We start from the raw sequence: 288,358 nt of genomic DNA, 5'->3' as shown, positions 1-288,358 counted from the left end.
TGGCTCTAGCCAATTCTCTTTCTAGTGACTTGCCATTATTTGCTGCTTGGGAACTCTTTAAACAAGAGGTTCGTGCAGTGGCTATAGAAATTGGATCGGTGAAATCATTCTATAGAAAGAATGAAGAAAAAACGCTTCTTAAGCGCCTATGTAGCCTTTATGAGATTGAATGCGAAATGCCAGGCACTTACATTGTTGACATAGAAAACATTAAATGTGAGTTACAAAAGTATGACGTGCTACGTTACAGAGGGGCGCGAATTCGATCTCGAAACAGGCGTGCTCTGCAATCTGAGCAACCAACACGTCAAGCTTTACTTGACGAGCGACGTCACGGTATTTCCAAGGTAATTCCGGAAATATACTCCGAAGGTAGTCTTGTAACAAATACTAATGACATAATTTCTCAGTTCGAAACTTTCTACACTATGTTGTTTAGTGCCCCTCCGGACGATCACGATGCAAAAGTTTTAGAGAGTTTTGTATCTCTTGTCAAACCATTACAGGATGATGACTGTGCAGTCATCAGTGGTAGCCTTACGATTCAAGAAATTGAGCTAGCTATTGATCAGCTGCCTTTGTCGAAAACACCCGGCCCCGATGGACTTTCATGTGAATTTTACAAAGCTTTCAAATCAATTATCAGCCCCATATTATTGGATATTTTTATTTCAAGTCTAGAGATTGACGCCCTTCCGCAGTCTTTTTGCAAAACCCACACAGTTTTAATTCCCAAAAGTTCAGATAAAGAGAAACTGCGTTCCGTTGAAGGCTATCGACCAATCACATTGTTAAACGTGGATTACAAAATTTTTGCGAAAGTTCTATCTAATAGATTGCAATTTGCGATGTCAATTAATCTAATTGGTTCCCATCAGACATGTGGAATCAGGGGCCGATCAATTCAAACCAACATACATATCGCCCGTACCCTTCTTCAATACTGTTATGGTTCCACTGAGCAGCTTGCAATGCTCCAGGTAGACCTTGCTAAAGCTTTTGATCGTGTCAGTCACTCCTATTTATTTTCCCTTCTGGAGCATGTCAATGTTGGCTCCATTGTGCTTAAAGGCGTTAGGCTTTGCTACACCTGTTGTACTACTCGTTTAGTTATTAATGGCCAACTCTCCGAACCCATTTCTATTTGCTCATCAGTAAAACAAGGCTGCCCGATGTCCCCACTACTATTCGCCCTTTACCTGGAACCGCTATGCTTAAGCGTAATTCAGTCGAGTAACATCCATGGCTTCAATATACTGGGTAATGAAGTTAAAGTCTTAGCTTATGCAGACGATCTAGCGTTCTTCTGCACGGATAAGTCCAGTGTTGAAAAAGTAGTATCGAAAATAGAAGAATTTGGCAGCGTATCAGGAGCGCGAATGAACTCCTCAAAAAGTTTAGGCTTATGGTTTGGCTCATGGTGCTATACACCAGAACAGTTTGCAGGCGTTAAGTGGACTGATGTCCCGCCAAAGTATCTTGGCGTGCCGCTAGACGCATATAAATTAAGCGCACACTATTGGAAAGAACGGGTTTCGGTACTGCAAAGTTACGCCCAGACATTCGTTCCACAACGACTTTCTATTTTTGGGAAAGCCGAAGCCTGCAATAAGTTCTTGGCAACAAAAATTTTCTATGTATTGCAAGTTATCCATTGTGCTAGGCTATACATCCAACGCTTTCACCGTATCTTTGCAACCTTCGTATGGTCTTCAACTTTTGAGCCCATGAGGCGCGATAATATCTTTAGGCCTGTTAGTGAAGGTGGGCTGGGCTTAGTACATCTTTATGTGCGGCAAATAGTGTCTCGTTTCTTCTATTTTCGCGATACTTCCCATCCTGTAATTCGTTCATACATGCAAGTCACACTTGTTAATGTGTTACCTGATTTAGTTGTTTCTTCAAGTTTTTCTTCGCGCTTATGCTTGTGGGGGTTCATGCAAGAAGTTTACTTGGCGGTTCGTTTCCTGACAGTTCGGTTTTCCACTGAATACTTGTATTCTGTGTCGCGCAAAACGTTGTACAAAGACTTACTATCCATGCTATTTCCGCCTCCACTTTACCGATCAATATACATTAAATTGCCAGGCCACGATGTGCTAAAGCGAGTTCTCAATATGTATTTATCCCCTTGCTGCAAAACATTCTTTTATAAAGTTCATAGTGAAACCATACCGGTTAAAACATGGCTACAAAAAAAAGGGTATCTTTGTCTCTTCTGTTAACTGTCGCCTTTGTGATGTACCAGAGACAATTGAACATTGTTTTATTAGCTGCACCGACGCCATCCTATTTTGGGATGTCCTCCAACGGACTTTAAAGAAAGACTTTGAGATTAACGCTCATACTGTGCGATATCTGCTACCAACCTGTGATAATAGTGCGCCTTTCGATATGTTTTTTGTAATGGGAATGCACAGTTTGTGGAAAACGCGAATGATGGACCGCAACGCCGAAACGGTTGTACCTACAAGGGCAAATTTCATCCAAATGACATTACACCTAAAGCAGGTTTATGATGGACTCGGTGTACAACCGGACTGGTACCCTATTTTGTTGAGGTGCTTATCCTTGCCACCCTTCTAAAGTGACACGAACGTTTCTACTCACAGTATGAACGCTACCTTTTCTGTGTGTGACTTTCATTGTGCCCTCCATTCTCTGACTATGCAGAACTGGTGACCGTCTGGTTGAATGGTTGAATGCAACTATAATGAATACCATGAAAGAAAGAAAAAAAAAACAAAGGGCTGTCAGTGGTGTCGCGAAAGAAACTTTATAAGGACCTGTGTGAGGTCTTTCTTCCGCGGTACCGTTGTACAGGTCGTTGTACTGTGCAGGTCCATGGCAGTCAGTTCTAAAACGTGTGAAAAGAATGACTGTACCGGGCGGAGTTAAAAGTTTCTTCTTTAAGCTCCATACGAACACTCTTGAAGTCAAGACGTATTTGGAAGCGAAGGGTTTCTTTGTGCCTTGGGGAAATCATTGTTTCATATGCCGGAAGCCGGAAACTATCGAACATGTTTTCTTAGATTTTTGGGAAGCCCTTTTCTTTTGGGACATTCTCCAACGCACGATTAAAAAAGACTTACCGGTGGATGCTTTCGGAATTAGATTTCTGCCCGTCGAGAGTGAAGACGGGGTTCCTTTTGACATGATTATGATATTGGGCCTGTACAGTATTTGGCGATCCAGGATGGCGGTCAGCCACGCAGACATTGATGCCAGGCCGATAAGACAGTATTTTTGTGAATCTGTTAGCAGAGCTATTGAAGGATACAAGATACAAGACCCAGTGCCTGAGTGGCTTCCAAGAATGGAAGCTTTGCTACACATGCGTGAATTTTAATCTCATCACGTAACCCCAAGTGAGGGTGACGTATTTTTAGCATACGTGTTGTGTTCTTCGCGCGGACTGATTTTGTAAACTGACGTGTTGAAGTCGGCAATAAAGAAAAAAAAAAAAAAAAAAAAAGAGGCGGTAGCGCAGTGGTTAAGGCGCTACGCTGCTGTGCGTGAGGTCACGGGTTCGATCCCCGCTGCCATACCGATGGGGGCGGAAAGCGAAAGCATTCCACGCACGTCGATTAGTAAAATACTAATCTGGGAAACTCGGCCACAGCGTGCATCATAACCAGATAGCGTTTTGGCGCGTGAAATACGCGAAATTATCTTCTTGTTTTGAGTAATCTTACCGGAAGTAGGGTTTGCTTGACAACATCCGTTCCCTCAGTTTGCAAATGGCGTTCTACAGCGGAGGGCGTTGCTCGGCTGCCTTGCCTTCAGGAATGTAAGAACTTTTTTATTTGTCTGCGTTTTAACGGTGTTTTACGAGAAGACAAACCGGCAGCATCAGCGGAAGAGAAACTAGCATTAGAAAAGCTGCGGATTCTAGCCGGCGTTTGCATAAGGGCCCGAGCACTACCGGCCATGGGCGGGAACCAGAAGTCGACGGCGAGTACCGTTCCTATATTTTTTTTTTACTTCAATTTTCTCGTGTCCCACTTCTTATAATGCAGTTGCTAAGCTTTGCCAGTTGTTATTATACTCGACGCAGGAATATGAGCCCTAAGCATTCGGCACCTTTCAGTTTTGGCGTGTTCTGTGGAGGAAAACACTCGCAAATTCGAGGAATTTACTGCGTACGTCTGCTCAGTTAAAGTTTGAGGACTACTCAAACGAGTGTGGAATGAAATGAATGCGAGAGAGACAGTGCGTTAGTTAAAAAAGTTAACTGCTTATTGTATTTGTCGATAAAAAATTGTTCGTTGCCTTATTTCCGTGTTTTTCGGCGAAGCCTGCCTCAGATTCGTAATAATAATAATGAAAAAAAAAAACGAACAAAAACGGGGTTCCTGAGAAAATAATTATTACTGCCCGTACTTCATAGAAATGGTGGAAATCCTTATTTTCGCAATAACTGTTGATACAATGACTACAGTGCAAAAATAAGCAATACAAGTATATTCCATGTGTAGAATGACTCGTTAATTTCGCTCAGGCAAGAGAACTATAGAAACTGAATTTCGGGTTTTAAGATTTCTTTCATAATGTCTGGTCTAATTGCAGAGTTGATGCCAGCTACGACTGAAAGTTCTATCCTCTGCCTGAAATTCTGTGACTCGTGCCAGCTTCGAGAATCGCAATGTGCTGGGAAGCGGTTTGCTGTTGCAGTGAATGCGTTCCCGCAGCCAACGTAAATGCACACTACGGAAAGGTTGCTGGAGCAGCAGTGCATGTCGTCGCATATTTTAAAAAAGTGCATTTTGCGAAACATTGCAAGACACAATGCTTCTAATAAACTGTTTCACTTAAAGCACTGGCTTACTTTTACTGCTAAATTACAACTTCCCCTTACAGTATATCAAACAGCTATTATATATTGAGTGAACTTGATTTTGCAAATTATTTCTTAGTCAATAAAAACGTATTTAATACAATACTCTCATTTAATACAAGCAATACCTTGACGTTCATGTTTGACAGTTAGGCAGCTGTGTGCAACGACTTCACATCGTTTTATTCACTACGTTCTTTGCGCAGCCTGCTTCAAGTGTGTCCACAACGAAACTGCCCCCGGAATCAAGCGAGGATCTGTCCCATTTATACCGGCGATCACATCAGTCATCATCGGCCTGTGTGAGGCGAGGTCACTGCTACGGCGCGGTGCACAACGGTTCCTCGACCCTGCATATACAAAGGGACCATCCGCTTGTGGGATCTTCAGTGTGGCTGCAGTGCGCAACGACTTCACATCGTTTTGTACGCTACGTTATTTACGCAGGTGAGTTTTGTTTCACTTGCCTTATACGATAAGGGCGCTGTCCCTTGCACTGCTGCCAAACAATAGTGCTTGTGTTTCATGTCATGGCGAAGGATATTAACGAAGTGCTCGTGGAATTTGAGAGAAATTCGTGCTGAACTCCGAGGTTTCGAACAGAGTGTCGATCACTGTAGTGAAACTTGTGACAATGTCAATATGCTCTCGGAAGAAATCAAGGCCTTGCGCGGGAGCTCGCAACGACAAGGAAAACTAGGGAGCAACTCCGAAAGTGCCGAAATAAATTAAATGTCGATTTGAAAATACTGAGACTTGCTATTATCAATGCCTTTTTGCTAGGGTTTTTATTGATCCGAGAAATCTTTGGAACGAGGTTAACAATTTTTCTAACAATTCGAAAGTGAAGCGTCCTATTAACATCGCAGCTTTTGCTCCTGGTAATAGGACTTCATTCAGTGCAGAAACGCGTAAGCTTGATACACTGAATTTCGTTCTTTCCGACAAGTCCACAAGAGGTGGAAAACTTATTGGGTAATATAAAAAACAACGTCTCGGCAGGAATTGATGACCTGTGCGCTGTACCCCTTATATATGTTGCATCTGTTATCTCTACCGCTAACGCATATAATTAATCGAAAGCCGGAAACTAAACTCTTCCCCTCCGATCTTAAGCTTGCCCGCATACACAAGTGTGGGGCCCCTAGTGGCATATGTAATTACAGGCCAATCTCAGTGCTACTCGTGCTATCTAATGTCCTTGAAGATATTATTAACACGCGTCTCGTGAATTTTATAACTGAACACCACGTAATAAATGACGCACCGTACGGCTTTCAGAAAAATGAAACAGCTGAATTAGCGTTATTACGCGTTAAAGATAAAATAATGAATGGCATTGAAAATAAGCTTTACACCGTTGGTCTCTTCATTGATCTTATGAAAGCGTTTGATTGGGCTAACCATGACATTATTTAAACTTCATGATTACGGCATTCGCGGCGTTGCCTTAGATTTAAAAACATATTTCACACAGAAAACAGTGTGTAAAAATTGGTGTTGTTATTTACCCAATTACTACGGTAAAACAAGTAGTGGCTCAGGGGCCGATTCTAGAGCCCTTGTTATTTATACTTTACGTAAACGATATATTTGATATACATAACTCACCAAAGTTAGTAATTTACACGGATGATACCAATATATCGTTTTCTGCGCGTACACTTAATGACCTTCAGAACACGATAAGCGACTACATAATGGAGCTTGATAGTTGGCCTCATGCAAATAAATTAGCGCTGAAACAAAAACAAGTTAACTACGTCTTGTTTAAACCCACTAACAAAGCATGTGACAATTAACTCACGCTGACATTAGGACACTGTCATATAGCGTGCATAAAATGTGAAAGATTTCTAGGTGTGTGGTTTGAAGAAAGTATGTCGTGGACTACACACATAACCAAACTAACCTCAGAACTAAGCAGAACAGCTGGTTTATTATTCTAATTGTCGGATCTAATTCCTCTGCAGTTAAAGAAAGCGATATACTATGCCCACTTCTAATCCCGTTTATCCTATTGCACACTAGCTTGGGGTACTGCAACGACTACGAATTATGACAAACTGGAGGTATTGCAAAAGAAAATAGTGAGGATTTTTGAGAATTATCCTGGTGAACCCAAAGATCTAAGAACTAATCCTTTGTTTATTAAACACAATTTGCTTAAAGCGAGTCAAATATTTGGCCACAAACTCCTGCTGCACATACGCAAACATAACCTGTTACATTCAGCACAGACAACGCCAGCTCGTTATGGAATGCGTAACAAACGGATGACAACACCACGAACACGCACAAATTATGGAAAGGCTGTCGTCGCCTATCAAACACCCGCACTAATAAAGCGTGTGAATTCACAAATACATTTCAACATGCAAACATTGTCCATTCAAATCGCAAATAAGGTTGTTTTGTTGAATAAGTGAAAAAACCCTTTAACAGAAGTGCATATTAATTTTTCGCGATTCTATGTTTTGAATGTACATGAAAAGGTGTTCGTAGTTGCCATAACTGTATTTGTTTTTATCTTGCATTGCATATTATTTTCACTATTTCAAGATACCCAGCGATGTAAAGTCTTTCAAATGTTCGTTTTATGAATGTATCACTTTGCCTGCTGTCTGTATGGTCCACAGGTCCCTTCAAGTTGTCTATGACAACTTTTTTGCCTTGAGGACCCCCACAATTGTGTTGAAAATAAACTGAATTCGTGAAATTATACCTATAATTCTCAAACGCAGTTACATTTTAAGGTAAATAAAAGCTTCGCTTTTTTTTTTTCGGGCAATGCAGAGTGCATTTGCACAAAAAAAATTAGAAAAGGGCGATCAAAATTTTGTTTTAGTATAGTAATGATTTATTTAGTAATTATTGTTTTACACTATCCATGGCTGAAACCTCGCTCCAGCGCATTAAAGACGCTGGTGTAGGATATGAGTTAAGTTCATTTGTTTAAATTTGATTTTGAGCTCTAAAACTCAGCGTCTAATATAAACGATAGGCTGGGCCTTACAGGGCTAAGGCTTACCTTTACAAGATAATAATTGCACAGTCAAGACTCATGAGCTACGACACGCATGAGCGCACAGTTGCTCGGCACATTGGCACGATTGATAGGAAGAGTTAACGGCGTTAAAGACGCGTGCAAAGCTCTCCTAAGAGCCGGTTTCTTGAACCCATTATGCTTCGGGTATATTAAATATGGACCTTGGTATATATTCAACTATATATATACAGTAAGTACGTGCTGAAGCATACAAGTCAGGCCTATGTTTTTAGTTGTGCTAGTAATCACAAATTAACGCGCACGCTAAATAATCACAGGTGGCAAAAGATTGTTTCCCTCTTTACCAATCGCAATTTCTTTCTCAAGACGGCAGGTTGGGAGACTTGGTAGCCTACCATCGTCCAAATCGGCATCTTTTTCTTCATTCCTTTGGCGCTGTTTGATTAAGGCAATTTCTTTGCACTGGGACTTCGCCGCAATAGCAGGCGATGTAGCCTTCACTGATATCGCGGCTAGCTTTGACCTTGGCTGCCATTTTGACCTTTGACGGGTTGTGCTATTGCGTGCGAGAGTGCCGACTTGGTGCGCCTGATGAAGTCGGCGCGGTCTAGGCCAATCCGCGCGCTCCGAACAACCGATCTCCGATCGCGCCCCTGATTTCGTGAAGTATAGCTTCTGCCGCCGAGCCGCAACCCGCGCCGCTCTTTCGAAGGGATCAAGAAGTGACAGAAAGAATGCGTTCTTCACTTCAGTTACATTCCGCTGGCTCGAACAACGCGGGTTCGGACAGCGGGGCCAAGCTGCGTTTCTCAGGAGGCGAGGTGAGACCAATTCTTGCAATGGTTTTGAAAAAAATACGGCAATCAATATTTCGCGTAGCACCTATGCTAACTGCCTTCCACTCCTTTTGCTGCGAAACGCTTTCTTTTTCCTGGTCCCGAAATAGGCTTATCAACCGTTAGACAAAAGCATTACAGTTGCCAGTCCAGTGCAACAGGCCACTGAATTTTATGTCGATGTGTTGAAAAAAAAAATAATTTCGTCCCGACCGCGTTTTCTTAGTTCGGCCAGTTCTTCTTACTTAAACGTCGACTTTGCCACAGCAGCAGGCGGCATAGCCTACTCTAATATCGCGGCTTGATTTCATGTTGGCTGCCATTTCGCCATTCGTGAGTGCATGTGACTGAGCGCAAGAAGGCTTACCTTTTTTCGTGAATAACTTTAGCTTGTGCCGCCAGGCCTGAACATGTTCGAAGGCGCCACAAATCGACTGAAAGAGTGTTGGCTGCTTGTGTGTGTAGGACTACCTCGTGGCTCATGGTTCGAACAACGGGAGGACGGACAGCCGGGCCAATTTCTGTTTCCTAAAAGACAAGGTGAGCGCAATCGTTTCTATTTCTTTAAAGTGAAGTAATTTCGGTTACTGAACTTTTTGTGTTGGAGCTATGCGGTGCGTACCTTTGGTTGATTTTTGCTGTAAAGCGCTTTTTTCCTGCCCTATCAACCATTAGACCAGTGCACTGGAGCTGCCAGTTCAGCGCAGCATCTCGCCGAGTGTGATGTCGGCGCGTTGAAAACAACCTTTTTGCTCCATATTTGGAAACGCAATTCAAAAATTGCTAAAGGCGCATTAAAGCATTATTGCACGTTGGCCGACGTTTTGTGATGTTTTTGCTAGTTTCTGCCGTGGCATCATCGGTGGAAAATATGCCGAATCAGGTGCATGCCAAGAGCAATAAAGTTATGCCGCAAAATATATATATATATATATATCATCATCATCAGCCTAGTTACACCCACTGCAGGGCAAAGGCCTCTCCCATACTTCTCCAACTACCCCGGTCATGTACTAATTGTGGCCGTGTTGTCCCTGCAAACGTCTTATTTTCATCCGCCCACCTAACTATCTGCCGCCCCCTGCTACGCTTCCCTTCCCTTGGAATCCAGTCCGTAACCCTTAGTGACCATCGGTTATCTTCCCTCCTCATTACATGCCCTGCCAATGCCCCCCCCCATTTCTTTTTCTTGATTTCAACTAAGATTCCATCAACTCGCGTTTGTTCCTTTCCCCAATCCGCTGTTTTGTTATGCTTTAACGTTACGCCCATCATTCTTCTTTCCATAGCTCGTTGCGTCGTCCGCAATTTAAGTAGAACCCTTTTCGTAAGCCTCCAGGTTTCTGCCCCGTAGGTGAGTACTGGTAAGACACAGTTGTTATACACTTTTCTTTTGAGGGATAATGGCAACCTGCGGTTCATCATCTGAGAACGCTTGCCAAACGCACCCCAGCCCATTCTTATTCTTCTGGTTATTTCAGTATCATGATCCGGATCCGTGGTCACTACCTGCCCTAAGTAGATGTATTCCCTTACCACTTCCAGTGCTTCGCTACCTATCGTAAACTGCTGTTCTCTTCCGAGACTGTTAAACAATACTTCAGTTTTCTGCAGATCAATTTTCAGACCCACCCTTCTGCTTTGCCTCTCCAGGTCAGTGAGCATGCATTGCAGTTGGTCTCCTGAGTTATTAAGCAAGGCAATATCATCAGCGAATCGCAAGTTGCTAAGGTATTCTCCATCAACTTTTATCCCCAATTCTTCCCACTCCAGGCCTCTGAATACCTCCTGTAAACATGCTGTGAATAGCATTGGAGATATCGGATCTCCCTGTCTGACGCCTTTCTTTATAGGGATTTTGTTGCTTTCTTTGTGGAGGACTACGGTGGCTGTGGAGCCCCTATAGATATCTTCCAGTATTTTTAAATATGGTTCATCTACACCCTGATTCCGTAATGCCTCCATGACTGCTGAGGTTTCGACTGAATCAAACGCTTTCTCGTAATCAATGAAAGCTATATATAAGGGTTGGTTATATTCTGCACATTTCTCTATCACTTGATTGACAGTGTGAATATGGTCTATTGTTGAGTAGCCTTTACGGAATCCTGCCTGGTCCTTTGGTTGACAGAAGTCTAAGGTGTTCCTGATTCTATTTGCGATTACCTTAGTAAATACTTTGTAGGCAACGGACAGTAAGCTGATCGGTTTATAATTTTTCAAGTCTTTGGTGTCCCCTTTCCTATGGATTAGGATTATGTTAGCGTTCTTCCAAGATTCCGGTACGCTCGAGGTTATGAGGCATTGCGTGTACAGGGTGGCCAGTTTCTCTAGAACAATCTGACCACCATCCTTCAACAAATCTGCTGTTACCTGATCCTCCCCAGCTGCCTTCTCCCTTTGCATAGCTCCTAAGGCTTTCTTTACTTCTTCTGACGTTACCTGTGGGATTTCGAATTCCTCTAGGCTATTCTCTCTTCCACTATCGTCGTGGGTGCCACTGGTACTGTATAAATCTCTATAGAACTCCTCAGCCACTTGAACTATCTCATCCATATTAGTAACGATATTGCCGGCTTTGTCTCTTAACGCACACATCTGATTCTTGCCTATTCCTAGTTTCTTCTTCACTGTTTTTAGGCTTCCTTCGTTCCTGAGAGCCTGTTCAATTCTATCCATATTATAGTTTCTGATGTCCGCTGTTTTACGCTTGTTGATTAACTTAGAAAGTTCTGCCAGTTCTATTCTAGCTGTAGCGTTAGAGGCTTTCATACATTGGCGTTTCTTGATCAGATCTTTCGTCTCCTGCGATAGCTTACTGGTTTCCTGTATAACGGCGTTACCACCGACTTCTATTGCGCACTCCTTAATGATGCCCATGAGATTGTCGTTCATTGCTGCAACACTAAGGTCCTCTTCCTGAGTTAAAGCCAAGTACCTGTTCTGTAGCTTGATCCGGAATTCCTCTAGTTTCCCTCTTACCGCTAACTCATTGGTTGGCTTCTTGTGTACCAGTTTCTTCCGTTCCCTCCTCAGGTCTAGGCTAATTCGAGTTCTTACCATCCTATGGTCACTGCAGCGTACCTTGCCGAGCACGTCTACATCTTGTATGATGCCAGGGTTCGCGGAGAGTATGAAGTCGATTTCATTTCTAGTCTCACCATTCGGGCTCCTCCACGTCCACTTTCGACTAACCCGTTTGCGGAAAAAGGTGTATATATATATAAAAAAAAGGTGCATAAAATGTGCATATATATATATATTGCAGGTCCAAGGCACATGCTGCAACCTATTTGAAGCAACACTTCAAATATAGATGCCATACAATTAACGGCGATACGTACAATCGTTTAATTTCATCCTATGCAACAGGTCAATTTATGCAATGTTTATGCAAAAAGTTAACCTCGGACAATTTTTATAAGTGCACTACACCGTTCAGAAACTATTACGAAATGCAAGCAGCCAATCAGGTGGATGCGCCCAGTGTGACACGCCTGCGTAACGATATCACGTGGACGACGTGCGATGCTTGTCGAGGGATAAGAATGCTGCTGACACACAAAGAAGGATTTGCAGTCACGCGTATTCGGGACAGCTGTAACGTTGAAAGAAAGCGTGGTTCGGCAGTTCTGTGTAGGCGGTCACAGATGGCAATCTACTCTCTTCTGTTGCGGCTACGTGCTTATGTCCCTGAGCGTCACTGAAGAGCGATCGTATCTTTATGGGAAAGAATTTCTTCGGTGTTCGAGGACGCACTAGGTTAAAATTAGTAACAGTCGAGTTTACGTTGCCCATGCTGCTTTAAGGGCGAATACAGGGCATTGCATACCATTTTGTTCTTGCCCGTGCTTGTTTTCATTTTGGAAGATCCTTGAAACTTTGCTGCTCAGATTTAGGCGCACGTTAAAGAACCCCAGGTGGTCGAAATTTCCGGAGTCTTCTATTACGGCGTGCCTCATAATCAGAAAGTGGTTTTGGCACGTTAAACCCCATAACTTAATTTAATTTTTTTTGAAACTTTGCTTTGTGTGCACTATGGGCTCTCTGTTAGTAGCTTTCGGCAACTCTGTTTTCACTTGTCACGTCATTGTTTAGGAGTTATGTGTGGGTCCTTGGAATTTGTGATACATTTTAGTATTAAGAAATCATTAATATGTCAGCATGTTATTCATCAATGATGCACGCCAAGGTTACGACGCAACAACGTTAACATGACGACGTGGTGATGACTATGTCGTCGGTGACAAGGCTGCTTAACTGCTGTGGCAGAAAAAAGTTGCAATGTTGGCTGTAGAATGTTTATGGCTGTAAAATTTAAGCGAACAGGTATTTCTTTTGCCTGTTTCACCCGTTCTCGTCACGTCAGCACCAGGCACCACTGTAGGCATTAGGTTAAAATTTTGAACAATCGAGACTGCTTTGCCCCTTCTGCTTAATTAGTGAGGCCATTATATCATATAACATATTGCTTCTGCACGTGCCTGTTTCTTTCGTGGGCGATCCTTGAAACCTTTCTTCGTGTGCGATATGTACCTAGTGTCTTATGGTCACTTCTGTTTGTGGCTTTCGCGAACTCTTGTCTCGTCAGGCCATTTTTTAAAATTCTGGCCCGTAGTTCTATGTGTTACATTCATTTATAAACCTATAATAATAATAATAATAATAATAATATGATAATCAGCGATACCGACATGCTGCGCCCGAGAGCAATATTACTGCACAACGACGCTGACAGGACGACGTGACGATGGCTGTCATTGGTGCATGACTACTGAACTGCTGTGGCAGGAAAAAGTTGCAACCCTGAATTTTGTACAGCGCGTACATAGTCATTGACGATTATAATTAGGCAGCGGCTCAAGAGCGCGCGATGGAATGTTTGTGGTTGCACCTTCTTGTGAATAATTTTTTTTCTTTTGACGCTTTCACCCGTTTTCGTGGATGGTCAGTGGTAGGTGTTCGGACTCTGCAAGGTAAATGCTCATTGGTTCTTTCGCCACTTTTGTCATTCAGTGGTTCGTTCGTTCGTTCAGTAGTTCATTAGTTCATTTCCTAGTTCCCTCTTTCAGTGGTTCATTAGTTGACCCATTGCTTCGTTTGCTCATTCGGGCTTTTCGCTTACATTGGATATATTATGCGGTGATTTCTGCACAGCACTGTAGTCATGCCCTGACGTCATAGTCACGATTACATATTCGTCACATCGCCGTCGTTTTGTAATATTGTGGTTGTGCTCAGCGCATCAACGTCTTCGTCATATTGTTAATGTTGCCATGTCGTCGTCGTCATTCCTGTATTTTTGTCGCTGTAATCGTGCTGCCTTCGTCAGACCACTTTAGTGGTCGTGTCATCTACGTCATGCTGCCGTTACATTAAAGCTTTGTCACCCTCGCCATCACCATGGCGGTGTTGTTGTCGTCTTGCCGAGGTCGTCTTTGCGACATCATAACAGTGTTCTTGCTACTGTCGTCAGCACGACGTCCTCGCCGTTTCTGCCGTACTTCAGCTCCGTTTTCGTCCTTCACAATGTGCGGTCGTCGTTAGACCTTCGTCTCCTCAATCTGTTTTTTTCTATTCTTCTCACAGGCGCGCACAAAGATACACAAGTTATTCACTTTACACTAAGAGGTTGAATCATCTGGTAACATGCGGCGCGGAGGCTCGCCTTAATGTGCGAGATAGGTTGGCATGCAGACGGCTAACCGCACAGTGGAGAATAGCGTAATGATTACGCAAACAACCTCAGCAGTGTGGTAGGGCCAACCTTTATATGAGCAATCCATAGGTTGCGCAAATATTTAGATAAGTGTGTATTTTAAAGCAAAGGTTTCTTTGCCTACCCTCCCGGGTTTGGCGTGGCAGCGGTTGCTGCTTCTTTGTCGGTCGGCATCTCGGCAGATGTGTATCTCCGAAGCACAGACGGTCCTAACGAATTAGCACATTATAATAAGCTGATGCTTTGGTGCACTTCATTTTATTTGAATTATCCATTCGGTATGTTCCAGTGGGTATGTCGCTGTGATACAAGAGGTACATAATCCTAAACGTATCTAGACATGCGCCATAATTTTCTGTGTATACAGCTGTCGTCGCTATTCTTGCATCGACAAGCATCATAAGTTGCATTTGTCCACGTGACATCTCAGCGTAAATTTCTAATGCTCCGTAGCCGCCTGACTCTATGCTTGAATGTGCTCATAGCTTTTTTTTTTTTTTAACGGTGTAGTCGATAAACATGAAATATTGCACGAGATTGAAATTGTGACCCTTGTGTTTGAGAAACATACATTTTAATGGGATTAAATGCGGCACAGGATGAAAGTGAGTACAGTTTTATGCATCGCCCTTTCGTCTATAGCACATATTTACACGCTTCACTTCAGCTTCGCTTGACAGAGATTACGAAAAGTGCATCGGATGTGCATATTTTATTCATCTGTCATGCATCAGACATATCGGGGCGTGAATTTGGGCCGACTGGTTTATTGCATGTTTTACAACAGCGTGTTCATTCAGGAAACAAAATTTGACTCCAAGATATTGACTTTTTTGTACTTTCGTACTTTTCGTCTGCCGTATTTTTTATATTTATAAGGCAATGATATTATTCTACACCGTTCTGAGCAAAACCATCAATTCCTAGTCAAAACACGTGTTCGGTTCCTGCTGTTCATCTTACTACTCGAGAAAGCACGTTGTCCTACTTAACTCATGAGTGATTATTCCTACGATGAGCGTAGCCAAGTGATCGTAGTTGCGAAATTGGGACAGTCGAACGCCTAGAAATGCCTCAGAGAAATGAAACAGGTCTAGTTCTGCTTTTTACCTCTTGCGATGTTGTAAAGCAGAAATTTTCTTGTATACATTCGAGTGGTTTATACGATGCATTACAGTTTTCCTGACAGTCATGTCACACTGGTTTCTCTATTAGTCGAAATGGCATGACTGCCTCACCATTTTAAGTTTGTCGAATAAAAAAGTTACGACATTCCTAGTTGGCTATGTAATACAAATATTAAGAAAGTGAAAAAACGGGCAGATACAAGTGATGCGGGCGAACACAGCGCAATGTTAAGGACAAATAATTGAAAATGTACAAGTAAGCCTATGTTATCATTCTGGGTTATCATAACTAGTTATGCAACAGAGCCACGTCTTTCACGCTCACGCACGACATCTCCTTTCTTTATGAGCAATTGTCACTTTTCTCAGTTCTTTCTTAAACGGACGCCGTCGGTTCGTCTCGTTACCCATTACACCTCTTAGCATCAGTCGTCGGTGACCTTAAAAAATGGAAGCAATATAGGAAGCCAGCCTCCAGGAAAATAATTATAGCTGTCATCACCATCACTATCAGCGTGTTTATGCTCTACCAGTGATTTCCCATAACCCTTGTCTTGTGCCGTTTGATCCCGTCTTATGCTTGCAAACTTCCTTACACTACTAATTCGCAGCCGTAAAAGATGTATGGTGGGTAGGTTTGCCCTGCATTAGTATTGCATGGTTTCGATTACGCTGTCACGTCAGGAATTGTAGTATCATGGAATGAATGGCCTAAGCTTTTCTATAGACTGTTTTATCGGCGAGGAGGAACGTAGCCTTGAACCAGCGCGCCGCGCCGCTCTCCTCCTCGCACTGGTTCGTGCGGATTCCGTTTTTTAGCTCCCAGTGGCAGCTTGCAAAGGTATCGGTTTAATTACGAGTTAATACGATTCTAACGTGTTCCGTCTGGGATTTCTGCGATATCAGACGATTCAAGGTCGACGGGCTACCACGCTGCTGTATTCAGCCGCAAAAATAACTTTGGGAAGCAAGGGTTAAGTGCGTCTTCAGCCGCGGCGACTTCGTGAACACCACCGCGGCGATACCGGAGAAGCGTCCGGTTTGTATTGCCAGCGTAAACAGAAAGGACTTGATGCTATCGCGTGTATGTTCGGAAGGTGTTGTTCTCAGTGAGCGCTCGGCAACGAACTCTAAATTCGCACCCATGATGAAACTGGGATATGAAAGAAAGTGCGTATTCGAGTCGGTCAACTATTGCGAATAGACGAAGTTAACTATTTCTTTGCGCACGGACATAACATTATTCTGTTCAAACGTGTTCTAAGATTATCATGCTTGGCAACCAACTTTCTCGTGGAAGTTGACCGAGGACGTGTTATGAAAACAGTACGTGCCAACTAAGAAATGAAGGTGTGTTCTTTTCCGTTCTGTTACCAAAGCCATCTCTACCGCGTTCCGGCCAGCGCTAGTTCACACGGGCTCTCCCATGCTTCCGAATCTCGCCGGCAACCTGTTGACGCCGCTGATCGCGCGCTGTATTGCTGCAGAAAATAAAGTTGCTGTTGCAAAGAGTAGTTCTTCGTTTTTCAGCTCCCTCGAGGAGGCAGTTACCGCGATTGGGATGTACGCTGGTGCGGCTCACCGCACCAGCGTGATAATCTTCGCCTGAGTGATAATAGAGCTTAATAGAGATCAAGGCTAGACATACAATAATAACAGGTTAAATATATACGTTACGTATCGACAATGTTCAGAGTTGACTCGCCTCCTACTTCGATCGTGGGCAGAGCTGCGGGAGCGCCTCTAGGCCCGTCGCCGTTTGATATTGCGGCTATATCGAAGCTTTTTTTGATGACCACGCTTTGAAGTTTTGCATTCAAATCAACTTGCTGACACCCCTAGAAAACTGCGAAAACTTGCTTCTCGCCGTCGACAGCACGTTTGTCGTGCACTCTGCATCGCGATCTCACATACCAGCATGGCGCTGGACAGTAGACAGCGCTGTGATCGCAAAATGGCGATCAAAAAAGAGCATGAAAGAGAACCGGATGGAAAAGGAGCTGGTTCTGACAAATTTCAACTGGAAGAAAGCCTAAGAAAATTCCTAAGCACACAAGAACGGGGCTAGACGAGGTTTCCGTTAGGCTGATTAATGAACTAGGACCAAAAAGTAAGGAACCTCTGGTGAAAACAGTGGAAAAAACTTTAAAAGATAGACGAATACCAGGAAGTTAGCAACAAAGTAGAATGAATTTAATTTGTAAAGGTAAAGGGTAGAAAGATAGAATTCACCCGTATATACCGTTGACCATTACATCGATAATATTGCCGATGTAATGATACTGGTAATGATAAACATTACCGGCAATGATTGCCTGCATCAGCTAGCAATGCAGGCAATCAAATTAAAGCTGGAAGCATCGGCAGAGAATAATGGAACTTAGGGGGAGCTTAAGAATGGCTTCATAATAGGTAGGCATTTGGATGATAACTTGTTTGTTCTTACTCAGTGTATTGAAATATCAAGAGTAGAAAGCAGACCGTTATATGTGGCCTTTTTAGACATGACAGGGGCGTATAACAACGTAGACCGCAACATTTTGTGGGATATTCTGGAAGAGGAAGGCTTCGGTGACAACTGTCTACAGCTTTTGAGAAAGGTTTACCTAGAAAATGCCGTTTGCGTTGAATGGGAAGGGATGAGGAGCGAGGAGAAAGTCGATATTGACACGTGTACTTATCTTTATCGGGCAACCACGTTTCGCCGCCTAACAAATGTAATCGCGCAGCATGGGACGCGCCTGCATGTATCCGAAGGTTCTGGAAAGTTATCGATGCTTCTATCCGCTGTCTGTTGTCGCCGAGACTTATGTTATCTGATTTCATCACCTGACGCGAATGGTGTAGAACTTTGTGGAAGGCACGCGGGTCCGAACGATTAGTCTGGAACATTCGACGACTGCTCTATAAAAGCCGGCGCGCTTGACCCACAGATCAGATTTTCGACGATCGCCGACTGTGTTCGTCGCTTTCGTTGTGCTATAAGTGTAGCTTGTTTTGTGGGCATAGGTTCGCCCAATAAAAATCTAGTTTTGCCTTTCACAGTATTGTTACTGTGTTCTTAACGTCACCACCACGTGACATCTGGTGGAGGTGCTTTACGTCCATGTACCGGACGCCCCCGACAAGCCGTAATCCAAGCCCGGACCGCAAAGACAACACCAGCGCCGTCCTGGAACATCGAGCAAGCCGCCGTCTTCAACAGCTGCCCCCGGAGCACGGACTCCTACCTGAGAAGACCAAGCAGATTGTGGCCAAGGAAACTCCAATGGCAGCCCCAGCATCCCCCATTGTGCTGCAGCCGCCCAGGGAGCCTCCAACGTTCCGCGGTTCAACATTCGAGGACCCGGAAACCTGGCTCGAGACGTATGAGAGGGTCGCCGCATTTAACAGCTGGAACAGCGACGACAAACTGCGTCATGTCTATTTCGCCTTGGAGGACGCCGCCAGGACGTGGTTCGAGAATCGAGAAGCCACCTTGACGACGTGGGACCTTTTCCGAAGCGGCTTCCTGCAGACCTTCACAAGCGTCGTACGCCGAGAACGAGCACAAGCACTACTAGAAACCCAAGTGCAGCTGCCTAAAGAGACGACCGCAATCTTAACAGAAGAAATGAGCCGCCTATTCCCCCACGCCGACCCGGAAATGTCAGAGGAAAAGAAAGTCCGGCTACTGATGCGTGGTGTATAGGAGGAACTTTTCGCCGGTATGGTACGAAGCCCGCCGAAGACTGTCGACGAGTTTCTTCGCGAAGCCACCAGCATCGAGAAGACACTGGAAATGCGGAACCGGCAATTCAACCGCCGCACGAATTCAACAAGCTATGCCGGAGTTCAGTCACTGGCCACCGACGACCTGCTCGAGACTATCCGAGCGGTCGTGCGGGAGGAGCTACAGAAGCTGTTCCCGTCATCACAGCCTCAAGTGGCTTCGATTGCCGACGTCGTACGTGAAGAGCTCCAACAACAACTCGGAGTAGCCCCTGAATCGCCTCAGCCGCAAGCGATGACATACGCCGCCGTCGCCCGCCGCCAAAGTCCCCCTCCGTGACAACGCCAGGGCCCTGTAACGCCGCAACGCCGTCGTCCACCGCCTCCGCCGCCAGCACGCCCACCCGTCGCCCAGCGCACCTACGCGAGGAAGACTGACGTTTGGCGCACCCCCGACCACCGCCCGCTTTGCTATCACTGCGGAGAAGCCGGGCACATCTACCGCCGATGCCCATACCGGGAGATGGGACTCTGAGGGTTCGCCGTTAACGCGCCGCGACCACAGATTGGTGAACGACCTCGCGATATCGCCGACTACCTTGCCGCCACACACTGGAACCCTCGACGACCATCCCGTTCGCCGTCACCAGGCCGCTACCTGTCGCCGCAGCGCCGACCATACACCGGCCCAGCCCGGGGCCGCTCTGTGAGCCCATATCCGGAAAACTAAAAGCAGCACGATCACGACGCAGCCGTGATCCAACGCCAAGACCTAACTGCAATGCCAGAAAAAGAACAACCGACCTCGACATGCTTCTCGACGGCCACGCAGTCACTGCCTTAGTCGACACAGGGGCCGATTACTCCGTAATGAGTGGACACATCGCAGCCCAGTTGAAGAAAGTTAAGACCGCATGGGAAGGCCCTCAGATTCGCACCGCTGGAGGACACCTCATCACGCCGACTGGGATCTGCACGGCAAGAATAACCATTCATGACCGGACTTACCCTGCCACCTTCGTTACCCTCCAGCAGTGTTCACGAGACGTCATTCTCGGTATGGACTTCCTGGACCAACACGGCGCAATCATCAACCTGAAGTCGAAGTCAATAACGCTGTCGGAAGATAAATCAATGCCGCCGGAGAGCTCTCGTAGTCACCACGCCTTGAGTGTGCTCGAAGATCAAGTGAGCATCCCGCCTCGCTGCAGCATTGTTATTTCGGTCAGCACCGAAACACCCGCTGATGTAGAAGGCGTCATCGAAGGCGACCAACGTCTACTGCTAGACCGTGAAATTTGCGTCGCAAGAGGGATCGCTCGACTGCATGGAGGGAAAACTGAAGTGTTGCTGACAAACTTCAGCCAGGAGTTCAAGCACATCAACAAGGGCACGACGATCGCGTACATCGAGGAAATTCTGGAAACAAGTAATGCGTTTGTCCTCTCGGATTCCGCCGCATCTACCCCGACGACCATGGTTCCCGAACCAGACTACGACATTAATCCAAATCTCCCTATGATTAAGTAACAGCAGCTCAGAAGTCTGCTCCAACGATACAAAGGCTGCTTTTCGACGTCATCGAGGATTCGACAAACACCAGTCGCCAAGCATCGCATAATCACCGAGGAATGCTCTCGACCACTCCGTCAGAGCCCTTACCGAGTTTCGGCACGAGAACGTGAAGCTATAAGAGAACAAGTCGACGAAATGCTGCGCGACGACATCATCCAGCCGTCGAAAAGCCCGTAGGCATCCCCTGTTGTCTTGGTGAAGAAAAAGGACGGAACCCTACGTTTCTGCGTCGATTATCGTCGTCTGAACAAGATCACGAAGAAGGAAGTATACCCCCTCCCACGGATAGACGACGCATTGGATCGGCTCTGCAACGCTAAATACTTCTCGTCCATGGACCTCAAGTCTGGCTATTGGCAAATAGAAGTCGACGAAAGAGATTGCGAAAAGACCGCCTTCATCACCCCAGATGGCCTCTATGAGTTCAAGGTTATGCCATTCGGACTGTGCTCGGCGCCTGCAACGTTCCAGCGCGTGATGGACACGGTTTTAGCAGGATTGAAGTGGCAGACCTGTCTCGTATACTTGGATGACGTCGTCGTCTTCGCCGGAAATTTCGACGTTCACCTTAGGCGGCTTGCAACAGTACTAGAGGCCATCAGGTCATCAGGACTTACTCTTAAGCCGGAAAAGTGCCGCTTCGCTTACGAGGAGCTTCTATTTTTAGGCCACGTCGTCAGCAAATCTGGAGTCTGCCCCGACCCGCAGAAGACAGCTGCCATAGCAAAGTTCCCACAGCCCATCGACAAGAAGGCAGTGCGTAGATTTCTTGGCATGTGGGCCTACTACAGGCGATTTGTCAAGAACTTTTCACGCATCGCTGAGCCGCTGACGCAGCTAACTAAATGTGACGTCGAGTTCAAGTGGGAAACGCCGCAGGCCGACGCATTTCAAGAACTCAAACGACGCATGCAGTCGCCGCCCGTACTTGCGCACTTCGACGAGCACGCCGATACCGAAATCCACACTGACGCCAGTAGCCTAGGCCTCGGTGCCGTCCTAGTCCAGAGAAAAGATGGACCTGAACACGTGATAGCTTACGCTAGCCAGTCGTTGTCAAAAGCGGAAGGCAACTATTCTACAACCGAAAAGGAATGCCTCGCCATCGTTTGGGCTACAGCGAAATTTCGCCCTTACCTATATGGCAGGCCATTCAAAGTCGTCAGCGACCATCACGCCTTGTGTTGGCTAGCGAATTTAAAGGATCCCTCAGGACGGCTGGCACGGTGGAGCCTCAGACTACAAGAATACGACATCACTGTAACATACAAGTCCGGACGAAAACACTCAGACGCCGATTGCCTATCACGCGCCCCCATTGACCCGCCGCCGCAAGATGACGAGGATGACGACGCCTTCCTTGGAATAATAAGCGCCGAAGACTTCGCCGAACAACAACGAGCGGACCCGGAGCTTAAAGGCCTCGTCGATTATTTGGAAGGGCACACCGACGTTGTCCCCAGGGCATTTAAGCGTGGATTATCTTCCTTCACGCTTCAAGACAGTCTACTCGTGAAGAAGAACTTCTCACCAGTCCGCGCCAATTACCTTCTTGTTGTCCCGTCAGGACTTCGTCCAGAAGTATTGCACGCCCTACATGACGATCCGACCGCGGGACACCTCGCATTTTCCCGGACACTATCGAGGATACAAGAAAAGTATTATTGGCCGCGCCTGACCGCCGACGTCGCCCGTTATGTCAGAACATGCCGAGACTGTCAGCGACGCAAGACACCGCCGACAAGGCCGGCCGGATTACTACAGACAATCGAGCCTCCTTGCCGACCATTCCAGCAGATCGGGATGGACTTGCTGGGACCATTTCCGACGTCAATAACCGGAAATAAGTGGATCGTCGTGGCGACGGACTACCTCACCCGCTTCGCTGAAACAAAAGCACTGCCGAAAGGTAGCGCAGCTGAAATGGCGCAATTCTTTGTCGAAAACATCCTGCTGCGACATGGCGCCCCAGAAGTCCTCATCACCGACCGAGGAACGGCCTTTACAGCGGAGCTCGCCCAAGCCATTCTGAAATACAGTCAGACAAGGCACAGGAGGACAACGGCCTACCACCCGCAGACGAATGGTCTTACGGAGCGGCTGAATAAGACCCTCGCCGACATGCTAGCGATGTACGTCGACGTCGAACACAAGACCTGGGATGCCGTCCTGCCGTACGTAACATTCGCTTATAACACGGCGGTACAAGAAACAACACAGATCACGCCGTTTAAGCTGGTCTACGGCAGCAACCCGACGACGACGCTCGACGCCATGCTGCCGCACGTCACTGACGAGGAGAACCTTGACCTCCGTACCTACCTCCAGCGCGCTGAAGAAGCCCGACAGCTCGCCCGCCTGCGGATCAAGAACCAGCAGAGGACCGACAGCCGACACTACAACCTCCGACGACGCTTCGTGGAGTACCAGCCTGGTGATCGTGTTTGGGTTTGGACCCCTATACGCCGACGAGGACTGAGCGAGAAGCTTTTGCGTCGCTATTTCGGACCATACAAGATCATCCGACGTATTGGCGCACTGGACTATGAGGTCGTGCCAGACGGTATTTCGCTATCACAGCGGCGCCGCTCACGACCTGAAATAGTCCACGTTGTGCGACTAAAGCCCTACTACCAGCGTTAATGAACTTTCGGGCTTCGCGTAACTGACCTTTGGACTTTGTTTCTTTTTGTTGTTACTTATGTTTAATAAGTGTCTTTTTGTGTTTCGCTCTCTTATATTTGTAGCATCGGGACGATGCTTTTTAAGAGGGGGGTATTGACACGTGTACTTACCTTTATACTTGGTTCCTTTACTTATCTTTACTTGGTTCCTTGCCAAGAAGTTGGATTTATGGTGATGTGGAACCAACCATATGGTAGGCAAGATATTTCTTTCATGCATATTCGTTTCATTTTATTGAACTTATAGAATAAACAGTTCAATGTACAGGGAGATGTTTCTTGGTTAAACACTTGAATAGTGGCCTGTGGTTGTAAGATGCTTAGATAATAATAATAATAATAATAATAATAATAATAATAATAATGGGTCAGGTTTTGGTTTTCTGTGTGAAAATTAAAGAATTCAATAAATAAGATAAACACAGAAGGTAGGGTGAAAGGTTGACAAAGTACTTTTAGGGTAACTTTTTTATAACATTCAATAACTAGAACAGTTTGTTGATCTCACATATCGACATGAACTGACTCATGATGCATTATGTATGTATATGTATTATGTATTAATCATATATAAGAAGCCAACAAACAAAGACACCAAGAACAACATAGGGGAAATTAGTTGTACTTAATAAGTGAATCAACGAGGGTCTTAAACCCGGCAACATTGATGCCTCCAAGTAGCATGTGTGGGTTAATTGACCAGTTGCCTTCACCCAAAAAGGTAACATACTTGTGATGCCTGGGGCAGAAAGGATGTTCCACATTTGCTGCCAAGGCTTGTGAATGGTGTTGCTGGCTAACACACCCAATGTTAGTTCTAGTAGTAAAACATGAATACCCAAGAAAGTGGACGGGAAAATGGTGCCACAGTAGCTAAATTCGTTAGAGCATCACACGCATAATGCGAAGAAGTGGGATCATTCCTCACCTGTGGCAAATTGTTTTTTCATCCACTTTCATTGCCATTAATTTATTATTTCTTTAATTCAAGTACAACTAATTAGTCTGAATGCCTTACATAGGGTAGTGATAGAAAGTGCCTTCTGAACTTATATTACAGTCTTGTCCACTCCTGCCTTGATTATGGAGCAATAATTTATAATTCTGCAACACCAAGTGCATTAAAAACCCTAGACCACCCCGTCCACCTTCTGGGTATCCGTCTCGCGACTGTTGCTTTCGGGACAAGTTCAATCCAGAGCCTCTACGTAGAGTCAAATCAGTGGTCACTTCATCTGCAGCGGTCATATAGCAGTTTTACATATTTTCTGAGAGCTCAAGCGAACATTGAACATCCTTGCTATTCAACCATAAACGATATCGCTGCTGCTACGCTCTTCCGTAACTGACCTGCAGTGAAGAAGCCGTTTGCTTTGCGTGTGAAGAACCTCATTGCGGAAATGGGTGTTCCACTTCTTGAACATTGTCCTATGACTCAAGTAAAACTGTTGCCGCCATGGCAGTGGCAGCTCATTGACTGTGATATGTCATTTGTAGATGTCACGAAACTTGCGCCAGAGGCACATATTAAAATGCATTTTTTAGAACTCCAGTATAAGTACTCCTGCACTGAGTTTTACATGGATGCTTCCAAGTCAGATGTAGGGGTTTCTTACGCAGCCATCGGCCCATCTTTTTCAGAATCCGGCGCATTGCACACGGAAACTAGTATATTTATGGCAGAAGCCCATGCACTATTGTTGACAAAGAAGCATATAATGAAATCAAAACTTCGAAAAACAGTCGTATTTACAGACTTCATAAGTGTTGTAAAAGCCCTGAATTAACTCTGTAAACACACAAACCCTGTACTTATTGAGCTCTACTCCATTCTGTGTAGAGCATACACATCTAACCAGCATATCATTATATGCTAGGTACCTGGCCATAGATCAATTACATTGTAAACTACTCTTACCGCTGCGGTCCCTGCTATAGATCTGAAGCCTCTCTTACGAAGGAAACTGCAGAACCACTGGCAACACTTGTGGGATGCGGAAACAAATAATAAGCTGCACGTGATAAAGCCACAGTTAGGTTTTTGGTTTTCCGTAACAAAATCACGGCAAACAGATTTACTATTCTGTCGACTCAGAATAGGGCACACATTTGGGACCCATAATTTTCTACTTTCTTGAAATGAACCTCCAACCTGTGGTAGATGTGGGGAGAGGCTGACCGTGCTCCACGTCCTGCTGGAATGTCGGGAAGCCGAAGTTGAGAGAAAGAAACATTTTCTTCTGGCATACTGCTATTGCACCCCACCTTACCCGGCTATGTATCTTGGCATAGAACCGCTTTTTAATGCCAAAGCAGTCCTCGGTTTCTTCAGTGATGTTTTCCTAGATGTTATTAGTCCCATACATTCGTAGCGCTTCCTCCCTTCAGAGGATGCGGCTGTGATAGCAGTATTGTATAGCACGTGCCTCCAGGCGCTTGTGTCTCAAGGGCTCTGGTGAGGCCATAGGGCTGTGGCCAGTCTTTGCATATGACATGTTTTGTATATCATATCATTTTTCACAGTGTATTTTAACGCTCATAGTACACGTCAATAGTCATCACCATAATCTTATTACATGTAAATTTTACGCACTTTACAGCGACTATTATTTAGGCCCCTTTACAGCTACGTCACTTCAACTGGCATGGCGTTCTTTAGCCATACCTGGCCCTTGCACCAATAAAAACCACACATTAATTAATTAATTAATTAATTAGCCTTATGTTGTCCTTGGTGTCTTTGTTTGTTGGCTTCTTATAATATATATATATATATATATATATATATATATATAAGTTAGGAGCAATTTCAATTAGCAACAGAGTTTCTGTACTGGTCGCAAGCACACAAAAAAAAAAGTTTTCGTACCTCATTTTCAAAATAAAAATAACACTAAAATGCTGGGAAATGTATATGCTGTGATGGCATTAGCAAGTTGGGCATAAAAGGGCAGCTTTGGCAACTTCCTTGACTTTTGAAATTGTGACAGCTTCAAATGTGTTCCTTTTGATGCAGTGCATTCATAGGAAGATGTACAGTCGAACCTCACAATAACAAAACCGGTAGAGAATGTGAATAAATTCGCTTTTGCAAAAATTTCGTTGTTGCGGAATGAGACAGCACAGATATGCAATGCGTCGCAGAACGAAACTTTACTGTCAAAATTCTGTTAGCCTACATTGGCAAGCCTTGATCGAGGACAGAGAACTGCATTGCAGACAGTACAAAGTGTGCCGCATGCCTTGATCAGCAGTTGGCAGCACTGCCGTGGAGCAGTGTTCTCGGTCACTTGCTTGCAGAGATACGATCACTTATGCAAGATTTTGTGTAATTTGGCACTGAACACAGAGCGGCAGCGCTACGTGCATGCAGCAGCATTTCTCCAGCGTATGCTGTTGCCCGGAGACACAGACGTGTCCAGTGGCGAGCGTGAAAGTGATTGTATCTTATATACCCGAAGGCAATCAATCGAGATGAACTGTATTTGCATAAAATGTTAAAATTCTTTCAGTGGCCATGTTACAGTTGAACCTCAATATAACGATCATGGATGTAGTTAGACCTCGACATTACCAAGTCGGTGCAATTGGCAATTAGCTTCGTTATATTGAAATTTGACCACTTAGACAAATAAGTACAGTTGCCGATGGATATAATTTTGCACAGATGGGCCCGCAAGATTTTCTGAATTATGGGGCAATTGGAAAAAGCAAATTTGAATTAGAAAAAAATTCATTTTGGTGAAATAGAGAGTCTGCAATGAATGTTTCATGAATTGCAGACTCATGCCGAATTTCATGCCGTGTTGAATTTCATGCCGTGTTGATAATATGTTCACATCGAAGGTATGCTTTCATATCCACTCCTCCCCTGCATCCGACAGTGTAATCTGCAGTGGGATGATGCTATCATGAAAAGCGTCTGCAGTGGAGAACAAATGCTTAAAGGCCAACTGCAACAAAATTTTCGACAAAGTGGATGTGGCCCAAAACACTCGCAAGAATACAAAACGGACAAAAAAATGCCTTTATTACCACTCGCCGGAAGTGACATACAACTTCGACCGTGGAAAACCAGCGCCTGTGTCTTCCTTGCACCATTTTCGTGTATCAGCTAACAGGTCCCACACATTTGATAATCGTAGAGTTAGTAGACACTGTTAGCAGCTTCATATGCTGTGCCCACGCTATTGCACGCCCGTGGTGTTCTTTCATTTCCTTTTAAGTCGATGAGTTCCATCTCTGCTGTGAGACGAGGAGTACATTGAGGTGAGCAAGCCCAAGCTAGAGGACCTTAGCTACCTTAGACCGAGCAGGCAACTAGCATCTGTAGTAAAGGATAGGAAGTAGTGGACACTCTGGTGCCAAGTGCACGTAAAGTTTCACCCATTTATCTCCTGCATTGCAGGATCGTCTGCCGCTGCAACTACAAACTGTGCTCGCAAAATGTAGCCTGTGCAGCTTTGTCAAGTGTAGCTTACAATTTTACATGCTTTGTGCGTGTTGGCTGGTCTGCATCGCACTTACTGGCTGTGGTGTGGTGCATGTTTGCATCGAGAATGCTGGGAAAAATGTGTTCTGCCCTTTTCAGCACAGCATTGTGCATTGCACAGTGATCACTTGTGTTTGAGTATGCAAGACATTGGCATTCTTTCAACAACTCAAGTCAGGCCAGTGTGCAATGAGAAAGCATGCCAACCGAGGCACCCATCAGTAAAAAAAATTTTGAGAGAGTGATGCTCCTGGGCGACTAGGTGCAACTTGGAGATGAGCAGTCGTGTACTGTCCTGGGATTATCATCATATCTGCATCACTAGCGCTCACCGCCAGTTACTTGGGTCGTTTGCTTAGGAGCTACTTGAATGCTGCTGATGAGATTAGACAATTACCAGCCCTGCGACTTTGCCAAGATTATGAAAGGAAAAATTGGCATCCACCCGTATGTAGCATGAAGCTACAAAGGAAACCCACAAGGGTTTCTCAGAAACAAAGCTTCATAGTTGAAGAAAAATTCGCTCTGGTCAGGAATTCGAACCCGGGACCAACGCCTTTCCGGGGCAGTCGCTCTACCATCTAAAGTAACCAGGAGGCTAGCTGATCGCAGCGCGAGGGCGATTTAATCTCCAACTCAAAGCTCAAGGAGAATGAATATGGCAAATCAGTTCTGCAGAATTCCAAAAGGTGGAGGAAAGGTTCATGCAAGAAAAAGTTGGCAGGCTACTGCAAATCTTTTGTGTGGATACATCATTCTTTTTATCTCATGTTAATGTTTTCAAAACTACATGGCTGTTGCTGCCTAGGATTGGCGACCTGCAGACAATATGTGGTCTGGTGGACTTGCGGCTTTTCTGGGCACTGGTAGTCACTGGCACTGCTCTCAGAACTCTGGACCAGCTGGCTGTACAGATGCGAGACTGCTTTCTCACCAAGGTGTGGACTGTCTCACATTTTTCTCTGCTTTGTTTCATTTAAAAGTTCTAGCCTGTCGGTGTATTTTCATTTATGTCATTATGGAATACTATGGAGACACAAGCATGTATGATGATCATGATTTATTGACATCCTCTTTGAAATGGGGCAGTGACAAATAATCACCTACCCTGCTCTAGTTACTCAGGTACGCTATGCATGCTTTTGTTGTTGCATTTTTGTATACATCTTGTTAATCTTTTCTTCCTCAAAACTTTCTCTTTCTGCAGTGTACCGCTACCTATGTCTGTAATGAATCCTGTCATATCAATCTCTGCCCTGCTTCTTTCTCCACCAATACTTCTAAACGTCTCTTGCTTAACTTGACTGCTAACCGAATGATACTTCTGTCCACTTAACTCCAAGAGCTTTTGGAAAGTGCATGTTACCAATGGGTCTCACTGTGTGGATCCCTTTGCATTCCATTAGCATGTGCTTAGTGGTCTCTGGAATTTCGCTGAAGCATACAAATGCCTCATCTAGTTGTGAATATTTGCTCTGGTATGTTCTTGTCCTTAGGGAACCAGCTTGAGCCTCAAATAGCAAAGTACTTCCTTTTGTTTTATCGTACACATTTTCCCTTGTAATTTCTTTCTTCCCAATCCTGTATATTGACACGTGTACTTGTATATCTCTATTGGGCAACCACGTTTCACCGCCTAACAAATGTTATCGCACAGTGCAGGACGTGCCTGCATGTATCGGAAGTTTCTAAAAAGTTATCGATGGTTCTGTCCGCTGTCTGTTTTTACCGAACCTTGTGTTATCTGATTTCATCGCGTGACGCGAATGGTGTAGAACTTCGTGGTAGACACGGGGGTCCCAGCGATTAGTCTGGAACATTCGACGACTGATGTATAAAAGCTGATGCGCTTGACCCGCTGATCAGATTTTGACGATCGCCGACTGTGTTTGCTGTTGTCGCCGTTCTTTAAATGTAGCCTGTTTTTGCGGGCACAGGTTCGCCCAATAAAAGTTAGTTTCGTCTTTCACGGTATTGCTACTGTGTTCTTTATACATCACTACCACGTGACATCTGGTAGAGGTACCGACGCGGCCTGTCGATAAGTTCATGAGAAAGCCTTCCGGGAGCTAGCAGAGCGCTGTCTAGAAAGCAAACTAAACAAACAAGCTCAGAATGGCGGTACGCTGTCTGAAAGGCAAACTTGATAAACAGAATGGCGAGAGCAGCCAATCCACGGGTTTGCCGCAATAGCCAGAATAGGATGTAATCATCGCGATGTTGATGCGACCTATAATTCAGGCAAAGCCTCCAATGGCCGCATTTGCAGTTAAATCTAAGATGCAGTGCTCTGACTAAGGCAAGGCCTCAGGGATTACAATCTACCATGTAATCTCTGAAGCCATACTGGATGTCTCACATCTCTGAGGCTATACTTGTCATCTTGTCGAGGTTTCCAGAGGAGATAATGGCCGCAGAGTCGGCGCATGTTACAGCCATTGACGGAGTTTTGATAATCGAATGTAGCGCTGGCAGCTGTCCGGTATATCAGTCATCTTTACACATTGTCTATGGGGCTATTGGTGGTGCTGCGAAGCTGTATGAATTACCAAGCATGTCTGGATTAACGGTGTCCGATTTATCGGTTGGCGGCAGTAGTCAGCGATGCTTTCAGGCCAATAAGAAGTTTATCGAATATTAGATGCCATTGGAATGACTAATTGGGAGAAGCATTTGGTTAGAAGATTTTGTCATGGTTGGCAAGGAGGCAGAACCCTGTTTCAACAGATTTTTACATTGTCTGTACATTGTCTGTATACATATTGCTTTTTATCGAGTACTGGATTGCCGGAAACCCGGATAGCATTAGCAATGCTGGCAGCATACTGCTAGCAACCTCTTTTATTTATTTATTTATTATTTGCAAGTACTTTACAGGCCTTCGAGAAGGCATTGTGTAAAGCGGGAAATACAGTAACATATTCTTGTGTTGCTTTGTATTGTACGGTATTGACCAACCACATGTTTGAAATGTCTTTGTGTTGCATAGGAAAATCAAAATGGACTGCATGTTAATGGTTATGTCGTTCCTGATGTGTTTCACCAGCAGCTAAATGGAATGTGGTTGGTCAGTTCTATTATAGCTGGTCAATGCTAGGCATGACCATCGGAAAATAAAAGGCACAAGACTGGAAGTTTGTGTGGACAAGAGGTGGCAAACTATTCCCAAGGAAAGACAAACAGTCCAATGTGGTCAATGCGTAAAAAAAAACACGATGAATTCCCATACCAAATTTCCTGAACTCCTATTTTGAACTTTGTTTTTGTATACCTCCGTTTGTCGTTTCCCTGCTTTTCTTCCCCCAATCTTCCAATCGCCTCTTACCAATCTCTATTGCGGACATGCTTACTTGCCCCCTGCTCTCGCTGTACCCAAGGGCTTCAAGAAGGCCAGTGATTTCTAAATCGACTGTTGAGCAGATATTTTCACATTCTAATAGAACATGCTCTATCATTTCCCAAGCTTTACCTCAGCAAGCACATGCTTCTTCTTCCTTCTTATATCTCACTTTATAAGTGCATGTTCTAAGGCATTCTTATCTTGCTTCGAAAAGTAATGAGCTTCCTTTTGAGTTATCATAAATTGTTTCTTTCCTGATTTTGTTTTTTCCTCTTAGGTAGTTACTCGTGGCAGGTTTCTTTTCCATTGCCGCCACTCATGCGATTATCTCAGCCTCTCTGACTTTCTACTTAACGTTCTTTGTTGCTATATTGCTCACCATACAGGCCGCATACTTGCTGGTAAACTTCCTAGTTCTTTTCCTCCACTGTGAATCAATGTTATTCCTGTACAAATACCTTAATGCTCTCTCAGCCCATTTACTTTCTTTCTTTCTTTCTTTCTTTCTTTCTTTCTTTCTTTCTTTCTTTCTTTCTTTCACTCATTCTTGATAATTAATTTTACTGTGAGCTTCCCTCTAGCAGCCGTTGGCCCTCTAGCAGTGGCCCCTTATGGTAGAGTGGTGTACCACTTCCTTGTCAATGCACGGCAGCATATCCTTGGAAGTATTTGTGTTGCCACTCATTGATTTTATAAATGTATGATTTCATCGGAAGGACAAAGTCTAAAATGCTTGACTTAGTTTTTAATTCTATATTCTTTACTTTTAAAGAAAGGCATTGCAAATCATTTATGGGATAATAATTGTCTTGTTTTTAAGCTTGCAGTTGTGCTAAGACGGCTTTTTCTCTTGGTAGGGCCATGTTTTTCCTGTCATGGTCCAATGTGATGCAGACAAGCCCATGCAGCTGTCAACGGCCATGGCATCACGTGGCTGTGCTTTTGTGCAGGTTTGTGACACCAACATGAAGAATGTTCACCTTTGGGCCAACTCAGATTTCGCTCTTCAAATGCCTATGAAATGTAGCAGTATTCTTGTTAGATGACTACTGAACTGATTTGAATGAAATTTGTGTCATTTAAGAGAGAAAGCTAAATTCTCTTGACTGTAGAATGCAGAATCTTGATTTAGGGCCTCAAATTATTGACAGAACCTGCCGGAAATTGCCAAGATTAAGGAAGGCAAGACTGAAGCACATAGTTTACAGAACTGTAACTCTGCACCCAATGCAAATATCACAGTTCTGTAAAGTGCATCTCTTAGAGCACCTCAAGTGGACAAATTTGATATATGTGTTTATAGTTAACGGTAAACTGTTAACAATGTTTCTAAGGGTTTTCAAAAGTCCTACTTGCAGGTTAGTGGTGTACAGTGGTGTACATTTTCCATCGGACCGCATGAAGAAAAAATAATTGCCAGGGATGTATTATGAAAACATGTTGTTAAACTTATGAGAACTATCTGTTATATATTAAAACACTCTTTAAAAGATTTACAGTCTCCACCGTCTAATTTGCACTTTTCAGGGACTGCCTAAATGTCTGAATAATTGGGAGTCCAAAGTATTGGATTCGGCAAGAAAGGGGAGTCACATTCTAAGATGATCACTACTGGGGATATTTTCAGTTTCGAAAGAGTTTGAGTGACAAGTGCCTGGGGCACATTGGCATCTACGTATGACAGCATTCTTGGCACAGTGCCAAGCATGCTGTGTTATCACAATGCCAGGATCATCAAAGCATTTGGTGCTATGAAAGTGATAGCAGTATCCTTGAAAGTCATCATTTGAGGTTATGGCCCAAGTTTGTCAAAATGTTGCTGCGCGTACTTGCGCTTGCTTGTGCCATGGTGAGTTCGGACTTCGACCATTGTCATGCTGTTACCACAGATAGACGGAAGTACAGTCAATGCATGCACTGAATCCTTCTCCCATATCAATATAACCAAAGTCGACCAAGCTGTGATTGCCCAATCATTGCAGATTTCTTCACAACAGCCATTGTCCAGCTTTTTCCTCGCTTAATCGCTGCCTTCTACGGTGCAGGTGTTGAGAGTGGGCTTGGCACCACTTGAAACTGCTTGTATAAGTCACTCGGGATTGTATCACTAATTAACACAAAAGTAAACAATGCTGGACATCCAGAACTGCCACGCCAAACGGCAAATGCAGTCGAAGTAGCCTACAGCCTTTCAATACTTAGTGGCTTTACTTGACTTGTTCTGCGGTTTGGGTAGTTTGGATGCCGTCTGTGATGCTGGATCAACTATGCTTCGCTAGTTTCAGTTTCAAGGAGGAACCTGTGACATGGCCGACAATTATGCCGGCCGCATATTAAAGCCAAAATATTGCTATTTTTGCTCGTTTCTATGGCCAAATGGGCACGCTCTTATGTAGGCGAAATCTGAATGTTTAATGGCATGTCGTAATGTATCCGAAATTTTGCAAACTGGGGCGTCAAAAGTGCACGTTGGTGGTGGTCAGAAGTGCACAGCAGGGAGCCTTGTGCGGTTGACGTTTTTCTTTTATTTTTTGTATGTTATAGATGGTGCTTGCTTTTGATAGTGTAGATTCGAGACTCACATGTTTGCTACTTCTGTGATACAGTACCTGAGCTTCCAGGACTTCCGGCACCTGGCTGAGCATTCTCGAGCACGCCGAGCACAGGTGTTTGCCGTCAGCACACCAGGTATGCTGGCACATTCACTCATGAATCCTGCGCACTTCTGGTATAGCCCTAATTGCTTTGCTATGTATCTCCTAATAATTATGCCTGTCTGCTTTAGGAAGGTACTAGTACATTCTCTGCTAGTGTGAAAGGGAACTCGTGGTTGCTTGGGCTCATTGTGCCCCATTCTTTTTGAATTTTTGTTGTGTGTGTTTGCATTTCTAAACAACTATGAATCTATGCCAACTGGCCCAGTTATCCACTCTCCTGCATGAAAGGGAACACTTCATCTGTATTCAAACATGAGATTCTTGCCAGTGTGTGAGTCAGAACCTCAATCACTGCTACTTGTTATGCTGTTCTCGTGTTGAAGCATCCCGTTCATGGAACTTTTGCTTATTACAAGCACACACAAAAGGAATTATCGACAGTGAACGCAAATCTGGTGTTATTGGAGGAAAGCACGTACCGAAAGAATAAGAAGTAAAGAATAGAGAAAAAAAACATATGAAGGGGGAGGAGGCATAATAAATGAAGGGATGAGAAAATAAAAGTAGAAGGGTGTGTGTGTGTGTGTGTGTGTATATATATATATATATATATATATATATATATATATATATATATATATATATATATATATATATATATATCAAGGGACACACTTCAGAACAACAGAAGAACGAGAACGTTCCACCACGCCAATCAGTGAGGCACTCAATGTCTGGCATGTGGTCCACAAATTGGCACAAATTTAGACCATGTTAGTGATAAGTATGTTTAGTTTACAATAGGAGGTCTGAATTTTGACATTGTCACTATGTGAGGCTGTGTAGAAGCAGATTCACCCTGGTCAACGTTTTCTACAGGCTTCCACCCATTGCACTGGGGTGCACTTTGTGAAGCGTGCTTGGTTCCTGTGCGCCAATTCAGCCAAGCACTGGGGAAAGTGGATGTCCCACCGCCGACACGAACAAGTCAGCCCCACCTACAACTTCTCAGAGTGAGTATACTACTACAGTAGAACCTCGTTGATACGTTCCCGTTACGTATGCTTTCCCGGTGCCAGCGTTTGCATTCTAGAACATGAAAAATTACCCAGTAGAGTTACGCTCATTTTTGACAGGTTCATACGTTCCCGGAGAACACGATTTTTTGCACCAACGTTCAGCATGTTGCCAAACTGCGATCGTATGATACGTTTTCCGGCCGCTAGATTCCATGTAAATAAGAAAATGCGCGAGGCGTGTGCAATTGAGAGCAGTATGTAGCTGCCTGGCATAGCAGCTTCACCGCAATATTTGCCCGCCCTCTCACGTGAAAATGCCGCCAAGCACTCAGTTTCTCACTTTGGTACCAGGAAATCTTCTCTGGGCTTGTCGCACGTAGCATTCACAGCTATCATCGCTAATTCTATTGCTGTAAGCATCTTCGCCTATCTGTTTCACAGCACGTGGTGCCGTCGGAAGAGTAGCGCACACCTTTAATAGGTGGTAAGCAAAATGCACTGCTGTTCCCTGCTGCAGACTGCGATCGTATATGCTTTCCGGCTGCTAGATCTCATGTGAACAAGAAAAAGTGTGAGGTGCGCGATTGAGAACAGTATGTAGCTGCCTGGCGTGGCAGCCTCACCGCAGTACTCGCCCTCCCTCACAAGTGAAAACAACGGCACAGTTTCTTATTCCGGTACCAGCAAATCTCCGCCCCTGTCATTGCAAGTCGCATATACAGCTATCGCCACCAAAGCTATTGCGATAAGCATGTTCACCTATCTGTATTACAGTGCTTGGTGCATAGTGCCATTGTTGCCATACAGCTACCAATGGCACTAGCACACTGCTACCATGCAATAGGAAAACAACAAGCCGCCTCTCGGGTTGCTAGCGCACTCCCAGCTCGACGTGCGTCGGCGTCTCATGCTGCAACGACCTGCGCGGCGCTTCTCATTATGTAAATGTAAACGAAAGTTGTCTGTCAAAATTTTTTATTTATTTCGAATTGCACATTTTCCCGGTTAGTACGTTTATTCTTGCAGCCTTTTCCAAAGCGTATGAACAAGGTTCTACTGTATATCATGTGCTATGTCTTGGCTGTGCGAGACTTGCATTCACCTTCCTGAAGGGGACCTTAAAGAGCAACGTGAAGTCAGTTTACACTGATGAGGTATTCATTCGAAACTGTATTTTCGTTAATTATGCTGTGAGATGCTGATTTCTAGAAAAGAAAACGGAAGTCAAATTTATCTTCCTTAAATTTTTGTGCCTGAACACCAGTTTGTGCACATCAGTGTGCCTTCATAGACTTCCAAGTAGTATCTCCTTTAGTATTTGGATTGTTCTTGAGTAAACTGTCTGGAAACTTGCTAAATTCAGTCGTTCACTTTTTGAGAGCACTATAGTCCATTTTAGTAATGAAAAGTGGGCTAAGCCTGAGCAGACACCATCAAAATCCATGGTGTCATGGCGAGCTGTTGTGAAAACTTCAAGGTGGCATCACTATCTGTCTCGTTATTGCATCTTTTCTGGGGGTGGCGGCGGTGGCATTTTTATTGATTGCGTTGTTGTGGTTCTAAATGTGCTCTATACACTAAGCAATCACTGTCTTGATTAATCAGAGCAGTGTAAAATTTTCGGCACGTTAAATGCTGCACTAGGGATCTTTTGTTAATATTTCGTGATTTTTGGCTGACTGTGCTGTTGCAGCTTCCAAAACACCTGAGAATCTTTCCTTTGTACGAATGCGGCCATTGATGGCAACAACATCACCACGTGAGTCAATCTCTTCACCTACTTCTACTGTTTGTCTTTAGTTGTTGTTCGAAAAACATTGATTAGATTGTTTGTACTGTACACTGCATGTTTCTTTCGTTTAATGTAAAGAAATGGAAAGGTAGGCCTCTTTAGGGCCAGCTGTGCTGAAACATGACCCATTTTATCTTTTGTTGAACATAATATACAATCGTATTTGCTTGATTTTTGAACCACTAAAAGGAATGTGACGAATATGCATATGTTGAATTATCAAATGGGCAAGGTGATTGAAACAGGAGGTGTTGAAAATGACCATTAGTGGAAAAATTCAGGGAATAGTTTAACAGCACAAGCAAAAGAGTAAGACAAAGGAAATAAACGAAATTACAGGACAAGTGCTTACTTCCAACTACTACTACAGCATACATAGCTACAAAAAAAGGCATGAAAAACGAGATACAATAATCTTGTGTACTAATTGTACAAGCAGAACCAGCAAGCGAGCAAGCAAGCAAGCAAACAAACAAACAAACCAACCAACAAACAAACAAACAAACAAACAAACAAGATGACTACATGTGACATTAAAAAATTGTAGATCTTTTGTTGATAAATTAAAGATATACTGACGAATAATTTGTCGTAGTGCTCCATTTTAGCACGTTCTGATTGTTTCTTGTGAGCAACACACAAGCCTGGGTTCACAGCCATGCTCCTTGCAATGTACAGCCAAATGACCCTTTCATTGAACAAATCATTGATGCAACAACTGCTTTGGCCAACGTAATACAGTTGAACCCACTTCTAACTATATCGGTTTTAACAATATGTACAGTAGAACCTCATTGATATAATCCCATTATGCATGATTTCCCGGCGCCAACATTCCCGATCAAGAACGCAAAAATTACCCAATACAGTTACATTTATTTTTTAGCGGCTCATACATTCCTGGAATTCACAATCTTTTGGCACCAATGTTCAGTAGATCGCCAAGCTGCTAGATCCCATGTAAACAAGTAAAGGGGCAAGGCATGCGTGATTGAGAACAGTAGCCACCTGCTACAGCAGCTTTCCTCCAATGCTTGCCCACTAGTCTCACATGAAAACACTAGTGTGCACAAAATTTTTTATTCCGGAACTAGCAAATCTCCTCCCAAGTCGTCGCACACCGCATTTACAGCTATCGCTGGTAATCCTATTGCAATAGGTGTACAGCACTCTTTCAATAGGTGATAACCCAAAGGTAGTGGCTAAGTGACGGGGCCTGGTACTTTTAACATCAGCACTACAGTGACGGGTCCCTTCACTTTAACAACAACACTGTAGCGACAGGGCCGCCACTATAAGGACGTCGTTGGGGACGAGCCTTAGTTTCGTACAACTATGGGGGAGAGGACTTATGGAGTCGCCATCTGTTGGAAGCACCTTACTTGCGTTTTCTGAAGGATAACGCAACGCGCTCGGCATAGGTTTGGCTATCAGCGCTAAATAAAGATACTATACGGGAGCCCTCCTGGACATTTTTGCAAGTACTCTTTAAATGACGCAAGTATTTTACCTTAAAAATAATCATCTTGGACAAACAGAAAGCACAGAATAGTTTGCAGATGCTATCTCTTTACCTACTATGTGCAGTAAGCTGAGACACTGCATGCGGTCGCCGCAGTCAATTCCCCCGAACCGGTTTCTTGTGTGAAAGGTAGGCAATCGCTGAGAGAAAACTATGTGAAATATGTTCTTATAGCAAGCTGCCTGTGTAACCAAATGGAGCAAAGCAGAATGAAGCTTCAATGCAGCGATCACACGGGTTTGCAGTGACCGACTGTGTGTCTGCATGCATGTGTGCGCGCAATGTTTCGCTTTCGCTGCGAACGCGTTTTTGCACCGTACCGTGAGCTTTATGCCACAGTATATGAGCATTTGACAGTACGCAAGCAACCATTGTTACATGGACACTATCAGAGCTGTTAAAAAATAATTTCGTTATAGCTAGGCTTCGACGCCTACAGCGACTTGTGGTGTGCCGTCACAAGTGTTTTCTTTTTCTTTTCTTCTAAAGTCTTGGAAGCTTCAATGTAATTATTTCTCAAGTTGCATCACACTGTATGTTTATCGGTCTTCTAAGCGAGCAATTACCGGCTGCTGCTTTTCTTAATCCAGCTGAATGTTGCTTGTCAGCTGCTACACAAGTGTGAACATATGCCATGCCTTTTTTTAATGTTCTTTTTACCGTTTTCTTTCCATTCTAGTGAACTTTCTTTCTCTCTTTCTTTATTATTATTATCATAGGTGTTACAGTGCATACACAAAAGACTGTTGGACCCAATAGCCGCAGGCTAGAGGATGGGCCCGGATATGCGAAATATAATAGACATTCAGTACAAGCATAGGGGGATCAATACAGAGGATGAATGCAACACATGAGCACGTTAAAAACAGAAAAAAAATATTTTTATGGCATGCATAGAAGTTATCACCAGTTACATAAATTGTCAAACTGCAAACAGAACGCCAAGCAAGAATACAGGCTCAAAATCAGTGGTTTATAGCTAATAAACAGTGCTTTGCTGAAATTTTGTGTTTCTTATTTTGGAGGGTATGTTGTTCCATGTCTTAACTCCAACACATTCAAGTAGTTTTTTGCCATATACATTATGGTTGGTTATGGAGGCAGGTTGAAATTTCCAGCCGCAGTACTTCTGGTATGATGATGAAAAAAATGTGGATGCTGGGAAAGGATGATTACGTTTCACAACACTGTTTACGTAGCTAGCTGTTTTATGCTCACTCATAAGATCGAATGGCAATATGTTTAGTTCATTGAACACTGGCCTGCTGGGTGTATCGGTTCTCAAGTGCGTCATGATTCTTAACCCTTTCGCTGCCGGACCTTTCTAGCCTTGACGCACCCCCAGTGTCGGCTTGGTTTCAGGGAACGAGCATGACAAGGAATGAACATAGCAATTTATTTTTGATTATGATTGGTATACAAATAACATAGTCAATGCAATATGCACATTTCAGTGTTCTGCAGCTATTGTTAGTAAACATCATCATCATCATCATCAGCCTGACTATAGCATCTGTTCAACATCCTAATCTGACGATGCGGAACTCATCTCTTCCTCGCATGAGACGCTGTCCGAGTCCAAATCCGAGCTCGGCTCGTATTGTGAATCGGAAGAGCCACCGCTACAATGAGCAGACGAAAAGTCCCGCGCGCCTCAGCTATCCGAAAGTAACTGCGTGCAGGAAGGATGCGCTTTCAGTCGCCAGCACAACGGAGAGAAATGGGACGTTGTGTGATCAAGAATACAAAGGGAGATGGGAAAATGCTAAAACAAAGTTCGAAGAGCTTTACGTTTACTGCTGCAAGTCGGAAGCGAGGGTGCGGCGAGAGAGCGAAAGCAGCAATCGAGTCACTCTTTTCGGAGAGGCAACGGCGCGTGCACCTGAACTTGACGCGCCGTAGGAGACACACCAACAGAAGAAAAATAAAAACCTTCAAACCAGCGGAGATGGCAGAACAATCCTTGAACCCATAACCACATGCGCGCGACGCATGATCCAGCGAACGCGGAGCCACCGCGCTACTAAGCAAAGAGAAAGGGGGGAGTGGCAGTTGCACCGTACTCTTCAATACATGTACGAACACAGGTCGGGGCGAAAATACGAACTTGTAGAAAGAGTCAACAGATGGCGTGGCTAGTCCAGGAGCGCCTGCTTTGCGTGCAGGCGTGAAATTTTGAACGCACGATAGAGAATGTACCGGTACGTCAGTGACATTGTGGGGGGAAAGCGCGATGACATACCGGTACGTCCGTGACAGCGAAAGGGTTAATGTCTGCTTTTGTGTAACCAAATGGAGCGTAACAGAGTGAAGCTTTAATGCAGCCGGGCCCCGTCACTGTAGTCACTACCTAATCCAAAAGTGCTGCCGTTCTCTGCTGCAGAAGGTGCAAAGGGAACGTCATGTGTCTATTCGGTGGCATTAGAGGCATTTTATTCCATTGTTGCCCATCAGCTTGATTTCTTTTATATTTCCCGTCGCAGCCTTCAAACATTACAATAGGAAAACAACAACAGATGTCGCGGGTTGCTCGGACCTTACCGGCTCAATGCGCGTCCATGTCTCGTGCTGCAACAATTCACGCTGAGTGGGCATGTCGAAAATTCCTGCCGAAATTCTCCGCTTGACGAAGCTGCTGACCCAGGCTAAATTTGGAGATTGCAAACGTAAGTTTGCCGAAGCCGTAAAAACGCCAATGTGTGTGTTGGGCTTGATTTGCATGGGCGTCTCGTGCTGCAGTGATTCGTGAAACACTTCATATTACGTAGTCAACTACACTTGAATCAGTCAATTTTTTAGGGAATTCCGATTGTACGTCATCTCAGTATCTTTTTTTCTGATGTTTTTTTTTCTTTCATATTTTTGAAAATGTGTGAATGTGGTTCTGCTGTATATAAGATATAACAACAAACAGCCAATGCGTCGTCATCTTTTGTATGTGTTCTATGGTGAAGTAAACAGCTTACCTCAGTGCTCCCGCTCCGCATTATCGGTTGTAAAAATTAGGTCTGGCTACTCGGTGCCTGCGCCAAAAGAAACAAAGATGCAAAATCCTTTAAAAGAACAACGAAGAAAGAGCCGCAGCAAAGCCATTCACTGAGTGCATGCTACCTGGATACATTTATTGCTGTCTTCACCTTCACTTCACCACTGGCATTCTTCAACTTACTGCTACCAATATCTGCAGCGATGTGGCATCCCCCGTCTTCTTTGTTCTACCTGGGATGAAGGTGCTCGCAATGAATCTATAGCACGAGCAAGTGATTAATTTAGTTGAGATGGTTGGTATAGAGATATATCTCATCAAATTTCTCAGAACCCGGACGCCTAGCGCAGCTTGGTGTCTGCTAGTCAGAGGGCATCATTTCTTGATCCCAGGTACCAAGGCCTCCAAAATGAGTAGCCAGATGCCAGGGCGCAATCCATACCAATATTAGAGAGAGAGAAAGCAAGAAGAGGAAAGGCGGGGAGGTCAATGAAACGCATGTCCGGTTTGCTACCCTACACTGTGGGTAAGGGGAAGCAGAATAAAAAGACGAGAGTGAGCACTGGGTGCTCAAGGGAGGATGTACAGGAGCACTATAAGTGATGTCTTAAACCAATGTACTTAAGGAATTGTACTAGTGCACAAATTGCCGATATTAGAGACATGCTGGATGACCTAGTGCCTCTATTTGATGAAAGCTGGAGGGCCACTAGCCAGTTTGAACCAGTGGCACTTCGTATACTGTTCCACGGCCGCTGGATAAAAAAAAGGGGGCGGCGGGGTGCGTCCTGCTGCAATGGGAGCGAATGTGACAGCCACAGTTGCTTAGCTAGGCCGAACGGCACTAGCTGCGGGGAACAAGATACGTCAGGTGAGGGCGTTACAAGCGTGTTCCTGACACATTTTCTAGGCCAATCCCAGACAAAGAATCTCAGCCGGTGGTGCCGCGGCGGAAGATAGCGTTTTTGATGCACGTGACAGGCCGCACCTTCTTTTTTTTTTATCCTACAGCCGTGACTATTCATTGCCCAGCTCCGTGTCAGTCAGCTGATAGATGATCTATTCTAGCCCCTGCTTGGACTAAACTTGAACTCGCTGAAGTTGTAGAAGGCCCACGAGTAATAGTACGCTCCTAGCACAATTGGCAAAAAATAACAACAGTGCTACGGGGTTTATTGACAGTTAGTGCGAAGCTCAGTGACGTTGGGTCCAACACAGAGAGCAGCTGAGCAGTCCCATCCCAGCGCCAGTGTGAGGAAGGCAGCGACACTGATCAGTTGGTCTTTGTCTTCACTTCAGAAGCCACACGGCCGCAGCAGTACTGGGCAGTATCGAAGATATTTGTATCATGATACATCTGGCAAGACATGTATCAATATCTGCATTTCCGATACATGAAAGAACATAATTGTGTATCCTAAGATACAAGATACTACTATCAGAACACCACAAGTGAAACAATAAAGATTGGCTGGACTCCGCTTCTCAAGCTGAAACTACTGCCACTAAGCCAGCTGAACAAAACTAAAGGGTCTGCACATTCCTGTTGGTGGAACAAAATCACGTGGTGGCGCTTGCACAGTCTTGGCAAGAACAAGCGTGCGAACGTCTGCACGCACCCAGCCTTTTGTTTTCTTTGTTTTGTTTTCAGTCCCGTCAGTGCCATGGCATGTGTACACACTGGCATGTGTATGCCAGTGTGTGCGGCGCAACGTCTCTTGCGCACATTTTGATGCTGTTATAGTCTCGTTATCAAAGTTCCTCTTGCAAGGCGCTTTGTTACAAAGTCTGAAGAATGCAAGAATGGGTTTGGGTTGCCTTGCATCTAGTGGCTTTCACACATTGTTTTGGAATGACAATATTGTACTTTGAGCAAGAAAGAAAAATTTTGAGATACTAACATACATTTCACTCAAATGAAACAAGGTTGGTTGGAGTAAGAAATTTCCAAGTGATCATTTTTGTGCATACGCATTTGGTGCTACATTATATTGTTACTATATATATATATATATATAATATGGACATGGAATAGTGTTTTGGTCACAGGCACCACAAATTAAGTGAGCTTGGGAGCAGGCAACTAGCCAATAAAACCTTGTATACTACCTTATGGCATTCTCTGAAAAGTGCATTCCAAGATATTTGTAAACCTGTGTGAGTGGTATGCCATGTGAACAACAGCTTGGCTTATAGGTGAATGAAATATACTGGCGCTTGGCAATGTTTTGGTACATGTTCTATTTCTCACACCGTTCCATATTTCATTTGAAAGTAAATTATGGAACAATGTTTCACCTACTGCTGGTCACCTCACCTGTATACTGAGGCTGTGAGTCTTTCTTTTTTCTAGCAAACCCATGGCAGATGATGAGTCCTGCTCAGCCGCCACCACCCCCTGCTCCTCCAAAATTGTCGCTGGCTAATCGGGTAAGTCATACCAACCAGATAAACCAGGTCAGTTATTGTAGAAAGTTGCATATAATACAAGAGTTTTCCAGAATTGGTCATGCATAATCTGCATCTCGTATTCTGTTTAGGTAACAGACCTCTCCACATTATTTTGTGCACTTAGTCATGGTTTCAGCTTTGAAATATGCAATGCAACAGACACCTATCATCATCATTGTCGTCGTCATCATCATAATCATCATCATCATCATTATCAGGCTCTGCAATGGAACCGAACACCGAAACCACAAACGCTCATGGCTGCTGTGCTGAAGCATTTGCTGAGGCCTACATACTACATACCATGCTCACCAGTGTCCTCTTTCTTCATTGCCAAGCTGCAAGGTGGCAGCTTTGGGGAGCCAGAAAGTAGAGAGCTGTTAAGTCTACCAAAACTGCCACAATGCTGCGGCATGACAGTGTGAAGTCACTGAAAGGATCATCCCAAGCTAGTGGGAAGAGACAGAAGTTTTCTAGGTCAGCCGCCTACACCTATGTAAAGTGACCATGCTCTTTGCATTTTGCAGTGGACTTTGAGATACTTCAGCAAAATGTTCCAGAAACTGTACAGAAATAGTAATAATGATTGCAGTGATATATGAACAACATCATGCATGTGTACACTGGCTGCGCATTGTACTGTCATGCACATTGCACATGTCACGTATGTACCGTATTTATTCGCGTATAACCCGCACCAAAATGTGAAAAAACGCGTTTAAAAAGTGGGGGTGCGGGTTATCTGCGAATTTTTTCCTTGGGAGGGGGGGGGTCGGCTTCACCGCAATGTGCGGCGGCCTCCCCGTGTAGTCCGCCATCCCCATCGTCATCGACGCTTGTCAAGCCGATGAAGGGCCAACGAAAGGCCAGCATTGTTGAGCCTCGCGTTAGGCGCTGTTTAGTGTACTTACCCCAGTTTGCACTGTTTGCCTGCTTTGTTTTGGCATCATGAGTGCGACTCGACGGCAGTGTTTCACAGCGAAAGAGAAGCTAAAGATTATAGCCGCTGCCGAAGAAATCGGCAACAGAGCTGCTGCAAGACAGCATGACGTCGACGAGTCGTGCATTCGCGACTGGAGGAAGAAAAAAAGAGAGTCTCGAAGCAACGAACCGGAACAGGCGAGCGTTTCGGGGTCCGAAGACTGGCGCGTACCCCCACCTCGAGACGCAGCTTGCGAAGTTCATTGAGGAGCAGAGAAGTCGTGGCCACGCTGTTTCGACTGAGATGGCGCAAATGGAAGCCCTGAAGTTGGCCCGGGAATTGAACATTCCACGTGAGTTTCGTGCAAGCCGTGGATGGCTTCAGCGCTTCATGCGAAGACATGGATTTTCTATGCGGCGGCGAACAACCATGTGCCAGCGGCTTCCTGAAGCCTACGAGGAAAAGTTGTTGAACTTTCAACGATATGTGATCGCACTTCGGAAGGAGCACAGCTATTTGCTGTCTCAGGTGGGAAATGCTGATCAAACACCTGTGTACTTTGAGATGCCGATGGACACGACCATGGAAAAAAAGGGCTCCAAATCAGTCGGCGTGCTGACCGGCGGAAATGCCAAGCTGCGCTGCACAGTCATGCTATGCGCTTTGGCTGACGGCACGAAACTGCGCCCGTATGTGATTTTCAAACGCAAGACGCTACCTAGCATTCCACTGCCCCCAGGAATCGTTGTGCGTGCGGAAGAAAATTCGTGGATGAACAGTGGCCTAGTCGGTGACTGGCTTCGAGTAATCTGGGAGCGAAGACCAGGTGCCTTGCTGGCACGCCGGTCGATGCTCGTACTAGATTCCTTCAGAGGCCACTGCACTGATGCGGTGAAGGCTCGCCTTGCCGAGACCAGCACCGACCTCGTCATAATACCTGGCGGCATGACGTCCATGCTACAGCCACTCGACGTGTGCCTGAACAAGCCGTTCAAGACACACGTGAAGCGGCTGTATGCCCAGTGGATGGCCGACGGCATGTACGCCCTCACACCGACGGGACGCGTGCGAAGGCCTGATATTCCATTGCTGTGCCAGTGGATCGTGGATGCGTGGAAAGCGATACCGGCCGATTTGGTGCGCAAAAGCTTTAAAAAATGTGCGATCAGTAATAGTCTGGATGGTTCCGAGGACGACTACGTCTTTGAGAGTGGCGATGAAGCCTCGGATGGCAGTAGTGAGAGCGGCGACGATTAAGAATCGGATAAGCAGTGACGTGGTGGCGGTCGTTTGAATAAATGTTCTGAAAACGAAATGATCACTGAGTGTGAGTTGCATCTTTCTAGCGCTCATTTTTTTTTTTTCAGGTAAACGTGCGGGTTATACGCGAGTTCTTTTTTTTTTTTTCCGCCGAGTTCAAAGTTAGGGGTGCGGGTTATACGCAGGGGCGGGTTATACGCGGGTAAATACGGTATATAAGGTGTTTTTTTTTTCTAGCTGCACCAAACTGTTTAAAGATTTTAAAAGCACTTCTTGTTGGGCTAGTTGGTAGCTGTTCATTATAAAATATAAAGACTCCAAATAAACGGACACACACAAGAGAAGAGAACGAAGAGAAAAGGCGCCCTGTCCCGTTCTGTTCTCTTGTGTGTGTCCGTTTATTTGGCGTCTTTATATTTTTTAAAGTTTGTCTATGGCAGATAGCGCAAACCCTTGATCTGAATTTTACTTCTAAGAGAAATCAAAACGTTCAATTGAATAATTAACATAATTATGCTGATTAACTGTTTAATTATTTACTTTACGTCACATATTTCAATCTACAAATTATAGCCGCTGAGTTCACACGGCATATCCACTTGGAACGAATTCTCGGGACAGCAGCAAAACTGCCACAATGCTGCGGCATGACAGTGTGAAGTCACTGAAAGGATCATCCGAAGCTAGTGGGAAGAGACAGAAGTTTTCTAGGTCAGCCGCCTACACCTATATAAAGTGACCATGCTCTTTGCATTTTGCAGTGGTAGTTATGAGATATTAATTTTCAAAATGTCTGTTGAAATGCATTGGAAATACAAATGAATTCAACCCCAACTCCCACTCCCACTTGATAGGTTTTATTACATTAGTTTAGATTGAACAAAACCACCGCATACCGCACATGCATTTCTTGGAAAGGCCATCGTGGCAGTAGCGTGCCGGACTCATCACTTTGCGATTTGCGGGCCCTCAGTTTGCACTGATCACATTTCATTCGTGCTCATGGGGTTACACGAGAGTGGGAATCAACTCAGATGTTCTGTAAGCTGCAAGCCACTTTCGAATATCACAGCATCTGCTTGGTTAACTCATTGCCGACGCACGGCGGTCGATAGTTTGCATAGCATATTGTGATGGACGCGTAGCTGGGCACGTTCACATGCGATTCGCAGTACAAGTGTGCTCATGATGTCGCAGCGCATGTTCATACAGGCTCATTTGCATTCGTGCTGAGTCCACTTCTACTTTATCCTGAATAAAACATGCAATACATGAATACATGCAAGGTGCACTGCGGTCCTGTGGCCAGGCAATTTGAGCTTTTAAGTGTTACTGTTGCGAGCAGTATGTATCAAAGACCATTCTGCAGGACAAGTGATCTATGACGATTGTGTGCAAAAAATGAGTTAACTTAAGTGCGTTTGACAAAACCTTGAAGAAATAAATAGATGAATTCCTCCTTTTCACAATCTCGGGAAACTATACGAGACATATGGAGTTTTAAGATTAGCTACAGATAGGCATAGTTTACATTTCTAATTATTTATTTGTGGAACTATATCACAGTTCCCTTCAAGTACGATATATCTCAGGTTAGACCGTAAATGAGCAGTTCACATACTGAGAGGTTTTTGGAGCATATTTGGTCATGCATTATCAGAATAAAGTTTCAAAAGGCACTCTTGTAGGCAGTTTAGCACCTGGGTAAATGTTCGAGAATAAATTGCTATTGGGTAGTAATGGCAAGGTGAAAAAAAAAGCAGATCTCTAGTTAGAATGGTTGTGGCTTGGGCGAACTGCAGCTGGCAAGCCATAGTAATAATTCTGTATGATCCCACAGATCACACAGTTGTGTATTAGTGATGGTGTAAAGCATGTGTATGGAATTGTTGTTCCCGTGCCACGTGTTGGTACAGCAGGTTACCGGCGAGCCATCAAAATTTGCAGGAGACCCATTGCTGGCCTGTCAGAGACTTCATGCTTGTTTCATTTGTGTATGTCTGGTACCAATACATCAGGGTAAACGCTTTATGTCTGGTACCAATACATCAGGGTAAACGCTTATAAGGAATATTGGATATAGTGAAGCTATTTTCGTGTCAAATGTGACTTCGTTAAAACAAGATTCGACTGTATTAAACTTTGTAATGACACATATAAAGTGCACAAAATTGATGCATTATATGGCGCTCCAAAATATACCACTAATTTGTGAATAGGACTTTTGCAGAAACCTTGTAAACGTTGTAACAATTTTCTAAGCTGGAAACTTATATATTAAATTTGTCCAGTTTAGATTCTCTTAACAGATTCTGTTTACAAACTGCTATATTTGTTTCTGGCACAGAGTTATGTATTTACAAATCCAAAACAGCCTCGACCATCTGTCTGTGGGCCCTATACTGCATGTGCAGTATTTTTTTGATTGCTCGCTGAATGGGCGCAGATGCTGGCTGCAGTGAAGAGCAAGCCTCTGGTGACCTACTTCATCTCGGAGCTGTCCGATGTCAAGAGCAGGCAGCTGTTTGCTGATTGCCAACCTCTCATCTGGGCCATAGAAGGTTTGTGCTCTCATCCTTGCATTCTGTGTATTCTACAGCAACAGAACCAGCACTGTCCAGTCAAATTTTGACTGCTATTATACTGCTTGCATCCGCCTGGCTACACTGTTGGGGTGCGATCGGGGATAGTTTTGAAAGTGCACGTTCGATCGTGCCGTGTGCGATTGGCCTAGGCTGTGCCGGCTTTGCGTGGCTCATGAAGCCGGCATGGCCTAGGCTAATCGCGCACGGTGCAACCAAATGCATGCTCTGGACGACGATCCCCGATCGCTCCCCTGCTTTATTTAGTGTCTCTCTGTGCTCACACGAGGATGTTTAAGTGATGGCTGTCTCCAATAGATAAAGATATGAGGTTCAAACGAAAGTAATTTTTACTGATATTACTAATATTACTAATATTACTAATTTACTAATTATTTACTAATTTACTAATATTATTTTTACTAAGGGTAAACATTAAAATCAGGGGGATGAGCCTGAAAAAGATTATCAATAACTCATTTTACTGAATAAATAACATTGAGGGCACGATGGCACCCTTATTTAGGCAATGCAAAGTCAAAGCATACCAGTCTGCAGTTTGACCACCTTGTAGCATTAGACATGATCATGGTGTATGACCTGTGCAGGTCTTTGCTTGCTGGCATGTGCTTCCAAGACTGAAGACCAATATGGTGTGGTGCAGTTCAGCCTACCCAGCATCTTCACTGCCCTGCTGGAGCTAGATCAGGCAAGCTGCTTTTTGTGTTCTGGAAGAGACTCTTTCAGAACTGGGCCAGGCACTTAAGAGTGCTGCCTTGAATGCAGTTAGTACTATCTCATAATTAAAAGGGTCCTGCAAAACACTTTGAAAATGGTAAGAAAGAAATCCGAAGACACCTAAGCACATCTTATGAGTTGTGAGTGCGAAAGGATTAATGTCTAATTGAGTGCTGCTGAGTGGTCTTTCGAGTTTTGAACTCCTCTGGAGCAAGTGATCGCATGAAGATGCTTGGCCAATGCCTTCTAGATAGCGTAAGGCCAGTGCACTTCAATCTGTGATGTCACACTACCTTTCCAGACTGCCATAGAATCTAGTGCGGGCTCTCCTGAGTAAGCTGTGATGATTTTGATGTAACTGCTTTTGCCATGCCGGGCTTGGCAATGGAAATTTTGGCCCAAGTACCCTGACGTCATAAAGCAGAGTGCACAGGCCTGCCATCTAGGAGGCGTTAGTTTAGCCCAGTGGGTAAGACACTTTACTTTTGAGCATGGGTTCATAGGCTCGAAACCCACTACTGCCAGTGCTTTTCCTTTTGAATTCATTCTGTTTCTTTATACATTAATTTCTTTATAGTGATTACCGAAGCACAGTTAGAATGCAGGTGAGAGCTTGCTCGGACAAGGAACGAGCAAATAAAACAGGCTTCCGAAAGTGAGGGTGACGTGGTGTCACGGCAGTGACCTGTCCCCTCATGCAATGCTTGAAGCACTGCCTGCTCTGCTATGTTGAGGCGCAGCTCGTGACATGGCATTGCAGCCAAGGGAACTCTATCAAGGTGCGCTTGTGGCATGGCGTTGCAGCCAGTGGGGATTTAAGTGCTGTTTCGCTGCACCAGAAACAGACGCTGGCTTTTTCGCTCAGTTGACCATTTGACGCTTTCACATCAAAACTGGCTTATAGTATTACATTTCATACATAGCAGACAATGCTGCAGGAGCTACACGTCTGTTTATGAAAGTCTCATTTCCCAGTGTAGTTGCTTTAGGCTTGCGACACATTCTATTGAATAAATATTTCATATATTACAACTGTAACTCATAGTTGTAAGGCTACGCGAGATTACATATTATTTGTGCATCTTTGTGTTTCTAGCATGTGAAGTACCATGTCTTGGTTGTGAGTGTAAATGGTGTACTGTGGCTGCTGATCGCAGAAATGTGCCACTCCCCTCATTTGGTGGTAACTAGGTTCAGATCTGCGAGAGCTTCCAATTAATAAATATGCCATATTTTGAGACATAAAAGTAGCGACAATGTTACATTGGCTTATTTCTTTGTTATATGATGCACTATTGTTTGGTCGTGAGTGTGAACGTTGAAAAAAGTCTCCTGCCTATGCAGCATTGCCTGATATCGAGGTTGATATACAGTTAAACCTCGACCCCTTGCACCAATAAACTACTACAGTTAAACCTCGATATACAAACTTCAATATAACGAAATTTTCGATATAACAAAGTATTTAACTTTTCATAACCTCTTGTCCCTAGAACACCAGGTGTTTAGGACCTCAGTGTAACGAAGTGGGCTTATATGCGATTTCAATATAACGAAATTTCACTGCCATCGCAAAGGAATGCCGAGACAATAAATGGAAACTTCTGCTGACGTACATGGTCAAATGATTGAATTATAAGCAGCTGCTTGCAAACTCGCCTCTCAAATCGCGTGCCGCGCGACAAGAGCGTCCACCGAAGTGGAGCCGCATCATGTTCCTTATAAAATCCAAGTGCGATAAGGGCCTGTCGCGCCCTGTGCGGCGTGTGCTTTAGGTGTGAGTGAGAGTGTGCGAGGGTGAGACACGAAAGATAATGGCTTCACGAATTCTGCCTTCCTGCGCGAGCAAAGGGGAAAAGGGGGAGGGGAGCGAGCTCGCCGTAATGCGATGAAGTGAGCTCGCCGTAATGCGATGAAGCGGGTGCGAGGGGGTGGTGGTGAGGGGGATACGATCGTACGTGTCTTGGCCGTGGCTGCACATGATTGTAAGCACGGCTGAGCACATACGCAGCTGCGCACCCTGCTTTAGAAGTAATTTTCTATGTGCGCAAAGAGTGGGCGTGCCAAGACGGTGCAGCACTATGTAAGCTGTCTTGATTCCGGGAAGTTACCACAAGGAACACACGAGACCTGGAGAAAGGGACAACATGAAGCGGTACTGACAACTGCGTAAGGTTGCATAATCTCAAGTTTCGGTGACCCGTTGGAGCGAGGGGAAGACGAAGCAATCGCTCCCTGCTGCCGGCGCTTTTCCTGATACCATTGTCCCAGTTGGGGCGACGCTATCAGCCACGGAGGTGGAGTGCACGCGAAAGCATGGCAGGCTTCACTTAATTCGTACCGCCGAGAAGATATCGTTGACATACGTGGCATGAAACCGTACTGTTCGTCGCTGACTCTCAAAGTTATCTAAGATAAATTGTTTTTACATTCAAATTTGCTTTCTTTGATTGCCCACTTATTCGGAAAATTCTGAGGCCCATTTCCGTGTAAGAAAAATTGATTGGCTACTGTACTTATTTGCTTAAAAGGTTGAATTTCAATACAACGAAATTTCGATTTAATGAAGCAAATTGCCGATTTTACCGACTTCGTTATATCAAGGTTTAACTGTATACGTAACGGAGTACAAGTCTCTCGTGAATCAACAATTTGGCAGTTTGGGAGAGCTTATATTGCGTATTGACATTATACCAGCGCCATTACAGAGAGTGACAAAAACGTGCTGAATCGGGCAAATTTAGTGTAGTGACCAGGAAAATGCATGAACCATAGGGTTTGTGGTTAGCTGCATGTATGGCTAATAAATCCTGAAGTGCACACAAAATCCAAACCATGTACTGTTTAGTGACTTGATAGCACAATTATTTCCTGGTTACATTAGTAGGCCATCATGGCCATGCACTATGTAGTCTGCACTAGGCACAACAAGTGCAGTGCATTTCAGTCTGCTTTTACTGCTCCGAGTTCAATTACAGAGCAACAATATTAGCCTCATAACATGTAGACATTTACTACTTTTGTACTATGGGTTAACTAGGAGTTCACGTACTCGTGAACTGTAGTAGTTCCTAGCCCTTGCACAGAGTGGAATGAAGAAGCAAATAACTATGTCAATATATATGTAGCATGCAAATAGATGCATTCCTGCTCAACTGCAGGAATAACAAAAATAATGATGACTTTTTTTCCAAAATTGGCCAGACAACAATTGAAATTATGCCGACACTGCTAAAGACAACGGGGTACTCTCTCACTAAACTTTTTTTTAAGATCTCCACGTGTATTTCTTTTAGCAGCAAAATTTCGTTTGAAAGGTCCGCCTAATTTGTGTATTACATTAATCTAAAGAACGAAATTCGGCGTCATAGTTGTTTTAAAACATTGCCAGAGTCAGATCACCTGTCATTTAAAAGCGTAAGCACAGCCACTATTTTTCTTCGAGAGCTTGTGATTAGATTACAGTCAGCGAGAATTCAGTGGATTCTGGTCCACCATTTCTGACTACAAGAACAAAGTGCTCTAGCTGACTGAATGCGCAAACTTCTGTGGCATACATGCTGCCTTTATGAAAAGGTTTCGCTGTTATGGCCCTATGGTTGTGCATCAGCCACGTGAGGCCAAGTGCGCCAATAGCGTCAGGTTGTGTGTTGCTTCAGCAGAAAAAATATGAAGTTCAAAAGGTCCACCCTCATTGCAGTTGGTTATCAACAAAGGCGTAAGGAAGTGCCGACAAATTGTGATCTTCAGATAACATCGTAGTAAACGTTGACCCTTTGCATCTTTGCGGCATGGTGCTCAGGGCCACTTTTACGGCAACTTAAGCTGTGGGAAGATTGACAGTGATGATGGAAATCTCATGACTTCCGAAATCCATGCGTGGTGCTGCGGTTAGACTAGAGTGGTACTCTTAGTTTCAGAAAGCCTGTCTATACTTGTTTTTTTTTTTTTTACTTTGCGTACATTGCGTAGCGATGTGCATGCAGCTTCTGGAACGCCATGGCAAGCGTTTCTCCATCCTGCGCCGTCCCAACAGCAGCTCAGGCCATGAGCTGCGTTTGGGGAGGGCCTTGGCAGCTGCAGTCTCAACAGGTCTCTACCAGCTGACAACCACTTTTCGACAGCACCTCGGGTAAGTACATAAGGATGTAAGGATAGCAGTGAATTCAAATACTGACTGAAACATCTTGCTTGTACCATCTCTGTCCGTAAAGTTCTCTGACTTGAGTTCACTGAAAAAAGAACATGCAGATTCACTGCACATGCTGGAAATTATGTTAAGCAATATAGCAACGTAACTGCTTTACAAGTAAAGACAGTGCATAGAATTTTGTTTACTTTCATCCTATACAACATGTAATTTCATGCAATGTTTATGTTTATCAACCACAAAGGCCACAACTTTATTCTCATGCAATTTTTTGTGCACGCACCGCACTCTTCACATGCTATGCCAAGATGCAAACTCCAGGCCCGGCAGATGCACAGCGCGAAATGTCCATGCAGTAATTACACAAGGACGAAAGCAATCTATGATGTTTCTCGAGGTAAAAATGGCGATGACAGGTGTTTGTACAGAAAAGCATGACATGTATCGGGCAGTATTGCACGATTCTGTAGCTCTTTTGTCATTGTGGCACATAGTAATTCTGGAGTATTCAATTGACCAAGAACGGGCACACACCTAGTGGCATGTACCGAGTAGCTAAATAAAAAAAAATTAGTTAAATGCAGTGTACTGCACTTGAACCTCGTTATAGATTGACAAGTCGTAACGAAATAGGGGATATAACAAAGTAAATGTAATTCCCCATGAAATCTTCATAGAGATTCATGTTTTTAAAACCTTGTTTTAATGAAGTAAAATTGTTCTGCTAATGGATATAACGGACTAGATTACTGTCCGAAACCAAAGGTACCGTCCGTGGTGCACCGAGCATGTATATCGATTTCTGTTGGGTTCTGCACTCGTTTGGTGTGGCAGTTCGAAATTCCCACGTCGAATACGCTTTCCAGCACCACTTGTCTTTATTTCACACTGCACTTGTGCGCGCGGTGGCTATGCACAAGCAGCACTTCTTTCTTGTCTTATCGTACCTTTCTTGCTGCGGCACATAGCTGCCGAAGCTAGGCTGCTCGGCGCACCCTTCGATATCGCAATCTTGGAGGCTGCGACGCACCACATGTCCATGATGATCTTGTGTGTGGCATGCCAATAAACCAGTGCCTCTACTGCTCTTTCTCTCAGTGCGGCGAGCTGTACTGGCTGATGCAGCTGGGCGTGACCTCTGAGATTGCTTGAAAACAGCATGAGATAGTTTCGCTTTCACAGGCCGAATGCGACCGCGTATATGGCTGACAGTGTTTCTGGCACTGTGCCAAGCTCTGTCGGCCATACATCTTGACAGGTTCGCGACATCACCTGAGAGACTATCTCCAAGAGTCATGGAGCTTGCCTGAGAATAACTACCCGGCTGTGTAGTCGGTGCCCCGTGATGTGTGCCACGTGCTGCTTGAACACAGCAGACTTGGTTTGCATCACAGCCTGCTAGCTGTTCTTGTCGACCTTGTCACTGTTTCACCAGTTTCACGACAGTGTGAATGAACCAAGTGGAAAGTGTAAGTGAAAGGCCAAACCAGTGGGACATAAGGACGGTATTGCGTGTTGTCGTGATAGTGACAGCATGTGTGTTGCACACTCTGTCGCGTGTTTCACTTCACTTTATTACCTTAAAGACCCCGGTTAGGGGGTATTACATAATGGGTGGGCTTACAAATAAAGGTTACAGAGAGTGATCTTCATTACAAATAAATGCAGTGAAGTTGTCCGCAAAAGTTGATGAACATGTGATGGCTGCAATGTCACAGGGAAGGCCATTCCAGTCCACTGCTGTGCGAAGAAAAAATGAGGTTGCAAAAGTAGTGGTGCGAGCACATGCGCGTGTGATTGAGTAAGGATGGGACGTACGGGGAGGTATGCGCGCTGGTGGGATAATATACGGTGCTTGATTGAGGGAACTGTGAAACAATTTGTGAAACAAACAAAGACTGGCGATGCGGCGACGCACAGAAAGATTGGCAAGATCAGTTTTACGTTTTAGGGATGATATGCTTATGTCATATGAATATGAAGGATGGATGAACCTAGTGGCACGATTTTGTACAGATTCTAGTTTGTTTCTTAAGTATGCCTGGTGCGGGCTCCAGATGGGTGCTGCATATTCTAGTTTCGATCTGATGAGTGATTTGTATGCGAGAAGTTTTATGCCTGATGGTGCGTGACGTAAATGACGCTTTAAAAAACCGAGGGATCTGTTCGCGGATGATATGATATTGCTGATGTGTGCATTCCATGAAAGGTCAGAGGATAAGGTTACGGCTAGGTGTTTGTATGATTGAACTTGTTCGACAGTGAAGTGAGAGATTAGGTATGAGAATGATAAGGGATTAAGCTTGTTTTGAAAGGAAACGAGCTTGCATTTAGTGGGATTAAGCTTCATTAACCAATGATCACACCACTGTTGTACAAGGTTAAGGTCATGTTGGAGTGCAGTTTGATCAGAAATCTTTGTAATTGTGTGATAGATGACACAGTCGTCGGCAAATAAATGGATATGGGAAGATACATGTACGGGCAGGTCGTTAATATATATGAGGAATAAGAGGGGTGTGAACAGATCCTTGGGGGACGCTGGATGTTACTGGGAGAGAGCTGGAACGGCTATTTTTAATTGAAACTAACTGGGAGTGTTTGTTGAGAAATGCTGTGATCCATGCAAGAAGGTTAGGGTGGAAATTCAGCTGGGACAGTTTTAGTATAAGGCATATAGGTATAGGTATATATTCCGAAGAGTCTTTGCTGTTTTATTAAAATTTCATTGCATGCATGGCCACATACTGTTTCAGCATTCTGTGTCTTGTTTGCATGTTTTAAGTTGTGCAATCCACTGGGAATATGCTGCAGTAAAGGACAATAGTCGATATGACAAAGTAATTTCAGCTTCCCTTTCAGCTTTGTTATAACGAGGTTCTAGTGTATTCCAATAATAGGTTGGTGTGTTTGAGAGATATCTATGAGCCAGCAATATACGTTCTGGTTTTAATAGGAATTAATTTTTTTGTTGCACAGAACAGGGAGATGTGCTTACTTGCACTACTTTGTTGGTCACTGTACAAGGTGCATACGGTCAACTTCCATTTTTCGACCTTGGCAAGACAGTGAAAATTGATCAAATTGTCTGGCAGGTCAAATTAAACAAGGTGCACAGAATACGCTGAAGCACACCTCTTGTTCATTTTGCAGCATTTTCCCGATACTAACAAGCCCCCGAGTTGAACATGTGCCAACTTTGAGTTTGAAGTTTGAGTTTACCTTTGCAGAATTCAGGTTTATTTGCGCCTAATTTCTACCATCATCAGTCCCAGAAAGCACTTTATTGCTGCCTATGAATCACATGTCCTTCGTATGGCCCATTGTGCATTTGATATTCTGGATTTATCAAACGACTCCGCAATACTCGCAAACGGGATCATGTCCCCTGCCTAGACTAACCACTTGGAAGTTTTTGGCCGTTGTGAAAAAAAAAAAAAACAAATATTGCTTGGACATATTGCTGGCCAGAAGTATGCCAATTGCTGGGGTACCTCAGTACCACACCAGTGGTGCTATTCACGTACAACCCGCCTCGTCAGGCAGGTTGTGCGTGTGGACGAGTGCTTGTCCCCTGCGTTAGAAGTGCTTTCTGGTGTTCCCCAGGGGTCCGTTTTGGCCCCGTTGCTGTTCTTGGTTTACATTAACGGCATTACAGAGATTGTCGAGTTCCCTGTGAAATTGAAGCTTTTTGCTGACGATTGTTTAATTTATTCTACGGTAACACACATTGACGACCAAATCAGAATTAACCGGGTTCTTCATTCCCTTCACCTTTGGTGTGAAAAATGGGACATGGAAATCAATTACAACAAATTGACTTTTACACATGTTACTAACAAAAAAAGTGCGGCACCATTCTTTTATAATATTGCAAGCAACAAACTAAGAAATGTAGATACATTCAAGTATTTAGGGGTCACAATTTCACATAACTTAGACTGGCGCAAACATATCAATAACCTGTGCTCGACGGCTTCACAAAAACGGTATTCACTGAAGAAAAAGCTGGAACATGCAACGAAGGATGCCAAATTAAATGCTTATAAAACTCTCATACGTCCATCTTTAGAATACGTTTGCGTTGTCTGGAGCCCCCACCAAAAAGTTTTAATAGACAAACTAGAAAGAATTCAGAGAATGGCTGCTCGTTTTATTGCTTCAAGGTACCGAAGGACTGATTTGGTAACAACAATTCTGCGTTCGTGTGGGCTTGAGTTGCTGGAAACCCGAAGGAGGAAAGCCAGACTTAAGATTTTTTTTTCAGATACTTCAAAGGGTTTTGAAGATAAAAAAGGAAATATATGTCCAGTTCCCTGCAAATCGTAGCGAGAGAATAAACCACAGCAGAGCCGTCAAGCCTTATAACACACGTGTTGATGTTTTTCGCGCTTCTTTTTTCCCGGATGTAATTGAAATGTGGAATGCCTTACCTGATGTTGTTGTCGATCAGACGGATGTGCACAAATTTGAATGCTTGATTGATATTTTGTATCGTGAGCACCCAACCTGATGCTATGAAATATCAAATTTGCTTGTGTTGTACTATTTTCCCTCCCTGTAACAACCTTCAAGCGAGGGTTAACAGTATTAATAAAGAAGAAGAAGCTGAAAGCATCCCAAAATATCTCATGGACGTGATATTTTTTGCCTGCTTGCAGGAATTTCGCTTATCACTGTGTAGTGTAATCGGCATGATTGCATGACAGCAACCAGTGTGCCTGCTTCGATCTGAATTCATTATTGCTGTTTGCTCTCCTCCGTGACAGCAAGAAATAAGTGGTAAAATAAGCCATCACTTCGTCTCATCTCCCACTGAGTACAAGATATCCAAGATTGAGTGTGTGCGCAATCTTGGCCATGGATTCATGAAAGTTTTCTCATTTCAAGTTATCAGGTGGCGCCACAGCATTTACCATTGTCGGCATGGAGTGCATCTTGACTGGCGACGGCAGCATATTGAAACTAGATCTAGTACCCTCTGGTTAAAATGCTGGCCTCACGGCACGTTTGAGATTCCTGTACGGGCATACAATAATATTTATTCGGACAGCAATGAAAATTTGTCATTACTTCTTTTTGGGATGTCACGCCCATGTCTCCTGCAGCAAGACACGACAGTGCTACAGGGTCCATCTGTCACACTACCATTACTTGAATATTGTGTGAATATGGTTGACTCATTAGTGTGAGCTTTCCAAGACAGCGAAGCAAGCACAGTACCATATGATACAGAAACTACCAAGCATGAGAGCACGGGTGGCATGGGGTTGAGCGAAAACTGAACATTTTGACCATCCGCTGCATCATTGTCAACGGTAACATCAATGAGTTCTTTTTTCCAGACTTGTACACATCGCTGAAAAAAAGTAACTGATTACAAGTACAGTTACTTCTTTCAAAAGTCTAAAATCAAAAAAGGGGCTGACAGATGGAATAGCACACTGTGGTATAAAGTTTGTAGACTGGGATAAGGTGCCTCAGAAAGGCTAGTCAACGTTTCGATAGGAGGAACTATCTTGGTCAAAGGCGGCCTCGTCATCCTCGGCATGTTAGCTTTGAAGGGTTAGAGCAGCGACGTCACATGCGGTTGTTGTCGGTGGTGGCTGGTTATAAAGGGAGAGACTTCAGAGATAGTGAGCGCATGGTCTTTCAAGGGACGTTAGCCCCAGTAGCTCAACGGGCAGCTGCCTTCCAGTTACCCCATACATTGCGCCCCAGACTCCTTGTCGCCATCTTAACTATTTCAAAATTACTCGACGCATTGCTGCTATGCTACTAAAGTCACTCTTTCAACTCATGTTTATATTTTTTTCGGGGGGGGGGGGGGGGGGTCTTTTGTGTTACTCACGCACTGACTGCCTGACTGGCTCTTCTAAAGCCTCAAAAACATGCCGCCAACGACACCCCTGAATGCTCCCTAACCTCTCGCTTCCCCAACACCCTCCCATGCCCCCTTCTTTTTTTTTTCTCTTGTTCTTTCTTCATCTTTTCTTTTTCCTGGTGTCCCCCCTACCCCCGTTTTTTTTCTCCCTTTCTTTCTTTTCTTTTCTCCCCGCCTTCCCACTCCCACTCTTGTCCCCTCATCTTGGGAACCACGCTCACAGACGTCGGGTGAAAGCGCTCATTATGCCTGAAGTCTCTCCCTTAATAACCAGCCACCGCCGACAACAACCGCACATGATGTCACTACACTAACCCTTTAAAACTAACATGCCGAGGATGACGAGGCCACCTTTGACCAAGATAGCCTTTCTGAGGCACCTTATCCCTGTTTACAAACTTTATACCACAGTGTACTTTCAAAAGTGTAATTGAATACGACTACTAGTTACTGCTCTACAAAAGAAATTAAGCAATTAATAAAAAGTAATAGATTATTAAGCACTACTTTCCTCCAGACTTTTATTAACATTGCACAAATACAATAAGTATAATGAGCTGGTCTGGCTCTTTCAATGCGTCCTCTGCAGCTCTTCACACATTGTTTATCTTCACTAAGTATTCCTTTTCCAAATTTTATTTGGTAATCTTCCCTTGTTTTTTCGTGAGCTCATCTAGCAGCAATACTGAAAACTCGCTCAATGTGTGTCCTGGAGAGAAGGGCTCTGTAGTAACGTATGAACACCTTTCTCAAACGATTGTCGTTATTCAAGGCCGTGATGCTTGGGTCTGGGTTCTCTATGAAGTGAAGTGCTTCATTGTTGCTGGGGCTAGGCGAAGTCGTTCGCGATTGGGCAGCAATAAACTGAAAAAAATCATATTAGGTGATTCCCTGGCATCTATGTTTGAAGTGGCCATTGCTCTCAAGCCATTTCAACTTGTCGGCCAACTCTTGGTGGACCTCCTCTTGGCACCCTTCAGTCGTTAACCATTTAAACTTAGACTAATTGTAATGGATGCCATTAAACGTTCAAGTTCCTTGAGAAGGTGTCAAAATATGTAATGTAATTCAATGTAATACTGGATAGTATTCAGCCCTATATATACTGTTGTATTACAAACGCAAAAATAAGTATTTATGAGTCACATAATATCAAACAAATAGAAACATGAATTTACCTGCCAAAAACTCGTCTCTATCCGAGAAGTCATAGACTGCACTAAGTGAGGAAGAATTCAGCAGCAGCTCTTATCATATATGAAAGCCCGCCTATAAGCGCTTCCAGAAGAGAGGCAGAGAAATTGATTACATGGGTTAAGCTGAGAGGTTGGACCTCCTAGAGAGGTGTTCAAATCTGCAAGCCTGCCATGTTCACATGATCCAGGCGTAGCTGCAGGACGCTGATTGTGGGAAGAAGGTAACCTATATACATGTTTTCATTCCTTTGGGCTCTGTAGTTCCCTCCAAATTTAAGTTCTCAGAGCTGCCTCACCCGTTAGAACTTGTTTTGCCAATAATGTAACTGGTTATATGTAATTGGTTACTGAAAAAAAGCAATTAAATTACATATAATTTCACCGAGTAACCAAAGTGATTGTTAAATTACCAAAAAATGTAATTGATTACAAATAATTGATTACATGTAAATAATTCGTTATGTACAAATTTGCTTTTCTCTAAGAATTGAATAGAATTGAAAAAGTAGCATTTTCTTCCATCTTATAATGTGACGCAATGATCTTCTTATAATCATTGCCTTAGTACTAGTGACAGAATTATAGAGTAGTTGCTAAATCATCAGGCTAGTACTAGAATGTCTGTGTTAAATCATGCCCCACATTTACCTCGATTTCTCGCTTGCTAAAGCTCTGTGCTCGATAGTATTGATGCTTTAGGCATCTTTTAGTATTTATTTATTTAGTTATTTAGTTATTTATTTAGTATTAATATTTAGTATGTTAGTGCACGTTAAAGAACCTCAGGTGGTCCAAATTTCTGGAGTTTCTCGCAATGGTGTGCCTCAAAGTGACATCGGGGTCCCCTAATTTAATTTTTTTTTAGTCTTCTTTCCAAGACTTCAAAAGACAGAGGGATGTCTGAAAATGGCCTAATACACTTTCACTTGCTTCTGTACGGTAGTATTAACAGTTTCTAAAGATATCATTGATGTGTTTTACGTAAGGTGCTTATCTGCAAATGTTAATTGTAGCTGGTCCATTTTGTCAACTCTAGCCACTGAATTGTGCTTGCATGTGTGTTTTCTTTCATTTCAGTGCAATGGATCTCACAGCAGAAAGTAGGCGACGCCTGAAGCAGTTCACAGAATTCAACAGATGACTTTGTTCATTTCAAAAGGAGCCTTTGTTCCACAATAATTGCCAACACTCACTCTTACGGGCAGATTTTTCTACGATTTGTACATATAAATTTCTCCTAATGTTTCTTTCCTACATTTCTGTCAGCAAATAAATCCTTTCATTATACATAACAAGACGCTGCCTACTGTAATGCGCCAGGCATTGAAACTGTGTTACTTATTGGGAGACGAGTAGCACTGGTAGGAAGCAGATGGTCTAATACATACAGACAACAACGCAGCATTCGAAAATTCTACTAGCCCAACAGCCCATATTTCTGGAGACAATAATCCACATTGAAAAGGCACTCGTTTGACCACATGCATTGCCCTGCATTGGCAGGCATGCAGCTCACACATGGAGCTGTGTGCATAAACAATCAATACACTTTGGAAAGAAAGCCATTGTGGCTCATTAACAGACTTATTAGATGGGCTAGTTGGTTGCTGGCTTGATGGAATATGGTTATAACGGCACGTTTTGAGGACAAGACACAGAAAGAATATACATGGCGTCTGTCCTCTATGCATTCTTTCTGTGCCTTGTCCTCAAAACGTGCTGTTATAACCATGTTTGATCAAGTCATTGTGGCTTGTCCACTGCACGAGAGGAAAGGGGGTTAACCAAGGGGCTTTTGTTGGCTTCTCATGATGTCATCCACTGCATGCAAGTTCATTGCAGGGTATGCTTTGCTCATGGTGGGCCACCTGTCTGGCAGACGCTTTCTTGCCCGACCTTCTACGCATATTGCCATATCATATTGAAGAAAAGAGACACTCCACATGAATACGTTATACAAGATTTCCGCCATCTTCAGGGCAGATATAAAGATTACGTAGAATTTTACATGGATGGTTCTAAAACACGAAGATGTCCGTGTGAGGGCCGTAATGAAAAATTTGAAAATAACTATTCAAATACCATAGTATGCCTCTGTTTTCACTGCTGAAGTTTATGCTGTATGGACAGTAGTTACAAACTATCACTGACAAGCAAGAAAATACAATCATATACACTGATTTGTTAAGTACCCTGAAGGCTCTAAATCTGAAATTCGAGTGTGAACCCCTGGCAGGGGACATTTTAAACGTAGTGACTTTCAACAAGTGCGGCAGATCAATTTCTGCTGGGTCTCAAGCCATGTTGAGATACCAGGTAATGGAGCAGCAGATAGATGCGCATCCATGGCAGCATACAGAGACATAATGACCGCAACATTTCCTTACAGAGGTAGCAGCCAAGCGATTTGGAAGGCCTTGGCATTAAAATGGCAACACGAATGGGACTCTTGGACAAACAACAAGCTACATCTTGCGAAAACCGTGCTTGGCGAGTGGAAATCTTGTAATCAACAGGAATGTTTTATTGCATTAATTTTATGCTGCCTGCAGATTGGGTGCACACACCTTACACAAATTTTTTTACTGACATAAGAAGACCCACCAACGTATGAGAAGTGCCAAGATCTGCAGCTTTGCAGATCAGCTTTGCCTTAGTTTTAGGAGATGATACACTAATACCACTACCTGACCTGCTTAAATTTCTATACAGCACCGGCTATTTACACAAGCTATAGAACAACACAGCTTTCGCTGTTTTTCAATTTTATTTTATAACACCTTGTGTTTAGTGCAGCATAGCCTTGGTTGCTTTTATGCCACTAAACCCCATTTACTTACTTACTGTTGAAGTTGGGAGACTATTTTCATAAGCTTAGTTGGTGCAAGGGAAGGAAAGATGTAAGGATGGTGAAACCAGTCCCAAGGTCTACCATCTTGGTAAAATCACTTGAGATGTGTGGCATTTGTCAGTTATGTGTGCTTTGTTCCCCTCTCCTTTTAGTTGTTTGTAAAGCATTAATCAAAATTTACCGCTTTATTTAACTTGTAAACAGCGGGAACAGTTTTTGCCAAGAGAGAGGTTGATTTAAGGTGAAGTAGGAAGCAACTTCTCAGCACGGCTGTTTGTTCTGCTTTCAGATTCGGTGCACTTCTTATTTTGTTGTAGCGCAAGCTGAACAAGGACAACAGAAAGGCACATCTGACACACATTAGCGCTGTGTGTGTCAGGTGAGCATTTCTGTTGTCCTTGTTCAGCTTGTGCTACCACAAAATAAGATATGCCGTACCAACAAGCCCCTATATCTATCCTCATCGGTGCACTTAGTGCTTTATGGGAAGTTTTTGCAAGCAGAACTACCGGTTTCACTAATTTTCGCAGCATGCACATCAAACATGATGTCTGTTCATTTGAAACTGTTAGAAACACACAAGAATTGATGGGATCCACTTCAAGTATGCTACTGAAAAAACGGCACTTGCTAAGGACCACAGAAATATGGAATTAAATGCAAGCAACCATATTGTCCGTCTTGCTGTGGCAATGAAGGAAAAGCTACAGGGGCAAAGCTTCTGCACATTTGTTACTGAGCCAAATATTCTAATAAGGAGAGTGAACTGAGCAAGTTGGTATTGATCCATGTTGAAAATTTAGTGCTAGTAAAGATGAAGACAAAGGAAGCACACATCAGGAGTGCTTACTGACAGCTGAAGGTTTATTTCAGAAAAAACAAATATATAGTAAGACTTGCGCATGTGTGTGGAGAAAAAAAAAACTATTGCAGCAATAACACAACCAGAAGAAGCATAAATGTCAGAACAGGGCTCCGTCACACGCTTGACACGTGGACCAGATGGCGAGGGAAATCAGCGAGGCTTACAAGATAAATAAAAATTGGAATTTATGTGTCGCCCAACTCTCTATAGCGCTACATGAGAAAGAGTGTCTACATGAGAAAAGTCTTCCTTAGATTTTGGAGTGGTATGACCACCACATTTTCGTGTCTTGGTTCAGCGTGTGATAGAGCCCTGTTTTGGGAGGCTCATGCTTCTTTCTTCTGGCTGTGTTATTGCTGTAGTAAGTTTTTTCTCCACACGCACGCACAAGTCTCACTATATATATATTTTCTGAAATAAACCTTCAGTCGTCTGTAAGTGCTCATTGTGTGTTCTTCCTTTGTCTTTGTCTTTTCTAGTGTTAAATTTTCAACACAAATATTCCAGCAGTGTTTGACAACGTTCGTAATTTCTTGGAGCACATAATTTAATCGGCGTTGTTGCCACGTGAGTAGGTTTTGCATTTCTCCAAATGCAGAAAAGAAAAGCAGAAAAATAAGATGCTGAAGTCTTTTTTTCCCCAACCTAAACTATCGTGGATTAGAATGTGAGACTTCTTTCAGGACAGTTCATTTGTGCACTCTGCCTCCATAGCTTTAATTTCATTGCCACATGAAGTTATCCACAAGTATTGTGCTGTATGTTTATTTAAAGGTCGGTGCTCATCTACCTAGCCCAACTTCGCGCTCTTGCACAATGTACACGTCCATTGGTTCTGAGGATACTCCCTGTTCTGTATAAGAGCCAGTCTGCCTTAAAGAGAAAAAGAGAACCCACACATGGTAAAGGGGCAGATGGGGGCAGCAGATCTTTTGATGGCAAGTCGGAGAAGAAGAGTCTACACCACAAAAAGTTGTTCAGAAATTCCATTTTTCTTGCTTGTGCTTCCCCTAACTTATCTTCACTAGACTGAAGCCACATGGACGTTTGTCTTGCAACTGATAACTTTACACATAATGACAACCATACTTAAATTTCAGGAAGTGTCCTTCACATCATTAGCTTATTAATTTTTTCTCTAAAAGTCTATAGTTATCTTACAATACTTCTAATGTCTGCAATTTATTTATGTCGCACGAGCAACTATGCCCACTTACATTATTCACTAAATGCATATGAACTTTAAGACCGCCTGCTTCTGGGCCAATACCCTGTAGTGGGTAAGTGCCATTGCTTAGGGACAAAAACTGCAGCATTCCGTGAATTGTCTAAACAGAGTAAATGAGCTTCTCATGCAGACCGAGACACACTGGAGCATACAGGGACAAAAGGTGAGGACAAGTTGCACCACATGGTTTACTGAGTCCTAAGCAGACTTTCCTAAGTCCTAAGCTGGTATACTTAGGTAAAGAGAGCCCGGCCCTGACTGAGCTGCGTAAAGTATGTGGAAATGTGTTGTGGCAACGGGACTTTTGTTGGAACGAGAGGCGCTACGTCTCTGCTTAGGCCTCCCAAAATTCGTTTCGAATGCCGTACTATACCTGGAGGCAAGAATCCCACCCATAATATGCCGATTTCGCCTTCTGACAGTTCAGACTTTCCTAAGGCTATATGAATCCCCATTAAACCGCCTTCAAATTATTTTCCTCTCTAATCCAGAATTATTTTTTCCTATTCATTGGCCCAGGTTTCATAGACCACAGATTATATTTGTGCAAACATTACTTGAACCACTAAATGTGCACATTCGCGAGGTGCTTCATGATAATACGCATTCAAATTACCCAGAGCTCAGGTTTGATGACATTTTCCCAAACCACGCGAAACTCCTCCCTTACGGCATTTTAAACGCCATGTTGCAAGACCACCTGAGCAGCCTAGAAACAAACGTTATCATTGCAACAGATGCCTCACAGTGCGAGGAAAAAGCTGGCATTGGTATATTTTGTCCTGCGCTCGACTGGTCTTTTTCTTTAAGGTTGCCTGATTTTGTGCCTATTTTTCTGGCCGAGTTGTTAGCAGTAATCCTAGCTTTACGTAAATTAGACCCAATTATTACAACGGCTGCCATTCTGACTGACTCCCTTTCGGTATGCTCTTGCCTTACCGCTACTAATGAGTCACCCATGCTAAAACTATTCTGCTTACTAGTTCCTGCCCATGTGCGATGTGTTCATTTGATTTGGGTGCCAGGGCATAAAGGTTTGTTTTTTAATGAAACTGCTGATTCACTGGCAAATGCATCACTATCCGGCCCTGTTCTTCCTATTCTACCAGTGACAGCACAGATCACGGCGACAAGATTTCGGATGCGATCAATAAGATTAGCCTTATCAAACCCACATTTGACTGCTTCTCCAGAGTATAAGCACCTGGCATTTCCCTGGCATAGCGAATCCTGTGGCACAAAGATGCTGGAGGTCTGCCTCACCAAATTACGCTGCCGCATACCTTCGCTGAATTTCTACTTACACAGGTCGGGTTTGGTTCCCTCCCCCCTCTGTTCTTTTTGTAATGAGGAAGAGACGATACACCACTTTCTTCTATCTTGTCCCCGCTTTACTGCGCTTAGAAAAAGATGGTTGGAAATACCTTTTCGAAGAATTGGCCTGGACTTGACAGAACCTGCAATTCTTTCGTTCGGAGCGTCCACTTTGGGATTCAGCCACACGGATGCATGCTTCGCTGTCCGAACATTCCTTATGGAATCTAAACGAATGCCCTGCTAAATTCCTTTATTTTTGTTTTTACTTTTAAGTTAATTATTACCAATTCAATATTACCTTCCTGATGTTATTTAACAGGCAATTCTGCGCTATTCAATGCTATTTCAATAACTATTAGGAAATTTATGCTCCATAATAATTTCGAATAATCCACCCATCTCTTGGCCAATCCCCCATCGTGGGTAGGAGCCACACGCATCACAGGCCACAACAACAACAACAACGACTTGGACTCTGGCTGAGTGGTATCCTCCTGTGATTGAGCTTGGAGGCAATGCCCATTCGTTAGAGGTTGATGTGACACCTGATGGAAACTAGTACAGCTGCAGAGGTGGCCTGTAAGGTTTTTGGCTAAGGTTTACTTATACCAGCCAGCCATGGCGTGGTAGTACCCGGAGAGTCAAGTTGGTGTGGTCATTTAGGCTGGATTATTCACATTCTAGGCAAGCTGTTTATGTTTACTCCTTTCATGGTGTCACATACCCACGAGGTGGACTGGGCACACAATAAAGGAAATGTGACCAGCATGTTGCACATCTTTCTCAGTGGCACCACAGTCAATGTTTGCGTCAAAGCTAACAAACGTTGCCTATGATATCTTGTAGTTTCCATACTAATATGCGAGAGTCCCACCACATCGCTTAGCCTGGAATATAAAGCACAGAAAAAAAAAAAAGCGACAGGCATACAGAACAGCTATGCTTTGGTTTGCCAAAGATTGTTGCCAACAATTTACTATGTTTAAAAACAAGATTACCCTTAATTTTGTGTAAATTTTGCTTATTAACTGTCCAAACATTCTCAAAGATGTATGAATCTCCTATAAAATTGCAAATAATTTTTATTTCTCAGCCTGTGGTATTTTTTCAATCTTTCTGGCTTCGGTTCTACGTTCCTCAGGTGGTCTTTGTAAAGACAGTTGTGTTCACCTCGAGATTTTTTTTTATCTCCTCTTCTGCTTTTGTCTGGCCATTCTTGCTAGGACTTCCAAACTTCGTACCTGTATTTTCAGCTGATTTACTGTCGGTTATATCGGCCCTGCGAAAAGTGAATTCATCAATCTCTGACGGTTGTTGTAGTAACGGATTCTTTATTTTTATGTTCAGCTCTCGCTGCAAACAGTGGTTCACATCTTTCATGTACATTTCCTTCTCTGGTACCTTCTCACTTATTCCTAATTAGATTGGCATGGGTACCTCGCCACAAAGGCTCAGTTATGAATGAGGTAGCAGATAGCTTGGCTATCACTAACGGCCCTTAGTGGTCCTGTTCTCGCAATACTTTCGTTGTCAGCTTTCATAACTGCTGCTATAGGTTTAGGAGGCGTCCAGTAATGCAAGACTCTTTGAACCCATCATTAACACATTTAACTGATTATGAACCCCACCTATCGGAGTATAAATTTCTGTCGTACTTGAAAAATTGAGGCCCTGTTTGAATTACACTTTTCTTTCTAAATTCTTAAATCTTCATCTTGCGTTACTTTTGATTTATTTAAATTTCTTATTTGTGTATATCTTATTTTAGATTTGACAAATTATGTGCGATTCTTAGCCAGTTCCCCATAATGGGTATGATCCACTGATAAATGCAAACCAATCAACCAAGAATGCACAGGAGTGTTCTCTTTAATTTTACCTAATTCTTCCCTTCTCCTTATCCATTTTCCCAAACAGGCCTCCGGGCATCACTTCAATATGTTATTCATTCTTTTCCATTCTGTTTCTTCTACCGCTGGATTCATAGTGGGTTGTGCCATTTCATGCGAACCAGACAAATAGGGCTCGTGTCTACTCACTCTGTCAGTCCGCATATTTTTCTTTTTTTTTGCTCCGCAACGCTTAAGCTTGACGCAGGGAGCTGTGCTGCTGGCAGTGCTCATCATGTGTGCACTGCAACCTGCACTGTCTTACTCATAAGGGGCGCCCCTGAGCTCCTGCAAGGAGATGGTGCCCAGGCACAATAAAGGACCCACCTTCACGCACCACAACTTTCAGGTACGAGTACTTTACAACCAGCTTCTCCTTGCACTGCCATACGAACATCCTCATTAAGGCAACAGCTACAGTGTAATATGACGGAAATCTGCAGTTTTAATGTGATGCTTTCTTTGTTAATCCCTCCTAGGTTTGGTGTGGCTGCTTCTGCTGGGTTGGCCACACTATCCTACATATTTTCCAAGGAACTCAATGTACTTGTGACATATGTCCTGCAGTTTCTTAAGTATCTGCAAATAAAATTATTCTGTTTGCTTGTGTAACCACTCATTTGCAGCATTAGTAGCCTCTAGAACACTACCAATCATTGTCCTTCAAGTGTTTTTTAAGATTAAGGAACAAATTATAATCGAGAGTCAGGTGAGGCGAATAGGGTGGATAGGGCATCGCCCGAATGCCCAAGGAAGTCAGTTTTACCATTGTTTAACCTGCTGTGTGTGACAAGGCATTCTCACGCAACCGTGTGACAGCTTTGGGAGTTTTCCTCGACGTTCTTTGATGGTTTGCCTAACTTCATCAATAAAGCACAGTAATCTGCTTTAATGGTTCAACTCCATTGAAGGTAGTTCACCAGTAGAAATTCCTTGTTGCAAAAAACTGCTGCCATTTGTTTCTGTACTGACATTTGCACACTGAACTTCTTTGGCCAGGGAAACTGCTGCGCCTCCATTCTTCAAACAGTTCCTCTGCCTCGGGATCATAACAGTAGATGCATGTATCATCACCTGTAACTAGTTTGTGCAGTTTGACTCATGTTTTGAAAAATGTTCCAAAACAGTCACTGACATTTATGCACGTTTCCTCTTTTATTCAGTTGTCAGAAGTTTTGGGATTCACTTTGTTGCAAGCTTTCTCATTTCCAAGTCATCGTGGATAATGGCACCAACTCTTCCACATGATATTTACAGACATGTAGCAATATTTTTGGCTGATGTTCAGCAGTCATCCATTATCATGTCATGGATAGCTTTCACATTTGCAAGCGCAGCGACAGAAACAGGCCTCCCACTGGGTTTCTCACTTTTAATACTGAAGTGGCCATTTTTAAAAATGACAACGCAATGTTTATGGTGGCATATGAATGCCTACTGTCATGCAAAGTTTTTGACATCTTATCATGGGCCTGTTTTGTATGTTTCCCTTGTGAAAACAAGGACTTGATTATGGTTGTATGCTCTTCCAGACTGAACTTTTTTGGAGGTGCTGCTGTTTTTGCTTTGGTCTTTAAGTAGAATGATAAGCTGAGAACATTGATAACTAATTTTTGCACCACTGAATATAGACAAATTAGCCAATACTCCCTGAAATTTACAGATACCTTGCTTACTTTTCTTTCTGGGTAAGACTCAATATTTATCAACACCTCTTCGTATGTGAATGTATCAACACATAGGCTATCAAGTAATACAACCCGTCCCACTCCCGTGAAGAAGTGCTGGCATCTTGTTTTCGACATTTTATTCTTTTATTGCAATAGCAATTACATGGACACCTCAGGTGTATTTTTACTGTCGGTGTCGCCGTCGTGATGAGGTTTCATATAAAGCCTAAGGGCGATAAAATCATTGCCGCATGCCACATTCTGTATGTGCGAGTGAAAGTGTATGAGGGTGAGCGAGTGATTGTGGCTCAATCCCATGCACGCAACAGAGGAAAGCGGGAAGGAAGCGTGCCGTCTTCCGTCGGGCACAAGACGCTGGGGGGAGGGTAGGGAGAGCGAGTGTGTTCTACTCAGGGCGATGCAGGCGCCCACCCGCGCCACTGTATCTTGAAACCCATTTGCGATGTAGGCATATCTACCGTGGGGGGGGGGGGGGGGCAAAGTGGTCATTTGTCCCCTGCCCACCCCACTTTTGAAATCCGGAAACACGGTGCCTGGAGTCTCGACCAAGATCACTCAAGTCTACATAAAGCCACTTGAAATCCTCATAAAGGGGATCTGGCCTCTCCACCAGCTGCATGCGGAGTCTCAGCCACATTGATTCTTCAGCACACTCTTCACCGTTATTTATATAGCACACAAGGTGTACTTAGTTTTAGCTGGTAAATTTCACCACCTCTGCAACTCTTTCAACTGTTGATCTAGACATTGATCCAGGCTGTGGTCTGTCAATAGTGCAGTTGAACCTCAATAGTGCAATTGAGGTTCCCAGTACTTTCAAGACTGCTTTTGTTTATTTGGCCGTGAATGCTGTTCTCGCAGTGAAACTGGGGCAGCACGAAGCGTTTGCTTCTCGCTGCCAGCGCTCTTCATCATGCCAGCTTTGTGACAGCAAGCGCTCATGGTTATTGAGTGAGGTGTGTTTATATTTACCTGTGTGTGCATGACACCATGCTTGTCATAGGTGTATCTACTATTTCGGGGGGAAGCATGCCCTTCTCCCCCACAGTCATAAGGGAAAGGGAAAAGTAGGCAATTTGCCCCTCTCCCCCCATGCACACATACACTCCTGAAAGTGGGCACTGTCGGCTACACACTGACAAGTACAACAAAACTGAAGAAAATGAGTTACAGATCTGAACAACGAGACGTGACTGAGACAGACAAAGCGCTATGTCACGTCACGTCACGTTGTTCAGCGCTGTTACTCATTTTCTTCAGACATGTACCAATCAGCCCAAGTTAACACGTTATTTAAATACAACAAACAACTGATGCCAAATTTTCTCTCAGAATTGCACCCGCATAGGTACAATATCTTTATTACGTATCCTTGCTTGGGCAGCTAGGATTGTTTTTGGGGCATTGCCACCACTTGCGGTAGTAGATGACGCTTGGCTGGCCACACTAAGCAGTTAGGGTTACCGTACTTAGTGGTGTGAGACGCCTGCAGGACATGCCTTGCAAGCCTGAATTCCTGTGAAAGCTGTTGTTCAGTATCCAAAACAAGTTCATTCCATTGTCCCCTCCATCAACCTGTGTTTGTTGGGGCCATCTGACCTAACCATCTTTGAAAACACAATCAAATTTGATTTTTATAATTTACTGGTATTTAATTAGTGTTGCTATATTAATGATATTATTGCTAGACTTAGTGATTTCTTTGTCTGTTTACAGCAAAGTTTTTTATTTAGCAATCAGCTACTTATTTTAGTGCCTTAAATGAACAATTGGCAATATTTTAATGACCTATAATTTAGGAAGGTTGCTTGAAAAAGGGCTTTCTAGAATGCAGTTTAATGTTCAAAAGGTACATGTAAGTGGCTGAAACTTGCTGCACGATGCATAGGCTTGGTCGCCATGATGAACCAACGGTTGCCTTCACATTGGTAGCCTTCACATCAATATGATTGTGCTTCAGAGCACAGTGGTCGTCATAGCCATCATAGTGCTCATAAAATTGACGTTTCTCTACTATTTACAAAACCTATTTGAATGTGTTTAAACACTGCGGGTCCAGTGGTATCACCAAATCCTTTTGATTGGTAAACGTGCGCAAGCACGTCAGAGAGCCAATTTACCAAAACCAAATGGAGCAAATTTTGTGTTCAGATTTAGAACACAGCAGGTGGATAAGACTTATCGATTGCATGAAAAAGGCATAGATATCTGAACGGCTGAGCTCGTTCATGCGCGGCTGAACAAATAGCTTCTGTAATCTCACAGCTTTCAGACCAATCAGTACTTAATGGCGGCTTTCAGGTAGATCAAGGGTTAAAATGTGGTATTTAACCTGTACAAAGCCCGAGTAATTGTCATTGCAGTGTTAACAACACTCGGTTAAGCACGTTTAGCAACCACGAATGTAGAGAAGCACAAAAATTTAGGGGTAATATGCAGATAAGTGCATTTTCATGCTAGGAAAATTACATTGCTTGTGTTCTTTTGAATCGTGCTGTATTTGTAACCTTCCAATTTGAAGAATGAAAAATTTAAGTTGTCATAATCCACTGTGTAAATATTAGAGGTAGGCAATTGAATATCGACTTTTTCAAATATGAATCGACTATGAGTATGGTAAGTATCGAATGTAGAATAGAATGTCAAATAGACAAAAGCAGATGCATATATTTACAACAGGAATATTTATTTTGGTATATTTAGGAACATGCTTATACTGAATAGACAGTGGATAATTGGATCATTTTGAACACTAAATCACTATAACTGTCATGAAAAGAACTGCACGAATAGCCGCTTGACACCTTTAGAGCCTGGTGGGAAACAAGCTTTCCAAGAATAACAGGCTGCCGTATGACCAACTTTCCAAAAACACAAAATAAATAGTTCTTGAAGAAATATCAAAAGTACTGGAAAATAAGAAAGCAAACGAAGTAATTGTGTGCCCTAGACAAAATAAAATGCCTGTTACAAAGAAAACATTACTGGTTGTAACACATAAGATAGAAATGCTGCATAACTAGACTGCAAGAAAGACTAATGTGCAGGCCAGAAGAAAAAAATAGGCGGTTGTCATGTATTGAATGCAAGAAGGGAAACCAAGGGGCCCGATTTCGTAAGAACGCTTGTACATATTTGTTAGCCAGAACCATATGAAACCAACAGGTAATGAAGAAAAGGAAAGCGTAGGGGAAATTATTTGTAGTTTTTAATTGAAGTGTAAAAATGAGAAACTAAAGGGGAATAGAGGAAAAAACAACTTGCTGATGGTGAAAGCCAAAGCCACAACCTTCACATTACGCACGCGTGGCATTACCAGTTGGGCTACGGCGACAACGTCCACACATTCTTGTGTATTTATGTATGTGCACAAAATCTAACTTAAGGAGTGTTAACCAGCGCTGCACTTCTACTGCAAAACTGAAAACAAAGCTTCCATTAGCAATCTTGTTTCTGCATTGCATCGAAAACTTTATCACTGTTTTACTTCTGATAATTATAATTTGCGACGCTTTGTTCAGCGGGTGGAGAAGAATAACCCAACTTTAACAGTCAATTATTGCAAAATATTTGATCAGTTTTGATATTCGAAAATACCGAACAGTTCATTTTCGGGTACAAATAAGATATTACACACAGATTATCTGCATTCGAAACGTCGAATATTCTCCCACCCTACATTAGTAAAGCCCTCTATACCCTGCTAGTAAATTCACTGTTTTACTTCAGCTCCACGAATATTAGACCAACATGATACATCTAGGTAATAAGTTACTTCATGTTAACTTACATCAGGGTGTTTTGGAATACCTATGTTCTTAAATTCCACTTCACAGTTATAGCTACAATTTTAGTGACTTTTTTGTCTTACTCAATTGACACGCTTCAGAAAATATTGGCAATAGTACACCATAATAGTTCATAATGTGCAATTGAAAACCAGATCTGTAGATGACAAATGTAACTTTCACTGGCACATTTTTCAGCCTTTTTTAGCGCAATAGAAATCGCGTAATCTGCAAGGGAGGCGACCTTTACAGCTCGTGCCATCTGGGCCTGCCCTCAGTATGCTTCACCCAGTCATGAGCATGGACTTCTTATAACCTCCAGTGAATACTTTACAATAAACCAACACAAAAGTAACACATTAAATAAAAGAATGTGTCATTCTTTATTGGTCTGCAGCCGTTAAAGCAGCGTCTACCTAACTCCCCTGCCACCAGCGCTGCGCGCCGGCTCGCCCCATGCCCCTTGGCAGGAGCCCTCCTTGTTAGTCAGGATTTGTAGTAAAACATTTGAAAAACGAACATGTACTGCAGAATTCAGAGGGGAAGCTATGTACAGGTTTACATTAGCGCAGCTTCCGTTGGCGTGTCGTCCATGCCGACAGGAATCCGGCAGAGCAATCCCAGGTGGTACTTACTGCAAAGATCACTTTCCAATCTGCAAGCTCCTCTCTCTCTCTTATACACACACACACACACACACACACACACACACACACACACACACACACACACACACACACACACACACACACACACACACACACACACACACACACACACACACACACACACACACACACGCACGCACGCACACATTCATGCACATGCACGCACATGGACACACACACACCAGATGACTGTTTCTCTGGATGATATATATATATATATATATATATATATATATATATATATATATAAAGAGATATGGCTTGCCCCCACTCAAAAAAAAAAGGTAGGCCACTGACCTGCAATGGGTACATAGCCTGCCTTGCGCTGTGTTTTCACAGTTTAGTTCGTGTTGATGTGAGAGGCAGCACGAAGGTCACTTGCTGCTGCTGTCGCACTTCCTCACTCCAATGTTTCAACAGCGAGTTTCCACAGTCATTGAGTGAGATGTGTTTATGCTTGTTTGTGTGCGTGACATGCACCATGATCGTTTATTTATTTAGTATGCCTATGTTTACAAGCTTATATGGCCGATAAAACTACCATCCTTACTTCATGTAGCTGTACACTAATTTGCCATCGCAATTGATGCTTCGCCTTTTGAGCGAAACTGCTACTTTTTTCCTTTTTTGTTATTTGCTTCGGCTCACCGGGTTGTCTGTTATGCTGCTAATCATTGCGTGGTCAGATGTAGCAGGATAACAGACGACCAAGTGAGCCAGCACGAGTACCAAAACGTTGTGATGTCCTCCTCCCACATCGCCACCTTCTGTGTCATGATGTTACAACACATGTAAATCCTAGTAAATGAAATCAAAACTGGTTCGTAGAAAAGCTATTATTGTAAATTTCATAGAGCACTCTGAGACTTGCTGATCTATTTTCTAAGGTTTCGAGGTTCAGGACATCACTTAAAGCAGAAGTAAAAAAATTTCATGTCTACATTGTGTGTGATAGCGTTAACTGTGCACATGATTGTATATCTCTGGAAGCAATGATTAATTCTTTGCATGGCAGCTGGTGGTGGACACTGGTGTCTTGGAAGGCCGGGTTACAATTAGACTTCTTACGCTCAATCAGAGTGTCAAGTTCCGGGGCTTCTTCATTCGTGCCATGTCGCTCAAGGGCAGCAACTGGGTCTTCTTCCCCGGGATCTTTGAGAAGGATGCGAAGTTCCAGGACTCCTTGTACGTCAACTGCGATGGCCAGGAAAAGGTGCCCTTTTCACGAATATCACCACAACTTTTTGAGCACTTCCATTAGGCATAGGGATGGAGACCATGAGCATGATTTGAAATGTGAACTGACAAAAAGAAAGGGAACGCAATTGCACCTTATTACTAGGAGTGCAATGTGCAATTGATGTACTCCTGGTTCATAAACATGTTGTATTCTCCAAGCTATATGTCACGGAGTCCGAAAAGCGCCAATGTTACAAATGTGCGTGAACCTGAAAACACAAAGACTCATTCGTATGTTCATTACATGTGCAAACATGGTCATATTCCAGTTTGCTGCTGCAGTTTTTGATTTTTGCAAGATCCAGGCCCTAATGCTGCTTACTTTGTAAGCAAAGCTCGAGAGCATAGCCTCTGATAAGCGAAACCTCTGAGACAACTGTTCAGATTTTGAGTAGTTGAATAGTCAAAGTGCTTTGTTGTCCTGTGCTCCCTTTCTTTGTCCGTGTATTCTAGTGCAAAAGTAATTTCGCAATGCATAACCAACTTGCCTAAATTGCCACTTTGCCTCATGGTTTAGCCGTCTTGCTTCTGGCAGGAGGTAACACTTTTCCATTGAAGTGCCATGTGACGATTTTCGTCACTTAATGACTTTTGTAGGTGGAGGCGCGGCGTGTATTCGGCATCACGAATGCTCCTTTATGAATGCACATGGAACTTTGGGCATTGTTCTTTAGCCTCGCTGAGGAACTGCTTAGGCTTCATTCACTTGTCTTACATTCTCTCTTAGAGATTCACAATGGCTGATGTTTGCATCGTTGGAGACTCTTGCCAGTTTCAGTCCTCTGGCCACTCTAGTCAGTCCGTAATTGATTTCCCTTGATCCCTCATAGATGGCAGTTGTGTGTGTGTCTGCCACTCAAGTTTTTGGAAATTAGAGGAAACTAAAATGAATTTCCTTGAGCTCGTTCGACGTTCCTATAATGACAGGAGTTTCCTCTCCTTGTTGCTGTTGGACGGGCTGGACACACCGGGCCAGGAAACTGTTAGAGCGCCCCGGCCAACCAGTCATGCTACGACCTTTCCAAAACATTGACAGTCAAATGACTGGTCTGCCACGTCAGAGATTAAATTATGGGACAGGAAGGATAAATTTGGTGCTTACAGAATTGGTTTCACTTGTAGTGGCGTGCATTTACATTTTCTATTACATGCATTGTCTATAGATTGCTTGCCACAAGTGTTGCATTTGTGAAATGGGCTTTGTGAAATTTGTGAAATTCCCTGTTATGTCATTCGATGAGCAGATTTGCTTTTCATTAGCGAGAGTGGGACAGCCTCAACTGATGCCAAAGAGGAAAACGCCTGCCTCATCTGCCGCCAATGTCTCTCTTTCTCTTTGGTGTAGAGTGCCGTGAGCCATGGAGACAGCAAAGACAAGGTGGAGGTTGTGGTCCACTGGAGACCGGAGCCTAAGCCAAAGGATCTTGTCCAGGCCATTTTTAGGTAAGGCAGTGTGGATACCTTGGAGCGAGGACCCTCAGTCATGAAAACAGAATCAATGTACTGATGTCGCATGCAAGAATTCTATCCTTTCCTGCCAATTTTTGGACAATATTTGAACCAAAAGGGAAAAGAAGGTTCTCACAAAATTGCAGTGAAATATCAGAATTACGGGCTAATGAAGATATTATTTTTAGTTTGGCTCACATAACACTGGATTACTGTGCACCACTGGCTGGGAGCTGGTAGCCCAGGTTATGAGTGCATGGCATTCACCAGGCAGGTAAAGAACTGCACTCTAACCAATATTTGAACTTTTTTGGGCTTATCTTGGCCTCAACAACTATTCATCCTATATTTTGCATGATTTTCATTTCTTTAACGCTGCACTTATGGTGCTACCAGGTAATGAAAAGCGTGCACATGTCAGTGTTATGTAGTGCACCTTACAGGAAAATAGTGAGCACAGAATGTTAAATAAAGGAAGTGCACACAAGATTGATGGCAGTTACCGCTGGGGAAAAGTTAAGCACTGAGGGGTGTAAAATTATGTATAATGTAGTTTTCTCGGTTGTGATACAGTGGCTGAACACGATGCTGGTGGTTAGGCAATAGATAATAGTGCTGGATATCTTAGTTCTTATTTTGTTTTGTTATTGACTTTTCTTGTTCTTGGATGTGTCTGTGCCTTACATACCATATCGCACATGCAAAGTTAAACTTTATTCGTTTTACAGCGTAAGCTGTTATGGGCTCATTCCAATAGCCATTTTGGTTGGTGATGTTGTCTGCCACCGTCGCTGGTATCCATCGGAGCTATCTCCAGGCTCCTAACCACTATGGGGGATTGGCCAAGAAATGTTTGAATTGTCTTGAAAAAAAAAAGAAGATTAAGGAGATGTATAAAAATGCTAGCATGAAAAACCTGTGTGGCATACATGATTACATCAAGCAGGCTAAGTGACTGACTGTTTGTCACCGTCCTGTTTCGAAGGGGATACCAATAAATCATCATCATCAACAGCACCGTATCATGCTATGGTTCAAAAGATGTGACAGGTGCGCCGTGTAGTCATGATACATGTGTTTACTCTTCGGCACACTTTATGGCACCTCCTCGCAAGGTACGAACCACTGCTGCAGAAGTGAATCCTAGAGCGCGCTCGGCTACAACCAGGCAACGTCAGGCTCAGCAGGTCACTGTGCAGAGAGCAGCACAAGCCATAGCTTGCCATGGATGCTGGGAAGATGGTTCAGATAGTTCTCGTGAAAACAACACTGAGAGACTTTGCGTGAAGGCCCTATAGTGAGTGCTGTGGAAAATGGAGCTCCTCTGGAGCTGTTCCTCTACTGTAGGCTCTGACTGCGCTGGCTGTGTTGCGAAGGCATGTGACATTTTTTAAAAATAACAGAGAAATGTGCGAGCTTCAGGAATACTACTTATCTGTTTTATTCCTGGTGAACCTGTGTGCAGGTGGTTGTACTGTTACACATGATTAACGAATTTTCGAATTAACACTTGCACAAAATAATTTTGTGTGCATGCGCATATGTGCCAACTCTCCCGAATTGTCTGGGAGCCTCCCGAATTTCGGTCACGTCTCCTGATTGTATGGACGCCACCTTAAATCTCCCAAAAAGTGGCCACCACTCCACAGAGTGTTTTCTTTAAAATGCCCAATCGCTATAATGCTATTACGCCCTGCAATATAACCATGTGGGGAAGCAGCATGGGAGCAGTATAGTCATCTGCATGCACCTTGAATCGAGGTAACAGCTGCCGGCACCACCATGAACGCAAGCAATGGACGGGCACTGCCATATTGTATTTTCCGAGCAAGCATTTTTAGCAATCCAGTCATTATATGATCGTGGGTGTGCAAGGCTTCACTTGGCTTTGCCAGGTCGTTTGTCAGGTCGCTGTATATGCCCCAAGGGGAGCATATACAGCAACTCTAACATGGTTGAGGTCATGATGAAAGCATGTTGCCAGGACGAAAATTGGCAGGTGACTGTGATGTCTGGAAAGAGCTGATGGAATGTTAGGCCATTTGTTGTTCCTGGTTCGATAGAAAAGCTTTTAAACCACGACCACCTTAAGTAAGGCTCAAGAATAGTTTTTCGTCAGATTATTGGAACAACAGACAAAAAGACAGGTGCTGAAAAAGCCACAGTTTTGTTCGCTTGTTTGGTTTTTGAGCGTTTGCGAAGTTTCGTGATTTGAGTTTATTCCATGGCTTATCTCAGCCGCCTTTATGATCTCTCGTGTCGTCTGATTCCTATGTTTCAGGCGACACGAGCGATCATCGAGGCGCCTGAGAAAGCCGCCGAGAGGTCGATTGTGCCAACATGGCCTCGTTGGGGTTGTCCTAAAAAGAACTTTGTTATCTATGGTGAAGCACTAGATCAGTGGTGGTATGAGGCTGCGTTGTATGTAGCCATGCCTGTCGGAGCCTGCCATGCGGTACAGCATCCTTGATTCTTTTTCACCACATCGGCCAGGTATATAATACATCCTATTTTGCAAATAAAATTCTGTTGAAAGTTTGCACTTGTGTTCGTCAAATCCCTTGTCCTTTGTCTTTCAGTTTGTGCGCAACAACTGTTTATTATGGATTGCTACGAACTCGTCCAAACCCTTTTTATGTAGTCAAAATTATTCCAGAGTACCTCGCTACAGTGTGCCTCATAATCATATCATGACATTGGCACCTAAAACGGCATAATTTATTAAATGTTAATTTAATTAAGCCTTGTATTTTCTGACACTGGCATGCAGGGCAACGGTGGTGCAGACTCACAACATCTACTTCTTGAAGGTGGAAAGCAGAACCCTCCTGTTCGGCGCTGCCGACCCTGCCGTGTTTAGGCAAACGGCGCTTGTGGATCTCCACAGCTACTGTATCACATCTGCAGCTGTTTGGCTTTTCTATGCCTGGGCGGTGTGAAAAGCATCATGGTCTCATGACCAGCTAACAGCCAAAGCACACCATTGATGACAGCCTTGTCGCATGGACTTATAGTTCTGTGCAAATTAGCAACACATATGTGAGCAATAATTAAACTTCTTTTGCATTCGCACACAATGATCATCCTGAGAACGGAGTTTTAGAATAGGCTATAAGCACAGTTTGTGCGCGCCAGAATTTGTGAGATTTAGTATATAGGAATTTGCAGTCATGCTTTGCGTCAGTCCAAATAAATAATTGTATTCACACGTTATGCTTGCACTGCCACTGCGGCTAACAAGCTAACCTAAATGACAAAATCAAAAATGAAAACCAGTAAACTAAAAGCTCTGCTTATAAGCCGTTTGTAGTGTTCGGTGTTGGACGCGCATTCTTCCGCTCAACTAGCAACAGTCAAACATTGTCATCTAAGGCTCTGTGGGAATACATGTTCTGCCCATTATTTCTGCACGTGCCACATGACGGCCAGTCAGTCCATCGTGTCATTCCACTCAACGGATAATTACAGCTGTCAAGAGGGTGTTGTGGCAATGCCCAGCGAGCTCCAGAGGGCATTGTGGTGATGTATGGAGTGACCCAAATGAGTTTCTCATGTTGCCTTTCTGCTGCGCTTCTGCCATTTATACACACGCATTGAACCACTTCCCCCGATGCAATGTGCCACACAGCAGCAGCAGTAGTGTAAAAGTCGAAGGAAGTGGTGAAGAAAGCCTTGCTTTAAAAACAAGGAGCTATACATAGCTTCCATGGATGTCACACTACGTCACCACTGGCACTTCCCGTAAACACAGCTACCATACCTGGGCACCTTCACTTGACTCGGCCACCCTGTGTTGTAGCCGTGCCGTTTTGTGTGATGTTTGGATGTCGAAGCAGAAGCGAGACTTCTGTGAAACTGACCTACAGAGAGCCAGACATCAGCATGTTTAGTTTGCCTAAAATCATATAACATGCCAATGTGAGCGGACGCAGGTACTCTCTCAAAACCACAACCACTGGAGCATTTGTCTGGCTCGCATCAACAGGGAAGGTTTGAAGAAGTTCAACAATGTCCATGTCTGTGGTCAGCACTTTATAATAAGTAAGAGTCTTGAATCACACTACTTAAACTGCCTTCTTGTTCATTTTTCGTGGACGTTGACAATCGGCCATAGTGGTTTGGTGGTCCTAGCAGCACGCGGTGGGTTTGTTCTGAAGTTTGTGAACAGCTTTACTTTTCTTTTTGTTGTTGTCGGCAAAACAGTTTGAGACAAAGGTAGAAATAGATACCGCATAGTGCATGAAGTATTCCCAGAATGCTAATCAAACATGCACACACGCACACGCACACACATTAAGGAGCCCCAGATGGTCACTCAGGTGCGCCTTCATCTTATCATGGTTTTGGCATGTACAATTCCAGATTATTTTTTCCACACATATGTATGTGCGACGTACTTAATTAAGTATGGCATACAATATTGGGCTGCACATATAGCTGCGTCCAATCTTAGGTGCTATATATATATATAGCCTATTTTGTGTCCTCTGCAGGACAAAGGCCTCTCCTTGCAATCTCCAGTTACCAATTCCAACTATTCCAACCGATTCCAACTAGCACCTGCAAAGTTCCTTATTTCATTGCACCACCTAGTCTTCTGCCATCCTCTACTGCACCTCCCTTTTCTTGGTACCCATTCTGTCACCCTAATGGTCCAACGGTTATCTAATCTGTGCATTACATCACCTGCCCAGCACCATTTCTTTCTCTTAATGTCAATTATAATATTGTCTTGCCCGTTTGCTTTCTAATCCAAACCGCTCTCTTTATGTCTCTTTAAGTGATGCCTAGCATTCTTCGTTCCATTGCTCTTTGCGCGGTCCTTAACTTGTTCTCAAGCTTCTTTGTCAGTCTCCAAGTCACTGCCCCATATGTCAGCACCGGTAAAATGCACTGATTGTATGCCTTCCATTTCAATGATAACAGTAAGCTTCCAGTCAGGAGCTGGCAATGTCTGCTGTATGCGATCCAGCCCATTTTTATTCTTCTATGAATTTCCTTCTCATGATCAAGGTTCCCTGTGATTAATTGACGTAGGTAAACATGCTCCTTCACAGACTCTAGAGGCTGACTGGCGATCCTGAACGCTTGTTCCCTTGCCCATTTATTCATCATTATCTTTGTCTTCTGCATATTAATCTTCAACCCCACTCTTACGCTCTCTCTGTTAAGGTCCTCAATTATTTGTTGTAACTCGTCTGCAGTGTTGCTGAATAGAACAATGTCATCGGCAAAGCGAAGGTTGCTGAGGGATTTGCCGTCGATCCTTACTCCTAAGCCTTCCCAGTTTAATAGCTTGAATACTTATTCCAAGCACGCAGTGAATAGCGTTGGAGAGATTGTGTCTCCTTGTCTGACCCCTTTCTTTATAGGTATCTTCCTACTTTTCTTGTGTAGAATTACGGTAGCTGAAGAACCTCTGTAGATATTTTCCAACATATTTACGTAAGCGGTCTGTACTCCTTGATTCTGCAATGCCTCTATGACTGCTGGTATCTCTACTGAATCAAATGCTTTTTCGTAATCTACAAAAACCATATAGAGAGGCTGATTGTACTCTGCGGATTTCTCGATTACCTTATTTATGACATAGATGTGATCCATTGTTGAGTATCCCTTCCTGAAACCTGCCTGTTCCCTTGGTTGACAAAAGTCCAGTGTTGCCGCTATTCTATTGGAGATTATCTTGGTGAATGTTTTATATAATGCTGGGAGTAAGCTAATGGGCCTATAATTTTTCAATTCTTTAACATCTCCCTTTTTGTGGATTAGTATAATGTTTTCATTCTTCCAGTTTTCTGGGACCCTTGCAGTCGATAGACACTTCATATAGAGAGCTGCCAGTTTTCCAAGCATTATGGCTCCTCCGTCTTTGATTAAACTGGCTCTTATTCTATCTTATCCTGCTGCTTATCCCCGTTTCATATCTTGCAAGACCCTTCTGATCTCATTGCTAGTTATAGGAGGAGTGTCTGTATCCTGTTCATTACTGTTTCAAATGGAGTTCTCCTGAGTCCTCTGGGTACTGTACAGGTCAGTACAGAATTCTTCCGCTGCTTTTACTATACCTTCGAGATTGCTGATGATATTACCCTGCTTATCTTTCAGTGCATACATCATGGTTTGTCCTATGCCAAGTTTCCTTCTCGCTAATTTCAGTCTGCATCAATTTTTTTACGGCTTCTTCAATCTTTCTCACGTTATAATTTCTAATATCACTTATTTTCGCATTGTTGATCAGTTTTAACAGTTGCACGAATTCTATCTTATCTCTTGAGTTGGACACATTCATTCTTTGTCGTTTCTTTATTAGGTCCTTGCCTACTGGTTGCCTTGGTGCCTTGCCTCCCACTGCAATTGCTGCCGCTGAAGGCAGCCTCGTTACGATTTCATTCATTACCTCTATGTCATCATTATCTCTGTTCTAAGGCTGCATATTTGTATGCAAGTACCAGCCTAAATTTCCTTGCTTTTACCCTTACTGCCTCTAAGTTGACCTGTTTCTTCTTGACCAATTTGACTCTTTCTCTGTTCAAATTGAGGTGAATCCTAGCCCTCACTAACCTATGATCACTGCACTTTACCCTACCTATCGCTTCTACATCCTGCACTATGCTGGTATTGGCAGAAAGTAAAAAATCAATTTAATTTCTTGTTTCACCATAGGGGCTTTTCCAGGTCCACTTTCTGTTGCTACGCTTCCTGAAAAAGGTGTTGATTATTCTCAGCTTATTCCTTTCTGCGAATTCTACCAGCATCTCTTCTCTAGCGCTTCTAGAATCAACGCCATGGTTGCCAATTGCTTGTTCACCCACCTGCTTTTTCCCCACTTTTGCATTGAAGTCGCCAATTACTACAGTATACTGACTTTTCACTTCTCATCGCTAATTCAACATTTTCATAAAACTGATCTACTTCCTCATCGTCGTGACTGGATGTTCGGCGATTCGAACTTCCGACTATCGCAACCGAGCATTCGACAGAGCTCAATCAGATAATCCCGCAGGTGGCGAGGCTACCTTATCGCTGAAAAGTACAGCCCAGAGGGCCCTACATGCCTAAGAGATCCGCTGATTTGTATACCCTCTGCAGGATTTGCTGATCGTCATAGATTGCACAATATAGTGTTAATTCTCAGTGGTCCTAACATCTTGTTTCGCGAACGATCTTAGCCTATCGGCTAAGATCCTTGCCTTTCGTATTTTTCATGAACTTGGGATTAAAAATCTGTTCTTATCAGCTTAATATCTGGTACGGCCCTGTTGTGTATATATATATATATATATATATATATATATATATATATATCTCCGACTTCTATTTCAATGAAATTGAACCAAACTAGGCTATACCGAATGCCACTGAAAGTTCTCAGACCTGCTCGGTTTGCCAAGATGGATTGGATGCAGGGCATGAAAGATCAGATATTGGCCAAGGTATATGCAAGTATGTTGTGTGTGCTTCACTGTGTAGTCGAACCCTATATAAAAAACCCTGAATAAGCAATTTATCCTATACCAGGTATTTACAAATGTTTTTTTGAGGTGCACCAACTTGTAAAAAAAATTGCTGTGGGCAGACAGCACAGTTCGAACTCTTGAACTAAATTACTCAATGAGATGGGCATTACATCTGAAAAACAAAAATGCTCAACTAAATAATTACCATAATTACACTAAATCATTTTAATTCATTAATTTATGTCACACATTTTTATCATTGGTGTACGTGTGGTGCTTGATTGGCATAAGGAGCCTCACTGGGCTTGCCACATTCCAGGTACTGTACATCTTTCAGTCCTCCCCGTCTGACTCTTGCTCGGCATTCTGGAGCCACTCTGCGAAGGACATGCCGTTGCCCTTAGGCGAGTGGGCGCTCTTGTACCACTTGCACATTGCTGTCTAATATGTGTGGTCCTGCTTTTAATGAATGTATTTCTCTTTGCTTTCTTCCTCTACTAGCGATAAAGAGCTTACGCATATGCAGACCTCCAATGATTCTGAGCAAAAAAAAATTCAGGGAAGTCATGACCTCGCATCACTGCAGGTGACTTTGACCCTGGGACAAGATCGCATATGCATTTGCTTTCCGAACGTTCGCTTGCGCTCTCGCGATTTGCTGGTGCCATGAGGCGGGAGTGCAAATGGAACACCGCCTACTCAGTGATGTAGGAGGCAAGACGAACGTTCGGAAAGTGTGACACTTGCACAATCTCGCCGCTGTTCATTGCAGTGCAAAGACTGCAAAGACCAGGGTAAGTGCTCTCCTTACCTTTACACACGTATATTTGTTTAAAAAAAAAAAAAAAGAGAAGGCCTTTTTTGCTTGCATGTATAAAAGCATTTTTAGTAATCAGAATTAAACTGTTAGCAAGTTACAAAGCGTTACAAACAAAGCCTTACAAAGCAGGCCCAGTTTTTCTTTCTCCTTTTGTACAGTGCCTCAAGGTTACAGACGGGATGCTATTAACAAGCTGCACTATGAAAGTCCATAAATGTTTCACAAAAACTACCGAAGCAAAACTTAGGCACTGCGATCGTTTAGGTACTATAGAATCGACTGATGAGCAGCATATTGAATTGCCCAATTTTCATGCTCATGGCTTCAGGCGTTCTTGTGACCTTATTTATCACACTTTGTTTCGAAAATTCCAGATTTTTTAACACAAATGCAGTAAATCTCTATGCAAATGCCTAATTATTGTGAATTATTGCTTTGATTAGGCAGCTTATTGTTTAAAATTACGAATTTGGCATAATTTGAAGCCAGAAGTTTAGGCAAAACCATGTACTTGTAAACCGGTCTTGTAGCTCCCACATTTCTATAGGGGCGAAATGCGAAAACGCCTGTGTACTTAGATTTAGGCGCACATTAATAGACTCCAGGTGGTCAAAATTTCTGGAGTGGTCCACTACGGCGTGCCTCATTAACAGATCGTGACTTTGGCACGTAAACCCCATTTTTTTTTTTTAGCACTAAGGTTCCTGAAGAAAGCAAGTTTATGAGGTACCAACACTCGTTCTTTGCGCGTCCTCCACTCTCGCACTTGCACTCTCTTTTCTACTTGGAGCATAGAGAAGGGATCCTTTCTCTATGCTTAGACGGGTGCGTTGCTTGCACGCGGTTTGCTAAATGGCTAGAGGCGATATTTAATATATCGCAGAAGGTTCAAAACTAGTGCGCATGTGCCAATGATGGGTCAGATTTTCGCTGGAAGAAAAGACGTAGCTAAAACGAACACGACCGCTGTCATAAAAACGCACACGCCGTGGCGTAATCTCCATGCACTCTAAAAACAGTTGCACCCTCAGCATGAGGTGAGACTGAGCGATGACTGATTTAATCTTTTATATTATTTAAATTATGGGGTTTTGTGTGCCAAAACCACTTTCTGATTTTAAGGCACGCCGTAGTGGAGGACTCCGGAAATTTCGGCCACGTGGGGTTCTTGCACCCAAAATCTAAGTACACGGGTGTTTTCGCATTTCGCCTCCATCGAAATGCGGCCACCGTGGCCGGAATTCGATACCGCGACGTCGTGCTCAGCAGCCCAACACCATAGAGCGACCACGGCGGGTTTTTAATCTTTTATTTCTTGCCGTCGGAGTGGAGAGCAAGTAGCTAGCGTGAATTTGGATAGGCGCTGGCATATGCGAGGAAGCATGCGAGACGCCATGTCTAGTGGTATAAAAAACCAGCACAATGTTAACAGTGGGACTGCACAGACAACGTTGGCACAGATTATGCTTCCTTATATAAACAAAAGATTACTCTGGATGTTAAATAATGTTTTTATGAAAGAAGTACCTGCAGTTGATGCGAAAGTAAATAAGTATTCCTATTTTTCTGTATGGCTTGATTATATTTGAACTTTCTTAGGGGCGCTTCCATACAACGATGAAGAGGAGGTTGGAACAGAAAGTAGGACGCGTTACCTAACTTTTGCCTAGGGACCTTAATTCGGGGGGTGGCTCATACACGTAGTTGGAAAAATTTGATCAAATGGCCCTGTCCCACGTAAGGCTCGTCAAAATCTATACGAATCTATAGGTTAGTTATATCCGCTATAGAAATTGTAGTAAACATTCACTTACGAATTAAAATAACAAGCATAGTGTAATGTACGGATCATGTGAATGACCACGAGCACTAGCTGTCGCAACGCTGGAATTACGAAGAACGCCGGCAGCGGGGGTGAAGGGTGCGTACGGCCGCGCGATTCACCGCCACTTCGAAAATTAGATTCAGCATCATCATCGGCCAGGTTTTATGTCCACTAGAGGCCAGCCTCTGTCAGCGATCTCCAATTACCCCCGCCTCTTTTTAGACTACGCGATCTGCAATACTAGGGGCGCGGTTATACAGCCTGGAAACGAACGCAAACGCATGAAGTTAGCAGTCATCATTGTCATCATTGTCAGTCATCATTGCACCCGCCAATGGTTACCAACGATTAGATACCGCACGCGGGCCGCGTAAGCGACAACCGCACACAGTCATTCGCAGCTACGACAGGGCTAGAGAAGAAGAGGCATCTACTTCCCAACCGCGCATTTGATCACGAGACGTCAATGGCGGCTTGCATGCCCATCAAGCCGCCATCCTTTTCGGCTCACTCTTACGTGCTTTTTGTCGCACCCACGTTGCATGGGTCGCGCATTCATACGGCCTTTGGGCTTCATATGGACCATCGCGGTGACGACGACAGAGAAAATTTGCATGTAGTGTCGATATAATTGCTGTCGCAATAAAACGAGCAATCGGGAACATGCGTCGAGGTCGCTTCTACCGCGGCTGCGGACGTCGCAATGTGCACCAGCTACAAGCACAGCATGGGCACCAACGACAAAGCCAACAGCTATTTTCCACCGCATAAGCACCAGCGGAAACATAACGCTAGGCGCGCGGGGAGAGAGCGCACGCGAAGGGACCAGCTATCTCGGATTGGCCAAGCTTGAATCCGGAAGATTAACTCCGAAATAAAGCGCGCGACCCGCGTATGCAGTACTCCTCAGGCGCACGGACAGCCAAGCGTAGTCGGTACAAACTAGGTGAAAACGGGCGCTTATTCCACCCCCTCTCTCAAAGCCGGCGCATCAATTTACAGCACGTTCAAGTCTCGCGCTTTGCGCATGCGCCACTGCCTATACTGGCCTTACAAGAACCCTGAGCTTAGCGCTGCCACTGCACTGCCTCAGTAATCCGTGCAGGGAATTTTCCCTCTTACGGGCACTTTTCAGCCATAATGGTGGACCAAGGAGAAAAAAATCTTTCCGGTATAACTAAAAATGTAAGATTCATGGAGCGATTATTAAAGTTAGACTAGTCTACAAAAGATCATATCGTCGATCCACAGCATGTCATTGTCAGTCAGTCACTTTCTCGTCGTTACTATAGTCTGCATTGTTAAACTGCCCATATGCTGTTGCGTGCAAATAAAGATGGAATTCAAACTGTTGCGTCAATATTTGCTCAGTTAAACTACTACTAATCGAAAAGCTTCAGGGTGTCGGTCTAGTCGATTAGGTCCGAATACGCGGAAGAGGTGACCGGAACCGAACAAGACGCAACATTAGAAATATATTTCACATTATACTGTCCAACCAAACTGTAGAATAAATCATGTAATGATTTTGAACGTGAGTTTCTGCATTTCATACCCGTGGTTGGCAATTAAGATACTTTTTCGAAGCTTATATCTGCGTTTTTATGTGTGGGCAGGGAAATTTGCGGGGATTTTTTTAGAGTCATGCGGGAAAAAGTGCTGAAAATGGGGAATTTTCATGCCTAGGAATGGAAATTCTTCTGAGAAGTACGGAACATCACCGCGCTGTCTGGTGGTGCCTTGCGAACATTATCAGAAGGCGTCTTCGCGTTTGAGCAGGGGGAGAATCCGAGTTATGAGAACGAAGCGAAGCGACATTGTGTCCATTGTGTATTTCATGCACACAACTTCGGAGGTGTAGAGAACTTCCTCGCTGCTTTCCACGAGGTAGTACCATCGTGTGCAGGCCCTTTGGATGCTAACTCGTCTCACCTGTGAACTTAAGCGATTGCCTGCTCGTGCTGACAACTGACGTCCGGGACCTGATCGTTCACAACTGGTGAGTGAAGTCTTCCGTTATTAATGCAGGTCTCTTCGAATCTTTGGAAAAGTCTGTAGCAGAGGTTCACTGTCGCAGTAAACGTCGTGAGCAAGAACGCAATGCCAAGTGCATCGTCATCATACTTTGACTTGCGTTGAAACTAATATTATACACGCGCGATCGTACATAGTTCAGCCTTGCACACCTGACTGATTTAGAAAATTCTTCGCTCTCGTTCTAAGGGAGGGGTGCACCTTCGTGAACGTTGCGTGCCATAAGTGTCTTGATAGAAGAAAAAAAAAAAAAAATGAGGAGCTGTCGCATAGCTCTGACCCGTTTTCTACCAGGGCGCCAGTTTTAAAGATAGAGTGCTCCTTCTACAATAAAGCATACATGAGGTATTCAGCACGGAAAAGTTATCAGGCGCTATAGTTAATACGAGGCAAGGCTACCCCCTTGGTGGGGCGAGGGGACTCGGGATGCTGTGAAATTGAACTGCCTTCGACTATGAGGTACTATGAATACTCATATAAGGCCCTCACTTCAGTGAACTATTCTTCGAGGTCACACGAAGTTTCTTGAAGTGCAAGTATTACTAAAAGTATTAATAAATTTAGTAGTAATAAAAGTTAGCTTGTCATCCTTCTTCACAGTGTGGAAGGACACTGTTTTTTTTTTTTTTGCTTCTGATATTTGTTAGGGCGGGAGCTGCCCAACGCCAGGCACCCTCCGCAACGCGAGCGTGTATGGCGAATACCGCGTGTCCTCCGCTATATAGGGCGTCCCGAGAAGGCACAAAAGACGATCCTCGCTATCAAAGCAGGGGATGTGTAGTAGAGAAAAACATTTACTTATGTGGTCACTCTATCATAAAAGAAAATTTTGCTTCAGCTGTAGTTTTGTTGGTCTTTCCAGCGTGCAGCCGAAAGTGCCCGCGTTCAGAAGTGTGTATTGGCGGGGGGGGGGGGGGGAGTCAAATGATATACCTTGTGTCTCTCCACTTCTGACAGTTGGGAGTGGGGGGGGGGGGCAAGTGGCCCCCCTCCCGGTAGATACGCATATGACATTAGCGAGAGACACTATGTACTATCACTATGTCCTTTCTATCCGGCACTTAACCGGTCATTGGCCAAGCAACTCGACAAGCACCGTCCAGTCCCTTGCTTGCAAAAGGACAGATATAAATACGAAAGGCGTCAAGATATGAGAACGTTCCTGTGCGCCCCCTGCTCTTAAGGCGTCAGGTTCAAATGCGTGACGCTTGAGCATAAAAGGATGTTCCACGTCCGCCGCCTTGTCCCTTAGAGGCACGTGCCTGCAGCAGCCAAAGTCCGGAGACCACTCGGCTCTTCGCAATAGAATGCCAAGCAAGAACCGCAGTGGGCGTCCACCTCTCAGAAGCGCTGGGATTCAAAGTGTGTGAAGACATTAGCTGGCTAGCCAGGCGGTCGAGATAAGGGGGAGTCGTTTAGAGCATTAGTAAAAAAAGAGAGAAAAAAAAAGACTGCAAGACGATTCAACCTTTATTTGAAGTTGATCGAATATATAATGTCTCTAATGTACAATGTATATAATGTATAATGTATCTAATATACTGCGCACGGTACTTTAGCTCCTCAGCCCTCGCGTGAGTTGAGGAGGAAGGGGGGGGGGGGCTGCTTAAATGTTGTTTGCTGCACTGTCTTCGGGATCGGCCCACTAAAGAGGCTAGAAATACCCGATACAGCAAAGTGTGTGTGTTGGGGAGGAGGAGGAGGGGGCAACCCGCTAAGAAACACACTGTCTTTAAAAGAAGAGAAGCTATATTGTATGAAGCAGGGTTTGGGTACGGGCTAGTTGGTATTCCATTGTTTCATGTTTCGTTCTCGTATGTGCCGGTTTGTGTGGACGGTGTAGCCTACGCTGACCTAAGGGACCTGTATCCTGGACCTGCAGTTTCGGACTACAAAATAGCCGACGCTGAGCATGCTGTCACCTAAGCTCAAAACCCTCTGAGCTGCGGGTAAGGAGTGAATTTATCCATTCTAAGCAGCGTATACTCACGGACAAGGACAACTTAGGCCTTCTATTCCGTTCACGCGTTGAATTGAAATTGAAATTGATTTATTCAGTATAGATTACAGGTTGTAAAAAAGGATAATATACAGAAGGAGGTCCCATAGTCAAAGACTGTACCGGGACCTCCTGTTATTTATAAATATGCGTTTTCTAAAGCAACGAGGAGAACTACATTAAAATCATATATAAGGAAACATGGAAGAAAATAAATACTGGAGAATGCAAAACAAGATTAGGAGTTACAATAAATCTAACGAAGAAAATTATGCAATTGCAAGAGCAAATGCAGCAAAACTAAAGGAGCTAAACAAAACTGACAGTAAGGGACAAAAAATTTTACCCAAACATGCAATACAAACAACAACAAAAAATAATTTTAAAATATACATGACCATAAATGCAACAAAGAAACAACAAAAAGCTTCGAAATATACATGACCATTAATAAAGAATGCGTTGCTTATAGAATAATGTGTTGCTTTCAATGGTGATTATTATATGTCAGCATCTGTTATTATTAATTTGCTTGTAAGCGGTGGATTTTTCCGTGAGAAAAACGAAGGTCGACTTCGCCGTTTTTTTCACTTTCGCGCCGGAAACCTCGGCACCTGTAACGTTATTGTGACGTCACGTATTTCAATGATTATGCTTGTATCTGGGCCGTTGTCGGCGCAGGAAAGGCTTTCAAAACTTGCGCTGGGTTGGATTGTCTGCTTCATTTAGAACGCAGTCAGGTAATCAACCCACTAGGCAGGAGAAAACGCTGCCGAAAAAGATGATGTCGCGGCGAGCTCACACGGGAATTTCAAAGCCGCGTCATCGGAATGTCTTTCGTCTTACTTTTTGTTTGGCTTACTGTGCCTCCTGCGGGAGTGAAAATTGACGTTTTGCTGTTACAGGAACATAACGCAGTTCCACAACATAGCTTAATGCTTCTCCTTGCTGCCCCATTAGGTGCAGCCAGAAATCGGTGGGAGCCGACCTGACGACAACGACATGTCAGCCCATCCATCACAGAAACGAGACGGAACCTTGAGCGGAAACATACTTGCTGTTTTTTTTTTGTTCTGTTCTGCTTATTTATTCTGGCAAAAAATGATGGCACCTGCGACAGATGCCACTATTCAGGACGTCACACCCGTTAACAGCCATCATTACAGGAAATAAAAAGAATACTATAGAAACAGGGGAGGGGAAGGGGACTGATAGACTTATTTATTTAGAGTGTTTTTTTTTTGAAAGCGTTCTAGGTTGATTTCCTTATGTTTGTATCTTTCTTCCACTGGATTTTATTATCTGTAAGCGATAAATTTCGACTCGCTAATTCACCGTCTTTTTCCGTTCATCTCAACCATTATATCTAAGGCTATCTCCCCATTGTGGGTATGCACCAAAGACATGGCTAAGCATGTCTCCGGGAACGGTAAAGAGGGAACTTCCCGGTGTCTCTGAAGTCTGAGTTATCAGGGAAGCTAAAATTATCTTTTCGCCATCTATGTAGTAAGGAAAATTTAGTTACTTTTTTTTTTCACGCTACGGGTGGCAAGCCAAAGGACGTCCAACAAGGCCACTTATCAAATGACTCTGGCGAGGCCCATGCCTAGCTTTAGTAGGTGGAACAAGAATGCTAAGTTAAACGAGCTGGCTAACAGCGACTGGCCGCGTGAAATAAACGGGAGAAAGATTCAGTGCCCTTCCACTCTGTGACCAAAGATGACCAGCGAAGCTATGTATGTAACCCCTTAATGGCGAACTGCACCTCCGTCGCGGGTCGGCCCGGCATTGCACTATCTTCGGGATTATTTTTCTACACGCAGACACGATAGTGGGGAAAGCAGGCATTAATAGCTTCGCTGTAAAAATATGCCAGGAGAAATTCACAATGACTATTTCACACAGGTGGCGCTCTGTCGACGAGAGAAGCTGGCGTTTGCTTCACGAACGCGACCTTTTCTACGATGTTGACACGTGGTGACCTTTACTGCAGCACAGAATTTCCTGTTTAAATTTTAGTTCCTGACGCGGACCGGATTTCAGCTGGCACAGTGCTTTCTTTTTCTTTAACGGGCAGCATCTTCATTGGGTTTTTAGCCTGGTTCTCACACTCGCCCTCGATATAGAGCCTCGGTGCCAGACAAATATCTTTAGATAACAGCACTGCTCACAGCTGTGACGTCATGAAAGAAGGACGGTAGATCCATACATTCCACTAAGAGTTGAGGGAGGCGTCTAGGGTTGCCATTTTTCTCAAAAAGCACGGTATATTGTTGATGTACTGTCGATGACTCTGAAAATGATCACGACAGTTAGTGAATGCACTAGCGGAAGTGCACCTTCTATAGACTAGCCCCTTTTCTCCTTTCCCCATTGCAAGGTGACCAACCGAGCTCAGCCTGGTCAATTTTCTTGCATTTCCCTTACCATTTCTCTTGTCTCCATTTGCAACAGGCGAAGCCACGATGCCTCTTTTTTGTCCGTGTTATACTCGTGCGTCATTGGTCTCGTGTATGTCACCGGCGATGCGTCCGACCAGCTTCCACGTGACTTACTTGACGTCAGGGCGCCCAAGCTGTGCACGGCGGACGTCGTGGACGTGCTCGCGAGCTTCACAACGCCGGCATCTGTCGACGTTGCGACGCGAAGACGGCGTCCCTTGACGACATCCGCCGAACGTTTGCGAGCCGAAGCTTCCACAAGGTAAGCGATATATCATTGGGAATTTGCAAGCTCGGCAATATCGAAGAAATTTTCCTACTTCGAAGTGGCTTATACGTATGAACTAGAAGAGTAGGCACTTTTTCTTTTTTTAATTCAGCTGCTCTTACCTCATGTTTACCGCCAGCAGTGATTCTCGGACTTATCTCTATAGGAACCACGAACGAGCGGATAGCGAACTCCTGAAACTGATTTAGAATGTTTATCGATGGTTTATTCAGCCTGTTAAACAAGCAGCCGCCAAGCACAGTTAGGGATGTATGACCATGTTTGCCGAGTTGCATCCTGAGGCGTTTCTTCGTCTCAGTCAGAAAAACTTATTGTTCAAAGTGCCTGTTTTTGAGCGCGTAGAGTTATAAAAGTTACAATGAATCCTTGGTTCATACATCTAATCCAACCCAGTTCACTTCGCAAAACGTGAACTTGCTTTCTTTATGAAAGCGTTTAATAACCACTTTGTGGAAGGTGTGAATCCCACACCATCAAAATTCGGAAATATTGGAGGGGTCTTTCTAGGATCCGTAGTTCGGTCGCACTGCAATTGGTATAACATACATATAGCTACTTTAAAAAAATGTGTTCACTATGTTCTATCCCATTTCGCGTTCATATTTCTCTGAAAGGATGTTTAGCGAATTCTCACATACATTTAGCGGATTCCAGCGAATATTTAGCATTGGTAAATGAAATGTTTGCAAGAAAAATTGACAACGCTTGGTTGAATCATCTCTTAACAAAACCTTAACTACCCGCTGCGGTAGCTTAGTTGCTATGGCTTTGCTGTTCAGAGCTAGCGGGTTGGATCTCGGAAGTGTCTGTCGCACTTCAATGGGGGCGAAATGCAAGAATACTCGTGTACTTACATTTCGGTTCTCGTTAAATAATCCCAGATGGCCCAAATTATTCCAGAATCCCCAACTACGGCGAGCCTAATAATCAGATCGTGGTTTTGGCACATGCATTTCAAAAATTTCAAGATGTTTTTTGTTGCAAACCTGAGCTATAGTGAAGGCGTACGCAAAGTGTAAAGGAGCCACCTGTTTTCAGGAGGTATCCTTGCAACGCGCGCTGATGGAACCCATTTTGAAGACAATTCTAGCGCAGGTACACCGCAAAAGAATAACCAACACGAGACAGAGCATTAATGTCCGCTAGAGCGAGAATGATTAGAGGATCTGAGTGACTCGGTGTTTTGGTAGTCACAACCGTACGATCTAACAGATAAAGCCATATAAAGCGCAGGGGAAGGTAATTGTTTCGTCTAATTGAAATGTAGAAGTAATAAGATAAGAGGAAGTGAAAGCAGACGAAAAGGTAACTCGCCGCAGGTAGGAGTCGATCCCGTGTCTTTCGCATTACGCATGCAGTACTTTATAGATTGGGACATCGCGGGGCCTCTCCTCTCGTCCACTTTCTTGGGTCCAAGGTTGGGCGCCGGGAGTGTTAGCCAGCGCCTCTCACGGCCGAGGAGGCACTACCGTGGACACATTTACTCCGAGGGCACAGTTATTTACACACTTCCGCAATAGCCTTTGACGTGCATGCTTTTGTCACTTTCATAAACCTGATATTCTTGCTCACACAGCCCAGAAATGTGTGCAGCGTTTACAATTTAACGCGGCAGCATATGCTGCTTACTCAAGACAGCGTCACAATATTTGTCCAAGTGCTCACTAATGTGCATCGAGCCCAATGCTGCTTAATGCCGGCGTTGTGTGTGTGTGTGCGTGTTTACGGTTTCGTTTGACGCTGTCTCGCTCCCAGAATACAGGTCCAAGGAGACCCAGACTTTCCACCAGTCGAGCTCAATCACGCCTCCTTCAAGCAACACAACAAGGGGTGATGTCAACACGTTCGTGGCTTCAGTGTTCCACCAGTCACGTAAGTAAGACCGTATGCCTCGTACATTTTTACTAAATTGTCGCGTACACAGCAAGAAAAATTACCTGTTGCGGAATCCGCTTCTTCCTGGCTCGAAATGCCGCTGAAGACATCATTGGTGTCTGCTTCCAGCAGCACATAGTGGCCCCTGTACTCAATAGGCTGTTCCGAGATCCTTCGTGGGAAAACAGTTGACTGCAGGTCTCTTTAATTAAGCCATTTTCGCCCTCAGATTCATCGCTTCAGTACCGCGCCTGGGTATAATAAATACTATATGCAGTAAGTTCTCGTTAAAACCAACTCGAAGGAATCGTGAATATCTGCTCGCAGCATGAAAAGTTCGCTTTAACAGAAAGGATCTAAATAACAGAACTCATTATTCCTGGCAAACCACGCAAACCAAAAAAAATGAAACTGCACCAAAACCAAAAGGCAGGTGAAAAAAAAATTAAGTAGTTAGATTTTCGTGACGCAAGACGTCGCTTTAAGAACACTTAAACTCGCAAGTAAATGTTGCTTGCCGGCATTTCGCAAACCTGTGCACTGTCACGAAAGCTGGAGTTTCACTTACTTTGCAAAAAATGTCTTTGTTCCCCTCATGTTGCTGAAAAAATACGCCAAAGGATCCAGGCCATTATCAGCTAGATAATGTGTGAGCACCGCTGAACGATGTCCTCACCATAACTTTATAGACTGCAGGGGCACATCGAGGACTTCCTTAATCACCCTTTTCGGCATCAGCCTTGCGGGTTTCCATATCCTCGTCGACATGTGCGTAGCTGTCTGTGTCTACAGAATCACCATTAGCTTCTTAGGTAGCTGGCATCACTTCCTCAAATTTTGCCGATCAGGACATCTCGCTAGACTGAGTAGCAGGTTTCAGGAACGACTGCGGAAATTCGATTTAACCAAATTAGCGTTTCGTTTTAAGCGGATTGCTTTTGCGTTGGACCTGTCTGAAACCAACCAAATGTACAGTGTTCCGCGTACCCCCAAATTCGCCTTAACCTGGATTGTCTTTACCGCAGCTTACTGTAAGAGAAAATGGTAAGGGTTGGCATGTGGGTAGAAGCAGAAAACGCCGAGTATGTCTAAAAAATAACCACGTTGCCACATGGCGCGGGCGCACTCGAGGTCTTCGTGGCGTCGGGCCAAATCTCAGTGCCATTTCTGCATGCACGCCTGTACTACATCTATCGCTACTCCTTTTAGAGCGCAGCTCTTTGGCGTCCGTTCCTGGGTTTCGCGTCGTCGTCGTCGTCGGCGTCGTCGTCGGCCTCGTAACCAGCTCCGCCCCCCTTTCATCCCCCCAGCGCTAGCAGCGACCGACTGATACCGCTGGATGCCGCTGACGCCGCTAGAGAGTCAAGATAACGTGACTGCATAGAACACCGTCGCCGCCATGCAGAAAGAGGAGGAAAGGGTCCCCCCCCCCCCCCCTGTTCTTGTGTGGCGGATAGCTGGGGTTGACTCACTATCGCCGTCAGTGGCATCAGTCAGTCGCTGCTATCTCTTCCCTCCTCCCTTTATCGTGTTGTCCGCTTGCTGCGCGCGCTTCTGCCCCCATCGTTTGCCGCTGGGTGTACACGCCGCCCCCCTCCGCTTCCGCTTACTGCTGGTTGCTCTCGACGGCGGCGATGAGCCTCCGCTTCGGCGGCGCGAACTGCAGGGTCTTCTCGGCGGCGGCGATGAGCTTCTGCTTCAGCCTCGCTTACTGCTGGTTGCTCTCGACGGCGGCGATGAGCCTCCGCTTCGGCGGCGCGAACGGCAGGGTCTTCTCGGCGGCGGCGCTTAGCCTCTGCTTCCCCCACGGCTGTGACAACCTTGCGAGGCACTTGTATAGATCTCGTCTTTGAGAATCAAGCATTGGTGTACCAAGTCGAACATATATCAGTCTATTTCTCCGACCACAAAGCTTCCTTCATGACTGTCAAGAACTGTTAGTGGAGTCTTTGTTAAAGGAATACGTGTGAAAAATAAAATAAAAATTATGTGATAGCGCATACATGTGTTGCTCGATTTCTTTGCCTCAATCTATCCAAAAGGTGAAACAGCTTATTTGCTGCGCTCAAATTTCGCATTAGGAAGTAACGTAATCGTCGGTAATTTTTTAATATCATAGTTCATTGTCGTAATAAGCCGTAACGCCTGCCCACCGGAATGCGTGATAGTTTTTTTTTTATTGCGCGAGTAAATGCCTCCGGGCATACGGGGGTATGGGATGGGGGTGAATAAGGATGATTAAATGAATGAAAAAAGATTTGCTGATCTAATGAAGTCCAAGAGGGATCGATAATGTGGTCCCTGCGTGCAAGCAGTGTAATCACTCGAATTGTGCGGCGAAAGTCCCGCTGCTGCGAGGTGCCGGAGCCTCGCCGGTTTCAGTGCAGGGCATACCCACAGGTGGATGTCGGCTTCACGGCTTGCAGAGTGGACACTCAGGGCGAGGATATAACGGGCGAAAGTGCGGCCACTTCCGAGTCACGGCAGGAGTGAGGGCAACCCCGATCCGGATCCTCCGAAGCGCAACCTCCTCTGCACGGTTAAGACCGCGGGGAAGGTTTACCGCACACGGAGGTATGAGAACACGCGTGCGGCGCCGGAGGTGTTCCTTTCGTGTTAAAAGGAGGGTGGCATCATCTAGGTGAAAGAGCTGAGGCAGTGACGATTGAGAGATTGCTAGACGGGTCGCAGAATCCGCACGGCTTTGGAAGCTCAGAAGGTCGCGTGGGATCCACTCTATAGATATTGACTGCGGGATACGTGCCGCCAGAAGGTGGATCTGTTGACATATTTCAGGGCTGCGACTGACGCGTCGCAGAAGCCACGTCGCCTGGAGGGCATCAGTGCGGATGACGGTGCGGGCCGTGGGGACCATGGGAAAGGCGGCTACAGAGCATAACGCTTTTCGGATAGGAAGGAGCTCGGCACAAAAGGAGGAAGGAGGCGCTTGGATTTGAAACCGGGTCGTCTTATTAAGGGCAGCTGCTCAAGGGCAATTGCAGTTGTTGTTTCACAGTCCTGAATGCTTGCATCAACGTAAAGCACGATGGAGCCAAGCGGCAGGTGGGCATCTTGAGCTATACTTGATCGTGACTCCACTCCCCCCCTCTCCTTCCCCCGTGTATTGTGCAAATGGGAGAACGGCCTTTGTTAGTACGCCGAACGAACGAACGAACGAACGAACGAACGAACGAACGAACGAACGAACGAACGAACGAACGAACGAACGAACGAACGAACGAACGAACGAACGAACGAACGAACGAACGAACGAACGAACAAACGAACGAACGAATGGAATGAATGAATGAATAATATGAATGAATGAATGAATGAATGAATGAATGAATGAATGAATGAATAATATGAATGAATGCAACAAAATACCTCAGTTTATTAGTGAGACACTCTAGAGAAGCACCAACTTAAGTTGATTTCGTTAGTTTGCATCCGTATGCTTGCAGCTGATCTAGGCGCTGGCCGGGGACCACTTCCCGAGCACCACGAAGCAGCAGTGCCCACCGAGGCCCAGACCCGCCCCGAAAGCTACAGCCGAGGTCCCATACCAATTCACCACGGCCGAGGAACGTCGGGAAATCTTCGGACAGCGCTCAGGCAGGAGACAAAAGGCAGATGGCATACAAGGCGCCAGTCGCCCCACTCACACGTAGTGACACAATCTTGATTTTAAAGAAACAAATAAAAAGAAAACACCGACACAAATTGTACTCGTGTAGTGGGTCCTTCGATCACTGTGATTTCATTTAAAAATACAAATAAAGAGAGACACAGAGTGAAATTGTACCGGTAAAGTGTTCTTCCTGCTGATTTTATTTATTTAGGGGATGAAGGATGAATGTTAGAGCGGGAGAGCTGAAGGCCCAGCTTCCTTTTATTTTTAAACAGCCTTGCAAACTTCATAAATTTCACTCTTTTCCCGTCTTTGGCTCCTTTATTTTCTTGTCCAGACATTTACGAAAATTGTCAGCACAAGCCTCTGGCTGCGTTTGGAGGAAATGTAACGTAATTGTTTATCAATAAACAAATATCCCCAAGCAGGCACTCTCAAACCCATGGAGCAACCTTGAACTACTACAGTATCTCCAAGGAAGCATTTCCACCAGTATTTAGTGTTGCATCTTTCCTTGCACACTTTAGACTGATGCTTAAGGAATTCCATAACATAGGAATAGAGAGAAATAGTTCACTTTGCCACTCTCCAGCGCTCGCACGTAATTGCAAGGGATAAGGGGAAGTCACTATAGGGAGTCATTATAGCACTGAATCGCACTTGTACAGAGTGGTCGAGCGGCCGCCAGCGTCCGCAGTTACTACCATGAGGTAGCTGCAAGGTTTCACTTATGTGGGTCCTATAGCGCATGGACCTAGCATGCGAATTGACCGTGCGTGGCCTCGTTGCGGCGTTGGCCTATGCTTATTCTTTTTTTTTTGTAAACGACAGTCAAGAAGACCGATTGACCACTCTAGACAAGTGTCGCTCAGACTGTACATCAAAATCGTACCTGAGACTTACGAAGGCACGTCCTTACCAACAAAGAAACAGCACGCAAACGAAAGCGGTTATTTCAAGGCAAGACAAGAAACAAGGTAAGTACAAGATCATCCAAAAACAGCGATGGACACCCGAGCAAGTGCAGCGCAGACTGCAACCTCTGTGCAATGGTAAGGCAAATTAGACTAGGCTCCAAGATCTTTCAAAAGAGGCGAACCGTCAAGAAAGGTAAAAAAAAGAAAGAAACCTGCGGCGTCCCTATGCTGCAAACATTCATTATATTTTATGGCTGGGCCTTGATAATCGGGATGTCATGTATAAGATACTCAAGGAGGTCAGCTCGTATGTTCCAGATGATTTTAACTGTTGGATAACGAACAGAGAAATGGCACCTCCGCCATGACGTCACTTAAATGAGCGAACATAATTGGTCGGCACATATATGCATAAATATAAGTCGGGCAGTAGTGTCCTTACCAGAACAGTCTTAGTATGTCACTTTGTGGGAGAGTGTTACCAAACAATTTGGAAGGCCGGTCGTGAAAAATGTAAAGGAATCGATTTGGAAAAACAAGAAGGTGCCACAAGATAGGCAGGCATTCCAGAGAGTGCGGACAGCGTGACACAGGCGTCGCTATAGGAGTTACCACGAACCATGAAGAGAGCAACAAAACTCGCTATAGAGAAATCTAGAGCTGATGTCGCTGGTGTATCGAAGGGGGAGTTGCGGAAATTAGCTGCCTGACGTCATACTCCCACTCTTCCCTTTTTCCTCTCCTTTTTTATTTTAATAAAGGCTAACTGATACTCCATTGTTTATCCCTGCATCCCTAATGAGCTGCACTGTTCCTTACTATTAAAAAATGTCCCAAATAGGCTTGAGAAGTTTAAAGTAACGAGGGTTTAGGAAAACGGGCGTGGGGATATTTAGAAGCATTCTGAGCAAAGAAAAAAATCGACTTTCGAGCGAGCTACTGCGCCGATTGTAATGTTGCAAGGTCTTCACGCACTTCGAATGGGTCCGCTTTCCGTTCGCTGCAACAGCTACTAGCAAAATGATAGAAAACGTGCTCAAGAATTGCTGTCTTCGTAACGTGCTCAATAAATCAAACGCAAGGTTATCCATCTGAGCCTATTGCTGAGCCCAAGCATCCAGTCAGGTCGTGGACGAGTGGTTTCGACGAACGTTGATCATACTCTCAGATGAGATGAAGGCGAGGTCACGGGTTCGATTCCGGGGCTTTTGCATTTTCATTGCTGCATTTTTTAAATGTAGTTCCGCTCATATTTAATTAATGGCTACACAGGGCAATATATGCGCCATCAGTTCCGGGTGAATGATTGCGTAAAGAAGCTCCAAGGCCATGCAGCGCTTCGCTATTTCATACGACGGCTCGAATGTTAACGAAAGTAAAGCTCACGATTGTCCTCCCCTTGAACGCACTGTAGCAATATTGAATAACTGTTTTCGTCATTGTGTCTGCAAACGGACAAATACATACGCCAAGGGGTGATTGGGGTTATCGCTTAAAATATCAAGGCCCCAGGTTTAAAAACATCTATTAACATCACAGTCGATGTAGATCAGAGTATCCCGATTGACGTCACAAAGATGCTAACGCCATGTGAGAGCATACATCGGCCTCACCGCAATATACATTATAAAGGCTGCGGAAAAATGTTCATGTCATTTCAGCTAAAAGTACGCTTCGGTGCGTCGGCTCCACCGCAATACAAAGCGCTACCAGAAGTGGGCTTCACCACATTACAGACCGTGGGAAAAATTTTATATGTCGTTTCGGGGGCCCATTTGAAGCCCCGCAGTACATACGCAGTTCCATCCTTTTAAACTTGGCGCTAAAGTACCTTTCTTTCTCATGCACCCTCCACACGTGCTCATACTTCGCTTATTCCTATTGGACTGCAACCATCACGTGATGTAGCACACCTTTACGAATGCTTTTACGACCATGTGACCGTCAAAGCCCGTTGCACGGCAATATGATGAATCATGTCCACGCTTTAGTAAAGTTAAGCAGCGCCCCCTACCGGAGAGGCGATAAATAAGAAAGAAAGGAGGGGCGTCACGTGACGTTTGGTCGAATACGAAGAAGGCGAACGGGAGGGTTAGAGTTACTGTATATGCTACCACAGGTAGCAGAGTTGCGCGTAGGTCCGCCATCTTGCCTGGCAAGCAACCAAATCTATGCGGCGAAGCCGCACTCTGTTTTTGCAGGCAACTTGCCTACCGTATTGTCGATCGACCGTGGGCGCTTTTGCATCGCTTGTGGACTGCTTTTCCGCCTAATCGCAAACAAAGTGCATCGAAACAGCTGACTGAATAAGATCGTCAAGAAAAGGCGCCGAGATCGGTCCCCACCGAAGCTTATGCCAAGCGTATCCGCCGAATCCATCTGCACGCTCTCGGCGCGTCTAGGCTCAGGAATCAAGAAGTCTAACAAGGATAAATCACCATATTTCAGCTTTCGCATCAGTGTCCTTAAATAAACACAAGTAGCATGAGCGCACAAACAGCACAAGTAGCGATGAGCGCCGATTTGACGCGTCATGAACACAGGTATATATGTGCTGTCGCCGAAGGATCACAGTCCTAGCCTGCGCTTCTCTGACGAAGATATATGAATAGACAGACGTGTCGACTGAAAGGCATCACTGAACTAAGAAAACGTTGCATATCCTTCGCGTGAAGAACAACAAACGGCTATCCAAATCGGTAGTAACAGCCCATACAGCGTCCCGGGTCAGTGGTTCATTTAGGTCTTTTTTCGAAGTTAAAATGCCAATCGCAAGTGAAAATCGGTGTTGTGGCACTTCCGAGCAAGCTACTGAATATGGACAGCTAAATTTTCTTTGTGGTACAGGCGTGAGCTTTAGTTGCTGGGCGATAACGCATCTACCATGACTGAGCGAGACTTCTCTCTGTAAAACTAAAACTGCTTCTTGGTCCTTTACGTAGAAAATCATGCGCCGATGCACGGCTTCTGGCGTGGCGTAGTGGTAAAGTACCGGGCTTGGGATTTGCAGGTCCGACATTCGAATCCTGGTGGGAGCTTTTTGGTTTTTTTTATTGCGCCAAAATGCTCTCTCTTTCTGTTCTCAAAAAAATATATATACGGTGTCCAGGCACCGCGTATTTCACGCGCTAGAGCAGTTTTTCGCACCAGTACCCAGTGCCTCCCAGTACGCCGCGCCTGCCCAGCACCCCAGCATCCAGCGCGCGGCACTGGGTCCATAATCCGGCGCTGCAGTGTGGACACTGGATACTGGGTTTTGCAATAGGCATACCTGCTTATGTGCCAAAGCTCTCAACGTGTAGGCAGTCTTAAATATTACTGGTGAATAAATGACCAACCATTAGTATTTCGACTCTGGTACCCCATTAAATTTGCTGTAGAAACGTACCCACCTACTAGCAGGCACTGGATATCAGCCACACCTTCAAGTGCCACTTCATTATGTGCCTTTTCACTGCAGGGATTCGAAAAGTAACCTTCTGTGGGAGTGTAGTGAAAGTTTTTCTCTCACAGGATTGACATAGCTACAATATGGGTAATAATGCAAAACACAGTAAAGGCCCTTACCGTATGGTAAATACCGACATTAATTCCTCTTGCATCCTGCTTCACATAAGCAGTAGTAGATGAAATATCTTTACTTAGTTGTGTAACCTTTTTATGTTCAGAAACAGCAACCAAAGCAGTACATTATCCTGAAAATGTGAGCTGGATTTTTTATGACAGTTCTGTGAAAGCAGTGTGGTGCATGGGTTTGAATGGGATCGAATAAAAAGCTTTTTCGCTTTCAGAGCGATTCGTGCAGACGGGAGCAGAGCACCCGGTCATTATATCATTCCGATGGGACTGCGCGGACACTGCGATGAACCAACTGTGAGATGCGCAGCGCACGTTGTGTTGTTTCTCCGCAGCTTGTGCGCACGCGAACAGCGAACGCCAAGATCGGCCGGATTCGCTTTGAATTTGACTGGCGATAACTTGTGTCAATCCAGTTCGCTGCAGCGGCGGCGTCGGGAAATACAAAAATTGGCCCGGGCATCTGCTTCTCCGCAATGCACGGTTGCTTGACTACCACGTGATGACGCTCTGCCAATAGGGGCGCTAGCGGCGTGATAAATCAGACGCGCAACTCTGCTACCTGCGGTAGCATATACAGTAACTCTAGGGAGGGTGATACCCGATGAAAGGAGAACGACGGGGAAAAAGTTTAGTGGCGCGAAACTTTAAACGTTGGCGTTACTTACGCAGTGCGAAGCTTATCTTTCGCAAAATCAAGCCAAAATTTTTTTCCTACGGTCTGTATTGTAGTGAAGCCGACTACTTGCAGCGTCTTGTCTTGCAGTGAAGCCAATGCTTAGTAAAGTTAAGCAGTGACCTCTACCGGATTGCCAATTAAAAAAAGAAACAGAGGAGTGGCGTCACGTGACGTATCGTCGAGTAGGAAGACTGTGAGCGGGAGGGTGAGGCCCGAGGAAAGGAGAAAGACGGGGAAACTGTTTAGTGGCGCGAAACTTTAAACGGTGGCCTTACTTACGCATTGCGAAGCTTATCTTTCGCAAAATCAAGCCAAAATTTTTTTCCCACGGTCTGTGTTGTAGTGAAGCCGACTACTTGCAGCGTCTTGTCTTGCAGTGAAGCCAATGCTTAGTAAAGTTAAGCAGTGACCTCTACCGGATTGCCAATTAAAAAAAGAAACAGAGGAGTGGCGTCACGTGACGTATCGTCGAGTAGGAAGACTGTGAGCGGGAGGGCGAGGCTCGAGGAAAGGAGAAAGACGGGGAAACTGTTTAGTGGCGCGAAACTTTAAACGGTGGCCTTACTTACGCATTGCGAAGCTTATCTTTCGCAAAATCAAGCCAAAATTTTTTTCCCACGGTCTGTGTTGTAGTGAAGCCGACTACTTGCAGCGTCTTGTCTTGCAGTGAAGCCAATGCTTAGTAAAGTTAAGCAGTGACCTCTACCGGATTGCCAATTAAAAAAAGAAACAGAGGAGTGGCGTCACGTGACGTATCGTCGAGTAGGAAGACTGTGAGCGGGAGGGTGAGGCCCGAGGAAAGGAGAAAGACGGGGAAACTGTTTAGTGGCGCGAAACTTTAAACGGTGGCCTTACTTACGCATTGCGAAGCTTATCTTTCGCAAAATCAAGCCAAAATTTTTTTCCCACGGTCTGTGTTGTAGTGAAGCCGACTACTTGCAGCGTCTTGTCTTGCAGTGAAGCCAATGCTTAGTAAAGTTAAGCAGTGACCTCTACCGGATTGCCAATTAAAAAAAGAAACAGAGGAGTGGCGTCACGTGACGTATCGTCGAGTAGGAAGACTGTGAGCGGGAGGGTGAGGCCCGAGGAAAGGAGAAAGACGGGGAAACTGTTTAGTGGCGCGAAACTTTAAACGGTGGCCTTACTTACGCATTGCGAAGCTTATCTTTCGCAAAATCAAGCCAAAATTTTTTTCCCACGGTCTGTGTTGTAGTGAAGCCGACTACTTGCAGCGTCTTGTCTTGCAGTGAAGCCAATGCTTAGTAAAGTTAAGCAGTGACCTCTACCGGATTGCCAATTAAAAAAAGAAACAGAGGAGTGGCGTCACGTGACGTATCGTCGAGTAGGAAGACTGTGAGCGGGAGGGTGAGGCCCGAGGAAAGGAGAAAGACGGGGAAACTGTTTAGTGGCGCGAAACTTTAAATGGTGGCATTACTTACTCAGTGCGAAGCTTATCTTTCACAAAATCAAACCAAAAATTTTTTCCCACGGTCTGTGTTGTAGTGAAGCCGACTACTTGCAGTGTCTTGACTTGCAGTGAAGCCAATGTGTAGTATAAAATGTACGTAGTAGTATAGAGTATTAAAATAAAAAAAATAAACTAAAAGGGAGGGAGAGATGGAAATTACTGTAGGCCCACGCTGTAATCATATACCATAGTGCTGCTTACACATGAACGACTGTCACCAGAGAGGGAGGTAGATGAGTGAGATTACTGGGATATATGTAATAGCAGAGAGGATATACTCATTCACTGCGAGGCTTAACTTTTAACCAAACTGGCCAAACTGTTTTTCCCATCGTGTGAGCTGTGGTGAAGCCCACGAGTTGCAGTGTCTTGTTTTGCAGTACAGTGGATGCGCAGTCCCAGTGAGCAGCAATACCCTGCGCATCGCGTTGGCGATTTTCGCGCCTTCGCTTCGATTTAAGCTGCGTTTTCGCTTGCTTTTGCGGCCAGTTCTTGTGCTCACGTCGACATCGGCACCCATGCATGCAATGGAAGTGGCTAATATTCAAAATTTAGCAGAAGTTTGTTTAGCACTGCTTTCCCATTGCTATCCATAACGGAACGAACTTTCTTGACACAGACGCACACACACACACACACACGCACACACACTTTATTCAACGTCCATGACATCTTTGCTCACTTTATCTGTTGAGCCCAAGGCAGCTGCCATGGGGCACAGCACACCGAAGCCAATTCACGTGCGTTCAATTCTGCGGTCCATTTTGTCAAGTGACCACGCGTTTCAACGATACGGAAATATCTCTTGAACGTAGCCATTTTCGTGTGGGCGCGACGCTAACATCCATTAGCTGTCACCTTTGTGATCACTCCGTTTCACGTTTGCGACAAAATACTTCAGCAAAGAGAACGCCGACGAGTACCCACCAGCTGCCTCCCACCGACGTTCTCGCGAACTGCGAAGACATGCTGCTCACCATCCGATGCCAACTCCAACAACAGCACCCAGACCCGCGTGTTGGTCACGTGTTGAGTGAGTGTGGGCTCCAGGTTAATTTCTGTCTTTGGTGCATATGTAGATGTAGTTCGCGCAAAGACGCATGTCTGTATTATTCAGTAAATGAATATAAGGAAGTGGACTTTCGAACAAACTACTCTGCCGATAGGAAGGTTGAAGGGATTTTGCGAATTTCATTGAATTCGCTTCCACCTCGCTGGAGAAGCTAGTCAAGAAACGACGATAAAGTTCTGAGTTGTTTATTGCGATCACTTTATTTGAAAAAGTACACAACGTATTATTATTATTATTATTATTATTAATTAGTGTCTTATGGCGCAAGGAGTACACAACATATCTGCGATCCCATAGCCAATGGCTAGCACGGGTACAAAAATACATTTTAAAAGCTGTCAATACAATAATACAGCGAATACGGAAATTGGAGTTAATTACGAGGAGATACAGAGACATGTCGCACAATAGAGAACAAAAGAAAAAAAGAAGAGAAAATGGATACGTTAGAGAGAGAGATAGAAATGTTTCTTTATGAAGAAGGGAGTGATTGCCACTGCCTTCGGCTGCCCTTGAGGGAGCATGGTTCAGCACAGAGGTCGCGTTGAGGCTCTTCGGCTGATAAATATAATAGAATGGTAGCACAAAACACTTGAAAATAAGCAGAAGACTACAGCGTAAAAAAGAATTACACAGGAACTGACAAAGTGAAAACACAACAACCCATCACATCACGAAGCAGAAAACATTAGCTAAAAATAATAATTTTTCAGTTCTCTTAACGAATTCTGTGAGATCCTCATAATTTTACTTAGTATGCTATTATATAGTTTAATTCTAATAAACACTAGCAGACGTTTTCCATATGTACATTTTACTGGCGGGATATTTACGTTATCAAAAGTCTGTTTCCTAATCAGAGTAATAAATTAAATGACTGGCTATGTGTTATAACGTTATTAACGCGAATGGCTCACCGTAACTCCCGTAAGCAATGGAAAGTTCAAATTTAACTTGGAAAGAAGGGGCTTACTTTGCACATAACAAGGCGAGGAAAGGTTAGTATGCGTATTGCTCGTCCTTACATTCGTCGCACGCTTGTTTCAAAATTGCTGTTTTCGTAACGTGGCCACCTGATCAAACTCATGATGCCTACTCATGGTGCGGAGTAATTGTTTCAGCTGTAGCCGAGTGGTTTCGGCGAACGTTGATCAAGTTACCTGATAAAGTGAAGGCGAGGTTACTGGTTCGATTTCAGCGCGTCGCGAATTTTTCGTAGACGTGGGTATATGTTCGATACTATCATTCTTTTTTTCTTACTTCAGGTAACGGGCGTGCCGAGCTAGGCTCACACCATGGCTATCGGAAACGGGTAAACATGATCTGCCCATTTCGCAGCTCATAACTGTCGTTCGCGGTAAAAGCCCACCAGTGTTCTTGAGAGCAACCGCCTTATTAGCTAATGAATGCGCTTAGTCGTTTCGCCCATTCGAACACATTTTAAACGATATTCATTAAATAATTAAAAAAAAATTGAACGCGCGTTGGCATGACGAACCAAACCAGCGCTAACGTGACTCGAAGCCGTGCATTATAACCACTACTACGCGCATACCTAATCAGCCGTTGCTAGCCGCGAGATAAGCTCAATGTGTCATTCTCGGCTGAGAGGATTTAACGGGATGCGCAGAACGATACGCAGTACGAAAGGACTTCGACGTGGTGACTGCGATGCCAGAGACGAGCATAAAAGAAAGAAAGAACGATTAGAAAGAAAAACGACCGTCGTTCTATCAAGTTAAACCGCATTTCGCGTGAGCGTACTTTCATTTCTTACTATGCACCGATGCAGAACTGACTACGCGCATTTCGATAGCCAACCACTCGCATTTCTGGTTAGTATCCTTGCGTTCTCCCTTTATTTTCTCCTCCGAGCTGTTTTCAATTACTGCTGTGCGCAGTAATTGAGTCTCCCAGCGTGCGTGTGTGTGCGTGCGTGCGTGCGTGCGTGCGTGTGTGTGTGTGTGTGTGTGTGTGTGTGTGTGTGTGTGTGTGTGTGTGTGTGTGTGTGTGTGTGTGTGTGTGTGTGTGTGTGTGTGTGTGTGTGTGTGTGCTTGCGTGCGTGCGTACCACATCGTTCTAAAAAAGGAACAAGAAATGGCCTGCCCACCATTCGTGAGCATATACGTGCTCAACGCAGCAACAGCACAAGATGCCGTATTTCCTTTAACGCTCTATGTTTTTATAGAATTCCTTTCGCCATTATCCTGGAAGTGACTCTAGAAGGTTGGCGGTCAGTGGATAGCAGCAAAGCCGCTCAAGCTACACATGAGAGCAGGGAAAAAAAGTGAGTGCGTATTAAATCGCTCGGCTACGATATTCGGTACAACTCGTTGAACACGGCACTCCGTGAGGTGGCCAGGACCGCAGGCTCTGCGCCGACAAATAATTCCTCCCAGCTCAGGATAGCCTTTTCGAGTAAACATTTACGTTAATCGAGTGGCTGCAGCTAAGCACGAGGTCGCCTGTTCGATTCCCAACTGCGCGGGCCGCATTCCGTTTGGGGGCTTGGCGAGAGAACGCACGTGTCCGCGTTTTGGGTCGACCTCATGAAGGTGGCCTAAATTAACTGGCATCGTTGCTTGAGGTTTCCTTATGTGCTACTGTTGTTGGCATTATTACCCTAAGCATGTCTTTGTAATGTCGTGGTGCTATTTGACTTGTATGTGATAAGGCAACTGCATGTTAATTTTCATGTGTTGTAGGTTGCAAGTGTGTGTTGTATTCAATAGCGAAGAAGTCGCCTGCACCATGCTTGTGCGCCAACGTCTCTTTGTATCGCGTCAATAAAAGGATATAAAAGTCGAGAGCCTCGCTTCGCATTACTCTTTGCGGCGTAGCAGCGCCTAAGCCAACCGTAAACTGTCACCGAATGCCCTAAATGAGTACGGCTTCTTTCATCCGCCTCAGTAGTGTAGCGGCTGCGCTGTTTCCTCCCGGACCACAAGGTCGCGGGCTTGGTTAAGGACCGCATTACACTGGGTCCAGGCCGTAGATCATTGTCCGTAGATCTTGGATCTTCAAATATCGTTTTGCTATTTGTGCCGTTCTGGCTCGTTAAAAGCTGCTAAATCTTGCTGAGTTCACTCTTTGGCTCTTTTGGAATGTGATCTATTCCATAATTAGCGATGAAAAATTAACCAAGCCCGAGCGGAGCCATTACATGGTCATGTCACCTTGCGTGTGCACCACACCCGTCATTTGTCCTCGCGTCTTTTCTGGCTTAGCAGGCTACCTCTACCACAGACACTGTTGCTTTTTTTATTTACTGTAGAAAGGTAATCTATCACAAAGCTCGAATTGCTGGTGCGGGATATGGCGCTGTTAACACTGTATCGGGGCACGTTTCCGAGCGTTTGTGTGCGCTTTGTTTGCTTCTGTGCCATAGTGATAGTCACGAATACGCTTAGTCACCCAACAGAAAGGTCTTCAGAAATGCTATTCCCATCAAACAAAGGGCGAGGCGGTAGCGCAGTGGTTAAGGCGCTACGCTGCTGTGCGTAAGGTCGCGGGTTCGATCCCCGCTGCCATACCGATGAGGGCGCAAAGCGAGAGCATTCCACGCACGTCGATTAGTAAAATACTAATCTGGGAAACTCGGCCACGGCGTGCATCACAACCAGATAGTGTTTTGGCGCGTGAAATACGCGAAATTATTTTCTTATTTTGAGTAATCTTACCGGAAGTAGGATTTGCTTGACAACATCCGTTCCCTCAGTTTGCAAATGGCGTTCTACAGCGGAGGGCGTTGCTCGGCTGCCTTGCCTTCAGGAATGTAAGAACTTTTTTATTTTTCTGCGTTTTAACGGTGTTTTACGAGAAGACAAACCGGCAGCATCAGCGGAAGAGAAACTAGCATTAGAAAAGCTGCGGATTCTAGCCGGCGTTTGCATAAGGGCCCGAGCACTACCGGCCATGGGCGGGAACCAGAAGTCGACGGCGAGTACCGTTCCTATATTTTTTTACTTCAATTTTCTCGTGTCCCACTTCTTATAATGCAGTTGCTAAGCTTTGCCAGTTGTTGTTATACTCGACGCAGGAATATGAGCCCTAAGCATTCGGCACCTTTCAGTTTTGGCGTGTTCTGTGGAGGAAAACACTCGCAAATTCGAGGAATTTACTGCGTACGTCTGCTCAGTTAAAGTTTGAGGACTACTCAAACGAGTGTGGAATGAAATGAATGCGAGAGAGACAGTGCGTTAGTTAAAAAAGTGAATTGCTTATTGTATTTGTCGATAAAAAATTGTTCGTTGCCTTATTTCCGTGTTTTTCGGCGAAGCCTGCCTCAGATTCGTAATAATAATAATGAAAAAAAACGAACAAAAACGGGGTTCCTGAGAAAATAATTATTACTGCCCGTACTTCATAGAAATGGTGGAAATCCTTATTTTCGCAATAACTGTTGATACAATGACTACAGTGCAAAAATAAGCAATACAAGTATATTCCATGTGTAGAATGACTCGTTAATTTCGCTCAGGCAAGAGAACTAGAGAAACTGAATTTCGGGTTTTAAGATTTCTTTCATAATGTCTGGTGTAATTGCAGAGTTGATGCCAGCTACGACTGAAAGTTCTATCCTCTGCTTGAAATTCTGTGACTCGTGCCAGCTTCGAGAATCGCAATGTGCCGGGAAGCGGTTTGCTGTTGCAGTGAATGCGTTCCCGCAGCCAACGTAAATGCACACTACGGAAAGGTTGCTCGAGCAGCAGTGCATGTCGTCGCATATTTTAAAAAAGTGCATTTTGCGAAACATTGCAAGACACAATGCTTCTAATAAACTGTTTCACTTAAAGCACTGGCTTACTTTTACTGCTAAATTACAACTTCCCCTTATATCAAACAGCTATTATATATTGAGGAAACTTGATTTTGCAAATTATTTCTTAGTCAATAAAAACGTATTTAATACAATACTCTCATTTAATACAAGCAATACCTTGACGTTCATGTTTGACAGTTAGGCAGCTGTGCGCAACGACTTCACATCGTTTTATTCACTACGTTCTTTGCGCAGCCTGCTTCAAGCGTGTCCACAACGAAACTGCCCCCGGAATCAAGCGAGGATCTGTCCCATTTATACCGGCGATCACATCAGTCATCATCGGCCTGTGTGAGGCGAGGTCACTGCTACGGCGCGGTGCACAACGGTTCCTCGACCCTGCATATACAAAGGGACCATCCGCTTGTGGGATCTTCAGTGTGGCTGCAGTGCGCAACGACTTCACATCGTTTTGTACGCTACGTTATTTATGCAGGTGAGTTTTGTTTCACTTGCCTTATACGATAAGGGCGCTGTCCCTTGCACTGCTGCCAAACAATAGTGCTTGTGTTTCATGTCATGGCGAAGGATATTAACGAAGCGCTCGTGGAATTTGAGAGAAATTCGTGCTGAACTCCGAGGTTTCGAACAAAGTGTCGATCACTGTAGTGAAACTTGTGACAATGTCAACCTGCTCTCGGAAGAAATCAAGGCCTTGCGCGGGAGCTCGCAACGACGAGGAAAACTAGGGAGCAACTCCAAAAGTGCCGAAATAAATTAAATGCCGATTTGAAAATACTAAGACTTGCTATTATCAATGCCTTTTTGCTAGGGTTTTTATTGATCCGAGAAGGCTTTGGAACTAGGTTAACAATTTTTCTAACAATTCGAAAGTGAAGCGTCCTATTAACATTGCAGCTTTTGCTCATGGTAATAGGACTTCATTCAGTACAGAAACGTGTAAGCTTGATACACTGAATTTCGTTCTTTCCGACAAGTCCACAAGAGGTTGAAAACTTATTGGGTAAAATAAAAAACAACGTCTCGGCAGGAATTGATGACCTGTGCGTTGTACCCCTTAAATATGTTGCATCTGTTATCTCTACCGCTAACGCATATAATTAATCGAAAGCCGGAAACTAAACTCTTCCCCTCCGATCTTAAGCTTGCCCGCATATGCCCAATACACAAGTGTGGGGCCCTTAGTGGCATATGTAATTACAGGCCAACCTCAGTGCTGCCCGTGCGATCTAATGTCCTTGAAAATATTATTAACACGCGTCTCGTGAATTTTATAACTGAACACCACGTAATAGATGACGCACAGTACGGCTTTAAGAAAAATAAAACAACTGAACTAGCGTTATTATGCGTTAAAGATAAAATAATGAATGACATTGAAAATAAGCTTTACACCGTTGGTCTCTTCATTGATCTTATGAAAGCGTTTGATTGGGTTAACCATGATATTTTATTATTTATACTTCATAATTACGGCATTCGCGGCGTTGCCTTAGATTTTAAAATATATTTCACACAGAAAACAGTGCGTAAAAATTGGTAATGTTATTTCCCCAATTACTACGGTAAAATAAGTAGTGCCTCAGGGGCCGATTCTAGGGCCCTTGTTATTTATACTTTACGTAAACGATATATTTGATATACATAACTCACCAAAGTTAGTAATTTACGCGGATGATACCAATATATCGTTTTCTGCGCGTACACTTAATGACCTTCAGAACACGATAAGCAACTACATAATGCAGCTTGATAGTTGGCCTCATGCAAATAAATTAGCGCTGAAAAAAAAATTAACTACGTCGAGTTCAAACCCACTAACAAAGCATGTGACAATTAACTCACGCTGACATTAGGACACCGTCATATAGCGTGCATAAAGTGTAAAACATTTCTAGGTGTGTGTTTTGAAGAAAGTATGTCGTGGACTACACACATAACCAAACTAACCTCAGAACTAAGCAGAACAGCTGGTTTATTCCTCAAATTGTCGGATCTAATTCCTCTGCAGTTAAAGAAAGCGATATACTATGCCCACTTCTAATCCCGTTTATCCTATTGCGCACTTGCTTGGGGTACTACAACGACTACGAATTATGACAAACTGGAGGTATTGCAAAAGAAAATAGTGAGGATTTTTGAGAATTATCCTGGTGAACCCAAAGATCTAAGAACTAATCCTTTGTTTATTAAGCACAATTTGCTTAAAGCGAGTAAAATATTTGGCCACAAACTCCTGCTGTACCTACACAAACATAACCTGTTACATTAAGCACAGACAACGCCAGCTCGTTATGGACTGCGTAACGAACGGATGACAACACCACGAACACGCACAAATTATGGAAAGGCTGTCGTCGCCTATCAAATACACGCATTAATAAAACGTGTGAATTCACAAATACATTTCAACATGCCAACATTATCAATTCAAATCGCAAATAAGGTTGTTTTGTTGAATAAGTGAAAAACCCTTTAACAGAAGTGCATATTAATTTTTCGCGTTTCTATGTTTTGAATGTACATGAAAAGGTGTTCGTAGTTGCCATAACTGTATTTGTTTTTATCTTGCATTGCATATTATTTTCACTATTTCAAGATACCCAGCGATGTAAAGTCTTTCAAATTTTCGTTTTATGAATGTATCACTTTGCCTGCTGTCTGTATGGTCCACAGGTCCCTTCAAGTTGTCTATGACAACTTTTTTGCCTTGAGGACCCCCACAATTGTGTTGAAAATAAACTGAAGTGAAATTAAACCTATAATTCTCAAACGCAGTTACATTTTAAGGTAAATAAAAGCTTCGCCTTTTTTTTTCTGGCAATGGAGAGTGCATTTGCACAAAAAAATTAGAAAAGGGAGATTAAAATTTTGTTTTAGTATAGTAATGATTTATTTAGTAATTATTGTTTTACACTATCCATGGCTGAAACCTCGCTCCAGCGCATTAAAGACGCTGGTGTAGGATATGAGTTAAGTTCATTTGTTTAAACTTGATTTTGAGCTCTAAAACTCAGCGTCTAATATAAACGATAGGCTGGGCCTTACAGGGCTAAGGCTCAGCTTTACAAGATAATAATTGCACAGTCAAGACTCATGAGCTACGACACGCGTGAGCGCACAGTTGCTCGGCACATTGGCACGATTGATAGGAAGAGTTAACGGCGTTAAAGACGCGTGCAAAGCTCTCCTAAGAGCCGGTTTCTTGAACCCATTATGCTTCGGGTATATTAAATATGGACCTTGGTATATATTCAACTATATATATGCAGCAAGTACGTGCTGAAGCATACAAGTCAGGCCTATGTTTTTAGTTGTGCTAGTAATCACAAATTAACGCGCACGCTAAATAATCACAGGTGGCAAAAGATTGTTTCCCTCTCTACCAATCGTAATTTCTTTCTCAAGACGGCAAGTTGGGAGACTTGGTAGCCTACCATCGTCCAAATCGGCAACTTTTTCTTCATTCCTTTGGCGCTGTTTAAGGCAATTTCTTTGCACTGGGACTTCGCCGCAATAGCAGGCGATGTAGCCTTCACTGATATCGCGGCTAGCTTTGACCTTGGCTGCCATTTTGACCTTTGTCGGGTTGTGCGATTGCGTGCGAGAGTGCCGACTTGGCGCGCCTGATGAAGTCGGCGCGGTCTAGGCCAATCCGCGCGCTCCGAACAACCGATCTCCGATCGCGCCCCTGATTTCGTGAAGTATAGCTTCTGCCGCCGAGCCGCAACCCGCGCCGCTCTTTCGAAGGGATCAAGAAGTGACAGAAAGAATGCGTTCTTCACTTCAGTTGCATTCCGCTGGCTCGAACAACGCGGGTTCGGACAGCGGGGCCAAGCTGCGTTTCTCAGGAGGCGAGGTGAGACCAATTCTTGCAACGGTTTTGAAAAAAATACGGCAATCAATATTTCGCGCAGCACCTATGCTAACTGCCTTCTACTCCTCTTGCTGCGAAACGCTTTCTTTTTCCTGGTCCCCAAATATGCTTATCAACCGTTAGACAAACGCATTACAGTTGCCAGTCCAGTGCAACAGGCCACGGAATTTTATGTCGATGTGCTGAAAAAAATAATTTCGTCCCCACCGCGTTTTATTAGTTCGGCCAATTCTTCGTACGTAAACGTTGACTTTGCCACAGCAGCAGGCGACGTAGCCTACTCTAATATCGCGACTTGATTTCGCGTTGGCTGCCATTTCGCCATTCGTGGGTGCATGTGACTGAGCGCAAGAAGGCTTACCTGTTTTCGTGAATAACTTTAGCTTGTGCCGCCAGGCCTGAACATGTTCGAAGGCGCCACAAATTGACTGAAAGAATGTTGGCTGCTTGTGTGTGTAGGACTACCTCGTGGCTCATGGTTCGAACAACGGGAGGACGCACAGCCGGGCCAAGTTCTGTTTCCTAGGAGACAAGGTGAGCGCAATCGTTTCTATTTCTTTAAAGTGAAGTAATTTCGGTTACTGAAATTTTTGTGTAGGAGCTATGCGGTGCTTACCTTTGGTTGATTTTTGCTGTAAAGCGCTTTTTTCCTGCCCTATCAACCATTAGACCAGTGCACTGGAGCTGCCAGTTTAGCGCAGCATCTCGCCGAATGTGATGTCGGCGCGTTGAAAACAACCTTTTCGCTCCATATTTGGAAACGCAATTCAAAAATTGCTAAAGGCGCATTAAAGCATTATTGCACGTTGGCCGACGTTTTGTGATGTTTTTGCTAGTTTCTGCCGTGGCATCATCGGTGGAAAATATGCCGAATCAGGTGCATGCCAAGAGCAATAAAGTTATGCCGCAACAAAAAAGAATATATATATATATATATATATATATATATATATATATATATATATATATATATATATATATATATATATATATATATATATAAATTTTTGCAGGTCCAAGGCGCATGCTGCAATCTATTTGAAGCAACACTTTATATATAGATGCCATACGATTAACGGCGATGCGTACAATCGTTTTATTTCATCCTATGCAACGGGCCAATTTATGCAATGTTTATGCAAAAAGTTCACCTCGGACAATTTTTATAACCGCACTACACCGTCCCGAAGCTATTACGAAATGCAAGCAACCAATCAGGTGGATGCGCCCAGTGTGGCACGCCTGCGTAGCGATGTCACGTGGACGACGTGCGATGCTTGTCGAGGGATAAGAATGCTGCTGACACACAAAGAAGGATTTGCAGTCACGCGTCTTCGGGAGAGCTGTAGCGTTGAAAGAAAGCGTGGTTCGGCAGTTCTGCGTAGGCGGTCACAGACGGCAATCTACGCTCATCTGTTGCGGCTACGTGCTTATGTCCCTGAGCGTCACTGAAGAGCGATCGTATCTTTATGGGAAAGAGTTTCTTCGGTATTCGAGGACGCACCAGGTTAAAATTAGGAACAATCGAGTTTACGTTGTCCATGCTGCTTTAAGGGCGAATACAGGGCATTGCATACCACTTTGTTCTTGCCCGTGCTTGTTTTCATTTTGGAAGATCCTTGAAACTTTGCTGCTCAGATTTAGGCGCACGTTAAAAAACCCCAGGTGGTCGAAATTTCCGGAGTCTTCCATTACGGCGTGCCTCATAATCAGAAAGTGGTTTTGGCACGTTAAACCCCATAACTTAATTTATTTTTTTTAAGCTTTGCTTTGTGTGCACTATGGGCTCTCTGTTAGTAGCTTTCGGCAACTCTGTTTTCACTTGTCACATCATTGTTTAGGAGTTATGTGTGGGTCTTTGGAATTTGTGATACATTTTAGTATTAAGAAATCGTTAATATGTCAGCATGTCATTCATCAGTGATGCGCGCCAAGGTTACGACGCAACGACGTTAACATGACGACGTGGTGATGACTATGTCGTCGGTGACAAGACTGCTTAACTGCTGTGGCAGGAAAAAGTTGCAGTGTTGGCTGTAGAATGTTTATGGCTGCAAAATTTAAGCGAACAGCTGTTTCTTTTGCCTGTTTCACCCGTTCCCGTCACGTCAGCACCAGGCACCACTGTAGGCATTAGGTTAAAATTTTGAACAATCGAGACTGCTTTGCCCCTTCTGCTTAATTAGTGAGGCCATTATATCATATAACATATTGCTTCTGCACGTGCCTGTTTCTTTCGTGGGCGATCCTTGAAACCTTTCTTCGTGTGCGATATGTACCTAGTGTCTTATGGTCACTTCTGTTTGCGGCTTTCGCGAACTCTTGTCTCGTCAGGCCATTTTAAAAAATTCTGGCCCGTAGTTCTTTGTGTTACATTCATTTATAAACCTATAATAATAATAATAATAATAATAATAATAATAATAATAATAATAATAATAATAATAATAATAATAATAATAATAATAATAATAATAATAATATGATAATCAGCGATAGCGACATGCTGCGCCCGAAAGCAATATTACTGCACAACGACGCTGACAGGACGACGTGACGATGGCTGCCATTGGTGCATGACTACTGAACTGCTGTGGCAGGAAAAAGTTGCAACCCTGAATTTTGTACAGCGCGTACATAGTCATTGACGATTATAATTAGGCAGCGGCTCAAGAGCGCGCGATGGAATGTTTGTGGTTGCACCTTCTTGTGAATAATTTTTTTTGTTTTGCCGCTTTCACCCGTTTTCGTGGATGGTCAGTGGTAGGTGTTCGGACTCTGCAAGGTAAACGCTCATTGGACCTTTCGCCACTTTTGTCATTCAGTGGTTCGTTCGTTCTTTCGTTCGTTCAGTAGTTCATTAGTTCATTTCCTAGTTCCCTCTTTCAGTGGTTCATTAGTTGACCCATTGGTTCGTTTGCTCATTCGGGCTTTTCGCTTACATTGGAAATATTCTGCGGTGATTTCTGCACAGCACTGTAGTCATGCCCTGACGTCATAGTGACCATTACATATTCGTCACATCGCCGTCGTTTTGTAATATTGTGGTTGTGCTCAGCGCGTCAACGTCTTCGTCATATTGTTAATGTTGCCATGTCGTCGTCGTCATTCCGGTATTTTTGTCGCTGTTATCGTGCTGTCTTCGCCAGACCACTTTAGTGGTCGTGTCATCTACGTCATGCTGCCGTTACATTAAAGCTTTGTCACCCTCGCCATCACCATGGCGGTGTTGTCGTCGTCTTGCCGAGGTCTTCTTTGGGACATCATAACAGTGTTCTTGCTACTGTCGTCAGCACGACGTCCTCGCCGTTTCTGCCGTACTTCAGCGCCGTTTTCGTCCTTCACAATGTGCGGTCGTCGTTAGACCTTCGTCTTCTCAATCTGTCTTTTTCTATTCTTCTCACGGGCGCGCACAAAGATACACAAGTTATTCACTTTACACTAAGAGGTTGAACCATCTGGTAACATGCGGCGCGGAGGCTCGCCTTAATGTGCGAGATAGGTTGGCATGCAGACGGCTAACCGCAGAGTGGAGAATAGCGTAACGATTACGCAAACAACCTCAAAGGTGTGGTAGGGCCAACCTTTATATGAGCAATCCATAGGTTGCGCAAACATTTAGATGAGTGTGTATTTTAAAGCAAAGGTTTCTTTGCCTACCCTCCCGGGTTTGGCGTGGCAGCGGTTGCTGCTTCCTTGTCGGTCGGCATCTCGGCAGATGTGTATCTCCGAAGCACAGACGGTCCTAACGAATTAGCACATTATAATAAGCTGATGCTTTGGTGCACTTCATTTTATTTGAATTATCCATTCGGTATGTTCCGGTGGGTATGTCGCTGTGACATAAGAGGTACATAATCATAAACGTATCTAGACATGCGCCATAATTTTCTGTGCATACACCTGTCATCGCCATTCTTGCATCGACAAGCATCATAAGTTGCATTTGTCCAAGTGACATCTCAGCGTAAATTTCTAATGCTCCGTAGCCGCCTGACTCTATGCTTGAATGTGCTCATAGCTTTTTTTTTTTTTTGAACGGTGTAGTCGATAAACATGAAATATTGCACGAGATTGAAATTGTGACCCTTGTGTTTGAGAAACATACATTTTAATGGGATTAAATGCGGCACAGGATGAAAGTGAGAACAGTTTTATGCATCGCCCTTTCGTCTATAGCACATATTTACACGCTTCACTTCAGCTTCGCTTGACAGAGATTACGAAAAGTGCATCGGATGTGCATATTTTATTCATCTGTCATGCATCAGACATATCGGGGCGTGAATTTGGGCTGACTGGTTTATTGCATGTTTTACAACAGCGTGTTCATTCAGGAAACAAAATTTGACTCCAAGATATTGACTTTTTTGTACTTTCGTACTTTTCGTCTGCCGTCTTTTTTATATTTATAAGGCAATGACATTATTCTACACCGTTCTGAGCAAAACCATCAATTCCTAGTGAAAACACGTGTTCGGTTCCTGCTGTTCATCTTACTACTCGAGAAACCACGTTGTCCTACTTAACTCATGAGTGATTATTCCTACGATGAGCGTAGCCAAGCGATCGCAGTTGCGACATTGGGACAGTCGAACGCCTAGAAATGCCTCAGAGAAATGAAACAGGTCTTGTTCTGCTTTTTAGCTCTTGCGATGTTGTAAAGCAGAAATTTTCTTGTATACATTCGAGTGGTTTATACGATGCATTACAGTTTTCCTGACAGTCATGTCACACTGGTTTCTCTATTAGTCGAAATGGCACGACTGCCTCACCATTTTAAGTTTGTCGAATAAAAAAGTTACGACATTCCTAGTTGGCTATGTAATACAAATATTAAGAAAGTGCAAAAACGGGCAGATACAAGTGATGCGGGCGAACACAGCGCAATGTTAAGGACAAATAATTGAAAATGTACAAATAAGCCTATGTTATCATTCTGGGTTATCATAACTAGTTATGCAACAGAGCCACGTCTTTCACGCTCACGCACGACATCTCCTTTCTTTATGAGCAATTGTCACTTTTCTCAGTTCTTTCTTAAACGGACGCCGTCGGTTCGTCTCGTTACCCATTACACCTCTTAGCGTCAGTCGTCGGTGACCTTTAAAAATGGAAGCAATATAGGAAGCCAGCCTCCAGGAAAATAATTATAGCTGTCATCACCATCACTATCAGCGTGTTTATGCTCTACCAGTGATTTCCCATAACCCTTGTCTTGCGCCGTTTGATCCCGTCTTATGCTTGCAAACTTCCTTACACTACTAATTCGCAGCCGTAAAAGATGTATGATGGGTAGGTTTGCCCTGCATTAGTATTGCATGGTTTCGATTACGCTGTCACGTCAGGAATTGTAGTATTGTGGAATGAATGGCCTAAGCTTTTCTATAGACTGTTTTATCGGCGAGGAGGAACGTAGCCTCGAACCAGCGCGCCGCGCCGCTCTCCTCCTCGCACTGGTTCGTGCGGATTCCGTTTTCTAGCTCCCAGTGGCAGCTTGCAAAGGTATCGGTTTAATTACGAGTTAATACGATTCTAACGTGTTCTGTCTGGGATTTCTGCGATATCAGACGATTCAAGGTCGACGGGCTACCACGCTGCTGTATTCGGCCGCAAAAATAACTTTGGGAAGCAAGGGTTAAGTGCGCCTTCAGCCGCGGCGACTTCGTGAACACCACCGCGGCGATACCGGAGAAGCGTCCGGTTTGTATTGCCAGCGTAAACAGAAAGGACTTGATCCTATCGCGTGTATGTTCGGAAGGTGTTGTTCTCAGTGAGCGCTCGGCAACGAACTCTAAATTCGCACCCATGATGAAACTGGGATATGAAAGAAAGTGCGTATTCGAGTCGGTCAACTATTGCGAATGGACGAAGTTAACTATTTCTTTGCGCACGGACATAACATTATTCTGTTCAAACGTGTTCTAAGATTATCATGCTTGGCAACCAACTTTCTCGTGGAAGTTGACCGAGGACGTGTTATGAAAACACTACGGGCCAACTAAGAAATGAAGGTGTGTTCTTTTCCGTTCTGTTACCAAAGCCATCCCTACCGCGTTCCGGCCAGCGCTAGTTCACACGGGCTCTCCCGTGCTTCCGAATCTCGCCGGCAAGCTGTTGACGCCGCTGATCACGCGCTGTATTGCTGCAGGAAATAAAGTTGCTGTTGCAAAGAGTAGTTCTTCGTTTTTCAGCTCCCTCGAGGAGGCAGTTACCGCGATTGGGATGTACGCTGGTGCGGCTCACCGCACCAGCGTGATAATCTTCGCCTGAGTGATAATAGAGCTTAATAGAGATCATGGCTAGACATACAATAATAACACGTTAAATATATACGTTACGTATCGACAATGTTCAGAGTTGACTCGCCTCCTACTTCGATCGTGGGCAGAGCTGCGGGAGCGCCTCTAGGCCCGTCGCCGTTTGATATTGCGGCTATATCGAAGCTTTTTTTGATGAACACGCTTTGAAGTTTTGCATTCAAATCAACTTGCTGACACCCCTAGAAAACTGCGAAAACTTGCTTCTCGCCGTCGACAGCACGTTTGTCGTGCACTCTGCATCGCGATCTCCCATACCAGCATGGCGCCGGACAGTAGACGGCGCTGTGATCGCAAAATGGCGATCAAAAAAGAGCATCAATCAATCAATCAATCAATCAAATCTTTATTTCCAACGACAGTTGGGGCTCCCTTAGGCGAAAAGCGGTAGTAGCACCACTTGAACATACCTAAAGGGCCACGTACATGACAGCGGTATTACGATTCATACGTTCAAAAACAAATTTACAATAACCAAGTAAAATATGCAGTTCAAAAAAAAAATTAAGAGGTTGTGCAAATACAACAACGGAACAATAGAACAAATAATGTCAATATATAAGTACACTCCAGAACAGTTGTACATTATAGTTCTAATATTCAATGTTCACGTGAACACACATCATAAAATGACGAAAATAAACGTGTTAGAAGGAATAATGAAACATACTTGATCATGTTCGGGCAGTACAAAACACATTATACAAGAGTTAGAAAAAATTCACGCATTTCTTTTTTTGTAAACGTAGAAAAGTTGGCGTCTTTCTCTTCATATTTATTAAGTAGGGACGGCAGTGTGAATCGAAGAGACTGCAAAAAATAGGCCGTGCGGGAACGAGGAACAAGCCACTTGTCGGTGCTGCGGGTGCGTGAATCAGTGTAATGCATGCTTATATTAGATAAATCTTTAATAAAAACTTTGAATTGCTCGTTTGAAAAGAAATAAGCATACATTAAACGAAAATCGAACATGCGTTTCACACTGAATATTTTATAGCGGGTAAACAATGTAACTGTAGAACTATTGCGCGGGACGTTTGCAATATACCGAAGTGCTCTTTTCTGCAATAGGTGAATTGCATTTATGTTACTAAGGGTTGTGGTGCCCCAGACTAACAGGCAGTAATTTATATGGGAAGAAAACAGAGCATGATAAATCTGAAGTTTAGCATTTTCTGGAAGAAAGTGCCTACATCGTGACAGAACACCAGCAGCACGCGATAACGATTTAGTCGGTGATTCAATATGACACGTCCATGTCATATGAGCAGAAAAAGTCACGCCCAGAAGTTTATGTTTCTCCACTATTTCGACGGGTATTCCCTCAAGCGTTAATGATTGGTTGACGTTGACTTCAGTGCCTCGGGATCTGAAAAAGACAGCTTTTGTTTTTGTCGCATTTGTTCGTAGGCCATTAGCTGTAGACCATTGCAGCACATCTGAAAGTACACTTTGAGTTCTCGCAACAATTTCAGTTGGATCTTGTCCAGAAACAAAAATACTAGTGTCATCCGCGTAGAGCAGGAATGAGGCGTCATTGTTTATCTTAACAATATCATTTATGTAGATATTGAACAGCACTGGTCCTAAAATGCTTCCTTGAGGTACGCCACAAGAAATGGTTTTAGAAGATGAAAAACAGTTAGCAATTGAGACGCATTGTTTTCTTTCAGACAGATACGAACTAAATAGTGAATTAGCTACACCACGTACCCCATAAGCACCTAATTTCCCGAGTAAAATGTTATGGTTTAGGGTATCGAAGGCTTTGCTATAGTCAATGAAAACGCCCAGCGTAAGCTTTCTTTCTTCGATGTTATTAATTATCAGTTCTTTTTGAGCTAACAGTGCAGTCTGTGTAGATTTACCACGTTGAAAACCGTGCTGATACTCCGAAAGTATATTGTGTTTGTTGAAGAAGCTATTTACGCGGCAGAATATTATCTTTTCTAATCCCTTGGAGAATACAGGAATTATAGAAATTGGTCGGTAATTATTAGCATCATTAATATCTCCACCTTTAAATATAACAGAAACTTTTGAGATTTTCATGAGATTTGGGAAACAGCCAGACTGAAAGACTAGATTAAACACGTAGGTTAAACAAGGAGCAAGGAGGTCAACGTAAGCACCAAAGCTAACAGAAAAGGAAGAAAACCTTGGGTAGGGCGCGAGCATATCATTATGATCAAGAGAAAAGGTCGCCTTTTTAAGAAGTTTTTGCGCACACGCGATATTAAGGAATTTGAGGCCTTTAAAACTTACAGAAACAAACTAACTGCCGCGTTGAAAAAGGCAAAGGCCTCCTACTATAACCACATGTTTTCTGACATCTGTCAACGGCGCCCAAACCAAGTTTGGAAAGCCATCAATCAGGCACTGAACCGCAAAGCGGGTCAGAATACATTGACGGAAATAACCATTAACGGGAACAAACTTTCCGGTGTGCATCTAGCCGAGCACTTCAGTGAGCACTTTGCTAATGCGGTGCAACCACTGGGAAGCATTGCTCATACTAACATTAATTACCATAATACTGACACAATTTTTCTCGCACCTACAGATGAAGCAGAAATAGTATGCACATTTCTTTCTCTAAAAAACAGTAAAGCTGTCGATGTCTATGGATTTCAGGTAGAGGCGATTAAGCACGTAATTGACCTCCTTGCTCCTTGTTTAACCTACGTGTTTAATCTAGTCTTTCAGTCTGGCTGTTTCCCAAATCTCATGAAAATCTCAAAAGTTTCTGTTATATTTAAAGGTGGAGATATTAATGATGCTAATAATTACCGACCAATTTCTATAATTCCTGTATTCTCCAAGGGATTAGAAAAGATAATATTCTGCTGCGTAAATAGCTTCTTCAACAAACACAATATACTTTCGGAGTATCAGCACGGTTTTCAACGTGGTAAATCTACACAGACTGCACTGTTAGCTCAAAAAGAACTGATAATTAATAACATCGAAGAAAGAAAGCTTACGCTGGGCGTTTTCATTGACTATAGCAAAGCCTTCGATACCCTAAACCATAACATTTTACTCGGGAAATTAGGTGCTTATGGGGTACGTGGTGTAGCTAATTCACTATTTAGTTCGTATCTGTCTGAAAGAAAACAATGCGTCTCAATTGCTAACTGTTTTTCATCTTCTAAAACCATTTCTTGTGGCGTACCTCAAGGAAGCATTTTAGGACCAATGCTGTTCAATATCTACATAAATGATATTGTTAAGATAAACAATGACGCCTCATTCCTGCTCTACGCGGATGACACTAGTATTTTTGTTTCTGGACAAGATCCAACAGAAATTGTTGCGAGAACTCAAAGTGTACTTTCAGATGTGCTGCAATGGTCTACAGCTAATGGCCTACGAATAAATGCGACAAAAACAAAAGCTGTCTTTTTCAGATCCCGAGGCACTGAAGTCAACGTCAACCAATCATTAACGCTTGAGGGAATACCCGTCGAAATAGTGGAGAAACATAAACTTCTGGGCGTGACTTTTTCTGCTCGTATGACATGGACGTGTCATATTGAATCACCGACTAAATCGTTATCGCGTGCTGCTGGTGTTCTGTCACGATGTAGGCACTTTCTTCCAGAATATGCTAAACTTCAGATTTATCATGCTCTGTTTTCTTCCCATATAAATTACTGCCTGTTAGTCTGGGGCACCACAACCCTTAGTAACATAAATGCAATTCACCTATTGCAGAAAAGAGCACTTCGGTATATTGCAAACGTCCCGCGCAATAGTTCTACAGTTACATTGTTTACCCGCTATAAAATATTCAGTGTGAAACGCATGTTCGATTTTCGTTTAATGTATGCTTATTTCTTTTCAAACGAGCAATTCAAAGTTTTTATTAAAGATTTATCTAATATAAGCATGCATTACACTGATTCACGCACCCGCAGCACCGACAAGTGGCTTGTTCCTCGTTCCCGCACGGCCTATTTTTTGCAGTCTCTTCGATTCACACTGCCGTCCCTACTTAATAAATATGAAGAGAAAGACGCCAACTTTTCTACGTTTACAAAAAAAGAAATGCGTGAATTTTTTCTAACTCTTGTATAATGTGTTTTGTACTGCCCGAACATGATCAAGTATGTTTCATTATTCCTTCTAACACGTTTATTTTCGTCATTTTATGATGTGTGTTCACGTGAACATTGAATATTAGAACTATAATGTACAACTGTTCTGGAGTGTACTTATATATTGACATTATTTGTTCTATTGTTCCGTTGTTGTATTTGCACAACCTCTTATATTTTTTTTTGAACTGCATATTTTACTTGGTTATTGTAAATTTTTTTTTGAACGTATGAATCATAATACCGCTGTCATGTACGTGGCCCTTTAGGTATTTTCAAGTGGTGCTACTACCGCTTTTCGCCTAAGGGAGCCCCAACTGTCGTTGGAAATAAAGATTTGATTGATTGATTGATTGATTGATCTGCGTCTGTGATCCAGTGAGGTGGTCAGCTTTCTTTGCATTTTCGCCAACACAGTTGGCGGCATATTACCACAATCTCCAGAATTTGAGCTTCACAAATGACTGCGCTAACACAATCGAGCTGAGGTTCTAACATAGCTGATGTTTTTTTTTTTCGCTACAAGTTATTTGCGCAAAATCCTTTATGACTCAAGTTAGTGTGTGTAAGCATTTGCAGGGGGAGTGATGGATGGGTCGAACTTGATCTTCACATAGAACTATACTATTGTAGGCTGGCGTTTTTGTCCGCTATAATATATTTGCGCAAGTTCCTTTATCAATCAAGTAAGTATCTGTGAACATGCTTTGCGGGGGGATTCATGAATGGGGGGAGTTTGTGCTTCACATGGAACTATACTACTATGGGCTGAGGATTTCTTCCATTATAACTTATTTAGTGAAATTCGTTCATTAATTAAGTAAGTTAGTGTCTCTAAGCGGGCATCTGTACGGGGAGCGATGGCTGGGTCTATTTTGGGAAGTGATAAATGGGTGGTACTTGAGCTTCAAATAGAGCTATAATATTATAGGTTGATGTTCTTTCCCCTATAATTTACATGCGCAAACTTGTTTATTAATCAGTTAAGCTAGTATCTGTAAACATGCTTTGCAGGGGCAGTGATGGATGGGTGGAATTTGAGCTTCACATGGAACTATACTATTATAGGCTTATGTTCTTTCCCCAATTATTGTGCAAATCCATTTATTAGTCAGTTAAGCTAATATCTGTAAACGTGCTCTCCAGGGCAAGTGATGTATGGGTGGAATTTGAGCTTCACATGAAACTATACTATTATAGGTTGATGTTCTTTCCCCTATAATTTACTTGCGGAACTTCGTTTATTAATCAGTTAGGCTAGTATATGTAAACGTGCTTTGCAGGGGAAGTGATGTGTGGGTGCTTTTGAACTTCACATAGAACTATACTATTATAGGCTGCTGTACTTTCCCCTATAATTTACTTGCGCAAATTCGTTTATGAATCAGTTAAGCTAGTATCTGTAACCATGCTTTGCAAGGGCAGTGGTGGATGGGTGGAATTTGAGCTTCACATAGAACTATACTATTATAGGCCGATGTTGTTTCCCCTATAATTTACTTGCCTAAATTTGTTTATTAATCAGTTAAGCTAGTATCTGTAAACATGCTTTGCAGGGGCAGTGATGCATGGGTGGATTTTGAGCTTCACAGAGAACTATACTATTTTAAGCTGATGTTCTTACCCCTATAATTTACTTGCGCAAATTCGTTTATTAAGCAGAAAAGCTAGTATCTGTAAACGAGCATTGCATAGGCAGTGATGGATGGGTGGAACTTGAGCTTCACATGGAACTCTACTATTATAGGCCGATGTTGTTTCCCCTATAATTTACTTGCCTAAATTTGTTTATTAATCAGTTAAGCTAGTATCTGTAAACATGTTTGCAGGGGCAGTGATGAATGGGTGGTATTTGAGCTTCACATAGAACTATACTATTATAGGCTGATGTTCTTTCCCCTATAATTTACTTGCCCAAATTTCTTTATTAATCAGTTAAGCTAGTATCTGTAAACGTGCTTTGCAGGGGCAGTGATGGATGGGTGGAATTTGACCTTCACACGGAACCATACTATTAGAGGCTGATGTTCGTTCCCCTATAATTTACTTGCGGAAATTCGTTTATTAATCAGTTTAGCTAGTATCTGTAAACATGCTTTGCAGGGGAAGTGATGAATGAGTGGTATTTGAGCTTAACATTGAACTATACTATTATAGGCTGATGTTCTTTCCCCTATAATTTACTTGCGCAAATTCGTTTATTAATCAGTTAAGCTAGTATCTGTAAACGTGCTTTGCAGGGGCAGTGATGGATGTGTGGAATTTGAGCTTCACATAGAACTATACTATTATAAGCTGATGTTCTTTCCCTCATAATTTACTTGCGCAAATTTGTTTATGAATCATTTAAGCTAGTATCTGTAAGCACGCTTTGCAGGGGCAGTGATGGAGGCGTGGAAATTGAGCTTCACATGGAACTATACTATTATAGGCTGATGTTCTTTCACCTATAATTTACTTGCGAAACTTCGTTTATTAATCAGTTATGCTAGTATATGTGAACGTGCTTTGCAGGGGAAGTGATGAATGGGTGGTATTTGAGCTTCCCATGGAACTATACTATTATAGGCTGATGTTCTTTCCCCTATAATTAACTTGCGCAAATTCGTTTATTAATCAGTTAAGCTAGTATCTGTAAACATGCTCGTGCTTTGCAGAGGCAGTGATGGATGGGTGGAATTTGAGCTTCACATGGAACTATACCATTATAGGCTGATGTTCTTTCCCCTATAATTTACATGCGCAGATTGGTTTATTAATCAGTCAAGCTAGTATCTGTAAACATGCTTGGCAGCGGCAGTGATGGATGGGTGGAATTTGAGCTTGACATGGAACTATACTATTATAGGCTGATGTTGTTTCCCCTATAATTTACTTGCGCAAATTCGTTTATTAATCAGTTAATCTAGTATCTGTAAACATGCTTTGTAGGGGAAGTGATGGATGGGTGGTATTTGAGCTTCACATAGAACTATACTATTATAGGCTGATGTTCTTTCCCCAATTATTGCGCAAATTCGTTTATTATTAAGTTTAGCTAGTATCTGTAAACATGTTTGCAGGGGCAGTGATGAATGGGTGGTATTTGAGCTTCACATAGAACTATACTATTATAGGCTGATGTTTCCCCTATAATTTACGTGTGCAAATTCGTTTATTAATCAGTTAGGCTAGTATCCGTGAACATGCTTTGCAGGGGCAGTGATGGATGGGTGGAACTTGAGCTTCACATGGAACTATACTATTATAGGCTGATGTTCTTTCCCCTATAATTTACTTGCGCAAATTCGTTTATTAATCAGTTAAGCTAGTATCTGTAAACACGCTTTGCAGGGGCAGTGATGGATGGGTGGAACTTGAGCTTCACATGGAACTCTACTATTATAGGCTGATGTTCTTTCCCCTATAATTTACTTGCGCAAATTCGTTTATTAATCAGTTACGCTAGTATCTGTAGACATGCTTTGCAGGGGAAGTGATGAATGGGTGGTATTTGAGCTTCACATGGAACTATACTATTATAGGCTGATGTTCTTTCCCCTATAATTTACTTGCCCAAATTCGTTTATTAATCAGTTAAGCTAGTATCTGTAAACGTGCTTTGCAGGGGCAGTGATGGATGGGTGGAACTTGAGCTTCACATGGAACTATACTATTATAAGCTGATGTTCTTTCCCCTATAATTTACTTGCGCAAATTCGTTTATTAATCAGTTAAGCTAGTATCTGTAAACACGCTTTGCAGGGGCAGTGATGGAGGGGTGGAATTTGAGCTTCACATGGAACTATACTATTATAGGCTCATGTTCTTTCCCCTTTAATTTACTTGCGGAAATTCGTTTATTAATCAGTTAATCTAGTATCTGTAAACATGCTTTGTAGGGGAAGTGATGGATGGGTGGTATTTGAGCTTCACATAGAACTATACTATTATAGGCTGATGTTCTTTCCCCAATTATTGCGCAAATCCGTTTATTAGTCAGTTAAGCTAGTATCTGTAAACATACTTTGCAGGGGAAGTGATGAATGGGTGGTATTTGAGCTTCACATAGAACTCTACTATTATAGGCTGATGTTCTTTCCCCTCTAATTTACTTGCCCAAATTCGTTTATTAATCAGTTAAGCTAGTATCTGTAAACGTGCTTTGCTGGGGCAGTGATGGATGGGTGGAACTTGAGCTTCACATGGAACTATACTATTATAGGCTGATGTTCTTTCCCCAATTATTGCGCAAATCCGTTTATTAGTCAGTTAAGCTAAGATCTGGAAACATGCTTTGCAGGGGCAGTGATGGATGGGTGGAATTTGAGCTTCACATAGAACTATACTATTATAGGCTGATGTTCTTTCTCCTATAATTTACTTGCGCAAATTTGTTTATTAATCAGTTAATCTAGTATCTGTAAACATGCTTTGTAGGGGAAGTGATGGATGGGTGGTATTTGAGCTTCACATGGAACTATACTATTATAGGCTGATGGTCTTTCCCCTCTAATTTACTTGCCCAAATTCGTTTATTAAGCAGAAAAGCTAGTATCTGTAAACGAGCATTGCATAGGCAGTGATGGATGGGTGGAACTTGAGCTTCACATGGAACTCTACTATTATAGGCTGATGTTCTTTCCCTTATAACTTGCGCAAATTTGTTTATTAATCAGTTAAGCTACTATCTGTAACCATGCTTTGCAGGGGTAAGTGATGGATAGGTGGAATTTGAGCTTCACATAGAACTATACTATTATAAGCTGATGTTCTTTCCCCTATAATTTACTTGCGCAAATTAGTTTATTAAGCAGTTAAGCTAGTATCTGTAAACTTGTTTGCAGGGGCAGTGATGAATGGGTGGTATTTGAGCTTCAAATAGAGCTATAATATTATAGGTTGATGTTCTTTCCCCTATAATTTACATGCGCAAACTTGTTTATTAATCAGTTAAGCTAGTATCTGTAAACATCCTTTGCAGGGGCAGTGATGGATGGGTGGAATTTGAGCTTCACATGGAACTATACTATTATAGGCTTATGTTCTTTCCCCAATTATTGTGCAAATCCATTTATTAGTCAGTTAAGCTAATATCTGTAAACGTGCTCTCCAGGGCAAGTGATGTATGGGTGGAATTTGAGCTTCACATGAAACTGTACTATTATAGGTTGATGTTCTTTCCCCTATAATTTACTTGCGGAACTTCGTTTATTAATCAGTTAGGCTAGTATATGTAAACGTGCTTTGCAGGGGAAGTGATGTGTGGGTGCTTTTGAACTTCACATAGAACTATACTATTATAGGCTGCTGTACTTTCCCCTATAATTTACTTGCGCAAATTCGTTTATGAATCAGTTAAGCTAGTATCTGTAACCATGCTTTGCAAGGGCAGTGGTGGATGGGTGGAATTTGAGCTTCACATAGAACTATACTACTTTAAGCTGATGTTCTTACCCCTATAATTTACTTGCGCAAATTCGTTTATTAAGCAGAAAAGCTAGTATCTGTAAACGAGCATTGCATAGGCAGTGATGGATGGGTGGAACTTGAGCTTCATATGGAACTCTACTATTATAGGCTGATGTTCTTTCCCCTATAATTTACTTGCGCAAATTCGTTTATTAATCAGTTACGCTAGTATCTGTTGACATGCTTTGCAGGGGAAGTGATGAATGGGTGGTATTTGAGCTTCACATGGAACTATACTATTATAGGCTGATGTTCTTTCCCCTATAATTTACTTGCGCAAATTCGTTTATTAATCAGTTACGCTTGTATCTGTAGACATGCTTTGCAGGGGAAGTGATGAATGGGTGGTATTTGAGCTTCACATGGAACTATACTATTATAGGCTGATGTTCTTTCCCCTATAATTTACGTGTGCAAATTCGTTTATTAATCAGTTAGGCTAGTATCCGTGAACATGCTTTGCAGGGGCAGTGATGGATGGGTGGAACTTGAGCTTCACATGGAACTATACTATTATAGGCTGATGTTCTTTCCCCTATAATTTACTTGCGCAAATTCGTTTATTAATCAGTTAAGCTAGTATCTGTAAACACGCTTTGCAGGGGCAGTGATGGATGGGTGGAACTTGAGCTTCACATGGAACTCTACTATTATAGGCTGATGTTCTTTCCCCTATAATTTACTTGCGCAAATTCGTTTATTAATCAGTTACGCTAGTATCTGTAGACATGCTTTGCAGGGGAAGTGATGAATGGGTGGTATTTGAGCTTCACATGGAACTATACTATTATAGGCTGATGTTCTTTCCCCTATAATTTACTTGCCCAAATTCGTTTATTAATCAGTTAAGCTAGTATCTGTAAACGTGCTTTGCAGGGGCAGTGATGGATGGGTGGAACTTGAGCTTCACATGGAACTATACTATTATAAGCTGATGTTCTTTCCCCTATAATTTACTTGCGCAAATTCGTTTATTAATCAGTTAAGCTAGTATCTGTAAACACGCTTTGCAGGGGCAGTGATGGAGGGGTGGAATTTGAGCTTCACATGGAACTATACTATTATAGGCTCATGTTCTTTCCCCTTTAATTTACTTGCGGAAATTCGTTTATTAATCAGTTAATCTAGTATCTGTAAACATGCTTTGTAGGGGAAGTGATGGATGGGTGGTATTTGAGCTTCACATAGAACTATACTATTATAGGCTGATGTTCTTTCCCCAATTATTGCGCAAATCCGTTTATTAGTCAGTTAAGCTAGTATCTGTAAACATACTTTGCAGGGGAAGTGATGAATGGGTGGTATTTGAGCTTCACATAGAACTCTACTATTATAGGCTGATGTTCTTTCCCCTCTAATTTACTTGCCCAAATTCGTTTATTAATCAGTTAAGCTAGTATCTGTAAACGTGCTTTGCTGGGGCAGTGATGGATGGGTGGAACTTGAGCTTCACATGGAACTATACTATTATAGGCTGATGTTCTTTCCCTTATAACTTGCGCAAATTTGTTTATTAATCAGTTAAGCTACTATCTGTAACCATGCTTTGCAGGGGTAAGTGATGGATAGGTGGAATTTGAGCTTCACATAGAACTATACTATTATAAGCTGATGTTCTTTCCCCTATAATTTACTTGCGCAAATTAGTTTATTAAGCAGTTAAGCTAGTATCTGTAAACATGCTTTGTAGGGGAAGTGATGGATGGGTGGTATTTGAGCTTCACATGGAACTATACTATTATAGGCTGATGGTCTTTCCCCTCTAATTTACTTGCCCAAATTCGTTTATTAAGCAGAAAAGCTAGTATCTGTAAACGAGCATTGCATAGGCAGTGATGGATGGGTGGAACTTGAGCTTCACATGGAACTCTACTATTATAGGCTGATGTTCTTTCCCTTATAACTTGCGCAAATTTGTTTATTAATCAGTTAAGCTACTATCTGTAACCATGCTTTGCAGGGGTAAGTGATGGATAGGTGGAATTTGAGCTTCACATAGAACTATACTATTATAAGCTGATGTTCTTTCCCCTATAATTTACTTGCGCAAATTAGTTTATTAAGCAGTTAAGCTAGTATCTGTAAACATGTTTGCAGGGGCAGTGATGAATGGGTGGTATTTGAGCTTCACATAGAACTATACAATTATACGCTGATGTTCTTTCCCCTATAATTTACTTGCCCAAATTTGTTTATTACTCAGTTAAGCTAGTATCTGTAAACGTGCTTTGCAGGGGCAGTGATGGATGGGTGGAATTTGACCTTCACACGGAACCATACTATTAGAGGCTGATGTTCGTTCCCCTATAATTTACTTGCGGAAATTCGTTTATTAATCAGTTTAGCTAGTATCTGTAAACATGCTTTGCAGGGGAAGGGATGAATGAGTGGTATTTGAGCTTAACATGGAACTATACTATTATAGGCTGATGTTCTTTCCCCTATAATTTACTTGCGCAAATTCGTTTATTAATCAGTTAAGCTAGTATCTGTAAACGTGCTTTGCAGGGGCAGTGATGGATGTGTGGAATTTGAGCTTCACATAGAACTATACTATTATAAGCTGATGTTCTTTCCCTCATAATTTAATTGCGCAAATTTGTTTATGAATCATTTAAGCTAGTATCTGTAAGCACGCTTTGCAGGGGCAGTGATGGAGGTGTGGAAATTGAGCTTCACATGGAACTATACTATTATAGGCTGATGTTCTTTCCCCTATAATTTACTTGCGGAACTTCGTTTATTAATCAGTTAAGCTAGTATATGTGAACGTGCTTTGCAGGGGAAGTGATGAATGGGTGGTATTTGAGCTTCCCATGGAACTCTACTATTATAGGCTGATGTTCTTTCCCCTATAATTTACTTGCGCAAATTCGTTTATTAATCAGTTAAGCTAGTATCTGTAAACATGCTCGTGCTTTGCAGAGGCAGTGATGGATGGGTGGAATTTGAGCTTCACATGGAACTATACCATTATAGGCTGATGTTCTTTCCCCTATGATTTACATGCGCAGATTGGTTTATTAATCAGTCAAGCTAGTATCTGTAAACCTGCTTGGCAGCGGCAGTGATGGATGGGTGGAATTTGAGCTTGACATGGAACTATACTATTATAGGCTGATGTTGTTTCCCCTATAATTTACTTGCGCAAATTCGTTTATTAATCAGTGAAGCTAGTATCTGTAAACACGCTTTGCAGGGGAAGTGATGAATGGGTGGTATTTGAGCTTCACATAGAACTATACTATTATGGGCTGATGTTTTTTCCCCTATAATTCACTTGTGCAAATTCGTTTATTATTGAGTTTAGCTAGTATCTGTAAACATGTTTGCAGGGGCAGTGATGAATGGGTGGTATTTGAGCTTCACATAGAACTATACTATTATAGGCTGATGTTGTTTCCCCTATAATTTACTTGCGCAAATTCGTTTATTAATCAGTTAAGCTAGTATCTGTAACCATGTTTGCAGGGGCGGTGATGGATGGGTGGAATTTGAGCTTCACATGGAACTATACTATTATAGGCTGATGTTCTTTCCCCTATAATTTACTTGCGCAAATTCGTTTATTAATCAGTTACGCTAGTATCTGTAGACATGCTTTGCAGGGGAAGTGATGAATGGGTGGTATTTGAGCTTCACATGGAACTATACTATTATAGGCTGATGTTCTTTCCCCTGTAATTCACTTGCGCAAATTCGTTTATTAATCAGTTTAGCTAGTATCTGTAAACGTGCTTTGCAGGGGAAGTGATGGGTGGGCGGTATTCGTGCTTCACATAGAACTATACTATTATAGGTTGATGTTCTTCCCCCTATAATTTACTTGCGCAAATTTGTTGAGCTAGTATCTGTAAACATGCTTTGCAGGGGAAGTGATAAATGGGTGGTATTTGAGCTTCAAATAGAACTACACTATTATAGGTTGATGTTCTTTCCCCTATAATTTACTTGCGCAAATTTGTTAAGCTAGTATCTGTAAACATGCTTTGCAGGGGAAGTGATAAATGGGTGGTATTTGAGCTTCAAATAGAGCTATAATATTATAGGTTGATGTTCTTTCCCCTATAATTTACATGCGCAAGCTTGTTTATTAATCAGTTAAGCTAGTATCTGTAAACATGCTTTGCAGGGGCAGTGATGGATGGGTGGAATTTGAGCTTCACATGGAACTATACTATTATAGGCTTATGTTCTTTCCCCAATTATTGTGCAAATCCATTTATTAGTCAGTTAAGCTAATATCTGTAAACGTGCTCTCCAGGGCAAGTGATGTATGGGTGGAATTTGAGCTTCACATGAAACTATACTATTATAGGTTGATGTTCTTTCCCCTATAATTTACTTGCGGAACTTCGTTTATTAATCAGTTAGGCTAGTATATGTAAACGTGCTTTGCAGGGGAAGTGATGTGTGGGTGCTTTTGAACTTCACATAGAAGTATACTATTATAGGCTGCTGTACTTTCCCCTATAACTTACTTGCGCAAATTCGTTTATGAATCAGTTAAGCTAGTATCTGTAACCATGCTTTGCAAGGGCAGTGGTGGATGGGTGGAATTTGAGCTTCACCTAGAACTATACTATTATAGGCCGATGTTGTTTCCCCTATAATTTACTTGCCTAAATTTGTTTATTAATCAGTTAAGCTAGTATCTGTAAACATGCTTTGCAGGGGCAGTGATGCATGGGTGGATTTTGAGCTTCACATAGAACTATACTATTTTAAGCTGATGTTCTTACCCCTATAATTTACTTGCGCAAATTCGTTTATTAAGCAGAAAAGCTAGTATCTGTAAACGAGCATTGCATAGGCAGTGATGGATGGGTGGAATTTGAGCTTCACATGGAACTCTACTATTATAGGTTGATGTTCTTTCCCCTATAATTTACTTGCGCAAATTCGTTTATTAATCAGTTACGCTAGTATCTGTAGACATGCTTTGCAGGGGAAGTGTTGAATGGGTGCTACTTGAGCTTCACATGGAACTCTACTATTATAGGTTGATGTTGTTTGCCCTATAATTTACTTGCGCAAATTCGTTTATTAATCAGTTACGCTAGTATCTGTAGACATGCTTTGCAGGGGAAGTGATGAATGGGTGGTATTTGAGCTTCACATGGAACTATACTATTATAGGCTGATGTTCTTTCCCCTATAATTTACTTGCGCAAATCCGTTTATTAGTCAGTTATGCTAGTGTCTGTAAACATGCTTTGTAGGGGAAGTGATGGATGGGTGGTATTTGAGCTTCACATGGAACTCTACTATTATAGGTTGATGTTCTTTCCTCTATAATTTACTTGCGCAACTTCGTTTATTAATCAGTTAAGCTAGTATCTGTAACCAAGGTTTTCAGGGGAAGTGATGAATGGGTGATATTTGAGCTTCACATGGTACTGTACAATTATAGGCTCATGTTCTTTCCCATATAATTTACTTGCACAAATTTGTTTATGAATCAGTGAAGCTAGTTTCTGTAAACACGCTTTGCAGGGGCAGTGATGGAGGGGTGGAATTTGAGCTTCACATGGAACTATACTATTATAGGCTCATGTTCTTTCCCCTTTAATTTACTTGCACAAATTCGTTAATAAATAGTTAAGCTAGTATCTGTAAACACGCTTTGCAGGGGCAGTGATGGAGGGGTGAAATTTGAGCTTCACATAGAACTATAATATTATAAGCTGATGTACTTTCCCCTATAATTTACTTGCGGAAATTCGTTTATTAATCAGTTAAGCTAGTATCTGTAAACATGCTTTGCAGGGGCAGTGATGGATGCGTGGAATTTGAGCTTCACATGGGACTATGCTATTACAGGCTGATGTTCTTTCCCTTATAACTTGCGCAAATTTGTTTATTAATCTGTTAAGCTAGTATCTGTAAACATGCTTTGCAGGGGCAGTGATGGATGCGTGGAATTTGAGCTTCACATGGGACTATGCTATTACAGGCTGATGTTCTTTCCCCTATAATTTACTTGCCCGAATTCGTTTATTAATCAGTTAAGCTAGTATCTGTAAACTTGCTTTGCAGGGGCAGTGATGGATGGGTGGAATTTGAACGTCACATGGAACTATACTATTATAGGCTGATGTTCTTTCCCCTATAATTTACTTGCGTAAATTCGTTAATTAATCAGTTAAGCTAACATCTGTAAACATGCTTTGCAGGGGAAGTGATGGATGGGTGGTATTTGAGCTTCACATAGAACTATAGTATTATAGGCTCATGTTCTTCCCCCTATAATTTACTTGCGCAAATTCGTTTCTTAATCAGTTAAGCTAGTATCTGTAAACACGCTTATCAGGGGCAGTGATGGAGGGGTGGAATTTGAGCTTCACATGGAACTATACTATTATAGGCTGATGTTTTTGCGCTATAAGTTATTTTCGCAAATTTGTTTATTGATCAAGTAAGGTCGTGCAAGTAAACATGCATTTGCAGGGGGAGGGATGCATGTGTGCAATTTGAGTTTCACAGAACTATACTGTTGTGGGCTGATCTTTACGTCCGCTGTAACTTATTTATGCAAATTCGTTTATTAATCAAGTATGTCACTTTAAACGTGCATTTTTAGGGGAAGTGATGTATGGGCGGTGAGCTTCAGATAGAACTATACTATTATAGGCTGATGTTCTTTCCGCTATAATTTATTTGCGCAAATTAGTTCCTTAATGAAATAACTTAGTGTGTGTAAGCGGGCATTTGCAGGGGGAGTGATAAATGGGCAGAAGTTTAGCTTCACAAGGATTGATACTATTATAGGCTGATGTTTGCTTCTGCTATAAGTTATTTTCAGAAATTCGTTTCAGAAAATCTAGTAAGTTAGAGTGTGTAAGTGGGCATTTGGGGGGGGGGGGGGGGCAAGGAGAGATGTGGATGTGTGGAATTTGAGCTTCACATAGAGCTATACTGTAAGAGGCTGATGTTTTCTACCATTTTAAATTATTTGCGCAGATTCCTTCATTAATCAAGAAAGTGTCTCTTAGCGCGCATTTGCAGGGGCAGTGACTGATAGATCCAATTAGAGCGTGACATGGATCTGAGCTAACACTACTGAGCATAGGTTCTAACATATTAATATAGGCTGCTGTTTCTTCCGCTATAATTTTTTTCGCAACTTCGTTTTTAATCAAGTAATCAAGGAAGTTTGTGTCTGTAAACGGGCATTTGCAGGATCAGTAATGGATAGATCGAATTTGAGCGTGACTTAGATCTCAGCTTACACCAATGTGGGCAGTTTCTAACATACTATTATAGGCTGATGTTTTTTCCACTATAATATATTTGCGGAAATTAATTTATTAATCAAGTGAGTTTGTCTGTAAGCGGGAGATTTGCTGAGGAAGTGTTGGATGCGTCAAATTTGAGCATCACATAAAACTGAGCCAACACGACTTAGCTGAGGTTCTAACATGCTATATGCTCATGCGTTTTCCGCAATATGTAATTTGCGCAAAACCGCTTCATAATCATGTATTTATTGCCTTTGTGCGGGCGTTCAAGCGGTGGGATGGATGCATCAAGTTTCAGCTTCAGAGAAAAATAGGTTAGCACGATTACGCAGAGGTTCTATGGGTTATAAACTGATGTTCTTTCCTCGAACAGAAATTTGTGCATATTCGTTTAATATTAACGGATGTCAGTGTAAGCATACGGGCTTTTGAAGGGGGAGTGATAGATGCGTCGAAGTTGAGGTTTTCAGGGATTTGGGTCAGACAACGTGGCTGACGTTCTGTCGGGCTCTATATTTTTTTTCCGAAATTAGTCATTTTTGCAAATTTATATAATAGTCATGTAATTTAGTAACTGCGTACGTGTGTTTGCGGAAGGAGTGATGGATACGTCGAGATTCAGCTTTTAATGGAGGTGATTTACCACAAATGAGCTGGTTGCAGTTTTCCGCGACAACTATAATTTCTTGAAATTCGCTTAATAATCGTGCAGTTAGCTGTGCAGCGGGAGTGAAATATGTGTGAAATTTGAGCTTTATATATAAGTAATTCCGACAGCGCAGACGTTCTATCGGGCTATAGACATACGTTCTTTCCGCGATGACGTACTGCGCATATTCGTTTAATATTGGTGCAAGTTTGTATACGCGCATTTGCAGGGGTTGTGATGGATGGTTCGAATTTAAGCTTTACGGTGAAGTGAGTTAACACGACGTTGCTGAGGTTCTGACATGCTGTAGGCTGGTGTTTCTTCTGCGAATTGATTTATCTATCATTTACGTGTCTGGACACGTGCATTTGTAGGGGGCGTGATGGATGCGTTGAGCTTGAGCGTTACAGAGAACTGAGTTAGCACGACGTAGCGTAGGTTCTAACGGGCTAAATGCTTGTATTTTGCTCTACAAGTAATTTGCGCAAATGAGTTTAATGACCGTATAAGTTAGTTTCTATATAGGTGCATTTGGTGCCAGCGATATTAATAATGCTCATGTACTGTCTACATAAATGTTACCGCAATTAAAAGAAAGGGGATGGCGGAATCTGAGAACAAGTTCGAGTTTGATGGTGTCTAGGCAAGCAACCCAGTGTCTCGTATCACGAAATATTTTTCCCGTTCCTGTCACATACGCAAACCACGTTTTCTTTTGTTTGCTTTCGTCCATCGCTGCCGAGAACGGCCGGCACGACATGGACCCGGTCGTGTTGTGCAATCATCTGCTGCCCGAGGAAGATGCCGGGTTTTGCGGCTTCGTCACCAGGTGAAGCGTGGGAGGCAGCACCGGGGGCATCTATACGAGTCAGGGCAACAAGGTGAGCTCATCGAGCAGTTTTCTTGCGTCGTAATTTTTCCAATACCTCTCGCTCTGCACGGTGAATTGCCTGTAAAATTATTTCGGTAGCTCTATATTCGAGCAGCGCAGTGTCACAAGGTCGACTGCGGTGTGCAAGGATACTGCAAAGGCCGTTATGCATAATTTTTTTTTAAATTCATCCTTTTTAATGTATTTTGTCGTTGCGTCCCGCTATCACTCGCTTTTCTTTTCTAGCTAGAATGCTATAGTTGGCACTGATCAATCAGTTCTAAACGTGGGAAAAAACTGCTTATCGGCTCCTCTTCCATCATTTGGGCTTTTAATAAGCTTTACTTTGAAACTTGCATTATAATCACAGAAATTTCGGTATTGTTTCGAGTATACTGGGATGTGAAGACCTCTTTATATTCATGGAGAGATCGGTAGTTCCTCGTTCGAGAACTATTCGAAAAGTATTCGATATTCAATTCGTTTCGCTTTTGACACTATTCGATTTGTATTTGATTCAGTTTTGTCAAATTGCACTCACACACCCTCAGCAAAATTCATATACAAGCAAACTAGCTAATGTGAGGAATTGCGGTGGGTGTTATGATGGTCCTCAAAGGATAGGAGGCGCCCAGCGTGCTCGTTCAAAGTTGGTGGAAAAAGTCCTTGTGACTGGTGCGCGATTTGCTTTCAGTGGCGGTGGTTTTTAGAGGCACATAATTTAATAGCGGGAAGCAATGTAGGCGTTCTGTTTAGTCAGAGGGCTTCCTGAAAGTCGGACAAAGTATGCCCCTGTACGAGAAGTACTGAAGCAGGTCCCGTCGCTTGCGGTGGTACAACATGCAGCCAGTCGATGTGATCGCCACTGGAGTAAGGAAGAAGGAAGATAGCTGCTATGAATCCCATTCAGATAGAAAAGTCTGATGACATGGAGGCTTTTTGTAAAGCTGGTGGAACGTGGTTTCGTCGTTTAATCACAGCCGCAGCCTCATCTGCGTCTGTGATCCAGTGAGGTGGTCAGCTTTCTTTGCATATTCGCCAACACGGTTGGCGGCATATTACCACAATTTCCCGAATTCGAGATTCACAAAGGACTGCGATAAAGCAATCGAGCTGAGGCTCTAACATAGCTGATGTTCTTTTTTTCGCTATAAGTTATTTGCGCAAAATCCCTTATGAATAAAGTTAGTGTGTGTAAGCATTTGCAGTGGGAGTGATGGATGGGTCGAACTTGATCTTCACATAGAACTATACTATTGTAGGCTGGCGTTTTTGTCCGCTATAATTTATTTGCGCAAGTTCCTTTATCAATCAAGTAAGCATCTGTGAACATGCTTTGCGGGGGGATTCATGAATGGGGGGAATTTGGGCTTCACATAGAACTATACTATTATAGGCTGAGGATTTCTCCCATTATAACTTATTTACTGAAATTCGTTCATTAATCAAGTAAGTTAGTGTCTCTAAGCGGGTATTTGCACGGGGAGCGATGGCTGGGTCTAATTTGAGCCCCACATAACACTCAGCTAACACGACTGAGCTGAGGTTCTTACATACTCGTAAGCTAATGTATTTTTGTTTCGCTATAAGTTATTTACGCAAACTTGTTTATGAATCAAGTTAGTGTCTCTAACGAGTTGCAGGGGGAGTCATGAATGGATCGAATTTGTGCTTCACATATAACTATACTATTGTGGGCAGGTGTTTTTGTCCGCTATAAGTTATTTGCGCAGATTCGTTTATTATTCAAGTAAGTATCTGTAAACGTGCATTTACAGGGGAAGTGAAGGATGGGTGGTATTTGAGCTTCACATAGAACTATAATATCATAGGCTGATGTTCTTTCCCAATTATTGCGCAAATCCGTTTATTAGTCAGTTAAGCTAACATCCGGAAACATGCTTTGCAGGGGCAGTGATGGATGGGTGGAAATTGAGCTTCACATAGAACTATACTATTATAGGCTGATGTTCTTTCTCCTATAATTTACTTGCGCAAATTTGTTTATGAATCATTTAGGCTAGTGTCTGTAAACACGTTTTGCAGGGGCAGTGATGGAGGGGTGGAAATTGAGCTTCACATGGAACTATACTATTAAAGGCTGATGTTCTTTCCCTTATAACTTGCGCAAATTTGTTTATTAATCAGTTAAGCTAGTATCTGTAAACGTGCTTTGCAGGGGCAGTGATGGATGTGTGGAATTTGAGCTTCACATAGAACTATACTATTATAAGCTGATGTTCTTTCCCTCATAATTTACTTGCGCAAATTTGTTTATGAATCATTTAAGCTAGTATCTGTAAGCACGCTTTGCAGGGGCAGTGATGGAGGTGTGGAAATTGAGCTTCACATGGAACTTTCCTATTATAGGCTGATGTTCTTTCCCCTATAATTTACTTGCGGAACTTCGTTTATTAATCAGTTAAGCTAGTATATGTGAACGTGCTTTGCAGAGGAAGTGATGAATGGGTGGTATTTGAGCTTCCGATGGAACTATACTATTATAGGCTGATGTTCTTTCCCCTATAATTTACTTGCGCAAATTCGTTTATTAATCAGTTAAGCTAGTATCTGTAAACATGCTCGTGCTTTGCAGAGGCAGTGATGGATGGGTGGAATTTGAGCTTCACATGGAACTATACCATTATAGGCTGATGTTCTTTCCCCTATAATTTACATGCGCAGATTGGTTTATTAATCAGTCAAGCTAGTATCTGTAAACATGCTTGGCAGCGGCAGTGATGGATGGGTGGAATTTGAGCTTGACATGGAACTATACTATTATAGGCTGATGTTGTTTCCCCTATAATTTACTTGCGCAAATTCGTTTATTAATCAGTGAAGCTAGTATCTGTAAACACGCTTTGCAGGGGAAGTGATGAATGGGTGGTATTTGAGGTTCACATAGAACTATACTATTATGGGCTGATGTGTTTTCCCCTATAATTCACTTGCGCAAATTCGTTTATTATTGAGTTTAGCTAGTATCTGTAAACATGTTTGCAGGGGCAGTGATGAATGGGTGGTACTTGAGCTTCACATAGAACTATACTATTATAGGCTGATGTTGTTTCCCCTATAATTTACTTGCGCGAATTCGTTTATTAATCAGTTAAGCTAGTATCTGTAACCATGTTTGCAGGGGCGGTGATGGATGGGTGGAATTTGAGCTTCACATGGAACTATACTATTATAGGCTGATGTTCTTTCCCCTATAATTTACTTGCGCAAATTCGTTTATTAATCAGTTACGCTAGTATCTGTAGACATGCTTTGCAGGGGAAGTGATGAATGGGTGGTATTTGAGCTTCACATGGAACTATACTATTATAGGCTGATGTTCTTTCCCCTGTAATTCACTTGCGCAAATTCGTTTATTAATCAGTTTAGCTAGTATCTGTAAACGTGCTTTGCAGGGGAAGTGATGAATGGGTGGTATTTGAGCTTCACATAGAACTATACTATTATGGGCTGATGTTTTTTCCCCTATAATTCACTTGCGCAAATTCGTTTATTATTGAGTTTAGCTAGTATCTGTAAACATGTTTGCAGGGGCAGTGATGAATGGGTGGCATTTGAGCTTCACATAGAACTATACTATTATAGGCTGATGTTGTTTCCCCTATAATTTACTTGCGCAAATTCGTTTATTAATCAGTTAAGCTAGTATCTGTAACCATGTTTGCAGGGGCGGTGATGGATGGGTGGAATTTGAGCTTCACATGGAACTATACTATTATAGGCTGATGTTCTTTCCCCTATAATTTACTTGCGCAAATTCGTTTATTAATCAGTTACGCTAGTATCTGTAGACATGCTTTGCAGGGGAAGTGATGAATGGGTGGTATTTGAGCTTCACATGGAACTATACTATTATAGGCTGATGTTCTTTCCCCTGTAATTCACTTGCGCAAATTCGTTTATTAATCAGTTTAGCTAGTATCTGTAAACGTGCTTTGCAGGGGAATTGATGGGTGGGCAATATTCGTGCTTCACATAGAACTATACTATTATAGGTTGATGTTCTTCCCCCTATAATTTACTTGCGCAAATTTGTTGAGCTAGTATCTGTAACCATGTTTGCAGGGGCGGTGATGGATGGGTGGAATTTGAGCTTCACATGGAACTATACTATTATAGGCTGATGTTCTTTCCCCTATAATTTACATGCGCAAACTTGTTTATTAATCAGTTAAGCTAGTATCTGTAAACATGCTTTACAGGGGCAGTGATGGATGGGTGGAACTTGAGCTTCACATGGAACTATACTATTATAGGCTTATGTTCTTTCCCCAATTATTGTGCAAATCCATTTATTAGTCAGTTAAGCTAATATCTGTAAACGTGCTCTCCAGGGCAAGTGATGTATGGGTGGAATTTGAGCTTCACATGAAACTATACTATTATAGGTTGATGTTCTTTCCCCTATAATTTACTTGCGGAACATCGTTTATTAATCAGTTAGGCTAGTATATGTAAACGTGCTTTGCAGGGGAAGTGATGTGTGGGTGCTTTTGAACTTCACATAGAACTATACTATTATAGGCTGCTGTACTTTCCCCTATAATTTACTTGCGCAAATTCGTTTATGAATCAGTTAAGCTAGTATCTGTAACCATGCTTTGCAAGGGCAGTGGTGGATGGGTGGAATTTGAGCTTCACATAGAACTATACTATTATAGGAAGATGTTGTTTCCCCTATAATATACTTGCCTAAATTTGTATATTAATCAGTTAAGCTAGTATCTGTAAACATGCTTTGCAGGGGCAGTGATGCATGGGTGGATTTTGAGCTTCACATAGAACTATACTATTTTAAGCTGATGTTCTTTCCCCTATAATTTACTTGCGCAGAATGGTTTATTAATTAGTCAAGCTAGTATCTGTAAACGTGCTTGGCAGCGGCAGTGTTGGATGTGTGGACCTTGAGCTTCACGTGGAACTATACTATTAGAGGCTGATGTTCGTTCCCCTATAATTTACTTGGGGAAATTCGTTTATTAATCAGTTGAACTAGTATCTGTAAACATGCTTTGCAGGGGAAGTGATGGATGTGTGGTATTTGAGCTTCACATGGAACTATACTATTATAGGCTGATGTTCTTTCCCCTATAATTTACTTGCGCAAATTTGTTTATTAATCAGTGAAGCTAGTATCTGTAAACACGCTTTGCAGGGGAAGTGATGAATGGGTGGTATTTGAGCTTCACATAGAACTATACTATTATGGGCTGATGTTTTTTCCCCTATAATTCACTTGCGCAAATTCGTTTATTAATCAGTTAAGCTCTTATCTGTAAACGTGCTTTGCAGGGGAAGTGATGGATGGGTGGTATTTGAGCTTCACATAGAACTATACTATTATAGGCTGATGTTCTTTCCCCTATAATTTACTTACCCAAATTCGTTTATTGATCAAGTAAGGTCGTATATGTTAACATGCATTTGCAGGGGGAGGGATGCATGTGTGCAATTTGAGTTTCACAGAACTATACTGTTGTGGGCTGATCTTTACGTCCGCTGTAACTTATTTATGCAGATTCGTTTATTAATCAACTATGCCACTTTAAACGTGCATTTTTAGGGGAAGTGATGTATGGGCGGTGAGCTTCAGATAGAACTATATTATTATAGGCTGATGTTCTTTCCGCTATAAGTTATTTGCGCAAATGAGTTCCTTAGTAAAATAACTTAGTGTATGTAAGCGGACATTTGCAGGGGGAGTGATAAATGGGCAGAATTTTAGCCTCACGAGGAGTGATACTATTATAGGCTGATGTTTTCTTCCGCTATAAGTTATTTTCGGAAATTCGTTTATTCATCAGTTAAGTTGGTATCTTTAAGCATGCCTATGCTGGGGCAGTGATGGATGGGTGGAATTTGAGCTTCACATGGAACTATACTATTATAGGCTGATGTTCTTTCCCCTATAATTTACTTGCGCAAATTTGTTTATTAATCAGTTAAGCTAGTATATGTGAACGTGCTTTGCAGGGGAAGTGATGAATGGGTGGTATTTGAGCTTCCTATGGAACTATACTATTATAGGCTGATGTTCTTTCCCCTATAATTTACTTGCGCAAATTCGTTTATTAATCAGTTAAGCTAGTATCTGTAAACATGCTCGTGCTTTGCAGAGGCAGTGATGGATGGGTGGAATTTGAGCTTCACATGAAACTATACCATTATAGGCTGATGTTCTTTCCCCTATAATTTACATGCGCAGATTGGTTTATTAATCAGTCAAGCTAGTATCTGTAAACATGCTTGGCAGCGGCAGTGATGGATGGGTGGAATTTGAGCTTCGCATGGAACGATACTATTATAAGCTGATGTTTTTTCCCTTATAATTTACTTGCGCAAATTTGTTTATGAATCATTTAAGCTAGTATCTGTAAACACGCTTTGCAGGGGCAGTGATGGATGGGTGGAAATTGAGCTTCACATGGTACTATACTATTATAGGCTGATGTTCTTTCCCCTATAATTTACTTGCGCGAATTTGTTTATTAATCAGTTAAGCTAGTATCTGTAAACATGCTTTTTAGGGGAAGTGATAAGTGGGTGGTATTTGAGCTTCAAATGGAACTATACTATTATAGGTTGATGTTCTTTCCCCTATAATTTACTTGAGCAAATTCGTTTATTAATCAGTTAAGCTAGTATCTGTAACCGTGTTTGCAGGGGCAGTAATGGATGGGTGGAATTTGAGCTTCACATGGAAGTATACTATTATAGGCTGATGTTCTTTCCCCTATAATTTACTTGCGCAAATTCGTTTATTAATCAGTTCAGCTAGTATCTGTAAACATGCTTTGCAGGGGAAGTCATGAATGGGTGGTATTTGAGCTTCACATGGAACTATACTATTATAGGCTGATGTTCTTTCCCCTATAATTTACTTGCGCAAATTCGTTTATTAATCAGTTAAGCTAGTATCTGTAAACATGCTTTGCAGGGGAAGTGATGAATGGGTGGTATTTCAGCTTCACATGGAACTATACTATTACAGGCTGATGTTCTTTCCCCTATAATTTACTTGCGCAAATTCATTTATTAATTAGTTAAGCTAGTATCTGTAAACATGCTCGTGCTTTGCAGAGGCAGTGATGGATGGGTGGAATTTGAGCTTCACATGGAACTATACTGTTATAGGCTGATGTTCTTTCCCCTATAATTTAGTTGCGCAAATTCGTTTATTAATCAGTGAAGCTAGTATTTGTAAACACGCTTTGCAGGGGAAGTGATGAATGGGTGGTATTTGAGCTTCAAAAAGAACTATACTATTATAGGCTGACGTTTTTCCCCCTATAATTCACTTGCGCAAATTCGTTTATTAATCAGTTTAGCTAGTATCTGTAAACGTGCTTTGCAGGGGAAGTGATAGAAGTGTGGAATTTGAGCTTCACATGGAACCATACTATTATAGGCTGATGTTCTTTCCCCTATAATTTACTTGCGCAAATTCGTTTATTAATCAGTTAAGCTAGTATCTGTAAACGTGCTTAGCTGCGGCAGTGATGGATGGGTGGAATTTGAGCTTCACATGGAACCATACTATTATAGGCTGATGTTCTTTCCCCTATAATTTACTTGCGCAAATTTGTTTATTAATCAGTTAAGCTAGTATCTGTAAACATGCTTTGCAGGGGCAGTGATGGATGGGTGGAATTTGAGCTTCACATGGAACTATACTATTATAGGCTGATGTTCTTTCCCCTATAATTTACTTGCGCAAATTCGTTTATTAATCAGTTAAGCTAGTATCTGTAAACATGTTTGCAGGGGCAGTGATGGATGGGTGGAATTTGAGCTTCGCATGGAACGATACTATTATAAGCTGATGTTTTTTCCCTTATAATTTACTTGCGCAAATTTGTTTATGAATCATTTAAGCTAGTATCTGTAAACACGCTTTGCAGGGGCAGTGATGGATGGGTGGAAATTGAGCTTCACATGGTACTATACTATTATAGGCTGATGTTCTTTCCCCTATAATTTACTAGCGCGAATTTGTTTATTAATCAGTTAAGCTAGTATCTGTAAACATGCTTTTTAGGGGAAGTGATAAGTGGGTGGTATTTGAGCTTCAAATGGAACTATACTATTATAGGTTGATATTCTTTCCCCTATAATTTACTTGAGCAAATTCGTTTATTAATCAGTTAAGCTAGTATCTGTAACCGTGTTTGCAGGGGCAGTAATGGATGGGTGGAATTTGAGCTTCACATGGAAGTATACTATTATAGGCTGATGTTCTTTCCCCTATAATTTACTTGCGCAAATTCGTTTATTATTGAGTTTAGCTAGTATCTGTAAACATGTTTGCAGGGGGAGTCATGAATGGATCGAATTTGTGCTTCACATATAACTATACTATTGCGGGCAGGTGTTTTTGTCCGCTATAAGTTATTTGCGCAGATTCGTTTATTATTCAAGTAAGTATCTGTAAACGTGCATTTACAGGGGAAGTGAAGGATGGGTGGTATTTGAGCTTCACATAGAACTATAATATCATAGGCTGATGTTCTTTCCCAATTATTGCGCAAATCCGTTTATTAGTCAGTTAAGCTAACATCCGGAAACATGCTTTGCAGGGGCAGTGATGGATGGGTGGAAATTGAGCTTCACATAGAACTATACTATTATAGGCTGATGTTCTTTCTCCTATAATTTACTTGCGCAAATTTGTTTATTAATCAGTTAAGCTAGTATCTGTAACCATGTTTGCAGGGGCGGTGATGGATGGGTGGAATTTGAGCTTCACATGGAACTATACTATTATAGGCTGATGTTCTTTCCCTTATAACTTGCGCAAATTTGTTTATTAATCAGTTAAGCTTGTATCTGTAAACGTGCTTTGCAGGGGCAGTGATGGATGTGTGGAATTTGAGCTTCACATAGAACTATACTATTATAAGCTGATGTTCTTTCCCTCATAATTTACTTGCGCAAATTTGTTTATGAATCATTTAAGCTAGTATCTGTAAGCCCGCTTTGCAGGGGCAGTGATGGAGGTGTGGAAATTGAGCTTCACATGGAACTTTCCTATTATAGGCTGATGTTCTTTCCCCTATAATTTACTTGCGGAACTTCTTTTATTAATCAGTTAAGCTAGTATATGTGAACGTGCTTTGCAGAGGAAGTGATGAATGGGTGGTATTTGAGCTTCCGATGGAACTATACTATTATAGGCTGATGTTCTTTCCCCTATAATTTACTTGCGCAAATTCGTTTATTAATCAGTTAAGCTAGTATCTGTAAACATGCTCGTGCTTTGCAGAGGCAGTGATGGATGGGTGGAATTTGAGCTTCACATGGAACTATACCATTATAGGCTGATGTTCTTTCCCCTATAATTTACATGCGCAGATTGGTTTATTAATCAGTCAAGCTAGTGTCTGTAAACATGCTTGGCAACGGCAGTGATGGATGGGTGGAATTTGAGCTTGACATGGAACTATACTATTATAGGCTGATGTTGTTTCCCCTATAATATACTTGCGCAAATTCGTTTATTAATCAGTGAAGCTAGTATCTGTAAACACGCTTTGCAGGGGAAGTGATGAATGGGTGGTATTTGAGGTTCACATAGAACTATACTATTATGGGCTGATGTGTTTTCCCCTATAATTCACTTGCGCAAATTCGTTTATTATTGAGTTTAGCTAGTATCTGTAAACGTGTTTGCAGGGGCAGTGATGAATGGGTGGTATTTGAGCTTCACATAGAACTATACTATTATAGGCTGATGTTGTTTCCCCTATAATTTACTTGCGCAAATTCGTTTATTAATCAGTTAAGCTAGTATCTGTAACCATGTTTGCAGGGGCGGTGATGGATGGGTGGAATTTGAGCTTCACATGGAACTATACTATTATAGGCTGATGTTCTTTCCCCTATAATTTACTTGCGCAAATTCGTTTATTAATCAGTTACGCTAGTATCTGTAGACATGCTTTGCAGGGGAAGTGATGAATGGGTGGTATTTGAGCTTCACATGGAACTATACTATTATAGGCTGATGTTCTTTCCCCTGTAATTCACTTGCGCAAATTCGTTTATTAATCAGTTTAGCTAGTATCTGTAAACGTGCTTTGCAGGGGAAGTGATGAATGGGTGGTATTTGAGCTTCACATAGAACTATACTATTATGGGCTGATGTTTTTTCCCCTATAATTCACTTGCGCAAATTCGTTTATTATTGAGTTTAGCTAGTATCTGTAAACATGTTTGCAGGGGCAGTGATGAATGGGTGGCATTTGAGCTTCACATAGAACTATACTATTATAGGCTGATGTTGTTTCCCCTATAATTTACTTGCGCAAATTCGTTTATTAATCAGTTAAGCTAGTATCTGTAACCATGTTTGCAGGGGCGGTGATGGATGGGTGGAATTTGAGCTTCACATGGAACTATACTATTATAGGCTGATGTTCTTTCCCCTATAATTTACTTGCGCAAATTCGTTTATGAATCAGTTACGCTAGTATCTGTAGACATGCTTTGCAGGGGAAGTGATGAATGGGTGGTATTTGAGCTTCACATGGAACTATACTATTATAGGCTGATGTTCTTTCCCCTGTAATTCACTTGCGCAAATTCGTTTATTAATCAGTTTAGCTAGTATCTGTAAACGTGCTTTGCAGGGGAATTGATGGGTGGGCGATATTCGTGCTTCACATAGAACTATACTATTATAGGTTGATGTTCTTCCCCCTATAATTTACTTGCGCAAATTTGTTGAGCTAGTATCTGTAAACATGCTTTGCAGGGGAAGTGATAAATGGGTGGTATTTGAGCTTCAAATAGAACTACACTATTATAGGTTGATGTTCTTTCCCCTATAATTTACTTGCGCAAATTTGTTAAGCTACTATCTGTAAACATGCTTTGCAGGGGAAGTGATAAATGGGTGGTATTTGAGCTTCAAATAGAGCTATAATATTATAGGTTGATGTTCTTTCCCCTATAATTTACATGCGCAAACTTGTTTATTAATCAGTTAAGCTAGTATCTGTAAACATGCTTTACAGGGGCAGTGATGGATGGGTGGAACTTGAGCTTCACATGGAACTATACTATTATAGGCTTATGTTCTTTCCCCAATTATTGTGCAAATCCATTTATTAGTCAGTTAAGCTAATATCTGTAAACGTGCTCTCCAGGGCAAGTGATGTATGGGTGGAATTTGAGCTTCACATGAAACTATACTATTATAGGTTGATGTTCTTTCCCCTATAATTTACTTGCGGAACATCGTTTATTAATCAGTTAGGCTAGTATATGTAAACGTGCTTTGCAGGGGAAGTGATGTGTGGGTGCTTTTGAACTTCACATAGAACTATACTATTATAGGCTGCTGTACTTTCCCCTATAATTTACTTGCGCAAATTCGTTTATGAATCAGTTAAGCTCTTATCTGTAAACGTGCTTTGCAGGGGAAGTGATGGATGGGTGGTATTTGAGCTTCACATAGAACTATACTATTATAGGCTGATGTTCTTTCTTCTATAATTTACTTACCCAAATTCGTTTATTGATCAAGTAAGGTCGTATATGTTAACATGCATTTGCAGTGGGAGGGATGCATGTGTGCAATTTGAGTTTCACAGAACTATACTGTTGTGGGCTGATCTTTACGTCCGCTGTAACTTATTTATGCAAATTCGTTTATTAATCAACTATGCCACTTTAAACGTGCATTTTTAGGGGAAGTGATGTATGGGCGGTGAGCTTCAGATAGAACTATATTATTATAGGCTGATGTTCTTTCCGCTATAAGTTATTTGCGCAAATGAGTTCCTTAGTAAAATAACTTAGTGTATGTAAGCGGACATTTGCAGGGGGAGTGATAAATGGGCAGAATTTTAGCCTCACGAGGAGTGATACTATTATAGGCTGATGTTTTCTTCCGCTATAAGTTATTTTCGGAAATTCGTTTATTCAGCAGTTAAGTTGGTATCTTTAAGCATGCATATGCTGGGGCAGTGATGGATGGGTGGAATTTGAGCTTCACATGGAACTATACTATTATAGGCTGATGTTCTTTCCCCTATAATTTACTTGCGCAAATTTGTTTATTAATCAGTTAAGCTAGTATATGTGAACGTGCTTTGCAGGGGAAGTGATGAATGGGTGGTATTTGAGCTTCCTATGGAACTATACTATTATAGGCTGATGTTCTTTCCCCTATAATTTACTTGCGCAAATTCGTTTATTAATCAGTTAAGCTAGTATCTGTAAACATGCTCGTGCTTTGCAGAGGCAGTGATGGATGGGTGGAATTTGAGCTTCACATGAAACTATACCATTATAGGCTGATGTTCTTTCCCCTATAATTTACATGCGCAGATTGGTTTATTAATCAGTCAAGCTAGTATCTGTAAACATGCCTGGCAGCGGCAGTGATGGATGGGTGGAATTTGAGCTTCGCATGGAACGATACTATTATAAGCTGATGTTTTTCCCCTTATAATTTACTTGCGCAAATTTGTTTATGAATCATTTAAGCTAGTATCTGTAAACACGCTTTGCAGGGGCAGTGATGGATGGGTGGAAATTGAGCTTCACATGGTACTATACTATTATAGGCTGATGTTCTTTCCCCTATAATTTACTTGCGCGAATTTGTTTATTAATCAGTTAAGCTAGTATCTGTAAACATGCTTTTTAGGGGAAGTGATAAGTGGGTGGTATTTGAGCTTCAAATGGAACTATACTATTATAGGTTGATGTTCTTTCCCCTATAATTTACTTGAGCAAATTCGTTTATTAATCAGTTAAGCTAGTATCTGTAACCGTGTTTGCAGGGGCAGTAATGGATGGGTGGAATTTGAGCTTCACATGGAAGTATACTATTATAGGCTGATGTTCTTTCCCCTATAATTTACTTGCGCAAATTCGTTTATTAATCAGTTCAGCTAGTATCTGTAAACATGCTTTGCAGGGGAAGTCATGAATGGGTGGTATTTGAGCTTCACATGGAACTATACTATTATAGGCTGATGTTCTTTCTCCTATAATTTACTTGCGCAAATTTGTTTATTAATCAGTTAAGCTAGTATCTGTAAACATGCTTTGTAGGGGAAGTGATGAATGGGTGGTATTTGAGCTTCACATAGAACTATACTATTATAGGCTGATGTTCTTTCCCCTATAATTTACTTGCCCAAATTCGTTTATTGATCAAGTAAGGTCGTATATGTTAACATGCATTTGCAGGGGGAGGGATGCATGTGTGCAATTTGAGTTTCACAGAACTATACTGTTGTGGGCTGATCTTTACGTCCGCTGTAACTTATTTATGCAAATTCGTTTATTAATCAACTATGCCACTTTAAACGTGCATTTTTAGGGGAAGTGATGTATGGACGGTGAGCTTCAGATAGAACTATATTATTATAGGCTGATGTTCTTTCCGCTATAAGTTATTTGCGCAAATGAGTTCCTTAGTAAAATAACTTACTGTATGTAAGCGGACATTTGCAGGGGGAGTGATAAATGGGCAGAATTTTAGCTTCACGAGGAGTGATACTATTATAGGCTGATGTTTTCTTCCGCTATAAGTTATTTTCGGAAATTCCTTTATTCATCAGTTAAGTTGGTATCTTTAAGCATGCATATGATGGGGCAGTGATGGATGGGTGGAATTTGAGCTTCACATGGAACTATACTATTATAGGCTGATGTTCTTTTCCCTATAATTTACTTGCGGGAATTTGTTTATTGATCAGTTAAGCTAGTATCTGTAAGCATGCTCGTGCTTTGCAGAGGCAGTGATGGATGGGTGGAATTTGAACTTCACATTGAACTATACTATTATAGGTTGATGTTCTTTCCCCTTTAATTTACTTGCGCAAATTTGTTAAGCTAGTATCTGTAAACATGCTTTGCATGGGAAGTGATAAATGGGTGGTATTTGAGCTTCAAATAGAACTATACTATTATAGGCTGATGTTCTTTCCCGAATTATTGCGCAAATCCATTTATTAGTCAGTTAAGCTAGTATCTGTAAACATGCTTTGCAGGGGAAGTGATGTATGGGTGGAATTTGAGCTTCCCATGAAACTATATTATTATAGGCTGATGTTCTTTCCCCTACAATTTACTTGCGGAACTTCGTTTATTAATCAGTTAAGCTAGTATATGTAAACGTGCTTTGCAGGGGAAGTGATTTATGGGTGGTATTTGAAATTCACATAGAACTATACTATTATAGGCTGCTGTTCTTCCCCTATAATTTACTTTCCCAAATTCGTTTATTAATCAGTTAAGCTAGTATCTGTAAACGTGCTTTGCAGGGGCAGTGATGGATGGGTGGAATTTGACCTTCACATGGAACCATACTATTAGAGGCTGATGTTCGTTCCCCTTTAATTTACTTGCGGAAATTCGTTTATTAATCAGTTAAGCTAGTATCTGTAAACGTGCTTTGCAGTGGCAGGGATGGATGGGTGAAATTTGAGCTTCACATGGAACCATACTATTATAGGCTGATGTTCTTTCCCCTATAATTTACTTGCCCAAATCCGTTTATTAATCAATTAAGCTAGTATCTGTAAACACGCTTTGCAGGGGCAGTGATGGAGGGGTGGATTTTGAGCTTCACATGGAACTATACTATTATAGACTGATGTTCTTTCCCCTATAATTTACTTGCGCAAATTCGTTTATTAACCAGTTGAACTAGTATCTGTAAACATGCTTTGCAGGGGCAGTGATGGATGGGTGGAATTTGAACTTCACCTGGAACTATACTATTATAGGCTGATGTTCTTTCCCCTATAATTTACTTGCGCAAATTTGTTTATTAATCAGTTAAGCTAGTATCTGTAAACATGCTTTGCTGGGGCAGTGATGGATGGGTGGAATTTGAGCTTCACATGGAACTATACTATTATAGGCTGATGTTCTTTCCCCTATAATTTACTTGCGCAAATTCGTTTATTAATCAGTTAAGCTAGTATCTGTAAACATGTTTGCAGGGGCAGTGATGGATGGGTGGAATTGGAGCTTCACCTGGAACTATACTATTATAGGCTGATGTGGTTTCCCCTATAATTTACTTGCGCAAATTTGTTTATTAATCAGTTAAGCTAGTATCTGTAAACATGCTTTGTAGGGGAAGTGATGAATGGGTGGTATTTGAGCTTCACATAGAACTATACTATTATAGGCTGATGTTCTTTCCCCTATAATTTACTTGCCCAAATTCGTTTATTGATCAAGTAAGGTCGTATATGTTAACATGCATTTGCAGGGGGAGGGATGCATGTGTGCAATTTGAGTTTCACAGAACTATACTGTTGTGGGCTGATTTTTACGTCCGCTGTAACTTATTTATGCAAATTCGTTTATTAATCAACTATGCCACTTTAAACGTGCATTTTTAGGGGAAGTGATGTATGGACGGTGAGCTTCAGATAGAACTATATTATTATAGGCTGATGTTCTTTCCGCTATAAGTTATTTGCGCAAATGAGTTCCTTAGTAAAATAACTTAGTGTATGTAAGCGGACATTTGCAGGGGGAGTGATAAATGGGCAGAATTTTAGCTTCACGAGGAGTGATAGTATTATAGGCTGATGTTTTCTTCCGCTATAAGTTATTTTCGGAAATTCGTTTATTCATCAGTTAAGTTGGTATCTTTAAGCATGCATATGCTGGGGCAGTGATGGATGGGTGGAATTTGAGCTTCACATGGAACTATACTATTATAGGCTGATGCTCTTTCCCCTATAATTTACTTGCGCAAATTTGTTTATTAATCAGTTAAGCTAGTATCTGTAAACATGTTTTGCAGGGGAAGTGATGAATGGGTGGTATTTGAGCTTCACATAGAACTATACTATTATAGGCTGATGTTCGTTCCCCTATAATTTGCTTGCCCAAATTCGTTTAATAATCAGTTAAGCTAGTATCTGTAAACGTGCTTTGCAGCGGCAGTGATGGATGGGTGGAATTTGAGCTTCACATGGAACTATACTATTATAGGCTGATGTTCTTTCCCCTATAATTTAGTTGCGCAAATTCGTTTAATATTCAGTTACGCTAGTATCTGTAAACATGCTTTGCAGGCGCAGTGATGGATGGGTGGAATTTGAGCTTCACATGGAACTATACTATTATAAGCTGATGTTTTTTCCCTTATAATTTATTTGCGCAAATTTGTTTATGAATCATTTAAGCTAGTATCTGTAAACACGCTTTGCAGGGGCAGTGATGGATGGGTGGAAATTGAGCTTCACATGGTACTATACTATTATAGGCTGATGTTCTTTCGCCTATAATTTACTTGCGCGAATTTGTTTATTAATCAGTTAAGCTAGTATCTGTGAGCATGCTCGTGCTTTGCAGAGGCAGTGATGGATGGGTGGAATTTGAACTTCACGTTGAACTATACTATTATAGGTTGATGTTCTTTCCCCTATAATTTACTTGCGCAAATTTGTTAAGCTAGTATCTGTAAACATGCTTTGCAGGGGAAGTGATAAATGGGTGGTATTTGAGCTTCAAATAGAACTATACTATTATAGGCTGATGTTCTTTCCCCTTTAATTAACTTGCGGAAATTCGTTTATTAATCAGTTAAGCTAGTATATTTAAACGTGCTTGGCAGGGGAAGTTATGTATGGGTGGTATTTGAACATCACATAGAACAATACTATTATAGGCTGCTGTTCTTTCCCCTATAATTTACTTTCCCAAATTCGTTTATTAATCAGTTAAGCTAGTACCTGTAAACGTGCTTTGCAGGGGCAGTGATGGATGGGTGGAATTTGACCTTCACATGGAACCATACTATTAGAGGCTGATGTTGGTTCCCCTATAATTTACTTGCGGAAATTCGTTTATTAATCAGTTAAGCTAGTATCTGTAAACATGCTTTGCAGGGGCAGTGATGCATGGGTGGAATTTGAGCTTCACATGGAACTATACTATTATAGGCTGATGTTCTTTCCCCTATAATTTACTTGCGCCAATTCGTTTATTAATCAGTTATGCTAGTATCTGTAAACGCGCTTTGCAGCGGCAGTGATGGATGGGTGGAATTTGAGCTTCACATGGAACCATACTATTATAGGCTGATGTTCTTTCCCGTATAATTTACTTGCGCAAATTCGTAAATAATCAGTTAAGCTAGTATCTGTAAACGTGCTTTGCAGGGGCAGTGATGGATGTGTGGAATTTGAGCTTCACATGGAACTATACTATTATAGGCTGATGTTCTTTCCCCTATAATTTACTTGCGCAAATTTGTTTATTAATCAGTTAAGCTAGTATCTGTAAACGTGTTTTGTAGGGGAAGTGATGAATGAGTGGTATTTGAGCTTCACATAGAAGTATACTATTATAGGCTGATGTTCTTTCCCCTATAATTTGCTTGCCCAAATTCGTTTATTAATCAGTTAAGCTAGTATCTGTAAACGTGCTTTGCAGTGGCAGGGATGGTAGGGTGAAATTTGAGCTTCACATGGAACCATACTATTATAGGCTGATGTTCTTTCCCCTATAATTTACTTGCCCAAATCCGTTTATTAATCAGTTAAGCTAGTATCTGTAAACACGCTTTGCAGGGGCTGTGATGGAGGGGTGGATTTTGAGCTTCACATGGAACTATACTATTATAGACTGATGTTCTTTCCCCTATAATTTACTTGCGCAAATTCGTTTATTAACCAGTTGAACTAGTATCTGTAAACATGCTTTGCAGGGGCAGTAATGGATGGGTGGAATTTGAACTTCACATGGAACTACACTATTATAGGCTGATGTTCTTTCCCCTATAATTTACTTGCGCAAATTCGTTTATTAATCAGTTAAGCTAGTATCTGTAAACATGTTTGCAGGGGCAGTGATGGATGGGTGGAATTTGAGCTTCACCTGGAACTATACTATTATAGGCTGATGTTCTTTCCCCTATAATTTACTTGCGCAAATTTGTTTATTAATCAGTTAAGCTAGTATCTGTAAACATGTTTGCAGGGGCAGTGATGGAAGGGTGGAATTTGAGCTTCACCTGGAACTATACTATTATAGGCTGATGTTCTTTCCCCTATAATTTACTTGCGCAAATTTGTTTATTAATCAGTTAAGCTAGTATCTGTAAACATGCTTTGCAGGGGCAGTGATGGATGGGTGGAATTTGAGCTTCACATGGAACTATACTATTATAGGCTGATGTTCTTTCCCCTATAATTTACTTGCGCAAATTCGTTTATTAATCAGTTAAGCTAGTATCTGTAAACATGTTTGCAGGGGCAGTGATGGATGGGTGGAATTTGAGCTTCACCTGGAACTATACTATTATAGGCTGATGTGGTTTCCCCTATAATTTACTTGCGCAAATTTGTTTATTAATCAGTTAAGCTAGTATCTGTAAACATGCTTTGTAGGGGAAGTGATGAATGGGTGGTATTTGAGCTTCACATAGAACTATACTATTATAGGCTGATGTTCTTTCCCCTATAATTTACTAGCCCAAATTCGTTTATTGATCAAGTAAGGTCGTATATGTTAACATGCATTTGCAGGGGGAGGGATGCATGTGTGCAATTTGAGTTTCATAGAACTATACTGTTGTGGGCTGATCTTTACGTCCGCTGTAACTTATTTATGCAAATTCGTTTATTAATCAACTATGCCACTTTAAACGTGCATTTTTAGGGGAAGTGATGTATGGACGGTGAGCTTCAGATAGAACGATATTATTATAGGCTGATGTTCTTTCCGCTATAAGTTATTTGCGCAAATGAGTTCCTTAGTAAAATAACTTACTGTATGTAAGCGGACATTTGCAGGGGGAGTGATAAATGGGCAGAATTTTAGCTTCACGAGGAGTGATACTATTATAGGCTGATGTTTTCTTCCGCTATAAGTTATTTTCGGAAATTCCTTTATTCATCAGTTAAGTTGGTATCTTTAAGCATGCATATGATGGGGCAGTGATGGATGGGTGGAATTTGAGCTTCACATGGAACTATACTATTATAGGCTGATGTTCTTTTCCCTATAATTTACTTGCGCGAATTTGTTTATTGATCAGTTAAGCTAGTATCTGTAAGCATGCTCGTGCTTTGCAGAGGCAGTGATGGATGGGTGGAATTTGAACTTCACATTGAACTATACTATTATAGGTTGATGTTCTTTCCCCTATAATTTACTTGCGCAAATTTGTTAAGCTAGTATCTGTAAACATGCTTTGCATGGGAAGTGATAAATGGGTGGTATTTGAGCTTCAAATAGAACTATACTATTATAGGCTGATGTTCTTTCCCGAATTATTGCGCAAATCCATTTATTAGTCAGTTAAGCTAGTATCTGTAAACATGCTTTGCAGGGGAAGTGATGTATGGGTGGAATTTGAGCTTCCCATGAAACTATATTATTATAGGCTGATGTTCTTTCCCCTACAATTTACTTGCGGAACTTCGTTTATTAATCAGTTAAGCTAGTATATGTAAACGTGCTTTGCAGGGGAAGTGATGTATGGGTGGTATTTGAAATTCACATAGAACTATACTATTATAGGCTGCTGTTCTTCCCCTATAATTTACTTTCCCAAATTCGTTTATTAATCAGTTAAGCTAGTATCTGTAAACGTGCTTTGCAGGGGCAGTGATGGATGGGTGGAATTTGACCTTCACATGGAACCATACTATTAGAGGCTGATGTTCGTTCCCCTTTAATTTACTTGCGGAAATTCGTTTATTAATCAGTTAAGCTAGTATCTGTAAACGTGCTTTGCAGTGGCAGGGATGGATGGGTGAAATTTGAGCTTCACATGGAACCATACTATTATAGGCTGATGTTCTTTCCCCTATAATTTACTTGCCCAAATCCGTTTATTAATCAATTAAGCTAGTATCTGTAAACACGCTTTGCAGGGGCAGTGATGGAGGGGTGGATTTTGAGCTTCACATGGAACTATACTATTATAGACTGATGTTCTTTCCCCTATAATTTACTTGCGCAAATTCGTTTATTAACCAGTTGAACTAGTATCTGTAAACATGCTTTGCAGGGGCAGTGATGGATGGGTGGAATTTGAACTTCACCTGGAACTATACTATTATAGGCTGATGTTCTTTCCCCTATAATTTACTTGCGCAAATTTGTTTATTAATCAGTTAAGCTAGTATCTGTAAACATGCTTTGCTGGGGCAGTGATGGATGGGTGGAATTTGAGCTTCACATGGAACTATACTATTATAGGCTGATGTTCTTTCCCCTATAATTTACTTGCGCAAATTCGTTTATTAATCAGTTAAGCTAGTATCTGTAAACATGTTTGCAGGGGCAGTGATGGATGGGTGGAATTGGAGCTTCACCTGGAACTATACTATTATAGGCTGATGTGGTTTCCCCTATAATTTACTTGCGCAAATTTGTTTATTAATCAGTTAAGCTTGTATCTGTAAACATGCTTTGTAGGGGAAGTGATGAATGGGTGGTATTTGAGCTTCACATAGAACTATACTATTATAGGCTGATGTTCTTTCCCCTATAATTTACTTGCCCAAATTCGTTTATTGATCAAGTAAGGTCGTATATGTTAACATGCATTTGCAGGGGGAGGGATGCATGTGTGCAATTTGAGTTTCACAGAACTATACTGTTGTGGGCTGATTTTTACGTCCGCTGTAACTTATTTATGCAAATTCGTTTATTAATCAACTATGCCACTTTAAACGTGCATTTTTAGGGGAAGTGATGTATGGACGGTGAGCTTCAGATAGAACTATATTATTATAGGCTGATGTTCTTTCCGCTATAAGTTATTTGCGCAAATGTGTTCCTTAGTAAAATAACTTAGTGTATGTAAGCGGACATTTGCAGGGGGAGTGATAAATGGGCAGAATTTTAGCTTCACGAGGAGTGATAGTATTATAGGCTGATGTTTTCTTCCGCTATAAGTTATTTTCGGAAATTCGTTTATTCATCAGTTAAGTTGGTATCTTTAAGCATGCATATGCTGGGGCAGTGATGGATGGGTGGAATTTGAGCTTCACATGGAACTATACTATTATAGGCTGATGCTCTTTCCCCTATAATTTACTTGCGCAAATTTGTTTATTAATCAGTTAAGCTAGTATCTGTAAACATGTTTTGCAGGGGAAGTGATGAATGGGTGGTATTTGAGCTTCACATAGAACTATACTATTATAGGCTGATGTTCGTTCCCCTATAATTTGCTTGCCCAAATTCGTTTAATAATCAGTTAAGCTAGTATCTGTAAACGTGCTTTGCAGCGGCAGTGATGGATGGGTGGAATTTGAGCTTCACATGGAACTATACTATTATAGGCTGATGTTCTTTCCCCTATAATTTAGTTGCGCAAATTCGTTTAATATTCAGTTACGCTAGTATCTGTAAACATGCTTTGCAGGCGCAGTGATGGATGGGTGGAATTTGAGCTTCACATGGAAGTATACTATTATAAGCTGATGTTTTTTCCCTTATAATTTATTTGCGCAAATTTGTTTATGAATCATTTAAGCTAGTATCTGTAAACACGCTTTGCAGGGGCAGTGATGGATGGGTGGAAATTGAGCTTCACATGGTACTATACTATTATAGGCTGATGTTCTTTCGCCTATAATTTACTTGCGCGAATTTGTTTATTAATCAGTTAAGCTAGTATCTGTGAGCATGCTCGTGCTTTGCAGAGGCAGTGATGGATGGGTGGAATTTGAACTTCACGTTGAACTATACTATTATAGGTTGATGTTCTTTCCCCTATAATTTACTTGCGCAAATTTGTTAAGCTAGTATCTGTAAACATGCTTTGCAGGGGAAGTGATAAATGGGTGGTATTTGAGCTTCAAATAGAACTATACTATTATAGGCTGATGTTCTTTCCCGAATTATTGCGCAAATCCATTTATTAGTCAGTTAAGCTAGTATCTGCAAACATGCTTTGCAGGGGCAGTGATGGATGGGTGGAATTTGACCTTCACATGGAACCATACTATTAGAGGCTGATGTTCGTTCCCCTTTAATTAACTTGCGGAAATTCGTTTATTAATCAGTTAAGCTAGTATATTTAAACGTGCTTGGCAGGGGAAGTTATGTATGGGTGGTATTTGAACATCACATAGAACAATACTATTATAGGCTGCTGTTCTTTCCCCTATAATTTACTTTCCCAAATTCGTTTATTAATCAGTTAAGCTAGTACCTGTAAACGTGCTTTGCAGGGGCAGTGATGGATGGGTGGAATTTGACCTTCACATGGAACCATACTATTAGAGGCTGATGTTGGTTCCCCTATAATTTACTTGCGGAAATTCGTTTATTAATCAGTTAAGCTAGTATCTGTAAACATGCTTTGCAGGGGCAGTGATGCATGGGTGGAATTTGAGCTTCACATGGAACTATACTATTATAGGCTGATGTTCTTTCCCCTATAATTTACTTGCGCCAATTCGTTTATTAATCAGTTATGCTAGTATCTGTAAACGCGCTTTGCAGCGGCAGTGATGGATGGGTGGAATTTGAGCTTCACATGGAACCATACTATTATAGGCTGATGTTCTTTCCCGTATAATTTACTTGCGCAAATTCGTAAATAATCAGTTAAGCTAGTATCTGTAAACGTGCTTTGCAGGGGCAGTGATGGATGTGTGGAATTTGAGCTTCACATGGAACTATACTATTATAGGCTGATGTTCTTTCCCCTATAATTTACTTGCGCAAATTTGTTTATTAATCAGTTAAGCTAGTATCTGTAAACGTGTTTTGTAGGGGAAGTGATGAATGAGTGGTATTTGAGCTTCACATAGAAGTATACTATTATAGGCTGATGTTCTTTCCCCTATAATTTGCTTGCCCAAATTCGTTTATTAATCAGTTAAGCTAGTATCTGTAAACGTGCTTTGCAGTGGCAGGGATGGTAGGGTGAAATTTGAGCTTCACATGGAACCATACTATTATAGGCTGATGTTCTTTCCCCTATAATTTACTTGCCCAAATCCGTTTATTAATCAGTTAAGCTAGTATCTGTAAACACGCTTTGCAGGGGCTGTGATGGAGGGGTGGATTTTGAGCTTCACATGGAACTATACTATTATAGACTGATGTTCGTTCCCCTATAATTTACTTGCGCAAATTCGTTTATTAACCAGTTGAACTAGTATCTGTAAACATGCTTTGCAGGGGAGTGATGGATGGGTGGAATTTGAGCTTCACATGGAACTATACTATTATAGGCTGATGTTCTTTCCCCTATAATTTACTTGCGCGAATTTGTTTATTAATCAGTTAAGCTAGTATCTGTAAACATGCTTTGCAGGGGAAGTGATAAGTGGGTGGTATTTGAGCTTCAAATAGTACTATACTATTATAGGTTGATGTTCTTTCCCCTATAATTTACTTGGGCAAATTCGTTTAATTATCAGTGAAGCTAGTATCTGTAAACACGCATTGCAGGGGCTGTGGTGGATGGGTGGAATTTTAACTTCACATCGAATTATACTATTATAGGCCGATGTTCTTTCCCCTATAATTTACTTGCGCAAATTTGTTTAATAAACAGTTAAGCTAGTATATGTAAACGTGCTTTGCAGGGGAAGTGATGTAGGGGTGGTAATTAACCTCACATGGAACTATACTATTGTAGGCTGATGTTCTTTCCCCTATAGTTTACTTGCGCAAATTCGTTTATTAATCAGTGAAGCTAGTATCTGTAAACACGCTTTGCAGGGGAAGTGATGAATGGGTGGTATTTGAGCTTCACATAGAAATTTACTATTATAGGCTGATGTTTTTCCCCCTATAATTCACTTGCGCAAATTCGTTTATTAATCAGTTAATCTAGTATCTGTAAACATGCTTTGCAGGGGAAGTGATGTATGGGTGGTATTTGAACTTCACATAGAACTATACTATTATAGGCCGATGTTCTTTCCCCCTATAATTTACTTGCGCAAATTTGTTTATTAATCAGTTAATCTAGTATCTGTAAACATGCTTTGCATGGGAGTGATGGATGGGTGGAACTTGAGCTTCACATAGAACTATACTATTATAAGCTGATGTTCTTTCCCTTTAATTTACTTGCGGAAATTCGTTTATTAAGCAAAAAAAGCTAGTATCTGTAAACGAGCTTTGCATAGGCAGTGGTGGATGGCTGGAACTTGAGCTTCACATGGAACTATACTATTACAGGCTGATGTTCTTTCCCCTATAATTTACTTGCGTAACTTCGTTTATTAATCAGTTAAGCTAGTCTCTGTAACCATGTTTGCAGGGGCAGTGATGGATGGGTGGAATTTGAGCTTCACATGGAACTATACTATTATAGGCTGATGTTCTTTCCTCTATAATTTACTTGCGCAAATTCGTTTAATAATCAGTTAAGCTAGTATCTGTAAACATGCTGTGCAGGGGAGTGATGAATGGGTGGTATTTGAGCTTCACATGGAACTATACTATTATAGGCTGATGTTCTCTCCCCTATAATTTACTTGCCCAAATTCGTTTATTAATCAGTTAAGCTAGTATCTGTAAACATGCTTTGCAGGGGAAGTGATAAGTGGGTGGTATTTGAGCTTCAAATAGAACTATACTATTATAGGTTGATGTTCTTTGCCCTATAATTTACTTGGGCAAATTCGTTTATTAATCAGTGAAGCTAGTATCTGTAAACACGCTTTGCAGGGGCAGTGGTGGATGGGTGGAATTTTAACTTCACATCGAACTATACTATTATAGGCCGATGTTCTTTCCCCTATAATTTACTTGCGCAAATTTGTTTAATAAACAGTTAAGCTAGTATATGTAAACGTGCTTTGCAGGGGAAGTGATGTATGGGTGGTAATTAACCTCACATGGAACTATACTATTATAGGCTGATGTTCTTTCCCCTATAATTTAATTGCGCAAATTCGTTTATGAATAAGTTAAGCTAGTATCTGTAACCATGCTTTGCAGGGGCAGTGGTGGATGGGTGGAATTTGAGCTTCAGATAGAACTATACTATTATAGGCCGATGTTCTTTCCCCTATAATTTACTTGCGCAAATTCGTTTATTAATCAGTTAAGCTAGTATCTGTAAAAACGCTTTGCAGGGGAAGTGATGAATGGGTGGTATTTGAGCTTCACATGAAACTATACTATTTTAGGCTGATGTTCTTTCCCCTATAATTTACTTGCGGAACTTCGTTTATTAATCAGTTAAGCTAGTATATGTAAACGTGCTTTGCAGGGGAAGTGATGTATGGGTGGTATTCGAACTTCACATAGAACTATACTATTATAGGCTGATGTTCTTTCCCCTATAATTTACTTGCGCAAATTTGTTTATTAATCAGTTAATCTAGTATCTGTAAACATGCTTTGCAGGGGCAGTGATGCATGGGTGGAACTTGAGCTTCACATAGAACTATACTATTATAAGCTGATGTTCTTTCCCTTTAATTTACTTGCGGAAATTCGTTTATTAAGCAAAAAAAGCTAGTATCTGTAAACGAGCTTTGCATAGGCAGTGGTGGATGGCTGGAACTTGAGCTTCACATGGCACTATACTATTACAGGCTGATGTTCTTTCCCCTATAATTTACTTGCGTAACTTCGTTTATTAATCAGTTAAGCTAGTCTCTGTAACCATGTTTGCAGGGGCAGTGATGGATGGGTGGAATTTGAGCTTCACATGGAACTATACTATTATAGGCTGATGTTCTTTCCCCTATAATTTACTTGCGCAAATTCGTTTAATAATCAGTTAAGCTAGTATCTGTAAACATGCTGTGCAGGGGAGTGAGGAATGGGTGGTATTTGAGCTTCACATGGAACTATACTGTTATAGGCTGATGTTCTCTCCTTTATAATTTACTTGCCCAAATTCGTTTATTAATCAGTTAAGCTAGTATCTGTAAACGTGCTTTGCAGTGGCAGGGATGGATGGGTGAAATTTGAGCTTCACATGGAACCATACTATTATAGGCTGATGTTCTTTCCCCTATAATTTACTTGCGTAACTTCGTTTATTCATCAGTTAAGCTAGTCTCTGTAACCATGTTTGCAGGGGCAGTGATGGATGGGTGGAATTTAGCTTCACATGGAACTATACTATTATAGGCTGATGTTCTTTCCCCTATAATTTACTTGCGCAAATTCGTTTAATAATCAGTTAAGCTAGTATCTGTAAACATGCTGTGCAGGGGAGTGATGAATGGGTGGTATTTGAGCTTCACATGGAACTATACTATTATAGGCTGATGTTCTGTCCCCTATAATTTACTTGCGCAAATTCGTTTATTAATCAGTTAAGCTAGTTTATGTAAACATGCTCGTGCTTTGCAGAGGCTGTGATGGATGGGTGGAATTTGAGCTTCACATGGAACTATACCATTATAGGCTGATGTTCTTTCCCCTATAAGTTACATGCGCAGATTGGTTTATTAATCAGTTAATCTAGTATCTGTAAACATGCTTTGCAGGGGCAGTGATGCATGGGGGGAACTTGAGCTTCACATAGAACTATACTATTATAAGCTGATGTTCTTTCCCTTTAATTTACTTGCGGAAATTCGTTTATTAAGCAAAAAAAGCTAGTATCTGTAAACGAGCTTTGCATAGGCAGTGATGGATGGGTGGAATTTGGGCTTCACATGGAACTATACTATGATAGGCCGATGTTCTTTCCCCTATAATTTAATTGCGCAAATTCGTTTATGAATAAGTTAAGCTAGTATCTGTAACCATGCTTTGCAGGGGCTGTGATGGATGGGTGGAATTTGAGCTTCAGATAGAACTATACTATTATAGGCCGATGTTCTTTCCCCTATAATTTACTTGCGCAAATTTGTTTAATAAACAGTTAAGCTAGTATATGTAAACGTGCTTTGCAGGGGAAGTGATGTATGGGTGGTAATTAACCTCACATGGAACTATACTATTATAGGCTGATATTCTTTCCCCTATAATTTAATTGCGCAAATTCGTTTATGAATAAGTTAAGCTAGTATCTGTAACCATGCTTTGCAGGGGCAGTGGTGGATGGGTGGAATTTGAGCTTCAGATAGAACTATACTATTATAGGCCGATGTTCCTTCCCCTATAATTTACTTGCGCAAATTCGTTTATTAATCAGTTAAGCTAGTATCTGTAGAAACGCTTTGCAGGGGAAGTGATGAATGGGTGGTATTTGAGCTTCACATGAAACTATACTATTATAGGCTGATGTTCTTTCCCCTATAATTTACTTGCGGAACTTCGTTTATTAATCAGTTAAGCTAGTATATGTAAACGTGCTTTGCAGGGGAAGTGATGTATGGGTGGTATTTGAACTTCACATAGAACTATACTATTATAGGCTGATGTTCTTTCCCCTATAATTTACTTGCGCAAATTTGTTTATTAATCAGTTAATCTAGTATCTGTAAACATGATTTGCAGGGGCAGTGATGCATGGGTGGAACTTGAGCTTCACATAGAACTATACTATTATAAGCTGATGTTCTTTCCCTTTAATTTACTTGCGGAAATTCGTTTATTAAGCAAAAAAAGCTAGTATCTGTAAACGAGCTTTGCATAGGCAGTGGTGGATGGCTGGAACTTGAGCTTCACATGGAACTATACTATTACAGGCTGATGTTCTTTCCCCTATAATTTACTTGCGTAACTTCGTTTATTAATCAGTTAAGCTAGTCTCTGTAACCATGTTTGCAGGGGCAGTGATGGATGGGTGGAATTTGAGCTTCACATGGAACTATACTATTATAGGCTGATGTTCTTTCCCCTATAATTTACTTGCGCAAATTCGTTTAATAATCAGTTAGGCTAGTATCTGTAAACATGCTGTGCAGGGGAGTGATGAATCGGTGGTATTTGAGCTTCACATGGAACTATACTATTATAGGCTGATGTTCTCTCCCCTATAATTTACTTGCCCAAATTCGTTTATTAATCAGTTAAGCTAGTATCTGTAAACGTGCCTTGCAGTGGCAGGGATGGATGGGTGAAATTTGAGCTTCACATGGAACCATACTATTATAGGCTGATGTTCTTTCCCCTATAATTTACTTGCGCAAATTCGTTTAATAATCAGTTAAGCTAGTATCTGTAATCATGCTGTGCAGGGGAGTGATGAATGGGTGGTATTTGAGCTTCACATGGAACTATACTATTATAGGCTGATGTTCTGTCCCCTATAATTTACTTGCGCAAATTCGTTTATTAATCAGTTAAGCTAGTTTATGTAAACATGCTCGTGCTTTGCAGAGGCTGTGATGGATGGGTGGAATTTGAGCTTCACATGGAACTATACCATTATAGGCTGATGTTCTTTCCCCTATAAGTTACATGCGCAGATTGGTTTATTAATCAGTTAATCTAGTATCTGTAAACATGCTTTGCAGGGGCAGTGATGCATGGGGGGAACTTGAGCTTCACATAGAACTATACTATTATAAGCTGATGTTCTTTCCCTTTAATTTACTTGCGGAAATTCGTTTATTAAGCAAAAAAAGCTAGTATCTGTAAACGAGCTTTGCATAGGCAGTGATGGATGGGTGGAATTTGGGCTTCACATGGAACTATACTATGATAGGCCGATGTTCTTTCCCCTATAATTTAATTGCGCAAATTCGTTTATGAATATGTTAAGCTAGTATCTGTAACCATGCTTTGCAGGGGCTGTGATGGATGGGTGGAATTTGAGCTTCAGATAGAACTATACTATTATAGGCCGATGTTCTTTCCCCTATAAGTTACATGCGCAGATTGGTTTATTAATCAGTCAAGCTAGTATCTGTAAACATGCTTGGCAGCGGCAGTGATGGATGGGTGGAATTTGAGCTTCACATAGAACTATACTATTATAAGCTGATGTTCTTTTCCTTATAATTTACTTGCGCTAATTTGTTTATGAATCATTTAATCTAGTATCTGTAAACACGTTTTGCAGGGGCAGTGATGGAGGGGTGGAAATTGAGCTTCACATAGAACTATACTATTATAAGCTGATGTTCTTTCCCCTATAATTTACTTGCGCAAATTCGTTTATTAATCAGTTAAGCTAGTATCTGTAAACATGTTTGCAGGGGTAGTGATGGATGTGTAGAATTTGAGATTGACACAGAAATATACTATTGTAGGCTGATGTTTTTGTCCGTTATAAGTTGTCTGCGTAAATTTGTTTTTTAATCAAGTAAGTTATTGTCCGTAATCGTGCATTTGAGGGTTGTGTGCCGGATGGGTGGAACTTGAGCCTCATATTAAAGTGTACTATTATAAGCTGAGGTTTTTGTACGCTATAATGACGCGAAATATGTTTGCACGTGTTGTCACGGGACCCTTAAGGCGAGAACGACGAAGTTCGTGGTTGCGCGCGGTCTCTCCGAGGACCAGTCATCGCTAAAGGCAGACGTTTCTTCCCAATCTGTCGGTGGTCAACTGTTTTAGTTGCAATAGCTGGGTGACAATATGTTATTTGCAGAAATTCGTTAATAATCAAGTTAGTATCTATAAACGCGCATTTCTAGGGAGAGTGATGGATGGGTTGAATGTGAGCTTCACATAGAATTGAGCTAACACGACTGAGCTGAGGTTCTAACACACTATCATAGGCTGATGTTTTTTCGACGATAAGATATTTGCGCAAATTCGTTTAATAATCAAGTAAGTTAGTGTCTGTAAGCGTGCATTTGCAGGAGCAGTGAGGGGTGGGCGAAATTTGAGCTTCACATACAACTGAGTTAACAGGATTGAGCTGAGATTCTAACATACTATTAGAGGCTGATGTTTTTTCCGCAATATGTAATTTGCGCAAATTCCCTTAGTAATCATGCATTTATTGTCTATGTACGTGCATTGAGGTGAAGTGATGGATGCGTCAAATTTCAGGTTGAGAGAAAAGTGAGTTAGCACGACTGCGCAAGGGTTCTATGGGGCTATAGACTTACGTTCTTTCCGCGAATATAAATTTGTGCATATTCGTTTAATGTTAATGTATATTAGTGTCTGCATACGGCCTTTTGCATGCGGAGTGATGGATGTGTCGAATTTGACCCTTTCAGAGATTTTGTTTCAGACGACATGGCTGAGGTTCTAACTGGCTCTAGTTTACGTTTTTTTCCCAAGAAAAGTAATTTGCGGAAATTTAGCTTATCGGCATGTAATTTAGTAACTGCGTGCGTTTGTTTGGAGGGGGAGTGATGGATAACATGAATGGGCTGAGAATGCCCTTTTCCGCGACTACAAATGTCTTCAAATTCGCCTAATAATCGTGTAGTTAGCGTCTGTGTATGTGCATTTGCAGAGGGAGTGATTGATGTGTGCAATTTCAGCTTTACAGATAAGTTAACACGACAGCGCAGACGTTCTGTCGGGCTGTAGACTGCCGTGGTTTCCGTGATGGCGTACTTGCGCATATTCTTTTGATATTGATGCAAGTTTGTGTACGTGCATGTGCAGGGGTAGTGTTGGATGGATCGAATTTAAGCTTTACAGTGGAGTTAACGCGACGTCGCTGCGGTTTTGGCATGCTACAGGCTGATATTTCTTCTTCGATAAGTAATTTGCGCAAATTGATTTATCATTCATGTGTCTGCACACGTGTAGTTGTAAGGGGCGTGATGGATGCGTTGAGTTTGAGTGTTACGGAGAACTGAGTTAGCACGACGTAGCGTAGGTTTTAACTGGCTGAATGCTTGTTTTTTTTTTTTGCTCTGTAAGTAATTTGCGTAAATGAGTTTAATAACTATGTAAGTTAGTATCTATATACGTGCATTTGTGCCACCGATGGCAATACTTCTGTTGTAGAGTCCATGTAATTGCTGTCGCAATTAAAAGAAAGGAGATGACGGAACCTGAGAACAAGCTTGAGTTTGATGGTGACCAGGCTAGCAACCCAGTGTCTCATATCATGAAACATTTTTCCCCGTTCCTGTCACATACGCAAACCACGTTTTCTTTTGTTTGCTTTCGTTCATCACTGCCGTTATCGGCCGTCACGACATGGACCCGGTCGTGTTGTGCACCTATCTGTCGGGCAAAGGCGACGCCGGGGTTTCGTGCTTCGTCACCAGGTCAAGAGGCACCACTTGGGGCAGCTGTGCGAGTCAGAACAACAAGGTGAGCTCCTCGAACACATTTGTTGCGTCGAAATCTTTCCAATACCTCTCGCTTTGCACGGCAAATTGCCTGTAAAATTAGTTCGGAACCTCTATACTCGAGCAGCCCAGCTTCACAAGGTCGACCGCGTAGGTCGACTGCAAAGTCTGTTACGCATCATTTTTTAACTTTAGCCTCTTTAATGGATCTTGTCGTTTATTCCCTCTTTCACTCGCTTTTTTTTCCTGGCTTGAGTGCTATAGTTCGCACTCATCAACGAATCCTGAGCATGCGAATAAACTGCTTATTTGCTCCGATTCGATCATTTGTGCTTTTAATAAGCTTCACTTCGAAACTTGCATTATAATCACTGAAATTTCAATGTTTCGAGAATTTTGGGATGTGAAGAATGCTTTATATTAATAGAGAGAACGGCAGTTCCTCGTTCGAGAACTACTCGAAAATTATTCCATATTCAATTCGTTTCGCTTTTGACACTTTTCGATTCGTATTTAATACAGTTTTGTAGTATTGCTACTCACACACCGTGAGATTGAAATACAAGCAAAATATTGAATGAGAAGAATTACGGTGGGTGTTATGTTCATCCTCAAAGGATAGGAGGCGCCCAGCGTGCTCGTTCAACGTTCGTGCAAAGACTCCTTGTGACTGGTGCGCCATTTGCTTTTAGTGGCGGTGGTTTTCGGAGGCATATATTTTAATAGCGGGAAGCAACGTAGGCGTACTGTTGTAGTCAGAGGGGTTCTTGAAAGACGGACAAGGTATGTCCCTGTAGGAGAAGTACTGAAGGAGGTCCCGTCACTTGCCCTGGTACACCATGCGACGTGTCGATGTGATCGCCACTGGATTAAGGGAGAAGGAAGATAACTGCTATGAATCCCATTCAGATAGAAAAGTCTGATGACATGGAGGCTTTTTGTAAAGCTGGTGCAACGTGATTTGGCCGTTTAATCACAGCCGCAGCCTCATCTGCGTCTGTGATCCAGTGAGGTGGTCAGCTTTCTTTGCATATTCGCCAACACAGTTGGCGGCATATTACCACAATCTCCCGATATCGCGTGTAGGGGATAGTCCACACGGCTGTATACTGCAAACGACGATCTATCTCGTGTCATAATGAAGATCTCATTGGTGAGTGGATGAGTGGATGGTCATGATGACGATGCTACTCGTGGCGGTCCGCCATCGGATATAGTGGATGAGGAAGAAGCTGAGGAGGATGTACATGCCAGAGACGGGCTTGTCAAGCAATATAATATCTGCATTAAGAAGTAAAAAGTTCCTGCATGAACGTGATAAATATCACTGCAGTTGTTAAATGTGTTGTGAGCAGCGGACATTATCAGTAGGCAGCATTGCTTCCCAGACTGGAAAAGCAAAGCCTAATGTTGTGGCAAGTGCTCTGAGCAGTGGCCACAGCATATACGAGTATATGCTGCATATAAGATTATATGAGAACACACGGTGCCCGTGAATGACAACGAATGTGCAGTAGCGTTGACAGCTTTGCCCAGAGCTCGTGGGATTGTCTTCCATGGAGTTCGCTTGAATAGTGCCCATTGTACAGTGAATAGGTAGGTTGCATATACTGCCCACAGGCGTCGCACCTCTCGTATTGCAGGGGCAAGGGGCCCAGAACCTTCATACTGGTTATTCTATAGAACACTAATGGACGATACGTTTATTTAAACAAACGTGTCGAGGAATGAAGGGCAGGAAATTGCGGCCGACTGCGCTGTAACGTCGGTGCAACTGTTTAGCGCAGCCAATGAATCATGAGCTCAGGAAGACACGAAGGCTGAGATCCCCGCTCTGGCGTCCGTGTCCCTCCCAGGTCCACCTGGCTCCTGGAGCAGCAAGGTGAACAGCATCCGTTGCGGCACGCTCATGTCAGGCCACATGTGCCAGGCGAGCGACCTAGGCGACGCAGTGCTTCAGCTTCGCCGGTGGCATGAACAGCCCGCCGAACATGATGTCTACGCGCAGCGGGCTACTCCACGTTTGACGTCGGTTGGCAGGGATGTTCGACAGGGCGCAACCTTCATGTTCTGCATGTCAAAGTGCAAATACACATAACGAGTCATCAGCTAGAACTTAATATTTGATATAAGGAATCACGAAAAAAGTTGCTCTAAACTTTTTCGAAGCTATGAACGCTTATAGCGATTATCATATGTATAACAATTGTGTTGTAGTGTCAGGTGGTGGTTTGGTAGGACGAGGTTCGACTGTAATTTACGACCACATTATTTGTGGCCGGGATCATACTGTATAACGTTGCTGTATCGATCATACACCGACATTGTTGCCATTGTTCTACTGCACAGAGTCTACTAAAACATTCCAAAACCTGTTAAAACCCATCAATAATTCCTTTGAATATAATAAAAGCTGTTATATTAGCATGTATGCTATAGCATACATGCCAATAGTGCACTTTTAGTGCACATTTGACTTGCTTCATCATATTCAATACAATAAAACCCAGTTATTGCAAAGTTGGAAGGGGAAGAAATTACTTCCTTAAATCCATTACTACGTCATATCGATTGTTACGTGTACTGCACTACGAATCTCCTGGGTATTTGAAGGGGAATTTGACCAACTTTGTTATATCCATCATTTCGTTATGCCCCGTTTCGTCATAACACAGTTTTGCTAATTCCTTATACCTCTGCAGCAGAACCCCCATTCATTGTATTGAGGTTCAAAGGTGTATGCTGAGCTCCTAACTAGCACATTTTCACTTGTTGTGCATGCTACTGCCGTCAAACTGATCGTGTTCATCATCGTATTTTTATGTCCACTGGGCAGGGCGACTGCCTCTTCGGATGATCTCCGATTAGCCCTGTCTTGCGCTAGCTAATTCCAGCATGTGCATGCAAATTTCCTAATGTCATCATTCCACCTAATTTTCTGCCGTCCTCTACTGCGCTTCTCTACCCTGGAACTCATTCTGTAACTCTAATATTCCAGCTGTAATTTTTTTCTCAGATTGCCAACTAGAATGTTGGCTGTCCCTTTTTGCTCTCTGATTCACACCGCTCTCTTGCTGTGCCTTAACGTTGCGCCTAAGATATTCCGTTCCATCGCTTTGCGCGGTCCTTAACTTCTTCTCGAGCTTCCTTGTTAACCTTCAAGTTTCTGCCTCACGTGTTAGCACCCGTACAATTCAGTGATTCTGCATATTTTCTTATATTTAACGACAGTGGTAAGCTCCCAGTAAGTATTTGATAATGCATACCATATACACTACAACCCACTTTTATTTTTGTGTAAGTTTCCTTCCCACGGCAAGGCTCACCTGTCAATAACTGACCTGGATAAACGGAACCCAGTGCAGACTCTAAAAAAATAAATTATGTGGTTTTACGTGCCAAAACCACTTTATGATTATGAGGCACACCGTAGTGCAGGACTCCGGAAATTTTGACCACCTGGGGTTCTTTAACGTGCACCTAAATCTAAGCACACGGGTGTTTTCGCATTTCGCCCCCATCGAAATGCGGCCGCCGTGGCCGGGATTCGATCCCGCGACCTCGTGCTCAGCAGCCCAACCCCATAGCCACTGAGCAACCACGGCGGGTCTAAAACTATCATCCAGGCGTGAAACAGCCAGTGGTTAGAAATCATCGTGAGGGACGATCACACCGGATGTGTACGCGTATATGGCCGAAAGCGTTTCTGCCTTCGTACCAAGCTCAGTATCTGATGATGTACAGAATAGGAGGTCAACGTTTCACGTCTTCATCTATTTCAACGCGCTTCTCACATACACGTGCGATGTCTTTTCTTTTTTCGTTCGTGCCGAGCACGACCAGCACGAGATCGACGTGGTCGTGCCGTGCTTACGTCAGTCGGGCAAAGACGATGCTGGCCTTTGGTGCGTCGTGGGAGGCAGCGCTACGCGGGTGGCCAGACTGTACGAACTGCTCAGAAAGGTGAGCGCATGGAAATATATAAATAATATCTTGCATCGTAATCTTTCCATTGCCTTTCGCAGTGCCAGTTGCCTATAACACAATTTCACGGCTAACTCGAGTACGCCAATGCTTCTGTAATTATGATCAACGATAGCTTTTTTTTTGCAGTTTTGTGGGTGCGGCTTCAATGGCTACATGTGTAATTGCAGAATTCCAGCAGTGAAATGACTTTCGTCTACCTGCTTCGCTTTCCCGCCTTAAAATATCTGGTAAAATTAGCCCCTATCCAGACAATAAGGCGTCGCTCATAATCTCCGAGTTCATTTCGTCTACTAAAGGCATATGTAAAGTACAGCAAAAGTAAACACCTCCGGTTTTCCGGGAACTTACCTGATAAGCGATAACGCAAGCCCATTCCGCGTAAATCTGCCACCCACGCTTGCCATTGGCCAATATATTCAATAAAGCCGCACATTTTCGATCAAGAAAAATAATGAAGATTACATGACTGCAGTAAATTGGGTCCCAGAGTCGTTTTCAGTTAGACTCGGAAGTCGCTTACCCGCCTACTCAATACTGATGGCATTCTAAGAGATAACGACACAAGGCAAAGCATTAACATGACAATATTACAGTTGCACTCTTGCGCGTTACAATTGTACCTTTTAGTTGTTGCGCTTAGTATTCCTTAACTTCACCGTGTTTGTGGTATGTTTATCTGTCTGTTGTTTTTTATCCGTATCTAACCTGTTCCACGCTTACTTGTGTCACGGGGTAGTCCTAGGTCTGATGGGTAGAACATCGGGTAGAGAGCTGCGGTGCCAACTTGGATAACTGGCTATGTGACGGTATGTGACACACCTCAATGAACTTCTTTCGTGCTATTTTGGGTCACTCTGTACATGCCCCTCATCACTAAACCTATTTTACAGCAACTTTGCTCACTGTAAAGGCACTGAAGAGTACGTTTAGATGGGGACGATATGCATTCGCGATAACCGTGCATTGGGTGCACAGTTATTAACCCCAGGTGGTCAAAATTAATCCGAACCCCCCCCCCCCTACGGCGTACCTCACAATCATATGGTTGTTTCCGCACGAAAACGCCGAGGCTTCAATTTGTTTTATGTGCCGCTGCGTGCGTGCTGCCATTCAATCAATATGCTTAAGGCCAAACTTCGGTAACTTGGTATGTACCCCTGTGTAGACGCCGCATTACAATGATTCTCTTTCACACTGTCTTGGGTCATTGGGCTGTTCTATAGCAGCCCGTTGTCATGCTGCCTCCCTGCGGACCTGGTGGCCAGGCCTTCCAGCATGATGGTGTCTGGCAGCCCGCCCTGATGACCTTTTGCAAGCTGTTTGAGCAGCCTGGTGTCTTGATGCCCATCCTGTGGATCTACTGACCTAGCGACATGGTACCTCGGTGTCCGCCTTGCGGACCTGGTTTCCAGCTATTCTAGATGCGTGATGTCCTGCTGTGCACCCTGTAGACCTGGTAGCCAGCTGCTCTTGTCGCCTCCTCAGCTGCTAATCATAAGATCACTGGTGCATGAAGGAATCACTGGTAGCAAATTTTTTCCCCATCACAGTTTGTTTCGTAAACTGGGATACACAGCGCAAAAACCGACACAAGGAGGAAGCAGGAACACGGCACGAGTGCTCGTCCCGTGTTCCTGCTTCGTCCTTGTGTCGGTTTTTGCGCTAGGTATCCCAGTTTACGAGTGAACTACCAACACGCCCAAACTTCTTCCGTGCTACAGTTTATCAAAGAGACAAGATGAGCGACTTGTTTAACGAACGCAAAACGAACGTCTGTGTTAACTTCGTTCTTTTTGCCCTGTCTAATATTTGCGATTACTTTGTCTTTAAATATTGGATTCGCGGCAATAGCGGGTGATTTAGCCGGAAAGATGTCCCTGGTTTACTTCGCGTCGGTTGCCATTATGCCACTGACTGTGCACTTGGTTTCGCGAATAAGTGCTCACATGCTGTCGTGAATAGCTTTAGCCATTAACGCGTTGATGCAACTCACGCCGCGTTTTTGCAGACACCACGAACTGGAAGAAACAATGATCGCTGCTCTTTTATGTAGGAGATCTCCGGGGCTTTTGGTTCGAGCAACGCGGGGACGAAGTGTCGGGCGAAGTTCCTCTTCCTGGAAGACGAGGTAATCCCAATTCTCCCGACTGTTTTGAATTAGTTTCGCTTTATCAATTTTTGGTGTGTCAACCACACTAAGTACCTCCCACTGCTTTTTGTTGTGACCGCTCTCTATTTTGTGCTCGGGAAGTTGGCGTCCATGTGTGGGTTGACAAAAGCCCTACATGTATTGTTCAAGGCAGCACGCCCTTCAATTTGTTGCCGCGCAGTTTAAAGAAATACTCTGTTCGTTCCTTGTCACAAAACAGAATTCAAAACTTGGCGGTACAGTATTCTAGAAATACTGCAGCCAGCTTTACATTTGCTAATGTTTCACTTTGTTTTTGAATGTTTCTCTCGTGGCACCATAAGTGGCGAATAATGTTGACCACATGCAGATCGTATATTCTATTCGAGGCGAAGCTTCCTTTAATAGACGTTACAATGGCGATCCGCACAATTGTTTGATTGGATATGAAGTATGCAATGCTATTGTACAGCCTTTCCTCGATATCTCATGACACGTACACCTTTTCTCGCCAAACTGGAATTAAACAGACATTTGTCTGAGACACTGCAGCTATAGGTGATGGACATGGAAGTCAATTTTCAGAGCTTGTGTCAGAATGGCGGGAAAGTATTGTAAATGTAGTCGTTACAACAAACAATTTGTGTCCTTTTCTTCGTGATGCGCGCTGCACTCTGACTGCCGCATACAGCGCCGTAGTATGCCAGGTTGCCTGTTGTAATGTAAACAAGTTCATTAACGATCCCACCTGGTGGATATTTGACCTGTGTGATATGGGCGATGTTTCTTGAAGAGGTGCATACTACTTCCAAACAAATTTCAAAGTGGTATTAACTGACCAAATTGGATAACTGAAGTTAAATAATTATGTTAGCATATATGTCCTATTTGTGGAATTTAATCAGTGGAAGTAATGAAGTATGAAGTAACTTCAGTTTAGTGTGAACGCGAGTGGTTAGTCCTAGTCTTAAGAAATATCTGTGGTGAAATGCAATGATTGTCTGGTTGAAACTTGTAAACAGTCCGTTTTATGCAGTGTTTACAGTGTCAACTGGAGCACCAGTTCATTTAACAACAGATTGCTAAGCAACGAAGTTTCGCTCAAATATTGCTTATTCCAGTTAAGCTCGAATCTCTCATTTTAAACTGTGTACTAAAGTTCACCAACCTGACTAATGGCAATCCCAACATTATCAACAAAACTTCACAACTTAAAAGTCAGGAAGTGAAGTATTGGTAATGAGTTAACATCCCTTTTAAATTTGTATTGCAAGTATTGTCCACCTATGAAATAATCTAAGCTGATTTGGTAAAATTGAGACCTCAAGGGACCTTTAATTATGCTTCTATTAAAATAGACGATCCTATATATCCAAACAGGTTTCTCAGATACCTTTAATTCTACAGATTTAAGGCCTAAAATATCAGTACGAGTGCTTAACAAAATGAAGTTTTGTTTCCTTGCATATCATTTTCCATATTAAAAGACACAGCAGCGCCTTCACTAAATCTTAAATAAATGACCAGCACGTTAACAAGCCAACTTAGCTTAGATGTGGTGTAAGCGATATGACGCCGGGCAGGTGGTTTCAATGTCAAAGCGGACACGTACTCAGATTTAAAGAACTGGTTGTTGCAGAAGTGTCGAGTTTGAACAGAAGTTTCTGATGACTACTAAGCGATCACCCTTAAGAAGGATGGAGTAGGTGAAACTTGAATAATTTCAATGTGAAAAGTAAATGTCCACAAATTCCATTGCAGAGTACGTATGTTAAAGGCAGATCATGTAAGAGCAAAAAGAGAGCTCTTCAATATATATGGTTGGCTTGGAAATGGTTGTACGTACAAAACTCTAGGAGACCGCAGGCATGGAACATAGTTTTATGGAAGTCGGACTCCGATATTCTAAGTGCACTGTTGCATTAGAACTACAGCAAGCTGATATAGTTGGTAAGGATTCATAAGCAAAAAAGGCGTAAGGCGTGCAGACAAGGCATTCGTGTGCAGATACGGCGTTCATGTTGTCCACTTCTTTGCACTGTTGCATTGGATCCTAACGAAACATTTAAAGAAATTTTCAATACCCAATTCTCGTATTGCTTAATTTGTTTCGGCACAGTATTACATGCAACTTGGATTCAAAATTTGGGCTTCATGCACTTGCACAATATAAACATGTACTTGAAAAACTAGAGGAGTATAGCTGAAATGGTTATTGTCCTTGACTTTAATAGCACTTGTATTTCCAAACTGTGATGAGTCTATGGTAGGTTAAGGTGGTTGCCGGAGTGGTCTGATGGCACAATAATGCACACATTAATAACACACTAATAACACATTATAATAGATGGAATTAATAACTTCATTGCCTCACTTCACCATGTCTTCACTTTTATCTGCATATCGGAGACTTGGCTTTCCGATTCCGACAACAACATGAGCGATTTTCCATCTTATCAACCCGAGTATTGTCATCGTCCAGCTAACAGTCATGTTGGCGCTGCCATTTTTGTTTCACAAGCTGTCACCTACGCTCGCAGATTTGATCTGGCAGTTAACGTGAATTATTGTGAGTCAGTGTGGACAGCAGTCGACCGGTCATTCCTTAATAACAATAGGAACTTGATCCTTGGTTGCATTTATCGCTCACCGTCATCTTCCCTTAACGATTTCTTGCTTTCTCTTGATGCAGTATTGTCCAAGCTAGCTTTTGAAAATAAGAATGTCGTGATTGTAGGTGATATTAATATTAACTTACTTGACACATAAGCTACCTCGTACACAACTTACACAGATTGTTTTGCTGGATTCAGTTTTGAATCACTCATTGACTGCCCAACTAGGGTAGCCTCTCGTGGGAGCAGTACGTTTATTGATCCCGTGTTATCTAACATATCACCATCGCCTTGCTCCCGGGTTATTAACACTGACATAACCGATCATTTTCCTGTTTTTCTTACATTTAGCAATGAAATACAAGAGAACGATAATAGCTACTTTACTTCCGTATTTAGTGCAGATACCTTTATTGAAGCCATCAGTCAAACTGATTGGTCGCCAATTTATTCTATGTCTGATCCCGAAGAAGCACTAAACAAATTCTGCACTTTATTTTTACTGGCCGTTTCGAGTAACACACGCACTGTAAAATGTGGGAAAAAGTATAAATATCCGCGCAACCCATGGATGACGGACGGTCTTCTAGAAAGTTTAAGAAAGAAGGAAAACATGTACAAGAAAACTAAACGTCAGCCCGTTAATACTAGACTAGCTAGGCGCTATAGTAGGTACTGTAAATTACTGAATGTTTTACTTAAACAGGCGAAAAAGAAGTAATACGAAAATAAATTTTATCAGAATAAGGATGACCCCAAAAAGCAATGGCCGTTACTGAACTCTTTTCTTAACAAATGGTCTGTTGATGCCTCTATAACCAAAATAAATTACAATGGTCTCACTCTTTCTGAGCCCAGCGAAATTGCTAATGCTTTTTCGGACTACTTTTCTTCTGTTTACGCTAATAACAACGTACATGCGCAGTTGCATAATGCTTTGAGACGTACGACACAATCATTCTTCTTGTTACCAGCTACACCAAATGAAGTGTGCTCCACGATTGCTAACCTTAAAAATACAGGGCCTGGCTTAGACAATATTTTTGTCAGGCATTTAAAACTGGTTGCGCATTTAGTTTGCGACACGCTCTGTAATATTATCAACCTTATGTTCAAAGAAGGTGCATTCCCTTCATTTAAAAAAAAATTCCAAGATTATTCCCGTTTTTAAAGAAAGGCGACAAACACACAGTTAATAATTACCGACCAATTGCAATTATTTCCTGCCTTAGTAAACTCATTGAGAAATTATTTGTTAAATGTCTTAATAACTACTTAACAAAGTTTAAATTGCTAAAGAACAATCAATTTGGTTTCCGCCCAGGAAGTTCCACCAATCTAGCTGTTCTATCTCTAATTGACTACATAAAAAAATGTATTGATTCGGGAAACTTAGTCGGATCTGTATTTTTAGACTTCAGTAAAGCTTATGACACAGTTACCCACCAAGTCCTGTTTAATAAACTTGATGGTATAACCGGTCCTGTGCTAACATTCTTAAAAATTATTTACTTGACCGGCCATACACAGTACATGCAGCAAATACTTTCTCAGTAACAAAATGTATTAACCAAGGTGTACCACAATGATCAGTTCTGGGCCCTTTGCTTTTCCTTTGATATATTAATGATCTTCCGGATTCTCTTAACTCCACCAACTACGTTCATTGCATTTTATACGCAGATGACACAACCACATCTTCATCTGACAAATATGTTAGTACTCTTACTTCTAAGTTAAATATTGCATCAAGTAAGATTATAAAATGGTGTAGCAACAATTACTTAGTTCTTAATCATTTAAAAACTAAATTTATGTTATTCAAAAGTGCTCAAAGGGCCTTAACTTCTAATCCTGAAGTAAAGCTTGGAATTCATTCAATTCCCGTTAGCACCGATGTCACTTTTCTTGGCATACATCTTGACCCTAACCTTACATTTTGCTCTCACTTCCAACATCTCAAGCACAAGACTGCGTTTGGTATACGTGCATTAATCAAAGCTCGCCTTTTTTTTTCTCGTGAGGCTCTGCTAGCGTTGTATTATGCGTTCATTCATAGTCACATTAATTACGGCATTGTTTCATGGGGCAACACGTATGCTTGTCACTTATCATCAATTCAACATATCCAAAATCAGTCAATACGCATTATCACTTCTAGCTCCATGCAATCCAATGCCTCTTTGTTACTTCGCGCGTATAATATCTTGCCTATTAATAATTTGTTCCAGTTTAACACACTCGTCTTACTCCACAAGTTGCTTCATAATAACCTTACGTTTCCGTTCATTGCAACTGACCTTTTGCAGAATAAAAGTATGACCAGATTTGAGGCTAACAACAATTTCTTGTTACCCATGGTTCATACCAATTACGGCAAAAAAAGAACATCTTCCTTCGCTGCAATTTCTCTTTGGAATTAATTACCATGAACCATAAAATCCTGTACTTCTCTTGCAATTTTTAAACATCCCCTTAAGCACAATTTCCTGCGATAACTTAACTAAGATCTGGCGGTGTACCTTTGACTTTTATCTCGCATGACATTTCTTGTATTTCATCCATGCTTTCTTCCGACTTTCTTTTATAACGTGCTTTTTCGTATTTGATTGTAAATGACATGTATAATGATGTATTTAATCTGTAGATGTTGTTTATAATACGCTAATTTGCTGACTGTCGATATCACCATCAATGTTGTTATTAACCGAGGATCCCACTACAGTTCTTTCACTTTGGGACCCTCGTCTGTATATTTGTCATGTAATTACTTCTTTTTTTTTTTTTGGAACCAATAAATCTGAATCTGAATCTGAAGTGTCCTAGGTGACTAAAAGTATTAACAATCTTTGTCACCCTTGTGCTGACGCACGCCAGCAGCAACCAAACATCTTTCTCACACAAAAAGTTTTCTACAATCCTTTATAGATTTTTTATAGAAGATAATTTAATATGTTCAGGAAGGCAGGCTTTACGGAAAGGTTAACGAGGGTTCTCATAAAGATCAGAGAGCAGAAGATCATAGAAAGATTGTGATTATGAAAGCGTGCACTGATAACCACAGGGCCAGCAGCTGTCCAAAGAACCCCGCCCTGGAGACGTCCATGGGCACATTGCCATGAAGATCCGGGTGGGAAAGCGTCCCTTGCCGGCGCCTCAACACATTTCTCGGCTCGCTGGCTGGACTCGAACACCGCCTCTGGTGGCATGTTGTCCAGCGTCACAAGGTCGACTGCGGTGTGTAAGGTATAGCGTAAAATTCTTTATGCATCATTGTTTTACTTTAGCCTCTTTAATGTGTCTTGTGCTTTCTTTCCGCTTTCCTTCCCTTTTTGTTGTGCTAGACTGCTATCTTCCCCACTTATCTAAGAGTCCTGAGTATGATAATAAACTGCCTATGTGACCTTGTTGCTTTATTTGTGCTTTTAATAAACTGCAATTCGAAACATGCAATCTGTTCACACAAATTTAGTAATGGCGTGAATATATTGCGATGTCAAGACTACTACATAATAATGCTGAAAACGGAAGTTTTCATCGTTAATATAGAACTGTTCATAAAGTTCTCTATTATTAGTTTTATTATTATAATATTAGGTATCTATTAATAATTATTTATTATTCATAGAGAATTATTCGTAATGTATTCTATATTAAATTACTTTCAACTCTGACGCTATTCGATTAGTATTTGATTCGGGTTTGAAAATCATTACTCACACACTCCTATTGAAAGTTAAATACAGGCAAAATAGTGAATGAGAAAGATGAAAGCTGAGGTTATGATTGTCCCCAAAATATAGGAGGCACCTATTGTGCTCTTTAAAATCACGTTCAACGACTGCCTGTGACCTGGTGTGCCATTAGCTTTCAGTGGCACTAGTTTTGATAGGCATATATTTTAATAGCCAGGAAGCAACGTAGGCTCATGTTGTTGTCGGAGGGGTTCTAGAAAGCCGGACAAGGATAGTCAATGTAGTAAAACTACGGCAGTAAACCACGTTGCTTGCCGTGGTACACCATGCGACCCCTCAACATAATGCCTCTGGAGAGAAGAAAGAGAAGGTACTGATGTAGAACTGGACACTTCTTTATTTATACACGCGATTAGATGCAAATTAGGTGAACACTTAGTACCCATCCAAATATTCTTGGCTGCTTGCGTCACGGAACTACAGTTCGCAATTAGTACTGGTTGTAATACTACACGCAATGTAAATATACTGTTTGCCTTGCGTGTGCTGCAAGACAAGCCTAAAATGACGTCTACGAGAAAACTTTGCTGGCAAACATGACATGACAAACAAAAGTAATAGTGACATTGAGCGAAGACTTCGTATTTACACGAGATCTGGCGCATCGAGGTAACAAAAGCAGATCGAGTCACTGACTATCCATACTCGGGTATCCGCTGTTCTGCGAGAGATTAGTTAACAGACAGAGAAGGCTAATGACATGAAGTCTTTCTATAAAAGTCGTCCAACTGCATATAATTGCTTTATTCGTTGCCGCAGCCTGTGATGCACTCAACTTTCTTTGCCCATTCACCAGCACAGTTGGCAGTATATTACCTCACTCTCCCGTTATCGCACACTCCAGACATTCAACACGGCTTACTGCACACGGCGACCTACCTCGTGTCATCATGGTAAAGATATCATAGGTGGGTTGGTGGATGGTCATGATGACGATTCGCGTCCTGGCGGCCTATCGCACATACTTGATGAGCATGAAGCCGCCTAGGATGTTCAAGACAGAAATCGGCTGTTCTAGCAATACCATATCTGCATTAACAAACGAAACGTGGCTGCTTGACCGATATAAACATCACTGAAGTTAAATGTGTTATTAGCAGCAGGCTTCATCAGTAGGTAACATTGCGCCCAGAAATGCAATGCATAAGGCTGTGGAAAGTGCTTTTAGCAGTTAGGAGTAGACGACAACATATGGTGCCATTTAATCTTGGCACGGTGGCACTGGGCACGGTGGCACTGCCAGTATGCGGCACGCTAACCCGTTTGCATTCATTGTACAGCTGTCCTTCGGCCTGCTGCTTCATGCCGGGGATGGAGGCACTGCGCAAGCCGGGGCAACCAGGGCGGCGCAGGAGCTTTACGCTACCCAATGCCACGTGCTGGATCCACCGCCATACTCATCGTGGAAATTGCACCGTCAACACCGGAAGATAGCATGCTCGGAGATCTTGGCCCGTGATCTGCGTTCAGCGCCACTGCTCTCCGCTGCCTTAAATAGCCTGCCTGGGATCGACTCGGCCACTGGGCACGGTGGCACTGCCAGTATGCGGCACGCTAACCCGTTTGCATTCATTGTACAGCTGTCCTTCGGCCTGCTGCTTCATGCCGGGGATGGAGGCACTGCGCAAGCCGGGGCAACCAGGGCGGCGCAGGAGCTTTACGCTACCCAATGCCACGTGCTGGATCCACCGCCATACTCATCGTGGAAATTGCACCGTCAACACCGGAAGATAGCATGCTCGGAGATCTTGGCCCGTGATCTGCGTTCAGCGCCACTGCTCTCCGCTGCCTTAAATAGCCTGCCTGGGATCGACTCGGCCACTGGGCACGGTGGCACTGCCAGTATGCGGCACGCTAACCCGTTTGCATTCATTGTACAGCTGTCCTTCGGCCTGCTGCTTCATGCCGGGGATGGAGGCACTGCGCAAGCCGGGGCAACCAGGGCGGCGCAGGAGCTTTACGCTACCCAATGCCACGTGCTGGATCCACCGCCATACTCATCGTGGAAATTGCACCGTCAACACCGGAAGATAGCATGCTCGGAGATCTTGGCCCGTGATCTGCGTTCAGCGCCACTGCTCTCCGCTGCCTTAAATAGCCTGCCTGGGATCGACTCGGCCACTGGGCACGGTGGCACTGCCAGTATGCGGCACGCTAACCCGTTTGCATTCATTGTACAGCTGTCCTTCGGCCTGCTGCTTCATGCCGGGGATGGAGGCACTGCGCAAGCCGGGGCAACCAGGGCGGCGCAGGAGCTTTACGCTACCCAATGCCACGTGCTGGATCCACCGCCATACTCATCGTGGAAATTGCACCGTCAACACCGGAAGATAGCATGCTCGGAGATCTTGGCCCGTGATCTGCGTTCAGCGCCACTGCTCTCCGCTGCCTTAAATAGCCTGCCTGGGATCGACTCGGCCACTGGGCACGGTGGCACTGCCAGTATGCGGCACGCTAACCCGTTTGCATTCATTGTACAGGTGAGAAAGGATTTTGGATATTGCATCCGCTCAAGCGACCCTTTCTTGCTAGTGCTGCCGTGCCCACCGTTTTGTATCCTGGTTTTTGATGTCGCCTTGGCCTTGACAAAATTGCTGCTATTAGGTGGTGATATTGAAACTAACCCTGGCCCCGATCTAACCCAAATTTCAAAACAGCTGAAGGATATTGCAGCCGACATCAAAGATATTAAAGAAAAACGTTTAGTAGATATAGAAAACAAGCTTGACCTACTTGCAGTCCTTGAAGATAGAGTCGAATCCTGTCAACAACAAATCGCCTGTATGAGCGAAGTAATAGACATTCTTCAACATAAAATTGACGACCTTGAAAACCGCAGTAGGCGATCTAACCTAATTATCTATGGCCTAAAGGAAAAAAACGATGAAACTAGCGAGTCGTTAGAGCAAACTGTGAACAAAGACATTATCGAAGACACCCTGGGACTAGAAAAAGTTTCCATCGAGCGTATACATAGGTTGGGGAAACGCGCCACAGATAAAACTCGACCGGTAATAATGAAGTTACTTGACTACAGACAAAAAGTGGCAATCTTAAACCGAGGTTTCAAACTAAAAACAACTGACTACTCAATTGGTGAAGACTTCTCTAAAAGAATAAGAGACATACGGAAAAAACTTTGGGATAGTGCAAAACCAAACCGTGAAAAAAAAGAAAAAGTATCACTTTCTTTTGACAAACTTTACATTAACAAACGCGCATATATTTGGGACGAAGAGAAGAAGGACAAAGTACCGATGCAAAAAAACGACGCAGAAACAAACCGCCGAATAACCCGCAGAGCCGCACAAGCGGCACAAGCCACACTATCAAAAGATTAACATTGATAAATGTAAACGCCCGCAGTGTCCTAAATAAAACAGAAGCCTTGGAAAGCCTTCTAGTCGATTACGAGCCCGATATTGTGGCCATCACGGAAACATGGCTATCACCCGCTATATTCGACCACGAGATTGCCCCGCCAAACTACACAATCATCCGAAAAGACCGACCTTCACGAGGTGGAGGAGTGGCATTACTGATAAAAAACTGTCTTCGCTTTGTCCTTCTTCCCGAGGTAAACAACGCTGAAGCCGTTTTCTGCAAACTTTTGTGCGACGGGACGTCAATCGTAACCGGTTGCGTTTATCGGAGCCCTTCCTCTGACAGTGCATGCCTTTCAGCAATACAAAAATATATGCAGCATCATGTCCATCAATCCAGGATTATTCTTGCGGGCGACTTTAACCTAGCTGACATAGACTGGTCCACAATGCATCATACGTCAGAAGCCTCCGAAGTGCTAATAGACTTAATGCTAAATTTTAACCTACATCAACTTGTCACTCGTCCTACCCGCGTTCAAGGCTCAACGAAAAATATCCTCGACCTCATATTTCTTAGCAACCATTTTACTACAAGTCAAGCACAAATAGACATTATTGAAGGAATATCTGATCACAGTATACCTATGTGTACATTCCAGCTTGATCATTGTATTACTACCCAGTCTACACTAAAAAGCTTTTTTAACTTTCATAAAGCAGATGACGCCAGCATACTAACTTATCTGTCGCATGAATTCGATTCCTTTTCAGAAAAAGCATCTCGGGAATCTACTGATGTAGATGCATTGTGGCTACATTTTAAGAGCATTGTCCTGCACTGTATAACTAATTATATTCCTATGCAAAAGAAAAAACAGCACCTTAAGAATCCATGGATCACACGCGAAATCATCCATGCTAAACGGCGCACAAATCGGCTTCGTAAGGCAAACAAGAATAACCCAAAACCATCTACAACCTTGAAGTTAAAATCTGCAGTTATGCATCTCAAGCAGAAACTAAAAGATTCGAAACAATATTACTACAGTGTCACTCTTGCTAACTTCCTAAAAGATAACCCACAAAGATTCTGGAAACATCTGCGCAGTACCGAGCAGACAACAACCAAACTAACTGAAGAAGAAAAAAGTGCAACGGCAAACAAATATAACAATTTCTTCAAATCAGTCTTCACGGAAGACAATGGTACACTCCCCCCTCTTCCACCATCCTGTACGTCAGTGCTTGATCGGTTAATAATAACGGACGCCGGAATCCACAATCTTCTCCTCAACATTGACCCTAAGAAATCAATCGGGCCTGACGAAATTCCAAACGAATTCCTAAAAAAATATGCTGAGTGGTGCAGTAGATATCTGGGACACATTTTTCGTAAATCACTAGCATCTTCTAATCTACCACATGACTGGAAAAAGGCTAAAATAATACCGATCCACAAGAAAGGAGACAAAAATAATGTTGCCAATTTCAGACCCATATCTCTCACCAGCACTTCATGCAAAATACTAGAACACATCATTCTAAAACACATGACAGTATTTCTAGAACGTGAAAACATCCTATCGCCTCACCAGCATGGTTTTCGATCTGGCTTATCAACCATCACTCAACTAACAGAGGTAGTTCATGACCTTGCTCTTAGTATTAATAATCGTTCTCAAATTGACATGATTTTACTTGACTTATCTAAAGCTTTTGATTGCGTGAGTCACACTAAGCTAATTGCAAAAGTGGAGCATGCCATCGGGAAAGGAGAGGTTTCTGCTTGGATAGCAGCTTTTCTAACACACCGCTCACAATTTGTTATGTTTGACCACATGCCATCTAATGTCGTTCCTGTCACATCTGGAGTACCACAAGGCTCGGTACTCGGGCCGCTGTTATTTCTAATCTTTATTAACGATATTACCAATAATATAGGATGCAAAATCAAACTCTTCGCGGATGACTGCGTAATATACAAAGAAATTAACAGCTATAACGACCATCTCGATCTTTCTGATTCCCTTAACACGCTAACCGAGTGGTGTTCCCAGTGGCAAATGTCTATTAACGTCAATAAATCAGTGGCAATGACAATAACAAGAAAAAAGCAACCCTCTCATTTCACCTATATCGTTAATGGCACGCCTCTTTCCATGGTTGAGCAACAGAAATATTTAGGGATAACGCTAACATCAAACCTCAATTGGGAAACACACATTACTAATATTACAACTACTGCACTACGAAAGCTATTTTATCTAAAAAGACTCCTAAAGATCGCTCCAACGAACATTAAGCTTCTGGCCTACAAAACATTTGTGAGACCTATTTTAGAATACGCTAACACAATTTGGTTTCCTTACACAGCAACTAACATAGCTAAACTTGAAGCTGTACAAAGAAAAGCCGCAAGGTTCATTCATAGCAAATATCGTTCTACTGACTCACCTTCACGTCTCTTAGCTTCCTCAGGCCTCAACACATTATCCACGAGAGCGAAACAAGGTCGACTAAAATTTCTGTTTCAAATGCTGCACCGTCACTATAAAATTGATATCACCCGGTACATTTCATATTCGCAATCTAGGATAACACGGCATCAACACGAACATACGCTAACCGAGTATTCCTTTTCTAATGACTCATTCAGGTACTCATTCTTTCCTCGAGTAATCAGAGAATGGAATGAACTTAACTCGTCATTAACAGCGACAAATTCTTTATCCCTGTTCGTTTCACAACTGGAGCTTATCACAAGAGATTATTAACGATTTCTCATCTAACAACTCACAGTGCTTAGAAAAAAAAATATGTATACACTTGTTTTTTTCCAAATACTTCACGTTTTTGCTTTGACTATATGCCCCGGTTGTTGTTCATTTTATTCTCCTCTTTTTAGTGTTCTGTTGTATAGCTTATCTACCTTATCCTTTGTATTTTTGTTGAATATTGTTGCTTTTTCATTCTTTGTGTAACTCGCACATGTATTTATGTCGGGAAAAGAAATGTTCATGCCCGTCTGCTAGGCTCTCGGCTGAGAGCGGCAGTATTGTAAAATAAAAATAAATAAATAAATAATCTCATTGAATGCCACATACATTTTCGCCCAAAGGTCGGAGGTTTGCCTCGCATCGAGTCATGTCGTATGGAGTGCAGCGGATAGCTGGTTTGCATAGACTGCCCAAAGGCGTCGCACCTATTGCCTGGTATGGTAGGGGCAAGGTGGTTTCACATGTTTCATGCTGGTTATGCTATAGAACACTAATGACGACTGCAGAAGTTTATGACACTCATGTGAAAGACAAACCTAAGGCGACGCTATTTTGCACTTCCCTTTATGTGGACCCATGCTATAGTATTTGTCAGTTTATAGTAACCCTGTGGTAATCGATTTTTTATTGAAATAAAGGAATGAACGGTACGAAATTACTCCTGATTGCAGTTTAACGTGGCTGTAACTGTTTAACCTGGTCAAATAGTCAATAAACTCAGAAAGACGAGTATATGTCATTCTCACTGTTGCCTCTGCATTATCCCAGGTCGACCTGACTTCCGTAGCAGCGAGGTGAATAACATCCCTTGCAGTACGCTTATGTCGGGCCACATGTGGCATTTGCGAGCAACGTAGGCGACACAGTGCTCCAGCCTTGCCGGTGACATGAACACTCTGTTGTCATCGTGCAGCCGGCTGCTCCACTTTGGATGTTGGTTGGCCAGGATGTCCAGCAGGGTCGAACCTTCTTACCCTGCATCCTGAAGTGCAAAAATATATTGTTTATGTGTCTCGGCCACTCATATTTGCAGATATGTATCTTTTGCTACCTTTTGACAATATTTTATGCCAGCGATGCGCCGTTTCCAGGATATTTGAAGCTAACAATTAACGATCTCTGGATGTAGATGTGGATGCAAACAAATGCACCACTTTGGTTAATCCGACACGCAAGGCTGCGCGCTAAGACTTATTGGAAATGCAAAATGCCTTAAGTATGTACAAAAGTGATACAAAGAGCGAGTTTCAAGTGCGGAAATCAGCGACAACAAACTCCAAGGCAGCCGCGTTCGCGGACTGAGCTCGGTGCGCCTTTAATGGCCGCACTGCTGGCACAACCGAGCGCTCAGGCTTGCTCATCCAGTGGTCGGTGGGTGCAACGCAGCTTCCAGGTACGGCATTGCTAAAACAAAGATGCCAGCCGCGATCGACGAAACGCGTAACCGACGCACATTCAACATGGGTGCAGGTGCACAAATCAACGGGTTTAAGCCCCGGCTCCCTTCCAAAAAGTTTCCAGCGGCATGGAACAGAGTGCAGCCCATAAAACTGAGAAAGGTGGATTAGTAACGAAAGAATGATGTAAACTGCTTTTCTTTCGTAGGCTGGACATTCTCGGTCGAATCATGAGCATGGGAATAATTTGCTAATAGCGAGCTTAATAAAGCACAATTGGGGGCAGCATCAGCGCAAATCCAAACGAGAACAATCCTGAAATTATTCAAACATTGTTCCGTTTCCAAGTTCACCTGCATTTGTAAATGTGTTTTTCATAAGAGTCCGAAACGTACACTAGGTACTACTAATCCATGTTTAAAACTGACTGCGTAGTAATTAGATTCCATAATTACCTTAACAGGCATGGCAATCGGTTATATTGTGTCTCGGTTTCTATTTATGCTGATGGTGCAATGATTCAGATGTGAAGCGTTGCACAGTAGTAAAAATTGGGTCTTCATGCTAATTTTATGGATTTATTGCACTGGCTAGGAAACGTTTCATTGAACTAGCTTGATGTGTGTCTTGTGATTGGAGCAGACAACAAGCACTCGTCTCTGTATCACAATTTACATACTGTGCCGATTCATTACTTGTACTCATGCTTTTGACACACTTCGGCTGCCTTGACAAAGCACAAGTATGCCATTGACAGGGAAATATATGAAATATTTCGAGTTGTCCGTTAATAAGTCGGGCAATAAAATGGCCTGTCTTTCCATGCTAGAATTGTCCGGCGTGGAGCACGTGGGTTGCAGCGTTCGAAGGTTTTTATAATGTCTAGTCTAGTTGATACGCACTGTTCTATTTGCATCCTTGCTTGACGATGAGCATTCTGATTATAATTATCTTTTTTTTCGTAGACAGCCTAGGGGACGTTCTTGCTTATTTTTCGCGTGTTGTGATGCGTTGTGGTTTGAGTATCACTTGGCTTTTTACCGCCCATTGTGTATTATGTTATCTTTTTTCTGTACCTTTCACCATACCTTCTCATTAACAATGTAATGGCCCCTTACACATCACTCCGATGAGGAGCCTGTAAGGTACTGTAAATAAATAAATAAATATAGAAAGAAAGGAAAGACGAGAAATAAATTCGTCAATTATACTGAGGTTAGATGCGACTTTAGCTGCGCTAGGAAGCGGGGTCCGTAAATTTCTTCTCGCTCTCCGCAGCACCGACTGTCAGTCGAGCAGTATGCAAATTGCTGATAATTGAGGAAAACGCGAAGCAAGCATTTATTTCTGCCTGAAGGAGTTTCCAGCCCTCTCCATTTTTCTTTTCTTTTTTGTTACAGTTCCAGAGCAGCGTGGCTCACCGGAAGTGGCGATGATGGCGAACATATCCACACCACGAACTTCGGAGAATCCCTCGATTTGGAGCAACCTGATGCGCGGGCCACCGAACTGTCGCTGAACCAGTCTGGAGAGGTTCAGCTCGAACGCCAGGACTCGAACCTGCGTCACAGCAGCCACATTCACTGTCACGACGACGTGGCCATTCGCACCGTTGCTGAAAATTACGACAAACGCGTGGCTCCGCACACAAAAATAAAGTTTGAAAACACCGCTGTCCAGAAGCCCAGAAGAGGACGACTACGACGATGCCGACGACGTGTAACGCCCATGACGTGCAAGATCGCTCACACTTCACGCACCACGGCTCGAACTAATAAGTGTCTGCGGGGTAGGTCCTGACTAGGCTGAGCAGAGTTTGGGGTGGGTCATCGAAGTAGAGCACCGATAACAGGGCGGCTTACAGAGTTATACAGTGGGTAGAGGGAGAGGAACGACAAGGAGTGGAATGTTGGTGGAATGCATGATAATCTGAACGGAAAACCACGTACGACTGCAAAGCTTGGCGATGTTCACAGCAGCGCATGCTATTCTCCTGCTGTGTTTTTTGCAAACCCACCAAGGTGGTTCAGGACCATTTTAAACCTGTGATACATAACGCACCTTCTGTATACTGCGCCGTTTGCGGCTTCTAAATTCAAATTTGTGCAGGTAAAACGTTATAAGCTATATTCGTGGAAGCCAAGTTTCGGTTTTGAATAGCTCAGGAATGTAATTACCAACTACAGCGCTAATTATCTTTACTCACAAATTCTACTATCTTTAGTACAAGTTTGCACTACATAGCGTGAAACCAAAGTTCGACGAATGTAGAACAGTTTTTGAGAATTGCAGGTTTAAGTACTCCCAAGTACTGTTCGTTTCAGTGGTTGGTGCTTTGAACAGCAAACTCGTCAAAGTAGGTATCTGAAAGCACCAGCCATGGACAACGAAGCCTGGAGTGAGACACGTGACTTCCACTGCAGTATTTACAGTGAGTCTTCACATGGCACAGGATGGGTACGTTAGAGAAAATGAGGGATGCCTTATGAGCGTGCTGCTCCCAACTGGCGTATGTGCAATAGCCGTGTAATAGTCAGTCAGTCAGTCAATCAAACATGCTTGTCTTGCAGGAAGTACACAAAATTTCCCTGCGGGAGGCAGACTAAAGGCGAGAAAGCCTGACGAGGTCTTGGCCCCCTGAAGGTTCAGCCACTCGAATGCACGAATTGCATTGCATGTACTTTCGGGCTGTCTTGTGGTTTTATCGCGTGCTTTTCTTTTGGGTGCTCCACCCTCTTGGTAAGAACAGGTGTGCGTGGTGATTAGCCCAACGCTTTGTTATGCTGTTTGAAGTTTCTGCCTCTAGAATCGCTGCTTCCTTCCCTCGTGCAGCTACCGTCTTTATGCTCTTACGGACGCTCTTCACGATTTACGAGTCACCGCTAAGACGTTCTGAAAGTGTTTAGATTTCCGTGCCATTGTTGATTTCGACGTACGTGACTCAAAATCACATCCATAACGTATTTTCGTACTCACTGCGTCGTGTGCGCATGTGCACTGCATAAACTAAAGGGTGAGAAGATTCGTTTGCTTATAGGCGGCCTCCTCTTCACTTTATGTGTGTGCGTGTGTCCAAACGATATATTTAAGAGCTTGGAAATAAAATTTCGTTGAATGAAGGCCGTGCGTGTCCATTCTCACTTCGTTTTCCTCACGAATAGTATCTCATACGAAGGACCCGTTCACTACCTACAAAATAGCACGTTCATATTTACGTTGCCGTGTGGAGTTTTCTTTAAGCGTGGACAAAATGGCACCAGCCAAGCGGAGAGGGCAAACAAATGAATTGTTCTGTCAAAGGGATACCTGTTCTAACACCTTCTTATCACCGAACATGGCAGCATGTCACAGCACTTCAATGTAGGAACACTTGCACCCTTTGGTGTGTATATTTTGCACACAATAATAATCATCATCGGCCTTGGTTGCGTTTCCTTTTCTTGAAAACGCTGCCCTCGTTACTTTCCAGTCCAGAACGCTCTGGCAGGCTAACAACGCGCATGCAGTTCGTAACTTGCAAGTACTGGGCTCGCAGCGCTAAAGAAAACAAATGCGGGAAATACAAATGATGGTAATTCTTGTGTGGCAAACATACACCGCAATAGGTGCAATTGTTTGTGGAGTGTACCAAACCGGATCACAAATTGCAACATAATTCAAGCGTGTATAATGGTTCGGCTGCATTCCAGGCACGGCGCTGTTAGTCTCAGCCACTGCAATGTGGACGCAGAGTCTAGCATCGCAGCGCAGCCAACGTGACTGACCGCGGCCGGTGCGCATGAGCGGCTGCCAGCACGCGGATAGAGCATGCGTTATCTCGTCGGCAGAACGGACTATGTGAGCGTAGGCCGCGACAGCGGCCCAGCTGGCCAAGCTACTGGTCGACAAATAAACAGGGTTCGATGTGCCGTTCCGGTAGCCGAGCGGCTTGAGTGTTGAACTCGTATCCTTCAGGACGGTGGTTCGACTCCCGGTGCCTGCATCGTTGAAAAAAAAAAAAAGGCAGCGATGCGGACGCCGGGGCTCGAAGTGCCATCCATGAAGGTTCGAGGTGGACCATGAAGGCTGGGTCTCGGACCCCAGAGGACCTCCTGCATCGTAGTACTACCGTACGCATGGCCAGTGCGCGGATTGAAGGCGGTGCGGATGTCGGCACTATGACGCAGGTGACCCCCTGGGAGTCACGGTGCCGTACAACTGGGTGCCGGAACTCCAAGTGCCGGAACTGGGAGTTCCGGCACCCAGCTGTACTCTCGGCCGCCGGAATGTGGCGGATAAGAGGGAGTTTTGTGTCATGGTGCACACTATTTCCTCTCGCTATCCCCCGGGTATCCTAAGAGGGTGGATACCTGTTGCTTTTGTGGGAAGTGCGAAGCGCACCCCACGGAGTACAACAGAAGAATAACACCCCTAGAGGAAACCCACCTGTAAGAGACCCCCCCCTTTAAGAGACCTAACCCCACCCCCTAGAGAAAGCGCCGACCCGGCCCGACCGAACCCCCCCCCCCCCCTAGAGAAAGCCGACCCGGCCCCCACTTCAAAGAGAACCCCTGCTTCGCTCTTTTGCCGCGAGAGGAGCCGACCTTTTTTGCCGCGTGATCTCTATAGAGGTGGGCTCCTCTCGCGGCAAAAGAGCGAAGCAGGGGTTCCCTTAGAAGTGGGGGCCGGGTCGGCTTTCTCTGGGAGGGGGTTCGGTCGGGCCGGGTCGGCGCTTTCTCTAGGGGGTGGGGTTAGGTCTCTTAAAGGTGGGCCGGGTCGGTTTTCTCTATTGGGGGGGGGGGGTCTCTTACAGGTGGGTTTCCTCTACGGGTGTTATTCTTCTGTTGTACTCCGTGGGGTGCGCTTCGCACTTCCCACAAAAGCAACAGGTATCCACCCTCTTAGGATACCCGGGGGATAGCGAGAGGAAATAGTGTGCACCATGACACAAAACTCCCTCTTATCCGCCACATTCCGGCGGCCGAGAGTACAGCTGGGTGCCGGAACTCCCAGTTCCGGCACTTGGAGTTCCGGCACCCAGTTGTACGGCACCGTGACTCCCAGGGGGTCACCTGCGTCATAGTGCCGACATCCGCACCGCCTTCAATCCGCGCACTGGCCATGCGTACGGTGGTACTACGATGCAGGAGGTCCTCTGGGGTCCGAGACCCAGCCTTCATGGTCCACCTCGAACCTTCATGGATGGCACTTCGAGCCCCGGCGTCCGCATCGCTGCCTTTTTTTTTTTTTCAACGATGCAGGCACCGGGAGTCGAACCACCGTCCTGAAGGATACGAGTTCAACACTCAAGCCGCTCGGCTACCGGAACGGCACATCGAACCCTGTTTATTTGTCGGCCAGTTGCTTGGCCAGCTGGGCCGCTATTGCTGTCTAGCTGGCCACACAGTTCGTTCTGCCGACAACATACCACATGCTCTATCCGCGTGCTCATGTGCGCATTACGCTACACTCTGCGTACACTTTGCAGCAGCGTAGCGGAACTGTATTCGGCGTCACTGAACACGCTGTAGTTATTTGAATCCTTGACCCGGTTTAGTAGCACTGCGAGGAGCGGTTATAGCAAGCTGTTCAATTCCTTTTATGAGAAGACCCACGTCCCCCTTTAACAGAATTAGTTGTCGATTGACTGGCGACACTCGGACGCTTGTCCACGCTGAAAGAAAATGCTAGCGAAGAGAGACCAGACACGCACGGGCGTTAATTCCACACACCGTAACTTTATTTCGAAGCTCTTAACCATTCGTACACCAGCAAAAAGCATTCCTCCGGCCCTTTAAAAACAAAATTGAGGCACGATCAAAAACCGAACATTCTCACCTTAATTTACGCCGTATACATGCGCGCACATGACGCCGAAAGTGCAAATTTCTCACAAATATGACATCAAATTCATTACTAGGACGACAGGTGCCGGGAGTAGAAAGTAACGCTGGCAGGGGAAAACAAACACTATCACAAATTCTTAGTGGCAATTCCGAAGTCCTGGAGATCGTAAAACCCAGAAGGCTGTATCTGTGCGAGAAAACGAAACCCATTCTAGAGGTACGTTTGGAACAGCTTAACGGAAGCCTCCGGCCATAGAGTTTCTCACTACATAACCTAGAGGGAAATCTGGCGCTGCTGCGCTGTGGTATGCATGGGAATGCCGGTATATGGTGGATTCAGATTGGCATCGTTCTCGTAGAGGCAGGACACTTTGAAGATGCGCTTGGCAAGTACCGTTCCGTCTGTCACAATGATTCATTTTCTACTAGAACAGCACGTGAAAAGCTGTTTTAGCTTATTACGCGAAAACATGTCTTGTTTAACTATGAGAACTTCTTATTGTGCGTATGACTACATGTTCCGTAAAAAGTATCAGCGGGCCGCTAAAGTTGGAGGACAGACGACAAGGTTCGCGCTCGCTTGGAAACAGTTGGTCGTCTGTTCTTGCTTTTCTTCGCTTGGTCATGCATCGTGGGAGAGTACAGATGTAATATGCGTGAATGGAAACATTTTATGAAGATTTTACTTGGAGAACGCGTTATTTGCGTAGCCATATCCACGTTTTAGACGAAGCCTCTTACAACACCAGCCAACACCAGCCTCGCAGACACATATACCGTCATTCCCATGACGGCACGGTGCCCCTTTAAGAAACTCCCATAGACGGTGGCGCCAGATCACCCTCTAGGTGTTATAGTGAGAAACTCTGCCTCCGGCTAATAAGCACGGCGCACGGCTGTTCGCGAGGATTGTGGAACGCGAGACACAAGTACGCGAAAAACTACAGAACAGCTCGAAAGTACTTCCGATGCTCAACAAGCTTTTTCGTTCTTATACGGCGATTGCTTAACATCCTAATGTCACGCGTAAGTTTGCCTGCTACACAACACAGGCGCCAGTTCCGAGTGATAAATTATCCAGAAGTCTTCTATTCTACTCAACCTGCGGTATGCCTCCCAGACGAACTCCAAATTTTGCAGTAGCGTGGTGTGGTGTCCTTTCAGGCTTCGCTATCCATTGCTGCAGTTTTTCAAGTACTTACTTCGACGAGTTCGCTGTTCAGAGCATCCAACAACACCGACACCAAACGTATTTGGGCGCACTAAACACTGCAATGCCCAAACAGCGCTTTACACGAAATAAGTACAACTTGATTTCTCGCCATGGAGCGCAAAGTTATACTGAAGATAGCTTCAGCAAACATAACGAGCACTGCAGCTAGTAGTTGCTTTCCTAAGCTGTTCACGTGTGAAACTCCGCTGCAATATATGTCGCTACTTCTGTTTCACGTGCAGAAATTTGAAATTCAGTCTCGAACGGCGCAGTAATCATTGCATTGAGTTATGCATTGCAGGGTTAAAAAGGATCCTGAACGAAGCTCTTCGCTTATTGAATAACAGTAGGCGACTAACATACGCCACCGCGAAAGTCTCCGGCAAATTTTGCAGTCGTACGTGGGTTTTTCGTTATTTCAGCTAGTCATGCACTCGACCAACATTCCACTCCTTGTCATCCCCTCCCCCCTTCACCAACTAGATAACTCGGTAAGCCGCCGTGCTATCGGTGCTCTATTTCGAAGACCCGCCCGTAACTCACCTCAAGCTACCCAGGACGTACCCCGGAAACACTTATTAGTTCGAGTCGTGGTACGTGAAGTGTAAGACATCTTGCACGTCATGGGCGTTAAACGTCGCCATCGTCGTCGTCTTCTGGCCTTTTGGCCTGCGGTGTTTTCAGACTTTATTTTTGTGTGTGCGGAACCAAGCGCTTGTCGTACTTTTCAGCAACGGTGCGAATGGCCACGTCATCGTGACAGTGAAACTGGACTCGCTGACGCGAGTTCGAGACCTGGCGTTCGAGCTGAACCTCTCCAGTCTGGGTCAGCGGCTGCTCGGTGGCTCGCGCACCAGGTTGCTTCAGATCGAGGGATTCTCCGAAGTCCGTGGTGGGGAGATCCTCGCCATCATCGCCACTTCCGGTGAGCACGCTGCTCTGGAACTAACAAAAAAAAAGGAAAAGAAAAATTGAGTGGGCTGGCAACTTCTTCAGGCAGAAATCAATGCTTCCCGCGTGTTTTCCTCAGTTGTCAGGAATTCGCATACTGTTCGATGCCAAGTTAGTGCTATGGAAAGTGGAAGGGCGAAATTTACAGACCCTGCTTCCTAGCGCCGCTTACGCAGGATATAGCCCAATTATAGTCCGTTTTATTTATGTATTTAATTTTTTATTTATTTGCAGTATCTAACAGGCTGCTGATCGGATCAATATGTAAGGGGGCTTTACGTGGTTAGTAATATGGTGACGAGTACTGAAAGAAACATACATATATTGGCTATGTACGAAAAATAATACAATCCCAATGCTCTTCATCAAGCGAATACACAACAGAGTTCATATAAGCTAGACGACTGGACATTATCTAAACTTTTGAACGCCACAACGTTCTCGTGCTGTTGCGCATGCATCTAGTCGGCGTTTCGTTTCAAAAGCACAGATCGACCCACGTGCTACATAGGGAACAATTCCAGCCAGAATATATACGCCATTTCATGGCCCGCCTTATTAATTGCAAAGAACTGAATATTTCAAATAGGAACCTGTCAGTGGCACGCTGCTCATTTGTGAAGCGAGCCAGTGTGTGTCAAAAGCACGAGTCCAAGTAATGAATCGGCGGAGTACGAATTCCGATACAGAAACGAGTGCTTCTTATCCGCTCCGATTGCAAGGCTCACATTAAGCTAGCTGAAGATGTTTCATACGCAGACCCGCAATTACGCACTGTTAACTTGAGGGCCTAAGTTTAGCCAATGGGCTTTAACTAGATTTTAATTCGGAACCACTGTACCATCAGCATAAATACAAACCTGATCAGAAAATAACCGAATCGAATTTCTGGTGAGGTAGGTACATGGAATTGCTATGTAGCCTCTGTTTAAGCATGTAGCAGTAGTCTTTAGTGTAGGTTTTGGTGTCTTAATTCAAATCGCATAAACAAATACAGGTGAACTTGGGAACGGGACGATATGCCCGAGTATTTTCAGAATTGTTCACGTTTGAAACTACGCTGATGCTGCCCCCAATTGTGATTTACTTGCTTATTTTTACTTACTTTTTTACTTACTTACTTTTTTTACTTGCTTACTTATTTACTAGCAAATTATTCCGAAGCTCAGGATTAGACCGAAAATGTTCAGCTCACCAAGGAAAAGTAGTTTACAGCATGCGTTCGTTTCTAATCCGACTTTTTCACTTTTCTTTGCTGCGCTCTGTCGCATGCCGCTGGCAACGCTTTGGAAGGGAGCCGGGGCTTTCGCCCTTCGATTTGTGGAGCTGCACGCATGTTGAGTCTGCATTGGTTACGCGTTTCGTCGATCGCGACTGGCTTCTTCATGGAAGCAATGTCGTACCTGGAAGCCACGTCGCAATCATCGACCACCGGATGAGCAAGCCTGAGCGCGCTCTCGTGCCAGCAATGCGGCCGTTAAAGGCGTGCTGAGTTCCGTCTGCGGACGCGGCTGCCTTAGAGTTTGTTGTCGCTGATTTCACCAGTTGGAACTCGCTCTGTATAATTTTTACACATACTTTAGACCTTTCGCATATTGAATAAGTCTTAGCGCGCAGCCTTGCGAGTCAGATTAACCGAAGCGGTGCATTTGTTTACATTGACATCTACATCCACGGGTCGTTGATTGTTAGCGTGAAATGTAGAAACGGTGCATCGCTGACATGAAATGTGAAAACGTAGCAAAACGTACACATCTGCAAATATCAGCGGCCGAGTCAATTAAACAAAATACTTTTGCACTTAAAAACACTGAGCAAGAAGGTTCAACCTTGCTGGACATCATGGCCAACCGACGTCCAAAGTGGAGCATCCGGCTGCGCAAGGACAGCAGAGTGTGCTCCAGCTTTGCCAGTGGCGTGAACACTGTGGCACCTACGTTGCTCGCAACTGCAACATGTGGCTTGAGATGAGCATGCTTCAGGAGATGTTCAACTCACTGCTGCAGAAGTCCGGTCGACCTGGGATGATGCCAAGGCAACAGTGAGAATGACATATACTCGTATTTCTGAGTTTATTGAATAATTGACCAGGCTAAACAGTTACCGCCACATTAGAGAGCAATCAGAAGTAATTTTGCGTCGTTCATTCCTTTATTTCAATAAACAACGGATTACCACAGGGGTACTGTATGGTCTGGCAAACACTACAGTATGTGTCCATATAAAAGCTAGTGCAAAAGAGCGATACCTTTAGGTTTGTCTTTCACATGACTGTCAAAACCTTTTGCAGTCGTTATTAGTGTTATATAGCATAACCAGCATGAAACATTTGAAACAACTTTGGCCCTACAATACACCAGGTAATAGGTGCGACGCCTGTGGGCAGTCTATGCAAACCACCTACCCGCTGTTCTTTATACGACATGACTCGATGCGAGGCAAACCCCCGACCTCTGTGCAGAGCTGTCAGTGGCATTCCATGACAATAAATGGCACCATATGTTCTCGCCTACTCTTAACTGCTAATAGCACTTGCCAATGCCTATTGGATTGCATTTCCGGGCGAAATGTCTACTGATGATGATGCCTGCTGCTGATGACACATTTAACTTCAGTGATGTTTATCTCCTTCATGCAGATGTAGCCTTGCTAAACCAACCCATTTTTGACTGACGTTCTAAACTGATTTTGTCCAACAGGCCACCAGGGCGGGCATCGTCATCATGACGGTCCATCCATCCAACTATGACATCTTCACCATAACGACGCGAGGTAGATCGCCGTCTGCAGTAAACAGCCGTGTCGATAGGCACACTACTTTAATATACTGCCAACTGCGTTGGTGGATAGGCAAAGAAAGTTGACGGCATCACATGCTCCCATAAAGCTAGGGCTAAAATTAAACAATTAAATCTAGCTGGACGATTTTTATCGAAAGAATAATTCACAGACAGAGAAGTCAGATGACATGCAATGTCACTCATTCATTCATGAGTGAATGTCATTCCCCCTTAAGAGAGAGAGAGCAAATGATAAATGAAAGGTAGGGAGGTTAACCAGGACTGAGCCCGGTTGGCTACTCTACACTGGGGAAAGGGAAAAGGGGACGGAAAGTTTAAAAGAAGAGAAAGTCTACTGGGGATATCGTTAGTACACTTTTAGTGACTTTTCATTACGTGATGAATAAACTTGTTTGTGTACATTACATTGCGCTTTAACATCAGAAGCATATAGCCCTTAAAATAATCTCTCCGGTTGCTTTATAAAATCAAACAGCTCAGATTCAACGCATAGATCATTCCTCCTGGAAAAAAATTTTATTGACAATGATTTACGCGATGAATTAACGAATTTGCGTAAGTTACTTTCCGCGTTAAAAGCAAAAGCCTATAAGCATATAAATATTCTCTCCGCCTTACTTTATAATTTCTCACAGCTAAATTCCATACATAAATCATTCCACCAGCAAATGCCTTTTTAATGACAATTATTTACGTGACGAATAAACGCTTCTGCGTAAATTACTTTCCGTTTAGAAGCAGAGGCCTATAACACTTGAGAATATTTTCTTCGCCGTGTTTTATAACTTCTAACAGCTAAGATTCAAAGCATAGATCATTCCACCAGCAAATGCACTTTTATGGACAATTACCTACGCGATAAAAAAAAAACAAATTTCCATAGGTTACCTTCCACGTTAAAGCCAGAAGCCTATAGCCCTTATAGAATAATATTTACGCTTACTTTCAAAGTTCCATCATCTCAGATTCTACGCATAGACCATTCCCCAGGAAATAATCTATTACTGACAATTATTTACTCGATGAATAACCGAATTTCTGTAAATAACTTTCCGCGTTAAAACAAGAAGCTATAGCCCCTTAGAAGCTTTAAAACACGGTGGAGAGATTATTCTAACAGATCAGATTCAACGCATAGATCATTCCTCCAGTAAATGCACTTTCACTGAAAATTACGCGATAAAAAAACGAATTTGCAGAAATTACTTTCCGTGTTAAAAGCAGAATCCTATAGCCCTTTAGGGTAATCTCTCCATTTGCTTTATAACTTCTAACAACTAAGATTGACAGCATAGATCATTCCCCCAGATAATAAACTTTTACTGACAAATATTTAGGCGACAATTAAACGAAATTGCATAAATTGGCTTCCCCTTTAAAAGCATACGCCTATAGCCTTTAGAATAGTCCTTTATCACTTTTCCTAACAACTCAAATTCAACGCATAAAGTATTTCCACCTGAAAGTCACTTTTTCACACAATTATTCACGCGATGAATAAACGAATTTGCGCAAATTAGTTTCCCCGTTAGAAGTAGAACGCGTTAGCCCTTTAGAATATTAGCGCCAATGTGTTCTATCGCTTTTCCTAAGAAGCTAAGATTCAACGCATAGATCAATCCCACCTGAAATTCACTTTCTGAGACGATTATTTACTCGACTAACAAACGAATTTCCACAAAATATTTGCCACGTAAAAAGGAGAAGCCTCTAGCCCTTTAGAAAATTAACGCTACCTCTTTATCACTTTTCCTAACAGCGCCCAATCAACGCATAGATCATTCCCACCCTCAAGTCCCCTTTTCAGACAATTATTTGAACGATGAATAAACGAATTTGCGCAAATTAGTTTCCCCGTTAGAAGAAAAACGCGTTAGCCCTTTCGAATATTAGCGCCACTGTGTTCTATCGCTTTTCCTAACAGCTCAGATTCAACGCATAGATCATTCCCATCTGAAAGTCACTTTCTGAGACAATTATTTACTCAACTAACAAACAAATTTCCACTAATAATTTGCCACGTAAGAAGGAGAAGCCTCTAGCCCTTTAGAAAATTAACGCTAACTCTTTATCACTTTTCCTAACAGCGCCGAATCAACGCATAGATCATTCCCATCCTCAAGTCCCTTTTTCAGACAATTATTTAAGCGATGAAAAAACGAATTTGCGCAAATTACTTTCCCCGTTAGGAGCAGAACGCATTAGCCCTTTAGAATATTAGCGCCAATGTGTTATATCGCTTTTCCTAACAGCTCAGATTCAACTCATAGATCAATCCCACCTGAAAGTCACTTTCTGAGACAACTATTTACTCGACTAACAAAGGAATTTCCAAAAATAGTTTACCACGTAAAAAGGAGAAGCCTCTAGCCCTATAGAATATTAACGCGAACTCTATCACTTTTCCTAACAGCGCCGAATCAACGCATAGATCATTCCTACCCTCAGGTCCTTTTTTCAAACAATTATTTAAGCGATGAAAAAACGAATTTGCGCAAATTAGTTTCCCCGTTAGGAGCAGAACGCATTTGCCCTTTAGAATATTAGCGCCAATGTGTTCTATCGCTTTTCCTAACAGCTCTGATTCAACGCATAGATCAATCCCACCTGAAAGTCACTTTCTGAGACAACTATTTACTCGACTAACAAACGAATTTCGAAAAATAATTTGCCACGTAAAAAGGAGAAGCCTCTAGCCCTATAGAATATTAACGCGACCTCTATCACTTTTCCTAACAGCGCCGAATCAACGCATAGACCATTCCTACCCTAAGGTCCCTTTTTCAAGCAATTATTTAAGCGATGAAAAAACGAATTTGCGCAAATTAGTTTCCCCGTTAGGAGCAGAACGCATTAGCCCTTTAGAATATTAGCGCCAATGTGTTCTATCGCTTTTCCTAACAGCTCTGATTCAACGCATAGATCAATCCCACCTGAAAGTCACTTTCTGAAACAAATATTTACTCGACTAACAAACGAATTTCCAAAAATAAGTTACCACGTAAAAAGGAGAAGCCTCTAGCCCTATAGAATATTAACGCGAACTCTATCACTTTTCCTAACAGCGCCGAATCAACGCATAGATCATTCCTACCCTCAGGTCCTTTTTTCAAACAATTATTTAAGCGATGAAAAAACGAATTTGCGCAAATTAGTTTCCCCGTTAGGAGCAGAACGCATTAGCCCTTTAGAATATTAGCGCCAATGTGTTCTATCGCTTTTCCTAACAGCTCTGATTCAACGCATAGATCAATCCCACCTGAAAGTCACTTTCTGAGACAACTATTTACTCGACTAACAAACGAATTTCGAAAAATAATTTGCCACGTAAAAAGGAGAAGCCTCTAGCCCTATAGAATATTAACGCGACCTCTATCACTTTTCCTAACAGCGCCGAATCAACGCATAGACCATTCCTACCCTAAGGTCCCTTTTTCAAGCAATTATTTAAGCGATGAAAAAACGAATTTGCGCAAATTAGTTTCCCCGTTAGGAGCAGAACGCATTAGCCCTTTAGAATATTAGCGCCAATGTGTTCTATCGCTTTTCCTAACAGCTCTGATTCAACGCATAGATCAATCCCACCTGAAAGTCACTTTCTGAAACAAATATTTACTCGACTAACAAACGAATTTCCAAAAATAAGTTACCACGTAAAAAGGAGAAGCCTCTAGCCCTATAGAATATTAACGCGACCTCTATCACTTTTCCTAACAGCGCCGAATCAACCCATAGATCATTCCTACCCTAAGGTCCCTTTTTCAAGCAATTATTTAAGCGAAGGAAAAACGAATTTGCGCAAAAAAGTTTCCCCGTTAGGAGCAGAACGCATTAGCTCTTTAGAATATTAGCGCTAATGTGTTCTATCGCTTTTCCTAACAGCTCTGATTCAACGCATAGATCAATCCCACCTGAAAGTCACTTTCTGAGACAACTATTTACTCGACTAAAAACGAATTTCCAAAAATAAGTTACCACGTAAAAAGGAGAAGCCTCTAGCCCTATAGAATATTAACTCGACGTCTATCACTTTCCCTAACAGCGCCGAATCAACGCAAAGATCATTCCTACCCTAAGGTCCCTTTTTCAAGCAATTATTTAAGCGATGAAAAAACGAATTTGCGCAAATTAGTTTCCCCGTTAGGAGCAGAACGCATTAGCCCTTTAGAATATTAGCGCCAATGTGTTCTATGGCTTTTCCTAACAGTTCAGTTGGCCTGCAATTAAAGTGTCCTGCCCTTTTTATCAGTTCCTGCTGCTTGTGAATCGGGACAATACAATATCTGCACAGACGTATGCCTGAAGCAAAAAGACATGCTACTGAATTAGCACTTTGTAATAAAATGATTCTTTAATTGACTTAATTTTCTTTGAATTATTATTTCGGCATGTTCCACCCAGGGTATGCCGCTGTTTCACCACAAGTACATAACTCCCAAATGTATATAAGCATGTCACGCTTCTCTATACCTACACGCGTCATCGCCATTCTTGCATCGACAAGCGTAAGTTGCCTTCGTCCTCGTAAAGTCGCTGCGCAGATGTCTGCGACTGTGTGTCCGCCTTATTTAGCGTTTGAATTTCGACATAGGTTGCTGACGGTGTAGTCTACGAATATAGAAAAATATTCCATTATATTAAGGTTTTGACCTTTATAGCGAATAAACATAAACATATTATGGGTTTACACACTCAACAGGATGAAAGTGAACACATTTGAACGCATCTTCGGTAGTTTTACAGCCTTTGATTGCGCTCTTCGCTTAAGCTTCACTTCGCATAAATTGCAACATGCTGATGAAAATATTTACGACTTGAGTTCGTTGGTAATATTACACAAATATATTCATAGTGCTTAATTTGACTAATAGAGGTCAAGCATGCCAAGATAGCGTGACCTTCAAATATATAAAAAATAGGAAAAATGCAGTGCTCGGTCACCCATTCCGGGGTGCTATCACTTCTTGGGATAACGCAACGAATGCCCCGGTCATGTACATCTGCAATGTAATGGGTTCTTGAGGGAAAATAAATGATATCTCCTTTCTCCTCGAGTATTTGTTGCTTAATTTTGTTGGTTATTGCCCAAAACAACCGCGTTGGTTCGTCTGGTTACGGTTTTCACCTCATTTCATCGATCAGAAAAGGCGACCGTAAAAAAGTTAAGCAATGTAAATGAAGCGAACCACAAGGGAAAACATAAAGCAGTCATAATAATCACTATCAGCCTATTTATGTCCTCTCCCAGCAATTTCCAGTAACCACTGCCTTGCGCCCGCTGATTCCATCTTACGCCTGCCAAATTACTAATATTATCACACCACTTAATTTCCTGCCGTCCACTGCACTTCCGTTCCATAGGCACCTCTTGCATAAGTGTAACTCTGTTTAAAGCCTCGGTTGTCGGCCCTACACATTACATGACCCCCCCCCCCTCCCCCAGCTTCATCTTTTCGCCTTACTGTGAACTAAAATATCGGCTACCTCTGAATTTTTTACAATCCCCTTCGCTGTCTTCCTTTCTCAGAACGTTATATCGAACATTTCTCTGCTAAATATTTCTCGATACCCTCGAACTCTCTGGGCCTTATAGCACTACTTCCAGAATTCAGTGATAGCATCCATTTTAAGGATAGCTGTAAGCTCCTGATCATGATTTCAAAATGCGTGCCGTATGCAATCCAACCAATTTTATTTTCCTGTGTTTCCTTCCCTTGATCAGGATCACCTTTGAATAATTTGCCTTGATGTACGTTATTACAGAAGCTCCTTACCAATCGCGAATGCTCTTCCATCGCAAGGCCGGTGAACATCACCTTATATTCTTATGTCTACTAATCTTCCGCTTTATTATTTCATTCCATTGGCTGAGTTATACCTTACTTTTAACACAAACTCTTATAACAGAGAATAAAATATATTTTATACACGCGAGAATGTCGGCACCAGAAAGATGGAAGGTTATAACCAAGGATTCATTCTTGTAGTAAATCTTATCGCATGCAGCGCGGATCTAAGGTGGATAGATGGAAGGTGAGATCTATGTCATTCGACAATCAGTAGGCAGACATTACTTAGGGCAAACTGCACGCTGTGTGAAGCAAATGTGGAATAAGCATAAGCCAAACGTCAGGAGAATGTGCTGGTGGCGTCCAGCTTCCAGGCACACGGCTATCGCCGAAAACTCAAGGAAGCTCAAATCTTGCAGATTCATAAAAGTTAACTATTGCGGGAGAGAGATACTCGAATTAAAAGAACGTATGATGGTTGAGTTGGTCATACATTATTATCGCATAACAATGGTCCTTGTCTCTTGCTAAGAATTGCGGCATCATGGAATGGTAGGCCAAGGCCATTCTGCACAACCTATAATTATGCGCTTCATTGCTCCGTTTTTATTTGTCGCTGTGGTCATTGTATTTATCGTCGTATTTCAAGGAATGATTCATTTGTTAGGAGTTCGCGATACGTTCGTCTGCTTCGTTTGCCTTTGCATGTTGTTCTTTTACGGTCCCTGATTTACGGTCCGTTAGCCTATTAATGTTTTGCCAGAAAACAGAACAGCCCGTGCCTTTGCATTTCAGCTGGCGTTGCTGTATACGCGACTACGTAGGTGAAGAACTGCCGTCGGCGCGCGGATAGGGAGTAGTTTGGGATTAGCATCTGTGGTGAAGAATTCTCGGGCGACGACACCGGATCTGTGCGAGTCTACGGCCGAAAGCGCTGCCGGCTCTGTGCCACGGTCGTTGTCCTATGGTGTGCAACGGTCAGGGCAGTGGGTGGACAGTGGGACTAGTATTGGCGTCGACATGACAGTGATAGCCAAAGGAAAATTCAATAACGTTTGCATATGTGGCTCTATATATTCAACATACTTAAAAATTAAAATTATGAGGTTTTACGTGCTAGAGCAACTTTCTGATTATGAGGCACGCCGTAGTGGAGGACTCCGGAAATCTCGACCACCTTGGGTTCTTTAACGTGCACCTAAATCAAAGCACATGGGTGTTTTCGCATTTCGCCTCCATCGAAATGCGGTCGCCGTGGCCGGGATATTCAACATACGTAGCAGTAAAGTAAAGGAATGCAATTATGTGTAGAATTTAAATGGTGCTTATGACTATTTTCTTTTTTTTCGGCGTCTTATATGTTTATTTAGTCATTTTATTTTTTTCGCCAACGGCTAGCGCTCCCGCTCTTATCCATTCAGCTGCCAGTGTGTTCGTCTGCTGCTGCCGCGCTCTATACACGTGCACGTTCTATTTTTCGCATGCTCTGCAGTTAAAAACTTTCTGTGTCCATGAACGTTCTGGCAATTTCGGAAAAACCGATGAAAGGGCACAAGGCCTGCTGCGCGGCTGTGTGGTGTGGCAACTCGGGGAGGACGAGCGGGGCGAAATTTTTCCGTTCCCTGCGGACGAGAGGTAAGCACAGTTTTTCTGCAGTCGTTATGAAGAAACAAGTGCTATCTTTATCAAAACACTTATAGAACAAAACGAAAGATCTTCCGTGGTTGTTTTCAAGTGAATGATTTTCTTGGTTTGACGCGGCGCATTCTTCTTCGGCGTTGGAAAACTAAAGCTACTTGTTAGCCCTTGCGCAGGGGTCGATTGATGCTCGCTGACGCTCAGGCGGAAATCTCATTTCGGTATATGTTAGTGGTCAACTTGGGTAACTGGGTATGTGTCACTGGGTAGGCGCCGCATTTCAATGAACCTCTTTCACGCAAACCAGGGTCATTGGGCTCTTCTATAGCGTCCCGGTGTCTTGATGCCCGCCCTTTGTATTTCGTGGCCAGCTGATAGAGCGACCTGGTACCTCGATGCCCGGCCGGATAACGTGGTGACCAGAAGTTCAAGCAGCCTGGTGCCGTAATGCTCGCCCTATGGATCTGGAGGGCAGCTGATATGGGGACCTGGTATAACGATGCCCCCCACGCTGATCGGATGTCCTGCTCTTCAAGCTATATACATGATGCCTTGTTGCGCGCATTGTAGAGCTGCCTCGAGGCTGCGGATCAGAAGATCACGCGCACGTAGAACCACAGGTGGCAAAAGTTGTTCCTATCACAATTTCTTTATAAAAAAAAAACAAGCTGGACAAGTTGTTATTTAACATACGAATATTCAGCGTCTGTGTTAACTTCGTTGTTTTCACGCTGTTTGATTTCTTCTGTTACTTTTTATTTAAAGATAGACTTCACTGCAATAACAGACGATGTAGCCTGAATCGCTATCACAAGTTGATTTCGTATTGGCCGCCACTTTGCCATTGACCGTGAGTGTGGTTGCACGAAAGAGTGTTCGCCTACTGTCGTGAATATCTTTAGCCTTCAACGCGTGAACGCAACTTACGTCGCTTTTTTGAAGACATCGCTATTTGTATGGATCAATGCTGGCTGCTCCTTCACGTAGGCCCTCCACGTTGGTTTTAGTTCAGACAGCGAGGGAACGAGCAGCCTGGCCAAGTTCCGCTTACTATAGCAGGCGAGGTGAGCACAATCCTTACGACCGTTTTGAATTAATTACGCTTAATCAACTTATGGTGCGGCAACCACACGAAGTGCCTTCCGCTGGAAACTGCTGTAACTGCTTTCTTTTTAGTGCTCGTGAAGTTGGAGTAACTGTCGCTAGACAAATGCTGTTTGTTCAGGGCAGCACGTCCTCGAATTTGATGTCGCGTAGTTGAAAGAAATAATCTTTTCGTTCCTTATTCCGAAACATTCAAAACTTCCTGATACAGTTTTCTAGGAATAATTCAGGTAGGCTTACATTTGCTAGCGTTTCACGTAGTTCTTACTTTTCTCGTGGCAGCATCAGCGGAGAACAATGCTGACCGAACGCAGATGTTATAATATATTTGAAGCTAATCATTTTAATATACGCTATACAATTAACGGCGTTGCTCACAATTGTTTAATTTCATTCAAAGCAACACGCTAGCTCATGCAATGTTTATGCAGAACATCCATCTCGCACAATTGTTAGATCTGTGCGCTATACCGTTCAGAGGCTATACTGAAATGCAAGCACCACATAAAGTGGAATGCCCAGTGTGAGCCGTCTTCGTAGCGATCTCACGAGGGCGAAAGCGACGTGGCTGCCGGTCAAGGGAAGAACGCCGACGGCAAGTGTGGCCACAGAGAAGTAGGTCACGATTGTAATCACACGTATTCGGGACATATTCAGGGAAATTGTAATTTTCAGAAAGCGCGGTTCTGAAAAAGCATGTAAGGCCACAAGTGGTCACGTACCCCCTGCTATGGCGGTTACGGGCTTATGTCCCCGTGTATCTCAAGAGCGATCGTATCAATACGCGAACTAATTTTCTAGGCGTTTGTGAAGACCACATTAAAACGAGGAACAACCGCGTTTGCCTTGCCTATGCTGCGCAAGAGCAGTGTATATCGTAAAACTCTATAGCGTTCCGTTTCCACCTGTGGCCTCTTTTTGTGGACGATCCTTGAAAGTTTTCTTTGTGTGAAATATGTACTTTGTTTTTAGTTAACTTCTGTTTGTAGCTTTCGGGAACTGCGTTTTTATTCTATTGTGCCGTCCAACCTTAAGACTTCATCCTGTACTCCAGCTATTTTGTTAAATGTTGTTGACAATGTATAATAGTAGTAATAGTAACAATAATATTCAACGGCGGGGAAACTATAAAGAGTACAATATTACGAAACAATGACGTTGACATGATGACGTGATGATGACTGTTATCGGTGACTTGACTGCTGTGGCAGAAAAAGTCCAACTCTCAACATCTACAGCGCGAGCAGCAGCACGTGCTGTGGAATGCTTATGGTTTACAACTGCTCAGCGAGTAGCCGCTTTTTGCCTCTTTCGTCCGTTTTCGTGGTTGGTCGGACTCGGCGGGTAACTCTTCGTTCATCCGTTCTTTCATTCCTTCCCTGGTTAGTTCGTTGGTTGCACAGTGGGTATTTCGTGCTTTCTTTGGTTCGTTCATTCGATCATCGTTCAGTCCTTCATCAGTTGGCTCGTTCTATAATTCGTTTCGTTCGTTCTTTCGCTTGGGCTATCCGCTTACATTGGAAACGATCGTCGATGGGTCTACACAATTTTTTTTTCCTGCGACAGCACCTAAGTAGTCATGCCGCCAAAGTGAGTCACCATGACACAGTCGTCACATCGATGCCGTATTGCAATCTTGTGGTTGTTGGGCTAAGCATGTCGGTGTTGTCATCTACGTGTCAACGTGTCAATGTCGCTGCGTCGTCGTCGTTGTCGTTTCCTTATCCCATTGTCTTTGGTGTTGTGCTGTCTTCGGCAAACCCCTGTACTGGTTATGTCTTCGCCTTCATGTAGGCGGCATAGTCAAGCTTCGTCGCATTCAGCAACACCGTTACCGCCATGTCATTGTTGCGCCGCGGTCATGTTTGTGACATCATCGTGGTGTTCGAGTTATCGCTTGTACCGTGACGTCCGCGTCATTTTTGTCGCTCAACGTTGTCTTGTCGTCTTCGTACCATTGTCTCTTTCGCACGGGTACACAAAATGTATTGCCAATAGGATGAAGCGTCCGGTAACACAGTGCGGGGCGATTAGGGTTCGAGATAGGTAGCCATGCAGGTAGCTAAATACACAGTGAAGGATACTGTGACCCTAACGTAAACCACATTAGCAATATAAAGGAGAAGCTTAGATAAGCGCACACCGCTGTCAAAGATAGGCCTATATAATTTAATGCGAAGCTTTTTTTGCTTGTCCTGCCATGCTTGTCGTGGTCACGTCAGTTGTTCGGCCGGTCAGTATGTCGGTGTTATATGTGCGCCAAATGCAAGTTCCAGTGAGTGGGCTTGTATAACCCTTGTAAGCTCATCGACAAAGTAGTGCCTAAAAGCGCACCTCTGTTATTTGTAATAAAAGAATAATTCCTACATAAAAACTCTTCATATAATATAGGCACACAGTTGCACACATTAAAGCACGTGGACGTCCTCATTCATTACAATCATTCGGTTGTTTGATATATCTGATATTTCATTAAATAACCTATTCGCTATGTGCGTATCGGTATGTGCCGATTCTCGGGCAATCCTCCGAATAACTCTAACTAGCGATGAAGCTACAAGGGCCTTGCAAGGCATGTCCCGGGCAAAAGCTGCAAAAGAAGATGGAATAACAGTCGATTTATTTAAATATTGAGGATATGTTATGCTTGAAAAGCTTGCGGCCCTTCGCGCTCAGTGCGTCATGATTTCAAATGTACCAGAGAGCTGGAAGAATGCTAAATATATACGAATCCATAAGAAGGAAGACGTTAAAGAATGAAAAAAAAAAAGGCCCATCAGCTTGATTTATACGTTGTATGAAATATTCAATAAGATAATTTCCGATAGAATTAGGGCAACACTTGACATCGATCAACCATGAGAACAGGCTAGCTTCTGGAAGAGATATTCTACAATGGATCCCATCCATGTCCTTATCCAGATATTTGAGAAGCCTGCGTAGTACAATCAACCTCTATATATAGCTTTCAACCTCCACCAACCTTCATCAACCTTCATCATCTATATCAACCTCCACCAATATCTTACGGGTTGTTGGGAGATTAGACAGACTGTATTTACAATGTATATACAAGCATAGTGAGTGGGGTTGAGATGGCTGACGAACAACACGCAGCAGCCAGCGTCTCGCGATCTTCTTCTTCCTCTGTCTTCATTTATCCTTCCGTAACAATATTATCAAAAGCCATTTTATTCGGTAGACGTATCAGCAGTCCTGAGGCGTTGCATAATCTAGATTTGCAGGAAGCATACGTGAATATCATGGGAAATATCTACAAATTCCACAACTACCTTGGTTCTCCACAGGACAACTATAAAAGTACCTATCAAGAAAGGAGTCAGACGAAGACGCATAATCTCTCCAATACTGTTCACTGAATACTCAGAAGTATTCAAGCTATTAAACTGGCAAGGCTTAGGAGTGACCGTCAACGGCGAATATCTCAACAACCTTCGTTTGCTGATGACATTGTCCTTTTCAGCAACACTGGGGATGAAATTTCTACAAATGATTGAGGACCTTAACCATGAAAGTGTGAGTAGTGTTGAAGATTAATGTGAAGGATGCAAAGTCAATGTGCAATAATCTGACAAGGAAACAAGAATTCATGACCGCTCTCAGTCTGTAGAGTTTGCGCAGGAGTAAGTTCATCTAGGTCAATTACTCAAGGGACACTGATCATAAAAAGGAAGTTTCCAGAGGAATAAAAATTGTGTGCGATGCATACGTCTGGCATTGACGAATCCTGATTGGCAACGTGCGACTGTCGTTGAAAAAAAAAGTGTACAATCATTGTGTTCTACTGGTGCCAACATATGGGGTAGAAACTTGGCTGTTAACAACGAAGCTCATGAACAAGTTAAGGAGCGCGCAAAGACCGATGAAACGAAAAATGTTAGGCGTAACTCTAAAAGGCAGAAAGAGTGCGGCGTGGATTACAGAGCAAACGGGAATTTGAGATACTATAGTTGACACCAAGAGAAAAAAAATGGTGCTGGGCAGCCCATGTAATGCGCAGGGCACGTAAGCTGTGGGTCATGAGAATCAGCGATTGCGTGCTAAGGGAAGGGAAGCGCAGTCAGAGACGACAGAAAATTAATTGGGGTGATGAAATGGGGAAGTTTGTAAGTGCAAGTTGGCATCAGCTAGGACAAGACAGCGTTCATTGGAGATCGCTGGGAGAGGAGTTCGTCCTGCAGCGTACAAAAAAATAGGCCTCATACATAAAAACAGAGTGCTGCGGCTGCTGTTGTTGATGATGATGATGGTGATGAGCTATTACTTAAAGAATGCAAAAAGTAAAAACGCCCAAATATCCATCAGCTTATTCATTTCCCGCCAGAGAACAGAAAGGCAGGTGACCTTGCATCTCAACTGGCCTAAGTAGGCGCGGAACGATATTTCCAAGATTCCGAAGAAATGCCAGTGGTTGAAAGCGAAAACGCAATAATAAATACAGTTCACCGATGGCGGGCGTAAGCGGGGCTCATCGCACTGTCGTTTCCGCCGCTAGAATAGCTGTTTACGCAGCCAATCACGAGGCAGACGCTAATGAAAGTGGCGATGACTTTCGTGACCGCGTTAGACTTACTGGACGGCATCACGTGTTAGACTTCTTTTCGTGCTCAGGACTGCGCTTTGGACATCGGTTTACACAGTGGTCTAGTCCCGCATGAAGGGAGGCTATGGATGTTGCTCTGGACATTCAGAAGATACGCTATACTGTTCAATTCACCATCGCTCATGGTGTGATTGGCTCAAAGGGCGGCTGCGCCATCTGATTGTCCGGGGAAAAATCACGGCGGAATTAGAGAACATAGTAGAGTTCGATGGTGTCTAGATGAGCAGCCCAAGGCCTCGAATCACCACGTTTCTTTTGCTGTGCTTGTGCCATACGCTTGTTATGCTTTGCTTTTTTTATGTCGATCATCGCTACCGTGAACGGCCGGCATGTGGTGGACCTGGTCGCGTCGTGCACCCACCTGTCGTGCAAGGACGAGGCCGGTGCTTTGTGCACCCTCATCAGGTTCACCGTGGCCTGCTACAGCAGCCAGAGCGGCAAGGTGAGCTCATCGAAGACGGGTCTTCGATGAGCTCACCTTGCCTTGAAAGGATCGTAACTTATAGTGTGGCGTGAGCCACACTATAAGTTACGATCCTTTCCGATAAAATTTCAGATGTCGGATGAGGGAAGACTTCATACTTCATGTGGGCTGCTTCAATGGCTATAGTCACTGCTACAGCATCCCTGCAGTCTGTTTTGCCTATTAACTTCGCATTTCCACTGTGCAGTGTCCAGTAAAAATTAGCCTGAAGCAACATATTACGGCGTCCCGCTTGATGGCTCAGTTGCTTAAAATAAAGCTGCAGCAAAATGAAGGAAAATGTGATCGCCCGAGCTCCTCCCTCATCGATGCGGGTGCAAGCCCCGTCGGACTGAAGCTGCTGCGCGTTCTTTCTAATGCGCGTTCTTGCTTCATAATAATTGAAGCTGCACATTTTATAACAAGGAGACGAGAATGACTAATACATGGCTGCAATTAACGTGGGCCTAGGATTGGCTCAAGTACATGAGCCCACAGACTCAACACTGGCACTAATCTAAACGCTGACGTTGAAACGCAAGGCTTAAACAGGATAAATTTGCAGTTATGTGTCCTTTAGGGCAATGAAATTGACCTTTCATATTTTTGACTCAGTATTCCTAACGTTTTCTTTTACATATTCATTACCGTTCGTTGGTAATGACCCTAGAGTTTCCTAAACATTACTGGAGGTAAATTTGGAGACAAATCAATGTTGTAACCACGAGAACGTTGGTTGCAACATTGATTTGTCTAATCTTCTTGCTTGTTATCGCAACAGTTCTTGTTACACTACTTATTGTGCTTTGAATTTATAAATTCCAAACACCCAGTAGTTTTCTAAACGCCGTAAGGCAATTAGTCTTTCTGCAAATCCGTAAAAACCGCAAATTTTGACATTTTGGATGCGATGCTTTGTTAAAGATGATGTATTTGCAAAGACGTGAACTCGTTTGCAGCGAGAAGGATGAAGTTACGCAAATATATATTTACTAATAATCATTTATATGCTATGGTGCCATGCCTGCCGCACCGCACCACGGGCAGCTGCCGCAGGCATTAACACACAACAGTTCAGTGTGGTAAGTTTTGTAGGAAAGTGTGATAACGATCAGTAGACTTGGCAAAACGAGCATAACTTATTATTGTGGTCGTTTTGACACGTATATACATTAGGTCCTGTATTGTAACCCTGTAGGTTTTACCACCACTCGCCCATTGCTACCATACAAAGTTAACAAAGTAAGCAACATGTTTTTCTGCATTACTTCGACCATCCCTGTCTTCTAGCTCGTGTATTCCCAGAGTATGCTCGACTCGAGAAACAAATCCGCCACTCCAACCAGTTCAGTACAGCGCCGCCATTCGGCCCAAGAAGACGCTACGCTACTCGACAATCGCCGTGAGGCGTTCGTGAAGCGGCATCGATCGCTTCTGTCAATGGATGGCGCAGACATCCATTTTCCCCAGTCGATTTGGAGCTGCGTTCTAGGAAAAGAAGTAGAAGGGGCCCTAATGGAATACATTAAGTCGAGGTAGATTTAAGAAATAGTTTGTCGGTCTCCATTACGTAACTCAGCTGATATTATTTGTTGAATATGAATATTAACCAGGCATTTCGTTTAAAGGTGGTGCAAACTGTACAGTGGTCAATATGAACGAATGAAATGAGATAATGCAAGTGCATAATCATCGGGTCATATTTTTTCTGTTGGAATGCTGGAACTCTTTTTTTTTTTTGTTAAAGGTCTACAGGAGTGAGCGTGAGGGGCTTGTCGCACATTTCCACTATCTCTCGATGTGCGTCAGTTTCAATGCATCGCAGAACACAAAGTTCAGGTGACTGGATGATCAAGTTTTAGCTCTTAGCAGTTGCTTTCTTGTCTTTTCAAGCGCGGCGTACGAGCATGTCCGCTCACCTGGATGCCGTTCCGCCGTAAGATCACCTGACCCCGGCGCAGTCGTACACGAGCTTCGCCCCACCGGCGAACTTGACCATGGCGAGCTGCTCGAGTGTCCCGTGCGGAGGCCACACCCACTGTAGCCACGAGGTGACCGTGGGACCTCGTAGCCGCCGCCCAGGCAGAACACCAGCGCCACCACGCCCAGAAAAGTGGTCGCTTGCTGCCACGTCGGGAAGGTCCATGCCGATGTCTTGGCGACAGTCCGCGTGGTCAGCAGGCCGACCAGCGCGTAGTCCACGTCGGGGCCAACGTTGCGCGTCTCTTAACGCTCAGGCAGACCAGTCATGGAATCGGTGGCAAACATGTGCACTACCGTAAAGGCGGTACGTGAACTGCGAAGTGAATATATTTTCAGAGTTAATTGTGGGCAGGTGAGCTAGAACTAAGGTAATAATCTAGGGAACTATGGCATAATGTTGGTTAAAGTGACAGAGTTTGTGGGGATGTCATAGTTTACGCGGAAAGTTGTGCGCTGTCGTGATCGCAGTGGCCGTCGGTGTATAATAGGATATCTGAGGACTTGCAGTACCACAGTTTGAGAATCAGTGTCAAATGCCATACGCTTCATCTGTAGAGAGACTGTGGAAGTTGCTTGTTAAGTGATAAGGTTAAGAACTAATTACAAAGGAGGCACAAACTACAGTAGATACCCAATAAGATAAACTCAAAAGGAACCTGAGAATCCGTCTATATATTACCAATGTTTGTGTAAACAGAATGAGTGATTCGCAAAACTCGAAATCAATTTCTGGTGCACCTAAATATTCATAGCACAAAATCAATGAAACAACAATAAACACGAAATGCATACGTGAAAGAACACTTTGTAACGTGCAAAATAATGTGCACTGTTACTTGAGCAATTGAATTATTCTTGCTTGCTAGCCCTGCACTACTTTGTGCATTGTCACAAAAGCGATTTCGCCTATCTTGCTCAGAAATTATTCATGCCCTCTTGTTGTTGAAACGAAAACGCGCCCAAGTATTCAGGCCTTTATCAGTTATATTGTGTGTGGAGACCGCTGCTTCTTGCACCTTATGGGCAGTCTCCTCGACATAATTATCGGTCTGCAAATGCACCTTGAGGACCTTCTCCAAGAATATTTCTATGGCACCAGCTATGGTATCAATGCAGCATTATTTATTTTATTTAAAAATACCTTACAGGCCTCAAAGTGAGGCATTGAGTAAGGGGGGCAGTACATAGAAAGTACATAGAATATATACATCTCTACACCACATCAGTTTACAAACTACAACCGCAACTGCAACCGAGATGAAAATGAATTATATTTAGTTCACGATTCACTAGGGAAAAAAAGTAAACATAATAATAAGGAGGAATAAATCACACTGATCGTTATCAGTGAAGTCGTGTAATTAACAAGTCCAGAGTGTTAAACAGTATTAATGATTAAATAAAAGACAGAAAAGTTACTAACGCGATACTCCAATGGAACAGTAAACATAGCGAGATAACGGTAATAATGCGACAATAAGCTGTAAAAGTTAGTGCAAGTACAAGAAAGCATTGTGCGACAAACGTAAAACTTCACATTTCTTTAATCATGTATTCAGTCAAGGCATCACGGAATGAATTGTAGTTGGACCGACATGCAATGCTGTCTGGGAGCGAATTCCATATTCTGATAGCACGAGGAAGCAGAGTAATGGAATGCATTTGTAGAACCGTAAAGGCGGGCATAGCTGAAATGATTATGAAGCCTATGTGACATGGAGTAGGGTCGTTTCAAGCATGCGGGTGCTCGAGTGGGGTGACGGAATTTGTGGAACAGTGATAAAAGGGCAATATCTCGGCGAGTGCTTAAGGATCGTAATGAAAGCTTAACTTTTATTTGTGTTACACTAGAATGGTAGCTGTAATCGTTTATGATGAAGCGGCTTGCTCTGTTCTGGATCCGTTCTAGCGTTTCAATTAGGTATTTCTGGTGAGAGGACCAAATGGGAGATGCATACTCGAGCTTGGGACGAATGAGAGTTAGGTAGGCTAGCTTGTGAACATTTGAAGGATCATTTCTTAAGTTGCCGCGCAAGTACCCCAACGATTGGAAGGCGTTAGCTGAAATGGATGTCCAAGAAAGATTCGATGTGAATAGAAATATACTTACATTGTGTAGCCGTTGTAACAGTGTAATTATTAATATGGTAGGGATACGGTGAGGTTGCCAACTTCCGGGTAAACGACATTAATTAGCATTTTGACGTATTTAAAGTCATTAGCCATTTACTGCACCAGCTATTAATTTGTTGAAGGTCTTGCTAAAGAACGAGATGGTCATCTGAATTTTTAATTGGGCGATAAATTATGCAGTCGTCGGCGAATATTCTTATGGTGGAGGACAAATCTGGCTGTCCACAGAAACGGCATTCATGTAGCAATGACACTTTAACAGCAGGCATCAGTGGTGTCTAAAAAAGGTTAGCTTAAACAAGCTAGACGGTCACGTTAAGTACGCCTTTTTCCCCTAGAGTATGTGTCAAACAATCTAAATGGTGGCTCAATATAACTGAACCGGGTTTGTCTTAAAGGGCTTTTGCTGTAGTACACCAAGAAATGGCCATGGCTTTTGAAAGGATGCGAGCTTAGAGCTTAAAAAATAGTGGCAACAAGGACATATATAATATTATTAACTCAATTTGTATGCATGCACACTTGACTCTTTAATTATTATAGTCGAGGAAACGGCCATAAAATGTCACCGGCTACTGGGAGGCTGCAGTTAGGCTACACATTGAGTCCCAGTGTTGAAGAACAACGAGGCAAATAAAAGGACAAACACGGTGTTGCATAGGGGATTTTAGTGAAGCGTTCATCTAAATGCAGGCAAGAGCAGTCAACATCATTAAGAATTCAGTGAGAAGCACGCACAGCACTGGGACTGCCACAACTGTCAGAATGCAGTATATATGTGGTGTGGATCAGCATTGACGGAGTCTGTGGCCAGAAGACAAAGTGGATTAGTCTATTCTTTTTCCAGGGAGCTTTAATGCAGTGTTGATTAAAATGAACTAGTTTGCAGGCCTTTTGCCGAGAAAGCCAGCAGCACGACTTGTCTGTCTTGCTGAATGAAGCAGTTGACGTGTTTGTTGCAGATTGAGGTCTCCGTGACAGGCACCAAGGTAAGATACGTGCTACATAGCTTCTGGACTTTGACTCAGCAGCCCATTTGGCATCATGGAGTAAATCGCAAGCGCGAGCTACAGGTTATGCCAATATTAGAAAATTTCGAATTGTAGTTTTGAATATTGTCCTATTGATTCAGTCTTCAAATTGAACGAGGGTGGTTGCTTGGGCTAGTTGGTAATTCATGATCAAAAATAACGTACAGCGCAAAGGACCAGGACAGCGATAGACGACATACACAGCGCTGTGTATGTCGTCTATCGCTGTCCTGGTCCTTTGCGCTGTACGTTATATTTTTCTTCAAATTGAATTGTCTTTCATCCTAAGTACGAAAATATTTCGACTATCTTTCTAGTGCTTTAAATCGTCAACTGTGCGATCAAATGTCATATTCGAGGAACAGTACGGCAAAGTTCATCACCGCAGTCAATTAGGCATGCGAGTGAAGTTACTCAATGTAGCAGGCTACATCGCTCGAGGAACCAGATTTTGCCGCTTTTGACAACTGAATAGTGTCGAAGTTGATAAAAAAAACTGATAGCTGAACTTTGATATGATGTATACAATGGTATTGCACAGACTTTATTTGATATTTTGTGACACGGAACACCTCGCCAAACTGATATGACAGTTTGGTATGACAGTTTGGTGTGACAAACTGGTATGATATCTGCGGTCTGAGCCACTGTAGCTGTAGCTGATCGGCACGCGAGTCAATTTTCAGAACTTGTGTCAGATTGGTGGGAAAGCACTGTAAATGCACTTGTTACAATAGAAAATTTGTTTTATTTTCCAGCATGATACCACTCTCTGAGAGCCACATATAGCACTGTAGTATGCCAGCTATCCGTTTTAATGAAAACATGTTTATTAAAGATCTGACCTGGTAGATATTACAATTCTGTCACATTGGCTATTTTACTTAAAGAGCTACACACTACTTGCAGAACAAATTGTAGGGTGGTATTACTTAACGAAATGCCATGACTAAATTATGATAGAGTACATGTTCTACTTGTAGAATGCAGTCAGTGCATGTAATGAAGTAACGTTACTTTCACAATAACCCCTGAGGTTCGCACTAGAATTAAGAAATATCTGCGGTTAAATGCATTGATTATCTTCTTGAAACTTGTATGCACTCCATTTTCTGCATTGTTTACCGTGCGAACTGGAGCGCCAATGCATTTCACCGCAGATTACTAAGAAATAAATATTTGCTCAAATATTGCTTTGTTCCTCTTCAGCTTCGATTTCTCACTTTAATCATGTGCACTAATGTCCACTAACTCACTAAATACAATACTAATATGACCAAGCTAAATTCACTAATTACAAAGTTAACAAGTAGGGGTTTGTTACAGAGTTAATATCACTTTGTAATTTGTATTGCAAGTATTGTCCATCTGTTCAAGTGATCTAGCCGATGGGGTTAGCTTGAGATATGTACCACAGGACACCTTTAGGTCAGCTTATAGAGAAATAGATAATCCTGTGTAACCAAACAGGGTTTTCAGTTACATATAACTCTATACTTTGAAGTCAAAAACATCAGTAATGGTATAAATCTGCTGCGATGTTCAGCATGCTACTGAACATTGTACTAAACGGAGGCTGAGTTATAACCTGAAGTTATAACCCGAAGGAATGTTTCCTGATAATGCCACACATGTGACATAGCATCAGGATAAGTGACACGGATACTGTCTTCTTACCATCTGTGATGACGCCAAGTAGATGTGACCAGAGACAAAGACCGAGGAATGCATAGTGAAAGCCGAGCCAATCCAAGACATGCTCCTGGTCGAGCCCCTCCCTTACATTCCAGAAGATGGCTCGCAGATGCACGGAGGTGTAGGCGCTAAGGAACAGACGACAAAAGAAGGGCGCAACGTTGTATTGGAAAGTAGAGGTCAGTGCCTGTCTGTGCAAAGAGAAAGAAACAAGGGAGGACACCAGAAGCTATATTATGTAATGTTTCTTTTCCTTCGAGTACATATATAATTTTATTTATGATCGGCATCACCCGTTGTAGAAAGTCGCTCAGTTGTACTGCTAGTGGCTACGGCATTGCGTTTTGAGCTCGAGGTTGTGTGTTAGATACACGTGGCAGTGACCATATTTCGACAGAGGTGAAATGAGAAACACGCGTACTTAGGTTTATGTCCACGCTAGAGAAGCACAGGTGGGCAAAATTAACCCAAAGTCTCCCACTACAGTGTGCCTTATAATAAGATAGTGGTCACGAAAAATAAAGCTTCACAATTTAATATTTTACACCGAAGTTGTCTATGGCTAAGATCCTGGGAGTTTTTCGTGGCGTAACGTCGACAGAAAATTATCTATGGCTCATATCCTCAAAGGTAATGACTCATACCGCCGTAAGGCAGAGGCTACGAGCACTCAGCAAGGCGAGGCGAACTGCGCGTACATTCTTTGGAATCAGATACAACACATAGAACAGCATACGCTACCATAAATAACACACTCAAAACAAACACCGGAACCACATAGTTGATAAGGCGCTCCTTTGCCTACATGCAATGCGAAGCACGTAGCGCTTCAATTGTGTTGCCCGGTAATGATTACTGTTGAGAAAGCTGCCGCGGCGACGGTAACTTGACTGTAGCGTACGAAGCAGTGAGTGACGTTACTATACTTTCGTACGTAAAAGAACCCGCCTAGCAACTAATTTGTGTTGTGAAAGTGTTATGGGAAGGCAACGTAAGTGAGGACTACCGGAGAGCAACGTTCATACTAGGCGCGGCGAATTTCTCTTCTTTCTTGTCCACACTTTGTAGGTGCACGAAGTTGCCACGCGAGCCAAGCGGCAGGCCGTCGAAACATCTTAGGCTAATAATTAGGTGATGTCATATCAATGTTGCCAAGTGAACAATTTCAACCTACATCGCGATGGGTACTCGTCATGGTTGTCGTTTAAGCTTCGTTGTCCAACCACCTTCGCAGCTTAGAGGGAAGACCATTTTTTCTTAGCAAGTGGTCAATACTGCTAGTAACAAAGGCTTAATGCCATGCCAGCCAATTATGGACCAAAAGAACAAAAAAAGCACTAGGCTTGTTACTTTATATTACCGCAGGATGCAAATGTCAGTATTGTGTTTGAGAGTTGATATTGGGCCAATCAAAGGCGTCAGAGCAAAGGCTACACCATGCAAATCACTAGGCAAAATAAATGCAAAGAAATTGTTGAACAAAAATGAAGTGTCCTTTCTTTGCATATCCTTGTTTCTCAGTACCAGATATAGCACAAGCTTCACTCAAACATAACCGATGCGTCTACAAGCAATGTTAACTTCAATTTTATGAAGATCTAGAATTAGCGATGAGAAAAGTGCGAACTCAGTATACTGTAGTAATGGGCGACCTCAATGCAAAAATGGGGGAAAAGCAGGCTGGTAACAAGTAATTGGCAACTATGTCATCGATTCTAGGAACGCCAGAGGAAAGATGCTGGTAGAATTCGCAGAAATGATTCAGCTGAGAATAATGAAAACCTTTTTCAAGAGGCATAGCAACAGAAAGTGGACCTGGAAAAGCCGTAATGGTGAAACAAGAAATGAAATTAATTTCATACTTTCTGCCGATCCCAGCATAGTGCAGAATTCAGAAGTGATAGGTAGAGTAAAGTTAAGTGATCATAAGTTAGTGAGGGCTAGGATTCGCCTCAATTTGGAGAGAAAGAGTAAAATTGGTCAAGAAGAAACAGATCAACCTAGAGGCAGTAAGGGTAAAAGCAGACAAAATCAGTCTGGTACTTGCAAACAAATATTCAGCTTTAGAACAGAGAGATGAAGACGACATAGAGATAATGAATGAAACCGTAACTAGGCTGGCTTCAGGGGAAGAAATTGAAGTGCGAGGCAAGGCACAAAGGCAACCACTAGGCAAGCTCTCCCAAGTAACAAAGGACCTAATAAGAAAAGACAAAGAATCCAAGTGTCCAACTCAAGAGAAGTTAGGATTCGCGGAGCTGTCAAAACTGATCAAGAAGGCGAAATTAAGTGATATTCGAAATCATAACGGGAGAAAGACTGAAGAAGCCGTCAGAAATGGACGCTGCCTGAAATCAGTGAGAAGGAAATTTGGCATAGGCCAAACCGAGATCTATGCACTGAAAGATAAGCAGGGTAATATCATCTGCAATCTCGAAAGTATAGTAAAAGCAGCGGAGGACTCAGGAGAACTCCATTCGAAACAGTAATGAACAAGATACAGACACTCCTCCTATAACTAGCGATGAGGCCAGAATGGCCTTCCAAGACATGAAACGGGGAAGAGCGGCAGGAGAAGATGGAATAACAGTCGATTTAATCAAAGCTGGAGGAGACATAATGCTTGCAAAACAGGCGGCTTTCTATACAAAGTGTCTATCGACTGCAAAGGTCCCAGAAAACTGGAAGAATGCAAACATTATACTAATCCACGAAAAGGGATGTGTTAAAGAATTGAAAAATTATAGGCCTATTAAGCTTACTCCCAGTATTATATAATATATTCACTAAGATAATCTCCAATAGAATAAAGGCAACACTGGACTTCAGTCAACCAAGGGAACAGGCAGGTTGCAGGAAGGGATGCTCTACAATGAATGACATCCATGTCATCAATCAGGTAATAGAGAAATCCGCACAGGACAATCAGCCTCCATATATGGCTTTCATATATTACGCAAAGGCATTTGATAGAGTAGAGCTACCAGCAGTCATAGAGGCATTACGCAATCAAAAAGTACAGACCGCTTATCTCTATATTATGGAAATTATCTGCAGAGATTCCCCAGCTAACTTAATTATCCACGAAAAAAGGAGGAAGATACCTATAAAGAAAGTGGTCAGACAAGGAGACAATCTCTTCAATGCTATTCACTGCGTGCTTGGAAGAAATATTCAAGCTTTTAAAATGGGAAGCCTTAGGAGTAAGGCTAATATCTCAGCAACCTTCGGTTTGCTGATGACATTGCTCTGTTCAGCAACACTGCAGACGAGTTACAACAAATTATTGAGGACCTTCACAGAGAGAGTGTAAGAGTGGGGTTGAAGAATAATATGCAGAAGACAAATATAATGATGAATAGCCGGGCCAGGGAACAAGAGTTCAGGATCGCCAGTCAGCCTCTGAAGTCTGTGAAGGAGTACGTTTACCTAGGTCAATCAATCACAGGGAACCCTGATCATGAGAAGGAAGTTCACAGAAGAATAAAAATGGGTTGGATCGCATACGGCATACATTGTCAGCTCCTGACTGGAAGCTTACCATTATCATTGAAAAGGAAGGTGTACAGTCAGTGCATCATACCGGTGCTGACATATGGGACAGAGACTTGGAGTCTGACAAAGAAACTTGAGAAGCTTGCTAGGCATAACCTTGAGACAGAAAGGAAGTGGTTTGGATGCGAGAGCAAACGGGTATAGCCGATATTCTAATTGACAGTAAGTGAAAGAAATGGCGCTGGGCAGGTGATGTAATGCGCAGGTTAGATGACCGCTGGACCATTAGGGTTACAGAAAGGGTACCAAGAGAAGGGAAGCGCAGTAGAAGACGGCAGAAGAATAGGTGGTGCGATGAAATTAGTAAATTCGTAGGGTGTTAGTTAGAATTGTTTGGTGCAGGACAGGGGTAACTGGAGATAGCAGGGAGAGTCCTTCGACCTGCAGCGCTCATAAAGTAGGCTGATGATGAAAATGGTGACGATGTTTTTTCACGAGCACCAGTTTCTGCCGCTCCTCCTACTATCTCTTTCACAGACAGGATAGCTCACGACCACCAGTGAGGCAGTGATAAATGGGTGCTGTGCACGCCGTTGACATGCCGACTGACACGTGGCTGTTGAAATTTGACTGACAGGCGGCCATGTCACCGGCCTTGTGCAGGGCATTCCGTTATTCTCGATTCTACACCCTCGCCGTTAAAACACATTCGTTAAAAAACATCAGTTAAAACACAACGAGCGTTAAAACACGCTCGTTACCGCACCCACCCGCTTTATCCCCTCCCTCCTTTAAGAGAAGCATACCTATTTATGCCATACCACACCGAGGAAAGCATATGTCACCTTGAAAAAGGCAAGTCCACTTGTCGAAACGTTGGCTCTCGCTTTCACCTTGTTCTCTTTTTGCTCAAATGCTCAAGAAGGAAAATATCATCTATTTTCCTTTCAAGACACCGATGGGGTATCGCATTACAAGTGTGCCGGTTGGTTTTTCTCCTGCGTGAGTGTGACATTAGTTGTGCCTGCGCATGAAATGTTATGGTATCTCGGGATGGATAAATATTTAGCCTACGTTTAAATTTATTTGTTAGAATTTCGTGCTATGGTTGCGCGTCTAGGCTCTATCATTCCACTCACGCACTATGAGTATGTCTTTATTATATTATCAAGAAGCCGAAATAGTAATTTTTTATCAGCAGTTTATACTTGCGAGAAGGTAAGTACAAGTAAATTGTAAGTACAAGGAGTCAAAAATTGAGTACGATAACGTGGTTTATAGTGTAGCAAGGTGAAGAGCAAGACTATATGCTTGCGCTGCCTATCAACTGATGATCTTGCTCAAAACGATGCACCATATATATGATTGACTTATAAAGAACGAACAGTATGAAAAGTACATAAAAAATAATGTAGTGCAACATATCAATGGATGGACTGGAGTAGAATTTTTTTTTTCCCATTTTGTCACGCTATTGTACAACCTGCAATGTCTCACTTGCCCCGAATAAGTACTTCGAAATGTCTGATGCATGGCACATGAAAACGAGATCTTGCAAATTCTAAGCATACGTTGGAATTTATGTGCAGTGAACTAAATGTTAGAGCGCAAACACCGATCGACAGCGCAAGACACGATCCACACTGGCGCCAGTGTGTGTTGTGTCTTTCTTTTTGTGGATCGTCTTAGGTGTTTGCGCTCTAACGTTTAGTTCAGAATTATGTACCAACTAGGCTCAAATGAAGTGTTATGTGAAGTGAAGCTTAAGCTAAGCATGCAACCGAACGCTATACAACTTATGGCGCTGCCTAGAATTTTGTTTTCTTTCATCCTGTGGAGCGTTTAGTCCCATGCAATGCATTTTTATCTTCCAAAAAGGTCAACTTTAACCTCGTCAAATTCTTTTTATCTGCGGAATGGACCATTCGTAAGCTATGCAGAAATTCAAACACTAAATCAGGCCTGTGCGCATTGTCAGACATATACGCAGCGATGTCACGAGGACAAAGGCAACTTATGATCCTTGTCGATGCAAGAATGGCGATGACAGGCATGTACAGAGAAGTGTGACACACAAGTATGGCGCCTCATATTTTCATGCGACGCGCATGTAACGTTCACATATACATATATTCACAAAGATCCGCCGAGGTGCCGATCGACCCAGCAGCAGCTACTGCCACGCTGAATCCGGGAGGCAAACAAAGCTTCGCTTAAGATATACACATGTCTAAACAATTGATCAACCTGTGCACTGCGCATATCGAAGCTGATCCTACCGCACTGTTTACGGTGTTTGCGTGGTGAATACTTTATCTTCCATTGTGCGGGCTTTGAATGCCTACCTATCTCGCACCCTAAGCTGAAGCCCAGCGTCGTGTTCCTATAGATGATTTAAACTCTTCGCGTGGGTCGAATAATTAATGTATGATTGCGTGTGCGTGTCTAAGCGTGCGCCTGTGTGAAATCGAGAGAGAGAGAAACGCAGCGTGAGAAGACAAAAACAACGACTACGACACAATGGGAAGGATAAAGAAGGCGCCGAAGAATGACGAGGGCGTCATGATGGCAGTGTTAGCATGAAATTTGCGATGAAGTCATGAACACGACTGTGGCAAAACGACGGCACGGCAGCAACGGACAAGGGCGACGACGCTTGACTGGGACGCAAACGTGACGTTGATTACAAAGCCACCACAGTGGTGTGACGAAGACAACACAATAACGACGACGGCATAGCGACATTGACAAGTAGACGACGACGACATCGACATGCTAGCACCGACAACCACGAGATTTCAAAACGATGGCGATGTGACGGCTATGTGATGGCGACTATGACGTCGGTGGCACACTCCCGTAAGTGCTGTGGCGGGAATAAGTTTTACAGAAATCATCGACAGTGAACGTCAATGTGAACTAATTGCCTGAACGAACCAAACAACTAATGACTGGACGAATGAGCAAGCTAGCGAACGAACGAACGAACGAACGAACGAACGAACGAGCGAACGAGCGAACGAACGAACGAACGAACGAACGAACGAACGAACGAGCGAACGAGCGAACGAGCGAGCGAGCGAACGAGCGAACGAGCGAGCGAGCGAGCGAGCGAACGAACGAACGAACGAACGAAACGAAACGAAACGAAACGAAACGAAACGAAACGAAACGAACGAACGAAGTAACGAACGAACGAACGAACAAATGAAGTAACGAACGAACGAACGAACAAATGAAGTAACGAACGAAGTAACGAACGAAGTAACGAACGAACTACGAACTAGCCTTTTCCTTCCCCAGTCCGACCACAGGCCCTCAACCACCCACGAAAATGGGCGAAAGGCGCAAAAAAAGCTATTCGCTAAAGATTTTCAACCGTAAACAGTCAGCAGTCATGCAACTAAGTAGTCATGCAAGCGACGACATAGTCATCGTGGCGTCGTCATGCCAACGTCATTTTGTCGTAATCGTGGTGTTCTCATCACGTCGATTATTATTATTATTATTATTATTATTATTATTATTATTATTATTATTATTATTATTATTATTATTATTATTATTATTATTATTATTATTATTATTAAATAAAATATATCTAATAATGGAGATATATAAAGATGGAGTTCCCGAAAGCTGCAAACAACTGAAGATGTCCTACTCCAGACGTCCTACTTTTGCCGCAAGAGCGAATTAAATTACGCACGTATTGTTAACGCCTCTTAGGTGGTCATGAATGTTGCTATGCTAAGGAAAGCGGAACACAGCTGCAAGCGAGACATCACGGACAGCGCCGCCTGCCGTCTATGTTCTTCGTGAGATACTGCACTCCGAATATACGGGGATGGCTCACATTTACAATGACTACCTGCCTATCAGGGTGAACGAAGAAGACATGCGCTCTGATATACAAGTAAAATATAACTTTAACAGTCCTGTCCAATGTGTTTTTCGTCTCGCTGGCGTCTTTGTTCAGTTTCGCGCTGAAAGTACACTGCAGACAAACTCGTTGCCGTGCAGAACGCGTGAGCAGGCAGTTCTGATTCCTATTCGTGGGCGACGCTTGGAGGCACTTGCTGGGTTCGATATTGTCAACTAGGTTCAAGCGAGGCCACGCATATGTGTAAGATTGCGCCGTTGCTCTTCCCGAACGGAAATGCTTGATCCGTGTTTGTTTTGCCCTGGCGCGCTGCTCTGGCTATGAATGTATGAGTCGGTATACATGTACCAGACCACCCACTAATTACACCAGCCTTACTAGGCACTAAAATGGTCGGATAACTCTCATGAAGTTCAGCCGCTCTTCGAGTAAATTTCTCGAATCACCATTGTTTTTCCGCGTTTTAAGAGTCACGCTCGAACAATAAAGACGCACCTCCTCCGAGATGTGGCTTTCACAGGCGTTGCAGTGGATGTTATCGCTGGCTCGGTGATATTGAGAAAGGTTGTCTCCTACAACGTTTCTGCAATGCCGCCTTTTATGACCTATAGTTCACCCTGGTACATCAGCTGTGAACAAAGAGCAATGCTTTGTATCCGCCTGACGTGATTCGCGCGGTTATTCCGTCCTGTCAATCGCGTCTGTCGGGCCACACAAGTGTGCGCTCGTACGCGTCGGTGCTAATAAAACTTGCTTATATTTGTCATCCACATAAGATGAGCATTAACGCTGAAATTCCCGACGCATCCTTTTGGATACGCTTATATATAGTTCCAGAGCTCAATAACTTACATTAAGCAAGGGAAATTCAACCTACACTAGCGTTTTTAATATGCTGGAGCAAGTTTTCAGCTCCGGATGGTATAAAAACAAATAATTCTATTCTAATTGAGCTTTTGTCAAAACAACATTTAACTAATTTTTTATTACAAATGTACATGTGCGTACAAAAGTAACTGTAACACGTGGGCTTCGACCGACCGCATTCCAATGCTCTCTCGCAGCTTCAAAGCTGCTAGAGGGCATTTCGATTGGCATACTATGATCGCCGCCCTGCGAGCGAGCGTAATGGAATTTATTGTTTTCCCTTGAGTCTCCTAGACGGCACTGCGATGCAGTTCGACCCCAGGTCCCGTGTTCCAGTTGCTTTTGTTCGCACCTGCCCTCTCCATGGTCAAAATACATGTGAGCAATTTGTTTAATTTTCTTTGATGAGAACATATGTTCGGGCATTCCATGGTTAATTAAATGGCAAGACATTGCTTATATGCAATATGTATTGAGGAAGCAACCCTGGCCAGTTGGAGTCGGGGGAAAATCAAGAGAATAAATACGCACTGCAATGCATTTGAGCGAGAGGCCCACTAATCCTAACAGTTCCTGCGTAAGAGTTGAAATACATATACAACGTGTTTCTACGATGACTCTCAAAGCGAACCTTAACTAACAAATTAACTAGCAAAATTATATGACATTTACGACAGCTTACGAAGTTTTTTACAACAATTATACAACATATTATATGACAGGAAAGCGAAGTGCATAGACAAAATTGATTTAACTGCTGGGATTCAGTCGTGATAAATGTTGCCATTGACGCACGGTGCGGTGCGGTGTGCATGAAACAGGAAGGCGATCGTTTGCTGATAACAGAAAGTTAATTGGACAACAGCGCCACATACTTGATGTGAACGACGCAGATGATTTCACGTTATTTTCCGATACACTAGCACTTCTAGACAGCGCATATCTGCTGTATTCTTCGCACCGTGTTCTTGATGCGCTGCTTCATTGGTCAAGTTTCTTTTCGCCAATTTGCATTTTTCTCTTGTGATATTTGTCAGGTAGACTAATTGTTGCCACTATAGTTATAAATTGTAATTTCATTATGTTTCTATAAAAAAACAATGAAATCAAATTTCATAGCGTCTTGCTCGCACACCATTGCTAAGGATTGCAAGCATTCGCATATACTCGAGTGTGCGCAAAATCGTTTTATAGGCGATTACTTTGCTAGTGCGGGAGGCAACGGAAAGATTACGAGGCAACACGTATTCGAAGCGCTCACCTAGCTCGCTTGACTCGTGCAGTCGGCCCACGTGCTGCCTCACTGGCTTGACCAGGTGATGACGCACGAAAGGCCGGCACCGTCTTGGCCCGACAGATACGTGCACGACACGAACACGTCGATGTCGTGCCGTTGGTTCCCGGTGCCGATGGTAAAAAAAGGCAACGCACACGTATATGAGAAGCGCGGTGAAAGATATGAGGGCACAAAACCTCGACCTGTTCTATACGCAAGCAGATAGTGAGCTTGGCAAAGAGCCAGAAACACTTTCGGCCGTATACTGGCACAGATACGGCGTGATCGCCTCCAAAATTGATCACCCGAAAAGTGATCGCCTCAAATGTTGCTTCCGAACCACTGGCCGTCCGCGCCTCAATGATATAGTTATCTACCTACATAGCGTACCTTTGCATTTCAGCAACGCCAGCTGAAATGCAAAGGTACGGGCCGTGGTGTTTTATGGCAAGACCTTAATAGGCTGATGGGCAGTACATGATGAACTGTAAGAGAAAAGGCAAACGCAAGCGAAGCACACGAACATAGCGCCAACTTCCAACAAATGAATCATTCTGAAAAATGCGAGGATAAATAATGTGTCTCATCAGAGGGGAGAAGCGAAACTAAAGAACCGCAATTGCAGGCCTTGGCCATCCACTCTATAATACCGTAATTCCCCACGTGACATCAGAAGCGATGCCATGCGCTGCTAACGCATGACAAACCCAGCCGTCGTACGTTTTTTTACCTCATCTTTCTCGTCTGAATTTACTCGTATGAATATGCAAGATTTCAGTTTCCTTTATCTTTCGCCGATTGCTGTAAGCCTGAAAATTGGACGCCAATAGTATATTCTAACATTTGGCTCAGGCTCATTGGACCTTTGCTTAACGCGGCGTGCAGTTTTGCCGACGTCATGTCTGATGACGGGTTGCCGAATGCGATAGACTGCATCTATACATATGTACCCCGTAAGGAATGCGGTGCTTGAGACGAGTTTTGCTAGAAGGATCAATTATTCGTCATAGCCCTACCAGAATTTAGGTTCAGATTACCACCTCTATATCACTGGGCTGTATAACTTTTTTTATAAGATTTCGTGTTACTAGCAAAGTATGACCTCTGTGGTAAGACCGAGTCGACAACACGCAAGAGTAAAATTGAATATTCATATGCAAAAGACTAAGTTACTGTTACGTTGCTTAGCAACAGCATATCGATTCGCGATTGGTAGTCAGTCTCAACAATCGGTGAGGAAAAACGCATATAAAAGGCCAGTTCAGTCAAAGGCAGCCGTGACTATGGGAAGACAATTTACAGGAAAATAAGATAGGCTGGAACGCGTAAGGCACGAATTACGAAATCATGACCGGCAGCTTACCGGTACCTTGAAACTGTGTTCATCATTGTTTTCTGCTGATGCTAACATATTGGGATCAAAAAAGAACCTTGAGAAGAAAAATGTTCGACCTCTCGTTCAGTGACAGGAAGACAGCCGAGTGGATTTTTAGGGCTAACCGTTATTCTGGTTGACATTAAGAGGAAAACATACTGCTGGCTGGCCACGTAATAAGTTGTACAGATAACCGGTGGTTAATTCGAGTTACACAATGGATTCCAAGTAAAATGCTATCGAGGACGGTAGGCAATTACGTGAATTGTTAATTATACAAGTTTGGCAGGCATAAGTTAAATCAGTTCCCGAAAGGCAAGGGAACTATAGCAAATTATCGCAAATTGCTGGTAGATGTTCTGGGAAACTGCTGGTGATAATGATGATGAGTTTTTTTTCGTGAGGTTAGCTTTTTTTTTCTTAACTCTTTAGGGTCACATTCACTCATAGACGCAATGAAGTGCAACATGTAAACAAGCGAAAGAAACGCGGTAAGTTGGAGCAATAACCAAAAAAATTAAGCGATACACACTCGAGAAGAAAGGACATATCATTTGCTATAATTAAGTGACCCCGATAGGGCACCACATTACAGATATTTCGGTTGGTTTTTATCGAGCTTGAGCGCTGCATTAGTTGCGCTACAGCGTAAAGAGTTATGATATCTCGGAATGGATGACATATAGCATGGTGTTTGCATATTTTACTTATGTTGATAGAAGATCCAGCTATGCTTGCGTACTTCGCTTCTATTAGTTCATTTATGCACTTTCTTTATATTTACTTACATGTACTTGCATTTATTAGTCGTAAATATCTTTAGCAGCAGTTATATACTTGCAAGAAGGCAAGTACAAGTACATTGTAAATACATGGAGTGAAAAATTTACCAAGTTAACGAGGTATCTGGAATAGCAAGGTGAAGAGAAGATGCTAAATGCCTGCACACCTCATCAGCTGATGCTGTTGTTCAAAACGGTTCAGCATATATATAATTGACTTAGAAAGAACGAACACGGTATATGACAAATAATGAAGCACAATATGTCAATGGATGGACTGGAGAACAGTTTTGCCTCCCATATCGCCACGCTGTTGTACAACCTATAATGTCTCAGTTCGCCCAAATTAGCAATTAGAAAACTGACGTAGGCCACATGAAAACAAATTTATGCAAACCCCACGCATACGTTGGAATTTTCGAACCTTAAATGAAGCGTGCATTCAAGTTCTATACAACTAAGAGCTACAAATGTTTATATTCATGGTGTGGAGCGTCTAAATCCATACGACGTTTATCCACCACAAAGGTCATACATTTTCTGTATTTGCAATTTCTCGTATTTGTAAACTACACAATTCATAAGCGATGTTATGAGGGCAAAGGCAACTTATGTTTAGCGATGCATGAATGGCGATGACAAGTATATGCACAGAGAAGTACGATATGTGTTTAGATAACATTTAGGATTTCGTAACCCTGGTGCTTAACCCTTCTGCAGAATCGGCGAAGAATAGGCGCACACCCAGTGGAACACGCAGGATGGCTATGAACGTTTTAATTCCTAGGACGCCTCTGCGCTTCAGAGGTACTTATTTTCACATATGATACGCATGAATTGTTTTTTTTTATTACGCACAAGACAGGTGCGCCTACTGGCACTACTTCGTCGATCAGTGTACAAGTGTTATAACAAGCGCAGTCACAGGTACTTGCATTCGGAGTGCATATATCCCTCGCATATACATCCACAAATGCATCCACCGAGATAATGGCCGACCCAGAAGCAGTAGTGGTCACGCCAAGCATGGAAAGGCAGGTGAGCAAAGCTTCGAATTAAATCATACAGGTATCTTAAGAATTGAGAAACCAGTGGCGTGTACTCATCAAAGCTGCCCCTGTTATATTGGTTATGTGGCTTACGCTAATGTTACGCTATTCTCCACTCTGCCGGAGGCTACCTATCTGGCTACCCATCTCGCACCCTAATCACTAGCTCCGCACCGTCTTACGACATACTTCATCCTTTTTTGTCAGGTAAATGTGTGTGTGCGCGTGTGCATGCAAAGGAAAGATACAATCACAAGGCAATGGTACCACAACTAGACCACGTTGAATAGCGACAAAAAAGACGAGGACGTAATGCTGCCAGCGACGACACGAACACTACGATGATGTTGCGAAGACGACCGTGGTAAAACGGCGACACGGCCGTGAAGGTGATGACTGCGGTGAAGCTGACTTGGCTGTGACGAAGAAGCCCTACAGGCCTGCGATGAAGACAGGACAATAACTAGGACAGTCAGATACGACAACGATGACGACATGGCAACAGTGGCAGGTGGATAACGACGACACCGACATGCTCAGCCCGACAAGCACAAGACTGAAAACTAAAGCGATACGACGACTGTTTAATGGTGAACTATGACATTGGTGGCATGACTACTTAAGGGCTGTCGCAAAAAAATTGTACGATTCTCAATGTAAGCCAATAGCAAAAACGAACGAACGAATGCCTGAACGAGCGGAAGAACGAAGGAATATACGATTTCACCGAGAATTAACTAACGAATGAGCCAACGAACGACAATTGAACGAAAAAACGAAGAATTCCTTGCCGAGCGGGACCACCGACCAACGACGAAAACAGACGAAAAAACCCAAGAAGCTATTCGCTCAGAAGTTTGCAACCATGAGCATTGCACAGCGCGCTGCTGCATCAACTTCAAAGACGACGCACGCGCCGAACATGTTTAGAGTTCCAGCTCTAACCTCCCAAAGCAGTTAAGTAGTCATGCCAGCATTGACATGGTTATAATCACTTCTTCATGTCAAGGTCTTTGTGTCGTAACCTTGTCCTTCGAATGACACTGTCATTATTATGAAATTCTTAGTCCACATTTAACCTCTAAAGCATGAAGCAAAAGTAGAAGTGAAAACGGAGTTCTACAAAGCCACAAACAGAAGCGGTGAAATTACAGATTGTACATGTCACACACAAAGAAAACTTTTAAGGATCGCCCACAAAGAAAGACAAAAACATACACGGGAAGTAACAATGATAGAAGATACACTGGTCTCACTAATAATGCAGCGTGGGCACGGCAAACGCGATTGTTTCTTAATTTTATTAAGTTCCTTGGCCAACGCCGAGGAAATCCTATGCTCCCGTATTATACCATCGCTCTTCAGATACTCAGGGACATAAGGTTGTAGACGCCACAGCAGAGAGTACATGGCCCTCGGTGACTGTCTTTACAAAGCTCCCTAACTGCGCTTTCTAAAGATTGCAATTTCCACGGATATGTAAAGAATACATATTATCAATTCGTCCTGCTTGCACGTGAACACAACTGTCATCAGAATTTTCCTTAAGTAAACATCACACATCGTCTTCGTACTCGTCACATCGATACACAGGTGTCTCATGCTGCGCATTCGCCTTATTTGCGTTTGCATTCCGGAATGATTTTGAACGGTGTAGCGCAATATTCTAAAAATTTAAGGAGAAGGCTGGGCGTAAATATTGCATCGATATAGCGTTCCATAGGAAGAAATAAAATAATTGTGCAGATCGCCCCTAATTGCATATCGTCATTTAAAAAAAAGCTTCGCTTCAAATCGATTACAACATCTGCGTGCTGTCAGCATTATTCTCCACTGATGCTACCACGAGAGAAACAATCAAAAACAATGTTAAACCCCAGCAAATTTAAACCTGCCTGAAATATTCCTATAATAATGTATCAACAAGTTTTGAACTGTGTTTTCGAACAAGGAACAAACCGATTATTTCTTTAAACAACGAGAGAGAGAGAGAAAACTTTAATGTCCACTGCTGTGGACTGCAAGCTTAGATGCAGGCCACACCATAGGACCAGGCACGGCCCCACTGCGCAACATCTTATTCAAGGACGTGCTGCACTGAGAAAACAGGTGTAGTCCATTTGTCTAATCACAGATACGCCAACTTCACGAGCACAAAAAAGAAAGCAGTTACAGCAACGGAAAGTATTTTGCGCGATTGCCGCAAAACTGACGCATGGATGGTGCTTACGTTGTCTGCTAGGAAGAGGAACTTGGCATGGCTCTACGTCCTCGTGTAGTGTAAACAAAAAGCCACGGATGTGTCCTAGATAACAGATAAATGAGAATCGATGCACCCAGTTCATGGTGTCTTCAAAAACACGGCGTGAGTTACGTCAACGCATTAAAGGCTAAACCTTTTCATGACAAGATGTGAGCACTCATTCGCGCAACCACATGCACGGTCAATGGCAAAATGACAGCCAACGCGAAATCAACGCCCGATATCGATTGCAGCTACATCGCCCGCATTGCAATGAAGACATTCTTTAAATACAAAGTAATGGCAGAAATCAAACAGCGCGTAAAGAATGAAGTGAACACAGATGTTGATTTTTCGTATGTTAAACAACTCGCCCAAATTGTCAAATTGTCTTTTTGACAATGAAATTGTAGTAGAAAAAAACCTTTGCCAACTGTGATTCCTCCACGCACGCGTGATCTTATGATCAGCAGCCTAGCAGGCGAGAAGAACAGCTAACCACCAGGTCTACAGGCTGCGCAGCAAGACATTGCGCAGATAGAATAGCTGGACACCAGTTCAGCAGGTCGGGAAGCGAGGTACCATGTCACTAGATGGTGACAAAAAAAATGTTGGGCGTACCGTCAAGTTGGTCAGTAGGACCACAAGGTGGGCACCAGGACACCAGGCCACCAGGTTGGCAGGGCAGGTCGTCAGACACCATCGTGCTAGATGGCCTGGCCTCCATGTCCGCAGGGGAGTCAGCAAGACAGCGGGCCGCGTTTTCCAAGAATGCCAAGAAACGCCAAGGTACGCGTTTGCCAAGAATTGCGGGCAATGGTCCCAATGGCTACGTCGTCATGATGACAATGTGGCAGCTCTGACGCAGGTTCGAGACCTGAAGTTAGGGCTCAAGCTCTACAGCCTGGGTCAGCGGCTGTGGGGCGGAACGCGCACCAAGTTGCTCCTACTCTAGGGAGTCTCGTCCGAAGTCCGCGATGGGGACATCCTCGCCATCATCGCCACTTTCGGCGAGCAGGTCGCCCTGGAATAGTCGAAAAAGAAAAAAAGCAACAAATATATGAGAGGGCTGGCAACTCCTTCAGGCAGAAATACGTAGTTGTCGCATGTTTGACTCGCTTTTCAGCAACTTGCATGCTGTTCGAAAGACAGTCGCTGCTACAGACAGCGGGAAGACGAAATTTACAGACCTCGGTTTCTAACGCTACTTACGGAACGCCGACAACAGCATCTCAACTATACTACAATTTATTTATTTATTTATTTATTTATTTATTTATTTATTTATTTATTTATTTATTTAAATATTTATTTATTTATTTATTTGCAGATTACATGCTCTTTATCGGAGGGTAGTGTAAGGGAGGCTTTTTGTTGTTAAGGATAACATAGGGTCAAGTGCAGAAGAACACATATATGATACATGTGTGCTGTAAAAAGCAAAGTGACAGTGAAATAATAACGGCTATAACGAAGGAAAATTTGCTTTGAAATTTCTTGTAGATTGATACTCAAGTACATGCTATCATTGATATGACCAAATAGTGGATATGACAAATTAATTCTGCTTTTTCCTCCGCCTTTGCTATTGAAAGGTTTTATTGTATTGAATATGACTAAGAAAGTCTAAAATTTACTTATTTTGCTTATATGAGCGTATATGCTATGGAATACGTACTAATATTTTTGTGAGCCTTGACTTTTATCATATTCAAAGAAATTGATTATAAGTTCTAATGGTTTTGGATTGTTTTAATAGAATCCCCGCAGGAAAACAATGACAATGTGTGTGGCAAAAATTATGATTGACAATGTCGTATTACAGTATTGTGACGACTTCTACAAATAATGTGGTAGTATGATATAGTTGAACCTCGTCATAATGTACCACCCGACATAACACATTTATGTGATATTTGTTATAAGCATACACGTTGATAACGCCGAAAAAATTTGAGAATTTTAATCACTTCGTTATATCCAATTAGTTGTTATATCCGATAGTTCGTTACATATCTTTGCACTTGGACATGCAGAGCAAGAAGTTTCCGCCCGTCTGGACATCTTCGCCAACTGACATCCCAGCTAGTGTGGTCGGCTGCGCGGAGACATCTTCAACGGACTGTTCATGCCACCGGCAAGGCACTGTGTCACCTGCATTGCTCGCAACTGGCACCTGTGGCATGACATGAGCGTGAGGCTGCGGATGCTGTTTACCTCGCTGCTCCAGGAACCAGCTTGACCTGGGAGGGACACCAAAGGCCGAGTGAGAATCGCAGCCTACGTGTCTTAATGTGTTTATTGATTCATTGCTAAACAGTTACAGCCGTTTTACAGCGCAGTCAGCAGTAATTTCGTGCCCTTCATTCCTTTATTCATTTGACCAAACAACAAATTGTCACTGCGCTAATACGTTGACTGGCAAACGGTGCAAGAAGGGCACATATAAAAATTGGTGCAAAAGAGCTTCACCTTTAGTTTTGTCTTTCACATGATTATCCTATGCCATTGGAATCGGCATTAGTGTTCTATAGCATAACCGGTATGAAAAGTGTTAGCCCCTGGTGCCCACCATGATGATGATGACGTTTATTTGGCATCCCCGCTTTAAAACGGGGGGCGGGGGAAGTGAAATGCAATTCTACAAGTAAAGTGGGACACCTGCGGGTAGCCTATGCAACCCACATATCCGCTGTACAATGGGAGCCGTACGACAGGAGTCCATGCTAGACAATCGCACGAGCTATGGGCCAATCACCGCTGTCCTGCGCCAACCCATTCCAACTAGCGCCCGCGAATTTCCAATTTCATCCTTGAGTGCGCTTTCCATCTCTTCGTCTGCACTGTTGCTGAATAGAACCGTGTCATCGGCAAACCGAAGGTTGCTGTGATATTCACCGTCGATCCTTACTCCTACGCCTTTCCAGTTTAATAGCTTGAATACTTCTAAGCACGCAGTGAATAGCATTGGAGAGATTGTGTCTTTTTGCCTGACTCCTTTCTTTATAGGTATCTTCCTACTTTTTTTGTGTAGTATAAGGTAACTATGGAATCTGTGTAGATATTTTCCAAGGTATTTACATATGCGGTCTCTACTCCTCGATTACGTAATGCATGTATGACTGCTGGTATCTCTACTGAATCAAATGCCTTTTCATAATCTCTGAAAGCCATATGGAGAGGCTGATTGTACTCTGCGGATTTCTCGATTACCTGATTAATGACAGGAACGCGACCCATTGTAGAGGATCCCTTCCTGAAGCCAGCCTGTTCCCTTGTTTGGCTAAAGTCCAGTGTTGGCTTTCTTCTATTGGAAATTACCTTGGTGAATATTTTATATTATACTGGGAGTAAGATAATGGGTCTATTATTTTTCCATTATTTAACGCCTCCCTTTTTGGGGATTAGCGTAATGATTGCATTCTTCCAGTTTTCTGGGACCCTTACCGTCGATGGACACTTCGTATGCAGTGCCGCCGGTTTTCAAAGCACTGTCTTCATGTTTGATTAAAGCGACTGTTATTCCATCTTCTCCTACCGCTCTTCCCCGTTTCATGTCTTGCAAGGCCCTTCTGACCTGATCGCTAGTTATAGGAGGAGTCTCTGTATGCTGTTCATTACAGTTTCGAGTGGAGTTATCCTGAGTCCTCTGGGTACTGTACAGGTATATATAGACTTCTTCCGCTGCTTTTACTATACCTTCGAGATTGCTGATGATATTACCCTGCTTATCTTTCAGTGTATACATTTGGTTTGCCCTAGGCCAAGTTTCCTTCTCCCTGATTCCAGGCTGCGTCCATTTTTTACGGCTGCTTCAGTTTTTCTTACGTTATAATTTAGAATATCACTTATTTTCGCCTTGTTGATCAGTTCTGACAGTTCCGCAAATTCTATCTTACCTCTTGAGTTAGACACTTTCATTCTTTCTCGTTTCTTTATTTATTATGTCCTTTGTTCATTGCGAGAGCTTGCCTACTGGTTGTCTTGATGCCTTGCATCCCACTTCTATTACTGCCTCGAAAGCCAGCCTAGTTACGGTTTCATTCATTATCTCGATGTCATCTTAATCTCTCCGTTCTGAGGCAGCATACTTGTTTGCAAGTACCAGCCTGAATTTGTCTGCTTTTACCCTTACTGCCTCTAGGTTGACCTATTTCTTCTTGACCAATTTTACTATTTTTCTCTTGAAATTGAGGTGAATCCTAGCCCTCACTAACCTATTATCACTGCACTTTACCCTCCCTATCTCTTCTACATCCTGCACTATGCTGGGGACGGCAGAAATTATGAAACCAATTTTATTTCTTGCTACACCTTTACGGCTTTTCCAGGTCCACTTTCTGTTGCTATACTTCCTGAATAATGTATTCATTATTCGCAGCTTATTCCTTAATGCGAATTCTACCATAATCTTTCTTCTAGTGTTCCTATAATCGACGCCGTAGTTGCGAATTGCTTGTTCACCAGCCTGCTTTTTCCACACTTATGCATTGAAGTTCCCATTACTACAGTATACTGAGTTTGTACTTTTCTCATTGCTAATTCAAAATCGTCATAAAACTAATCTACTACGTCATCGTGATTGGATGTTGGAGCGTAGGCTTGTACTACCTTTAATCTATACCTCTTATTAAGTTTTATTACGACTACTGCTACAATCATTAATGCTGTAGAATTCGTCAATGCTTCCCGCTATGTCCTTATGGATTAGGAATCCTACCCCGTAATGCTTCTTATCTGGAAGAGCTCTATAGAAGAGGACATGGCCGTTAGTCAGTACTGTATAAACCTCACCAGTTCTAACCTCGCTAAGGCCAATGATATCCCAAATAATGTCTGACAGTTCCCCAAGGAGTCCTGCTAAGCTAGCTTCACTTGACAGAGTTCGGCTGTTAAAGGTTGCCAGGATCAGTTTCCATCGGCGGCCTGACCGTGTTCAGAGATTGTAAGCACCCTCTGCTGCGTTACAGGTCTGACCACCGCCTTGGTCAGGTGCTCCGAAGCTGCTTTGGACTGAGGGCCATGGTTTACTTGTAGGAATCATGAAGGAGGGAGTGGCCGAATACCGCACCAGTGAGGCCAATTCCTGTTCTGGTGAGGGAGTGTCTTGTTGAAGCTTAGTGGGCCTTCCTAATTTGGGTGTACCTGGATTAGTATAGTTCCACTCGCTCTCGGCATCTTTTGCGGGTGTGGGGCGTCGCTCCAACCCTGCAGATGTGTAGTGCACAGGAAGAGGACAAATTCAGGCTCACCATCGACAGATTAAATAAAATGTCATAGATGGCCTCGAGCTTTCGACTACCGCAACCGAGGATTCGACATAGTTCAATCAGATAATCCCGCAGGCGTCGAGGCTACCTTATCGCCGAAACGTACAGCCCAGAGGGGTCTGCATGCCTAAGAGATCCCTTGATTTATCCGCCATCGGCGGATAAATCAACGTTGCACGATATGTTGCACGATATAGTGTCAAATTTAAGTGGTCCTAATACCGTGGGTCCCGAATCTCACGCACGCCAGCGGCCAGTGAAAGCTCTTAGGTGCACGATATATTTTCGCCGGATTTGAACAGCACTTAAAACTTTTGTGAAAAAAAGTAAGAAAAGGGGGAAAGGTTTCAACGCCTACCGAGATACACGATATGCGAACTCGAACAGCACTTAGAACCGCACTCAGGCGTCGCAGAAGTCTTTCCGAACGAAACGGAACTGATACCGAAGCGCCGCCCAAGGCTGAGGCGCCGCATGAGAGTAGGGTGCATTGGCAGCGACTTCGCTCAAAGGGCGAATCCTCAGAGTGACGAGACGGGCCCCCAAACAATATGGTTCGGAGCCACGCGTAATATAGGCGACCTTGGAAGTGGCCTTGCAATATGGTTGGAAAGCGCTTACACGACGCTACAGTGTATGCGTCTGCGCTCAGTTATACATTGTTTGTACACTTCGCGCGGGGAAGCTATCGGCATGTCTCTTGCCACCGCACTTGCAATACTTGCAACTTAGCAGTAATGAATACATGCTGGTGATCTACAGGAGCACAAAGCGAAACCCGCGAAAACATATATAGGTGCAAGAGTAGAAGAAATAAATGGGCACAACCCACGACTTTTTTACTTGATGAAAATCTTTATGTAAACTTTGCAAATGTCGCTACGTTATTTTTTTTCTTATTGTTTCTTATTGTTCCCATCTTGGGGGGGCTTAGGCCCAGCCGACTAAACTGCTGGTTTTCATTAAAGTTCACTCTCTTATTGTTTGCGCGAAACTGAAAACCTTCTCATCACTTTTTTCTCTTTCTTTTGCGCGAGAACTTATCTTTTTTTAGGGGGGGGAGCCTTTGACTGGAAAGTCAGCGCAAGGCATGTCAGTAGAGTCAGTGCAAGTTAATTTCGTCTATCTCAAATTTCTGAAAACATGCTTGAATTACCCGCGGTATACGGGTTTTGCTGATTGCGGCTGGTGGTACGGCATATAATTTCTCAATGGTTCTAACATCGTGATTTCGTAGTCTCCTGTACCCATGCGGTCATGAACGCGGCTAGATACAGGATATATTTCCGGCGAATTAAAACAGCACCTAAAGTAATGTGAAAAAGGAAATGAGAAATAGAAGGGAAAAAAAACTTTCAGTGCTTACCGGAAATTCACTGGTCGTGTTGGATGGAGGTACACCAAGCAGCTCACAGTCTGGGCTGCCTGCCTGGCAATATACGTACTCCAGTCTCAGGAAGAGCAAACACAAACGAAATACGAGAAAGGGATCAAAAGAAGAGATCACGTCCAGTTATCGCTCCTGAGAGTATGATGATTTTTTGCATTTCACCTATGTTGAGTATATAACCTTTTTCTTGGAATGAACCCTTTCAATTGTTAGGCTATAGCGCTTGCCATGTCTTCTTTCTCGTACTTCGTTTGTGTGTGCGATGCCCAAGATTGGACAGGTCCTAACTCGCCCGCTTTTCAATCCGCAATGTTGTCCACTGAAGATGCCTGCGGATAGAGCACACATATCAACTGCAATGTCTATATCGTCCACGCAGCAACATTTCATTTCTTAATGCAGATGTGTTGCTAGACCAGTTCATTTTCGGCATAGACATCCACGACAGCTTCTTCCGCATTGACTGTATGACAGTGGGCCGCCAGAGGTCGCATCGTCATCATGACCATGTCCACCCACCCACCTAAGAGATCTTCATCAAGAACGCACACGGTAGATCGCCGTCTGCAGCATACAGCCGTGTAGATTACCTGCAATATGCGATATCGGGAGAAGGCGGTAATGCTCTGCCAACTGTGTTGCCGATTGGGCAAAGAACCTTGACTGCATCGTATGCAGAGATTAGGCTGCGGCTATGAATAAAGCAATTAAATTCAGTTGGACGAGTTTTATTGAAAGACTGCAAGTCATGAGACGTTGCTGTCTGAAGTACTGTAACTCGTAGCGGCGATTACTCAAGAATGGGTAGTCGTTGAATCAATCTGTTGTTGACGCCAAAAAAAAAAACCAGTACATGTTTCACCCATTGATGTTTAGTTGCAGAAACAAATGGTCTTTTTCTTGAGCGCCAACCAGCTATGCGCAGAAAAAAATTGCTATATAAACTCAGAACAATTGAATGCGAGGATCTCCTGTTTCATTGGTACATACTGCAAAGGATACAAAAAAAAATAAAATAAAGGAAATTTCCTGGTTCTGCCAATGCAAATCGGTTTTTAATTTTAGAAAATAAATAAATCAGAACAAGTAATTTATTCATGGTTCTCGGCTTTCACAGTATTTGCAATTATTATTATTATTTGTTTTGAACACATATACACATATACACAGTTAACAGGAAAGGGAAAGCGAGGAGCAGGCTGGCAACTGCCACCGAAAGGGGCACAACGCCTGCCTGCTCTTCTGAAGGGAGGTGACAGCAACACAGAAATGGAAGACTAGAATGCAATAACACCATAATGACGTAACACACAGTGTGTGAACATTTCATTCAAAGTATAAGGTACTATTCTGACGTTTTACATGTCATAGCCCGTGATCAACTTCATTTGCAAAAGACCTCATTGCACGAAATGTAGGATGTCGCATAAGTAAAGTGCGGCTAATATGATCTTACGACATTACTTTTATTTGACGTGGAAACGAGAAATCGCACAATAAAACAAAAAGAAACACTGTTATGCGCCATTTGCATCAATTCCATTTTTGTTTACATACGTATTGGCTATCTGTAAGTAGCCTTGCGAGTTCAACGATGGGCTGACCAGTCATAGTGAGCGTTCGATTTTACAATGCGCCCGCGTTGGTGTAAACATGATGTATTCCCCAAACGTCATTATAACGTTTGGTTACCATGTCATGTTTGTCTGCCAGCAAAGTTTCTGCATAGTGTAATTGCAGTCTTGTTTTGCAGCACATGCATGGCGAACAGTATATATAGTTGCGCGCAGTATTACAACTAGTACTAATGCCAAATGTAATTCAGTGACGCAAGCAGCCATCAATATTTAGATGGCGACTCAGTGCTCAGTTTGAATCTAGCCATTTCATAAAATAAAAAAGTCAAGTTCTACATCGCTACCGTCTCTGTTTGATATTCCAGTGGCCCCAATATCGACGGGTTGCATGATATACCACGGCCAAGCGACGTTGCCTGCTCCCGTACTTCTCCTACATCGACTATCCTTGCCCGGCTTTCAAGAACCCCTCCGGCTATTACTGTGAGCCTACGTTGCTCCCCGCTACTAAAGTATGTACCTCTGGAAATTAGGGCCACTAAAACCTAAGGGCGCCCCACGTCACAGGCAGTCGTTGCACGAGCTTTGAATGAGCACGATGGGTGCCTCCTATATCTTGGGGACAACCATAACAGCCACCTTCTTTCTCATTCACTATTTTCCTTGTATTCGACTTTCACTGGGGTGTGTGAGCAGTAATTTTCAAAACCGAGTCAAATGCGAATCAGATAGCGTCAGACGCGAAAGGAACTGAATATGGACTAATTTTCGAATAGTTCTCGAATGAGGAACTCCTGTTCTCACCATTATTAGAGAGCGGCCTTCAAATCCAAATACATTCCAAACCGTCCTAAATTTCTGCGATTGCATTGCACGCTTTAGATTTCTGCTTACTAAATGCTGAACTGAAGCAATTTGAGAACATAAGCAGTTTATTCGCCTACTCAGGGCTCACTGATGAGTGCGAATGATCGCAGTAAAGCCAAAAAAGAAAAGGAAGGAAAGAGGGGAGAACTGAGAAGACTTATTAACGAGGCTAAAGTAAAACAGTGATGCACAAAAGATTTTCCAGCATACCTTGCACACCGCAGTCCACCTGGCCACGCTGGACAATATGTCTCCAGATGCGATGCTGGAGTACAGGCAGCGAGTCCAGAACTTGGTCGAGGCGTTCCGGTGCCGACAATGGGGGCTCTCCGACCAGGACCCTCCGACCAACGCGCCCACGGACGTGTACAGGGCGGGATTCTTTGGACAGATGCTGGCGCTGCGGACGTGAGTGAATGCTTTCATAATGAAAATCTTTCTGCGATCTCCGACTCTCAGATCTTTGTGACAATCCTTGTTAACGTTTCCGTAAAACCTACCTTCACGAACACTGTGCATGATCTTGTATAGAGAATCTATGAATTGTCAGGATACGCTTTTTTGCGTGTGCGTGATAAAGATATTTACTTCCCACATACGCGCATCAGTACTGGGTCGACAAAGATCGTAGTTATTTTAGCCGCCAAGAGACTTCTCTGCACTACTGTGCGATTACACAGCTACGGCAACCACCTTCATATAAGATAGAGTCACCTACTTTTGAATTGCAAGTGCTTCCAAAGCAATAGACAATAAACAATTCAACTGTACTCCTTTAGTGTTTCAAGCACTTGTTCATATTGTGCGAGTGCATGAACAATCAAAATTTCGAATCCAAGTTGAATGTAGTAGTGCGTGGAAAGAAAGTATCCGAGAATGATATTCAAATTTCTTTGAATAATTCATTATGATCGGATGCACCAGTCTACACAGAATATCGCAGCCAGGCTTCAATGAGAAATGGCCCATGTCTGCGGTCCACTGGCCACTTGTAAAATGAAAAGTACAAAAAATAAGTACAATAAGTAAAAATAATTACAAGTATAATCTAAGAACAAGCAGCCGAGAATTGAGTATGATAATTTGCCTTCTTGAATAGTAAGGCGAAGAGCAGAGTCTACATGCTTCCGATGCCTGTCAACTGATAATATTGTTCAAAACGGTGCACCGTATACACAGGGTGTTTAAGCGAACACTTTCAAAAATCTTTAAAAGTTGTTTTTGGCAGATATCACAATTCAAGTTCATGAGCAACCACTCAGAAACGAAGGTTGCTTTCAAACCCTGTTCTCTCAGCACCGATTTGTTGTAACTGTTAGACTACGGACGGTCGGGACTGAAGGAAGTGTAAAACAGCTTATATATGGATAAACAAACGAACAGAGAAACAAACATATCCAAAACTGTGGTGAAGTTACCGAGGAATTCTAACTGCAATCATTAGACAGTACAATTGTAGCCAACTAGAGGGCAATAACTGGAATATTCTCGCGGTTGTGCCGTTATCCTTTAGAATACTATCGGTGTTAAGTCGGTGGGCTCAATTACTTGCGAGCCATTAAGTTCAAACTACTCTGGGCCTCAATTCCCCACAGTCATGTACTCTTAATTCTTCTCTCATTTGAATATGTGCAGCTTCGCTCGGTATAAATGCCGATGGCAAGCACGTGCGGCAGATTTACGCCGAATGAGCTTACGTTACCGCCGATCAGACACGAGCCTGGAATATCTTGAGGTGTCACATTTTTGCTGCCGCTTTAAATTAATCTATAATATACAAAAAACTCGGGAATTATTAGGAGTGCCATGTTTGGTAGATATGGACTAATTTTGACCAGAGGTTCTACGACATGAAAGCGGATTGGGTGGGCAATGGAGATTTCACTGCTGGGACTCTCCATGGAGTGATAAATGTAGTCATTGAAGCGGCGCACACGGAACAGTTGATCGTTTGCTGGTAACCGAAAGTTAACCGTACACCAGCACCACATATATGCTGTAAACGACGCGGATGCTTTCACGCTATTTTTCAATTAACGTTCATTTATTAGGCAGCGCACATCTACTTTCTTCATGTCCTGTTCTTGATGCGCTGCTTCACTGGATGAGCTCAAGCTCACCCTGTCTGCAATTTTTGGTATTAATAGCAGTATTCACGTGGATCAATTGTGGCATCGCTAGTTACACATATTTATTTGATCAATGCTTGTACAAAAATTAGGAAATAATTATTTAGAGCGTCTTGTTCACACTTCATTCCTAAGAAATACAAGAAGCATTGGCGTACTCAATTTTAGTGTATGTGAAAGTGTTTTATAGGCAATCAGCAGAGCGAAAGGCAATGGAAAGATTACGATGCAATACGTCACGTCTTGGTAGCGCTCACCTTGGCGAGCCGACTCGAGCAGTAGGTCACCGTGTTGCACTGATGCTTGGCCCGGGGATGACGCATGAAAGGCCAGCACCGTCTTTGCCCGAAAGATGAGTGCACGACACGACCACGTCGATCTCGTGCGGTTCGTTTTCAGCACCGATGACACAAAAAGAAAGACATCGCATGCCTATGTGAGAAGCACGGTGAAAGAGATGAGGACACGAAACTCGACCATCTTAACCAGACGAACCGAGGGAGTCAGTTTGAACAAGATCTAGCAAAAAGCGACCAATGCTCACTAAGAGATGAGATATGCAGGTTGGTTTTGTCGTACGTGAGTGTGGAAGACGTGGCTCTATCGCATAACTAGTTATGGCAACCCAGAATGATGACATGGGCTTATTTGTACATTTTAAATTATTTGTCTTAAAATTGCGCTGTGTTCGCACGCATCGTTTGTATTAGCCCATTTTTTGCCCTGTCAAAATATTTCTATTACATAGCCAACTAGAAATACCGTAACGTTTTTATTCGACCAATTTAGAACGGCGACGCGCTTTACAATGTTGCAAGAGGTGAAAAACACAACTAGTCTTCTGTTTCCTTGTGTCTAGTCTAGCGACCCAGCAGCAGCAGCCGCACCAAACATGGCGTGGAAGGCGAAGAAAGCGCCACTTTAACACACACACTTATGTATGTAGTACACTACTCAAATATGGGAAGACGCGTGTACAGAGTGCGTAAGAACCGGTTTCCTGCATCCATTCTACTTCGATTATCTGAAACAAGCTCGTTGGCTTATATTCAACAAGATGCGGCGACTATGTACTGCAAAATAGAAATAAGACGTGTCTTTTGTTTGCTGGTCATCACAAAGTCACGTACACGCTAAGGAATCGAACGTTACAAAAGATAATTTCATTCTCTTTTTCTATTGCAATTTCTTTCTCAAAACGGCACACCGTGTGCGTTGTTAGACTAAAATCATACACATCAGCGTATTTCCCTTCATCCTTTTCGCGCTGTTTGATTTCGGCAATTTCTTTGTATATTTACAAAATGAAGTGTACACATGTTTTTATTTGCTAGGTATACTTTGTGGCGCAAAATACATTTCTTGAAAAGGGACAGAATAAAGGAAGACAGCGAAGTGTTCTTATATTTGCAAACTGCGCCCATGTTTATGCGTGGCCAGGCAGTTGTGTAAGTTTGTTTGAATGCAAGCTGCTCGCACTTTCTACACTTAGGTGAATGGGTCTGCATACTTATTCAGGACCAGTCACTAACAGAATACACAAACCTTACTAGGCATTCGGTTGGCCATTACGAAGAAAAACAATTTATTTGTTTCTTCAAATTAAGAGCAGCCTGCAATTAATAGCTGTCCCTATACGAGCAAATTTTGCAAATCGCCACCTCTCTTCCACATTTCAAGGCGAAAGCCTTAAGTGCCTCTCTGAAATGGCATATATCCGAAAAAAGCGGCGTGTAGTCCAGCGAGACAAAGGCTACCCAAGCATACAGGTAACTCTATCGAAATGTTTAGCTTCAAGTGAGACAAAGAATATCTTCAGGAATTGCTCATAGCGCCTTAAGCAAGCAAAGATGCAATGACTGAATATGAATGAAGAAACGAAAGAATGAAGGAAAGAAAGAAAGACCTGAAGAAAGAAAGAAGAACAGGCGGAAAGAAAGAGCAATAGAAAGAATGAAAGAACGTTTAGTTATTGCATTAGGTGCTCGCATGTGCCGTTGGGGAGGTCGACCTACAGCGCCGTAAGTTTACTTCACATTGGGGCTCATTGTGTCTGGCAAGAAGTCTCACCCCTTCGATCGCATAACTTAATGCACTACCACGTAAGCAACAGGCTTTCACCCTTACGTGTTACAGAAGTGTAACATACTGCCAAACCTTTTTGAGGCGGGCTCAAACCATAATGATGCACCTCACAGATGCACTTGCCGGCTGGTTGCTCTTGAAAAAAAATCGTTCTCTACAGTGTTTCGGCGGGTGCCGTTTTAAAGCGACAGCGTTGAGGGCCCCCTGTCGCAGAAAATCGGGCGTAGGCGTCGGCGCCGACGTCCGCGGCCAAAAAAGTCATCCCGAACCACGCATATTTTATACGGAACTAAAGTTGTCCATATCTTATCTTACGTTCTTTAAGGCTCATTCATACTAGGCCAACACGACACCGTTTTTGGTCTCCCGACTGTCGGCGACGGCGTCTTTTCCTTCATGTCGGCGCCTCTGTCACACTATACCGACCCCAACAATCTGCGGACAGTCGGCGTCGGCACAATGTGACAAAGACGCCGTCAGGAAGGAAAAACCGCTGTCGCCGACAGTCGGCAGACCGAAATCAGTGTCGTGTTTGCCTAGTGAGAATGAGTGTGAATGAGCCCTTAAAAAGTTATTCCTCGGAATTTTGATAATGGCAGCCTACAAATTCCAAGAAATGAAACACCGACAGCGCATCGCTTTTACGTTAAATCTTCTCAGACGGAAATATCAAAAGTGCGGAACAACAACAGAAGATCGGCCTGTGCAAGAGACCGCGTTTCCACCAGAAAGCTCGCCTTCGTGCATAGATTTCGCCACCAGCGTTTCTCGGTAAACATCACGGTTACGTATAACCTGCACTTACCCGTTAGCGTAAGAAGCAGTCAGGGATCTTTGAAGGCTATCGCGTTCCACTCTCAAAGGCGAAGCTTAAGCGTCCTCCTTTTTTTTTTCTTTCCTACAGTTCACACGGAAACACTAGACGTCCGCAAGAAGCAAATTTTCCTGCCGCCACATTACCGAGTCGCTCACGATTTTCTATGCCCTCCTCGTGCTTAGGGCGTGGTTACTATAAAGGTCTCTAACTTTCTCGAAGACAACGAGATTACGCGACACCTTCCATCAGCGTCATCTGACAAGCGTGCTTGAACCTAGGGCGTTCCCGAGTAGGGGGCCACACATAATTGTATATGCATATAACGAAAAACACCCTCGCGGGTTTCGCTTGCGTGTCAGCCGGCCGCTGTCACAATCGATGCACGGTTCGCGCCGTTCACCCCATCTTATCGATCGCTCAAATGCGAGCGCGTAGGTGCTCGCGAGACTTGCCTATATTATTTATTTATTTATTTATTTATTTATTTATTTATTTATTTGTTTATTTATTTATTTATTTATTTATTTATTTATTTATTTATTTATTTATTTATTTATTTATTTATTTATTTGTTTATTTATTTATTTAAAAATACCTTACAGGCCTCAAAGTGAGGCATTGAGTAAGGGGGGCAGTACATAGAAAATACATAGAATACAAGACATCTATAAACCGTATCTGTTTACAACCTACAACCGCAAGTGCAACCGAGATGAAAAAAGAATGATTTAGTTCACGATTCACTAGGGAAAAGACGAAAACATAATATAGTAACAAGGAATAAATCCCACAGATTGCTTTCAGTTAATTAGTGTAATTAACATGAGAGTGTTAAACAGTAATAATGAAAAGAAATAACAGAAAAGTTACGGACGCGACATTCCAACGGAACGGTAACATAGCGACATAACGGTAATAATGCAACAATAAGCTGTTAAAGATAGTGCAAGTATAGAAAGCATTGTGCGACAAAGTAAAACTTCACATTTCTTTAGTCATGCATTCAGTCAAGGCATCACGGAATGAATCGTAGTTGTACTGGCATGCAATGCTGTCCGGGAGCGAATTCCATATTCTGATAGCACGAGGAAGAGCAAAATAATGGAATGCTTTTGTAGAACCGTAAAGGCGGGCATAGCTGAAATGATTATGGAGCCTATGTGACGTGGAGTAGGGTCATTTCAAGCATGCATTTCAAGCAGTTCGAGTGGAGTGAAGGAATTTGTGGAACAATGATAAAATGGCAATGTCTCGACGAGCGTTCAAGGGTTGTAATGGAAGCTTAAGTTTTATTTGTCTTACACTAGACTGGTAACTGTAATCGTTTATGATGAAGTGGCTTGCTCTGTTCTGGATCCGTTCTAGTGTTTCAATTAGGTATTTCTGGCGAGGGGACCAAATGGGAGATGCATACTCGAGCTTGGGACGAACGAGAGTTAGGTAGGCTAGCTTGCGAACATTTGAAGGAACATTTCTTAAGTTGCGTCGCAAGTACCCCAACAATTGGGAGGCATTAGCTGAAATTAACGTTATATGCTCTGTCCAAGAAAGATTCGATGTGAATAGACCTCCTAGATCCTACACTCCTACAGAAGGTGAGCCTGAACGCTGCAATACCCAATGCATTTTTTATAGTACGTCGAGTTTCGGAGGTCAAATTTTTAATTTAGGCAAGGGAAACTTATCTCATAGTCTATAGTAGCGTATTTAATCATTCCAAAGGTTTTTTAAAAATTCGCTGGAGCAAGGTTGCAGCTGCAGGAAGCGCAAAAGCAAATTACTGACAAATAATTCTATACCAAGTGGGATTTTGCTAGAACAACATTTCATTGTAATCTTTTTGTACAAACGTGCATGTGCGGACAAAACTAATTGAAACACAGGAGCTGCAGCCGACTGCATTGCAATGCCTAACACCTTCCGGCAGCCTCAAAGCTGCTAGAGGGAACTGGGATTGAACTGATCGCCGCGAGCATGCGTGATGCAATTTCTTGCTTTCCCATGAGTCTGCTAGAGAGCATTGAGACGCAGTTCGACCACAGGTCCCGTGTTTCAATTACTTTTGTCCGCACCTGTACTCTCCATGGCCAGAAATAAATGAGAACAAGTTGTTTGATTTTCCTTGATGTGAAACTGCTCGGGAATTATATGTTTCTTTAAAAGGCAAGACATGAAAAGCCAGCATCGTCTTCGCCCGAAAGATGCGTGCAGGACACGACCATGTACATCTCGCTCGGTTCGTTTTCAGCGCCGATGAAAAAAAAAAAAAAGACATCGCATGCATATGTGAGAAGCACGGTGGAAGAGATGAGGACACGACGCGTCTTTTCTGTACACCATCAGATAGAGAACTCGGCACAAATTCAGAAACGCTTTCAACCGTACACTCGCACAGAGTCGGTGTTCCCGCCTCTGAAAGTGATCGCTCGAGTAGTGCTCATCCCAGATGTTGCTCCCGTACCACTGGCTGTCCGCGCCTCGAGGATAGTCATTCACACCTTGTCCCATATACAACCAGGTAACATCTTGAAGGGGCAGCGCAAAAAAACGACGACAGAAGGCAGGAACACACAGGCCTGCTGTCGTCGTTTTTTTGCGCTGCCCCTTCAAGAAGTTCAACCAGTACCAACTCGCCCAAATGTCGATCCTTCTACAATCAGGTAAGCTTAAATGCAAATGTATGGACCGTGGTGTTTTCTGGCAAGACTTTACACATTAATATGCTGCTGGACAGTTAATGAAGAACTGCGAAACAAACACAGGTAAACGCAAGTGAAGCAGAGAAACATAGCGCCAACTCCGACCAAATGAATCACTCAGGAATAGGCCAGGATAAGTACTATGTCACATCAAAGAAAAAATCAAAACGGAGGAATAGAGCGCGAAATGGTTGTATCGAAGGGCCAAGGCCATTCATTCCATGACACCGCAATTCCTGACGTGACAGTATAACCGAACTCATGCGATACTAACCCATGACAAACCCAACCGCGATACGTCTTTTACTGCAGAGAATTAGGGCTGTAAGGAAGTTTGCAAACATAAGACGTAATCAGACGGCGCCAGATAAGGGTTATGGGAAGACGCTGGTAGAACAATGTAAACACGCTCATAGCGATGTTGATGATGACAGCTATAAATATATATCTGGGGACTCGCTTCCTATATTGATTCCATTCTTTAAGGTCACCTTCGGCAACTGACGCTAAGAAGTGTAATGGGTAACCAGACGAACCGACGGAGTCCGTTAAAGAAAAAACTAAGAAAAGCGATAATTGCTCATAAAGAAAGGAGATATGCAGGTTGGTTTTGTCGTGCGTGAGCGTGGAAGATGTGGCTCTATTGCATAACTAGTTATGGTAACCCATAATCATGACGTAGGCTCATTTTACATTTTCTATTATTTGCCTCGAAATTGCGCTGTGTTAATTAGTCCGCATCGCTTGCATTTGTCCATTTTTGCACTGTCAGAATATTTGTATTTCATAGCCAACCTGCAAAGTCGTAACGTTTTTATTCAAGAAAATGGCGACAGCGTCATTCCATTTCGACTAATAGAGACCCCAGTGTTGCATGACTATCAGGAAAACTAATGCATCGTATAAACCGCTCCAAATGTACAGAACAAAATTTCTGCTTTACAATATCGCAAGAGGTGAAAAGCGCAACTAGACTTCTGTTTCATTCCCCTGACAAATTTCTATGCTTTCGACAGTCAATTTCGCAACTGCGATCACTTGGCTAATAATAATAATAATAATTGGGATTTTACGTGCCAAAACCACTTTCTGATTATGAGGCACGCCGTAGTGGAGGACTCCGGAAATTTTGACCACCTGGGGTTCTTTAACGTGCACCTAAATCTAAGCACACGGGTGTTTTCGCATTTCGCCCCCATCGATCACTTGGCTGCGCTGATAGTATGAATAATGAGCCATGAATTAAGTACGATAACGTGGTTTCTCGTGTGGCGAGATGAACAGCAAGAAATGAAAGAATGTTCTGACTAGGCATTGGTGGTTTTGCTCAGAACGGTGCAGAATAAATGTCATTGGGTTATAAATAAACAAAACACGGCAGATGAAAAGTCAGAAAGTACAAAAAAAGGTAAATCAATATTTTGGAGGCGAAATTTGTTTCCTGAATTGTCACGCTGTTGTACAACCTGAGTTGAACCAATCGGCCCAGATTCACGCCCCGAAATGTCTGATGCATGAGAGACGAAAAAAAAAATGCAGATCCGATGTACATCTTGGAATCTATGTCAAGCGAAGCTGAAGTGAAGCATGTAATTAAATGCTATAGATGGAACGGCGATGTATAAAACTTCTTACTTTTATCCTGTGCGGCATTTAATCCCATATACTTTATGTTTATCGACCACAATGGTCACAATTTCAATCTCGTGCAATATTTTATTTTTATAGACAACACCATTCAGAAGCTATGACCAAACTCAAACATCGAATCAGGCTGCTACGGAGTATTAGAAATTTACGCTGAGATGTCACGTGGACAAATGCAACTGATGATGCTTGTCGATGCAAGAATGGCGATGACAGGTGTATGCACAGAAAAGTATGGCGCATGTGTAGATACGTTTAGTATTCTGCACTGCTAGTGTCAGTGACATACGCAGTGGAACATTCTGAACGGCTAATTCAAAGAAAATCAAGTGCAGTAAAGAATCAGTTTATCATTATGGGCTCATTCATTAGGACATCTGTGTTTATATATATATATATATAAACACACACACACACACACCGAGTAGCCGAACGACCCAGCAGCAGCAGCCGCACCAAACACGGCATGGAAGGCGAAGAAAGCTCCACTTTAATTCACACTCCTATCTACACACACTTATCGTGGATTGCGCATGTAAAGGTTGGTCTTACTACACTATTGAGGTTGTTCCCGTGATCGTTACACTAGTCTCCACTGTGCGGATAGCCGCCTGCATGTCTACCTGTCTCGCACCTAGGTAGCTAGACATTCGCCGTGTTACTAGATGATTCAACTTCTTAGAGTAAGGTGAATTTGTGTATGCATGTGCACGTGTGTGCGTGTGAGAGAGAAAGAGATAAGGAAACACAAATTGAGATGACAAAGGTTTAACGAAGACCACACATATTAAACGATGACAACAGCATCGAACTATGGCACAAATGGCGAGGACGTATTGTTGACATTGATAGCCCGAACACTGCGATGATGTCAACAAGACGACCGCGATAAGACGAATTTTAATCTGTACGTCTGTGTCTCTGTTCAATTCCTGTCTTACTCGCGCAGTGTAAAATTTTGCTGAAGCATGTAATAGTTGATGCTATTGCCAGATAAGCTAATTTGCAAAGAGCAGATAACAGAGTTTGTGCATTAGCAAGTACGAGCTTTCTATCTTGTTTTGTTCTACTTCTCGTGGTTCTGACTAAAAAAACAAAACTTCGAACCCAACGTGTTACTGTTTCGTTTGTCATCAAGCGGCTTTAAAAGCAAGTCAGCTTGTATTTCACATTTTAAGATTTCCTCTCGGTACGACAAAAAAACTGTAGACTGCTTCTTTCCTCATCTTGCAAATTTGCAAGGTGGTGGTGCAAACTTGCACTCTTTTAAACTTGCAAACATTTCATGTTGAGGCACAGTTCAAGAGGACCCGTTGTCATTATGGTGACCCTTAAGCTTCTTATGGATTGGCGTGGGCAGCTGGCACACCAATCATCTCTCTTTTGTCAGTCTTCCTGAAAAATAATGAAGCCATGACAAATATGCAAGCAAAAAAATTATGAAACAAATGTGTTTCCAATAAATGAACAAATCACGGTTCTAGGTGAAGTGTGCAGAAACGCACCTTGTCAGGATTTTGGCCCTTGTTAATTCCAGTGGTTACACATTCTCAGTTGTATGTCCGGAGACAATAAAATCCAAAGGGGTGAACAAATATCAGCAGCGACTTGGAGGCTGGTGTTGGAAGGAAAAGCTTCAATTACTATAATGGAAGTGTGGGTGAGTTTGTGATCCATGTATCCCTGAGAGCGATGAAGAAAACGCTCCATGACAGAAAAGCACACGCACACACAACACTGTTTTGCGCGTACATTTATTTTAAAGGTGCACTTGATTCGGCTGCGCTTATTCAAGCCTCTATCAGATTAGAATTGTTTCTGCCAGATACCAGTAATATTTAATTATGTATAAAATGCAATCAATCTAACTCTTCTACCAGAAGTACATTTTCCACTAATGCGCATTGAATTTATCGTTGTGTAACATTTATGAAGAAACATCCTAACTATCTATTATTTACACTGTACTCCATGTTAGAAATTTTAGCAATCTTGCAAAATAACAAAAGCCTCATTTGAATTACTTTTGGAAAGCAATAATTATGTAATTATTATTATCTCGCACTTTTAAGAAATGACTACAGCCATCTGTTTTATCCGTCTCTCCTCTCGCATATCCTCTCGCATACAAAGAAATTCAAGGTTGAAAAAGTGAAGCACTGCTTTTTTACTCACCGATGCACACGGCCAAAGGCTGCAAGGTTAATCCGCTTTCGTCTCCAAGGTAGTCTCCAAGCAAATTCCGTTCGGTTCCAGTGATGAACTTCTGCACTAGCTAGCGTGTTTTTTTCGATCAATATGTCATTATGCCGCCAGACGCGGCAGATGAATAACCATGGAAAACGTGTGGCCGTTATGTCAGTGAAACGCCGCAGCTGATAATATTCACATTCTTTGAAATGGTGGCGGCTATCGCTTGGTGGCGGCTATCGAATGCTAGACGCATTAACTGACTGAGGTATTACTCTCATCTACAGAAAACTTCTTTCAAACGAGCCTGCATTATGCTGCTCAAAGGAAACGAACATCCCGTTCACAAATATTACTGCCGTGCGATTTGAATCCATAAGCGTCCCGGACTGCAATCGATACCAATTGGCTGCTGCTTATCACACGCCAGTGAGGTATCAAAACCTTTATTCAAGTAATAAGCCATAGACTATAATAATAGAACTCTAACAAAATCAGTAGCCTGCTTATTTTGCAAAAAATGGCATGTTAACTATGGTTGTCAGTTTTTGTATGCGCGTTTATAGATCAAATATGGATGGATGGATGGATATTATTAACATCCCCTTTGGAACGGGGCAGTGGGCTGCACTACCAATCTCTTGCTATTATACGGCCTAATGTCCTACCTAAGTTAAAAAAGAAAAAAAAACACTATCAACACCCACAACCACATTTTCTGGCCCCCTATTGAGAACTTCACTTTTGTAAGTCTCCCGTTTTTTTGTCGTTTCCCTACTTATCTTCCGCCCCTCTTCCAAGTGTCTCTTACTAATCTCTATTGCGGATATCTTTACTTTCCCCCTGCTCTCGCTGAACCCAAGGGCTTCAAGGAGGCCAGGGGTGCCTTAATCGACAGCAGGGCAGATATCTTCACAATCTGATAAAAAATGCTCCATCGTTTCCCTAGCTTTACCACCGCCAAGCACATGCTTCTTCGTCCTTCTTATATCTCTTTATAGGTGCGCGTTCTAAGGCATCCTGATCTTGCTTCGAAAAGTATTGAGCGTCCCTTTCAGTTATTATAAACTGTTTCTTTCCTAATTTCATTTTTTTCCTCAAGCAATTACTCATGGCAGGCTTCTTTTCCATTGCCGCCACCCATGACATTATTTCAGCCTCCTTGCCTTTCAGCTTCACGTTCTTTGTTACCATGTTGCTCACCCTACAGGCAGCGTATTTGCTGGTAAGCTTCCTAGATCTTTTTCTACACTATGAATCGACGTTATTCTCTGGAAATATCTGAACACTATCCCAGCCCATTTACTTTCTTCCATATTCCTCAGTCACTCTTCACAATTAATTTTACTGTGAGCTTACCTCACTTCAAAACTTGTCCAGGCCATATCACCCTGTACAGCTTCATTTTTAGTCTTCCCGTGAGCGCCCAATGCGAGGCGTCCCACTGACCTTTGGTTTCCACCGAGTCCTGATTGTCTGATTTCAAGCAAACAACCGCATTTCCAAAGGTTAGTCCTGGAACTATTACACCTTTCCACATACCCCTGAGCACCTCGTACCTATTGTATCCCTATAGCGATCTATGCTTCATTAGGGCTGCGTTTCTCTTCCTCTTTGCTGTTATTGTTTTTTCCTGTGTTTTTATACATCTATTGTCTTCGTTTATTCACATACCGAGGTATTTATATTCTTTTACCCAAGGTATTTCCTGGCCCTGTATCGCCACTGTCTGTTCACTGTTTTGATTGAATACCATAACACCTGATTTTCTAACACTAATTTTCAAACCTAAATTGTTGCCTACCTGCCCACAGATATTAGCCAGACGTTTCAAATCACTTTGCTTGATAGGTAGCAACACAATATCGTACGCATAAAATAAACTTGGAAGCTGCTGCTCTACTACTGTACCCGCCTGTTTGTATGAGAGATTAAACCCGATATTACTTCCTTCTAGCGCACTCTCCATCCTCACCATGTACATCATAAACAGCAGCGACGATAAAGGGCACCCCTGCCTCAGTCCCTTGTTGATATGAAGTTTCTCCTCGCGCCTCATCCTTTCCCATTCAACGCAAACGGTATGTTCTAGGTAAATCTCTCTCAAACGCTGTAGACAATCGTTACCTAAGCCTTTCCCTTCCAGAATATCCCACAACATGTTGCGGTCTACGTTGTCATACGCTCCTGCAATGTCTAAAAAGGCCACATGTAACGGTCTGCTTTCTACTCCTGATATTTCAATACACTGAGTAGTCCCTGAAAAGTTCCAAGGCCCTGAAAAGCTTTTCGCTAGAAGGCGCAACCACCGACACATCACGGTGCGCGCTGCTGCGCCGATGCTTCAATGACGACGCACGCTCTGTACAAATTTAAAGTTGCAACGTTTCCCTGCATCAGCAGTTAAGTGGTCATGCCACCTTGTCACGTCGTTATGTCAACGTCGTTGCGTTGTAATCTTGTCGTTGCCGGGCACCGCATGTCGCATTATTATTATTATTATTATTATTATTATTATTATTATTATTATTATTATTATTATTATTATTATTATTATTATTATTATTATTATTATTATTATTATTATTACTATTACTATTATTATTACTATTATTATTATTATTATTATTATTATTATTATTATTATTATTATTATTATTATTATTATTATTATTATTATTATTACATGTTTATAATTAAATGTAACAAAAATACCTGCAGTCCACAATTAACTTACAAAAATTACGTGATGAGAGAAGTGTAAACCGAGTTCCCCAAAGCCACAAACAGAAGTGAACGTAAGACAGAAGTTACATATCGCACAAGGAAGAAATGTTTCAAGGATCGCCCACGAGGGAAACAGACACAGGTGGAAACAGTATGTTTACGATACACTGGTCTCACTAATAATGCAGCATGGGGAACGTAATCTCCACTTTTCATAACTTTGCTTCTTTCCCATAATACATACCTTTGGTTCTTTCCATTAATACATAACTTTGGTTCTTTCCCATACTGCATGCAGAATTATCCTGGCAGCTACCTCAGTGCAAAAAATCAAAAAAGAAAATAACACTCTACGATAAAGGTGATTACATCAGCATCAACAATGCACTAACCGAGTTTTACAACTGGTACATTATAGATTTCACGAAGCGCACAGTAGACGCCAACTGGACGCTTTTTAAAAATAAAATGATCGAACTCACTACGACTTACATACCAACTATCATTTTAACAGAGCGACCTTCGTTTCCATGTTTCAACAACACATTAAAACGACTAAACAATAAAAAGAAAAGATTGTTTCGTAAAGCAAAGCGTTCCAATACCGCTCCGGCCTGGGCAAAATATTACGTCACTAAAAAGGAGTTTGATTCCTTGGCCGCCACAGCTAAACGAACCTTCTAATCAACTACACTCCCTAACATGCTCCAAAACAATCCCAAACAATTCTGGAAATACATTACCCCAAATAACCGTAAACCATTATTATATGATAACGATAATAACCGTGTTCCAGACCATAAAGTATCTGAAGTACTAAACTCTGTCATTTCTTCCGCGTTCACTTCTGAACTTAACGCTGACCTCCCAGACTGTCCTTACCTCAACAACCCAACGACGCCAGACATAACAATCGAATCACATGGTATCACCAAGCTAATTGAATCCCTCAAATTAACATCCTCAGCCGGCACCGATGGAATCAATTCCAAAATGCTTAAGAACACTGCGGACATCTCTAGTGTATTTTTATGCCACATCTTTCAGCAATCATTACCATCTGGAGTGGTGCCGCAAGACTGGAAAATAGGTAAGATAATTCCAGTACCAAAAGAAGGATCATCGTCATCATGCCACAGTTACCGTCCAATTTCCCTCATCAGTGTTTGTTCTAAACTAATGGAGCATATAATTTATTCTCATATTGAAAACTTCCTAACATCCTCTAATTTCTTTAATCCTAATCAACACGGTTTTAAGAAATGCTTGTCCTGCGAGACTCAACTAGCTCTATTCGTTAATGACATCAGCTCGCATCTTGATCAAAACATACCCATAGACGCCCTCTTTCTAGATTTCCAAAAGGCTTTCGACAAGGTTCCTCATGAACGGCTCTTTCTAAAACTATCATATCTTAATCTTAACCCTTGTGTTCTCCAGTGGATACGCAACTTTCTCACTAACCGTCAGCAGTTCGTTTACGCTAACCAATGCTCGTCTACCTTAACACCCGTCATCTCCGGCGTGCCACGAGGCACAGTCCTGGGGCCACTACACTTCTTAATAAGCATTAACGACTTACCGATAGGTTGTTCTTCCAAAATTCGTTTATTTGCTGATGATTGTGTAATCTATCGTCCTATTACTGACGACGCTGATTCTCGCGCTCTCCAGTCCGACCTTAACGTCATTGAAACTTGGTGTAATAATTGGCTAATGTCCCTCAACGTCAAAAAAACGTCACTACTTACTTTCCATCGTCGCCACTCATTTATTTCAGCTAATTACATTATAGCCGGTTCGGAAATATGTGCTGTGACTTCATATAAGTACCTAGGAGTTAACTTGTCCAATAACCTCAGTTGGTCCTCACACATTTGCAACATTAGCAATGATGCCAATCGTGTACTATGCTACCTGCGCCGTAATCTACGTCTTGTTCCGCACTCAGTAAAACTACTCGCATACTTAACAATCGTTCGACCCAAACTGGAATACGCATGCTCAGTGTGGGACCCACACCAATATAACCTGGCAACAGCACTAGAATCCATACAGAATCGTGCAGCAAGGTTCATTCATTCTGACTACTCTTACCACACTAGCATTACTAAACTTAAATCATCTCTGAACCTTCGAACCCTCGAGCAGCGCCGCAAAACAGCAAGACTGTCCCTCTTTTACAAATTTTATCACTCACTACTTCATCAGACCGACATCACGCCTACGCATCGCACTTCATCCCGTCATAGCCATTCAAAGGCTGTTTATCCCCCTCCAGCTCGCACCTCCGCTCATCTTAACTCTTTGTTCGTTCAAACAGCTAAAGACTGGAATCATCTACCTGCTGAAGCGGTGCACCACTCCAGTCATTCATCGTTCAAGGCATTCATTGAATATATTATCTAAATATGCCCACCCCTCATGTAAAACCCCAAATGGGGTATTTGAGGTACCAATAAATAAATAAATAAATAAATAAATAAATAAATAAATAAATAAATAAGATCGCTCTTTGGATACTGTGGGGCGAGCATCAAGGCACGTAGCCCCAACAACCGAGGGCACGTGGCCCTCTGCAACTATCCACGCAAAGCTACCGAACTGCACCTTCTGCAGATAACAGGTGTCTCACTGCGACCACATTTCACGTCACTACAAATGTGTCCTAGCTCTCTGTGCGCACACCTGTCATCATTCTTCCGTCGACAAGCACCACACGTCGCCTTCATCTTCGTGACGTCACTACGAAGACTTATTTCACTGGGCATCCGCCTGATCTGGTTTTTGCATTTCGGTGTAGCTTCTAAACGATGTGGGGAACAGATGCACAAAAAATGTATGAGGTGAAAGTTGTGACTTTCGATTTGCATAAACATTCATGAAATTACCCGTTGCATGATCCAACTCGTGTCATAGTCCAAGCTTTATATTTATATGTAATACAACTAACGGCCTACGCGTACATTTGCCAAGTTTCACTTCAAAGAAGTTTGGACATGTGCACTGGACTTACTTATAATATATTCTTCTGGGTATTTTATTGTTGTTCTTTGCATATCCTGATTCGTAATTTCTTTTTTGACACCGATGGTGCCGCAACAGAAACGAACAAATATAGGGTGAAGCTTTGGCAAAACTAAAGCTGCCTGAAACAATCCTTTAGTGCACTGTCAAGTTTTAAATTGCGTTTCGGAATAAAGAACGAACAAGTTATATTTTTACCGCACTGACATCAATATTATTGGCGTGCTGCATTGAAGTTGCAGTTTAGTGCATTTGTCTAACAATTCGACTTCGCGAGCAGGAAAAAGAAAGTGATTTACAGAAAAATTTGCCGATCGCACATATCGCATGGATGCTACACGAAGAGTTCGTTGATCTTAACTAGTTATATTGAGCGTAACTAGTTGGGCGTACCTAGTTAATTGTTGTCATCGTGTTTCCTGGGAAGTGGCAAATTGTCCCGGCTGTCAATCATCCCTTGTTTGCATCATGAGCCGTGCGAAAGTTTTACATGCACGAGCAACCAACAGTCTTTCAGTCACGGTATGGTATCTTCCAAAAAGTTGTGGCCTGACGGCAGAAGCTACAGGCATTCACGCAAATAGGTGGCCCCTCTTGCACGCGACCACATGCATCGAGATAAGGCAAAATGGCAGCGAAGGCGAAAGCAAGCCACGACATCAATGCCGGCTACATCCCCGTTCAAGAACAAAGAACTTGCCGAAATCAAACAGTGCGAAAAGAATGAAGAGAAATACGCTGATGTGTATGATTTTCGCCTACCAACCCGCTCAGTGTTCCGTTTTGATAAAGAAATTGCGATAGAAAAAAAGAAAGAAACAATCTTTTGCAACCTGTGATTCTTAAGCGTGTTCGTGACCTTGTGATCACCAACAGAACAAAAGACAGGTCTTATTTCTAGTTTGCAGTAAATAGTCGCCGCATCCTGCTGAATGTAGGCCAACAAGCTTGTTCCAGATAATCGAAGTAGAATGGACGCAAGAAACCGGTCCTTACGCAAAATTTGCACGTGTCTTGCCATTTTTATTTGAGCAGTGCACTACAAGCCGGGAATCGACGATTACGCTCGAATCGGAAGACAACGACTGAAGGTCTTGCGTAGGCGCTTTTAATGTCCCACTACTTTGCGGCAAGAGCGAATTAAGTTACATGCTATTTTTAACACCTTATATGGTTCTGCACGTTGCTGTGCAGCAGAAAGTGGAACATAAAATGGAAGCGAGACAAGATGGCAGCGCTGCCTGCAGGTGTCAACGTTACGCTTCTCATTTTAGAATGCCCTCATCACAAGCCACAGCATAGATGCGGTGGCTTGTGATGAGGGCATTCTAAAATGAGTTCCTCTGTTAGAGATCTTGGGAACTAACGAACTACTAGAAGAACCAGCGAGGCTTCTTGCCCAGTTCGGCCACAAACCATCGACCATCCACCAAAACAGGCGAAAGAGGCAAAAAGAGCTAGCTATTCGCTTAAGTGTGGCAACCGTAAATATTCGACAACCCACATCGCAACTTTTTCCAGCCACAGCAGTTAAGTAGTGCCACTGATGACATAGAGATCACGTCGTCACGCCAGCGTCGCGGTGTCGTAGCCTTGTTCTCGTGCTCAGCGTATCACTACTAAGTGACATGCCGACGTAACAGGTTCTTATTATAATGTAACACAAATCCCGGGGATCCACTAATAACTCTTAAACAATAACGCGACAAGTGAAAACAGAGTTGCCGAAAGCTACTAACAGGCAAAAACTAACGGGCAAGAACAAAGTATGGACAACGTGAACTTCATTGTTCCTAATTTTAGCGTAGTGCATCCTCGAACACCGATGACACTCTTTCCCAAAACGATACGATCACTCTTCAGTGGTACTCAGGGACATTAGCAACTAACCGCCACAGCAGGGCGTAGATGGCCGTCTGCGACCGCGCCTACGCAGAACTGCCGAACCACGCTTTTTTTTTCAAGGTTACAGCTGTCCCGAATACGTGTGACTTCAAATGTGTTCTCGTTCTCTGTGCGTACACTTGCCAGCAGCATTCTTATCCCTCGACAAGCATCACACATCGTCCACGTGACATCGCTACGCAGGTGTGTCAGACTGGGTGCATCCACCTGATTGGCTGCTTGCATTTCGTAATAGTTTCGGAACGGTGTAGTGCAGTTATAAAAATTGTCCGAGGTTAACTTTTTGCATAAACATTGCATAAATTGACCCGGTGCATAGGATGAAATTAAACGATGGTACGCATCGCAGTTATTCATATGGCATTTATCAAAAAAAGCTTTGCTTCAAATAGGTAGCAGCATGTGCCTTGGAGCTGCGTAACATTTCTCTTGCGCCATAATTTTACCGTTCTTGGCGTGCACCCGATTCGGCATGTTTTCCACCGATGGTGCAACGGCAGAAACCGGTAAATATCAGAATACGTGAGCCAACGCAAAGTGGCCTGCAATAATGCTTTAATGTGCCTTTAGCAATTTTTTAATTGCGTTTCCAAATATGGAACGAACAGGGTATCTTTTCAACATGCCGACAACACATTCAGCGAGATGCTGCGCTGAACTGGCAGCTCCAGTGCACTGGTCTAATGGTTGATAAAGCAGGAAAAAAGTGCTTTACAGCAAAAATCAACCAAAGGTACGCACCGCATAGCTGCTACACAAAGATTTCATTAACCGTAATTGCTTGACTTCAAAGCAATAGAAACGATTGCGCTCACCTTGTCTCCTAGGAAACAGAACTTGGCCAGGCTGTCCATCCCCCCGTTATTCGAACCATGAGCCGCGGGGTAGTCCTACACACACAAGCAGCCAGCATTCTTTCAGTCAATTTGCGGCGCCTTCGAAAAAGTTGAGGCCTGGCGTCACAAGCTAAAGTTATTCACTAAAACAGGTAAACCTTCTTGCGCTCAGTCACATGCACACACGAATGGAAAAATGACTGCCAACGCGAAATCAAGCCGCGCTATTAGTACCGGCTACATCGCAGGCTACTGTGGCAAAGAAAACGCTGAAGTACGCAGAAATTGCCGCAATCAGAAAACGCGATAGGAACAAATTTATATTTTCAACTCGTCGACATCAAATTCAGTGGAACTCCGCACAAGAGTGGCAGCTGTATCAGTTTCGTCTAATAGCTGGTAAGCCTACTACACACCCAGGAAAAAGAAAGAGCTTTACAGCAAACGGAGTGGAAGGCATTTAGCATAGGTGGTACGCCGAAATGTTTAATGTGCGTAATTATTTCAAAACAGTTACAAGAGTTGGTCTCACCTCGTCTCCTGGGAAACGTAGCTCGACCCGGCTGTTCATCCCCACGTTGTTCGAGCCGCCGGAATGTCTTACACACATGAATAGCCAGCCTTCTTTCAGTTGTTCTGTGGTACCTTCAAAAAAAGCGGTGTGAATTGCGGCTTGACGTCAGAAGCTAAAGCTACTCGCGAAATCAGGTGAGCGCTCTCGCACACAACCACATGCACAGACATATTGCAAAATAGCAGGAAAGCACGAAGCATGCTGCGATACCAGTGCAGGCGACATCGCCTTCTTTCGCGGTGAAGGCAACGTCCCAGTGCAAATAAATTGCCGAAATAAAACGGCGCCAAAGGAATGCAGATAAAAATGCCGATTTGGGCGATGGTGGGCTACCAAGTCGCCCAAATTGTCTTGAGAAAGAAATAGCGATAGAAAGATAGAGAGGGAAACAATCTTTCGCCACCTTCGATTCTTTATCGTGCACGTTATTTTGCAATTACCAGCACAACTAAAAGCATAGGCCTGATTTGTATATATCAGCACGTACTTGCAGTATGTGTATAGTTGAATAAATACCATGGTACCCAAAGCATAATGGGTTCAAGAAACCGGCTCTTACTAAACCTTTGCATCCGTCTTTAACGCCGTTGACTCTTCTTATCAATCGTGCCAATGTGCCGCACAACCGTGCGCTCGCGCGTGTCGTAGCTCACAAGATTTGACGGTGTAATTATTATCTTGTAAAGGTGAGCCTTATACCTGTAACGCCCAGCGTATCCTTTATGTTAGGCGCTGAGTTTTAGAGCTCAAAAATTATATTTAAGCAAATGATACTAACTTCTAGCGCACACCAGCGTCTTTAATACGCTGGAGCGAGATCTCAGCAGTGGATAGCGCAAAACAATAAATAGCAAATAAATCATTACTACACGAAAACATTTTAATCAGCCTTTCTTTTGTTTCTTTATTTGTGCGAACGTAATCTCCACGACCAGAAAAGAAGGCGAACAAGTTGCCTTTATTTACTTTAACATGTAACTGCGTTTGGGCATTATGGGGTTAATTAGATGGCAATATATTGCTTGCATATAGTGCGTTTTTATTGAGTAACAACTAATTTACAAAATTTTATTCACTCAATATTTAATAGCTGTTTGACTGACTAAGCGGAAGTTCTAATTTCGCAATAAAAGTATGCCAGTACTTATAGAGTAACAGTTTATTAGAAGCATTGTGTCTTGCAATGCTTCGCGAAATGCGGTTTTTAAAGTATTCAACGACATGCGTTGCTGCCCCAGCAACGTTTCCGTAGTGTGAACATACGCTGGCTGCGGGAACGCATTTACTGCAACACCAAAGCGTTTCCCTGCAAAAGGATAGAAAGTTGGGCGAGTTCGTACGGTAACGCATTCATGGACTGTGCTTGGACTGTGGTGCGAAGTGACAGACTAGAAGCAGACAGGACGAGCGCTAACTCTCAACTAAATCTTTATTGAAACTATCAACATATATAAATGATTGCAAATACCGCAGCATATAAACATGAACAAGTGTAAAGACTATCAGTTAAACATATCAAGAGGTAGGGAAGCTAAAAAGGCAAAGTCACTACTTGAGATTAACACACCTGCTGAGAAGACAGTGAAATTGGCTTTCTAACAGAGATATCCATGCGTGGCTAACGCAAGAGTCTCCTAATCTTTTAATGTAAAATGCGTGAATTGTTTCCCGTGTGGTTTGGCCTCTGTGCCTTGAAAGGATTTTTCTGTCTTCAAACAAAGGTTTACAACCGCAATTGAAGCAATTAGAAGCTAGATGTGAAGCATTAGGGTTGTTAAGGGATTGTTTGTGTTCTTTTAGTCTGATATTGATACACCTGCCGCTCTGTCCAATGCAAGTTTTCCCGCATTTGCGTGGAATCTAAAACTATACCAGTGTTACACGGCACTAAAGGGGACACCTGCCTAACGTCGCAGTCATTGTTTCTTATTTTGCCCCTCTGTTCAAGTTTCCAAGTTATCATAGGGCCCATCATGGACAATTTGCGGGGGACCGAGAAAAGTGTATCGAGGTCATATCTATTGGCCACGTTCCGTAAACCGTGTGACAACCTATGTGCATAGGGCACCACAGCTAACCATTTTCTTTCCTTTTTCTGTTTTTCTTGTTTTCTAGCAGCACTTTTTTACCCATTTCGGAAGCTTTTCGCCGCTAAGTGATAACAAATGAACAGGATAACCAGCTTTCTCGTGCCTATCTGTCTGTTGCGAAAAACTTTGAGTTGTGAAAGTTGAGAGTTAGCGCTCGTCCTGTCTGCTTCTTGTCTCTGTCACTTCGTGCTACAATCCAAGAATACGTTGCGTTTCCTTGCACATTGCGATTCTCGAAGCTGGCACGAGCCACAGAATTTCTGGTAGAGGATAGCACCTTCAGTCGTAGCTGACATCTACTCTGCATGTACACCCTTGCAATTTTTTAACAATATCGCGCGAGCGTCGACCGCACGGCATGTCAGTGGCCCTGTAGCGGTGAGGTGCAACCCTAAAGCGAACAGCGCTGCAGTATACATTCGAACTAAAATTCGTCTTGCACGACCGCACATAAAGTAGCCAATCCTGCAGCCCTCGCCGCTACAAAGCCGTTGACACGCCTTGCGGTCGATACTCGCATGATATTGTTAAGAAATTGCGAGGGTGTACACCATATATTATGAAAGAAGTCTTTGTCACCGAAATTCAGTTTCTCTAGTTATCCTCCCTGCACTAAATTAACAACTTATTCTACACATGCCGTATACTTGTATTGCTTTGTCTTACGCTGTAGTTATTGCATCAACAGTTATTGCGTAAATTAGAATTTCCACCACTTCTATGAAGTGTGGCCAGGAATTTATTTTATGAGGAACGTCCGTTTTTCTTTTTTCGCTTTTCGTATGGTTGCGAATAACACGGAAATAACGCAGCGAACAATTTCTGTTCGATAAATATGCAATTTGTTTTTAACCACCGCACTGTCTCTCTTGCATTCATTTCACGCCACACTCGTTTGAGTGGTCCGCAAACTTTAACTGAGCACACGTACGCAGTAAATTCCTCGAATTTACGTGTGTTTGCTTCCGCGGAACTCGCCAAAACTTAGAGGTGCCGAATGCTTGGGGCTGATATTCCTACGTCGAGTGGAATAACAACTGGCAAACCTTAGCAACTGCATTATAAAAATTGGGACACGACAAAATTAAAGGGGAAAAATGGAGTGGTACTCGCCGTCGACTGCTGGTTCCCCGCCCATGGCCGGTAGTGCTCGGGCCCTTACGCAAACGCCGGCTAGAATCCGCAGCTTTTCTAATGCGTTTCTTTTCCGTTAATGCTGCCGGTTTGTCTTCTCGTAAAACACCGTTAAAACACAGACAAAGAAAAAAGTTCTTACATTCCTGAAGGCAAGGCAGCGGAGCGACGCCCTCCGCTGTTCGAACGCCATTTGCAAACTGAGGGGACGGATGTTGTCAAGCAAATCCTTCCGGTATACTTCCGGTAAGATTACTCATAATAAAAAAAAAAATTCGCATATTTTACGCGCTATCTGGTTGTGATGGACGCCGTGGCCGAGTTCCCCAAATTTGTTTTTTTACCACAGTCGACGTGCGCGCAATGCTATCGCCCCCATCTGGAGGGCAGCGGGGATCGAACCCGCGACCTCACGCACAACAGCGTAGTGCCTTAATCACTGCGCCACGGCCTCTTTTTTAATTATTGTTATTACCAGCTTGGCTACAAGCGTCAAAAGAGTTTGCGATGATAGATCACACTCGTTTTTTATGCTCTAAAGCGTCAAGCATTGAAACCACAGCTTCATCGCAGTCATTCGTCTTGTACACGTCACGTACTTTCACAACCATTTCCACAAAATGTGCACACACAGATCGGCCTTTATTATCACGATGTCTATATATTAACAGACTAAGCCTGACTGCGTGCAGCCCAAGTAAAAAGATAACATCCATCTGTTTAAAATCGCGTTCAGGTGGTAAAAAACGAATGCCATGTGGATTGATGGGTAGGACTTTAATCTGGTAGGACTTTAATCTGGTTTAATCTGGATGGGTAGGATCTTTAATGTTCTCGGTAATATATCCCAAAAGAATATGGCGCTATTACAATCAATCAAAACATGTTCTATTGTTTCAGCTTTGCTGCACAGAAAGCATCTCCTTCCCCATGGCACATAAATACCTCTTTCCTCCAACCACGCCCCTTCGCCCTTTATTAATGTCAAACGTACTAATTAATGTCATTATGACGCTAAAGCCAACCAACCACACGCGAACGCTCGCAAACGCACCCCGAGGCCGTCTTAATAACGCCATATCTCACACAAGCAATTCGAGCTTTTTTAGCAAATTACCTTTCTAGAGTAAATAAAAGACAAAGGAACACTGTCTGTGTGAGCCTGCTAAGCCAGAAAAGACGTGAAGACAAATGTCGGGTGCGTCGGGCCAGCTCTCCGTGACGTAACGACTTTTTAATGGCGTCCGCTCGGGCTTCGTTAATTTTCCATCGCTAATTATGGAACATGTCGGATTCCAAAATAGGCAAAAAGTGAATTCGGCAAGCTTTAAGACCTCTTAATGAGCCAGAACGGCCCAAATAGCAGAACTATAGCAAAAAGCAAATCCATGACGTCACAATGATGTTCGCGAAATTTGATTTAAATAATAATAAACGAACTTATAACTTCATTTCCCTTCAAGAGATCGAGATAACAGCGCGAAAGTAAATAAAATATAGTTTACGGAAATGCTTTGCTTGTTTAAACTTATTTAGCGCTAGCGTGTAGCGTCCCTTTAAACATGGTTGGTTAATGTACGCCAGACAGACATTATGACTAAATATTTAGGGCCTTGTCGCTATGTACTGAAAATGGGCTTTGAATAAAATGACATGTTTAATCACATGCCACCATGTGAAATTAGAAAAAAAAAGCGAGAGAGAAGCGCGTAAGTTTCCTTGGGCTTGAACCACGGTCCTGCGAATTACCAGCGAGGAACGTGCCCACGGCGCCATGAAAGAAAACGCTGGTGAGGCCTTTAACATTGCTGATATACGGGCGCTTTCATTTTTGTTAAAAAAAATTATAATCCCCAAGCACAGCCGCAATCTGGCTTTCCAAGGTTCCGCAGCGGATGGACTTTCTCAGCATGTTTACTATAGCTCTTTAACATTCTTGCAACGTCAAATACACTTTTTTTTGCATTCTGAACCCAGTGTGTAGTGCGGTCCTGAACCTAACACGCGACCTTGTGGTTCGGGGGGAAACAGCGTAGTCGCTACACTACGGACACGGATGAAAGAAGCCGTACTCATTTAGGACATTTGGTGGCAGTTTACGGTTGGCTTAGGCGCAGCTACGCCGCAAAGAGTAATGGGAAGGGAGGCTCTCGACTTGAATATTCTTTTGTTGACGTGATACAAAGAGACGTTGGCGCACAAGCATGGTGCAGGCGACTTCTTCGCTCTTGAATACAACATACAGTTGCAACCTACAACACATAAAAATTAACACGTACTTACGAAAAAGTTGCCTTATCACATACAACTCAACTAGCACCACGACATTACAAAGACACGCTTAAGGCAGTAATGCCAACAACAGTATCACATAAACCCTCAAGCAACGATGCCAGTTAATTTAGGCCACCTTCATGAGGTCGACCCAAAACACGGATACGTGCGTTCTCTCGCCAAGCCCCCAAACGGAATGCGGCCCGCGCAGTAGGGAATCGAACGGGCGACCTCGTGCTCAGCTGCAGCCACTCGATTAACATAAATGTTTACTCGTAAAGGCTATCCTGAGCTGGAGGAATTATTTGTCGGTGCAGAACCTGCGGTCCTGGCCACCTCAAGGAGTGCGGTCTTGAACGAGTTGCACCGAAGATCGTAGCCGAGTGATTTATTACGCACTCACTTTTTTTCCCTGCTCTCATGTGTAGCCTGTGCGGCTTTGCTGCTGTCCACTGACTGCCAACATTCGACAGTCACATCCAGGATAATGGCGAAAGTAATTCTATAAAAACATAGAAGGTTAAAGGAAATACGGCATCTTGCGCTATTTCTACATTGAGCACAAATATGCCCACGAACGGTGCGCAGGTCATTTTTTGTTCCTTTCTTAGAACGATGTGGTATGCGTACGCATTATAGTCTGCGTAGCCTATCGCAAGTGTGTGTGTTTGAAAGCAATCCTAAAAAAATAAAAAAACGCGTGCACACATACTGGCAGACGTCATTGACTTTTTGATTCCATTAACTCAATTACAGCGCACAGCAGTCGTGCGAAGGCAAACGCCTGTGGTCCGCCATTGGTGGCGTGCGGCAGCGATAGCGCGAGCTGGCGCGAAGCTTCTGTCTCTTTTTACGCCTGAGCCTGTATTCCCCTCTTTGAAGATTCGCTATAAATGTTGGCACAGCTGTCACGGCGGATGATGTATGGCCTAGGTAAGAACAGGCGAGTGGCACTGCTGATGACGTCATCGGCACTGCTGGCTTGGTGCCAACTCACACACTTAGCGTCGCGGGGATCTGATGCTTTCATCGCCCGGCATAATTGGACGTTCGAACGGTGAGACGCGTAATCAGCTCTGTATCGGTGCTTGGTAAGAAATGAAAGTACGCTCATGCGAAATAGGGTTTCACTTGATGATATCTTTTTTTTCTTTTATGCTCGTCTCTGGCATCGCAGTCACCACGTCGAAGTCCTTTCGTACTGCGTATCGTTCTGCGCATCCCGTTAAATCCTCTCAGCCGAGAATGACACATTGAGCTTATCTCGCGGCTAGCAACGGCTGATTAGGTATGCGCGTAGTAGTGGTTATAATGCACGGTTTCGAGTCACGTTAGCGCTGGTTTGGTTCATCATGCCAACGCGCGTTCAATTTTTTTTTATTATTTAATGAATATCGTTCAAAATGTGTTCGAATGGGCGAAACGACTAAACGCATTCATTAGCTAATAAGGCGGTTGCTCTCAGGAACACTGGTGGGCTTTTACCGCGAACGACAGTTATGAGCTGCGAAATGGGCAGATCATGTTTACCCGTTTCCGATAGCCATGGTGTGAGCCTAGCTCGGCACGCCCGTTACCTGAAGTAAGAAAAAAAGAATGATAGTATCGAACATATACCCACGTCTACGAAAAATTCGCGACGCGCTGAAATCGAACCAGTAACCTCGCCTTCACTTTATCAAGTAATTTGATCAACGTTCGCCGAAACCACTCGGCTACAGCTGAAACAATGACTCCGCACCATGAGTAGGCATCGTGAGTTTGATCAGGTGGCCACGTTACGAAAACAGCAATTTTGAAACAAGCGTGCGACGAGTGTAAGGACGAGCAATACGCATACTAACCTTTCCTCGCCTTGTTATGTGCAAAGTAAGCCCCTTCTTTCCAAGTTTAATTTGAACTTTCCATTGCTTACGGGAGTTACGGTGAGCCTTTCGCGTTAATAACGTTATAACACACAGCCAGTCTTTTCATGTATCATTACTCTACACTCCAAATTATCTGATTAGGAAACATACTTTTGATAATGTGACTATCCCGCCAGTAAAATGTACATATGGAAAACGTCTGCTAGTGTTTATTAGAATTAAACTATATAATAGCATACTACGTAAAATTATGAGGATCTCACAGAATTCGTTAAGAGAACTGAAAAATTATTATTTTTAGCTAATGTTTTCTGCTTCGTGATGTGATGGGTTGTTGTGTTTTCACTTTGTCAGTTCCTGTGTAATTCTTTTTTACGCTGTAGTCTTCTGCTTATTTTCAAGTGTTTTGTGCTACCATTCTATTATATTTATCAGCCGAAGAGCCTCAACGCAACGTCTGTGCTGAACCGTGCTGCCTCAAGGGCAGCCGAAGGCAGTGCCAACCATTTCCTTCTTCATAAATGAACATTTGTCTCTCTCTCTCTCTCTCTCTAACGTATCTCTTTTCTTCTTTTTTGTTTTGTTCCCTATTGTGCTTCGTTTTTCTGTATCTCCTCAGAATTAACGCCAATTTCCGTGTTCGCTGTATTACTGTACTCAGAGCTTTCTAAATGTATTTTTGTAACCGCACTAGCCATTGGCTATGGGACCACAGGTATGTTGTGTACTTTCTCGAATAAAGTGATGCGCAAAAAAGAGTTCGGGACTTTATCGTCGTTTCTTGACTACCTGCTCCAGCGAGGTGAAACCGAATTCAATGAAATTCGCAAAATCCCTTCAGCATTCCTACCGGCAGAGTAATTCGTTCAAAAGTCGACTTTCTTATAATCATTTACTGAATAATGCAGACATGTGTCCTTGCGCGAACTACACCTGCATATGCATCACAGACAGAAGTTCACCTGGAGTTCCCCCAACACGCGAACTGCAGCAACATCACTCGTTGTTTCCGCTGATTATTCCATGCGGTGACCGCGGGGCGCTTCTCTCCGTGCCCGATACGCGGGTCTGGGTGCTGTTGCAGTTGGCGTCGGATGGTGAGCAACATGTCTTCGCTGTTCGCGAGAAAGTCTGTGGGAGGCAGCTGGTGGGTACTCGTCGGCGTTCTCGTTGCTGAAGTATTTTGTCACAAACGTGAAACGGAGTGATCACAAAGATGACAGTAATGGACGGTAGCATCGCGTCCACACGAAAATGGCTACATTCAAAAGATGTCTTCATGTCGGTGACACGCGTGGTCACTTGACAAAATGGACTGCAGAATTGTAAGTACGTGAATTGGCTTCGGTATGCAAAGTCCCGTGGCCGCTATGTTAGGCTCAACAGATAAAGTGAGCAAAGATGTCATGGACGTTGAATAAAGTGTGCGTGCGTGCGTGCGTGCGTGCGTGCGTGCGTGCGTGCGTGCGTGCGTGTGTGTGTGTGTGTGTGTGTGTGTGTGTGTGTGTGTGTGTGTGTGTGTGTGTGTGTGTGTGTGTGTGTGTGTGTGTGTGTGTGTGTGTGTGTGTGTGTGTGTGTGTGTGTGTGTGTGTGTGTGTGTGTGTGTGTGTGTGTGTGTGTGTGTGTGTGTGTGTGTGTGTGTGTGTGTGTGTGCGTGTGTGTGTGTTAGGAAAGCTAGTTGCGTTATGGATAGCAATAGAAAAGCAGTGCTCACACACTTCTGCTAATTTTGAATATTAGCCACTTCCATTACCTGCCTGGGTGTCGCTGTGGGCGTGGGAACAAAAACTGGCGGCAAGGACACGCGAACAGGCAGCTTAAGTGGAAGAGAAGGCGCGAAAATTGCAAACGCGAATCGCAGGGCAGTGCTGCTCACCGGGACTGCACATCGACTGCACTGCAAGACAAGACACTACAAGTAGTGGGCTTCACCACAACTCACACAATGGGAAAAACAGTTTGGCCAGTTTGGTCAAAAGATTAGCCTCGCAATGGATAACTATGTCCTCTCTGCTATTCTATACATCCCAGTCCTTTCACTCCTCTACCTTCCACTCTGGTGGCAGTCTTTCAGGGGTCAGCAGCCTCGCGGTAGATGATTACAGCATGGTCTGCAGTAATTTTCCTCTTTTATTTTATTTTTATATTTTAATAGACAAGCACGTACATTTTATTCTACACATTGGCTTCACTGCAAGACAAGACACTGTATATAGTCGGCTTCACTACAGGACAGACTGTGGGAAAAAATTTTTGGCTTGATTTTGCAAAAGATAAGCTTCGCACTGCGTAAGTAAGGCCACCGTTTAAAGTTTCGCGCCACTAAACAGTTTCCCCGTCTTTCTCCTTTCCTCGGGCCTCACCCTCCCGCTCGCCTTCTTCCTACTCGACTATACGTCACGTGACGCCACTCCTATCTTTTTTTTTAATCGCCTGTCCGGTAGAGGGCGCTGCTTAACTTTACCAAGGACACCGCAAAAGAATAAACAACACACGAGACAGAGCATTAATGTCCGCTAGAGCGAGAATGATTAGAGGATCTGAGTGACTGAGAGGATCGGGTGTTTTGGTAGTCACAACCGTACGATTTAACAGATAAAGCCAGATAAAGCGCAGGGGAAGGTAATTGTTTCGTCTAATTGAAATGTAGAAGTAATAAGATAAGAGGAAGTGAAAGCAGACGAAAAGGTAACTCGCCGCAGGTAGGAGTCGATCCCGTGTCTTTCGCATTACGCATGCAGTACTTTATAGATTGGGACATCGCGGGGCCTCTCCTCTCGTCCACTTTCTTGGGTCCAAGGTTGGGCGCCGGGAGTGTTAGCCAGCGCCTCTCACGGCCGAGGAGGCACTACCGTGGACACATTTACTCCGAGGGCACAGTTATTTACACACTTCCGCAATAGCCTTTGACGTGCATGCTTTTGTCACTTTCATAAACCTGATATTCTTGCTCACACAGCCCAGAAATGTGTGCAGCGTTTACAATTTAACGCGGCAGCATATGCTGCTTACTCAAGACAGCGTCACAATATTTGCCCAAGTGCTCACTAATGTGCATCGAGCCCAATGCTGCTTAATGCCGGCGTTGTGTGTGTGCGTGTTTACGGTTTCGTTTGACGCTGTCTCGCTCCCAGAACACAGGTCCAAGGAGACCCAGACTTTCCACCAGTCGAGCTCAATCACGCCTCCTTCAAGCAACACAACAAGGGGTGATGTCAACACGTTCGTGGCTTCAGTGTTCCACCAGTCACGTAAGTAAGACCGTATGCCTCGTACATTTTTACTAAATTGTCGCGTACACAGCAAGAAAAATTACCTGTTGTGGAATCCGCTTCTTCCTGGCTCGAAATGCCGCTGAAGACATCATTGGTGTCTGCTTCCAGCAGCACATAGTGGCCCCTGTACTCAATAGGCTGTTCCGAGATCCTTCGTGGGAAAACAGTTGACTGCAGGTCTCTTTAATTAAGCCATTTTCGCCCTCAGATTCATCGCTTCAGTACCGCGCCTGGGTATAATAAATACTATATGCAGTAAGTTCTCGTTAAAACCAACTCGAAGGAATCGTGAATATCTGCTCGCAGCATGAAAAGTTCGCTTTAACAGAAAGGATCTAAATAACAGAACTCATTATTCCTGGCAAACCACGCAAACCAAAAAAAATGAAACTGCACCAAAACCAAAAGGCAGGTGAAAAAAAAATTAAGTAGTTAGATTTTCGTGACGCAAGACGTCGCTTTAAGAACACTTAAACTCGCAAGTAAATGTTGCTTGCCGGCATTTCGCAAACCTGTGCACTGTCACGAAAGCTGGAGTTTCACTTACTTTGCAAAAAATGTCTTTGTTCCCCTCATGTTGCTGAAAAAATACGCCAAAGGATCCAGGCCATTATCAGCTAGATAATGTGTGAGCACCGCTGAACGATGTCCTCACCATAACTTTATAGACTGCAGGGGCACATCGAGGACTTCCTTAATCACCCTTTTCGCCATCAGCCTTGCGGGTTTCCATATCCTCGTCGACATGTGCGTAGCTGTCTGTGTCTACAGAATCACCATTAGCTTCTTAGGTAGCTGGCATCACTTCCTCAAAGTTTGCCGATCAGGACATCTCGCTAGACTGAGTAGCAGGTGTCAGGAACGACTGCGGAAATTCGATTTAACCAAATTAGCGTTTCGTTTTAAACGGATTGCTTTTGCGTTGGACCTGTCTGAAACCAACCAAATGTACAGTGTTCCGCGTACCCCCAAATTCGCCTTAACCTGGATTGTCTTAACCGCAGCTTACTGTAAGAGAAAATGGTAAGGGTTGGCATGTGGGTAGAAGCAGAAAACGCCGAGTATGTCTAAAAAATAACCACGTTGCCACATGGCGCGGGCGCACTCGAGGTCTTCGTGGCGTCGGGCCAAATCTCAGTGCCATTTCTGCATGCACGCCTGTACTACATCTACCGCTACTCCTTTTTAATATCATAGTTCATTGTCGTAATAAGCGGTAACGCCTGCCCACCGGAATGCGTGATAGTTTTTTTTTTTTAATGCGCGAGTAAATGCCTCCGGGCATACGGGGGTATGGGATGGGGGTGAATAAGGATGATTAAATGAATGAAAAAAGATTTGCTGATCTAATGAAGTCCAAGAGGGATCGATAATGTGGTCCCTGCGTGCAAGCAGTGTAATCACTCGAATTGTGCGGCGAAAGTCCCGCTGCTGCGAGGTGCCGGAGCCTCGCCGGTTTCAGTGCAGGGCATACCCACAGGTGGATGTCGGCTTCACGGCTTGCAGAGTGGACACTCAGGGCGAGGATATAACGGGCGAAAGTGCGGCCACTTCCGAGTCACGGCAGGAGTGAGGGCAACCCCGATCCGGATCCTCCGAAGCGCAACCTCCTCTGCACGGTTAAGACCGCGGGGAAGGTTTACCGCACACGGCGGTATGAGAACACGCGTGCGGCGCCGGAGGTGCTCCTTTCGTGTTAAAAGGAGGGTGGCATCATCTAGGTGAAAGAGCTGAGGCAGTGACGATTGAGAGGTTGCTAGATGGGTCGCAGAAGCCGCACGGCTTTGGAAACTCAGAAGGTCGCGTGGGATCCACTCTATAGATATTGACTGCGGGATACGTGCCGCCAGAAGGTGGATCTGTTGACATATTTCAGGGCTGCGACTGACGCGTCGCAGAAGCCGCGTCGCCTGGAGGGCATCAGTGCGGATGACGATGCGGGCCGTGGGGACCATGGGAAATGCGGCCACAGAGCATAACGCTTTTCGGACAGCAAGGAGCTCGGCACAAAAGGAGGAAGGAGGCGCTTGGATTTGAAACCGGGTCGTCTTATTAAGGGCAGCTGCGCAAGGGCAATTGCAGTTGTTGTTTCACAGTCATGAATGCTTGCATCAACGTAAAGCACGATGGAGCCAAGCGGCAGGTGGGCATCTTGAGCTATACTTGATCGTGACTCCACTCCCCCCCTCTCCTTCCCCCGTGTATTGTGCAAATGGGAGAACGGCCTTTGTTAGTACGCCGAACGAACGAACGAACGAACGAACGAACGAATGGAATGAATGAATGAATGAATGAATGAATGAATGAATGAATGAATGAATGAATGAATGAATGCAACGGAATACCTCTGTTTATTAGTGAGACACTTTAGAGAAGCATCGACCTAAGTGTATGTCGTTAGTTCGCATCCGTATGCTTGCAGCTCATCTAGAGGCTGGTCGGCGACCACTTAACAAAGACCACGAAGCAGCAGTGCCCACCGAGGCCCAGACCTGCAACGAGGGCTAGAGCCGAGGTCCTTACCACGACACCACGGCCGAGGAACGTCGGGAAATCTGCGGACAGCGCTCAGGCAGGAGACAAAAGGCAGATGGCATACAAGGCGCCAGTCGCCCCACTCACACGTAGTGACACAATCTTGATTTTAAAGAAACAAATAAAAAGAAAACACCGACACAAATTGTACTGGTATAGTGGGTCCTTCGATCACTGTGATTTCATTTAAAAATACAAATAAAGAGAAACACAGAGTGAAATTGTACCGGTAAAGTGTTCTTCCTGCTGATTTTATTTATTTAGGGGATGAAGGATGAATGTTAGAGCGGGAGAGCTGAAGGCCCAGCTTCCTTTTATTTTTAAACAGCCTTACAAACTTCATAAATTTCACTATTTTCCCGTCTTTGGCTCCTTTTTTTTTCTTCTCCAGACATTTACGAAAATTGTCAGCACAAGCCTCTGGCTGCGTTTGGAGGAAATGTAATGTAATTGTTTATCAATAAACAAATATCCCCAAGCAGGCACTCTCAAACCCATGGAGCGACCTTGAACTACTACAGTATCTCCAAGGAAGCATTTCCACCAGTATTTAGTGTTGCATCTTTCCTTGCAGACTTTACACTGATGCTTAAGGAATTCCATAACATAGGAATAGATAGAAAATGTTCACTTTGCCACTCTCCAGCGCTAGCACGTAATTGCAAGGGATAAGGGGAAGTCACTATAGGGAGTCATTATAGCACTGAATCGCACTTGTACAGAGTGGTCGAGCGGCCGCCAGCGTCCGCAGTTACTACCATGAGGTAGCTGCAAGGTTTCACTTATGTGGGTCCTATAGCGCATGGACCTAGCATGCGAATTGACCGTGCGTGGCCTCGTTGCGGCGTTGGCCTATGCTTATTCTTTTTTTTTTTTGTAAACGACAGTCAAGAAGACCGATTGACCACTCTAGACAAGTGTCGCTCAGACTGTACATCAAAATCGTACCTGAGACTTACGAAGGCACGTCCTTACCAACAAAGAAACAGCACGCAAACGAAAGCGGTTATTTCAAGGCAAGACAAGAAACAAGGTAAGTACAAGATCATCCAAAAACAGCGATGGACACCCGAGCAAGTGCAGCGCAGACTGCAACCTCTGTGCAATGGTAAGACAAATTAGACTAGGCTCCACCATCTTTCAAAAGAGGCGAACCGTCAAGAAAGGCAAAAAAAAGAAAGAAACCTGCGGCGTCCCTATGCGGCAAACATTCATTATATTTTATGGCTGGGCCTTGATAATCGGGATGTCATGTATAAGATAGTCAAGGAGGTCAGCTCGTATATTCCAGGTGATTTTAACTGTTGGATAACGAACAGAGAAATGGCACCTCCGCCATGACGTCACTTAAATGAGCGAACATAATTGGTCGGCACATATATGCATATATATAAGTCGGGCCGTAGTGTCCTTACCAGAACAGTCTTAGTATGTCACTTTGTGTGAGAGTGTTACCAAACAATTTTGAAGGCCGGTCGTGCAAAATGTAAAAGAATCGATTTGGAAAAACAAGAAGGTGCCACAAGATAGGCACGCATTCCAGAGAGTGCGGACAGCGTGACACAGGCGTCGCTATAGGAGTTACCACGCACCATGAAGAGAGCAACAAAACTCGCTATAGAGAAATCTAGAGCTGATGTCGCTGGTGTATCGAAGGGGGAGTTGCGGAAATTAGCTGCCTGACGTCATACTCCCACTCTTCCCTTTTTCTCTCCTTTTCTATTTTAATAAAGGCTAACTGATACTCCATTGTTTATCCCCGCATCCCTAATGAGCTGCACTGTTCCTTACTATTAAAAAAATGTCCCAAATAGGCTTGAGAAGTTTAAAGTAACGAGGGTTTAGGAAAACGGGCGTGGGGATATTTAGAAGCATTCTGAGCAAAGAAAAAAATCGACTTTCGAGCGAGCTACTGCGCCGATTGTAATGTTGCAAGGTCTTCACGCACTTCGAATGGGTCCGCTTTCCGCTCGCTGCAACAGCTACTAGCAAAATGATAGAAAACGTGCTCAAGAATTGCTGTCTTCGTAACGTGCTCACTAAATCAAACGCAAGGTTATGCATCTGAGCCTGTTGCTGAGCCCAAGCATCCGGTGGACGAGTGGTTTCGACGAACGTTGATCATACTCTCAGATGAGATGAAGGCGAGGTCACGGGTTCGATTCCGGGGCTTTTGCATTTTCATTGCTACATTTTTTAATGTAGTTCCGCTCATATTTAAATAATGGCTACACAGAGCAATATATGCGCCATCAGTTCCGGGTGAATGATTGCGTAAAGAAGCTCCAAGGCCACGCAGCGCTTCGCTATTTCATACGACGGCTCGAATGTTAACGAAAGTAAAGCTCACGATTGTCCTCCCCTTGAACGCACTGTAGCAATATTGAATAACTGTTGTCGCTAATTGTGTCTGCAAACGGACAAATACATACGCCAAGGGGTGATTGGGGTTATCGCTTAAAATATCAAGGCCCCAGGTTTAAAAACATCTATTAACATCACAGTCGATGTGGATCAGAGTATCCCTATTGACGTCACAAAGATGCTAACGCCATGTGAGAGCATACATCGGCCTCACCGCAATATACATTATAAAGGCTGCGGAAAAATGTTCATGTCATTTCAGCCAAAAGTACGCTTCGGTGCGTCGGCTCCACCGCAATACAAAGCGCTACCAGAAGTGGGCTTCACCACATTACAGACCGTGGGAAAAATTTTATATGTCGTTTCGGGGGCCCCCATTTGAAGCCCCGCACTACATACGCATTTACATCCTTTTAAACTTGGCGCTAAAGTACCTTTCTTTCTCATGCACCCTCCACACGTGCTCATACTTCGCTTATTCCTATTGGACTGCAACCATCACGTGATGTAGCACACCTTTACGAATGCTTTTACGACCTTGTGACCGGCAAAGCCCGTTGCACGGCAATATGATGAATCATATCCACGCTTTAGTAAAGTTAAGCAGTGACTTCTACCGGATTGCCAATTAAAAAAAGAAACAGAGGAGTGGCGTCACGTGACGTATCGTCGAGTAGGAAGACGGTGAGCGGGAGGGTGAGGCCCGAGGAAAGGAGAAAGACGGGGAAACTGTTTAGTGGCGCGAAACTTTAAACGGTGGCCTTACTTACGCAGTGCGAAGCTTATTTTTCGCAAAATCAAGCCAAAAATTTTTTCCCACGGTCTGTCTTGTAGTGAAGCCGACTACTTGCAGTGTCTTGACTTGCAGTGAAGCCAATGTGTAGTATAAAATGTACGTAGTAGTATTGTGTATTAAAATAAAAAAAATAAACTAAAAGGGAGGGAGAGAGGGAAATTACTGTAGGCCCACGCTGTAATCATATACCATAGTGCTGCTTACACATGAACGACTGTCACCAGAGAGGAAGGTAGATGAGTGAGATTACTGGGATATATGTAATAGCAGAGAGGATTGTTGTGCCATTACCACAAGCCCGGATTCCGAATCTGCAAGGTGCAGAATTTATCCTGCGAGCGCCCTTTGGACAAACCCGGGGCTGCGCCGAAAGGCACAGCGCCCTAATTCTCCCTTGACAGGTCAAGATGCTGAGCCGTCAGGCAGTGGTGTCCTCCGGAGAAGCATCGGCGGGCAACATGTTCAAACGCGTCGCCAAGTGCCAGACAGCCCGGCGCCGTACCTCCCCTTCCCTGGAGGTCACCGCGCCCGCCAACTTTGAACGGGGTGGCCAGCGTGGTCGCTGGTTGGACCTCTTCGACGACCGTCGAGTGCTCACTTTGTATTGGGCCGTTTGAGTGACAATGGTTTCTGGGGGCTTATAAGCCGCGGCGGGCCGCCTGGAAAACCGGATCCGCCGACCCACCGGGAGCAGAGTGCCGCTCTCGACTGGAGTGAGATGTGTCACGCGTTTTCGCCGGACGTCGCCGTGCGAGAACAGTCGCGTTTGCTGTGAGCTCTCGGCCCCAGTGCCGATCCCTTCATGTCCTGTATAATGACCTGTATATAGTGTATAAAGTCCCTTTTTGTTATTCTCACCGACGCCTGACTCGGAGTCTTCGATACCAACGCTCTGTCACGAAACGGGTGACGAGCGCTACGGGACCACCTCAAAGTCGTAACAGGATATACTCATTCATTGCGAGGCTTAACTTTTAACCAAACTGGCCAAACTGTTTTTCCCATCGTGTGAGCTGTGGTGAAGCCCACTAGTTGCAGTGTCTTGTTTTGCAGTACAGTCCCAGTGAGCAGCAATACCCTGCGCATCGCGTTGGCGATTTTCGCGCCTTCGCTTCGATTTAAGCTGCGTTTTCGCCTGTTTTTGCGGCCAGTTCTTGTGCTCACGTCGACATCGACACCCATGCATGCAATGGAAGTGGCTAATATTCAAAATTTAGCAGAAGTGTGTTTAGCACTGCTTTCCCATTGCTATCCATAACGGAATGAACTTTCTTGATACAGACGCACACACGCACACACACACACACACGCACACACACTTTATTCAACGTCCATGACATCTTTGCTCACTTTATCTGTTGAGCCCAAGGCAGCTGCCATGGGGCACAGCACACCGAAGCCAATTCACGTGCGTTCAATTTTGCGGTCCATTTTGTCAAGTGACCACGTGTTTCAACGACACGGAAATATCTCTTGAACGTAGCCATTTTCGTGTGGGCGCGACGCTAACATCTATTAACTGTCACCTTTGTGATCACTCCGTTTCACGTTTGCGACAAAATACTTCAGCAACGAGAACGCCGACGAGTACCCACCAGCTGCCTCCCACCGACGTTCTCGCGAACTGCGAAGACATGCTGCTCACCATCCGATGCCAACTCAAACAACAGCACCCAGACCCGCGTGTTGGTCACGTGTTGAGTGAGTGTGGGCTCCAGGTCAATTTCTGTCTTTGGTGCATATGTAGATGTAGTGCGCGCAAGGACGCATGTCTGTATTATTCCGTAAATATGTATATAAATTATTTATTTATTTCGAAAATGACATACAAATACGAGCCTGCCCAAGCCAACAATGGGCTTGTGGGGCAGCGCTCGGCAGAATGGAGCAAGCCAGGGAGCGGCACAGTAAATCAATTATGTACAAGACTCAAAATAAAACTAAAGAAAGAAAGAAAGAAAGGAAAGAAACGAAATTGCACATACAAATCAAAAATATAAGATTTAACTTCTTTCCGTGTGCTGGAAGATAAAATTTTATCTGGCAGGTCATTTAACACATCAGGTACATAGAAGGCACGGACACGTTTGCCATATCTTGTCCGTACTCTTGGTAAGGTAAAGCGGTCGCGTGTACGTGATGCTCTGGCGGGGACATACGGGAGGCAGAACTCATTGTTCCATATATACAAAAGGATTACCGTTTCTTTGAATAACAGCCTGAACGAGGGCATGTGCGAGCATGAAAAAAGACTGGAATTGTTAGTAATGTGCACACCATACATCACCGCCCGAATTATGGATTTTAGTAAAGAATCAACTTTATTGCGCCAAAACACTGAACAGAAATAAAAAGAACAGATTCCATATCTAGCACACTGTACGCTAATGCATGTGCTATTGTTTTCCTTACGTAAATTGGGCATAGTGCTTTAATAGAATCCAGTAGGCAGGCTATTTTGCGCAGCCTTTCACAAACGTTAGCCAAGTGAGTGTTCCAGGACATGTTAGAATCGAAATGAACACCGAGATAATTGACACTTGAGAGGTATGGAATAGGAGAGCAAGAGCAATTGTTACACAGAGGAGAATGAAGAAACAGTGGAGTGATGACAGGAATAGATTTCAGCGGATCGTGAAAACATACTAATTTAGTTTTATTCTGGTTAATAGAAATTAAGTTTTTACGGTACCAACTGATAACATTTGTAGTGTCAGTTTGTAATTCAGCCACGGCTTGATAGTAATTAGTATGACGAGATACTAAAAGCGTGTCATCTGCGTATTGAAACACCCGACAGCGAAAAATTGCTTGACTGAGATCATTAACGTACAAGTTGAATAAAAGGGGAGCTAAAATCGATCCTTGGGGAACTCCAGCGCTCAACTGTCTAGGTTTGCTTTTAATATTTCCGAGAACTACTACTTGAATTCGACCGTGCAAATAATTCTCAAGGAAAGTTAGAAAAGGCCCTCGGAAGCCATAGCTATGAAGTTTACAAAGTAAAATTTCATGGTTGACGGAGTCAAAAGCTTTTGATACATCTAGAAATAATGCACAAGCGAATGCACTAATTTCAAGAGTACTGTTGAGGAAATCGGTTAATTCATCTAATGCTAATCTAGTGCCACGCCCACAAGTAAATCCGTACTGATTAGGCGACATTATGTTGTGCACATCAATGAAGCTCTGCATTACGTGAAAAATATACTTGAAAAGCATAAGAGCAATGCACGAAAGTATCGAAATTGGCCTGTAGTTTGTGACAACATTGACCTGTCCGCTTTTGAAGAGAGGAACTACAAGCGCTTCCTTGAGGCCAGGCGGTATTTCTTTTGTGGTTATAATGTTATTCATAATTGCTAAAAGAACATTCTTCAGGGCCTCGAAATTTCTGCGAAGGACGTCCACAGATACACCATCTAATCCAACCGACTTGTGCTGTTTTAAGTTAAATAAAATATAGCGAATATCATCCTCGGTACACTCAGGCAGGAATGCAGAGTCAACTACCGATTGTGGCATACAATAACTAGCCGTATTACCGGACAAGCTTGCTGCAGTAGACGAGAAAAAGGAATTAAATTGGTCTGCTAACGTTATAGATGGTGGACCGAAATTCTTCGCAATAGTTTGGTATGCGCCTTTCCGGGGACGACCCCTTAATTCGTTAACCACGGACCAAGTCTTGGACGGGTTATTTCTAAATTCAGAAAATTTACCTTGCAAGTGCTGTCGCCTGGCACCTCTAAGCACAGCAGTGACTTTATTGCGAGCCATCTTATAAGCTTCACGAAGATACTGATTATTAGGTGAGCGCCGACAACGCGCCCAGGCTAGTTCTTTTTCAGCTAACGCGGTTAGAGCATTTCCATTTATCCACGGGCATTTCGGCTTTCGTTGCTTTAAGACGACTACGTTTTTGCAAGAGTGCACTGCCTGCGTATAAACGGCAATAAAAGATTTATACAGGTGACTGGCAGGGACTTCTGCTAGGAAAGATTTCCAGTCGTAGCCTTGCAACAACGAGTCCAGCTTTCTTTTATCAATAACCTCTCTGTGATACTGGGTTGTTAGCCGCAGCATGCTGAGACGATAGAAAGCTACACCCAACATAGAAGTGATTGGATAGCTTTTGCTCAATAATAAACGGAAGTACCTGGTCGT

The 288,358-nt window shown here is 43.0% G+C and overlaps 5 protein-coding genes and 1 long non-coding RNA gene across 14 annotated transcripts; 5 read left to right on the top strand and 1 right to left on the bottom strand.

Annotated features, from left to right (window-relative positions):
* The first annotated feature begins 3,522 nt into the window (after window positions 1–3,522).
* Window positions 3,523–28,906, top strand: LOC142559849 (uncharacterized). Its single transcript, XM_075671530.1, has 4 exons — window positions 3,523–3,954; window positions 5,044–5,284; window positions 9,149–9,223; window positions 28,800–28,906. Exons 1-4 carry the CDS (start codon window positions 3,931–3,933, stop codon window positions 28,859–28,861), a joined length of 402 nt encoding a protein of 133 aa, XP_075527645.1. The 5' UTR covers window positions 3,523–3,930; the 3' UTR covers window positions 28,862–28,906.
* Window positions 28,907–40,800: 11,894 nt separating this feature from the next.
* LOC142559848 (nucleoporin NDC1-like) lies at window positions 40,801–62,060 on the top strand. Of its 2 annotated transcripts, none has more exons than XM_075671528.1 (6): window positions 40,801–40,987; window positions 43,661–43,737; window positions 48,387–48,501; window positions 49,131–49,231; window positions 53,247–53,392; window positions 61,568–62,060. In XM_075671528.1, the coding sequence occupies exons 1-6, from the start codon at window positions 40,915–40,917 to the stop codon at window positions 61,629–61,631; spliced, it is 576 nt and encodes a 191-aa protein (XP_075527643.1). In that variant the 5' UTR covers window positions 40,801–40,914; the 3' UTR covers window positions 61,632–62,060. The 2 variants fall into 2 exon arrangements, with proteins under 2 accessions (XP_075527643.1, XP_075527644.1); XM_075671529.1 differs by having other exon boundaries at window positions 40,803–40,987; window positions 53,233–53,392; window positions 61,568–61,675.
* Window positions 62,061–66,850: 4,790 nt separating this feature from the next.
* On the top strand, window positions 66,851–84,684 carry LOC142559831 (ferric-chelate reductase 1-like). Its single transcript, XM_075671507.1, has 4 exons — window positions 66,851–68,989; window positions 75,803–76,000; window positions 77,372–77,469; window positions 80,246–84,684. Exons 1-4 carry the CDS (start codon window positions 68,939–68,941, stop codon window positions 80,412–80,414), a joined length of 516 nt encoding a protein of 171 aa, XP_075527622.1. The 5' UTR covers window positions 66,851–68,938; the 3' UTR covers window positions 80,415–84,684.
* Window positions 84,685–84,810: 126 nt separating this feature from the next.
* Window positions 84,811–100,003, top strand: LOC142559830 (uncharacterized). 3 transcript variants are annotated; one of them, XR_012823257.1, is made up of 6 exons: window positions 84,811–85,729; window positions 89,487–89,579; window positions 91,458–91,563; window positions 94,068–94,316; window positions 96,099–96,215; window positions 99,683–100,003. It is a non-coding gene; the product is annotated as an uncharacterized LOC142559830 (long non-coding RNA). The 3 variants fall into 3 exon arrangements; XR_012823256.1 differs by lacking the exon at window positions 84,811–85,729 and having other exon boundaries at window positions 87,753–89,579; XR_012823258.1 differs by lacking the exon at window positions 84,811–85,729 and having other exon boundaries at window positions 87,755–89,579; window positions 94,153–94,316.
* Window positions 100,004–116,087: 16,084 nt separating this feature from the next.
* Window positions 116,088–193,878, top strand: LOC142559827 (uncharacterized). 6 transcript variants are annotated; one of them, XM_075671499.1, is made up of 5 exons: window positions 116,088–116,203; window positions 116,681–116,755; window positions 177,952–178,026; window positions 183,706–183,887; window positions 193,297–193,878. In XM_075671499.1, exons 1-5 carry the CDS (start codon window positions 116,117–116,119, stop codon window positions 193,694–193,696), a joined length of 819 nt encoding a protein of 272 aa, XP_075527614.1. In that variant the 5' UTR covers window positions 116,088–116,116; the 3' UTR covers window positions 193,697–193,878. The 6 variants fall into 6 exon arrangements, with proteins under 6 accessions (XP_075527614.1, XP_075527615.1, XP_075527618.1 ...); XM_075671503.1 differs by lacking the exons at window positions 116,088–116,203; window positions 116,681–116,755 and adding exons at window positions 174,821–175,874; window positions 177,125–177,274; XM_075671501.1 differs by lacking the exons at window positions 116,088–116,203; window positions 116,681–116,755 and adding exons at window positions 174,821–175,874; window positions 177,122–177,274.
* A 45,183-nt stretch (window positions 193,879–239,061) lies between these two features.
* LOC142559879 (uncharacterized) lies at window positions 239,062–249,680 on the bottom strand. Its single transcript, XM_075671565.1, has 5 exons — window positions 249,606–249,680; window positions 247,430–247,619; window positions 244,956–245,104; window positions 244,752–244,814; window positions 239,062–239,139 (listed from the first exon to the last, which is right to left on the bottom strand). Exons 1-5 carry the CDS (start codon window positions 249,669–249,671, stop codon window positions 239,062–239,064), a joined length of 546 nt encoding a protein of 181 aa, XP_075527680.1. The 5' UTR covers window positions 249,672–249,680.
* Between the last annotated feature and the right edge of the window lie 38,678 nt (window positions 249,681–288,358).

This window comes from Dermacentor variabilis, chromosome 10 (genome assembly GCF_050947875.1).
Source record: "Dermacentor variabilis isolate Ectoservices chromosome 10, ASM5094787v1, whole genome shotgun sequence".
NCBI classification, from domain to species: domain Eukaryota; kingdom Metazoa; phylum Arthropoda; class Arachnida; order Ixodida; family Ixodidae; genus Dermacentor; species Dermacentor variabilis.
The sequence above is the reverse complement of the archived record's forward strand: the minus strand, read 5'-3'. Positions and strand labels throughout refer to the sequence as shown.

Excerpts from the sequence above, each read along its gene's own strand:
- LOC142559831 (XM_075671507.1), top strand. The coding sequence starts at position 68,939 with ATGGTGCCCAGGCACAATAAAGGACCCACCTTCACGCACCACAACTTT. Across the intron at positions 68,990-75,802 it reads TCACGCACCACAACTTTCAG|CTGGTGGTGGACACTGGTGT; the intron begins GTACGAGTACTT and ends TTTGCATGGCAG. Across the intron at positions 76,001-77,371 it reads ACTGCGATGGCCAGGAAAAG|AGTGCCGTGAGCCATGGAGA; the intron begins GTGCCCTTTTCA and ends TCTTTGGTGTAG.
- LOC142559849 (XM_075671530.1), top strand. The coding sequence starts at position 3,931 with ATGGGCGGGAACCAGAAGTCGACG. Across the intron at positions 5,285-9,148 it reads ACGCTACGTTATTTACGCAG|GACTACCTCGTGGCTCATGG; the intron begins GTGAGTTTTGTT and ends TTGTGTGTGTAG. Across the intron at positions 9,224-28,799 it reads TCTGTTTCCTAAAAGACAAG|GATTGGCGACCTGCAGACAA; the intron begins GTGAGCGCAATC and ends GTTGCTGCCTAG.
- LOC142559848 (XM_075671528.1), top strand. The coding sequence starts at position 40,915 with ATGTCGAAAATTCCTGCCGAAATTCTCCGCTTGACGAAGCTGCTGACC. Across the intron at positions 40,988-43,660 it reads TAAATTTGGAGATTGCAAAC|CAAACCCATGGCAGATGATG; the intron begins GTAAGTTTGCCG and ends TCTTTTTTCTAG. Across the intron at positions 49,232-53,246 it reads CCCTGCTGGAGCTAGATCAG|CTTCTGGAACGCCATGGCAA; the intron begins GCAAGCTGCTTT and ends ATGTGCATGCAG.
- LOC142559827 (XM_075671498.1), top strand. The coding sequence starts at position 175,602 with ATGGCCGAAAGCGTTTCTGCCTTCGTACCAAGCTCAGTATCTGATGAT. Across the intron at positions 175,875-177,951 it reads TGTACGAACTGCTCAGAAAG|GAGATCTCCGGGGCTTTTGG; the intron begins GTGAGCGCATGG and ends TCTTTTATGTAG. Across the intron at positions 183,888-193,296 it reads GGTCGACTGCGGTGTGTAAG|TTCCAGAGCAGCGTGGCTCA; the intron begins GTATAGCGTAAA and ends TTTTTGTTACAG.
- LOC142559879 (XM_075671565.1), bottom strand. The coding sequence starts at position 249,671 with ATGCGTCATCCCCGGGCCAAGCATCAGTGCAACACGGTGACCTACTGC. Across the intron at positions 245,105-247,429 it reads GGTGGACTGCGGTGTGCAAG|GCATCTTCAGTGGACAACAT; the intron begins GTATGCTGGAAA and ends CTCTATCCGCAG. Across the intron at positions 244,815-244,955 it reads GGGTTCATTCCAAGAAAAAG|GCAGGCAGCCCAGACTGTGA; the intron begins GTTATATACTCA and ends GTATATTGCCAG.